The sequence below is a fragment of the Cupressus sempervirens genome, chromosome 2, assembly GCF_028749045.1.
Source record: "Cupressus sempervirens isolate cs-2001-9-10 chromosome 2, ASM2874904v1, whole genome shotgun sequence".
Lineage (NCBI taxonomy): Eukaryota > Viridiplantae > Streptophyta > Pinopsida > Cupressales > Cupressaceae > Cupressus > Cupressus sempervirens.
Window position 1 is genome coordinate 679,235,689 of NC_143119.1, and position 288,358 is coordinate 679,524,046.

The window sequence follows — 288,358 nt, forward strand, 5'->3', positions numbered from 1 at the left end:
ATAGAGGGAAATTACATGATCTGTCATACCAAATTCCAAAATTAGATGTCCCTTTCAAATATTTGCATAGTCTCTTCACTACTGAAAAATTATATTCCTTCGGATTGGGTTGAAATCTAGCTACAATCCCAATTACATTTTCTATATCTGGTCTAGTGTGAGTCAGACATTGCAAAACTCCAATCATGGATCTATACTGGTTTTTTCCTATTGCACATGTCTCATATTTTTTGGATAATTGGTGACTAGTTATCATAGGTGTACCAACTAGTTTACAACTTTCTAAACCAAAACTTTTCATAAAATATTTTAAGTACTTATCGTGTGAAATGAAATACTATCATTTCTCTGCACAATCTAAAATCCTAGGAAAAACTTCATTTCTCCTATCATGCTCATTTCAAACTCATTCTTAGTTTCTTCAAAAAAATTATCACTTACTTCATCATTACCTCAAATAATAATGTCATCAACAAATATTACAATAATCAAAAAACCATTTTCAACTTCTTTCAAATACAAGTTATTATCTACCATAGCTTTAGCAATTCCAATCTTTGTAAAATAAGTATCCAACCTTGCATACAAGTTCTAGGTGCTTGTTTTAGACCATATAAATATTTCTTTAATGTGCATATCATATATTTATCTTCTGATAAAAGATAACATTCAAGGTGGTCAATGTATACCTCTTCTTCAAGTTCTCTATTCCAAAAGTCTAGTTTAACATCCATATGATAAACCTTGAACTTCTTATTCACTGCATAAGATAGGAACATCCTTACTACTTCCACTCTAGCTATCAGTGCATATATCTCTTCATAGTCTATACCTTCTTGCTATGAATATCCCTTGCATACAAGTCTAGCCTTATTCCTCACAACTTCGCCTTGCTCATTCATCTCATTTCTAAATACCTTTTTGGTTCCTATCACATTCTTGTCTTTAGGTATATGAACTAATTGCCATGAATCATTCTTTACTGTATGATCCAATTCTTTCTTCATTTCTTAAATTCAATGATCATCTTTAATTGCTTCATCTACATTCTTAGGTTCAACTTGAGATATTCAACATATCTCCTCATTTACTATATTCCTTATCATTACAGCTTTTTCTTTGCTTCCAATTATCTTCTCAGGAGGGTGATTCCTTGTTAGATTCTTGTTAGGGGTATAAGTTGACATCTCCACTCTGATCTCTTCTCTTAGTTTAGACATGTGTTCTCCTCTTTGATCAACAATTAGCACATCATTTTCTAAATCATTGTTAGTCTCAAAGAAAACTTCAGCATTCAAATCCTAGAATGAACTTCCTCTTCATCTAAATTATAATCTACCATATTTGAAAATTCAACTTCCAAACTTTTCATCAATTCTTACATTTGTACATTCAACTATTGTCTCAGTTATATAGTTAAAAAAATTGTAAGATTTTCTTTTCAATGAATAACCAAGAGACATAACTTCTTCACTTCTTGGATCAAACATACCAATGTCATCATCTCTCTTAATGTAACATTTTCTCCCAAATATTCTAAAATACCTAACTAATTGTGAATGACCAAACCATAGTTCATAAGATCTCTTACTCATACCCTTTTTGATCTCTAGTATGTTTAGAGTATATAGTATTGTATTGATTGCTTCTCTCCAAAATATCTTAAAAAAATCATTCTAAATCAACATCACTCTTGCTTCTTCTACTATTGATTTATTCCTTCTTTAAGAAATCCATTTTGTTCAGGTGTTCTAGGTATAGCTATTTACTTTTGATACTGTTCTCTTCACAAAATATGTCAAACTCTCTAGAGATGAATTCTCGTCCTCTATTAGATCTCAAACACTTTATCTTAACACTATATTCATTTTCAACTTTTTTCTTAAATATCTTAAAATTCTCATAAGCTTAAGATTTCTCTATAAGAAATACCACCCACATCATTCTAGTCAAGTCATCAAAAAAAATCATAAAATACCTTTCACCATAGAATCCTCTTGTTCTAGAGGGACCAATTAGATCAATATGAATGATCTTCAACTTCTCTATAGTGGTGAACTTCTTTCTAGGAAATGACATTTTCTTCTGCTTAGCCAAAATACATTCCTTACACACAACATTAGTAGGCTATGTAATCTTAGGAAAGTCTGTAATTGCAAAAGTGCTACTAACTTTCACAATATTATCAAAGTTTATATGATAGAATCTTCTATGCCACAACCAAGTTTTATCCACTATATCTACCAAACATGTTATGTTAGTAGGATTCAACTGAAATACACTACCTCTAGATCTAGTGCTAGTCCCAATCATCTTACTATCATTGTCATTGATAATGCAGGTCTTCTTAGTGAATTGCAATAGATAACCTTTTTCCACCAATTTTACAACACTCAACAAGTTATGCTTCAATCCATCAACAAATTAAACATCATCAGTGTTAGTTTTACCATCAAGAGTAATGGATCCAATTCCTGTTGTATGATAGAATACATTATTACCAACTCTAACAATACCTCCATCATGATTTTTGAACTTAAAAAATTTATTCATAATGCTAGTCATGTGAAGTGGACAACCACTATCAATTATTCAATTAGATTTCTTCTCCACTTGGGAAACTAGAGCTTTGTCTTGTCTAATTCCTCTATCAAGAACATCTTCCTTGATAGCCATAAATCCTAATTCATCATCACTTTCACTTTGACCTTTTTCATCATTTCCTTCATCTTCATTTGCATACAAATAGTTCCTATCTCTATCTCTTTTAGGCTTGAACTTTCCCTTATACTGTTTATCTCTTTTAGGACATTTAGATGCATAATGACCAAATTCATTAGAAGTCCAACATTTAAAAATTTTCCTACCATATTTTTCTCTTCTCACTAGAATGAATAATAATTCCTCAATCTTCTTGCTTCATCAGATATACTACTACCAACAAAATCTCCATGATTTCTTATACTACTTGTCAAATTAGGTTGAATGTTCAGGGCATTAAAAGTTGTTTCGACTCTAGCTAGTTCTCCAGACTATCTTAGATATACTTCTAACAATTCTAATCTTCCAAGAAATGTTTCCTTTGGGAAATACTTAGTGTGAGACATTACTAGATGAATCATCTGAGCTATTGGCTTGAATGGTGGTGTCAAACTTATGAAAATCTTCCATATTACTTAACAATTGAAAATAGTAACTAGATGATTGCATCTTAATCTAAACGTTGGGCATATGAGGGAAAATTCAAATGCATAACACTTGAGTAATCAAATTAGCATTAATTTGATACTTTTCATGTGCATCCTCCAAAATAAGAGGTTGAAGGTTTCTAATATAGAATCCAAGAATTTGAACAATGGTCAAGATCAATCTGATTGTATGGTCTTGATTGAAGATAAGATTGAGTCCTCCATTTTTTATGGAGTTGAATGAGAGGAAATAAGTGATAACAATGATCCATTCAAATATGTGCTCATAATTAGATTTCCTAATTAATTAATTAATTAGTTTCAATAATTATGAGGACATATTCGAATTAATCAGAATTTAACATGTGGTCATAATTAGATATTCTAATTAATTAAATAAATAGTTTCATTAAGCATGACATATATTTAATCAAACTAAAGTATTCTAATTCCTTCTTTATGTGTATTAGCTAAAGGGTTAGATTTAATTTAATTAATAGGTTTAATTTAGCTAATTCAATTAATATTTAGGAATTAAGTAAAGTGATTAATACAATTAATGATTTTCTACATTTGACACTTAGGTCAAGTAGAGATTATCAAAATCTGAATTTCCTAGTACAATAAGACTTTAATTAATATTGATAAACCAAAATTGGTTCAGAATACCAATGTGCCAATTCAGGGGTATTACGATTTGCACATATTTTCTGATTTTGTAGATGTTACCAATAGTATATGCACTAGATTCATGACATTTTCAAGACTTTATGCTTAGAAGCTTTTCGTCAACATATGATCTTGCTGGGGGACTCACTTAGGATTCCCTATAAGTACTCTCAAATTTGGCATGCTTTTGGATTAAAGATTTTATTCACTATATGGAAAAATAGAAATGTCATTGTATCTTCTCACAAGTCTCTTGATATAAATGTTTCAATGTAGACTAAAGCTTACATATGCAACAACGTAATGATGCAAATTCAAGTAACAACTAGTAAAGTGGGTCTGGAGGTGGACGACTTGTAGGATCTTTTAGCTCATTGGAAGAACACTCCCTATATGGTGGCTAGGCTATTACCTAATGCTGTGTTTGGATACTGTATGCCTTGTCAAGGCTGTCATTGGAGTTACAACTCTTTAGCCCACCACTCCCATAGTCTTAGTTTACAACCTACTTGTCATTCACCTAGTGGTGGTTTTGGAGGTTGTGGATGCTCAGTTTCTCCTCCCTTGAGGCATATCTTTGGCTAATCCTTGGTTGCTCCTCCTATTTCTCCTACTCTCATGTGGCCTTCCTCCAATGTAGATCCTATGTGATCCTTCCCCTAGATAAATCTGGTGATCTCACCTCCTAGGTTGGAGAGAGATAAAGATGAAGAGAAGAATTCTAATGTTGCTAATGGGTGGGATCCTAGACTTGAAGGAAATAGGTCATCCATCCTACATAAGACTACCCCTATACCATCTAAAGATGCATCAATGCACACCAAAAAATTAGTAGAAGGATCTAGTATTGCAAGAATCGGTGCACTCATGAGGGCTCTCTTGAGCTCTTGAAAAGCTCTATCACACTTCTCTACCAACTCATCCTTCTTTCCCTTATTCTAAAGAGATGTGAAGAGATGTGATAGGGTGTTCCAACCTAGAGAATCCCACAATGAAGCGTCAGTAATATCCTGCTAGTCCCATGAAGCTTCTCACTTCAGTAACACTAGTGGGTGTTGGCCAATCCATGATGGCCCTAATATTTGATGGGTCTAATAAGACACAATCACCTAATATGACATGACCCAAATAATGTATCTCAGGTCTATAGAACACACACTTTGACAAGCTACCAAAAAATTAGTTCTCTCTCAACTTTTGGAATACTTGTCTCAGGTGCTCCTCATGCTCTTTCTTGTCACAAGAATATATTAGAATGTCATCAAGGAAAATGACAAAAAAATTATCCAAAAAGGTATAGAATACTCCATTCATGGGGCTCATGAGTACAACTAGAGCATTCATGAGGCCAAATGGTACCACGGTGAACTCGTAGTGACCATACCTAGTACAGAATGTAGTCTTGGGGATATCACTATCCACAATCCTCAACTGATGATAACCCAATTTCAGATCAATCTTTGAAAATACATGGGCACCCTGCAACTGATCAAAGAGATCATCAATTCTGAGAAGAGGATATCAATTCTTGATGGTCACTTTATTCAATTGTTGATAATCAATACACAACCTAAGTGACCCATCCTTCTTCTTTACAAAGATTACTGATGCACCCCAAAGTGACACACTAGGTTGAATATGCCCCTTCTCTAAGAGTTCCTCCAACTGAGCTTTTAGTTCACTAAGCTCATGAGTAGTCATCTTGTATAATTCTCTTGAAATTGGCTTGGCTCCTAGCACAAGATCAATATTAAAATCCATTTCTCTAGGTGGAGGCATGCTAGGGAGCTCTAAAGGAAACACATATGAAAACTCCTGCAAGATTGGAAAATCATCGAGGGATGGCTCTCCCTCTGAATCTTCCCCTCTATCACTAATGGTGATAGTGAACAACTGACAACCCTTTCACATGCACCATCTAAGCTGTATACCAAAAATCATATGAAGGGATACTGGTCTTTTCACTCCAAAGATCACTCTAGAGACACCATATTTATCCACACATTCAACCCTCTTTTGTTGACAATCCATCCTTGTGTTGTAGGCATAAATCTAGTCCATGCCAAGAACAATGTCATAAGAACCTAGAGGGGTAATGTCTAAATCAGACGTCATGGACATGTCACCAATCTGCATCTAGCAATCATGCACTGAAGAACTAACTGACACTCTAGCTCCTGAGGCTAACTCTACTTTCCAACTGACATCTTGCCTAATTGCCACTAGCCCACAATGCTCCACTACATATGGAGATATAAAAGAGCCACTAGCTCCAAAATAAAATAATACTACAACTATACAGCCTTGTATAATACCTGTAGCCTCTATAACCATGGCCTAATGCTCAACCTGGCAGTTGTCAACCGCTGCAAAAAATTTGTGGGATCTGCCCATGGCACCAACTATCAGCTCTAAAAAAGCCCCTCTCTAACCACCAGATGCCTGTCCTTGTGGACACTCTCTAGCTATATGACCCATGCCACCACAAGTGTAGCATGGTCCTTGGGTATAAGATCATGCACACTATGATCTAGACTATTGTGGGCCTCCTAACCTACTAGATCTATTGTATCCACCCCTGGAAGACTGTTGAGTCTTCACTGACTGTGACTATGAGGCCTATACCTTTTGATCCTATCTGGGACCCTATGACTTCCACTACTTGGGCTTGGAGCCCTAATAACCTTGTGAAGTTTTTTGCTGTTGTTGTTGTGGTTTCTACTACTGAGTCTATTCGCCCTTAGAGGACCCTGTTGTATAGTTCTAATTCCCTTTCTAAGGGGGTTTTTGCTAGGTAGATTTTTGGTTCTAAGATCGATCTTGTGACTCCTGTCTACCTCAAGTATCCTCAACAACTAGTGCTATCTCCACTACCTATCTGAAGGTGGTAGGGAAGGCCAAACAAACTAGACCCTAAAGTGAGAAATTTAGACCCATGATAAAGTGATGTACTCATAGTTCCTTTTCCTTCATGTATTTAACATAAGGCAGGAGCTCAAGAAACTTGCTCTCATAGTAAGCTATTGTAAGACCCCTCTGATATAGAGAATGAAACTGCTCTATCTACTTCTGTCTAAAGTGCTCTAACAGGTACCTCTCTTAGAATCTCTTGAAGAATGACTCCTATGTGAGGGTATCAATCTTCACTCCTCCTATAGTCTCCTCTTGATGCCACCAATTAGAGGCATCTCCTCTCAGCTAATGGACTACTAGACATGCCTTTAGATTACTCCCATAAGAACGTAATCCAAAGCACTAATGTAGGCTCTGTGACTAGGCCTCTGCTACTATTCCCTTAGTAGAACTGGTAAAGAATGGTGGCTTGATTCATATCAAATCTCTAATATCATCTCCTATATGCCTAGGAGGTCTATCCAGTGGTGGTCCCCTCTAATGTATCAACTCACCCTCATGCTCACCCTGTCCCTCTATTTGCCTCGGTGGGGGACTCCTACTCCTCTCTCTATCTCTGACCCTGCCTGCTTTAGGTCCCTCTGCTTCAACTACTAGAATGTGTTGCCCTAGCTATACTATAGGTAGTACCCTCTACTGGACTACACCAATAATTGTTTGAAGGGCATCCAAAATTTCCTAATTCAAGTTTGGTGGTGGTGGTGGAGGTGGTGGTGGTCCATCCTCCTGTCCTGCTCTACCACCTCTAACCCTATGACCTCTACCTTGTCGGTTGCTTCATATAATGGGAGGTATCCTACACAATTTAAAGTTTAGTTTGAGTTTCAGAAGCATAATGGTTTTAGGTTCCTAGTGTTGAAACCCGCTCTGATACCAAAATGTCATGCCCAAAAAAAAAAAGGGCATAAATAGACGATTTTTTATAAAAAAGAATAATAATTAAGTTTACTAAGGTTTAAAAGTTTGATTTGCAAATGAGAGTATAGGTTCACTACTCTTCACCTTAAGTTTTTTAAAAAAATCATGAGTAGGAATAAATTTTTAAATTTAATCTCTCGTTGTAAAATCAATATAGATATTTGTTTTGTTATTTCATTACTTTTACAACATTATATTTAAAATTATTGAACAACAATTTAAATGAATATGGGTTGAATAAAATTGAAATATTAAATCAAAGAACTAATTAAGATAAGTGTCACATCTAACATACTCATAAATATACTTTATTTAACTTTATTCAAATCACAATTTTATTTAAATCCATGATGATTTTTTTTTGAAATTAAACATTCCTAATATAATAACAATATAAATTAAACTTAAATTTGACTAAATGATAAAGAAAAACAAATTAACATTAACTATTAGTCTAGCATATACATACATAATAAAACAAGATAATAGCTCACACGAAGTTTACTAATACTTTAAATATATTCATAAAGTTGCTACTAAATTAAAACCTATTTTCTAAGTTAATCTACAATCTAAAAACTTTTAACTAATACTAATTAATACTTTAAACTACCTTAAATTTTAAAAAAAAAAATTATATAAATGAAGCATACTAACACTAATATTTTAAAACATCTAAATTAACTACATGCTTAATACTATCTAAATCTTATTTAACTAATAATTAATACTAATAAACTATCATTTTAATGAATACAAATAAGCACCTATATTACTAAATATGTTAGCTTTTAACTAAATCAAAACTTTAACTTTAAAAAAAAAGCTATAATTAAAACATCTTATATTAACATCTATCTAAAAAGTAAATCCTACAACTAAATTTTAACTAATCTAACAACTTTATTAAAATCTAACACCACTAATCCTAAACTACCCAAGTCCCCACACTTCTCCAACTATCAACCCTCTCCACATTGAACCTATGCACTTTCCTAAGTGCCTAACCCTACCACTTGTGGGGGTTCTCTGCCTGAGGGTCCTTCCCCATGTGCTGACCTAGACTGCAGACAATCAAGTGATGTGGGTGGCTAAAAAAAAGTAATCTGAGTAAGGTTTGTATTTAAAACAATCTCCTACAAACTTATAACAAAACTTACACTTTCCTTGCCAAACCACATGGCTACATAGGGCTGTGAAAACCTATGGAAGGGTACAAGGATGATGTCACCCAATAAATGCATCTTGACTTTGGTTAACACTTACTCATACCCTTTTGAAAGAGCTGGCACATAGAAGGATGGAGGGAGGAGTAAAAGAAAAAAGTTAAATTGGTAGAGATAGATATTTGCTATATGTATTAATATTATATATTTTTTGTTTATTTATTTATTCAAAAGTTAATTTATTTATTTTATTCAATGGGAATATCTAGGAGATTCTTTAAAGATTCTCTGTTACAAGGGGGGATTAATTCTTTCCCCATACAAAATCTAGTGAGAATTTTTACTTTAAGAATACATTTTTTTTTGAAGGCCTCATTTTTCCAAGTATAAAATTTTCAATGCAATCTATTTTTTGAAACAAGGGAGTAATATTTGTTTTACATTCTAATAGAATTTACTAAATACCTAGTTAAACCAAGAAATTGAATAATTCATTTTAACAACATTGCAAGATTGATCTTATTTCCCTATAACCACAAAAATGAATTAACATTCCAAACATAACATAATTTTTTCCTTAACATATTTGAACTTGAAATTTTCATAATTGCACATCATCATTTTATGTCATTTTTCATATATATACATAAAACTAAAAATATGAAAAACCTCAAAAGCAATGATATTACTCAATCATTATTTTATTAGCCACCTAATTCAAAGGCTCCACCAAGAAAGAACTAGGAAGAAAACTTGGCATAATTGCCACTACAACGAAAAGTTTAAAAACATTTTACACAGGATTTCAATCCTGAACATAACTGAATTTCAACAATCAATTTAAATTTCTTTCATGGCCCTTGACAAGGGATCCATTTTATTTTTTGCAATACATTGCTAAGATCATGGAGAGAATGAAACTAACCAAGTGACAACAAACATAACAAGGAGGCAAAATCAGAAATTCATTCCCATACTGAGTTTTCACAACGGGTTTGACATTGAACCAAAACTAGGGAGAAGGTGAATTTTTCCAATAGAAGATGTTAGCCACAACACCAAAACAGGTTCCCTATTGGGACTATAACTCAAAAACTTCCATTCTTCCATTCTTACATGCCAAAATTCATATGTGGTTTGTGTTGACAGGTAGGGGCCCATAACAACCTACCCTCTCTCCCTCCTCTCATCGTGAGAAAAGACTCTACATTGTTGGAGTCCAACTGAATACCTTTCTTGAAATGACCACTTTTGCCCTATCCAAGGGTGAGTAATGCCAAAAAACCTATAAAAAGAAAACTTCAAAATTCAAAACAAACACAAAGGAAAAATATTGAAGAAAACCTATTTTCAATCCCTCCCAACATACTCAACACACACACATACATACATAAAGAATGAAACTAAAATATGAATCACAACATGAAAACAAAACAAGGTAAAGTATTCCTACCTTCAAGAAAATAGGTTATGGCAATGAACAAGTTTGAGAAGAGCTAGCTTTCCTCTCCTTCTCCTTCAATTCATAAAATCCCTCTAAAACTAGAGGTTGGGTGAACAACCCAAACCTCCTCAAAATTGCCTCTAAATAAGATCCTCAACTCAACCACCTCTAAAAGCAATAACTCCCCCCACTTGCCCAAAAGTTCTAGAGGCTTCTAACTCAACTAGACCTAAGGCTAAGCTCAAGGTGGAGTTAAAGTTCCCAACCCATGATGAAATCAATAAATTTTTACAAAAAAGAAAAAATTGGATTTTTGAGTGACCATAAAAGTCAACAAAAGGGCCTACGGGGGTGGAAAATGCCCGCAACCCATACTCATACCCCTTGGGTAATAAGATTTCATGATTTTAGGCTTTAGGGATGAATTTGGGGACCTAACAAACACCGAGAATTTAGGACTATCTAACAAACTTCCAAAAAGTAGATTAAACACTAATCTAGATTAGGGGTAACTAATCTTGATTATAAATTGATTAGCAAAAGGTCACTAACTTAGTCTGACTTAGATTTAAAGGCTACTTAGTTAATCCTAACTAGCATGCTATAATGCATAAACAATTCATGAGTGTCAAGAGACACTATAAAAACACTGTTACGAACATTAACATTTACTGAATATGGAATGATACATTCATACATCTCATAATACAAATAAAATACACACAACGATGTTTCCAAAAATGGTACATATGGTTCAATTTTGTTTCTCTGTTAGATTTCTTGGCTAAAATATCTTGCACACTCATCACATACATCAGTAGCTCAAAAAAATCATATGCATATATGTATATAACATATCAGGTAAATCACATAAATTAAAAAGTTCATCTTTCAAATAATCAATGGTTTATCTCATTCTACTCATATTCTCAATCATTAAAATTGCAAAATCAAAGTGTTAGTTTTGCATTTTCTTACTTCATCAACATACATGTTCATAAAGCATTGAATGATGAAGTCAAATATCTGAAAGTAAACATCTCACAACATGAAATAACATAATATGTTTAGTGTATCTGATAGTGTCTCGACATATCGAGTCATTAGTATCAAAATAATAAAATGTCAACTATGCTACGATGGGTCAGGGTGAGGCCTCACACCTTAAGTGGTATGAGTAGGTTAAAATAAAATTTACCTTGGTTTATAAGATCTCTAAGAAAGAACTCTCACTATTTCACCAAGGGTTTATGTCATCTACTCTCAATTAAGAACCATAGTAGAGAGAAACCTTGTAGGGACTTGAACTTCTTTGTAGGCACTACAGGAAGCAAGGCCTGTGATTTCACAAAGGGGAAAAAGCCCACATTTTTAATTGTGTTGAAAAAAATATTTGATATCATTTTCTTCTTCTCTCAAAATTCTTCTTTCCTTTATCATCAATATATACAAATGGAAAAGACTAAGAATGTGAAAAACAAAAATAGGTTTTTTCCTTGAATAACTTGCAAAACTTGAAAATTTAGAAAGGTAAGAAAAGGTATTAAGTCACATAAATGAAGGAAAAGTAAAAGGATGAATCATAAGAAAACCATCATGCATTCAAATGATTTTGATAAATTGGAAAACACATAAGAAAGGTAATATTATTTGAAGTTGTTTGGAGACTTTCCTTAGTCAAATATAAATTCTAATGTTTCCACCTTCACAACAACCATATAGACTAATAGATTGAAATTACAAATATATAAATGAATGGTAGAACAAGAGAATTTTTTTATCTTTAAGTGGATAAAAACCACCATTTCTTAAGATATGAAAATACAAAAGAGCACAACATAGTGGAGAAAAACCCTTATAGCATGAGATAAATTTATATTGATGGATAAGGATGTGAAATCCCAAGATACTCAAAGATGCAAGAGAGATAGAAATCTATTTATAAATATGGTTGAGAAAATCATTAAAGAAATAGATATTGTTTATGCAAAAAATGAGTGAAATAGATAGTTGTGAGAGCCAAGAGAGTGAAAACTAGAGATCTTGAATGAAGGGAGAAGATGGAGATGAAAGCGAGAGAATGAAGGTGAAAATTAGATACAAGTTGTTATATAATATTTCAATATATATCCAACAACCAAGGAAAGTGACAAGTGGAAAGCATGCTCATGAGTAGTATGTTGATTTATTGAGGAGTAAACTAGATACTAAGAGAGGGAAGTGAATTAGAATCTATAACAATTGGTACCTTTTCACATAATTGTCCACATCCAATAATTACTTCTACATGAAAATCAATAAATGTGAACTTGCTATAGCATGTAAATCATTTCAGTCATGTGCATGAAACTAACAACACATAGCATAGTATTTGTTGCCCAGAAACACTCCAAGGTGAAGGTGAAAATGGGGTGGGGATGACATCCACAAATTTTCATTACTATAGTAATAAAGTTAACCAGTTAAGGTTACAATTTTTGACCATAATATATGATCTAATCTAGTAGGAGTCTATCTTGTTAAAGACTTAAGAAACTATTAGGTTTCACCTTGTTAGAGGATTTGGTACTTACAACTAAGTAAGGACTCTTTTAGGATATTTACAAAGATTTATTAAGATCACTCCATTAAGAGATTTACCTTGATTCATGTCTATTAAAACTAACTGAATACCTAACTCTTTATTTTCTCTATAAGCGGATTTCAAGTCTTCTCCTTTCTAAATGATCTTGTCTTCTAATCTTATATGCTTGTCTTTCCCTTCCATTTTTAATATGAATAGGTCACTTTTTCTATTAGATGATAACAAAACCTTTGAATGATTTATGATCTTCTTCTCTCTGATCTTCACACACACACATGATCACTTGCACATACACACACTTGATCTAGGTTAAGATAATTGCTATATAAATTTTTCATGAAGAGTCTTCTAGATGGTTCCATTTTTTTCCTCTTCATATTGATCATTGAACATACACATGGGGATATGTGATCCACACCATGTAAATATTTTTTAACAACCTCAACAAGTATTAAATGTTCTAAAACAACCGCTTCAAATCTTAACTAATACTTCCAAGTAGGCTTGATAATTGTTATGACTAAAATTCTATTTGATTCTTAAATTTTATGTCGAATCTAAATTTCTCAACCTCTATTATTATCGGTGCTCAAAATTGTTGTTTCTTGGCCTTTATTAACTTCATGATGCTCAACATATATTGTACTCAACACATACTATATTAATTAGTACTTGCATACTTGGAATTTCACTTAGTCACTAATGACATTTTTAGTCACTAAATGAGCTCGGTCCATATAGAAAACTACTCTATGACCATACTCATTTGACTTCTATAGAATTATTTGGTACATACTATCTTATGTACATGACTCAGCCTATGTAGAGTAGCTTGGCCACAATGATGAACATCTAACTCTACCTTGGAAATGATTTAGTGATTGACACTAATAGATAACAATAGTTAAAGATACTTGACATTATTTAATTTTCTAGATTGATAGATTTTGTGAGTAATGAATCTCAATACAAATTCTATAATTAGATTAGAAATTCATGTAATGGATAGACCTCATCAATTCTACTTGTCTCATATAGTAGCTTCAACTTCACCTCAGCTCAAGCATTACATGGTTTTCTTCTTATCTAAGGTTGGATAGCTAGTAACCCTATGAATCATCATCTTTATGATTTTAACTGGTCCATCCTATAGCCAGTACTTCATTTCATGAATTTCTCTTAGAACACCTTTGATCCATTCCACTTTGAAATTTCTCAAAAATTCTAGGACTCAAGTTAACCCTTTCCTTTCAATAATTTGAAACTTGTCCTTCAAGATTCCTTCATCACATAGCTTCTCATAAGATTCCCTGATCTCATGGTCTCCAACTTTTGTAGTTTTGCACATGTAGCAACTTATGACATCATGAATCATGATGACTATAGGTGGTATCAAGGATAATACACTCATTGAGTCTCCTTTAATAGAAATTTCTAGAATAACACAAAATTTAGGTGGAGGATAGGTGTCACTCATCACCAATTTGACTTTAGTAACATTTTGGCTCATTCTAGTGATCGATGAAACTACCATGATAATAACTAGTGTTTCATGTATTTCCTTCTCTGGATGCTCATCACTTGATCACACTCTTGTTCAACCTTTTTTTTCATTTTTCTCCTTGAAATCTTTTTTTCTTCTTGAATTTTCTTTATTGCTTGATCGCTTAATCACTCAAAGCTCTTCATAAATATGATGCAAGGTATGAAATGATGTATTTTAAATTTTTTATGTACCTCATCTTTTAATTAATTAAGTTTACCATTAATTATATGTCTTTATTGAGCAGAAACCATCTTGCACAAAATCTCAGTCTCTTCTATAACCTTCAATCTTTATTAGAATGCTTGGTCTATGTTGCAATATTGGGTCAACATAGATAGTATACTGATACTCAAAAACTATTCACAAAATTTGTTGTCATGCATCTTATATATGCAGATATGAATTTTTTCATAAATTTATGTAAAGAACTATTTTATGATATATCAATTAAAAATATAGTTCCATACATACCTCTTTTTCCTCAGTTAGAGATGACATGGTCACCTTCTCCATTGGATTGGTAACTTGAGCTCCATTGACTCCACTATTTCCATCTCCTGGTTTCTTTTTTCTATTTTTGGTTCATTTCATTCCTCAATTTCTCAATATCCAATTTTCCTTTTCCTTTGTCCTTTGTGTGATTGTTTAAATGTAGGTTATTTCTAAAATTCTTAATTTGATGTCCAAACGTGTGAGATTTAGAACATCCATTGTTAGGTGCACAATTCTTCTTTCTCTAATTTGGCTAGTATGGTTTTTTCTCTAATGTGCATTCAAACGATCTATGCCCATATTTTTTAATAGTTGTAGCAGTATCCTTCAAATTTAGGTCTAGTAGGTGTATTTCTCAATTTTGACCTACACTCATGTATTTGATGTCCTTATTTCTTCTAGTAAAAATAGTAACCAATAAACTTAAGTTTCAAATTTTTCATACCATATTTTGTTTGAAAAATATTTTTAGTATGACCAATTTTTCCATTGTGATAGCCAATTGGCTTGTCTTTAGGCTTTACATTTCTCATTTCTCCATTCTTGGATGATTCTCCTTTCTTAGTGCATGAATTTCCTCACTCATTAGATGACTTTATGAATTCATAATTTCTTCAAAATATTTCACTGTTTGTTTAATTTTTCCATAGATTCCTTCACATTCTTTAGTTCATTCTTTAGCATCTCATTGTGAAATTCCAGTTTTGCAATATCCACATCCTCATTATTCAGTTTCTGATTTCTAGTCATTAGTTGATTCATCATATCCATTTGTGTATTTGTGAGCTTATGCACATCTAGTATCCTTTCTTCTAGTTTGTTAGCCATTACCCTCTTGTCATCTTCTTCCATGGTTTTTTCTTATTTAGCTTTCTTTCTTTCTTTGGTCACTTCACATAGTCTTACTAATTGGATTTCATGTTCTCTTTTTAGTGCCCTTATCTCATCATTGAGGAGTTTTTCTTTTCAAGTAGTTTAGCATATGCTTTTCCATTAGGATTGATTGGCCCAAATAGTCTTTCATTTTCAATTTCTTCATAAGAGAATTGCTTTATCTATATGGAAATTTCCTTTCTCCTTTTTTACATAATCCTTTAGATCTTTTCTTTCCTACTCTAGTTTATGCAATGTGAGTTGGATATTAATCACCTAATTTTCAATATCTACTTGTCCAATATGAAAGTTTCCATCTTCGAAGACCTAATCTCCAAGCCTTTAAGCTTCCTTTAGATAAAATTTTCTCTAGTAACAAATCATTGATTTATGGAGGAGTAAACTAAATACTAAGAGGGCGGGGGGGGGTGAGTCAGAATCTATAATTATTTATATCTTTTCATAGATTCATCCACATCCGATAATAAATTATGCATGGAAATCTATAAATGTAGACTTTTTGTAACATGTAAATCAATTCAATCAAATGTATGAAAATAATAACACATAACATTGTATTCTTTTACCTAGAAACCTTCCAAGGTGAAGGTAAAACTAGGGTGGGGATGACACCCACAAATCTTCACTACTGTAGTAATAAAGTTAACTAGTTAGGATTTAAATGTTTGACCATAATATATGATCTACTCTATCAGGATTCTATCATGTTAAAGACTTAAGAAACTTTTAGGTTTCACCTTGTTAGAGGATACAACACTTACAACTAAGTAAGGAATCTGTTGGGATATTTACAAAGATCTATTAAGATCACTCTATTTAGAGATTTACCTTGATTCAAGTCTATTAAAACTGACTTAGAACCTGACTCTCAATTTTCTTAGTAAGCTAATTTTGAGTCTTCTCCTTTCTAACTAATCCTCACTTTTGATTTGATACTCTTTTCTTTCCCATCCACTTTCATCACTTATTAATAGGTCAATTATTTTGTTAAATGATAATGAAACCCTTGAATGACTTCTAATCTTCTTCTCTCTAATCTTCACACACTTGCACAAAATCGCTTCCACACACACACACTTGATCTAGGTTAAGATCATCTCTATATAAGGATTCCATGAAGAGTCTTCTAGATGGTTCCATTTTTTTCCTTTGCATCCTAATCATTGAACATACACATGGGGATATGTGATCCATGCAATGTAATTTTTCTATAAAAACCTTAACAAGTATTAAATTTTCTATAAGAACCTCTTCAAAACTTAACTAATCTATCCAAGTTGGCTTGATAATTATTTTGCCTGCAACTTTATCCTATTCTTGACTTTTGTGTAGACTCTGCATTGCTTAGCATTGATATTTCCTAGTCTTTATTAATGTCCTAATGCTTGGCATATATTTTTCTCAACACATACTATATCAATTAGTACTTGTATACTTGGAATTTTTCTCATTGCCTAATAAATTCCTTTCTCATCGAGTGAGCTTGGTCTATATAGAAAATTTCTTTTTGATTATACTTATTCAAATTCTATAGAATTACTCAATACATACTATCTTATGTACATGACTCAACCTCTGTATAGTAGCTCGGTAATGGTGATGACTATCTGACTCTACCTTATAAATGACTAAGTGATGGACACTAATAGACAATAGTGGTTAGAGATAACAACACAACATTTCAACATAGAAATATAGGTGGATAAATCTACAACCTATGGACATTTTTATGATGTGCTTGTACCCAAGAAAGTCACTTTAAAAAATGACACATGACAAAGGAAAGATGTGACTCATGAAAAGGTGAGACAAAAATATTTCTACTTAAAATGATGTTGAACATTCAAAGAGTTAAAAGACCAAGGCAAGGGTTGAAATAGATTGACTCAAATTCTAGGGGAATGGACAATTATGTGGTTATAATTTAGTGTACTATAAATTGCAATAGTGGTGTACAAGTATAAACTCTAAACATTTAATAATGTACTTTCCTTGTTAGAAATCCCACAAAACCATAATGAATGTAGATAAATAAATTATTTTCAAGAGGCATCAATAATTAGAGAGGAGAAATTACATGTTCACTTTACATTACAATAAAAAGAGTATAAAATATTTATTTTTGTAAACAATCCTATATAAACTAATTTTCATCAGCAAGCCTAAAAATTTACCTCATTATCTTAGATATGATAAATTGTCTCCTATTTAAATTTTTCATTTCATTTCATTATTATATATTTGATGGAGATCATCGTTTTTAGTGAAGCCCTTTATTTAAGAGCTAAACACTAAATTACATCCATTAAACCAAATTTGCTCAAGGCATAGACTTGACCACATCCCTTTTAGATGTTAGGGACTTGTATTAAACACAACTTGATCCTTCTTGTGCTCATCAAGATACTTTAAAATTCTTCAACACAACAAGGGGGAATTGACATATTTTTGTAAATTCTAAATAAATATATATTTTTTTAGCATAGTCGTTAAGTTAAAAATATGAAAATTTCAAAATCCATTGTTATAATTTGAGATAGTTTTGAACTTGATTATACAAACTATTTGGTAGAATCCTCCTATTATTCTAACATTAATCACTAGGGTATGTGCAGGATCATGGTGTGCCAAAAAGTGATAGTCTAAAAATTATGTATTCCTAAACTACTGCAAAGCATTTCAAAATCTATTCCAACTTTTTTTTGTACCCATTCTACTAATAAATGAAAAAAATTAATACTTTTATAAGGCCTACTATAGCATTTGATACCAATCCTATATGGTCAACTTAAAAAACCTCTTGAATATCTATTTTTGGTATGTTCTTGTCTATTTTTTACTTCAAACATGTAGCTCACAACTTTGTTTTCACCAAAATTTGATGAAATGAAAAGGGTTTCTTAAGAATTTTTTTAATTTTCCATAAATGTAAGGTTTATCAAATTACAAGTTTAGTAAGTAATTATTACTTATTTTAAGATAGAGTCATGTATAAATGTTGATTGACATACTGCTTGAAAAATAACTATAACATTCAAATGGTACAACATTGTTGAAATCCAAAAGATGCATCACATTCGATGCTTCTTCTACTACAAGGAAATAAAAGAAAAAATAATTTTTGCATGGTTTTGAATTAGTTAAGGTGGTCAAACACAAGATTTTTTTATTATAAAAATACTAAAGTAGAAGATTAATAATTAATTAATTATTTAGAATAAAGATACACAAAACTATTTGTCACATCCAGGCACGAGTCTACATAGAAATACACTTATTTTGTGAATACTATACTATAATTTAAATTAATTAAAATAACTACAATTCTTAAAAATCAAATGAAAATAAAATATTTTATATTATTAAATTTATTTCTATAAGTTTAACTATTCATAATCCATATACTTTTTAATAAACTTTTTTAGTTGAAATAAGCCAAATCATTGCTCTCATGGGACATGCAAAAATGAGGAATTTGAGAATATATTGGAGTTTACTCTATTATGGTGATGAACAAAAATAAAATAAAAACTATTCATTATTAAAACAATACTGTGTCGCTCACCATGTTAGAGTGTACACAAGATTTTTTGAATATCAAAATTAATTAATGTATACTTTTTACTCTTAATTTTTTTTTCTTGATTAGGTAAATTTGGATGCACTTTGACATACAAGATAATCAATTATGATATTGATTATTACATTAATAGGCTTTGTGTCGGAGCTTTTTTCATGAAAATGACTTTTTGGGGATAGTTATCTTTTTCGGTTGTATTTTTATTCTTGTTTTTTTCATTCAAATTTACAATTTTTTTTCTAAAATTAGAAATAGAAACTTACCAAATTCATAGTTCACCAAATGAATTATAAGTATAAACTCATTTTTTGTTTTCATTTCTTCTTATTAAGCTTATAAAAACTTCTAATTTTTTATAGACAAATGAATGGAAAGATGTTTCCATTTTGTTCCAAATATCATGTGGAGAAAGATATCCCACCTTAATTTTTTTGAATGCTCAAATCTGAAGTAATAAGAATCTATATAATAAATTGTATTTTCAAGCTATTGTGAGTGGCTCTAGAAACCAAAGTTATTATCATTAGGTCATTGAATTTGAAACAAAAGTAATGGTATTGATTTGAAGATTATATCTATTTTTTCCTTTCAAAGAGATGAAAACAATAGAAAAAAATTCTATATATTGAGTTTTATATTTCTTACAATTTTCTCGATTTTTTATTTCATTATATAATATTATTATTATCTATTCCTAAGGGTTCTAAAGGTATCATAAGGGATCTTAGGACCCCTTACCATACACTAGTGTATGGTAAGATGTCTTAAATATTTTCCTAGAACATATTAATGTGTCATAAATTCCCTTAAGACCTCTTAGGGCCCCTTACGACCAATAAATGGGAAGGGGTATTAGGTTTTGGTAGGGCACTTTAATGTGTTTTAGGACATATTATGACCCCTTACCATGTATTAGTCTATTAAATAGATTGTAAGGAGTCTTAAAGGGTCCTACAACATAACATTGAATCTTAGATGTGTTAAAAAGTAAATTCCACCAAGATAACTAAGAGGGGGTGGGGGGTGTGATGAATCAATTATTAGATCAATAAAACTTTTATCAACCTTCTTAAACTTCAAATATGTGATCAATAACAATAGTAGCCATAAGAAGATACATGTACACAAATGTTAACTAGTTAAATTCTTGCTCAAAGAGAAAACCCTGGTGGGGGTGGCACCCATAAAATGATGTACTAGTTATATAAGTTCCTTCTAAGAGGATGGGCTATGTTAGGGGATAATGAGATACATTTAGTACATATCAGTTCCTACTAGGAGACTTTGAATCCTTATGAGGAGATTCCAACCTTCTTAGGAGTTGTAGAGGGTAGATGGACCCACTATCTAAACAAATTCAAGGGCAACAAATCTGAACTCACTATACAATTGACATCTCTATTATTCTTTCAAAATAATAGAAATTTAAATAATCTCAGAAAATTAAATTCTTTCTTTTTGCTCTTTTCATTCCTTTACCAGACCAAAACAGTTCTTAGATCTTAATACTAGAACTTCAAACTTGCATCACAATGATCCCTTTAATCGTTTATTCACATTTAGCAATCTTCAAAAATTTAATACAATTCTCTTGCATATACATTCTTCATCACAAGGAAAATAATTTTCCTTTATACCATGTCCTCAAAATAATTTTTTGAGTTGGTCTTGAGGCTTTCTGAGTTATAGTTATAATAAGACCTTATTAAGAGAATACAATACCTTAACAATTTTTATAATTAAAAAAAATTGTTGTCCCTACTATAGAAACATGAAATAATAGGGGGGTGAATTAGTATCCTACAAGCTTTAGCCCAAAACTAGGTATTATACCTTTGTAATTTAAAACATACTATCTAGTTGGCCTTCAAGATTTTAGATGCTTGACAAAATACAAAATTAACTCTTTCTTTCTTAGAGTTAACATCTAGGATGCCATCCCTAATTAGTGAACTAATTATTTCAAAAAAAAATTCCTTAACTCACAATTAATCATTTCCTATCATGCTCTATTCTATCTATATACTACCATAGTCGATAAAACTATCATACGTTCTTTTGTACTAATTGTACTGACTCATGCACTTGAATACATTATCTTGACACTTAGTATTATTTGTACCTAACTATGGAAAATCCCATAATGCCTTAGTGAATTATACATATAAAACTATATGTTCTTTGCCAGATAAACAAATTAATACTTAGACAATTTTCTAAATCTAACTATTGAATCTTCATCTATACATTGTACCTTCTTTATAGAAGATATATGTTACCATAAATGAAAAATCCAACTTATCTTCTTCACCAAATTTTCAACAATATCCCTCTTTGGAATTGATGGCAACATATGTGAAAATTTGATAAGTCCCAAAATATTGATCAAAAATTTAGAAAACCTTGGCCTTAAATTGTTTTACAAAACCTCAAAATTTGTAGATCATCATATTTTATAACCATCTTTTCTTATATCTCCTATTACATTTTAACTCCCCCTTTGACATTTATGGCAACATACATTCAACACTTCATTTATGCATTAGATATAGAAAATTGTCTAAGTGTTAGACAGTTTACAAAAACACAATGAATATATGTTAAGTGTATGGATGAATCATTGAGAGTTAGTTGTTGAGAAGTTAAGGACATCTTCATGACATATATCATGCAGTGTGTAGGTATCTATGGATAGTATGGCACAAGTTATGATTTAAATACTAGTGTGGGTATTTAGCAGTGTAGAACAAAGAATAGTAGTGAATTGGATTGTACAACCTTAGGAATTATTTTGGTTACAAAATAATTACTAAGTTATGACAAGTTGAGTATGTGAACATTATTATGTCAAGCGTTTGAACACATAAAGGCCATATTAGCATAATTTTTTGAATATGTGAGGTATAACTAAAGATCTTATCTTGTGAACATAAGTGTGTTATCTATGATAGATAAGCAAGTGTTAAGTGATACGTGAATCATATAAAAGATATGTGATCCTTTTTTGATGCAAATTCTAATGTATGATTAGAACAAGTGTGAAGTACAATAGGTAGCAAGTATTATATGTATATCTATTCTTGTGATGAACTAAATTGTAATATTGAATGTTAGGGTAGTGGGTTCTTCCTGCATACATTGTATGTTTTCTATCAACTCTTAATAAGGTTGAGGCTTCTAACAAGGCCTAGTCTCCTAATAGGGACTCAAGACACTATATGTGCTTCATAGACTCCTAACAAGGTCAATATCCTTATTAGGATCCTATTGTTTAGTTAATTATCTAGTGGGTATCATCCCCACCAGGGTTTTCCCTTGGCCATGATTTCTCTAGATAACAAATAATAGTGCTATGAGTTATCTATGTGCATGGTTTTATTTATTGTTTAGCATTATTGTTTTACTTTCATATGCAAGTTATAAATTAACTAACAATATTTAGTTGTGGGTAAAAGTTTGTAGAATACTAATTCAACACCCCTCCTTGTCCCCCTAGTATTATCTATTTCTAACATACTCCTCCTTCCATTATACAACTCCCCCTTTGACATTAATGAAAAAGGTCTCAAAATTTTTATGCAATTCAAAATATTTGATCTATAACTCTATACTTAGGTAGATAAGCATGAATTACAACCATTAAAACTTGTCTTGAGACCTTTAAGATTCTTCTCCCATGCTTCTCTTACTCCTTAAGATGATTTGAGAAAGGTGCAAAGTCCATAAGATGCTACTTTGATTGCATTTAGGTGTAAGTAGACAAACTTCTTAAAAGATGCCTTATTCTTAAAAGATTCCTAAACTCTCTTCTCTCAAAAGTGAGAACCTATAGGTTATCCTCTCTCTGTTCATCTCAATAAGATTTATTTCATCAAAAGTCTTTTCTATTTTTTCCTCAAGATCTTCGAGCTTCTGGTTAGGTTATTGAAGCTAATCTAACAATGCCTATAGTTCTTCATGTTTTCTCTTTATCTCATCATTGCAACACTTGGTGAACTTAAATGATAATGCAGACTTAGTATATAGTTCTTTACCTTGTTTCTCACATCATCTTAGCTCCTTGATTCATGTATTAATAGCTCCAAGGTCATTTTTGATTTTTTGACAAAAAATGTCAAATATATGTGCATCATTCTTTGTATGAGCTTGAATGGATGTAATTTCAAAAAAAAATCATGAACTTAACATCAAAATCTTGTACTAAATTTTTTTCTTTGTCCTTTAGGTCTAATTCTATCAACTTTACAATCAAGGTCCTCTAAAGTTTCTCTAAGACTTCCATCAGAGAACTTTGCAATCTCTTCATCTTCCTATTTCTTTTAATGATATTTCTTAGTGATGAGATGAACTTAGTCTAATCATCATCGTCAGAACCTATCAATCCTGCGATTGTGAGAGATGTCCTAGAGGAACTAGGTACATTTGTCTTCTTTTCCTCTTCCTCTTTTTTCTTCTTTTCTTCTTCTTCTTCTTCTTCTTCTTTTGTTCTCTTCTTCCTTCTTCTTATCTTCCTCTTCCTTCCTCTTTTTATCTTCCTCTTCCTTCTTCTTTTTATTTTCCTCTCACTTTCTTTTCTTCTCTTCTTCTTCCTTCTTTTTCTTTTCTTTTTCCTTTTTTGTGTTACATTCTTCCTTTTTATCTCTTTCTTCCTCTTTCTTTTTCTCTTCCTCCTTTATTCTTCCTTGTTTTTCCTCTGCTTTTATCTTGTTTTCTTCTTCTCTCATTTTGTTTTCTTCTTCTCTTTTTCTTTTCTTTTCTTCTTCTTTCCTTTTGTTTTCTTGCTCCTTTTTCTTATTTTCTTCATCATCTTCCTTAGAGCTGGTGTAGCTGGTTAAATTGCCAACATTGGTGCCAAAATCCTTAAAAGGATCTTTAGAAGTGTTAATTGTGATCTTTGTGCTACCAATCTACATTGTGGTTCTACCAATGGTAATTTGAGGCATTGTTGCCACTCCCTTATTTAGAACTGCCATCATCTATATTATGGATTTTTTTGTTTCTTCATTGACTTCTTGATAGTTGCCTCCCATAATCAATATAACTTTAGTCTTTTTTTTATGATAGGGTTCACTTGACTCTTTAGAAGACTTTCTAGGTGCTCCTTGCTATCAATCTACCATAATTTTTGAGTTGATTTTCTCTATTTCCTTTGGATTTATCTACTACCCTCATTATTCTATTTATTAACCTCTCATGGAGATCTTTAGGAATCTCATAATTAATGTCTTCAAATATTTTATTGGACACTATCAAGTTTCTAATAATGGCATTCTCTAGCTTCAATCTATCAATTCCAATGTATAAATTCTAAAACTTGTTTAATTGTACAAAATCACCTTCATCAATGATTGTTGTATCAATCTTTTCAATCTTAGTCTTCCATGAATCTCTTCCAATGCTCATAGCTTCTGGTTTCTTTACTACTAACTTCTAAGGATCTATTTGACCTCACATCTTCTTCTTAGGTATATTAGGAATTACTTCCTTATGTCTCTTTCTAGGTCCTATTTCCATAGCTTTCATCCTTTTCTTTCCAAGAGAATTAGTGGATTCTTGTTTTACTTTAGCCAATTTGGTTGGCTTCCTCTTGACTTCAACCGCTTCTACTTCCTCTTCTTCTTCTAATGTTTTGGATAGTGGAATAGTGGGTGTAATAGATGCCTTCTCCTATGACATTGTTACATATTATGCTATAGGTGTTGTTATATATGGAACTTCTATTGTGAATTCCTCATATAGCTATGTCCATGCCAAGGGTGGTACATACATCAACCCTTTCTGGCCTATCTTCCTCATACCTTTGATGGTATGCCTTAGTATAATCACCTCTTTTGTTGTCATCCCTACTTGCTACATGGTCTTGTTCATCATAGTTTCAACATTTTTCATTCTTGTTTTCTCAATCTATGCTTGGCTGAATAATTGCATCAACTCTTTATAAGTCCCAAATATATCAAATTATTCATCCTTGTCTGATTTAAAGATTACCATTACATATCTTTCAATTTCTTCCTCAGATACTTTGTAGCCCAATGGCTCAACATACAACATTCTTGGTTCTAATTGTAGATGCTCAAAAATGGTTTGCATCTAAGGTTTCATTCCATTATCTCATTACACTAACTTTGATCTTTTGGCCAACTTGATCATATCTCAACAGTGTCTTTCATCATTCATATCCTTTTCTACATCAATTTCATATCATTTAAAAACCATTTTATCATCATCAAAAATCATATCAAATCAACTTAGAATCACATGAGATCTACTCAGAATTAGTCTCAATCAACCTAGAACATGTTGAACATCCTAGATATATCATCATTTGTCTAATCCTATGCATTTCTATGGCTTTTAGTGCCTTGGAAACCTATCAATCTATCAAATCTTATCAATCTAACCATAGTTCTATCATGGCTCTTAATGCTAGGTCCAACTTTCACTCACATCATCTGATCTTAGACATTCTCAAGTCTCTCAATGTTAGAACATAGAATTTTCAACTATTTAATAACATTGATGTTGTCTATCAATTTTATTTATCAATCAATCTTGATCTTTTAGCATGTTATAATGTCAGTTAAATGTTACATGTCCTTAATTCATGTCATGTTTCCTTGGCATGTTATCAATTTCAATCAATCAATCAATTTGACCATGGCTTTGGTCTATCCATCATCATCTTAGTCAATCTCCATTATCATCACATTTTATCAAAGAATACTATCACACTTATTTAATCAAATTGGCCAATTGTCTAGTAATTTTCTCTATAGGATTAAATAATCCATAATTTAATCCTATATCATTTTATAAATTGTTCTTCCTAGCTAACATCCTCAATTAATTAATTGATTCATCATTCAAAAACCATGGAAATTCTCAATTTCCTAAGTCATATTTTCCACCATTAACTCCATTTTTTTACTAATTTATATTTTTGTGGAATAACATATTTTTAATTCAAATATTTTACATGATATTGACATCACCATGACATATGTGCATGACACATCATGGTGTTGACATATTAGTCAAGTTTGTTATTAGTGACACACACTTATTCAGATTCTGTATAGCTATTGATCTCTTTGAATAATTTACAGTGTGTTCCATGTAATTTAGTAGCCACCAAGATTCTATAGTTGCTACCAAGTCCTTTGGACTATTTCCAGTGGTTACCAAGTAGATTCAGTTAGTGTGAAATTCAGCAGTGCAAACTGAGTAGTTCATGTGATGTGAAGTCAATGGTTATCAAGCACTGTAGTTTCTACTAAGTTCTTAGTTCATGTGATGTAAATGCATTATTGACCAAGCCACTTCATGGTAACCAAGTGTTTTAGTGTTTTCTAAGTTGCACAATATCTCTTGAGTCACGAGTGCAAACCAAGCTCAAGACTACTTGAAAGTGATTAGTATGGACCAAGCTTCTATGTTCACCAAGAGCATGATGATGCCAAGTATCAAAACCTCATTGAGTTAGTCTTCAAAAATTGAATATCTTCATGTGGGATGACTTTATAATATTTGTGTTAACTTGTGTCATGGCCGACTTTGTAATTTTGTAAATTGGATTGTTATATATATGCGATGTATTATATCATATCAAATGTAGTATGGAATGTAATGAATGTGAAATGCAAGTGCAAGAATGTGAAAGTAAGAAGAAGACAAAGTTTTATGAAGGCCATATTAGCATAAGGAGCAGCAGTGAAAAATCTATCACAAAAAGGTGAAAAGTACATCAACGAATCTCTATCAGCAAACTCAGTTGCAAATTAGAGATGTATTGGTTCATCATAGTAGGTAAACCATCTAAAATTCTTTAACAAGGTAGACCTAATAGTCTTTTCTAAATCTCTTTACCGAGTGCATACTTCATTGTATTTTTGAAAATCCACTCACAAGGTGGACCTAGTAGTCCTATTTTCTCCTAATAGGGTAGATCATTTTAAAAGTGATCAATGTAAGCCTTAATAGGCCAACTTTATACTGCAGTATTAAAGTTTTTGGGTAACATCCCCACCCCAATTTTACTTTCTACTTAGAAGGATTTTGGTTCACCAAATCATTGTGTTCAAGTGTTGTGGATGCTTTTATATTTTTAGTGTCTCATGCATGAAATTAGATAACATGTGATGAATTAAATGCTAATTAGTTTATTGAATTAAGAATTAAAATTGGTAGAAGTTTTAGAAGTTACTAATTCACCCCTCCCCTCTTAGTAACCTAGCATAGTCTTGAATATTTTCAAAAATTGGTATCAAAGCTTTGTGGTTCTTAGGATAAAGTTTAACAACTTGAGCAAAGATCAAGGATACATAGATAATTAGACCTGATAAGCCTATTGACAATGAAAAGTTGGATATAGAAATGACCATTGCACAACTCAAGAAAGCTAAGGAGAAACTTTCCCAATCCTTGAAAGGAAGAAAGGAACTTGCAAATCAAATGAACAATCATCCCTACATTGAAGAAAGAATTAAATACTTTTCCCCTTCAAAAAGCTTAGATGAAGCAAATTATGCAGTCAAAGAACTCCTAGAGAAGAATGGTTCCCTGCAAGAAGAAATAAGAAAGTTGAAAAGAGAACAAAAAATTTAGTCAGTAAGGTTACGTGAAATCATGGAATAGAGGAACAAGATAAAAGAAGAAATGGATGGAAGGAACAATGAGATAAAGAACCAATCCCTTCAACATGTAGACCTTATGGATCAAATCTCTAATGCAAATGAGGAAACCATAAGACAAACACAAATCAATGAAAGATTAAGAAATGATCTAAATTTTGAAAGAAAAATCAATGAAAGAATAAGAAATGAATTGAGATCTAAAAAGAAAATTAGTGAAAGATTAAAAAATGACCTAAACAATGATAAGAAAAATCAATGAAAGAATGATGAAATCACAAGTAGACACAGTTCAACTGAATGAGCAAAACCTTTATAGGAAAAAGGAAAAGCATGAATTCGATACAAAAATGAAGGTGAATCCTTCGAATAGGGTGCTCAAAGGAATCAAAGACCTACTTACAATAATTTTGTTAAGATAGGTCATACATCTAACAAATGTTGGAGTAATGGAAAAGGAAAATTCAATGGAAAATGCTACAATTTCAATTAACATGGTCACAAGGCTAATGAATGCAAAGAAAAACCAAAATTTGAAGAAAACTATCATAAATGCAATAAACATGGACACAAGGCATTAGAATGAAAAATAAAGGCAATGAATCCTATAGAACAAATTTTGAAAGCAATATTTGGCTAGGATTACAATACTTGGTGTAGATGTCGTTACTATGGAGAATATGGACATATTGGTATGAATTGTGTTAAACATCATATGAGAAGAAGAGATGCCACTATAAGGTGTTACATTTGTAAAAAACTTGGTCATATTGCAAAGAACTATATGAATACTGGTAAGATTGAAGATAAGGAGAAGGTAAAAGCTAATAACATTCGAAAGCAGATGAGAAAAAAATGGATTCCTATGTATACCAAGGATATCAATCTAAGTAATGATGGTCAAGTCACTCAAGAACTAGGTGACTCTACCACTTCTAACTAAGTTCTTAAGAAAGAAATGAAACTAGGCTATCAAAGAAGACATCAACATTAGTTCTAGTTGAAAGGTGACAAAGATCCAAATCCATATGCAAGATAAAAAGGGATCACTAAGAAAGATCTGTATTAGTTATTACCAAGTTACCTCCTTTATCGAGTAAGGTCAGGTCATAGACTCCACCGAGAAGGGTTGGGAGTAACATAGGCACTTATGGTTACCAAGTCATGAAAACTTTATCAAGTGATCAATACAGAGTAGTGGATGACAACCTACCAAGTATTATGTTAACTCATCTACCACCATAGCAAGCATTAATGAATTTTTTTTGACAAAAAGAATGGAAGCAAAATCATTTTTCACTATAAATTTTTGACAACTATTATGAAGTGCTATTTTTTGTGTGGTCAAGAAACTTGAGTGAATTTCTTGCAATCATTTTCAGAGTTCTCTCAAGCTACCAAGTGAAAATGGCATCCAGGACTAGCAAAAAGGAAAAGAAAGGTTTTGATATTTTGATTTGAGGTGTTGAGTGGAAAGTGTTGGACTTCAAGCTTATGCCTAAAGTTGCAAAAACCCTACACCCTAGCAGAGCTCAATTGCAAATCTCTCCCAAGGTACTTCTTGTTAATGACATTAGAATTTATTTTAAATGTGCAATTCAAGAAATTGGTACTCTTGAGATGGATGATGCCCTAGCTCATTTGTGTATTGATGGAACCCTAAAACCCAAGCATCAACATTTGGAAATAAAAGGTTTAAGTCACATTCCCCATATGCCCTAAGAGTTTCAAGTTAAATGGATTAGGTATGTTCTTAGCTAGGTGCACAGTGGTCAATTATGGTTGGAACAACCAATATTGATATCCAAAATGATGATTCATCGAATCACTAGTCTTCCCATTCTCACCAAAGCCAAAACCATCAAAACCATAGGTCAAACTAAGTTGGAAAAGAAAACCCTAGTTGAGTGGGACAATAGAGGCATGAAAATAAGTAGTGCCAGTAATGCAAAACTCAAGTTTGGTATTCATGTTATAGCTCACAAGATATATAGTTTAAGCCATCTAAATAGTGTATCATGTGAAGCTGTGGAATTGGCATACAAATTGGTGAAGAATAACTTATCTTATGAGCTTGCTGAGTTGTTGTTGAGGAAATTCAACAAAAATATGGAAAGCATTAGAACCTCCAAAAATAACCCATGCAAATTTGGTTCTTTGATAACATTTTTATTTTTTTGTGTAAAATTTTTTTCTCTTCCAAAGACACTATAGTCTGGAGAAAGGATGTGCCAATTTTCTACCAAATAAATGAATACATTATAGAAATGGGAGAAAACTATGGTAGCATCATGGACAACTAGTTTGATGTGTTTAAAGACAAAATAAAAAATAGGTTCAGGATACCTAAGAAGTTAGTTGAGGACTACAAGGATGATGTGTTTTTTATGGTTGATTGTGACAAGGTATACATCTAAGTAGTCAAGCCTAGAATTGTATGGTTCTAGCCTTTTGGCTATCAAGTAAACATTGATGAGACCAAGGATATCATTAAAGCCCTTGTAAATAAACCTTTGGATCCCAAGGCCCCTTATTTTGATACTTAAAAAGAAGAAAAGGAAAGAATAGAGCTGGAAATCAAGCTACCTTAGGTGGTTAACAAAGGAAAGAGGAGGATAGCCAAACTGAAATCTAGTGCACCTCTCATGTTAACCAAGGGTAAGATAAAGAGTAGGTAGAGGATGAAGAAGAAATAGAAGAAGAAGAAGAAGAACCTTTGAAGAAAAAGGGCAAGGTGATATCACCAAGCCTCCAAAGGCATCCATTGTAATCTTCATGAGGAGGTCCAGGAAGAAAGGATGATGCAAGAGCATCCAGAGGTATAAGGGCAATCCTGTGTCACCCAAAAAATGTACTTAGACTTAGTTTATATTTTATGTCTTTACATTTTTGGATACCCATTTGGCTCAAATAAAGGTTCCAACTCTCATAGTTCAACTATCAGTGCATTTAAAAATCCCAAAAAAATAGGAGCATGCAATTTGACCATCATTTTGGTGACCTAGAAGGTGTGACTTGGCTAGATGAATGTAATCAAGATTTAGAGCATTCCAGAAAAAGAATCAGGTCAAAAGGCCCCACGGTTTGAAAGTTATTGCAGTTTTTCAGGTTTTGGAGACCCCCTAAGAATGCTTCAAAGTCAGGTTTGGGGAATTAAATGACCTTGAAAAGGGTCGAAAAATGGGGGACGAGCAAAGCTGGTCCATAGGGCTATAGAGCGCTTCGAGAGCTTTTCGAAAATGTAAACGGTTCATCAATCGGAGTTATGGTTCAAAAGTTATGCCTCTCGGAAGTTCGGCTACCATTTCTGGATTCTTCTAGAATTGCACCGACTTCTAACACAGCTTTCGGAACCTTCTATTTTGTCGGTGGATGCCTACTAGCACTTTCTAGAATGTACTCCTAGTCCTTAACCCTTCGGGGTCTATTTAAGGAGATTTCTGGCATTGTAAAAGGCAGTTCGGATTGGAGCTTGAGAGGAGGTGCTAAAAGGAGAAATATTCTCCAGATTTATGCTATTGTAAGCCCGCAGGGCATGTTTTGAGTTTATTTTCTCTGCACTGTTTGTACCAGCTTATTTTCTCAGTTAATATATTTCCCCTTTCTATTGTGTCTATTCTGGTTGTTGGGTTGTGTCCCCATCAAAGGAAGTGACTTTGTTCTTTGTTGGCATTATGTTATATTTGTCATTAGTGACAACACTTATTCAACTATGTATGGTTACCAAGCTCATCAATTAGTCTATAGTTTATATCGAGCATTTAGTGGTTACCAAGTAAGTTTATTAGTTGAGCAGTTCATATCGAGCATTCTAGAAGCTACTGAGTGAAATTAGACAGTGCACAGTCCAATAGTTATCACTGAGTAGTTAGTGGTTACTGAGCTTCATAGTGTCTATCAAGTCATCAGTTTGTGTGATAAGAAGCAACTTTCTACTGAGTAATGGATGTGTAGTATTTACTGAGTGAAAGCAAGGTAAACAAAGGATTAAGTATCTATCGAGTAACACTATATCTATCGAGTCTCCAATGGTTACCAAGTTTGAAGCTATGTTGTGTGATTAGTATGGACCAAGCCTCTACTTCTACTGAGTGCATGACAATGCCAAGTAATGTAGTGGATGTTGACTATTAGAAGTTCACCGAGTTAGCTTACAAAACCTGCATTTCTACTATTTGGCCAACTTAGTAATATTTTGCTTACTTGTGTTTTAGCCAACCTTGTATTTGTAAATAATGGAATGGTATATATATGTAATGTATTGTATCATTTGCAATCTATGATTGAACAAATGAGTATGTGGATGATGGATATGTAATGTAATGAGAAGAGTGAATGTGAATCAGTACCAGAGTAGAATATTCAACAAGATCTACAACGAGCACTAAATTTATATCTATCACAAGAGGTGATCTATACTTCAAGGATCTAATCAACAATCAAGTTGTAAGTCAAATCTCATCTTTCATCCTAATAGGTGAATCAATTTTCTAAATCCTTTAATAGGGTAAACTTAACCATCTTTCTTTAAATCTCTTAATAGAGTGCATACTTCATTGTATGTTTGTAAAACCTTAACAAGGTGGATCTAGTAGTCCAAATTGCTCTTAATAGGGTAGATCATCAGAAGTGGTCAATATAAGCCTTAGCAAGCCAACTTTATACTACAGTAGTGAAGTTTTGTGGGTATCATCCCCACCCCATTTTTACTTTCTATTTGGAAGGTTTCTAGGTCACCAAAATTCTGTGTTCATGTGTCATGAATGTTTATCTTTTAGTTTCTTATGCATGCAGTAAAATAGATCAATTAATGGTGAATGATTTACATTGTTAAGTGCTGAATAATTGAAAATTTTCAACGTTACTAATTCACTCCTCCCCTCTCAGTAACTTAGCTAGTCTTGATTATTTCCAAGAATTGGTATTAGTGCCTAGTTGTTCTCAGGATAAAGTTTGATAGCTTGAGAAAAGATGAAGGACAATGGAGATATTTAGACTTGACAAAGCTATTGAGAATGAGAAGCTAGATCCAGAGATGGCCATAGCTCAACTCAAGGAAGCAAGAGAGCATCTTTCCCAATCTCTGAAAAGAAGAAATGAACTTGCAAAACAAATGAATGACCACTGGTATGTTGAAGAAAAGATTGAAGACTTTTTCCCCTCAAGTAGTTCATATGAAGAAAATGAGGCAATCAAAGACCTCATAGAAAAGAATGGCTCTCTACAAGAAGAGGTAAGAAAATTGAAAAGAGTATAGGAAATTCAATCAATAAGATTATGTGAAATCTTGGAATAAAGGAATAAGGCAAATGAAGACTTGGAAGTAAGGAATAATCAATCCCTTTAGCAAAAAAGTCTTATCAATTAGCTCTCCAATACAAATGAGGAAATCATGAATCTAAGATCTAAAAATGAAAGTTTAAGGAATGATTTAATCACTAAAAGAAAAATCAATGAAAGATTGAAAGCTAATCTAAATTTTGAAAAACAACTTAATGAAAGGATAATGAAATTTCAAGCAAACATGGATCAATTGAATCAACAAAGTGAGAAGAATCTGTATAGGCAAAAAGGTAAAGCAAGACTTGGATACAAAAAAGAAGGCGAATCTTCCAAAGAAGGTGCTCAAAGGAATCAAACACCTATTTGAAATTATTGTGGTGAGTTAGGTCATACATCAAAAAAATGTTGGAATAAGGGAAAGGAAAAATTCAATGGAAAATGCTACAATTGTAGTTAGCATGGTCATAAAGCCAATGAATGCAAGGAGAAACCAAAATTTGAAGGTAAATGTCACAAATGCAAGAAACAAGGTCACAAGGCATTTGAATGCAGATCTAAACCATTCAATCTAGCTGAACAACTTGTAAAGGAAATATTTGGTTGGGACTACAATACTTGGTGTATATGTCCTTATTATGGAGAATATGGACACATTGGCATAAACTATGCAAGGCATCACTTGAGGAAGAAGGATACTACACTAAGATGTTATTCATGCACTAAACTTGGTCATATAGCTAAGAATTACATGAACATAATAAAGGTTGAAGATGAAAAGAAATCTAAAGCTGATAATATTAGAAAGCATATGAGATAGTAGTGGATTCCAAAATCTACTAAGAAAACTAGTTCAAATGATGGCCATGTCACTCAAGAAGTGTGTGACTCCACCATTTCCAAGTAGATTCTTAAAAGAGGATCTGGAACTATATCTTCAAGCTATATCTCAAGCAGTTCCAAATGAAAGAAAGAAGAAGATCCAATTCAGTATTTTTGATATAGAGGGATCAAATGAGATGAACATTTACTAAGCAAGGCTCATCATAGACTCAACTGAGCTAGGTCAGGAGTAATTAAATTTTTGTTCAGTTATTGAGTCACAAGTTTCTACCAAGCCCAGTGAGTGGATGATAGTCTATCATGCATTATGTCATTATGATACCAAACATTAATAGAGAATTTTCATCACAAAGGGTAGAATTTGACTTCATTTTTCACCACAACTTCAAAATACACATAGTAGAGAAATTTCCAAGTGCATCCAAGCAATCTCGAGTGAATTTGTAGCAAAGAATTTGTTAAATTTTTTTTTCTCATTTACTCAGAAACCATGGCAGCCAGAAGTAGCAGTAGTAGCAAGGAAAAAAGAGAATTAGAAATGTTGGTAGAAGGCATGGAATGGAAATCACCCAATTTCAAGTTAGTTCAAATAGTTGCAGAGTCTCTAGATCTGAATGGATCTCAATCGCAAATTCCTCCAAAGGTACTTCTCATTAATGATATTCACACTCATTTTAAGTGTTTTGTGTAAGAGATTTGAACCCTAGAGATGGATAGTGCCCTAGGACAAATGTGTGTTGATGGTTCTCTAAAACATGACCATAAGCATTTAGAGGTCAAAGGGTTAACCCATATCCCGCATATGCCAAGGAATTTTCAAATTAAGTGGATTAGGTATATTCTTAGTCATGCACATAATGGTCAGTTGTGGTTAGAACAGCTAGTGATGATCATGAAAAAATGATTCATAAGATTACTAGTCTCCATATGCTGAACAAGGCCAAAACTACCAAAACCCTACGTTGGGATGAACTTCAAAGGAAAACATTAATAGAATGGGATGGTAGAGGTCTGAAGATTATCATAGCATCTAACTTAGAATTAAGGTTTGGTATTCACATTATTGCTCACAAGATTTATAGCTCCAGTCATTTGAATAGTGTATTTTGTGAGGCAGTTGATTTGGCATTCAAGGTTGTAAAGAAGAATATGGAATTTAATCTGTTAGAGTTATTGTTGAAGCAGTTGAACAAAAACATGGATAGTATTAGGACATCAAATAACAACCCCTTTAAATTTGGTTCTTTGTTAACATGTCTTTTCTTTTATGTTCAAAAGTTTTTCCTATCAAAAGGTTCAATAGTATGGAGGAAAGATACTCCAATTTTGTATCAGATTAATGAATTCATTGTAGAAATGGGAGAAAATTTTGATAGTATTATGGATAATTACTTTGAATTTTTTAAGGAGAAGATGAACAAAAAGTTCAAAATTCCTCCTAAAATAGTTGAGGACTATAAAAATAATGTATGTTTTATGGTTGATTGTGATAAAGTGTATATCCAAGCAGTCAGGCCTAGAATTGCATGGGTGAAACCTCTTCCATACGAGGTTAACATTGATGAAAGAAAAAATATTATTGAAGCCCTAGTGAATGAGCTAGTAGATCCAAAGCTACTTGTCTTTGGAACATATGAAGAAGCCAAATCCAGAATTGAGCTTGAAATCAAGCTACCTCAGGCAATAAGAAAAGGTAGGAGGAAGGTAGCCAAGTTGAAAACTGCAAGTACCCCTCTCATTCTTACTGAGGGTAAAGGTGAACATATTGAGGAATTTGAAGAAGAAGAAGAGAAGGAATCTAAAAAGCAGGCAAAGCCAATGAAGAAGAAGGGTAAGGCAATTATTACCAAGCCACCCAAAGCCTCTATAATTGTATTCACAAGGAGATCAAAGAAGAAAGGTGGTAGTGAAGTTTTGTTTAGCAAGCCCCCACTCACCTTTCAAGAAAGGTTGAAGTAAATGAAAGAAGGTACAAGAATCACAAACTTCAAGGTATTAAAGTTTGAAACTAGAACAGATGTTGAGATGCAAATTGAGGAGCTAGTACCCAATAAGATGGGAAAATGGAAATATTCCCCTGATCAAATTGCCCCTCAGATTTCAAATGAGTTATTGGCAAGATTGCAACCAAGATGGGAATCAATTGTACAGATAGAAAAAGATATATATGAGCAATCTTTGAGAAAGTTACTACCTAATCTTATAGATGCAAAAGTTAAGGTAACAATGAAAAAGAACAAAGGTAAAATGATGATTAGATTTCATACATGTTTGATTTTGATCAAAGACATTTTGCATGTGGTTAGAGATGCTACAAACATGTGGAAAAACATCTATCATCTGCACAAGCCCAGTGAAAATCTAGTAGAAATCAAGGATGATGATGATGATGACATTAGATAACACTCCATGTGTTACCATTAATGTGAGGAATGTCAAGAGTTGATGAAGGATGATGAAGAAGAGAAAGAGGAAGACGATGAAGAGGAAAATAAGGAAGGAGATAAAGAGAATGATCCAATGAGAATAGCAACATAGGTTATAGCCTCCCTTCCTCATTCTCCACCAAAGACTACTACATTATCAGGGTTGGAGATAGCTTTAGCAAATGTGACAACAACTACAATAGACACATCATCTATTCAATCACTATTTTCTCCCTCTCAGCTCTAGGTATCAATAATGGAAGTATCTACCACTTCATCTACTGAGTTGCAACCCTCCTCTTCATCAGCTCTGAAGTCATCTAAATCAGAAATATGTGAAGCATCTAGCTCTACAATTTTGTCAACATCATCGGTAGCATGTATAGTAAGTTCATAATCATGTTCTATAGTTTTGACTGCTTCAACTTTGTTAGCACCAAATTTTGTTCTTGTAAGTTCTTCTATTGTAAGTACTCCAATTTGTGCTCCACCTATTGTTACTTCAATTTTGGATAGCACATCAGTTTTGGATTCTTTTATTGTACTAGGAAGTATCTCTTCAGTTGGTCCTATTCAAGTTTTCACTGCAAGTCCAACTATCTCTACAATTGTTTCTATCTCTAAGTCCAAGGAAGTAAGGTCAGAAGTCGAACCAAGGAAACCCCTAAAACTTTTTCTTACTGGTAAATAAATTGATGATGATATTGATTTGGACAAACAAATTGTAATTCCTAAATTAGATCTGGATACTACTACAATTGAAGAAATGAGACTAGTCAGTTGACTTTTGGAATAGAAGGCAAGGTAGAAACATCCCAGAGACGAAAGAGATAGAGAGTTCAGAATAATTGAAAATACAAACAATATAATAACAAAGGCTATAGGTGTTGATGAGGACTCATCTCAACACATTTTGTTAAAATTAGAAGAAGTAGTCAATAAGTTCAATGAGGACACATCTAGTGAAGAGAGGCTAATAGAAAAGGTAGAGAAAAAGTTTGATAATAAAACTCTTGAGCACATTGCTCAGCACATTGCCATAAACCAGGTAGAACTATCTTCAATTTTGAGCAATCTTGAACACTCTTTCACCAATGTAACATCTCTTTTTGGAAAAATTTGTGATGTTATCAAGTATACCAAGGAGATAAAAGAGAAATTGAATAAGATTGATATAGATATGAAGGTTAGTGCTCAAAGCTTGTAGCTTGACTCCAGTTCAAGCTCAACATATCACATCAAGGTGATATTTTTGTCAGATAAGCAAGAGAAATTTCTGAGAGAAGAAGCCAAGATTAGGTCCACATTGATATATATCCAAAACATGATCCTTCCAATCATGGACACGATGAAAAAGCATATTGCATATTCAAAAACATTGGTCCAGGATAACAATTTTTCTATTGTAGACCATATGATTGAACTTTTAGTAGAAATTCACATGGTACTCTCCACCTACAAAATTTTTCAATAGAATTGTGATAAGACTTTAGCTCTTATTCTCAAGGTACATTCCAAGTTTCTCTCACATTTTGGTGTCTCTATTTGAATATATTGTACAACTTTTTGGCATTATTATCAAAAAGGGGGAGTAAGAGATGGTAAGAGATGGGTCAGTGCAAGAAGTTGGGTCTCACTTTTGGCCAAAAAGTGGAAGTGTTTTTCCAATTTTTGAAATATTTTGTCAATTGATGCCAAAATTTGAGCCATTTAGAGGTTAAATATAAAAAAAATTCGTAAATAAAAATTGTAGTGCCTTGAATCTTCTTTTTGAATATGTAATTTATTTGTATACCCATATGATAGATTATTTTTTTGGTATGTATCTTTAAAAAACACTTTTTCAAAATGGTTGTTTCAGAACCATACCATGCTCGTGTACGAACACCATAATTTGACACAAATGAATAAATTTTTGTGAACCCTTTTAAATGGAGTTACCTGACACACCAAAGATTGATGCAAATATTTTTCTTGAATTTTTTAATGAATATATTTTTTAAATTAATTTTTAATTGGCTATAAAGGAAAATTTTAAAACCTCTCATGTACGGACACCATAATTTGATCAAAATTTCACTTTTTTCAATTTTTTTTTGAACTTCAAAAGAATTGAATGTAGATTGATGACATATAAATTAATTTAAGAAAAAATATAAAACTAAAAAGTTATTAAAGTTTAGTGAACATTGCTATTTTACATTTAGGTACCACCTTTGATTAAAAAATAATAATAAAATAGTAAACAAAATCATAACTCTATAAAATTTATATTTCTGAAATCAAGACAGTGAGAGCTCTAATGGGTTTTTGTTTCGTAAAAAAATTTGATCAGGAAGACCCTCTAAAAATTATGGCAAGACATGAATTCGTTAGTTCAATGCCTTAGCCAAATCTTTAGAGGCCAAGGCATAGGCTTGGTCTCACCAAGCCTATCCCAAACCAAAATCCAAGGCAAGAAAAAAAATCCTGCCTCATGTTGTAAGAAATGGGCACCCGTTATTTGAATTTGAAAAAATGGGTACCTGTTTTGAAAAGCTAAAAGCGGCATGCAAAATTTTCTGAAAACTTAAAAAATTGAATTTTTAAGAAACAGGTACTTGTTTTTTACTTTTAAAAAATGGGTACCCATTTTTTATTTTTAAAAAATGGGTGCCCGTTTCTTAAAAATTCAAATTTTTAATTTTTTGAGAAATAGGTACCCATTTTTTGAAAATAAAAAATGGACCGTACCCAATTTTTAAAAATAACGGGTGCCCATTTTTTAAATTTAGGGTTGGGCACCCGAGCTGAAAATGGGTGCCCACTTTTAAAAATTAGGTACGCATTTCTAAGATGTCTCATTTAGCGGATTTGACTTTTGTGGAATTGCGACCCAACTTTGTGCATTCACCCAGATATGTGGAGACAAAGGGGGAGAGAATAGGTAGCTTTATGTATAGAATAAAAGGGTAAAGGACCATGTATATACTATGTCTTATGTATGGGGGAGATATGTGAAAATGTATATACAATAGCTTTACAAAGATAAATTTTGAAAAATTAAAAATCAGCATGTCAGTGTACATAAGTGTTGGCTTACAAGTGTTTTTGTCACTAATGGAAAAGGGGGAGATTGTTGGCATTATGTTATATTTTTCATTAGTGACGACACTTATTCAACTATATATGGTAACTGAGCTGATCAATTAGTCTATAGTTTATACCAAGAATTTAGTGGTTTCCAAGAAAGTTTATCAGTTAAGTAGTTCATATTGAGCATTCCAGAAGCTACCTAGTGAAAGCAAATAGTGTGCAGTCTAGTAGTTATGACTGAGCAGTTAATGGTCACTAAGCTTCATAGTGTCTATCAAGTCATCAGTCTGTGTGATGAGAAGCGAATGTCTACCAAGTGATGGATGTGTAGTGTTTACTGAGTGAAAGCAAGGTAAAAAAAGGATTCAGTATCTACCAAATAACACTATATCTATCGAGTTTGAAGCTATGTTATGTGATTAGAGTGCATGATGATGCTAAGTAATGTAGTAGACACTGAGTATCTGAAGTTCACCAAGTTAGCTTATAGAACCTAAGTTTCTACTATTTGGTCGACTTAGTAATATTTTGTTTACTTTTGTTTTAGTCAACCTTGTATTTTTAAATATTGGAATGGTATATATATGTAATGTGTTGTATCATTTGCAATGTATGAATGTATGAATGATTATGTGGATAATGGATATGTGATGTAATGAGAAGAGTGAATGCGAGTCAATAGTAGAGTAGAATATTTAGCAAGGTCTACAAGGAGCAGTAAAGTTATATCTATCACAAGAGGTGATCTATACTTCAAGGATCTAATCAACAATTAAGTTGTAAGTCAGATCTACTATTTCATCCTAATAGGTGAATCAATTTTCTAAATTCTTTTATAGGGTAGACTTAATAGTCTTTCTTTAAATCTCTTAACAGAGTGCATATTTCATTGTATGTTTGTAAACCCTCTAATAAGGTGGATCTAGCAGTCCAAATTGCTCTTAGCAAAGAAAAACATTAGAAGTGGTCAATGTAAGCCTTAGCATGCCAACTTTATACTGTAGTAGTGAAGTTTTGTGGGTATCATCCCCACCCTAGTTTCACTTTCTATTTGGAAGGTTTTTGAGTCACCAAAATTCTGTGTTCATGTGTCATGAATGTTTATCTCTCAATTTCTTATGCATGAAATCAAATAGATCAATTAATGGTGAATGATTTACATTGTTAAGTGCTAAATAATTTAAAGTTTTTGAGGTTACTGATTCACCCCTCCCCTCTTGGTAACCTAGCTAGTCTTGATTATTTCCAACAGTTCTTAGTAGATCTCCTCCCACCTTTCAAGAAAAGTTGAAGAAAATGGAAGAAGGTGTTGGTATAAAAAACTTCAAATCATTGAAGTATGAGACAAGGATAGAGGTAAACAAAGAAACAAGTTGAAGAACTAGTGCTGACAAAAATAGGCAAATGGAAGTATTCACCAGACCAGATAACCTCTCAAATCTCTAATGAATTGTTAGAGAAAATAAAGCTAAGATGGGATTTTGCCATGAAAATAGAAAAAGAAATCTATGCACAAACCCTGAGGCAATTACTATAGAGCATGATAGATTCTCCATAGAAAATAATTTCAATAATAAAGTGTTGGACCACATTGCTCAACAAATTGCGATTAATTAGGTTGAATTATCAACAATTTTGGTCAATCTTGAGGCATCCTATTCTAATGTGTGTAGATGCTCAAAAATGGTTTTGCATCTATGGTTTCATCACTTCTTCATACTAATTTGTCCCATTTTCTCATTCTACTAACTTCAATCTTTTGGTCAAAATGATTATACTTTATCATTTGTGTCCTTCTTCACATTAGTTTCATATCATTTCAAAATGATTCCATATCAACTCGAAATCCCCCTAAATCAACTTGAAATCACTCAAAATCAGTCCAAATCAACCCAAAATATATCAAACATCCCAAATCAATCATCTTTTATCCAATCCTAGGTATTGTTGTGGCTTTTAGTACTTTGGAAACCTATCAACCTATCAATCTTATCAATCTGACCTTAATACTATCATGACTCTTAGAGCTAGGTCAAACTATCATTCATGTCATCCAATCTTTGAAATTGTTGAGGCTTTCAATGTCTAATCATGGCATTATCAACCATTTTAATAATATTGATAATGTTTTTTGATGTTATTATGATCAACCTTATCAACCAACCTTGATCTTGTAGCATTTGCAATGTCAGTTAAATGTTACGTATCAATCAATTAATGTCATGTGTCCTTGGCATCTTATCAATTTCAATCAATCGATCAATTTGACCATGGCTTTTGTAGTGCCTCTCGTGTTTGCAATTTTTACCTTGTCTATTTTGATTTGAGAGATACTTGATATTCTTATTTTGTACCTTATCATGACCTGAGGGTCAGATGTTATACTTTGATTCAGTACCATAGATGCTATATTGCTATACTGTTTAGTTTATCATATTTTCATGTTGATGCTACTTTGAGATTATAGTAGATCTATGATTATATCTGGTTATATGATGTATTGGACATGTTGATTATATTATGAGATGAATTCTATGCTATGGTTATTTACTTCATTTATGTTCTTTACGCTTTTATGAACGTGAGTGATGTAAATGGATTAAATAGGTATTTTAATACATGTTGCTTCGGCTATGATATTATATGCAATTGCACTTGATCATGTGTTTTAGTGTGCAAGAATTATATCCCTGGCAGTGGCATATGGAGTTAGTGATTAAGCTATTCATATTTACTAATGTCATCCTTGTATGGTCGACGTATCCTTATTTTAATTATTTTAATTAAAACCTTTTTGGTGTTTAGTATATCTGAACTCATCTAAATTTTGTAACTAGACCAGTAAGTGTGTCTATGCATTTAGAAATTCGCTTTTGTCGCGAAAGTGTTTAGTGATTTTCTATGATTTTGGGTTTTAAATCTTTTCAAATTTATTTTCTGGCAACTTTTCCTTAGGTGAATTTCCATTATGGATAATAACCTATTTTTGTTTGGGTCAATTCAGATTTTAGCTACTCCAGCTAGCTATTTTCTAGAATTGACTATTCACTCAAAAAGTGAACAAGTATTGAAAAAGTGAATTCATTATTCACCTCTCACATTTTGAAAATTGAATTTGCAGAGAAAATTTGGAAATCCTCTTTTGAAGGATTATTATTTTATTCATTGTGAGAGCTGTGAGTGTGGAATCTTCAAAAGGTTGGTCTCGTTGGATTCAGCTCGAAGAGTTTTTGCTTTGCCGTCAGTTTCAATAGTTTTGGCATAGTATTTATTTTATTCTACAGGTTTTAGTTTTGGCCCCTTTTGCTGTCAGGTAGGGCCTTCTCGTTTTAATGTTTTTGCTCTATTTCTTCTTCCGTTTCTTGTAGCAATATGTTAGGAGGTTGTGAACTAGTGTTCCCCTCCATTTCTGTTTGCTAGTTTTGCCTAGTTGGTCGGGTATGAATGTTTTTCCTATTTTTGAAATGGGGGTTTGGGTTTTTGGGCTGTTATGCTGGCCATTTTTGCATACGGTGTCTGATTTCTTTTATTTTTGGATTTTTGGGGTTTTTGAACCCAAAGGCCAAATGGGTTTTAATTTTGGAATTTTTTCAAAATTTGGGGTTTTAACCTCATTTTGCGTGTCGCCCTATTTTCTTAAGTTTTCTCAGCACATTGTGGTTTGTGGACCTGGATGATTTGTTTGGATACCAGTCAGAACACTTTTGCATTTTTTGTTGCATTGGGATGCGTGTAGTATCTGTCATCCCGATTTTGGTTTGGTTGATTGACTTCTATTTGCATTCTCATCCTATCCTTGTGTATGATCTCTGTGATGGTGGTGCACCACACACATGTACATCTGTTAGGTGACTTGCGGGGCTCGATCTTCTGTGGTACTTCCAAAAGTTGTGATCATTGGGGTTGGGTTGGGAGTTTGCATGCCTATGGGCACTCATCGATGGATGAGCAAGGGTAGGGTAGGGTAGCATATGGAGGGGGCTTCTATCTCGCAGCTTGGCAACCATAGTCCCACAGGGTTGGCAGAGGAAGTTTTAACTAAGTGATAATTAAATAAACATTGGGTGGTAATAACATTAAAGAAAATAAAATGGTACTTTGTGTATTGGCCTGTCGTTGAGGGAGTTGAGCTACATAGTGTATTGGCCTTCTATTGAGGGAGTTGAGCTACACAAATTTGAGCTTGGGCTTGTCAATGCTAAGCGACTCTCCATGATGTCAGTCCCTACGTAGTAGCCCATTGAGTTGTCTGACCAGGACTTGTGGTTTATGCATTGTCTATGTCTTGGATTTAGTCATCATACTACTTGGCATGTGTCTTTTCCATAGTTGTTGTTTTGTGTGTGAGTGGTTGGATCATTAGCTCCATCAGCACAGCGAGTGTGGACCTATAGGCGCCATGTGGTTGGGAGGCATAGCTACATTCATCACTGCTAGGGATCAGTGTACAGAGATAGTCTATTGTTCTAGTATGATCGTTGTTGGCTGTGTCACTTGGTACTTCGATTTGTGAAGTATGCTTTCTAGTGATTTATGCTTTCATTGGGATGTTGTTTTCCATGTTTACATGATGTTGGTTTTACGCATTCCTTATTATGATGTTTAGCATATAGTAGATGATGTTATCTAATTACAGGGTTATCTTATACTTTCTACTAGTATGTTAGATTTCATTTACTTATATTGTAGCATGTTTAGTAGTGATGTCCCTATCATGATAGCACCGATAATCTGATTGGTGGCTTGGGATGTTATCTATAGTGGATGGCTAGGGCCCAAGATGGTCTTATGACATCATTGATGGTTGGGAGGAATCGCGTACTTACTTGGTTATTCCATTCATTGTGATGTTATTTCAGTCGTTGTGATGTTTCCTTTCTGTACTATTCCTTTACTATTTGTTAGATGGTTAGATTCCCATTTTTTGTATTTCAGTTACTCAGTTCTAGTTCGAGTGTTCTAGCCTCAAAGTGTGGATCTGGTACTCCCTAGTGTGGAGGTTCTTTGGTCTATTTTTCCCTTTTTTGAGTTCTAGAAGTGTCTTTTTTTTTCTATGGGTGACATTTGTTCAGCAATGTGCGACATTTAAAAAGTATTGCATGCCCATACAAAACTAATCATATGATACTGTAAAGTATCACACGCCTTCTTGAGAAATGTCATGTGACACTGGAAGAGTATTGCATGCCCTTTTGAGAAGTGTCATGCAACACTTTCCCGTATCACACACCCCTTGGAGAAATGTCATATGACACTGTTAAAGTGTTGCGCGCCTTAATGCAAAGTATCTCTTAGGCCCTGAAAGTGTCGCACTCCTTGAAAAATGTCGCGCGACACTTTTCTATGTTGCATTAAAGTATCACACAATTTTTGTAAAAACTTGCATGGGCCAGCTTCAGGCACTTTTTGAGTTGATCCATACTTTTTGAGAGTTGATCTAGATACCCTTCTGGGCATTCTTTGACCCTATGTTGTTGCATTTTGATTTCAGATGGTTTCTCTTGAAATCTAGTTTTTGGGTTTTTGTTTTAGTCCTTTGAGGTTTAAAATATATCGTTTAAGTATAAGAAATTAAATATACATCAAATTATACTTAAGTATAAAAAATTAAATATACATCAACTTATACTTAAGATATATTTTAATATATGCGACAATTCATTTGAGATGGGTTTTAGACCTCTACAGGCTAAGATTATGATTCTAAGAAATTTTAGGGCTTCAGAATTCAGACTTAGTCAATTTTTAGGAGTTTGTTTTGATCTTTTAGCTTGGTCAATCTCTTATGTTTTCTTGTTTGTGTTTTGGTTAGTGGTGACGTTTGGAGATCCGTTGGGTGTTAGGATGGTCGTTAAGTCTTCCATTGCGATATGTATGATCCGTGTACGTTGTTGTCATGTGCACTTACACTTGTTAAAAAAAAATTATTCTAGCTTGTTTTTATCCTTGTTTCCAAGGATCTCTAGGCGGGGCATTACATCTGGTATCATAGCCAGGTTGCAACATTGGGATCTTTGTGTTATGCTTCCACTATGGCTTTGTTTGTTGTTGTGTGTTGCTTTTTATTTTTATTTTCTATCTTTTTCATTCATGGCTTTTACTTTATGCTTGTTATCCAATTGTTATGATATTATCTTGCTGCTTCCTATCAGTGATGCCTCCTACACGTAGACCTAGTGGCCATGGTGGTACCCATAGTGGTAACTGTGGAAATGAGCACCATGAAGAGGAATGTTAGGGAGGAGGGGGAGAACATGGTAATATCGGTGATTATAATGGCGTAGGGGTGATGATGCCTATTCTCTAGCAGATTCTTGCTCTTTTGGGCCCTCGTGTTGAGGAGCGCCAGTAGGATCAGAATCGAGAAGAGGGATCTCATCATGGAGATTCCCATCACTCTGAGCATAGAGAGGAGGAACATGAACGTGAGCATTCTCTTACTCCACCAGGTGGTAGAGACCACAATAGTGAGGACTCCATTAGGTTGGATATCATGAAGTCCCTTCAGAGTTCCAAACCACCACCATTCGATGGTAGGGGAAGTGGCCTCAAGGCTGAGACTTAGTTTTTGGACATGGAGCGCTACTTCACCATGTATCCATATTCAACCAAGATGAGGGCCCGTTATGCAATTATGCAGTTGAGGGACCATAGATCCATTTGGTGGAATATTGAGAGTCAAAAGTTTCAACTTAGCTTCGCAAATCTCACCTGGGAGATTTTTGAGCAGAGATTTCAAGAGAGATTCTTATCTCCTCAGTACAGGGAGACCTTTTGCAAAATTTTATCATTCACTTGCTGAATAGAATGCCCTTACTAAAAACCATGTTTTAGTTGCCAAAATCTTTTCTATCCACTAGCTCAAGGGGTCGCCCATGCCCATGAAGACATCCTACATTCTTGTGGTCCTTAGTAGAGGCAACAATCCCTTTGAAAGTCATGTCCCTTGGGAAGTGGATCTTGGTAGCCCCAAGAAGTGAGTGCACTATAAGGGGGAGCCTGTGGTGCCAAGATCCTAGGTTGTCCACTCTAGATAAGCATGGCTAAACTTTAGTTCAAGTAGGAATTCAGTGGATACAATCCTAAAAGCCTAGGTTGTGGTGTGTTTGTTCACTCTTAACAATAGATATTCTTGTCTTAATGTGTCTTGCATGTGTGTAAAACATAATCAAGATAATAGCCAACATTTGAATTTACACCTTGAACATTTTACAAACATTACACATTGCCAAAAAATTTCAACCTTTATCAAACTTTGCAAAATGTGGTTCAACACACTCAAACCTTGGAAAACATGGCGACTTGTGCTCCTAAACATGCTTGGCAAAACATAGATCTCACCCTTTCATAGATTTCACTTGCATTCACCCTAGTATAGGCCTCATACTTGCATCATATAGACTTCATATTGCACCTTTTAGTCCTCATTTACTATCCATTAACTTTCATATTGCATCCATTTGTGTTTGGTTTACCTCCCTTAGTTTGTGCATTCCAATCTTAAAATCTGCATTTTGCATCCACCACCTTGAATCCTTGCATACCCAATCCTCATCTGGACCAATTTAATCATCATTTTGGGTGTCCTAAGCATCATTTTGAGCATTCATATTGGTCTTAACACTATCCCCTACTACTTACCTCTTTGTAGCATCATTTTGGAAAACATAGTTCCCAAAATTGCCTTAGTTTCAGCCCAGTTTACCAACTGTGCCTTGAAACTACCAATTGCATCCAAAAATTACCAACTATTTCATTGACATAGTTTGTACTATTTAGGTGCACTTTGTGGTCCTAAGACCCAATTTTGGATTCCATATAACATTTTGGGGCTAGAACTATCTCTTTAGGCACCCGGTTAGCTCCCCTTGCATTAGCTTGCCTAGATCTGCATTTTGCATCACCTAGTCTTCATTACCTTAACTTAGGAAATCATCCCTTAGGTCATAACCTCTATTTTTCATCTCCCAACCCATCCTAACATCAACCCCAACATCTTAGCTTCTTGGCATATCAGTTTGGCAACCATACCCTTTAGAATCAACAAACATTTTTCCCAACCTACCACCTGCATCATTATCATAGTCTGCACTATTAGGGCACATTTGGGCACTTGCATGACCATTTTGGGCCCCCAAACTACACTTCAAGACCCAAAAACTACATCTAGAAGCCTTTGTACCTCTCCATTCTACACTTGACCCAAAACTATATCTTGCACCCAAAATCCCATTTTGCATCATAGGCACTATGCATATCACAGATCCACTTAGCATCACCACCATTTTGAGTCCCCAAAACATCATTTTGAACCCCCGAAACCTTTGAATTTAGTTAAAAATCTAGACAAATTATGAGTCTTAGAGTATCTCCTAGTGTTGACGGATAATGGATCTTGACTAGTCTTTTTATCTTTTCTTATCACTTTCTTTGGTCAAAATCTGTCTATGTCTTGATATATTTGACCTTGTCATCTTTTATCAATTTGGTCTTTTCATCTTTTATCACTTTTCGGTCAAGATCCAAAGTCCTTTATCACAAGGTTAAACTCCTAGACAAAATATTTTCTAAAGGTTTTACCTAAGTTCAAAACCTTCCATATACCCTTGTCATAGAATAATCATATCCCTAGCATCCCTAAATGTCATTTTGACTTACCTTAGTGGTATATCCCTTTCATCTTGCATTGATCAAAATCCTTAGCATCATTTTCACTACCGAACCCTATCAAAGTGTCCATCAACCAAATTACCTTCTTGATCATTTACCCTCATTTTGCATATCCCAAATGTCATTATCAACCTTTGGAACACCATCCCCTTCATAGTCTACCTTGCATACGTCAACCTTTGGCATCCTTACCAAGTCCAAAATATAACCCTAATTGTCATTTTGCATACTTAGAGTCATTTTCATCACCTCTAGTCAAACTTCAAAATGGCACCTTGCATTCGCATTTGCATAACATCCCTAGGACATTTACACTTTGTACATCAAAACCTTAGTTCATTTAGCATTTCCTCACATTGCATAACATTCCTAAACACTTAAAAATCCTAAAAAAACTCATATCTTGCATACCCACATCTTAATTATCAAGTTTTGACCTCTTTTACCAACCACAACCCTATTTTACCAATTGCACACTTCAAGTGCACAATTGGTGTTTTCAGGGTGTAGTTGGTAGTTTAGGTGCTCACTTAGGAGGTATAAAGTCCATTTAGCTTTCCCTCCATTGCATCTACATTCTTAGGTATCATGCCAGTACTTACTAGGACACAATCAGCTCAGAGACCTAAGGAACTTTATCAACCTTTGTTTTTCGAGGCACAAGCACGACCAAAACCTCGTCCAAGATAGAAAAAGAGAAAGAAAACTTGATTGACATTTGATGAAGACCAAATCAAGGCATCACAACCATTTCTAGTGGACCCCTTAAAGTTGTATCTAAAGGATCATCATAATCAAGCTATGGCACAACAAACCTCAAACAATGCACCTACCATGAGATTTCCTCCAAACACTTCCCCCACACAAGGGATGGTTCAATGGAGTCTTGAATTTAAACCTATATTTGTGCCAATACCACGAGGAGGAGGGAGTGTACCAACCACAATTGAAGATGGACAATCACACTCCTTTGAATTTTGCCAACCTAACACAAGTACCTTAAACTATAACACATCAAACATACAACAAGGTACTGTACACCTAAGTGATGACTTTGAAACTGACTATGGCATCACTGATGAAGAAATGGCTAGGGTGTGTCAAGACAAAAAAATTTGCAAAAACTTTAAAATTTTGGCAGCCCAAGAAATTGTCAAATTCAACCCAAATGTGGAAGGACCTAAGTCCAAACATCAAACCAACACAACCATTGAAAACATACAAACCATGATCAATTTGGCCTTAGATAAGGGAAAACAACCTTTGGAGTTTTCAAACACAATAATGGCACCTATAAGTTCCCACCAAGAATCAACCATCGAAATCCTCCAAAGTACATTTGAACACATCAATGTTAACCCCTTGTTTGACAAAATACCACCAATTCCTAATCACCCCAAAAGGACATTAATACTTGATTTTAGTCACATGATGCAACAACAAGATGCACCTAAAGGGACTTGTGCTCTAGGGATGCTAGACATACCTCCTTTGGAGGAAAATAAAAAAAGTGCACCTTTGCTCCTAACCCTACCAAGTGGTATGAAATCAAATGTTATGGAGCCTTCCACGAGTACACTATGTGCAACATCAACTACAACAATCCCTATTGAGGCACAAAGGAAAAGCCTTATTGACATTACACCCATTCCCAATAGGAACACATCTCATAGCCAAGTCAATATGATGTCACAAGGAGGAACCTCTAACACACAAAGGAGCCAAATCAACAATACCAACATGATGATCACTTCTCAAGGACATAACCAACCACCCCAACAACATCAACCCGCGATAGTCTAAGGATCTAATCTTTCCAACAGAAATCCAACATATCAACAACAAAATCCACCATGACAAAAACAACCTCAAGTGGTGCAAACATCCAACATCCCTAATATGTGGTCCAACATAAACCCACTTGACTTCCATGCAATGTATGAAAAACAATTCCAACAACAACAAGCAATGTTTGCTAGACAATAAGAGAAACTCAAACAATAGCCGGAATACCAAAGATGCCTTGAGAAACAAATTGCATACCAACAACATTTTTTACAACAAAAACATGTGCCACAAAAACCCCAAGAGATACCTCTACAACAACAATCACATACATGGTCTCACCTATAACCAACAAAGGTATCCAAACAACAACCACAACATATGGCACAACAACAACACATGGTACAATAATTGTTGTCAATCCCACAAAAAGTGCCACATCAAATACCACAACAAGTTCCCCAACAATAAGGACCTTTCTATCTTTGAGGTGCAACATACCTCCACCACCTAGCGAAACTTCACTAGATTCATCAGATACAGAAATGTCAGAGCTGAGTAGACATAGCTCTTGCCATGGAAAATGATCTACTCATAGACACAAAGGACTTGAAGGAAAGACTATCATATGAAATCTCAATGAAGAACTATTACAACAATTCAAACAACTTTCCAAACAAGTGAAGGCATTGGGAGTCCAAAAGAAATTGACTTTATATATAGAAAGGGACTTACATCCTAATCCATTCGATAAAAGTCTATATATGCTTCCATTCCCAAAACACTTTGAGGCTAAAAGGTTTGAAAAATATCAAGGAAAAGGAAACCTTGTTGATCACATCCAAGAATTTTGTGTCTCTAGGTGGGCCCGCACTTGAATGGTACTCCAAACTTCCTAGTAATATCAAATCCTAGTCAAAACTTGCAGACAAGTTCATATCCTACTTTGCCTTTAACATTACAAATGAAGTGACACTTTCTGGTTTGTGCTCGACCAAATAGAAGATAGGAGAACCATTTATCACATTCTTACTACGCTAAAGAAGCTTAGTTAGTCAATGCTCACTAGACATTCCTGAAGAACAACAATTAAACTTGTGCATTGAAAATTTAGTCTTGGACTTAATGTATGAACTCAAAATCAAGAGCCCAAGCACTATTTACAAACTAATAAAAAAAGGGGCTAGTATTGAAGATGCTCTTATCCGTAAGGGAATCCTCAAGATAAACAAAGAAAACACAAACACCAGTTCCTCTAATGACAAGCCAAAAATTTTCTCCAAAAAAAAGAATGTGACTAATGATGGCATTGTGGATGCCCGCACAATTAGCACAGCCCAACCTCAACTGACTTTGAAAGGTGTAAACACCACAAATTCACAAACCTCCAATCAAACATCAAGCCCATAGCAGAAGGCTGAGACTTCCATGCAGGACAAACCTTGAAGACATCCTAGAACCAAGGCCAAAATATTTACACCATTGGGGATATCTCTTGAGATTGCATTACAATAGTTTCTAAGTAACAACTTCCTACAGTTACCCCTGATCAAAGATGAACCATTGACTAAAGCCGATTGGTGGGATGACAAAAAGTACTATGATTACCATCGCACCAAAGGACATAAAAATTCATCACGCTTCCAATTGAAACATGCAATATAAGATCTTATTGATGATGGTGTAATCATGGTTGACCTATCACTATTAGCATCCAACTCTAACCACACTATATTCAAAGATCCTTTGGGTGATCATGAAAAAGAGAAACCCTCAAGTTCATACTTAAACTCACAAGGTAATGTGAATTACACAAGCACTAGATATGACTACACCATCAATTTCTTTAATGAGTCTAATTTTTGCATATCCACATTCACATTGAAGGCTAAAGACCCTCATTGTGCTATCACTACATGCCATAGCAAGATCACCCTACCTAGAGCCCCATCTAGACCTACTGCTTCTACTAGACCTGCACCCCCTAGTAGACCTGTTACTCTTGCTTCATCTAATTATAGCCTTGTTGAACAGCACATCAAAACCCCTGCACAAATATCCATTTTGGACCTACTGCGTGCATCCCCCCAAGATTAGAAGATCTTGGATCAAGTCCTTAAAGAGTTAGTAGTCCCAGATAACATTGATGTTGCCCAGTTCCAAGCCATGGTTGGGAACCTATCCACATCACATCATATCACCATTTCCCCTTGGGATGTTCCAAAAGATAAATTGAACCAAAATGATCCCCTCTACCTCTAAGTCTTTTTCCACAATGTTAATGTCAGATGTGTCTTGATAGATAAAGGAGTAGGGTTGAATATATGTACACTTAAAGTAGTCAAAGGTTTGGGTTATTCTGAGACTGATGTGGATCCCTCTCAAAGGATCACAATCAAAGCCTATGATGATGGTGAGCATTTTTCTACAGGGGTTATCATCTTACCTATCAAAGTTGGTCCAGCTACTAAGAACACTTTATTCTAGGTCCTAGATATAGAAATGAATTGCAATATGATACTAGGTCACCCATGGATCCATGCTATGAAAGTAGTTCCTTCTACATATCACCAATGCTTGAAGTTCTCCTATAATAATGTAAAGGTAACCATCCTGGGTGATCTAGATCCTTTCCAATTTTGTGCCAATCTTAGAGGAACCATTGCATACCAGGTCCCAACAAACCATGTAGCAAATCTGGTGCAGAGGCACCTAAATTTCAAGAAGACAAAGATATAAAAGCTAGAGAAGCCATTTGTAATAAGTTGTCAAAGGAGGTCTTAATATGATAAATAATGTAAAAATGTTTATTTAATTGGTGAATGGATCTATTGACATCCATCTAAATTCATTTGAGTCATAATGTTGGTCTAGGTTGGGTTTATATGAAAGTTGTAATGTAAAAATGCATAAAGTGCATAAAATGTTGTCAAAAATGCAAAAGGGTTAAAGTAATGTAATGGGTTGGTTTAAAGGGTGGTTTGGAAGTTATAACCAACCAAAAAATCTATAAAATTGTATGTAAGGTCGAACCAAAGCATTAATGAAAGGAATAGATACATTTTGAAACAAATTTGGTAATATTCTGAGTTGTTATTTTGATTGATTTTCAGTTTTAGTGTTGGTTCCAGGTCTTGTACAACCATGTACAGCCTGGAAACCATGTAAATTTTGTATATTTGGATAAATAGTTGAATAAAATTTCTTTTTTATTTGTTTTGGATTTTTTTCATTTAGAAATGAAGTTATGCAGGTTTTGGTAGAGCTTGTATATTGCAGATTTGAGAATGACCAACTACAGTCAGATTGAAACGTTTGGTATAGGAATATTTTGGAAAATAAAGACCTATAAAAATATTCATTGGAAAGATACATGAATTAAATTTCATTTATTTTTGGTTTGGGTTGTTTTTATATAGATTTGTGAAAGTTATGAAGATTTGAGTGAAAACTAGTTTTTAAATGCCTTCAATGGTGTTGCAGGCAAAGATTTGTGCTTATAGATTGATTTATGTATTGGATAAATTAATGGCTTACAGATTTGGAAACTAGACTCACAAATGGATGATTTGGAATTGGTTTTAGGTTATTTGAATTTATTTTGTGAACGTTATGTGATGCCCTAGGCAGGGTTACCAGTTTTGATTCTGGTTTAAGACAGAAAATATGGGTCTCGGTTCAGAATACATAATTCATAATATAATTATTGGATTGGTCTCATATTTGGATATGTTTTAGAATTACTAATTTGGAACAATTCCTCCATTTTTTTTTTCAAGAAGACGTTTAGAACAGAAGTTATGAACAATGGAATCAGACATAGCAATCTGATTGTGTGAGTGAAGATTTTGTCTTTATTGGTGTATAATGTCAGGGTTCTTTGTTGTAATCTTTGAGATGTTCTTGGTTCCTTGAGGGTGTACCAGCCTATTTTGAATCCCTTGAGTTGAACTAAGATTCCTTGAAGATAAATACAGAGGGCTCTGCATCAGATTGGTATCAGAGCACAGAAGATTCTGAGCATGTAGATGGAAGATGATCTACACCAGGCAGTGTTGGGTTGTTTTGGATTCTGGTTTTGAGGTGTGTGGTTCCAGAATGGTGGTATTTCACTCGCTGCAATGGGTGGAAAAGAGAGGTCTACCAAAGGATCATAGGAGATGATCCAAGGCCAGAGAGGATGGTCCTTTGTGTGTTGCCAATAGACTGGGGAGAGAGGCATGATGAGACTCCCAGGTGAGGGACAAGAGGTTGTGATGTAGCATGGAGGAGTGGACTGAGGAATGAGAAGCACCATAGAGGAAACCAGCATAACTCCATTGATGGGAGTCATTAGTGAAAGAGATAGGAAAGTGGAGGAGGCACCGATCCAGTGATGATGGTGAAGAGGCAAAGGAAAAGATGAGGATTTTGATCTAATATTTTTTCTTGCAGGTTATTGATTCCACGTTTCCAAGGGACTTGGAAACTTTTCAAGGTTGGGAGTATGGTGCAGAGGCACCTAAATTTCAAGAAGACAAAGATATAAAAGCTAGAGAAGCCATTTGTAATAAGTTGTCAAAGGAGGTCTTAATATGATAAATAATGTAAAAATGTTTATTTAATTGGTGAATGGATCTATTGACATCCATCTAAATTCATTTGAGTCATAATGTTTGTCTAGGTTGGGTTTGTATGAAAGTTGTAATGTAAAAATGCATAAAGTGCATAAAATGTTGTCAAAAATGCAAAAGGGTTAAAGTAATGTAATGGGTTGGTTTAAAGGGTGGTTTGGAAGTTATAACCAACCAAAAAATCTATAAAATTGTATGTAAGGTCGAACCAAAGAATTAATGAAAGGAATAGATACATTTTGAAACAAATTTGGTAATATTCTTAGTTGTTATTTTGATTGATTTTCAGTTTTAGTGTTGGTTCTAGGTCTTGTACGACCATGTACAGCCTGGAAACTATGTAAATTTTTTATATTTGGATAAATAAGTGAATAAAATTTCTTTTTGATTTGGTTTGGATTTTTTTCATTTAGAAATGAAGAAGTTATGCAGGTTTTGGCAGAGCTTGTATATTGCAGATTTGAGAATGACCAACTACAGTCAGATTGAAACGTTTGGTATAGGAATATTTTGGAAAATAAAGACCTCTAAAAATATTAATTGGAAAGATACATGAATTAAATTTCATTTATTTTTTGTTTGGGTTGTTTTTATATATATTTGTGAAAGTTATGAAGATTTGAGTGAAAATTGGTTTCTAAATGCCTTCAATGGTGTTGCAGGCAAAGATTTGTGCTTATAGATTGATTTATGTATTGGATAAATTAATGGCTTAAATATTTGGAAACTAGACTCACAAATGGATGATTTGGAATTTTTTTGAGGTTATTTGAATTTATTTTGTGAACGTTATGTGATGCCCTAGGCAGGGTTACCAGTTTTGATTCTGGTTTAAGATAGAAAATATGGGTCTCGGTTCAGAATACATAATTCATAATATGATTATTGGATTGGTCTCATATTTGGATATATTTTAGAATTACTAATTTGGAACAATTCCTCCAAAAGGTTTTTCAAGAAGACGTTTAGAACAGAAGTTATGAACAATGGAATCAGACATAGCAATCTGATTGTGTGAGTGAAGATTTTGTCTTTATTGGTGTATAATGTCAGGGTTCTTTGTTGTAATCTTTGAGATGTTCTTGGTTCCTTGAGGGTGTAACAGCCTATTGTGAATCCCTTGAGTTGAACTAAGATTCCTTGAAGATAAATACAGAGGGCTCTGCATCAAAATCACCTAGAGTCCTCCAAATATGTTGATCCTTTCACACTCACACCCACATCTAAAGGAAAGCTCAAAATCCAAGACCAAGGTTGCGGTGAGTACTTCATGTCTCATGCCTTTCACATTGGGAAACTTCCTTTATCTGCCAAGTCATATGGTAAACCTCAACTTATATAGAACAAGCCTAAGTTCACATTTCAAAAGAAACCTTATGTGGATTTCACTATTGGAGGAGGACTACATGAAGAACGTGTTTATGAAAATACCTCTACATGGGTTGGAAAGGCTAAAGAAGAACAAGAAATTACTCCCATATCCCCTGACAGGTATGGACCTAGATTCACCATCATGCATAAAAAGGGATATGATAGATGTAGTGGCCTAGGACTCCAAAAGCAAGGCGTTGTTCAACCCATTACTACATCAGGATGACCTCGTAGCTTGGGACTTGGGATTCAAACCATTTGTTTTGGGTCTCCCTAATACTGAGTCATCCTCATCTAAGGAGGTGAATGCTTCAAATGATGACAAGGAATCTGAGAACAACCAACCTGAACCCACCCAATCAATATCTAACATTGATGATCCTGATACCTCCCTTGGTATTGATCATATGTTTACAGACCCGAATAGCCTACCTATGGAAGATAAATATGTCAATCCACCTATCACTCAAACCAATTCTCCACCTTGGATTGAAACATTCTAAGATCCTAGCCCTCCTACTTTTGAACATGATCTTGATGACATCATTGAAGTGGATATCCATATATATGCCTTTGACCAAAGCTTATTCAACATCGATGATGGTATTCCCTTAGTTTTCCTTGAAGTTATTGATTGGGACCAACAAGGACCACCAATGTTTGACTATTTTTAAAATGATGATGTCATCAAAAAATTCTTTGAGCTCCATGAAGATGTAGCACAAGGTGATCAGAATTCTAGATTTTCCATTGATCTAAACATCATGGCATATTTTGGGGAGTCAGCTCCATCTTCTAGTCACAAAATTGAGAAAATAACAAAAAAAGACACAAGTAGGTCTCTTGGTGAAAATTGAAAGGCACCATTAGACTGTGAAAAAGTTAAAATAAATGATGTATCCAAAGGTGAAAACCTCTTTGAGGAACCCAATGATGGAAGATTGGATGCACCCCCATTGAAGGAAAGATCAACACTACTTGTGGAGATGACAAAAGAGATTAATATGGGAACTCCTAACAACCCCAAAGTCATACACTTTGTAGCCTAATTATCACCAGAAGAAAAGGATGAATTTGTTGGATTCTTCCTAGAGAGGTAGATCAACTTTTCTTGGTCCTATGTAGACATGCCTAGATTAGATCCTGAACTAGTCCTTCATCACTTACCACTAAAACCAAGAATTAAACTAGTAAAGAAAAAGTTGAGAAAAATGCATCCTCAAGTTTCACTCCTTGTCAAAGCTAAATCGAAGAAACTATTGGATGTTGGCTTTATAAGACCCATTGATAATGTAGAGTGGATATCTAATCTAGTAGCAGTAAGCAAACACTCTAGGGGCATTTGGATATGCACTGACTTCCATGATCTTAACAAGGCATGTCCCAGGGATGATTTTCCTTGACCAAACATAGATATCATTGTAGAAATGATAACTGGGTATGAGATGTTATCACTAATGGATGGTTTTTCTGGCTATAATTAGATAAGAATAGCCCCTTAAGATCAACACAAGATAACTTTTACATGCCCTTGGGGAACATACTGCTGGAATGTCATGCCATTTGGTCTTAAGATTTCTGAGGCAACATATCAAAGAGAAATGACCACCATCTTCCATGATTTCATGCACATCCTCATGGAAGACTATGTCGATGATTTACTTCTCAAATCCTATAAAAGGAAAGATCATTTGGGCATCCTAGATCAGATATTCACTAGAATGGAAAGCTATAAGCTTTGTCTAAATCCAAAAAAGTGTGTATTTGGAGTTGTCTCTGGAAAGCTCCTAGGCTACATCATTTCTCAACAAGGCATTGAAGTGGATCCTAAGAAAGTAAAAGCAATACTTGACATGCCTCCTCTAATGAATCTAAAAACCCTATGAGGACTACATGGAAGATTGTAGTCTATCCATAGATTCATTGCACAATTGGTCGATAAGTGTCACTCCTTTCAACACCTCTTACGTAAAGGAGTATCCTTTAAATGGAATAAGCAGTGCCAAGAATCTTTCAAAAAACTCAAGGATTGTCTTCTACATCCACCAGTTTTAATGGCTCCTATTCCAGGAAAACCATTCATTTTATATATATCTACTACAGATACAACATTAGGAGCTCTCTTAGCACAAAATAATGAACAAGGAAGAGAGCGAGCCATATATTACATCAGTAGAACACTTGTGGGCTATGAGATAAATTATTCACTAATTGAATGAGCATGTCTTGTTGTTGTCATTGCGGCCCAAAAGCTTAGACATTACATGCTCCATCAAAAAGAAAGCTCATCTCTAAGATCAACCCACTAAAATACCTTCTCAATAGAGTTGCTCTCATAGGATGCTTAGCCAAATGGGTCATGGTCCTTAGTGAATTTGACATAGAATATGTAGATAGAAAAGCAATCAAAGGGAAAGTGATAGCAGATCAATTAGCAGAAGCCCCTATGTTAGATGCTCATCCCATGTTGATAGACTTTTCAGATGTAGTCATATTTCACATGGATGTAGCTAATGAATGGAAGCTTTATTTTGATGGATCGCATACATGAAATGGTTCAATAGTTGGCATCATGTTTATCACTCCTTAAGGAGACATAATCCCCAAGTCATATAAGATTGCATTCCATTGTACAAACAACATAGAAGAATATGAGGCACTAATCATGGGACTCAAGATAGCTATCCAATGGAACATTCAACATTTACAAGTCTTTGTGGATTCCCAGTTGGTCATCCACCAAGTCAATGATGACTATGAAACCACAGATGATAAACTAATGCCCTATAAGTAGATGGCAGACTTTCTTAAGTCTAAATTTGTTACTATCTCTTGTCGTCAGCAACCAAGAATACACAACAACCAAGTTGATGCTATGTCTACCATCACTTCTATGATTGATATGTCTCAAAATGTGGAACGTTATGAATTCCTTGTTGAGCAACTTTTGATTCTAGCATTCGAGCTCCCTCAATCTAAGTTTGTGTGTGTGTAATGCCTTGCCTAGAGATCCTTGGTAACAAGGATTCAAATCAAGCAAATATTTTTTTTTACAAGTATGAATGCACATGACAACATTATATAGGGATCACAAAGATTGCAATGGAAGACTTCAACACAATTCTGGCACCAATGAATCTCCAAACGCCACTACCAAACTGACACACCCAAACAAAAGCCAACAACCACCAAAACAAGATGAGGGCACAAGAAATGACCACTCATCTACAAAACACCAAGCTGGGGTAAAATATAGAATATAGAAATTTGGCTAAGCCTAGAATCCTGAAGCCCTAAAAATTGGCTAAGTCTGGATTTCTAAAGCCCTAAAATTTCCTAGAATCCATAACTTATCTCCGAGAGGTTTGAAACCTATCTCAAAAGATTCGTCGCATATATTAAAATATATCTTAAGTATAAGTTGACGTATATTTAATTCCTTATACTTGACGTATATTTAATTATTTTAAACCCCAAGAGACAACAACAAAACATGAAAAACTAGATTTCAAGAGAAATTGACAGAATTCAAAATGCAATAGCACAGGGTCAAAGAACACCCAAAAGGGTATCCAAAACCACTCTCAAAAAGTTTCAATCATGAAGAAAAGTGCTCGCTGCCAGCACGCGTAGGTTTTTCACAAAAATTGTGCAACACTTTTTACTAAGGGAGGGCAACACTTCTCCTTAAGGCGTGCGACACTCTTCCAGTTTTGTATGACATTTCTCAAGAAGGCATGTGACATTTTTTAGCATCGTATGACATTTTTTAAGAAGGCATGCGACACTCTTCCAGTGTCGTACGACATTTCTCAAGAAGGTGTACGATACTTTATAGTGTCGTAGGACATAGTTTTCATAGGCGTGCGATACTTTTTAAAGTGTCACACCATGCTAAAAAAGTGTCACCCATAGAAAAGAAAAACTCTCCCAAAAGAAAAAAGGACCAAAATAGAGAAAAGAACCTCCACACCAGGGAGTATTGGATCCACGCAAATTGAGGAATGAACACTCGAGTGCAATAACAACATAGAATGAAGAACATCTATCCATCTAAACTATAGCAGCAAAGAAAACACTGAATTAAACATCACAAAGAGCTGAACAACCAAACTGAGTATGTGGTTCCTCCCAACCATCAATAGTATCATAAGACCATCATGGGTCCTAGCCATCCCCCGCGCATAACATCCCAAGCCACCAACCAGATCGTCGGTACTATCATAATAGGGATGTCACTACTAAAAACATGCAACAATATAAGCATAAAGAAATCTAACATGCTAGTAGAAAAACATATGATAATCCTATAGTAGATAACATCACCTATCACCTTCTAAATAGCAATAAGCAACATATATGCTAATACAACAATTGACAACATCTAATCATATGCTACACATCATAATAAGGGAATGCGTCAAATAAAATAACATCATCTAAACATGATATACATGCATCTCAATGAAAGCATAAATCACAAGAAAGCATTCTCTGGAACCCGAAGTACTAAGTGAAAACATCTAGCAATGGTCGCACTAGGACAAAAGACCATCTTTGTACACTGGTCCCTAGCAGTAGTGAAGGTAGCTATGCCTCCCAACCATGTGAAACCCATAGGTCCACACCTGCTGTGCTGATGGAGATAAAGATCCAACCAAAAACACACATAAAGCACAACATCCATGGCTAACACTCACGCCAGATAGTATGATGGCTAAACCAAGAACCTAAGACAATGCAAGGAGTACAAGTCCTGGTCAGACACTCAAAAGGCTACTAAGTAGGGGCTAACATCATGGAGAGTCACTTGGCATTAGAAAGCCCAAGCTCAGATCTATGTAGCTCAACTCCCTCAATGGAAGAACAATACACCATGTAGCTCAACTCCCTCAACAGAAGGCCAATACAAAAAAGTACCATTTTATTATCTTAATTTTTATTACCAGTCACACATTTTGTTTAGTTATCACTTATTTAAAACTTCCTATCCTTCGCCAACCCTATGGGACTAAGGTCACCAGGTTGTGAGATAGAAGCCCCCTCCATATGCTACCCTACCCTACCCATGCTCATACTACAACAAGTTCTTGTGGGCATGCATACTCCCATCTCAACCCTAATAATCATAACTTTTGAAAGTACCACGGAAGATCAAGCCTCGCAAGTTACTCAACAAATGTACACAGATGTACTCGTGTGTGGTGCACTACCATCATGAAGATCATAACACAAGGACAAGAATGAGAACACAATGCAAAGAAAACACCCAACTAAAAGCAACACGAGAAGGGCAGATTCTACATGAATCCCAAATTCAAAAAACCATACATCATGAAACCACTCAATCGGCCTCAATCTGAAAGTATGGATTCTACACGAATTCCAATGATGCAACAAGAGCAAACATCATGAACTCACTCAACTGGCCTCAATTCGAGAGTATGGATTCTACATGAATCTTAGCACTCATGAAAAAAAAACAAAGGTCCAAAAAAAACCATAACACTAGGTAACAAATCACTCAACCAAACACAAAGTCAGAGTACGGATGTAGCACACATCCTAATGCAACATAAAAGTGTAGAAGTGGTTTGACTGATATCCAAATAGATCATCCAAGTCCACGACCCACATTGTGCAAAGAAAACTTGAGAAAACAAAGACAGCACACAAAACAAGGTAAAAACTCTGAATTCTAGAAAAATTCCAAAATTAAAACCCATTTGGCCTTTGGGTTCAAAAACTCCAAAAATCCAAAAATAAATGGAATTAGACACTGTATGCAAAAATGGCCAGCATAACAGTGCAAAACTCCAAACCGTCATCCCAAAAAATAGGGAAATGTTCATACCCGCCCAATTGGGTAGAACTAGCATACAAAAATGGAGGGGAACACTAGTTCTCAGCCTCCAACCAAACAACTACCAAAAATAGAAGCAAAAATAGAGCCAAAACAATAAAACGAGAAAGCCCTACCTCACAACCAAAAGGGAAAAATAGGAATATGAACCATAAAATAAATATCCCGTGGAAGTAGTTGAAAAATGCGACAATCCAAGGTTTCCCCAAGTTGGATCCAATGAGCCCAACCTCACAATGATCCCACACATATAGCTCCCACAACAAAAAAAAATAGTAAGTCCTTATGAAGAGGATTTTGGGTTTTACTCTCCAACTTTCCAATTTGAAAGTGAGAAGTGAGGAATTAAATTCCTTTTTGGATACTTATTCACTTTTCGAGTGAATAATTGATTAGGAAAAATAACCAGCCAACCTAGTTAAACCCTGAATCGACCCAAACAAAAATAGGCTATTCCTATAAATAGGAATTAATCTATGGCAAAGCTGCCAAAAATTTAAAATAAAATTATTAAAAAGCTTGAAAACCCAAAAACACATAAATCTCCTTAACAACTTTTGCGACAAAGAAAAACTCTAAATGCACAGACACACTTACTGGTCTAATCACATAATGCAAATGAGTTTTGGTTTAATAATCATAGAAAGGTTTAAATTAAACATTTAATTAAGGATACGTCAACCATACAAGGATGACATTGGTAAAATATGAACGGCTGAATCACTAACTCCATTTGCCTTTGCCAGGGATATACATCCTGCACACTAAACAACACAATCAAGTGCAATTGCATATAATAACATAGCTGAAGCAATAAATGCATTAAATCACCTAATTTAACCATTTATTTAATTATATTAAAATAATCTATTTACATCACTCATGTTCGCATAAAGCATAACAATGCAGGAATGACATAAATAACCATAGCATTAAATCCATCACATAACATAATCAGAGGTATGTCCAAATACTAGATAACTAGATATCATCATAAAACACACTGTCATCTCAAAATGGAATCATCATGCAATATGATTAACTGAACAACATAGTAGTCTAAAATCCATGATACTGGAATCAAAGTGTAACATCTGACCCTCAGGTTCTCTCAAATGTAAACATAACTTGAGTAACAAATATCTCTCTCATAAAAAATATAACAAGGTAAATGTCCACAGCACATAACCAAATAATCCCACATGAACAATCCATTTAATTACTTATGCATTTAATAATGATTGATTACTCTGCATTAAAAAGGAACTTAAAACACATAAGCAAACACAGTCATAAACATAACTAATCAATGCTACAGGAATCTAGTCTAGTGTAGCATGGTAATAGAACATAGTGCAATCTTTGCACACATCTCAAGGTAATCACCAAACAACCTCATGATACCACATCGATCTTGGTAACCACTGGCACAAACCTAAGTGAACCAAGAATCACATCATAATCTCATAGTGCAATCAAAAGCATAAACAAAGCAACTAATATAGAAACATAAATCCAAACACCTCAATAGTGTAGACCACTAAGGGTCACAATCATGATCCCATCACAACAAAAGATCATCAAGATTGCATCCATCAGGATGACTTACAAAAGTCAAATGGGAGAGGCACTACATCATCCCCCCCAAAGACTAGGCTTACTCTTGGGAGCCTGCAATCCAAGAATAGAAACCAAACACACCAAGAAAAAAATTGAAAGGGAGCAATAGGAATGACTCAACAACTCTCCACGAGTCAAACCAATACACTCCAACACTCTCAAACCATCACATTAACCCCCAAATAGGTTAACCACAAGAGAATGGGTGTCACACAGACACAAGGTCCTCCAACAAGGAACCTTCTATGCACTAGGAAAAACCATCTAGCCATAAAATCAACAATACAAGGTAAGGAACAAGCCACTCTACCTTGTCAACAGGTACCCAACAAAACATGCACCTACCACGTGATCGCAAAATTAGGTCAAAACACTATGCACTTCCAACAAAATTTGGAATCATGGGGAATAACCATACCAGACTTCCCAAGAATACTATCATGTCACACATGATCATTCTGGAATCCATGTAAACTCACCCTTAGAACAAAGAGGATGAAAGTTTACCAACAAAAGGACATAGTCCAAAAGACTACACACCACCAAGTGTAGGAGCACAACACCTCTCCAAGGTACAAAAGCTCAACTATCACTGGGAACTAGGGTAACACAACCCAACCAGACAAGATATCACCTTTCCACAAGGTTGCACAGACTTTCATTAGTGGACACAATCATGAAATTTCTGCATACCAACTCACGAGATGGTAACATGTGTCCAACGATACCATGTCCCTCTAGCACCATGCTAGGAAAACTACACCCAAACTACTGCTAAACTCAATCTCTAGCCTCAAGTCAATAGTTAAAGAAAAAACATGACTGAGACAATCCACATGAAGATATAAGCTTAGGGAGAAGGATACTATAGATTATTAGGACTGAGAGGGAGTCTCTCTCAACCTCTGCACAAAATCAGCCCAAGATGCATTAGGGAACTCACAATTCCCCCAACCATCAACATACTCATAAGAGAACACTAACTGAGCTAGTGGCATAACCACACTAGCCTACTCTCTCAAGAGAGAAAGAATACAAAGATGTGCCAAGGTCAACATCCGAAAAGGAGAATCTAGACTCATCAAAGAATTGAGTCACTCCCAAATGACAAGGCAACATCAACCCTGAGCAAGGAACACTCACAAAGCACACTCCACCTCACAAGGGCAGTTCAGTGCAATAGGAAACACAAAAACCCAAGCATGAACCCCAACAGGTACCTAGTAGATTATGAAGACAAGATAACTCTTCCATTATGAATAACATGAAGAATTAAACTTCTCCAATGGCCATAAATGTGATATGTCATGATTGAATTGGCCTCTACTCGAAAAGGTACTTGAAACATCAATCAGCAACTCTAGAAGCCAAAGCTTCACATCTGGACTCGGATTGGCTCTGCCCAAAAGCATCAAAAATATATTGATGAGGACTACAACAAGATGGAGCTAAGAGATACCTAAGACCTAGAATCTGAGACACCACTCAAATTAGAACCACAAAGGCAAAAATGATAGTCTTGGTAACCAAGACAAGCAATGGACAAAACCTCCAACTCCACACAAGATCACACATGCCCAAACAACATAAGACATGGAATGAAAGGTAGATCACACACTGAAACCATCATTACTTTCCTTTCATTATTTATTAATTAAGTATAACATAAGCACTAATGCATAATGAACTGAAAGATTTTCAAGCAAGGGTCCAAGAGTCACTTACCATAAAAAAAGTACATATCTTTCAATTTCTTTCAAAAATAACATTCCATTTACTCATCTTTTAAACCATCCAATTACATTAACACTTAAAATCTATCAGACACACTAGCATGTTCTCCATGATAATATCCCTTGTACATACTACCAGAGGTTTGAGATGAACATGATAGAGTCACAACACACAACAGGGCAGCAGTGAAACACATCCGGAATAGTCATCATGAAACAAAATCAAAGAGCCCAAATGGGCGAATTATCAATTACAATAGTAAGTACCAAAAAGAGCTCATTTCAACAATAAGTCAAATGTGACAACTATCACAAAGAGAGCGATAGACAAAATTTGATGACTACTCCAAGAGAGGAAAATACTAAAAACCAATGCTAGCCCAACAACATGAGGAAAGTACCTCTAGCCAAATAAAATAAGGCATCAAACAAATCACATTACAAGTGACAATTGAGTATAGTCACACAAGAGGGATAAATCACCACATAATGCTAAGGAATACATAATCCTAACATCATTAGAGAACACACTCACACACATCAAACAGTATACAATTAGTAACCTCATGCATATGCAGACAACAATAATTTCCATGCAATGCAATATTTAGATATCCATCAAATTAATACAATTTTACATAAGCTTAAGAAACAATCAGATTGGGGACTTAAGTCATTAACCCAAGGATATAATGCAAAACCACTACTTTGCAATGATTCACAATAAACACCCATTTTCAATGAAAGGAACCATTTCATCATTATAACAACAAAATAAAGAATCATAATAAGATTCATTCATTTACTTACAATTAGGAGAAAACAAGGAAACAATGCACCTACTCCACAAGGAGAACAAAAAGAGGCACTCAAAGCCAACACATGGACACCAATCAGTGGCTCCATTCAAGCAACCAACCAACCAAGGCACATCAATTTCACTTACCAACCTAGGAAGTCTCACTTTCTTCTCCACACATCGATCTAGTTGCATCTACTGGACAAGCAAGTCCATCATGAGTAGATACCAGAGCAACAAAGATCATGAGTTCTCACCAAGAAAATTGCACTCAACCAATGCAGCAACAACTACAAGGGCAACATAACATAGATATTCCAATGTTTGAACATGGGCTTGATACCAGATGTAATTCCCCGCTCGGAGATCCTTGTTTCCAAAGATCTCCGGGTGGGGCATTACAATGTGAACTTGCTGGTCTCAATTCTACTTGGTATCAAGACATTTATGATTACCTACATACCCAAATCCTACCATCCAACTTATCCAAAAATGACCATAGAGCCTTTATTCATCAAACCGCTAGATATGTCATCATCGGTGACACCCTTTACAAGAGATCTTTTGACCAAACCCTTCTTAGATGCCTTGACTTGCAAGAAGTTGAAACTGCCTTGCATGAGGTTCATGAAGGTATATGTGTAGGCCATTTCAATGGTCTAAGTCTAGCCAAGAAACTTGTCAGAGCTGGGTACTATTGGCCTACCATGGAACAGGGTGGCCATGACTTTGCCAAAACATGTCATAAATGTCAGATACATAGCAATCTAATCCATGCACCAAAACAAGAATTGTAGCCAATCATATCACCATGGCCCTTTTCACAATGGGAATTTGATCTTATTGGAGCTATTTCTCCTCCATCCTCTGATGGTCATAAGTTCATTATCACAGTAACATAATATTTTACCAAGTGGGTTGAAGCTATCCCTTTGACCTTCACCACTGGCAAGCAGATCTCAAGGTTTATTCTAAACTACATCATATGTCGGTATGGAGTCCCCTTGGCTATTATTACTGGCCATGGTAGTCCATTTCAAAAAAAATATGTAGACAAGCTTTGTGAGAAGTACAACATATACCATGGATATTTCAGTATTTACCATCCATAGGGCAATGACCAAGCAGAAGCATCTAAAAAGACCATTGTTAGGATTCTCCAAAATATTGTCAATGATTTAGGTCGAGACTGGCACCTCCAACTAAATCCAACTCTTTGGGCATATTGGACAAGTGTACATGCTCCTATTGGCACAACACCATACTCTCTTGTCTATGGCACTAAGGCCACACTTCCCATTGAAGTTGAAATTCCATCATTAAGAGTATCCCTACAAGATATTGTTGATGATGAAAACTACCGAATATCTAGACTCCATGAGATGGAAATGCTTGATGAATGAAGATGAGTTGCCTTGACACATTTGCAAGCTTACCAAAACTGACTTAAATGTAGCTATAACAAGAATGTCTGAGGTCATCATTTTGAGGTCGATGATCTAGTCCTAAAGATGAACTACAAGACATATCAGCATAGAGAAAAACAAAGAAAATTTGAGCCAAATTAGTAAGGACCTTATGTAGGTATTGCATCTTTTGGATCTAGAGTTTATCAGCTCACAACTCCAATGGGTGAACCATTTCCCATGTCCATCAAAAACATCCATCTCTACAAGTACTACACTTGATTATGTCTAAAAGTCCTAAAAAAATACCAAAATTTTTGAAAAAAGTCATGAAAAAATATCAAAAAAATAGCAAAAAGTCCTGAAAAAAGAAAAGAAAAAAGTGAAAAAAAAGTCATAAAAAAATGGATGCCTTGATGAAAACCTAGAAAATAGGCATCTTGGCACAAAAATTTGAGTCAAGAGAAAAATTTCATCCACAAGTGAAAACTTGGCAAACAAGTTCTTTGGGTAAGTACCATGGTTAAAACTTGGCAAACAAGCACCATGTGTAATCAATTGTTTCTCCTCCATCTATCGAGATTCCATCTAGTTTTCCCCCCTCTATTATTCCTTGATCATATCTTTCCTATCGCAAGACATCCTTGGCTCCTAGACCATAGATCACGAAATTGTTGATATCTATTGTTATCTTGCCTAAGCATCACTAGTCTACACACACTCTATCATTGACCTTTGTACATAGTTTGCGTCTTGTTAGGGGGCATATCACCTATGTAGTGCATGAGTTTGAATTTGAATTGGGGGCATATCCCTAAGAACTTTTATCCATTGGACCTATTGCATAACAAATTGGAGCTAAAACTTGTATATGCTTGTATGATCTTGAAGAAATCCTAAAAATTCAAATACGATCCTGAAGAAATCTTAAAACTCACATAATGTCATGAAAAAATCTATAAAATCACATAATTTCCTAGAAAAATCCCTAAAAATCATAAATTTTCCTTAAATAAACCTTAAAAATCATAAAATTTCTTGAAGAAACCAGTCACACTAAAACATCAAATATCCCCAAAAACCCCAAAAATCATAAAACCCATCAAAAATTTGAAATAAACCTTGTACATATTCACTGTGGATAACCATCCCTTTTGCATAAACACTTGCACTTTGCAAACTAAAACTCAAAGCACTACACTTCAATGTTAGTCACAATATCTAAGCAACATGAACCAACAATCAATCCAACATATCACTATGAACCTCTCAATTGAATCCACAAACAATGCTATCACATCATCAACATGTCAAATACTATTTGAACACCTAAAACACTAAAAAGAAAGTAATAAAGGACAAGAATGGCTATTGGCTCATGCTGTTTAGTGAGTGATTTATTTTTGCTTTATTTTCTTTTTGGTGATGTTCCTATGCCACTCGATGATATAAACTGATCTATGAGTGTGGCTGGGATGGTTCATGGTCATCTTTTTCTATTTTTTTCTATTACAATGTACCTTTGAGAGTCTGGGGCATGTACATATTCCTCAAGAATGACAAGGTCATTCTCTATATGCATTGTGCTTGTTTAAGAAAAAGGCTTGTATTTTTGCTCTGGCCCTTTATGCCATGATGTGTTGCATTCTAGTTTTCATATCAAAATAAAGCTCCATTTGACATATAGTGTGCTTTACAAAAGAAAAATTCTTCTCATCATACTAAAAATTCCTCATCTCATCTCCTCAATCTTCTATCATTCATCTCATTCTCCATCACCATGATCATGTCTTATAATTCACCAGATCATTTTCATCTTGCATTCATGCATTCTTGCATCATCCTACACTCTCAATCAACTTTCTGTGGCTTTCCACCTAGTTGAACCTCAATCTAACATTTGTCTCATTATCTTTGACAAAATCTAACCATTTTTTATTATTTTACTTATGTTATGACATCTTTCCATCATTTTTGGCATGCATGCAAAGTTTCAGGGCATTCCAAGTCCAATCAGGTTATTTTTGGCCCCCAGAGCCTTTTAGGGCGCAATCTGCACTTTTAGAGCATAGTTGGAATTTTCACCCAAGTTTGAATATAGTTTGACTAATTTTACTTTTTTCTAAACATTTTTGACTATTTTGTCTTATGTTTTGAACTCTTCATAGGGTTTTGAATATGTCTGCCAAGATTCAGATCATTTCAAGCTTGTTTGCATCATTTTGACCTTATCCCTTGTTAACCTCATAATGGTTTTTGACACTTGAGTGCCAACACACTTAATCACATTCCACGTTGGAGTTGAGTACACCATGCATACCGAGCCACAACAAATGCCGAGTTAGGAAAGACTTCAGGTGTCGAGTGATCTTCATGTGCCGAGCAGTTTTCAGATGGTGAGTGAAGATCAGATACCGAGTGTTAACAAGTGCCGAGTGTTAACAGGTGCAAAGTGATACAATTTTGTTTAGATGTCAAGCTATCCAAGAAATAACATGTGCCGAGTATCAGCAATACTTCAGGAGCTGAGCAACTCAAATTATCAGCATAAGAGTTTGTAATTGCACAAACTATGATGCAAATAGTTTTTACAGCTGACATAAGGTAAATCTCGAAGGATTTAATGATGAGATCAAATATTTTATTTTTCCTATGCAATTTACATGCAGACAATAAGAAAAATGATGAAGGCATGCAACCAATAAAAGAAGTACAAATAATAAGCAGAAAATGAAGATTGAATATGGATCGTAGATCTGTACCTAACCCTAAATTCTCAAATGTCTTTATAAGGAAGATGAAATTTCAATGAAAATGTATGAGTAGACATACAAGGGTGCACAAGGAATTCTATTTTCAAAAGTGAGGATTATCAAATCACAAAAGGATCAAGATCAGAGAAAGCAAAACATGTGCCTGCATTCAGCAATCAAGGATTGTAATCCATCAGGTTCATTATACCTAATACTTTCTAGCAATTGTATTAGAATGAAAATCGTATGGTGATAGGTTAGCTTAAAAAATAATTTGTAGATCCTTTAATTAGGTGACCAAATCCTTTAACAGGGTGACACTTCATGTGAAGTGTTTGTAAATCCTCTAACTAGGTCACTATTAATACAGTGTAAAGCCTTTAACAGGGCAGCCCTTTAACAGGGCAGACCATCTGAAGTGGTTGAACAATATTGCTGCAGTAATTTTTGTGAGTATCATCTCCACCCTAGTTTACCTTCTTATTCCTGGAGGGTTTTTGGGTTACCAAATTCCAGTGTTATGAGTTTTTGATGCATGTTTTTAGTTTCATGTTTACTTGATGTATTTACGTGCATGCAATTTACTTTTAGTTAAAAGTTTTATTGGCTAAAGTGTGATACTTTTGATTCACCCTCCCCCCCCTCCCCCCCCCACCCCCCCTCTCATAAGTATTCTTTCCATATTTGAAGATTCCAACAATTGGTATCAGAGCTAATCTAGGTTCTCATAAGGAAAAGCCTAACAGCTTGGAGGAAAAGATCTAAAGATGGAAGCTTTCAAACTTGGAAAGATCATTGAAAATCAAGTGATAGATGTTCAACTTGCTCTGCATAGCTTGGAGGAATTTAGAAACAAGTTGAGAAACTCATTAAAAAAAGAAAGGATCTAGCCATAGCTGAAAATGATATACACTACAAGGAGATTGATACCACCAACATATTTTCCAATGGAGATACAAAAGAGTTTGATGCAACAATAGAAGAATTGATGGAGAAAAATAAAGTTCAAGTAGATGAGATAAGATCTCTCAAGATGGAACATGAATCATAGGCCATAATGATATGTGAAATTACTAAACACAAGAAAATAGTAGTTGAAGATAAAGTAATGATGGAAAATGACAAAAGAAATCTTGCAAACAGACTTGAAGAAAAATGTACTGAACTGAAAAGGATCTCAAACATGCAAATGGATACACTTGCCCAAATGATGAACCTTCATCATGAACTCAATGTAAAAGATATTGAGATCTCTACTTTGAAGATGTAGAATGAAAAAATGCAAAATGAATTGAACATAGAAAAAGAGGTAGTAGAGAATCTCAACAAATCAAGTGAAGCCATCAAATATTTTGAACAGTTGCTGAAATCCCCAAAATCTGCCCATGATACATCAGGACTAGAATACAATAGCACTGAAGTTGGGGAATCATCAAAGAAAACTGAACAAAAAGATGATAAAGGTAAGAATTCAAAACCCACTTGTCATCACTGTAATAAGAAGGGGCATACAGCTAATGTGTGCAGGAGTAGAAGATTCAATCAATCAAATATACCCAAAAGTTTCTGTCACAAGTGCAACATGCAAGGACATATGACACAAAATTGCAAATCCAATGTCACAAGGACTCAAAGATTTGATGGACATTGTTATAATTGCAAAAAGTATGGACATAGGGCATTTGAATGCAGATCAAAACCTATGTCGACATCAAATCAACCAGCAAAAATAGAAGGGAATAAAAGTCATTATCATTAGGATTACAACACCAGGTACAGTTGTCACTATTGTCAAGAATATGGACATATACCATAGAACTACATAAGAACACATTTCAAAGGGAACTACAAAAGATGGTTGAATCAAAATACATGTTTTAGTTGTTTGAAAATTGGTCATATTAGCAGAAACTATCCTACAAGATCAAAGGCACCCAAGACTAAAGAAAAAAAAGGAAAACAAAAGATTGATGTCGAAAATATAAGGGGGCAAATGAATAAGACTTGGAAAAAGAAAGATGAGTGCAACACATCAAGTGGAGGGATCACTTCACCCAATGGGTCAAGTGATCACACTTCATCAAACTAAGCATAAGAAGTACACAGAACTGGTATACAAAGCTATATCACACATCAGTCCCAAGACAAAGAAGCTAAGAAAAGTATAAACCTACATGAAACAAGATGTCAAGACAAAAACTAAATGTTGTTGTCGAGCTATCTTTGGATACTGAGTTAAAACAGATGCCAAGCTCCCAATAGCAACCAAGCTGATAACTAATGCTGAGTTGGATAACTCCAATGGAAGTTGAGTAAAGTGGAAATGTATTGCAAAGCTGATTTAGTTTAAAATTTCTTTAGAAGATGAGTTGACAATTGAGCATTTAATGCAATGGAAATAGGGTATATTATCGCGATTATAATCAGTTTTTCTCATCGCGATCAAGAAGCAAAGAAGAAGAAAGAGAGCTAAGAAACTTCATAGAAAGAATCTAGCATATCAAGTAGATTACAACCTCATTCAATACATTTTTCATCGATCTTAAGGTATTTTCATTTGTGTTGAGCTACGTAGTTTCATATCCTTTTGTTGTGTAAACCCTAGTTGGCATAAATGGAATCAAGCTTGAAGAAAACTAAGGTAAAAGAGTCTTTTGAAGTGCAGTTAGTTTCAAATGAGGTTAAGCAACCTGATTTCCATCCTATACCGAAAGTTGCCTACAAAAATGACCCAATCAGAACTCTCTCCCATATTCCCCTAAAAGTTGTAATGGTTCAAGGTATGAGAAAATGTTACAACTGTAAGATAGGAGCCCTAGGAGACATGGAAATAAGAAAAGCCTATGAGAAACTGTGTGTAGATGGAGTCTTGAAAGAAGAATTCAAAATCATTGAAAGAAAGGGTTTGACCCGAGTTTTAAGCTTTCCCACCATATTCAAAACAGAATGGGTTAGACTTCTATTGAGCATAATTCATGGTGGAAATTTGTGGTTAGAAGATATTCCCATCAAATTGACCAAAGAAATCATACATAGAGTAATAGGGTACCCAACCCTAGATCGGTACAAAACCCTTAGAAGTGAATCAAAGTAGGTTATTGAAAAGAACATTGGTGCCTAGTGGAACAAAAGAGGAATGAAAATTCACACCATACAGGATCCTCTAGTTGAGTTTGCTATTAGAGTCGTCACCCATAAATTCTACCAATCCAGTAGACTCAATAGTGTATCATGTATTGCAGTAGATGTAGGCTACAAACTGGTGAAAAAGGATCATACTTATGATCTTGCAGAACTACAACTACAATAGATCAATGAGAACATAGCTTCCATAAGAAGAACAAAGGGCACTCAATGCAAATTTGGAGCAATCCTAGTTTGCATAGTCTCTTATGTTTAGAATGAGTTTCCTTCTTTTGGAAAGGTGGCATGGAGGAATGACAAAACCATCATTGCCCAAATTAATGAATATATAGAGCAAATGGGAGAAAATTTTGATACCTTGATGACAAGCTATTTTGAGGATTTCAAGAAATCCATGAAGCAAAGATCAAGGATACCAACTTCCTTAGTAGAAAAACATACTAATGATATATGTTTCTTAGTTGACATTGATTTTACCTATATTCAAGCAGTAATACCAAGGGCAAGATGGCTAAGGCCATTTGGATATGAAATTAATATTGATGAGGCATCAACAGTAATAACTGCATTATTGGCAGAAGAAACAGATAAAAGTGCTCCACATTTTGGCCCTTATGATGTGGTAAGATCAAAGATAAACATGGAATTAAAAACTGCTTCCACATTGAAGAAGAAAGACAAATTATTAAAGAAGATTAAGAAGAAATTTGGTAAGAAAATTGAGGCTAAAGCAAAAAAAGAAGAAGATGATAGTGATGATGAAGATGAGCAAGAACAAGGGGCAATGGAACTAACTCAAGGTCTTGGAGAAGACAAGGAGGAAGGTGTAGAGGAAGAAGAAGCCAAGGAAGCACCAACTGAAGCTGAGCCAAAGAAGAGAAAGGCAATAGAACAGCCTTCAGCTAAGCCCAGATCAAAGAAAGTTGCCACGCCATCACCTCAAAAGCCAACAACACGAGCTACAACAAGGGCCTCCACTCAAAAGGCCAAAGAGGAAGTTACAAAGAAGAAACAAATCAAGGAAACACAGGAAGAGCCGAGGAAAAGAAGAAGGTATGTGGCTCAACCTGAGACTGATGAAGAAGAGCAATTTGAAAAGGTAAACTATTCTTCAGCTGATAACTTATGTAAAAAGATTGGAAATGGTGACTTAAGTAATTTAAATAAAGTTGATTTCAGTAAATTTACTAAAGAAGAATAGAATCAGATAAAAGAAAGAGTTGATGGAATGATGGCATAGTTCAAGTACAGTCCACTTGAACTAGATGGACAATTGCCAAAAGAACTGTCAAAAATTGTAGAAGATAGATGGCATTTCTGTTTGAAAATGGAGAAGGAGATGAGGGAATCAACCCTAGCAAGTGTATTGCCAGATTTGACTAAGGAACAAGTAAAGAATGCAGTCAAAAGGCACAATAATAGGTTTACACCTAAATATAGGGCATTCTTCATACTCCAAAATAGGATGGAAGAAATTGTTCAAAGAACAATGAAATCATGGAAGAACTTGTACAAAAATATTGAAGATTTTCTTGAAGAAGAATACATGGAAGAAGTTGTTGTACCAATAGAGGAGAGAAGAAAAAGGAAAGAAGATGAAGAAAAGAAAAGAGAAGAAGAAAAGAAAGATGGAGAGGAGGAATAGACACAAAAATAGAATATAATGGGAACAGTTGAGCAAGAGAAGCAACCAGATCAGAGTGTGTAGGACACACAATTGCCACCCCCTAGCCCTCCTCAAGCATGCATCTCACCTGCAGACACTGTAACTATTACTGATGTTCTTGATACTTCTGGTTAGAATATCAATCCATTAACTGCAGAAGATCTTAAAAGAATTCTTGACCAATCTACAGAACAAGCAATATTGTGTACAGATCCAGTATTGGTCAGTATAGATGAATTGCAAAAACTAGTAGAGAGTATAGTCAAAGATAAGGTGAATCCATAAGAACCACCTTCTATCATCTCTACAACTACTAGTAGTCAATTTAAAATACCAATAAGCATAGTTGATGCTGAGAGATAGAAGCCAAGTGCAGCTATAGAAAGAGGAATAGAACAAATAGGACAGACTATTACATCTGATCCTACAGTACAAACACAATGTGCACTTCCCAAGATTACAATAATTGATCATAGTAGACAGAAGGAGGAGGAAACAGTGAAAACCTCTAAAGAATAGGAGGTAATACAAACATTAATAAATTTGCCTACCCCGAGAACTCCTTCACACCAACCATTGCAAATATCTATACCAACATCTAGTACTACCAGAGTTGCAAGGGTACTTCACTATGGAGACCCTGAATTAGATGAGAAGATAGTCATACTGAGCTATGACTCAAAATCAATAACCATTGATCAAATCAATGAGGTGTAGGAAGCACTGAATAGGAGAAAAGACAAGAGATACTCAGGAAGGAGTATAAACATAAGAAAACACTATATGAGATTAAGGACATCTTTATGGATGCCTTCAGTTTGCAATCGCCAGATCAGTCAAAGCATATCACGGAGCAATTAACAAATATTGTTACCAGGTAATAAATGAAGACCTAGAAACAAATGCAAAACTTATGGAATGGTCAGAAAGAAAATTTTAGGGGAAAGTGAATAAGAAAATATCAAGTCAAATTGCACTTTCACAAGTTGAATTGGCAAAACTTATTGACAAAGTGAAAAAGGTACTTGAGAATATATTCTCATTGTACAAAAAGTTGTGTGATTTTTCATACTTCACATAAGAAACAAGCCAAAAGATACTGAGCCTGGAAAGAAATTTAAACATTTCAAGCATACAACTACCAAATGATCTAGCTCAAAGTGAGAAGCATTTTGCTCAATCGCTTCACACTCATAAAGAAATAGCTGTATTAATAGCAGATGAGGCTAATATCAAGGCCAAATTAATATAGCTCCAGTCCTCCATTACCCCACACTTAGAGTTACTCCATAAAGAAAAAGTATATGCTGAAACTATTCTCAAGAAAGACCCAAATCTTTCTACATCAGATGGAATTATTCATCTTGCTGCCGAGACTGCCATCCAGCATAAGTCACTGGAAATTGCTTTGAACAATTGGGATGCAGCTCCCAGGATGATTATGGAGGTAAACAACGCATTTTTGGCTAAATATGGTCTTAACCCTTAAACATTCTTTGACATAAGTCTCAAAAAGGGGGAGAAAACAGACATAATAGGGGGAGATACAGATATTATGAGATGAATTAATGGGAGAAAAGATACAAAGGAGGAGTATGATATACAGATAAGGTACAATCAACTCAGGGGGAGTTACAAAATTTATAGGTATATATATATTGTAAGCTACAAATTTTGATCAAGTTTTCTTTAAACTCTATATATACCAATCAGATTAGTAAATGTACTTATAAGGTCAGTTAAGTGTTTTTGTCACTCATGTCAAAGGGGGAGATTGTTAACCTCATAATGATTTTTGACACTTGAGTGCCAACACACTTAATCACATTCTACATTGGAGCCAAGTACACCATGCATGCTAAGCCACAACAAATGTCGAGTTAGGAAAGACTCCAGGTGTTGAGTGATCTTCATGTGCCAAGCAGTTTTTAGATGCTGAGTGAAGATCAAATACCGAGTGTTAACAAGTGTCGAGTGTTAACAGGTGCCAAGTGATATAGTTTTGTTTAGGTGCCGAGCTATCCAAGAAACAACATGTGTCGAGTATCAGCAATACTTCAGGAGCCGAGTAACTTATATTATTAGCATAAGAGTTTTTAATTGCACAAACTATGATGCAAATAGTTTTTATAGCCGACATAAGGTAAATCTTGAAGGATTTAATGATGAGATCGAATCTTTTATTTTTCCTATGCAATTTACATGCAGCCAATAAGAAAAATGATGAAGGCATGCAACCAATAAAAGAAGTGCAAATAATAAGAAAAAAATGAAGATTGAATATGGATCATAGATCCATACCTAACCCTAAATTCTCAAATGTCTTTATAAGGAAGATAAAATTTCATTGAAAATGTATGAGTAGACATACAAGGGTGCACAAGGAATTCTATTTTCAGAAGCGAGGATTATCAGATCACAAAAGGATCAAGATCAGAGAAAGAAGAATAGGTGCCTGCATTTAGCAATCAAGGATTGTAATCTATCAGGTTCATTATACCTAATTTTTTCTAGCAATTGTATTAGAACAAAAATCCTATGGTGATAGGTTAGCTTAACAGCTATTTTGTAGATCCTTTAATTAGGTAATCAAATCCTTTAACAGGGTGACACTTCATGTTAAGTGTTTGTAAATCCTCTAACCATGTCACTATTGATATAGTGTAAAGCCTTTAACAGGGCAAGCCTGTAACAAGGCAGACCATCAGAAGTGGTTGAACAATATTGCTGTAGTAATTTTTGTGGTTATCATCCCCACCCCAGTTTTACCTTCTTATTCCTGGAGGGTTTCTAGGTTACCAAATTCTAGTGTTATGAGTTGTTGATGCATGTGTTTAGTTTCATGTTTACTTGATGTATTTACATGCATGCAATTTACTTTCAATTAAAAGTTTAATTGGCTAAAGTGTGATACTTCTGATACACCCCCCCCCCTCTCATAAGTATTCTTTCCATATTTGAATATTCCAACAATCCCTATCCATTGGTCAACCTTTTTCCTCCATCATAGCTAAGTTTGACCAAATTTGACTTTTTTCTAACTATCCTAGCCTTAGTTAACCTATGTTTTCAACTCTTCCTAGGGTTTTTAACTTGTGTTCCAATTTTTGAGCTATTTTGAGTCTGTTTGCACCCTTCCGGGCCCTTTGCATGGTTCTCTGTCAGCATTTACCCAAGTTTGACCTACATATGCCCTATGTTTGACCAAATTCTAAGAATTTTGACCACCTTTTACTACATTTTATCATGTTTGTAACATCCCACTAGGGTTATGCTAGCCTTTGCCAAGTTTCAGCTTGATCTAGGACCATTCAAACCTCGATCGGAGCTCCAGTGCATCCTAGGGCACAGTTGGGGTTCCCAACTACATCATTGGCATACTTGGTCATACCAACTACATCATTGATGCACTTAAGAATTCCAACTATGTTATTGACGCACTTGGTGGAGTTCTGGGCACACTTGGGGACCTAGGATCCCTAGAGCCCCTATATTGCACTCTGGAGGCCATAACTTTTGCGTTTCAACTCCAATTTACGAACCGTTAGTTGCATTGGACTCATATATTTGTTTTGTACAAAATGAGCTATCATTTTCATTATTTTTTCACTATATAGAGTGTTATTCCTTGAAACTACTCTTGGGCTCCTGCTTGACCCCCCGTCATGTTGATTTTGGCCCCCAGAGCCTTCTCGGGCACATTTTGCACCTTCCGAGACCACTTGGGCTTCCCAAGTGCATCATGGATGCACTTGGTACTATCATGACATACTTGGGATTACCAAATTCTTCCAAGAAGCACTTGGTTGATTTTTTTGTGCACTTGGGAAAGTAGGATGTCCAAAACTGTTCCTGGAGCCCCTATGTTGGACTATAGAGGCCATAATTGTTGCATTTTAACTCAGATTTGCAATCTATCAGTTGCGTTGGATTCATATCTTTTTTGTGGAAAAAATAAAATATCATTTTCATCATTTTATATTTTTCTTGAGTGGTAATCCATGTAATCACTCTCAGGCTCCTAGTTGATCCTGTTCTACACTCTAGAGCCCGTAACTTTTGCATTTTAACTTTTATTTGCAATCTGTCAGTTGCTATGGCTTTTTTTTCTTATTGTTGAAAAATTGAATTATCATATTCTTATCTTAGTCAATTTCTCAAGAGGGTATAAATATATACCACATTTCTAGGGCATGCTTTTATTGCTTATTCATTAGCATTCTTCGACACAATGCTCTAAATCACATTGTATCAAAGCGGGGCAAAATGTAAATGCTAAAAAATGGTTCACATCTATAGTTTCATCACTTCTTCATACTAATTTGTCCCATTTTCTCATTCTACTAACTTCAATCATTTGGTCAAATTGATTATACTTTATCATTTGTATCCTTCTTCACATCAGTTTCGTATCATTTCAAAACCATTTCATATCAAGTCAAAATCACCCCAAATCAACTCAGAATCACTTGAAATCAATCCTAATAAACCTAAAACATATCAAACATCCCAAATCAATCATCATTTATCCAATCCTAGGTATTATTATGGCTTTCAGTGCCTTGGAAACCTATCAATCTATCAATCTTATCAATATGACCTTAGTACTACCACGACTCTCAGTGCTAGGTCAAACTATGATTCATGTCATCCAATCTTTGAAACTGTTGAGGCTTTCAATGTTAGATCATGGCATTATCAACCATTTTAATAATATTGATAGTTTCCATCGATGTTATTATGAGAAACCTTATCAACCAAGCTTGACCCTGTAGCATTTGCAATGTCAGTTAAATGTTACGTATCAATCAATTAATGTCATGTGTCCTTGGCATGTTATCAATTTAAATCAATCAATCAATTTGACCATGGCTTTGGTCTACCTATCACCATCCTAGTCAATTTCCACTATCATCATCACATTTTCATCAAATGATACGATCACATTTATTTAATCATTTTGGCCAATCATCTACTAATTTTCTCTATAGGATTAAATAACTCATAATTTAATCTATTATTCTTTCTAATTATTCTTCCTAATTATTGTCCTCAATTAATTGATTTTATTAGTTAATTGGTTCATTATCCATAAACCATGGAAATTCTTAATTTCCTAAGTTCCATTTTCCATCATTAATTCTATTTTCTACTAATTCTTATTTTGTGGAATAAAAGGATTTTTAATTTGAATATTCCATAAAATATTGCATCATAGTGACACTTTGATATGACACGTCATGGATTCTCCTTTGACACTTGGATAAGATATATCATAATCAAATATTCATATCCTCTTACGCATGTCCCTATTTGGCTTATTTGTCATCGATTCTTGGCTTTAAGTGGGCTTGAGGTGTCTTATGATGCGTCATAGATTCTCTTCCACATTTGGTCAAGTTTGTCTTCCATGCATCATAGAATCTTACAATTGGCATATTTTGTCATATGCATCATGGATTCTCAAAGGAATCTCTTTCTAGATCGCATATCTATGGGTGAAAAATCCAAGGCTTTTATCCTCCATGCCAATTATAAAATGAGCATTCTTCCTCTCATTTCTAGTCTTGAAAGTTTTAGATCCTTAAGGTCCTTATTCTTGAGCAATTTCCAAGTCCTTAGCTTCTTTGCATTCTCACACCATTTTATCTCAAGATTAAATCACAACTTCAAGTATTCTCATGGCATTATCCATATCATAGGCTTTTGCTTCAATTTTGTGTACACTATAGGCAACTTTGGAGCTACATCATTTGGAGAAGAAAGAAGGACATGGGAGCTACAAATGAAAGAGGGGGTTTCTATTGCTTTCTTTATTAGTTTGGCTTTCATGGTAGACTAGTGGGTGCTAACTTATGTTTATTGAGTTTTGTTATTTACTCATAGTATGTTATGCATTTAACCTATTTTCTAGGTCCTACAATGTGTCATCACTTTTTGCTAAGCTATGTGAAGTCACTGAGTATACCAAAGAAGTTAAGGACAAATTGTCCAAAATTGATATTGATCTTAAGGCAAGTTCTTAGCAATTACAACTTGACCCTAGCTCAAGCTTTGTACATTTTAAAAAGATCAGATTTTTGTCAGATATGCAAGTAGAGTTGTTAAGAGAAGAAGCAAGGATTTGTTCCACACTAGTTGATATCCAAAATATGATCCTTCCTATCATGGAATCTATGTAGAAACACATTGTTTATTCAAAAACCCTAATTCATGATAAAAAATTATTTTTTGTTTATCACATGATTGAAATTTTAATAGAAGTGCAAATTGCCATCCATACATGCAAGGCATTGCAAGAGAACTAGGATAAAAAATTGGCAATTATCCTCAAGGTATACTCTGATTTCTTATCTCATTTTGGTCTCTCTATATAAATGTGTTGAATGAATCTTTGGCTTTAATATCTAAAAGGGGGAGAAGAGATAAGATATGGGATAAAAGTTAAAGAGGGAGAAAAGAAAAGTTACAAGGGGAGATATGTATATAAGAGAAAAGTTTCTTGTACATAGTAGATCATAGTATGGGGGAGATATATGATAGGGTATAAATATACTCTGTATATGTCTTACAAAGATCAATTTCAAAAAATCTGAAAAATAGACTGAGCTAGTATCACATGGTGATGAATACAAGGTATTCAGTTTTGGGATAATAAGTGTTTTTGTCACTAATGCAAAAGGGGTAGATTGTTGACATATTATTCAAGTTTGTTATTAGTGACAAACATTTATTCATATTCTATATACCTACCAAGATTTTTGAATAGTTTACAATGTTTTCCATGTAATTCAATAGCCACCAACCTTCTACAGTTGCTACTAAGTCATTTGGACTATTCTCAGTGGTTACCAAGTAGATTCAGTTAGTATGAAGTTCAATAGTGTAAATCAAAAAATTTGGAGATGTGAAGTTGATGCAGCAGCATCTTGGATTTACTTGGTTACTACTTTGAAGTTTGTGGAGCTCAACATGGTCTTGGTTACTCAGCATGGTCTTTTTCTGCTCGGCATGGTCTAGAAATTTGGTGCCTATTGCATGTCACGTAACTAATATTCTATAATGAGTTAGAGGATGAAAATTTTAGGGATGTAAGAGGGCCTAGATTTCTACCTACGATTTTATTCTTGAGTTCTAATTCATTAGGAGCTAGGAGATATCACTATTTTACCAAGACATCAGTTTTGGGAATTTAATTGTTGTAGGAGGCCAACTTTGGCATTTAATTTATGTATTTGTATTTAATTTGTGTTCTAGGCCAACCTATGGCTTAGATTGGTATAAGTCAGAGTTGTGAATAATTCTTTATGCATTATTCATCTATGAAGGAGAGGTAGAGGAGCTTGGAAGGGCAAATTTTTAGAAGGGCTAGTAGCTACGGCTTGGAAAAAAAGGAGATTTCTTGGTGGCCTTGTGAGCACAAGTTGAGATCTTCCTTGGAGGTTTCTACTAGAGTGTGGATCTAGACTAGCTAGGGTTTGGGATTGGATCTTGAGGGATCTTGGAAAACTATTACTTACTTTGTATTTGGCTATAATCGAGAAGGCCTTACAGCTTGACACATTGCATGTAATCAGTTATATTTTATGAATATATTATTATGATTTGGTGTTAGATCTTGCATTGTTGCTTCTTGTTATTATGTTTTTGCTACATGGTTTTATAGCAAGGGGCTAGGACATCTCCTTTGGGGATTCTCCTGCCTATTGCAATGCATCATAAGTCAGTGGTTATCAAGAATTACAATGTTTACCAAGCTATTAGTTCATGCGATGTGAAGGCAATGTTGACTGAGCCAACCAAGTGATTTAGTTTTTAACAAGTTGCACAATATCTACTGAGTCACAACGCGGACTGAGTTTAAGACTACTTGAAATTGATTAGTATGGACCAAGCTTCTACATTCACCAAGAGCATGATGATGCCAAATAGTGATAGTGGATTCTAATTATCAGAACCTCACTGAGTTAGCCTTCAAAACTTGAGTATCTTCATGTGGTATGATTTTGTCATATTTGTGTTAACTTGTGTTATAGCCGACTTTGAAATTTTGTAAATTGGATTGGTATATATATGTGATGTATTATATTATATCAAATGTAGTATGGATTGTAATGAATGTGTAATGCAAGTGCAAGAATGTGAAAGTAAGTAGTAGATAAAGTTTTATGTAGGCCATATCAGCATAAGGAGCAACTATGACAAATATATCACAGAAAGGTGAATAGTACATAAAGGAATCAATATCAGCAAACTTAGTTGCAAATCAGAGATCTACTATTCATCCTAATAGGTGAACTAGTTAAAATTCTTTAACAAGGTAGACCTAACAATCTTTCCTAAATCTCTTTACTGAGTGCATACTTCATTGTATGTTTGTAAATCCTCTCACAAGGTGGACCTGGTAGTCCTATTTTCTCCTAATAGGGAAGATCATCAAAAGTGATCAATGTAAGCCTTAACTAGCCAACTTTATACTATAGTACTAAAATTTGGGGGTATCATCCCCACCCCAGTTTTACATTCTATTTGGAAGGTTTTTGGGTCACCAAATAATTGTGTTCAAGTGTTGTGGATGCTTTTTATATTTTTAGTTTCTCATGCATGCAATTAGATCAGATGTGATGAATTAAATGATAATTGGTTTATTGAATTAAGAATTGAAATTGGTAGAAGTTTTAGAAGTTACTGATTCATCCCTCCACTCTTAGTAACTTAGCATAGTCTTGAATATTTCCAACACATGGATCCTCCATTTACACTTGGCTAAGAAATGTCATAATCCATATATTCTTATTCTCTTATGCATATCCATATTTGTCTTTCATTGTCATAGATCCCTAGCTTTAAGTGGGTTTGAAGTGTCATATGATGAGTCATAGATCATCTTCCATTTATAGCCATGTTTGACTTCCAAAGCATCAAAAAATTGTACATTTGGCATCTTATGTCATATGTGTCATGGATTCTTAAAGGAATCTCTTTCCAAGTGACATATCCAAGGTGATAATTCCAATGCTCTCATCTCGCAAATTGATTATAAAATGAGCATTCTTCCTCTCATTTTGAGTCCCTAGGTTCTTAGTCTTCTTGTCCTTTCAAGATAAAATCACATCTTCTCATATTCTCATAGCATTATCATTACCATAGGCTTTTCTTTTGAATTATATTCACTATAGGAAATTGGAACTATATCACATGGGAGCTACAAATGAAAGAGGGGGTTTTTAACATTGTGTTTCTCTCTTTGTTTATTTGGCTTTCATGGTAGAGTAGAAGGTGTAATGTATATTTATTGAGTTTTTGATTTGCTCATATTATCTTAGACATTAGCCTATTTTCTAATCCTACAATTGGTGAACCCAACATGAACATGCTTAACTAACTTGGGTTTCTTATGTTTGTGCTTGTAGGTGCAAGGAAGGAGCTCACTTGGAAGGGTATAATTACTATTTGCACTTTGTTATCACATCTAGATTAATTAGGGGGTCTAGTAACATGGTTATATGCTCTTTTTTAATACATTATATTAGCTTTTTTTCCTAGGGTGCATTATGCTCTTTCAGGGCACACTTGGGACCCTTAGGAGGTAGTTTTAGGGGCCTAGGAGTCACCATATCACCTATCTGTTATTCCCAAGTCACCAACTACACTTAGAAACCACCAACTATGCCCTTTTGGGCCCTAAATACACCATGGGCATAGTTTGTACTATTTGAGTGCACTTGGGAGGATAGAGTTCCAAATTTTAGTTTCTGGGTATTGTTTAGGGCCCAATTCCCCACAATTTGCACCTGGTCTCCCAACTACACCAAAAATTTCCAACTGCACCCTTCTAGGCCCCAAGTGTACCATGGGAATAGTTAGCATTTTTTGAGTGCACTTGGAGGTATCCTAGGTCATTCTAGCCTTCTAGGGCATAGTCTGCTCTATCAAAGTGCAATTGGTTCACTAAAGGCAAATACTTCACTCAGAATCTACTTCTAGGGTCTGTGTCTCTTTCTAGGACCTAGAATAGATTTTTTTTGTTATTGATGGTCTATTTGCAAAATTTGGAACCTGTTAGATGAAGAATAATCATTAAAAAACTACTAATGCTTCTTTATAGGACATTGTCAAAGACCCTATGTGCTTGTCAAAACCATGTGGGTGGATTTCCTAGAATAAACAACACTTCATTTGGTGCATAAAATGAACTTTTTCTATTTTGTTTGGCATGCTTGTGGCTTTTAATACCCTAGGAGTTACATGGATGTATCCTCTCCGCTCACCATTTATGGATCTTGGGTGTAAGAGAAATCCACGCGACTTCTATAGGAAGCCTACCTTAGACCAAGATACCTGATATTGGGTATGCTAGGGGATTACTTTAGAGTGGTAATGGGCCAAATCCAGGTCAATGTTCCAATCACTATATAAAAATCAACATGGTTAATATCATATTGGTAGTATTTCTATGTGATAGTTCTCCTCCAATACCCTTGTGGTTTGTCAAACCCTAGTTCTTGAGGCTATGAGATATTTTGAGGAAGTTTATAATTCACTTTCCAAATGGAATGCCCTTACTAAAAACCTTGTTATAATGGCCAAAAACCTTTGTACCCACTGGCTCAAGGCATCACCCATGCCTATGAATTCATTCTACATTCTTGCAGTCCTTAGTAGAGACAACAGTCCCTTGGGCAGTCATGCCTCTTGGGAAGCAGATGTTGGTAGCCACAAGAACTGAGTGTGCTATAAGGGGGAGCCCATGGTGCCAAGATTCTAAGTTGTCTTCTCTACATAAGCATGGTTACACTTTGGTTCAAGCAGAAATTCAGTGGATACAGTCTAAAAGCTTAGGTTGTGATGTATATTTTCACTTTAACAATAGCTATTCTTGTCTTATTGTATCTAGTGTGTGAATAAAACATTAATCAAGATAAAGAAAAATTTCAAATTTATAGCTTGGATATCATTTGAACCTTGTCAAAACATTACAAATATTTTCAATCTTTGCAAACTTTGGTTCAAAACCTTCAAAACTTTGAAAACATGGAAGATTACATCCCTAGATGTGCTTGGCATAACTTAGGTTTCATCTTTGCATAACACCCACTTGCATAAACCATAGTTTGAGCCTCATTCTTACATCATCTAGGCTACATATATTCCTCATTGTGCATCTCTGATCTTTCATATTGCATTCATTAGGGTTTAGTTTGCATTCTTTAGCCTTTGCAATTCAACCAAAAAATCTATATCTTGCATCTTTTCATACCAAACCTTCATTTTGTATACTTTAACCTTAGGCTAGGTGTTCTAAACATCATTTATAACCTTCATTTTAGTCTTATCACTTTCATCTGCCCCTTGGCTCTCTATAATATCAATATGGAAACCATAAAACCCCAAAATCACCTTAGTTTTAGCCCACCTTACCAACTACACTCTGAAACTATGAACTATGCTATAACTAGCCCCAACTACACCATTGGTGTATTCGGTACTATCTAAGCACACATGGTAGTTTGAGAACCTAGTTTGGGCTTCCATATAGCATTTTAAGACTTTAGTAGTGTCCTTAGGTACTAGGATAGGTCCCCTTGTCTTATCATATCTGAATCTACATTCTACATCTCCTAACCTTCACTATCATCATCTAGGGATTCACTCCTTTGGTTTTAACCTTAATTTTGCATCCCCTATCCAATCATAACGTCAACCCCAACATCCTAGCTCTCTAGTATAGCAACTTGGCAATCACCCAACCCAGAATCAACAACCATTCAACCTAGTCTCCCAACTACACCCAATGTGGCCCCAAGTGCACCATAGGTGCCTTTGGTGTTGTTGGAGTGCATGTGGTGCTGTTAGAGTACAATTAGATATCTACATGACCATTATGGGCCTCCAAACTACATTTTGGGACCCTAAAACCACATTTGGAAGCCCCCATAGATCCTCATTCTACATATCACCCAAAATAGTATCTTGCACCCAAAACCACATTTTGCATCTTAGGAAATTTCCATATTGCATATCCAATCAGCATTAAAACTATTTTGAGTTACCTAAAGATCACTTTGAACCAAAAACCTTTGAACTTATTCCAAAATCTGAAAAAAAGTATGAACCCTAGAGTATTTCATTGTGTCAATAAATAATGGATCTTGACCATGGTCATTTTGTCATTCTGTATTATCATTTTCATTGGTCAAACTCTATCTATGTCAATATGGATTTGACTTTTTCATTTTCATCTTTTCATTTTTGCATCTTTATGGTCAAGATCCAAAGTCTATTGTCATAATGTTAAACTCTTAGATTAATACCTTTCAATGATTTGTAGTGGTATATCCCCCTCATCTTGCATTGCTCAAAACCCTAGCATCATTCCCACTATCAAACCCTATGAACTTGTCTATTAACCAACTTGTCTCCTTGATCACTTATCCTCATTTTGCATAACTCAAATGTCACTATCAACCTTATCACACCATTCCTTGCATAACCCACCTTACATACATCAACTTCCAAATTCATTTCCAAGTCTAAAGTCTAACCCTAATCATCATTTTATATACCCTAATCTACATTTTCATCCCCTTTATTCAAAATCTAAAACATCACTTTGCATAGTTTCCCTAGGACATTTATACTTTACATATTAAAAAACTAGTTTATTTGACACTTCCTCACATTACATATCACTTCTAGATTTCCAAGTTTTTCCCTATTTCAACAATTGCACCCCTATTTTACCAAATGCACACTTCAGGTGCATAGTTGCTAGTTTTAGTGTGGAGTTGGTAGTTTTAGAGCACACTTGGTAATCAAGTATTTCATCTTAGGTTTTAGAACCATATTTTGCACTTCCATAGGTTGTATTGCATCCCAAAACCATAGACAACACTCAAAATCAATCAAATCATTCATCTTCTACATTTTTTTCACCCTAGCACTTTTGTTTACCAATTGCATACCTTATACTTACCAACTGCTTACCTTTATGGCCCCAATTGCACCAAGGGGGCACTTGGTACTGTCTAAGTATAGTTGATGGTTTGGGTGTGCACTTGGGAGGCGGGGAGTCCATTTAGGTTTTCCACCATTGCATCTACATCCTTAGGTATCATGCTAGCACTCACAACAACACAATCAGCTTGAAGACTCAAAGAGCTATACCAACCTTTGTTTTCTGAAGAAAAAATGAAACTAAAACCTCATTCAAGACCAAACAAGAGCAAGAGAACCCAACATACATTTGATGAAGAGAAAATTGAAGCATCACAACCTTTACTTGTGGACCCCTTAAACATGTATCCACAAGATCACCATGATCAAGAGATGACACAACAAACCTTAAGAAATGCACCTAATATGAGGTTTCCTTGAAACACTTCCCTTACGCATGGGATGGTTCAATGGAGTTCTAACTTTGAACTTGTATTTATGTTGATACCAAATAGAGTTGGAAGTGTACCAACCACACCTGAGGATGAACAAACACACTTCTTTGAATTCAGAAAACCCAACACAAGTACCTTCAACCCTAACACATAAAACACACAACTAGGTATTGTACACCTATGTGATGACACTAACACTAATTATGGCATCATGGACAAATAAATGGCTAGGGAATGTCAAGATAAAACCTTCTAAAATAACTTTAACCTTTTGGCAACCCAAGAAATTGTCAAATTCAACCCAAACTTGGAGGGGCCTAAGTCCAAACATCAAACTAATTCAACACTTGAAACCATATAGACTATGGTCAATTTTGACTTAGATAATGAAAAAAAATCTTTGGAGTTTTCAAACACAATAATGGCACCTATAAGGTCCCATCAAGAATCAACCATCAAAATCCTCTGAAGTATATTTGAACATATGAACATTAATCCCTTGTTTGAAAAACCATAAAAAAAAAAGGGAAACAAGACTCTTCCTAAATATCCCAAAAGGACATTAAGAATCGATCTCAATCACATGATGCAACAACAAGACATGCCTAAAGGGACTTGTACTCTAGGGATGCCAAACATACCTCCTTTGGAGGAAAATCAACAAAGCACACCTTTGCTCCTAACTCTACCAAATGTTATGACATCAAATGTTATGGATCCTCCCATGTGTACACCATGTGAAACATCAATTTCAAAAATCCCCATTGATGTACAAAGGAAAAGTCTCGTTGACATTATACCCATTCCCAAAAGAAACACATCACAATGTCAAGTCAATATGATGTCCCAAGTAGAAACCTCTAAGACACGAAGGTACCAAAACAACAACCCAAACATAATGATCAATTCTCAAGGACATAACCAACTCCCCCAACAACATCAACCTATAGTAGTACATGGACTTAATGTTTCCAACACACATTCAACATAATAATAGTAACATCAACCACAATAACAACAACCTTGAGTGGTGCAAGCATCCAATGTCCCTAATAGACAATCCAATATTAACCCACTTGACTTACATGAAATGTACCAACAAAAATTCCAACAACAATAGGCCATGTTTTCTAAACAACATGAGCAACTCAAACAATAGTTGGAATACCAAAGACTCCTTGAGAAAAATATTTCATATCAATAACACTTTTTGCAACAATAAAATGTGCCATGGATACCTCTATAACAACAGTCACATACATGGTCTCACATGAAACCAATAGAGGTATCTCAAAAACAACCACAACAAATGGCAAAACAACTACCATAATGAATAGTACAAAAACAACACATGGTACAACAATCATAGTCAAGATTGCAACAAGTACCACAACAAGCACCCCAACATGTACCACAACAAAGACCCTTTTTTCTTAGAGGTACTAACATACCTCCACCACCTATTGACATAACACCTCACTATTTTGACATAGAAATGTTATAATCAAGTAGACATAGTCCTTGCTATAGCAAGAAATCTACTCATAGACACAAAAGACTCAAAGATAAAGTTGTTATGCAAAACCCTAATGAATAATCACTACAATAATTCAAACAAATTTCCAAACAAGTTGAAGCTTTTGGGAATCCAGAAGAAATAGGCCCTATATACAGAATGGAACTTACATCCTAATCCATTCGATAAAAGTTTGTACATTCCTCCATTCCCAAAATACTTCATGGCTCCAAGATTTAAAAAATATTAAGGAAAAGGAAACCCCATTGATCACGTCTAATAATTCTATGCCTCTTATACCAAACTGAGTGATGAGTACAACTACCTCATGAGATTTTTCACTTATTCTCTAGGTGGGCCCACACTTGATTGGTATTCCAAAAATCCTAGCACTATCAAATCTTGGTTAGAGTTCATAGACAAATTCATCTCCCACTTTTCCTTTAACATTACAAATAAGGTGCTCTTTGATTTGTGCTCAACTAAACAAAAGACGGGAGAACCATTTATCACATTCTTACTATGTTGGAGAAGCTTAGTCAGTTAATGCTCACTAGACATTCCTAAAGAACAAAAAAATAACCTATGCATTGAAAAACTAGTCCCCAACTTAATGTATGAACTTAAGATCAAAAGTCCAAGTACCATCCCCAAATTGATGAAAAAAGGGGCTAGTATTGAAGATGCTCTTATGCATAAAGAAATCCTCAAGAAAAACAAGGAGAACACAAAAATCAACTCATCTAATGACAAAGAAATTTTTCTCTCCAAAAAATAAAATGTAACTAATGATGACATTGTGGATGCATGAACAATTAGAACAACACAACCTCAACCAACTTTGAAAGGTGTGAACCCTATGAATTCACAAATTCCCAATCAAACACCACCTCCACAATAGAAAAATGAGACTTCCACACAAGATGAACCTAGAAGACATCCTAGAACAAAAGATAAAAAATTCACACCCTTGGGGATACCTCTTGACACTAAACCTCAATAATTACTTAGTAATAACTTCCTATAGTTACCCCCAATCAAAGAGGAACCACTAACCAAAGCCTCTGGGTGGGATGACAAAACATTTTGTAATTACCACTAGACCAAAGGACATAAGATCTCATCATGTTTCCAACTAAAGCATGCAGTAGAAGACCTTATTTATGATGATGTAATCATAGTTGATCCATCACTACTAGCATCATACTCTAATCAAACTATCTTCAAATACCCTTTGGGTAATCACAACAAAGAGAAATCCTCTAGTCCAAACTCAAACTCACAAGCCAATGTGAATTACACATGTACTGGATATGACTACACCATAAACTATTTCAATTGGTTTGATTCCCACATATCCACATTCACCTTAAAGGCTAAACACCCTCATTGTGTTTTCACTACACATCATACCAAGATCACCCTACCTAGAGCTCCATTTAGACCTATTACCTCTACTATACTTGCACCTCGTAGTAGACCTACTACTCATACTTCATCTGATTATAGCCTTGTTGAATAGCCTTGCAAGACCCCTACAGAAGTATCCATCTTGCACCTACTATGTGCATCTCCCAATATCAAAAGATCTTGGATCAAGCCCTTAAAGAGTTAGTATTCCTAGATAGCATCGATATTTCCCAATTCCAAGACATGGTTGGGAACCTATCTACATCACAACATATCACCTTTTCCCCTTGGGATATTCCAAAAAAAAGATCCAACCAGAAGGATCCTCTTCACCTTGAAATCTGTGTCCATAATGTTAAGGTCATATGTGTCTTGATAGATGGAGGAGTAGGGCTAAATATCTATATACTTAACATTATCAAGGGTTTGGGTTATTCTGAGGATGATATGGATCCCTCTCAAAGAATCACAATAAAATCATATAATGATGGTGAATGTTTCTCCAAGGGCATCATCATATTACCCATTAGAGTTGATCTAGCTATTGAGAATGCATTGTTCTAGGTCCTAGATATCAAAATTAATTGCAACTTGATATTGGGACGCCATTGGATCCATGCTATGAAAGTAGTTCCATTGACATATCATCAATGTTTGAAGTTTTCCTACAACAATGTAGAGGTTACCATCCCTAGTGATCTAGATGCTTTCTAGTTTTGTGCTAATTTGAGAGATGCTACTACATACCAAGTCCCAATAAATAATGAAGCACAACCCATATATTCCTCTAAATATGTGGATGTTGATATACTTATCAGTAAGGCCAAGGAAAAGATAAAGATTGAAGACAATGGGTGTGGAGAATATTTTATGTTGGAAGTATCCCACATTAGGGAGTCACTACTTTCTCCCTAATCTTAGATAAATCACATCTATTACAAGACCAAAACTTTGAGATTAGTCTACAAAATGCCACTTCTATCAATGAGAATACATCTGTATGTATCAAGAAAGAAAAAGAAAAAAAACCCACTTTTGTATCTCCTAACAAGTATGGACCTGGGTTTATTATCATGCAAAAAAAAGGCTATGATGGCTATAGTGGTCTTGGACTTCAGAAATAGCTAATAATTAAACCTATCACTACAAAATTATGAACTCCTAGTTTGGGGATTGGATTCAAACCATTACAAATAGGTCCTCATAGTACTATGGTACCTATGTGTAAGAGTTTGGATGTTTTGAATGATGAAAAAACATCTGAGGATATCCAACCTGAAACCAACAATCCTCCAGCTTCTAGGCATGACCCCAATTATACCACTATATCAGATATCCATGCATACCTTCAACCAAAGCCCATTCAACATTGATGATAACATCCCCTTAAGTTATCCTACACTATTGGATTGGGACTAGCATGGACCACAAATTTTTTATCAATTCAAAAATGATGATGCTCTTGCAATAGACTTTGAAATCTATGTAGTCATTAAAAATGGTGATCATAAAGGAGTAGTTTCTCCTAAAGTGAATACATTGGCATATTTTGGTGAGCCAAGTCCACCTTATAATTGCAATGAAAAAAGAGAAAAAAATAACATGCATAGGTCTCCTAGTGAGAACCAAAAGGCACCATTAGACCATAAAAAATCAAAAGCTAAGTAGCTCCCAAGGATACAAGATGAAAAAGATGATACCACAAATATAAGTTGTCCAGTGTTCAACATGCCATAGAGTCTTTTTAAGCTCTCTCGATCAACCTTCATGTGGAAGTTAATTGATCTCAATCCTCCCAATCCTCCCTTATATCTAGTTGTTTATCCCCAAATCTAGCTACCTAATTTTCCCAGCACCCAAGATCAAATCTTTATCCAACAACCCTTTGCATATGTCATCATTAGTGACATCCCACACAACATATCTATTGACCAATTATCCTAATATGCCTTGATTTGGAAGAAGCAAAAATTGTCTTACATATGGTACATGATGGTATCTGTCGCAGCCTTTCAAGTGGTTTAATCTTAGCTATAGACTCAAAATGAATCTTGCATAGTTATGGTCGGTTGTGGGTATAGAGATTATTAGCTAGTAGAACCAAAAACATATTTCTTCTCATGATTTGTCAACAATCTTCTTGATTCAATCTAAAAGTCATGAAAAAAGAAAAGGAAAAAGTGAAAAAAGTGATGAAAAAATGGATGCATTGATGAAAGCCTAGAAAATACGCATCTTGGCATGAAAATTTGAGTCAATAGAAATTTTTTGTCCAAAAGTGAAAATCTAGCAAACAGGTACTCTGGGCAAGTACCATGGTGAAAACTTGGCAAACAGACATCATGTGTAATCAGTTGTTGCTCCTCCATCTATCAGGATTCCCTCTAGATTCTTTCCCCCTTTTACCATTCCCTGATCATATCCTTCATACTGCAAACCATCCCTAGTCCTTGATCATGGCCCATATACTAGTTAATGTCCATCATTATCTCACCTAAAACATCACCAGTCTATACATACTCTGTCTTTGGCCTTTGTACATAGTGTGTGTCTTGTCTAGGGGTATATTACCTACATGGTGCATGAGTTTGAACTTGAACTAGGGCATGTCCCTAAGCACATCTTATATATTGGATTTATCGCATATCAGAATGGAGCTAACAGTTAAAATACTTTATTATCCTAAAAAAATCCTAAAAAATTCAAAAATAATCCTAAAATAATAACTAAAAACCATAAAAATGTCTTGAAAAAATCTACCGAGAATCATAAAATATCCGTAAAAACTCACTAAAAATCATATAATGTCCTGAAAAAACTCATAAAATTCATAAAATGTCCTAAAATAATCACTAAAAATCATAAAATATCATGAAACAATCATTAAAAATCATAAAATATCTTGACAAAATCACTAAAAATCATAAAACATCCTTAAATAATCATTAAAAATCTTAAAATATCCTAAAAAAATCCATAAACATCATTAAATGTCCTGAAATAACCCTAAAAGTCGTAAAATGTCCTGAAGAAACCAGTCACACAAAAACATCAAATATTCTCAAAATCCCTAAAAATTACAAAACCCATGAAAAAATTGTAAAAAACCTTGTATATAATCATCCCTTTTGCATAAACACTCACACTTTTGTAGACTGAAACTCAAAGTACTACACTTCAATGACAATCACACATATCTAAGCAATGTGAACCAACAATTAACCCAACATGTCACTATGTACCTATCAACCTAAATTAACAATCAGAGTTATCACATGATCAACCTATCAAACACTATCTAAAGACCTAAAAAACTAAAAGGAAAGTAATAATGGACAAAGATAGTTGTTGGCTCATGCTATTCAGTGAGTGATTTATTTTTTCATTATTTTTGTGATCATGTTCTTATGCCACTCGATGATATAAATTGATGTATGAGTGTGGCCAAGATGGTTCATAGTCATCTTTTTATTTTATATCTATTAAAATGTACCTTTAATAATATGGGGCATGTATATATGTATTAGGAAGGACAAGGTCATTTTTAATCTATATCATGCTTGTTTATGAAAAAGGTTTTCATTTGCACTCTTGCCCTTCATACCATGATGTGTTGCATTCTATTTGCCATTTCAAAATAAGGCTCCATTTGACATACAGTGCACTTTCTAAAAGAAAAAATCTTCATCTTGTTCTAATTTGTTCTTATCTAATCTCCTTAGTCTTCTATTACTCATCTCTTCATCCAACACCATGGTCATGTATTCTGATACACTAAATCATCTTCATCTTGCATTCCTGCATCATCCTACACTATCTGTCAACCTTCTGTGACTTTCCACGTAGTCAAGGTTTAGTCCAAATTTTTTTTACCAAATTTGACCATTTTTGACTGATTTCACCCATGTTCTAACCTCTTTCCATAATTTTGGGCATGCATGCAAAGTTTCAGGTCATTCCAAGTAGGTTGATTTTGGCCCCTGGAGCCTTCTGGGGTGTAGTCTATACTTTTAGAGTGCACTTGGGCTTCCCAAGTGCACCATGGGCCCACTTGGTACTATCATAGCACACTTGGGCTTAAAAAGTGCACAAGGTGCACTTGGGTGCATCTTGAGCGTAGTTAGGGTTCTAAGATGCCCAAAACTACTCCCGTATCCCCTATGTTGCACTCTGGAGGTCATAACTTTTGTGTTTCAATTCTAATTTGCAATCTATAAATTGCATTGGATTTTTACATTCATTTTGAAAAAATTGAGCCATAATTTTTATTATTGGGTCATTATATTGAGTGGTAACCCTTAAAACTACTCTTGGGCTCATGATCAATCCCCGTTCCACAATCTAGACCCCATAACTTTCACATTTTAGCTCTGATTTACGATCCGTCAGTTGCTATAGTTTTTTCTTCTCATTTTCAATGAAATAAACCTATCATATGTCTATTTTGGTCAATTTATTGAGGGGGAACCAATATATATGACCATTACCAAGGCATACTTTTATGACTTTTTATCAACATTCTTTAATGCAATGCTCTAAATCACATTGTATCAATGAGCGGCAAAATGTAGACACTCAAAATTGGTTCACATATATAGTTTCATTCCATTTTCTCATTCCACTAAATCCAATCTTTTGGCCAGCTTGATCATATCTCAACAACATTTGTCATCATTTGTATCCTCTTTTACATCAATTTCATATCCTTTCGAAACCATTTCATCATCATCAAAAATCATATCATATCAACTTAGAATCCCATTAAATCAACTTAGAATCACCCAAAATCTATCTCAATCAACCTAGAACATGTTGAACATCCTAAATCTACCACAATTTTTCCAATCCTAGGCATTGTTGTGGCTTTTAGTGCCTTGGAAACCTATCAATTTATCAAATCTGATCAACCTGACCTTAGTACTGTCATGGATTTTAGTGCTAGGTCCAAATGTCACTCACATCATCTAATCTTAGACATTTTCAAGTCTCTTAGTGTTAGATCATAGCATTTTCAACCACTTAATAACATTGACAGTGTTTGTCGATGTTATTTATCAACTAATATCGATCTTGTAGCATTTTACAATGTCTGTTAAATGTTACATGTCCTTAATTCATGTCATGTGTCCTTAGCATCTTATCAATTTCAATCAATCAATCAATTTTACCTTGGCTTTGGTCTATCTATCATCATCCTAGTCAATCTCCACTATCATCACATTTCATCAAAGGATATTGTCACACTTAATTAATCAAATTGGCCAATCATCTACTAATTTTCTCTATAGGATTAAATAACCCATAATTTAATCCTATATCGTTTTATTAATTATTCTTCCTAACTAACATCCTCAATTAATTAATTTTATTAATAAATTGATTCATCAATCACAAACCATGGAAATTCTCAATTTCCTAAGTCATATTTTCTACCATTAATTCCATTTTTTTACTAATTTCTACTTGTGTGGAACAATGTATTTTTAATTTAAATATTCTACATGATATTGACATCATCATAACATATGTGCATGACACATCACTAATCCTCCATTTACACTTGGCGAAGATATGCCATAATCAATATATTCTTATTCTCTTACGCATGTCCATATCTGGCTTCCATTGTCATAGATCCTTAGCTTTAAGTGAGTAAGAAGTGTCATATGACATGTCCTAGATCGTCTTCCATTTATACCCACATTTGACTTCAAAAGCATCATAAAATCCTACATTTGGAATCTTGTGTCATATGTTTCATATATTCTCAAAGGAATCTCTTGCCAAGTTACATTTCCAATGTGATAATTCCAATGCTCTCATCTTGCAAATTGATTATAAAATGAGCATTCTTCCTCTCATTTCAAGTCCCTAGGTTCTTAGTTTTTTTGTCCTCTCAAGCCCAAATTACATCTTCTAGTATTGTCATAGCATTATCATCACCATAGGCTTTACTTCCAAATTGTATGCACTATAGGTAATTGGAGCTATATCACATGGAGAAGAAAGAAGGACATGGGAGCTACAAATTAAAGAGGGGGTTTTTAACATTATGTTGCTTTCATTGTTTATTTGGATTTCATGGTAGACTAGAGGTTTTTAATGTATGTTTATTGAATTTATTATTTTCTCATAGTATGTTATGTAGAAGTTGTGAAATCCAACTTCACAAATCACCAAGAACACTTGTATGCAAATAACTTGTACTGAAGAGAAACCTGAGAAGGGAAAAGTAGAGCTTGGAAAATCTCAATGGTGTGAGAACAAATTTGTATTCAAAGTTATTAAAAATAAAAAGTACAAAAGTTCAACCTTAGAGGTGAATCAAACCCTAAAGGGAAAGAAAACTAGGTTTGTGCATTATAATTAATATAAAATATTAATTACATGCACCTAAGACAAAGCTTAAGGAGGCTAGAGTAATACATCACTTAATTAATCAAATCAACATGATCTAATTAATAAGTGTAAATAAATAGTTACTCTAACACCCCCCTTATGCAAATCTTAGGAGTATGCTAACCTAGTAAAGCTATGAAAGTAGGAAAAATGGGTCCTGACAATAAGGTTTGATCAGGTACCCAAAATAAGGAAATCTTTGTAAACTCAAGACAAAGGAGAAAACCCAGTGGGGAAACCCCCTCTCCAAAAAGAGATAGAAAAAACATACTAAAAAAAATGAAGGAAGGAAAGCCTCAACAATACCCCCCAAGGACAACTTCTGTAACCCCAAGCATAGAACACAACTGAAGATAGTGTGCTGATGCAAATGACTTGGTGAAGATGTTGACAACCTGGGCATTAGTCAGAATATACTCCAAAGAGAGAACACCATCTTGGATCAACTAACAGATGAAATGTGTATTACGCTCAATGTTTTTAGTGCATTGATGTTCCACCAGGTTGTGTGAAACATGAATATCACTTTGATTATCATACCATACAATAGTAGGACAATTAGAGGAAAACCAAACTCAAACATCAACTATCGAAGCCATAAAATCTCCTAACTAGCAAGAACTACTACTCTATACTCAATCTCTATAGATGAGAGTGTGTGAGCATGCTGCTTCTTACATGACCATGTGATAAGACTAGAGAAAAGACAAAAAAAATAAAGCCATAAGTAGACTTTTGATCATCAACATCACTAGCCCAATCTGAGTCAATATAGCCAACAATGTGAGGAGTCCATGATGTGTAATGAATTCCATACATAAGAATGCCCTAAATTTATCTCAAAATACATTTGGTAGGTTGCCAATGACTCTCATGAGGCTCATGTGAAAATTGAGAGACAAGACCAGCTATAAAGGAGAGATTAGGATGTGTGTGTGTTAGGAAAAAAAGCTACTAACCAACTACCGGTACAATGTGGGATCCACTGAAGGTAAAGTGTAAGAGGTAGAAAAAGCAACACTTGACTAAAAAGGTGTTGGAGTAGGCTTGCAATAAAGCATGTCAAAGAGTTGAAGCATGTCAAGAACATACTTCTGTTGGTCGACAAGGATTCTAGCAGAGGATTGAACAATATGTAGACCAAGAAAATAATATAAGAGACCAAGATTAGTCATCTCAAATTGTTCCAACAATGCTCACTGAACATCCTGAATCATAGAGGATGAGATACTTGTGAGAAGAATGCCATCAACATATAGCACAAGGATCAAAACCTCAGCCTCAAGATGCTAGATGTAGACTATGTTGGTTTGATTTTTTACAAAGTAATTTTTTTCTAGTCTTGGTTTAAAAAATTAGAATTAAATCCATTGTTTTCTTGCTAGGGTTTTTGGTTCTTTGACCTCACAACTTTAATAACCTTTAAAAAAAATTGTCAAACCCTAAGTCTTACATTCTTTTTGAATTTATTTAGGTGTGAAGCTTTTCAAATTTTGAATATTCCTTGACTCGTTTAAATCTTTCGTGCCCCCAAGTGCCTTTTACCCTTTTTTGTTTCAACCATTTGATCTTTATAAGATCTAGGGCTATCATGTCATCACCATGTGAAGAGTTAAGTGTTTTAATGATAGTGACATAATGACTACCATAAAATTGATTGGCAGTGTCATAAAGTGGAGGCTTGGCGATAGGAAAATTGCATTGTTTCAAAAAGTTTTAGTCACATTCTTCATGTCAAAATTGTCAAAACTAGAAAAGGAACCAAATATAATGAAGTACAACTGGTGTCACCAAAATCTAGTTTTTCTTATGGGTCACTATGTCACGATCAAAAAAATAATGGATCTTTTTGATAACGACATAGTGCCTTGCCAAAAATTGAGAAAGCAAAGAGATTATGAAATAGCTGGGCACCAAAATTCCTATCATTAGATTTGGTCATGTGACTTTATTTCCTTTTTAGAAGCATTGATTGTGGTAATGATGGAAGAAATGGAAAAAAAATTTAAGCACCAAAATCTCTAAAGCCTCAAAGAGGTCGCTATGTCACAATCAAAAAATGAAAGAATCCCACTAGTAGTGACATAGCACCTTGATGGAAAATGGAAATGTGACAACAATTCCAAGAGGTGGGTCCCAACATCTACTTCATCAGAAATGAGCCACATAATCTTCTGGACATGGTGGCATCTTGCTGGTAACACATATGTACTAGAAGTTTTATGAACACTGGAGCTCGCTATGTCACACCTAGAAAATCTTTGTGCCTCACTGGTAGCGACATAGCACCTAGCCTGAAAATGTGCATGTGGTGGGACCCAATTCACATGGTATTACAACAAGGATTAGTATATTAAGTTATATGCTAGCTTGATAGGATGTTCCCATGTCTTTAGTAACATGGACCCATGCCCAAGTCAAAAGTCAGATAAAAGATTGTGATTGTTGGATCGAGATTAGATCAACGATCATCACCAAGTCACTATGAGAAGTTGTGCACTATTTACCCAATGCAACATGGAAACTAAGGGACCCACCATAGTTTATATAACTCTACTACATTTTTCCTTGCCTTTAGATCAAGCTTAGATCTATGGCTGTCACTTTGTCGCTATGGAGAGTTGCTTAAGGTTTAAGGATAGTGACATAGCGAGTAAGGAAAATGGATAGGGGAGCCACCACAATTGTATTAAGTACTAAATCAAATGTCCTCCACTTGATCAAGATGAAATCAATGGTTGTTTCTATATTGCATAGGTAATATGCTCACTCTTTATGTATAGTGAGATGGCGACTAGGCAACATGTGTCCTCAAGGATTAGTGGGTCTAGTTGGAAATGCCAATAGTGAAGAAAAGGTACAAGTACACAATTTTCATTGGTTTGACTACCATCATGTCAAGTGGAAAATGATTCATCCCTATTTTTACTCTTGGATCATAAGATTTTCTGAGACCAATGATCTGAATTTAAATGTAGAAGGTGGTGCCACTTTGTTTCCCTTATAGTTCATTTATGGAGAATGAAAGCTTCATGTGCAAGAAAAAAATAGAGTATATTGCAAAAGATCTCACCATATCACACAAACAAGATTTCAAACTTTCTGAGTAGAAGAAATTAGTGAGAATTTGTGTTGAGCTTGATTAGAACATGAAGTAGTTTCCTATTTGTTCGTGAGACATTGCAAGATTATAGAGTATGCAAACTATATCTAGTATGCCTCCCAAGAAGGTTTTCTCTAGGCAAGAAGATTATTTTTCTAGGAATATCCATGATGATGTACTTGAACTGCTCCTCGAGTCTACCACTAAAACTATGCAAGTGAAAAACTTAACCTTGTTAAACCCTAGGCTCAAAATTGTAGATGGGTTATATGATAAGGTTAATTGGGTATGGGAAGCCAAAACCTCTCAAACTGGTCTTTCTTTCTTTAAGAAATAGTTTTCAAAAAGGAATTTATTTTCCCCACATGCCAATATCTAGAACTTTGACTTAGGAAAGTTACTAGTTCCAAGAATTTTTACAGATTACAACCCTCTAGAAGCTATTTCAAAAAAATATGATCAAGAAATTAGAGTGGTGAGAAGAATTGACGGTGAATTTTTTATCACAATCAGCCTAGAGGAAATTTGATAGGTATTTGGTTTAGGGCATCTAACAAAATCTCATGTGACCATTGACCTACAACAATTAGAGAAAGAACATGTGTCAAAGAAGGATGCAATTAGGCAAGGTGTATTGAGGGCACATATAGGCAAAATTGGAAATTTTCCAGCAATTACAACATCCTCTAGGGAACCCTTCAAAAATAGTGTATTTCAATACTAGGGTTGTAAAGGCATACAAGACTCTATGTAGAGTTTTCTATGAAGATGAAAAGGAGTTTATGCCTATGGGTTTTATGTATATGATCACTAAATTTCCTCTTTTGGTGTGGACATTATTTTTTATTTCACCTCCTATTTAGTAGAAGAAATTCACAATGGCCAGGTTGGGATTGCAAAAGGCAAGGTGGAGAATTTTTTTGATCACTATTCTCTGTTAATGCATATATTTTTGTTCAAAGGAGCAACATATTTTGGTAAGGGAATGAAATTGAATAGAGAACATGATGGAGAAGCACTACCAGTCCAGTTATGGAGTGCAAATATGACCTGAGAAGTAGAAAGGCCTAGTTTTGTTAGGTTTGATAGGTAATTTTCTTCAAAGTTGAGGTGCCTATTATTAAGTGACAATCCCAGAGTATCGAAGGCATTTGTAAGTCTTATTAGGGCCTTGGACAATCCTATTGGTTTGAATGTTTCACATAATTGGGGAGATATCATCCCATACTCAGTTTCGAATATCTTTAGAATTTATGGTTTCAATGGTACTCCTCATGTATTACCTTATCGAGTGCCATTAAAGGTAGAAGTAGCTGCATTTTTGTGGTAGCTAGGTGGATTAGAGTAAACTAATTTGTTGAAAAGGAAAAGAGGGTCAATATTCCCAACTTGCACTATAGCCCACCAATTCATAATCACAAAAGGGGGTTGTCTTTCTTTGCATAAAATATTAGATTAGTATGAGATGGCTAGCTCTCATCCCCATTTTTGTGACACTAAGGGATTCTATAGCTTGGCCTTTAGGCACAAAATCAAGCTGGGTAAAATTGATCATGAGTCATATTTTCTTGAAGACATAATAGGAAATGAGTTCTCCTTGCAAAAAAATGAAACTAAGAAAGAATAATGGAGATTTTTCTCAAGGTTTTAGATTTTATTCATTATTTTGATGAAAATTATAGTCCTCTAGGTAATGTCATCACAGAGGTAGATAGAATAAATAAGCTCATGTTAACTCTCCCTGAAACAATGGAAACTACAAATGAGAAAAATAATTTTTTTATTAATTCTTATCTCGATAAGGCTAAGGAGGTGATGATAAGACTGGGATTCACTCCCAATCTAGGGGTAGGACAATTGATTGTCCAAAAAAGGCTAGGGTATAATATCATTCAAAATAAGAAGACCGCTATGGACAAAGGCAAACAAATAATTGGATCCACTAGTGCTATCTGGGAAGAGAGACCTGATGAAGCCTCTCCTAAGAGGAAAATAATAATGAAAGAACAAAGTCATCACATTGAGGAATATTCACCTACACAGTCCCCATTGCAGATTGGAGAAGAACAAATCAGTGGAGAGAAAATTGAAGAACTAGGCTCACAAGTAGGAATTTTCATTAACCAGGTAGAAATAGATGAAGGAAACCCCTAGGAGCCTCCTATACGAAGCGTAGAGTTAATAGTAGAATATTTTAAAGGAAGGGAATTAGACCTTGTAATAGAGCAAGCTAGTCAACATTTTTTGTTAGATGATAGTTTTGTCAAGTCTAGAGCTTTCGACTAGTTTACATGGAGAACTAACATAGGAAAGTATGAAGAATGATGTAATAAGTTAAGAATAGAGCATCCAGAGTTGGAGGAGGCAACCTTGCAAGATCAAGTAAAAAAAAATATGATGTAGGAATTCCATAGTATAACTCCTGAAGAGGGGAGCCAAATGGTGAAAGCATCAAATATTATAATGCTACCTAATTGGGACATAGAAGATGCTCTAATTTTTAATTCTATTTTAAGTAAATTGGACTTACAAGACCAAAATAAGAAATAATTCAAAGGTACTACTTTCGGTGAGGACTAGGCCACTTTGGTTATATGGTCATTAAGGAAGGGATCAAGGGCTATTTCATCACAACTAGATGACTCTGGGTTAATGGGAAATATCATTTTGAAAAGAGTAGCAGATACCTCCCATGTGGAGGTAGCTCACATGGGTGTCAGGACATCTCAGTTTGTTTTGGCCACTACATAAAAGGAAGAGAAGACAATGTTTGAATTGCATAATAAGTATGGGAGAGATTTGGAGGCCTATAATAAAAATGTTTAGAGAAGAATTAAACTTGAAAATAAGGTAATGGGGAGGTCTTCCAGGCATAGAATTACATATCCTAACCCTCTAGTGGAACCTTTTAAATCCACTCCTCTCATATAAATGCCAGATACCCCACAAAGGCCACAATATTACACAGCTAAAGATTTTGAAGAAGAAAAGAGAAAATTTTGGGCTTTACATGTGGAGCTAAATGTACAATATGAAGACAAATTGAGAAAAGCTCTCATGTATGTGGGAGATAAAATTGAATGGCCATTATTTTATGATAATTTAGCAAGAACAATAAACATATGATATGAAATAAAAGAAAATGATGAGGCTTTGAAGCCTATTGTGCATAAGTGGGGAAAGAGAAGAAAAGAATTTAAATTCTTGTGCTAATTTGTTATAAGTTCTTCACATGATCAGATTGAAAAAACCTATGATATTGTTAATGATTTCCTAGAATTTGATGATAAAAGAGTTCACCTACAAAGAATAGTTGGCTACTTGGATAAGTATAAGAGCCATAAATTTTATTTATTCCCACATGGTTTGGATAGGAAAAATAAAGATGAATGGGCAAAAAGATTAGATGATTTATTTTTCTTGAGAATGAATAAAATCATCAATGAAAAAGGACATGCATGGTGGGCCACCACAATAGAAGAAATGGTGAAAGCCAAAATATTCTTTGATTCTTTGAAACAAGATTTTATTGAGATTGACAAAGAGGGTGAATATGTTATCAAGAAGCAACAAGATATTCTGCAATTTGATTGGCTAAATGACACACCTTTTGACAAGTGGATGGCTGAAAGTGATGATGATGAGACACATGAAGATGAAATATAGAACATTGACTTGCTTCCACCAGTGCATGGGAAAGAAGAAGGTAAATAAGAGCAATCATCTCGTGTGAAAGATACGGTGGACAAGATGGATGATGTTGTAGAAATGAAACCAAATTTAACCGTCACCTTGGTAGTACATGATGATATGAGTGGAAATGCTAGAGTAGAGGTGAATTTGCAGGAATTAGAGCCTAACACATCACTAGCAAATTTGAGAGCTACATATGCCAAGGATTCAAAGTGAATAAAGGCCAATAATGGGTTTTGTAGCATTTGAAGATATAATAGAAGAGGGGTCTACCAAGAGAATGATATGATGTATTAACTTTCTATTACACAAAGTGTTGTCTTTTCTTGTTAAGAAAAATGTAAATATCTTTTGTAAAAGGACACCTATCTGTTCTCTATGCCTGAAGCTTGTTGCATCCGATACTATATAAGTGAGATTCCAAGGCTAGATAAAGAGGTTCAATTTTTCATACATTTTGAGTCTATATTGAGAATGGTTTGCTCTAGTTTTATGTATGCAAAATTGTGATGTATTTTCTCTGCAAATACTAGGAATATATTGATATTGTAGGGGTCTAATGTCTTTTCCAGAGTCATTCTAAGTTTTATCAAAATTGTAGATAAATAATCAAAGGAGATTAATACAAATTTCAACTATCCTCATATCTATTCTTACTGAAGTTTTTCTCCATCGTTATTACTTGGTTATTCTTATATTGTGTGAGTAAAGCTTGTCTACTTGAATGAAATTCACTTAGGTTGTATGTCAATTCATTATTGCTATTAATTCAATGAATTAAGTAAATGTTTTAGTGAATTTGATGGGATTGCTATGGTAGTAGAAAGGATGTCTGTAAGAATGAATTTTAGTAAGAATTGCTGATAATATTTGTTGTAATGCAACAAGTTAGATCTACAAATTGTAGTATACTCTGAATCCCAATGGAATAGGCACTGATCTAGTTAATCCAATCTATAGATAGGTAGATCATGAATAAGCCTGAAGTATAAAATCAAAATCAACTTTATTTTACCATTTGAAGAGTTTCATGGATGGTCAAGACTTTTTTCATGTAACCTTTAAGCTTTAGCTAGATACTATTGTTGGAAACACTTACAAATTAGAGAAGAATTATGACCAAATTTGTTTATAAGGGGTCTATATCATATGAAAGTGTCAAGAAATGGATAAACTATATATATGTTAGGGATAGAAGATGAAAATTAGAATGAAACTAATAAAATTATCATACAAGAGCATTCATTCTAAATCATCCCTTAGGTAAACCCACCTTGGTTCTACAGAGCCTAAAGAGTAGAAAACCAGTTTGGTTCTGTTGAAGTTGGTTTCAAATGATATGAAAACATAATTGTTAATACGACATAGCTAATCCTTAGATTTGTAAGTATTATTATCTTGGTATTGAGCCTTTGTTGTTCAATAGTTGAAAAAATACCAACAAAATGGTGACTCTACTGGGGAGTTGTCCAACACATGTGTAAGAAGTACTGCAGTTTCTTTGGTCTTGTTGTGTACATGTTTTTAAGATCCTTTGGTATGGCTCATGCTTATAGTGGACATTTTTCAAAGAAAAACCTTGAGAATTTAAAAAGGAAAAAGAAAATCAAATGCCACAGATGCAAACTGACATATACAACCCTTCCAAGTGTCTTATCTATTAAGCGAGAATTGCAGTCTTATGATCTTAGTGATTGGTTCATTTGTATGTTAGATATTTCTATATTGCCTTGTGTCCTTTCTTTAAAGTCAGGAGTAATTCTAATTGTTGTATTTTTCCTAGAATACGGTGGTGACTCAGTTAAGGTTTTGAAGCTAGTGCTTATTTGATAAATAGAAAATATGGCTGACAAGAGAAGAAAACAAAACAGCTTACACAAGAGCCAATCCTAAAGTACCAATGTATACATATTTACCTCAAGGTGGTAGGAAGAATCTAAATAAGAAAAAGGTAGAACCAAACCCCACCTAGAAACTAAGAGGTAGTGTATCAATTAGTTCTCAATACCAACCAGTGGTAGGGAGAGAGTCCTCTTCACTTAGCTCTAAATCAGAAACCACAAAAATTTAAGGAGGAATATTTAGTACCCCATTACTAGATGAAAGAACATATCAAGACAAAGACATCTCACCAATATGGAATGCATCCCCTAGGCATGATCTAATGGGTGAGATGAATCATAGGCTAGGACTCATGAGTTCATTTGGGGATCCTTTTGATCCTAGAGCTATCGCATACATGGAAACTAATCTTATAGACCTAAATGATCCTACTAATTCAAGGCCACTTTTGTAGATCCTAGAGAAGTATGATTAGAGATAGGAGTTTTAAAGAAGTGGCTTTCTAAGGAAGAAGCTAAACATGCTCATCTAGAGAAGGAAAGAGAGCAAGCCACCCTAGATGTCCTTGTTGAAAGAGATAATTTTATTAGAAGGATGACTACCTTAAAAGAACAAAACAAGAAGTTAGAAGAAAGAACTTCAATCCTTCATGCTAATGTCTTTAGAGATGTAGATAGCTTGAGAGCCAAAGTTTAGGAGCAAGAAAAGTGTCTAAGACAAATTAAAAGAACCTATTATTTCCTAGGTTCCACCCTATAAGCCTATCTAGAGTAACTAGGTAGAACCTACTATCAAGTAGATAGATAAAGGAAAAGGAAAAGTAATAGGGATCCTAATAAACAAGCCTCAACTAGAAGCAAGTAAATCTGTAAACCCCCCAATGTCAAAATTAGATCTAGAGCTGGAAAAGGGTAGGAAAAAGAAAGAAGATCTTACAAAAGAGCTAGAGAAGGTTGAGAATGAAGCCCAAGCCATTGAAACTAAGAGGATAATCTAGTTGATAAAGTCTAATTCTGCATTGGCTTCATGGCCAACTTTGTCTACCCTAGCTACAACTTTTGTACTGGCTTGTAGACTAGTAATTTCAACTTAGGGAATATGTCAATCTGCCCCTACCTCATCATCCACCATTAGTACTCAAGCCCTTGTTGTTCAATCTCAACAATCTCAAATTATTTTTCCCAACAAAGCTAATGTAGCAAGCATGTCAAATATTGTTGGTTTCCAGAAGAAACTCAACTACATGGAAAAATATAGAAAAATATCATTTGTGGGTATTCTTGGTGCTCCACATCCTATATTTTTTGATTTAAGAGATAAAGTTGTCAAGTTTTATAGAAATAATGTTGTTACAGGTGAAGGACATTTAAGAGTTTTTATAGATATGTTAAATGAATTTGAAGTTGAACATAAGGATGTGGTGATGAATTTGTTTGTTCATTCACTAACTAAAGATACAAGGGATTGGTTTAGAAGATTATCTGATGACAACATTAGTTCATGGAGTGATTTGGAGAAATTGTTCAAAGAACAATATGGAGATAATACTAATGTTGGGTTTATGTTGAATGAATTCAATAACATAAAGAAGAACCCTAATGAGTCTACATTTAATTTCAATGTAAGATTCCAAAAGGTATGTAAAATTGTTCTAGGTTATGAGGTTGAATGAGGCTATTTGTCTTACAACTTATTTTAATGCTTTTGACAACAAGATGGCTTACCAGTTGAGGGATGCTTATAAGATTGCAGTGAATATTGAAAATAATAGGAAAGTATCTAGCAAGCTTGGTAGGAGAGATGATCAAAATTTGTTCAATCCAAAGAATAATAACAAAAGGGAAGTTGATAAAATAATTGTAAGAAAGAAACCTAAAGAACCCATTATAGGTCAGGTGTTGGACCTCTTAAAAAAGATAAACTCAACTACTTTCAATACACATAAGCCAAGTGTTGGTGAGAAGGCCCCTATGAACAAAAAAAAATTCAATAGACAACCCAGAATGTAGAATTACCCTTATACCACTTAGTGGAAGGATGGTAAGCCAATTCCTAGCCAAACCCAAAATTTGAAAGACAAGGGTACACCGAATCCTTTGCAAAAAAGTTCTTTCAATCACCTCTCAGAGTATTGTGTAGTTGCTCAATCATTTTTTTTAGATCATAGTGTAGAAAATTAGGAGGAAGAAGAAGAAAAAAGCCATGATGATGTAAGTTGTAAAATGGTGAGCATGTGTAGTGATTGTGTGGATTTTGATTTGGAAGAGATTAAAAGTGATCTTGAAAATAAGAGGGTTGCCTAGTAGTTATATCATCAACAAGTGTTCTTAGACAATGAAGGGTATGACAAAGATCAGGTATGTGCTACATCTTCTAAAGTTGGTCATGTGAACTTGAATGCCTTCTAAAGAGGAAATTGATAGGATCATTGCAGAGATGATCTCCCAAGTACATAACAATTACAATTTGAGAAATTGAACAATTAACAATGATGTTCGGAAGCCTTTAGGTATATTTATAAAAGATTTTACACATAAGATGAAGGATGAAGACAAAAAGGCTAATGTAGAGATAGTTAAGATTAAAGACATCAAAATAAAGAAGTGGGAACTCAAGAAGAAAGTTCAATTAAAAAATAATGAGAAAACAAAAGAAATTGTGCAAGAAAAGGGATTAGGATCTGATACTATCAAGCAATTAATAGTGCCTATTATTCAAAAGGCTGCTATTCCAGGTATTATTATGAAACCCACTATAGTTGATCCTATTGACATGATATCCATGTTGTCACAAATTATTGTTAAAGTACCATTATTTGAACTATTTAGAATTGAAGAGCATAAGAGAAAAGCCTTGTCATGGTTGGGAGGAATAGGAAATAATTGTTGGAAATATTCAGGATAAGATAGGTTAATTGATCACTTCTGATGATATACCCTGTTAGGAGCAAGTAGGACTACTAGATCCACCTTGTTAGAGGATTTACAAACATACAGTGAAATATGCACTATGATGTGATAGATATAACTTTTCTGCCTCTTATGCTGACCTTGGTATATTCCTTTTAGTTTGCTGCTGATAGCAATACCTTCTTCAAATATGAAAAATGCTCTCTTATTTTATATCTTGCTACAAATGATATCATACATTACATATATACCATTCCAATATTTACAACTACAAGGTCGGCCAAAACATAAGTGAACAAAATATTACTGAGTCAGTCAGATAGTAGAAAAATTGGGTTTACTAAACTGACTCAGTGACCTTCTGATACTCGACATCCACTACATTACTCAGAATCATCATGCACTTGGTAGAAGTGAAGGCTTAGTCCATACTAATCACCTGACATAGTTCTAAACTTGGTAACCATAGGTGAATCAGTAGATATAGTGTCACTCGGTAGAAACTATCTTCTTCATTTACCTTGCTTTGCTCAGTGAACATAGAGTCTTGTTTACCTTCTTCACTCGGTAAACATTGATTCCTTTGTTTACCTTCTTCACTCAGTAAAAATTGATTCCTTTGCTTACCTTCTTCACTCGGTAAACATTGCTGAACTTCGTTTACCTTCTTCACTTGGTCAACACTGATTCCTTTGTTTACCTTCTTCACTTGATAAACACTGATTCCTTTTTTTACCTTCTTCACTCAGTAAACATTGCTGAACTTCGTTCACCTCCTTCACTCAGTAAACACTGCTGAATTACCCATTCACTCGGTATCCTCTAGAAAGCTTGGTGAAAATTGTTTACCTATTGAGTTTGTAAGATAACTACTAAATACTCAGTGTGAACTGTAGAGTAAGTGATGAGCTCGGTAAGCATTTAGAATCGAACAATTGTTTGCACTAATGAAAAATATATCATAATTCCAACAATCTCCCCCTTTGGTATTAGTGACAAAAACACTTATGAGTCAAAACTTATGTGCAGAATTTGCATGTTGATTTACATATATCTCCCCCATACAATATGCACATAGTATTTACAAGTATCTCTATCTTTACATATGGCTTCCTTATTTACATATATTCTCCACCTTTTTGACAATAATGCCAAAGTAATCAGTATGTATTTACATAGAAACACCAAAATGAGAGATAAACTCAGAATGTACCTTGAGAATAAGAGCCAAGGTCTTATCCCAATTTTCTTGCAAAACTATGCAGGTGGAAAGTGCTATTTGAACTTTAGCAGAAAGTTGAATCATGTGATCTACAACTGAAAAATTATTGTCATGGATCAATGTTTTGGAGTAGAAATTTTTTTTTTGCATTGTGTCCATGATAGGAAGAATCATATTCTAAATGTCAATCAATGTAGATTTGATCCTTGCTTCCTCTCTCAGTAGTTCTGCCTGCTTTTCTGACAAAAATCTGATTCTGAGATGATGGGATGAACTTGAACTGGGATCAAGTTACAGCTTTTGGGCACTAACCTTCATATCCTCATCAATTTTATTTAATTTCTCTTTGATATCCTTGGGGTATTCGGTAACATCACAGAGTTTGGAAAAAAGTGAAGTTACATTATTGAAAGAATTTTCAAGATTGACCAAAATTGTGGTCAATTCTACCTATTTTATTGCAATATGCTGAACAATGTGCTCAAGCACCTTATTATCAAATTTTGTTTCCACCTTTTCAATCATTTTGTCCTAACCAGAGGTGTCCTCATTGAATTTATTTATAGCCTCTTCTAATTGAATCAAAATGTGTTGAGTAGAATGTACTTCAACACCTATAGCTTCTGTAATAATATTCTGGGCATTCTCAATTATTCTATATTCCTTATCCCTTTTAGACCTTAACTACTTTTGCATAGCCTTCATCTCAATTAGTTGACTAGCATACCTCATTTCTTCAATGGTAGCATTTTTGTAGTCAGTTTTGGGAATCACTATTTCTGTGTCTAGGTCAATATCCTCAAGAATTTCTTTTCCAATGAGTAGAAGTCTTAATGGTTGCTTTTGTTTGGCTTCTGTGATGACTAGTTTGACCTTGGGAGTGGACACAATAGTGGAGATGGAAGGACTAGCAGTGAAAACTATGATACTTAAGGGTTGAGTGCCAATAGGAGTATTTACCAAATCAAAAAGTGGAGTACTTCCAAAAATTGGTTGTACACTTGGTAATGCAGTATCTGATCTAACTAGATTTGAAGTAGATGTAGATAATGCAGACAAAATTGTAGAACAAGTTGGAATATTTATAATAGGAAGACTAACTAGTGCAAAAATTGGTGCTAATATAGCTAACAAAATTGTGGAACTTACTACTATACCGACTGAAGATGATGGAGCTGAGGAGGCTGGCTCAGTAGTTGAAGAAGAGGGTTGTAGCTCGGTAGATGAAGTGGTAGAAACTTCCATTGATGATACCTGGAACTATGATGTGGCAGGTGTAGATGTTAAATCTAATGTGGATGTTACCAAACCTGTTGAAGCTAACTCCAACCTTGATGATGTGACAGTTTTAGGTGGAGAGTGAGGAAGGGATGCAATAACTACTATTGCAATTTTCACTAGATCATCTTCCTCTTTATCTTCCTCTTTAGCTTCTTCCTCTTTTCCTTCTTCCATTAATGCATGTAGCTCTCCTGGTGAGATTGCAATGGATGGAGTGCTATCAAAATCTTTACCCTCACTGCTGTCATCATCTTTGATTTCCACTGGGTCTTCACTGGCCTTATGCAGATGATAGATATTTTCCCACATGTTTGTAGCATCATTTACAACATGCTCAATGTCTTTGATCAAAATCAAATAGGTGTGGAATCTGATCATCATTTTACCTTCATAATTTTTTATTTCAGTCTTTACTTATGCTCTAATGAGACTTGGTCTCAGATTCTTCAGAGATTTCTCATAGATGTCTTTTACCGTTTGGGTTGCTGACTCCCATCTCGGTTGCAATATCTCTAGTAGTTCCTTTGGGATTTGAGGGGCAATCTGGTCTGGGGAGTATTTCCATTTACCCATCTTGCTTAGTACCAGTTCCTCTATCTACATTTTCTCAGCATTTTTTCTTGTTTCAAATTTCAATGCGTTGAAATTTGTGATGCCAACTCCTTCTTCCAATTGTTTAAGCCTTTTCCTGAATGTAGGTGCAGGCCTAACCAATATAGGTTCCTTTTTACCTTTCCTTGTCCTTCTTGTGAATACTGCAGTAGGCTTCTTCTTAGGTTTGGTAATGATTATCTTACCTTTCTTCTTTGTCTATTCTTCTATAGATTCTTCTTCTTCTTTTTCTTCATCTCCTCCTTCTTCTTCTTCACCTTCTTCATCTTCACCTTTTCCTTCGGTGAGCATAAGAGGACCGGTTGTAGTTTTTGATTTAGTTATTTTCTTCTTGCCCTTGCTTATGGCCTATGGTAGCTTGATTTCAAGCTCAATTCTGGCCTTAGCTTCATCATAGGTTCCAAAAATTTGTTGCCTTGGGTCTACTGGCTCATTTACCAGTGCTTCTATGATGTCACTGGTTTCATCAATATTTACCTCATAGGGAAGAGGTTTCACCCATGCAACTCAGGGCCTGACTACCTGAATGTATACCTTGTCACAGTCGACCATAAAGCATACATCATCCTTATAATCTTCAACAAGCTTAGGATGAATCCAAAACCTGTTATTCATTCTCTCCTTGAAATCTTCAAAATAGTTGTCCATGATGCTATCAAAATTCTCACCCATCTCTGCTACAAACTCATTTATTTGATACAAAATTGGAATGTCTTTTCTCCATACGACAGTTCCTTTGGATGGGAAGAATTTTTGTACATAGAAAAATAAACATATTAATAGAGAATCAAATTTACAAGGGTTATTTTTGGAAGTCCTTAAACTATTCATATTTTTATTCAATTTTTTTAGTAATACCTTAGACAGATCAAGTTCAAGGTTTTTCTTTACAACTTTGAGGGCCAAATCCACAGCTTCACAAGGTACACTATTTAATCTACTGGAACTTTCTATTTTATATGCAATTATATGAATGCCAAATCTTAATTTGACATCAGGTACAGTGTTGGCCTTTAAACCTCTACCATCCCATTCAGCTAGGGTTTGTTTCTATAGCTCTTCCTGACCTAGGGTTTTGGTGGCTTTGGCTTTGCTGAGCATAGGGAGACCCGTGATTTTGTGAATCATCTTCTTTGTTATCACTACAAGTTGCTCCAACCACAACTGACCATCATGCACCCAACTCAAGATATACCTAATCCATTTGGTTTGGAAGTTCCTAGGCATATGTGAGATATGAGTCAAGCCCTTGGTTTCCAAATGCTTGAATTCAAGTTTCAGAGAGCCATCTATACTCATTTCACCTAGGGCATTGTCCATCTCTAGGTTTTTAATTTCTTGAATAGAACATTTGAAATGAGTATGAATATCATTGATAAGAAGTACCTTGGGTGGTATTTTTGATTAAGCTCCATTTGGGTCGAGTGATTCTGCAATGGCCGAAACAATTTTGAAGTTGGGCGCTTTCCATTCTATATTCTTTACCAACATTTCTGAACCTCTTTTCACCTTGCTACTACTGGTGCTTGTGGATGCCATTGTTGCTCGGTGAATGATAAATTCTTCAAAAAAATTCTTCATAGGAAATTTGCTTCAAATCACTTCAGAATCACTGTCGTTCAATTGGAAATCTCTTAGCTCTTTAGTCGTGATGAAGAATGAAGTCGAATTCTGGCCCTTTGATAAAAATAATATCATTAATGCTCAGTACAAAGGTAGCTGAGATGACATAGTGCTTGCCAGTCTATCATCAATCTACTCGATAGAACCTTGCAACTTGGTGGATGAACAAAATCTTTGATACACCCAACTTAGCTCTATGAGGTCTTCAACCAACCTTGCTCGGTAGATGCAACACGGTGAATGATAACCTTTCTTTGAACTTTGTATTTGAAATATTGATTTTATCATTTGCACCCTTTTACTTTGGAACTACTTAAAATATGGCTTTAAGATGCAATTCTTGATTCCTCTTAAATTTAATTGGAAATGGTGGAGTCACCCATTTCTTGAGTGACATGACCATCATTTGAACTCTCTTGCTTAGTAGATTTAGGAATCCACTATTGTCTCATCTACTTCTGAATGTTATCAGCTTTAGCTTTCTTTTCATCTTCAATTCTTCCAATATTCATGAAATTCTTGGCTATATGGCCAAGTTTTGTACATGTATAGCATCTTACTATTATGTCTCTTTTCCTCAAGTGATGCCTTGAACAGTCTTTTCCAACATGTCCATATTCTCCACAATAATGACATCTGTACCAAGTATTGTAGTCCCATCCTAATATTTCTTTGACAAGTTGTTCAGCTAGATTGAGTGATTTGGATCTGCATTTAGATGCTTTGTGACCTTGTTTCTTGCATTTGTGACATTTGCCTTCAAATTTTGGTTTCTCTTTGCATTCATTAGCTTTGTCACCATGCTGATTATAGTTGAAGCATTTACCGTTGAATTTTTCTTTTCCATTACTCCAACATTTGTTTGATGTATGACCTATCTTGCCATAGTGATTGCAAGTGGATCTTTGATTCCTTTGGGCACCTTGTCTGGAGGACTCACATTATTCCTTATATCCAAGACTGGCTTTACCTTTTTGTCTATGAATGTTTTGCTCACTTTGCTAATTTAATTGAGTCATGTCTGCTTGAGATTTCATCATTCTCTCATTGATTTTCTTTTAAGTGATTAAGTCATTTTCCAAACTTTCATTGATTTGTCTTCCAGATCTCAGATCACTTTGTAAGCTTGCATTGATTTGTCTTTCAATGATTAAATCATTTCTCAAACTTTCATTCTTAGATCTTAGATTCACAATTTCTTCATTTGCATTAGATAGTTGACCTACAAAATTTTCATGCTAAAGGGATTGATTCTTTCTTACCTCTAAGTCTTCATTTTCCTTGTTTCTTTGTTCCAAAACTTCACATAGCCTGATGGATTGGATTTCTTGTTCTCTTTTAAGCTTTCTTACTTCTTCCTGTAGAGAACCATTCTTTGCTAGGAGTTCCTTGATTGCTTCATTAGCTTCATTTGAGCTACTTGATGGTAAAAGGTCTTCAATCTTTTCTTCAACATACTGATGATCATTCATTTATCTTGCAAGTTCCTTCCTTATTTTTAGAGATTGAGAAAGATGCTCCTTTGCTTCTTTGAATTGAGCCATGGCCATTTCTAGATCTAGCTTCTCATTTTCAATAGATTTTTCAAGTCTAAATATCTCCATTGTCCTTGATCTTTGCTCAAGCTGTCAAACTTTATCTTGAGAACTACAATGCTCTAATACTAATTGTTGGAAATATTTAGGATAAGATAGGTTAATTGATCACTTCTGATGATCTACCTTGTTAGGAGCAAGTAGGAATGCTAGATCCACCTTGTTAGAGGATTTACAAACATACAATGAAGTATGCACTCTAATGTGATAGATATAACTTTTTTGCTTCTTATACTGACCTTGTTGTATTCCTTTTGCTCTGCTGCTGATAGCAATACCTTCTTCAAATATGAACAATACTCTCTTATTTTATATCTTGCTACAAATGATATCATACATTACATATATACCATTCCAATATTTACAACTACAAGGTCGGCCAAAACATAAGTGAACAAAATATTACTGAGTGAGCCAGATAGTAGAAAACTTGGGTTTACTGGACTAACTCGGTGACCTTTTGATACTCGGCATCCACTACATTACTTGAAATTATCATGCACTTGGTAGAAGTGAAGGCTTGGTCCATACTAATCACCTGATGTAGTTCTGAACTCGGTAACCATAGGTGACTCGGTAGGTATAGTTTCACTTGGTAGAAACTATCTTCTTCATTTACCTTGCTGTGCTCGGTGAACATAGAGTCTTGTTTACCTTCTTCACTCAGTAAACACTAATTCCTTTGTTTACCTTCTTCACTCGATAAACATAGATTCCTTTGCTCACCTTTTTCATTTGATAAACACTGCTAAACTTTGTTTACCTTCTTCACTCGATAAACATTGATTCCTTTGTTTACCTTCTTCACTCAATAAACACTAATTCCTTTGTTTACCTTCTTCACTCGGTAAACACTGCTGAACTTTGTTTACCTCTTTCACTCGGTAAACACTGCTGAACTGCCCATTCACTCAGTATCCTCTCAAAAGCTTGGTGAAAATTGTGTACCTGCTGAGCTTGTAAGATAACTACTGAATACTCGTTGTGAACTGTAGACTAAGTGATGAGCTTGGTAAGCATTCAAAATCGAATAAGTGTTTGCACTAATGACAAATATATCATAATTCCAACAATAATAACAACAACATAGAACAAAATATCATTCAACAAACCCCATTAGTAGTAGAAGATAGTGGTCTTATGTCCCAAATTCCCCAAATATTCCTGGATGATTCATTAGTAGCATATATAGAAGATATTGACCCATTCTTTCTTAGCCTAATTATAAAAGGAAAATCCCTAAAAAATTACATGATACATTCAGGAGCTTCTAAGACCATCATGCCTTTCGAAGTAATAGAAGCCCTAGCATTGAAAGTAGATACTAAGCAAGGTATATGTAGAGGTATAGATGCTAGAGAACTTCCAATTATAGGTACTATAAAAGCTTTACCATTCAAACTAGCTACATACCCTAACTTAGAGTTGACCATGTCAGTCCTTGTAGTTGATATTCCTCCACATTATGGAATGTTACTCTCTAGAAAATGTAGTGCTTCTATGGGAGGTAGCCTACAATGCAACTTGACCTATGCAACTTTTCACATAGGAGATAAAGATGTTAAAATGGATAGAGGACCAAGGGTAATTCATATTTTGGGGGAAGAAATTGATAGAAATTCTACTTGTCTCTTAGACACTGGTGTGAATGCTTTTAGGGCATAGTTAATTATTCAAGAAGTGGAGAAGTTGCCTGTGGTGATTGAGCATGAAGTTGAATGTTGTATGGATTCACCACCTTTACGGACCATGTACTTTGATGGGGCTAGCTCTAAAGAGGGTGTAGGGGTAGGCGTAGTTTTTGTTTCTCCTAAGAAGAACACGTTTAGTTACTCTTTCACCCTAAAATTTTCATGCACCAACAATATAGCTAAATATGAGGCTTTTTTACTGGGACTAAAGGTTGCTACCCACCATTGAATTAAAAGGTTTCATGTCATAGGTGATTATGAATTAATTATCTATAGATAAGGGGGACATATGCCTTTGAAAATAAAAGATTGAAGTAGTATAGGAACACTATCTCGGATCTAATATAATTCTTTGATGTTTTTGGCATTTCATGGAGAGACAAAACTCAAAATAAGATGGCTGACTTATTTGCAAATGTAACAATTAAACCATAGGAGGTATCATTTGTATGAGTTTCATAGATTAAGGTCCAAAATAGACCGTCAATACCTGATAATATTGAACATTGGCAAGTATTTGAAGATGACAAAGACATTGTGAATTTCTTGTTGAATGAAGATAAATATGTTGGAAATATAGATGGAGTAATTGAGAGGAGGGGCAGGGGGGTGAATCAATTACCAAAAAAAAAATCCATGGATCCCTTAGATGTCTTAAAAGCTAGTTACTACTATCACTTGGTAGCCACACAGAAAAATGCTACAACTCAGTAGATGTATTGTATCTTATAATTGATCATTAAGCATTCACAAAGATTTAACATGCATGCATAGAAGAAAATAACATGAACACATGAGACACCAAATTTAACATGGAAACCCAATATAAGAAAAACCATCAAGTAACTAGCTACTGATTTCACTCTTCTAAAGTGAGCCCTGTTAGGAGTCAAACTTGTTAAAGGTTACAAAACAGACTATTAGGTGTGACCCTATTAGAGGATTTAATCACCCTGCTAGGAGTGGCCTTACTAGAGGACTTTAGAACTATCCACATTGTTAGAGGATTTACAAAATGGTTGTTAAACCAACTCTATTAAGAGATTTAGAAATCACTACTACAATTGTGAGAAAGTAACAATGAAGTGACTTGAATGAGATGCAACTAAACTTTGTTGATAAAGATCTTTGTTTTGCTTTACTAGATCCTCTCTGATGAAATACAACTCTATTGCTCCTTAAGGATATCTGATCCTTCTTCAACATTTGTTCACACTTTCCTCTTCACATAACCAACTCACTTGCACACTCACACATTCATTCATCCATTACTTTAGAATTCACAACTTGACCTTTTATTTATACCATACAAATTATCAAGTTGGTTCATTTACAAGTTACAATTACTAATAATCATTACATTAGTTGGCTACATTTATTACATGAAACAATTAAACTTTATTTTCCAAAATAATGAAATCTTTCATTGGCCGACCTTGCCTGGTAAACACTACTCTAGAAATGATTTCCAGTGTTAACCAACTAAAGCTTGGTGAAAATTTTGAATTCTACAAAATCTTTTGGAGACCAAGTGAACTCGATAAACACTGACTTTCCTTCACTGACCTTGCGAGCTCAGTAGAAATTGACTTCTACCACAAAAACCTTCGACACCCAAGTTAGCAAGGTAGAAACTGATTCAACAAAATATTTTATAGGAATGCTTAGTAGACTCTAGAATCACTTGATAGACTCTAGAATTTTCTTTTCTAACCAATTGAGCTTGGTAGACTCTATTTGATAACTGACATGAGATTTGTGTAACATCAAAGACAACACAAAATTGAATAATTGTATGCAACAATCTCTCTCTTTGGCATTGATGGCAACACAACATGTCATAGAAAATGAAATTTGAAAACAAGTCTTTTTCTGACAGAATATTTCTCCCTCTTAGATTTTATTCCACAAACTCTTATAATACAATAATATCCCTCTATGAAGGAATTACATAACTTGTTATCTAAACAAAAAACTCTCCACAAACAGATTCAAATTTTAGAAAGATATGATAGCATACTCTCCCTCTTTGACAACACATGCCAAAGACAACACATACCAAATGAGTAGTAATATATCTTAGGTACTGATTCATATGCAATGTTTCCATGACTATGTTGCATCAATTGATAGATCTTCAACTTGGTTCTAGTTGATGCATCACTAAAACTTCATTTTAGTGAACTTCGGATAGAGGAATGACCCCTAACTTACCTCTTAGATGCAAGAATGCATCCTTAGGTAATGGCTTGGTGAATATGTTAGTGATTTGTTCCTTTGTATGGACATATTCCAATCTGATCTCCTTGTCCTGCACCAATTCTATGACAAAGTGATACTTTATTGAAATGTGCTTGGTTTTTGAATGCATCACTAGATTTTTAGATATATTGATTGTACTTGTATTGTCACAAAACATAACAAAAGGTTCTTTGATTTCCACCTTCATGCTTTCCAATAATTGTTTGAACCAAACAATATTAGAATAGTTTACTACTACAACAACATACTCTACTTTTGCTATCGATTGGGATGTACAATTTTTCTTTTTACTTTTCCAAGAAACCAACCTCTTTCCAAGAAAGAAAGCTCCAACACTCATGCTCTTTTTGTCATCAATGTTTCTTGCCCAATCTGCATCAGTAAATACTTTCAAATCTAGATTACCTCCAATTTTTTACCACAATCCATAACCTTCAGTGCCTTTGAAGTATCTCATGATCCTTTTGATTCCCATAATGTGATTCTCTCTTGGTTCTTTTAAAAATCTTGCTATGATACCAACTACAAGAGCAATAGCTAGCTTTGTATGAACTACATACTACAACTTTCCACACATTGATCTATATAAGGTTTGATCTATCTCTTTTAATTTATCATCCTCGGTAAGCCTTAGTCTAGTACACATGGGAGTCCCAATTGGTTTACAATCTTCTATACCAAACTTTTAAAGTATCTCCTTGATGTATTTAGACTGAGTGATGTAGATGTCATTCTTGCTCTACTAAATTTGAAGACCAACAAAGAATTTAATCTCACCAAACATTGACATCTCAAATTCCTTGTTCATTTTCTCTAAAAATTCTTCGCATAAATCATCATTTCCTATATAAAAAAAAGTATCATCCACAAATATTTCTACCAAAACAATCTTGTTATTTGGTCCTTCCTTGATATACAAGTTGTTGTTATCATTAGTTTTTTGAAAAACCAATCTGAATAAGATAGTTATGCAATCTTTCATACCATGCTTTAGGGGCTTGTTTTAGACCATACAATACTTTGTGTAATTTGCAGACCATGTCCCTTTTTTCTAGATCAACAAAACCTTTAGGCTATTCAATGTAGACTTCCTCATCCCTAATACCATTGAGAAATGCAGATTTGACATCCATTTGATATACCTGAAATCCTTTGTGTGCAACCTGACACCTTCTAGTCTTGCAACATGAGAAAAAGTCTCTCCATAGTCTATTCCTTCTTCTTGAAAGTAGCCTTTACATACTAGTCTAGCCTTTTTTCTTGATACCTTACCATCTTCATTCAACTTATTTCTAAATACCCACTTAGTTCTAATCATATTTTTATCTTTAGGCCTAGGTACAAGAGTCCAAGTTTTGTTCTTCTCTATTTTCTCTATTTGTTCATTCATAGCCTCAATCCAAATTTCATTTTCTAATGCATCTTTGACATTTCTAGGTTCAGAATCAACAAGTAAACAAGTACCTTTTAACTTACTTCTTGTCATAGTACCTTCTAACTTGTCTCTAATAATCTGATCTAGTGCATGATGTCTCCTAACATACTTAGCTAGTATAGGTTCCTTGCCTTTTGACTGAGTTCCACTGTCTTGATTTTGAGTTTCAACTTTTGGCTCTAGTTGATCTGACTATTGCTCAAGTCCTTGAGACTTAGTAGGCATTTTCTTAGTAGCATCTGAATGTGACTTGGGTTCTTGCAACTCAATTTGAACTTCTTATAACTCAGTGATTGAAGACTCAGGAGTAGAAGTTTTCTGATTGATAGATGTATTTGGCACTATATTAGGTTTAATGAAAATAAATCTCCAATAATCTTCTAGTTCCTTTTTTCTTTCTTCTTTAGTCCTTTTTTCAAACTCATCAACTTTCACATGTGCACTTTCTATGACATTGTGAGTAGATAAATTCAAACATCTATATGCCTTACTCTTGCAAGAATATCTCAAAAATATGCCTTCATCACCCTTCACATCAAATTTTCCTTTTCTGGATCCTTTCAAAATTAACATTTACTTCCAAATACTTTTAGGTAACTTACATTGGGTTTATAGCCATACCATAACTCATAGGGAGTTTTGAATGAGCCCTTCTTTAGCTATACTCAATTCAAGGTATGAACTATAGTGCTAAAAGCTTCCTTCCAATATTTGATAGCAATGTTCTTTTCAATCATTAGAGTCCTTGCACAATCCATGATAGATCTATTCCTTCTTTTAGCTATTCCATTCTACTCAGGAGTTCCAAGTATTAATACCCATCTTTTGATTCCCCTTTCAATGAAAAAGTTATTGAGTTCATGGGAGATGAATTCATCACCTTTTTCTAACCTCAAGCATTCCAGTCTCTTCCCTATTTCCTTCTCTACTTTGGCCAAATACCATTTGAACTTCTGAAATGCTTTTGATTTCTCTCTCAAATACATGATAGCCAACATTCTAGAGTAATCATCAACAAAAAGAATGAAGAACTTTTCTCCACTATAGCTCTCTATTCTAATAGGTCCACACAAATCAGTATGCACAATTTCCAAAACTTCTTCAAACTGATAGCTCTTACTTTTAAAGCTAGTCTTTCCCATCTTACCAATTTGACAATTCTTGCATAGACTAACCTCAGGTTTCTTTATACTAAGAATGACTCTTACTTTGTTGAATTTTCTTATTTTCACCAAATTATCAAAGTTCACATGACATAACCTTTTGTGCCATAACCAACTTTCTTCAACTTGAGCAATAAAACATGAACATTCACCAAGTTTAAGATAGAACAAGTTACCTTTTGTCTATATGCCTGATCCAAATAAATTTCCTTTGTCATCTAGCAGTCTTGCTTTTTCATGCTTGAATTCCACTTTGAATCCAATATTAATTAGCTATGCCACACTCAATAGATTATGTTTTAGTCCTTCAACCCAATAGACATTACCACATACAAGCTCTTTGGTTAGTGAGATTCTTTCTCTTCCTTTTATGCAACAAGGTTTATTATTTCCAAATCTCACACTACAACCATCATAGTCTTCAAAATGTTCAAACTTAGTTTTTTCACCAATTATATGACGAGAGTAACCATTGTCTATGATCCATGTTTCATTTTTTCTCACATGAGAGATAAGTGCCATATTATCTTCCTCATCATTATCAGATTCATCTTTCACAACAATGTAAACAATCTCATCTTCACTATTGTCAGAATCCTTAGAATTTTTAGCCATGAAACATGTTTTCTTACTTTTTTCCTTGAATGATTTGAATTCTTTCTTGCCATTGCACTTGTGACCTTTCTTTTCATCCTTGTTTTTCTTATTTGGGCACCTAGCAGCAATATGACCAATTTCCTCACATGAGAAACAAACCAAAGAAAGTTTACCTTTGTATATTCCTTTGCCTCTAGAATATTTCCTTGCTAGTATAGCTTCAACCACCTCAATATCATTGTCAAAAATCTATTCTAATTCTTCTTCAGTTTTTGACTAAGAATCCTTTATCTTTTTTCCCTTTTCTTTGAGTGAAAGTTTTGCTTCAAATGCTGATTCAATGTTCTTGGAAGTGGGAACATAGTTGTCATAGTTATCTAGCTCAAATGTAGTCAATCTTCCTACTATGGCCTCTAAATTTATCTTATGATTTTCTTCACATCTTCTTTCTTGAATTGTAGAAACTCTAATTGCATAAATGGAAAGTAATTTTCTAAGAACTTTACTTACAACTCTTTCCTCTTTCATATCTCCTCTAGAAGCTTTGAATGCATTGATTCTTGCATTGACTCTTTCAACATATTTGGCAATTTTTTCATCCTCTCTCATCTTCATCTTTATCTGATCAAATTGTCCTCTTAGACTTTTTTCTTTGGCTTTTCTTAGATTGTCATCACCTCCATGGATATCTTTTAGCTCGTTCCACATTTCAAAGGTAGTTTTGTAGTCCTTGATATCATCAAATTCTTCAAAGCTTAGGGAAGATGTAATGTCTATCATCATGGTGTTATGAGTCTTTTTCTCAGCAATGTCATTAATAGATAATATATTAGAAGGAGTTACATTTTATTCATCAAGATATTTCAATCCTTTATCTCTAATGGAAGCTAGATGGAGTCTCATGAGACCTTTCCATGTTGAGAAGTTATCCCTATTAAGCCTTGGAATTTCCCTCTTGTAAGACATCTTGATCTTTAGCTTAGATCCTTGAAATCCTTCCTACAAGCGCCAAAAGTTCTAATACTAATTTATGGAAATATAGATGGAGAACTGAGAGGGGGGGATGAATCAGTTACCACAAAAAAAAATCCATAGATCCTTTAGATGTCTTAAAAACTAGTTACTGCTATCACTTAGTAGCCACACAGAAAAATGCATAACTTGGTAGATGCAATGTATCTTATTACTAATCACTAAGAATTCAAAAAGAATTAACATGCATGCATAGAAGAAAATAACATGAACACATGAGACACCAAATTTAGCGTGGAAACCCAATATGGGAAAAACCACCAAGTAACTAGCTACTAATTTTCACTCTTCTGAAGTGAGCCCTATTAGTAACCAACCATATTAAAGGTTACAAAACACACTATTAGGTATGACCCTATTAGAGGATTTAATCACCCTGTTAGGAGTGGCCTTGCTAGAGGACTTTAGAACAATTTAATAGAACTATCCACCTTGTTAGAGGATTTACAAAATGGATGTTAAACCAACTCTATTAAGAGATTTAGAAATCACCACTGCAATTGTGAGAAATTAACAATGAAGTGACCTGAATGAGATGTAACTAAACTTTGCTAATACAAATCTCTATTTTGCTTCACTAGATTCTCTTTGATCGAATACAACTTTTCTGCTCCTCAAGGATATCTGATCCTTTTTCAAAATTTTCTTAGACTTTCCTCTTCACATAACCAACTCACTTACATGCTCACTCATTCATTCATCCATTACTTTAGAATTCACAACTTGACCTTTTATTTATACCATACAAATTATCAAGTTGGCTCATTTACAAGTTACAATTACCAGTAATCATTATATTAGTCAGCTACATTCATTACATGAAATAATTAAACTTTATTTTTCAAAACAATGGAATCCTTCATTGGTCAACCCTACTCAGTAAACATTGCTCCAGAAATGATTTCCAACATTAACCAACTGAAGCTTAGTGAACACTATGAATTTTTCAAAATCATTTGGAGATTGAGTGAACTTGGTAAACACTAATTTTCCTTCACTGACCTTGCAAGCTCTATAGAAATTAACTTCTGCCACAAAAACCTTTGACACCTGAGTTACCTTGGTAGAAACTGATTCAATAGAATATTTTATAGGAATGCTCGGTAGACTCTAGAATTGCTCAGTAGACTATAAAATTTTCTTTGCTAACCAACTGAGCTTGGTAGACTCTATTTAATAACTAATATGACATTTTTGTAACATCAAAGACAATACGCAATTGAACAATTGTATCCAATAAAATACCATGCTCAAGAGTTGGACTGTAGTGATTTGGTTGAAACCATAGATGGGAAGGAAACAATCTTTGGTCAAGAGGTCATACAATTAGAGACTAATAAAGTTTCTAAAGGTTTGGTTGGTGTGGAGAACATGTTTGATAACCAAGATATGGTAAGGCCAAGGGCTAAAGATTGTAAACCTCAAGAGCTAGAAGAGATAAATTTGGGTAATAACAAGTCCCATAAGAAGGTTTATATTGGTCAGAATTTGTCAGCTAAAATTAAAAAGCCTTTGTTTGACCTACTAAGAAAATTTAGACTTGTTTTTGCATGGTCATATGATGACCTAAAGGCTTATAGAGAAGATATTTTTCAACATATCATTCCATTGAAGGATAATGTAAAACCTTTTATGCAAAATCAAAGACGAGTCAATCCCACTCTAGCCCCTAAAATGAAAGCGGAATTGATGAAGTTAAGGAATCAAGGGATAATTAAACCTATTAGACATTCCACTTTGGTCTCAAATCTAGTACCTATCAGAAAAAAGAATGGAGATATTAGACTGTGTGTGGATTTCAAAAATTTGAACATTGCTTCCCTAAAAGATAATTATGGGTTGCCAAACATGGAAGCTATGTTGTAGCAAGTAACTGGGTCTGAACTTATGTCTATGATGGATGGGTTCTCAGGGTATAATCAAGTTCTAGTGAAAGAAGAAGAGTAGTTTAAGACAACATTTACAACTCCCTGGGGAACTTATGTATATGTGAGAATGCCATTTGGATTCATTAATGTTAGTGCCACTTTTCAAAGGGCTATGGATGTAGCTTTCCATGAGTATATCAATAAGTTCATGGTTATATACCAAGATGACCTTATAGCTTGTTCTGAAAAGGCTAAAGACCACTGTAGACATTTGGAGAAGATTTTCATCAAAGCCTTAGAATATGGATTGCCATTAAACCCTAAGAAGTGTACATTAGGGATAACCAAAGGAAAACTATTAGGACATATATTATCAAAGGATGGAGTGAAAATAGATCCTGAAAAAGTGGAAGCTATTGATAAGGTACTTAGACTAAAGAATGTGAAGGGAATACAATATTTCTTTGGGCAAGTAAACTTCCTAAGGATATTTGTTACAAATTTTGCTGAGATTAGTAGGCCTATTTAAAAAATTCTTAAGAAAGGAGCTAGTATTAACTAAGATGGTTAACCTTCACAAGAATTTCAAGACATTAAGACTACTATAAAAAATGCTCCACTCCTTAGGACTCCAAATTACACAAAACCAATGCACATATTCTCGTTTGCATCTTTCCATACTGTAGCTGCAGTCTTATTGCAGAAAAATGAGTAAGGATATCAACAAGCTATTGCTTTCTTTAGTAAGTTATTATAGCCTATTGAACTAAAATATGAGATAATAAGAAGCAAGTATATGCTTTGGTGAAAGTTGTTAAGGCTTTTAGATGTTATTTGGTAGGTGCCATTGTCATTGCATTTGTACCAAGTATTTTTGTAAAGGACATTTTTTCTCAACAAGAAGTATCAGGTAGAAGATGCAAGTGAATTAATAGGATCCAAGAATTTAACATTGAAATATAGATAACAAAACTAGTAAGAGGTCAAGGACTAGCTAAACTTATGGCTCATTCTAATTTGGATGCTAATAAGATAAATATGGTAGCAAATGAATTCATATATGATTTATGTGACATGGATTACTATGAGTGGTATGCTAATGCTATCCATTATCTACAACACATGGAAGCTCCTTCCCATTTGACTAAAAATGAGAAGAGGAGTACCAAGTTACAAGCCATCAAGTATATCATTGTCAGGAACAATTTATGGTGGAGAAATTTTGAGGGAATATTGTTAAAATGTGTTGACCAAGAAAAGTCAAAAGAAGTGTTGAATAAAATTCATGTTGGAGTTTGTGGAGGGCATTATATGGCCAAGACCATTGCACACAAGGTAATGTGAGCTAGATTCTAGTGGCCATCCATTTTTAAGGATGCTCAAATAATGGTTAGGAAATGTGATGCTTGCCAAAGGTTTGTTGGAAAATTGAATTTCTTAGATAATACTCCATTAAAGCCAATTGAGGTTCATGCACCATTTCAACAATGGGGTATGGATTTTGTAGGTGAGATCTCTCCTAAATCTAGCACTGGCTATTCCTAGATTTTAGATGCTACTAATTATTTCACAACGTAGGTGGAGGTAGTCCCTACAAGAAATGAAACTAGTAAAGTTGTCAACAATTTCTTGCTAAATAACATTATTTCCATATTTAGTTGTGCTCAGACGATTGTAATAGATAATGGAATGTGTTTTAGGTCTGACGAGTTCATGAAATGTTGTGACAAGTATGGAATTACAAGATCAACTTCTTCCCCTTATCATCCACAAGAGAATTGACAAATTGAGTTCATAAATAAGAGTTTGATGAAAATAATAAAAAGGACACTAGATGATAATAAGAAATCCTAGGAATCTAAGTTGCAATTAGCCACATGGGCTAACAAGATGACTATAAAGAAGGCCATTGGTGTAGCATCTTTTGATATTTGGTACGAAATCCAAGCAAGGATGCCTTAGAATAACTTGGTAGGACTTTACAATTACATCTAGTTGTATGATGAAGATATTATAGATGACATGCAAGAAAGGTTGGATGAGCTTGTAGGACTAGCCGAAACTAGGAGAGAAGCATCTCTCAGGAACCAAAAGTTGCAACTACAAGTCAAGACATTATAAGAAAAAAGGAAAGTGACCAAAAAATTTGATGATGGAGATTTAGTCCTGATGTGGAATGCCAGGATTGAGTATAGATGAAAAAATGGTAAGTTTGATCCTATATGGTTAGGTTCCTATTTGATTTAAAATACATGGGGAGAAGACTCTTATATTGTCAAGGATTCGTTAGACAACATTCTTGAATTGCCAATTCATGGACAGTTTTTGAAGATGTATTTCTCTTAATAAAATACTTGTTTCTTCCATGAATAGTAGTCTAGGGTTTTTCTATACATTTGTAAACCCTTTGGTCTTTATGCAATTTCCTATACATAGTATTTTCCCTGTTGTTGTTGCTCTCTTAGTTTTGTCAAGCTCTAAGGAAAGTCAGGTATGTGGTCTACTCTACAATAGATTCTAGATTCTTGTATAGACTCAGTTAGTCTATCATCCCTAGATAGAGCCACTATTGGTCTTTTTTTCTACAAAGTAAAATTCTTCTAGTCTTGGTTTAAAAAATCAAAATTGAATCCATTGTTTGTCTACTAGGATTTTTGGTTCTTTGACCTTGCAATTTTAATAACCTCTAATTCTTTTTGTCAAACCCTAAGTCTTGCATTCTTTTTGAATTTATTCAAGTGTGAAGCTTTTCAAATTTTGAATATTCCTTGACCCTTTTAAATCTTTCGTGCCCCCAAGTGCCTTTTACCCTTTTATGTTTACACTGTCTAATCTTTATAAGATCTATGGCTATTGCATTGTTTCTATATGAAGATGCAAGTGTTTTAATGATACTAACATAGCAACTACTATGAAATTGATTGTTAGTGTCATAAAGTGGAGGCCTGATGATTGGAAAACTACATTATTTCAAAAAAAATTGCTCATGTGCTTCAAGTTACAATTATCATAAATGGAAAAGAAACCAAATGTAATGAAGTACAAGTGGTGTCACCAAAATCTAATTGTTCTGATGAGTCACTATGTTGTGATCTAAAAAATAATGGATCTCACTAGTAATAACATAGTGCATTGCCAAAAATTGAGAAAGATGGGAGATTATGAAATGGACAGGCACTGAAATTCCTATAATTAAATTTAGTCATGTGACTTTATTTATTTGTCAAAGGAATTTATTGTGGTAATGATGGCAAAAATGGAAAAAAATTCTTGGCACTAGAATCTCTAAAGCCTCAAAGAGGTCGCTATGTTGTGGTCAAAAAATGAAATAATCCCACCAGTAGTGACATAGCACCTTGACAGCAAATGGAAATGTGGCAAAAATTCCAAGAGTTGGGTCCCAATATCTGCTTCATCAAAAATGAGTCATGTAATGTTCTAGACATAGTGGCATCTTGCTAGAAACACATATGCACTGGAAGTTTTAAGAACACTGGAGGTCACTATGTTGTGACTAGAAAATCTTTATGCCTAGCTAGCAGTGACATAGGGCTTAGCCTAAAAATGTTCATGCGGTGGGACTCAAATCATGTGGTTTTCCAATATGGATTAGAATATTAAGTTATATGCTAGCTTGATAGGACTTTCCCATGTCATCAGTAACATGGAGCCATGCTCAAGTCATAAGTCAGATGAAAGATTGTGATCATTGGATCAGGATCAGATCAATGATCATTGCCAAGTTTCTATGAGAATTTGTGCACTATTTAACCAATGTGACATGGTGACTAAGGGACCCACCATAGTTTATATAACTCTAATGCATTTTTCCTCACCTTTAGATCTAGCCTTTAGATCTAGCATAGATCTATGGCTGTCGCATTGTCACTATGGAGAGTTGCTCGAGGTTTAAAGATAGTGACATAGTGAGTAAGGCAAATGGATAGGGGACCCACCATATTTGTATTAAGTACTAAATCAAATGTTCTCCTCTTGATCAAGATGAAATCAATGGTTGTCACTAAACTGCATAGGTAATATGCTCACTCTTTATGTATAGTGAGATAGTGACTAGGTGACATGTGTCCTCAAGGATTAGTGGGTCCAATTGGAAATGCTAGCATTGAAGAAAAGGTATAGATGGAGAATTTTCATTAGTTTGAATACCAACATGTCAAGTGGAGAATGAGTCATCTATTTTTTTACTCTTGGATAGTAGGATTTTCTAAGGTCAATGGTTTGAATTTAGATGTAGAAGGTGGTGCCACTCTATTTCCCTTACAGTTCATTTATGAGGAATGAAAGCTTCACGTATGAAAAAAAAAGAGAACATATTGTTGAGTTTGATCACACAGACGAGATTTTTGAGCTTCCTGAGTAGAAGAAATTAGTAAGAATTTGTGTTGAGTTTGATCAGAATGTAAAGAAATTTCCCATTTGTTTGTGAGACATTGTATGATTATAGAGAAAGCAAGAAAATCAAGTAAGTTCCCATATAATATAACTTTTGTAGCAATTTCATTTTCTCCAAACTATATCTACTATGCCTCCCAAGAAGGTTTTCTCTGGGTAGTAATATTATTTTTCTAGGAGTATCCATGATGACTTGCTCAAATTGCTCCCTGAGTCTACGACTAAAACTTTGCAAGTGAAAAAGTTAACATTGTTAAACCCTAGGCTCAAAATTGTAGATGGGTTATATGATAAGGGGAATTGAGTTTGGGATGCCAAAACCTCTCAAACTGGTCTTTCTTTATTTAAGAAATGGTTTTCAAAAATGAATTTATTTTCCCCACACACCAATATCAGGAACTTTGACTTAGGAAAGTTAGTAGTTCCAAGTTTTTTTATGCATTACGACTTTCTAGAAGTTGTTGCAAAAAAATATGATCAAGCAATTGGAGTGGTGAGAAGAATTAATGGTGAAAATTTGATCATAATCAGCCCAAAGGAAATTTGACAAGTATTTGGTTTAGGGCCTCTAATAGACTATAATGTGCCCATCGACCTACAAGAATTAGAGAAAGAATATGTGCCAAAGAAGGATGCAATTAGGTAGGGTGCACTAAGGGCACATATTGGAAAAATTGGAAATTTTCCCAACATCCTCTAGGGAACCCTTCAAAAGGGCATTTTTCAATACCAGGGTTGTGGAGGCACACAAGACTCTATGTAGAGTTTTTGGCAAAGATGAAGAGGAGTTTATGCCCATAAGTTTTATGTATATGATCACTTAGTTTTCCTCTTTTGGTGTGGACATTATTTTTGATTTTGCCTCCTATTTACTAGAATAAATTCACAATGGCCTTGTTAGGATTGCAAAAAGGCAAGGTGGAGAAATTTTTTGGTCACTATTCTTTGTTAATGCATATATTTTTGTTCAAAGGAGCAACATATTTTGGTAAGGAAATGAAATTGAATAGAGAACAGGATGGGGAAGCACTACCAGTCTAGTTATGGGGTGCAAACATGACTTGGGAAGCAAAAAAGGCTAGTTTTGTTCGGTTTGATAGGTACTTTTCTTCAAAGTTGAGGTGCCTATTATTAAGTGACAATCCAAAAGTACCGAAGGCATTGGTAAGTCTTATTAGGCCTGTGGAAAATCCTTTTGGTTTGAAATTTTTGCATAATTGGGTAGATATCATCCCATACTCAATTTTAACTATCTTTAGAATTTATGGTTCCAAAGTTACTCCTCATTTATTACCTTACCAAGTTATATTAAAGGTAGGAGTAGCTAAAATTTTATGGCAGCTAGGAGGATTAGATGAAACTTATTTGTTCAAAAGGCAAAGAGGATCAGTATTCCCAACTTGTAGTATACCCCACCAATTTGTAATCACAAAAAGGGGTTGGCTTTCTTTGCATAAAATATTAGATTAGTACAAGATGACTATCTCTCATCCCCATTTTTGTGACATTGAGGGATTCTATAACTTGACCTTTAGGCACAGAATCAACCTGGGTAAAATTGATCATGAGTCATATTTTCCTAAAGACATAATAAGAAATTAGTTGTCCTTGCAAGAACAAAAAACTAAGAAAGAAAAATGGAGATTATTCTCAAGGGTTTTAGATTATATTCATTTTTTTGATGAAAATTATAGTCCTCTAGGTAATGCCATCATAGAGGTAGATAGAATAAATAAGCTCATGATCACTTTCCCTGAAAAAATGGAAACTATGAATGAGAAAAAGATTTTTTTTATTAATTCTTATCCAAATAAGGCTAAGGAGGTGATGAGGAGACTAGAATTCACTCCCAGTCTAGGGGTAGGACAATTGATTGTCCAGAAAAGACTAGAGTATAATATCATTCAAAATAAGAAGACCACTATGGACAAAGGAAAACAAATAATTGGATCAACTAGTGCTATCTAGGAAGATAGACCTGATGAAAAGAATAATGAAAGAACAAGGTCCTCATATTAAGGAATATTTACCTACACAGTCCCCTTTGAGGATTGGAGAAGAAAAACTCATTGAAGAGAAAATTGAACTAGGGTCACAAGGAGAAATTTTCATTACCCAGGCATAAATAGATGAACGAAACCCCGTGGTGCCTCCTATGCCAAGCCTAGAGTTGAAAGTAGAAAATTTTAAAGGAAGGGAATTAGACCCTATAATAGAGTAGGCTAGTCAACAATTTTTGTCAGATGATAATTTGGTCAAGTCCGGAGCTTTCCACCAGTTTGCATGGAGAACTAACATAGGAAGGTATGAAGAACAATGTAGTAAGTTAAGAATAGAGCATCTAGAGCTGGAGGAGGTAGCCTTGCAAGATCAAGTAAAAGAAAAGATGATGCAAAAATTCCAAAGTATAACTCTTGAAGAGGGGAGGCAAATGGTGAAAGCATTAAATATTTTACTACTATCCAATCAGGACATAATAGATGCTCTAATTTTTAATTTTATTTCAAATAAATTGGACTTACAAGAAAAACTAAGAAAGAATTCAAAGGTACTACTTTTAGTGAGGACCAGACTACTTTGGTTATATGGTCATTAAGGAAGGCATCAAGGGTTGTTTTGTGATAGCCAGATGACTCTAGGTTATGTTGGAATATTCAAATATGGAAAGAATACTGATGAGAGAGGGGGGGGGGGGGGGTTGAATTAGAAGTATTATACTGTGTACAATAATTTTTTTATCTCAAAGTCAATTGCATGCATGTAAATACATCATGAAAATATGAAACTAAAACATGCATCTACAACACATATCACTGGAATTTGGTAACCCAGAAACCCTCTAGAAATAAGAGGGTAAAACTAGGGTGGGGATGATACCGACAAAAATTCACTACAATAATATGGTTCAACCACTTGTGATGGTCTGCCCTGTTAAAGGCCTATCCTGTTAAAGGCTTTACACTATGTCAATAGTGACTTGGTTAAAGGATTTACAAACACTTAACATGAAGTGTCACCCTATTAAAGGATTTAATCACCTTTTGATAAGGATCTACAAATAGCTGTTAAGCCAACCTATCTACATAGGATTTCCTTTCTAACCTGATAGTTTGCAATCCTTGATTGCTGAATGCAAGCACTTATTTTGCTTTCTCTAATCTTGATCCTTTGTGATCTGATAACCCTTGTTCTGAAAAATAGATTTCCTTATACACCCTTGTATATCCACTCACATCTTTTACAATGAAATTTTGTCTTCTTTATAAAGACATTTGAGGATTTAGCGTTAGATATGGATCTACGATCGACATTGAATCTCAATTTCCTCCTCAATACTTCCCTTTTTGCTAATTGGTTGCATGCCTTTCCAATTTTCCAATTGGCTGCATGAAGATTGCATAGAAAATGTAAAGATTCATTCTTATCTCTAGATCATTCAAGATTTACCTTATGTCGACTACAAAAATGGTTTACATCATAGTTTGTGCAATTACAAACTCTTATGCTAATATCCTGAGTTACTCGGCTCCTTAAGCATTACTGATGCTTGGCACATGCTATTTCCTAGATAGCTCGGCACCTAAACAAAATTGTATCACTCAGTACCTTATGTTACTCAACACTTGAATAACTCAGCACTTGATATCACTTGGCACTTGAATAACTCGGCACTTGATATCACTTAGCACTTGAATAACTCGACACTTGATATCACTCGACACTTTGTATCACTCGACACTGTATAGTGAAAAATGGTTAAGTGTATTGACACTCAGTTGTCAAAATTATTCTTTAGATCAACAATCTCCCCCTTTGACATGAGTGGCAAAAACACTTAACTAAGATCCTGTGATCTTGGCATTGTTTCTTGCATCCTCTTATTCACTTCAAAAAATTTAGAAACAAATAAAAATATACCTTATGACTCCCTGTGAGTTGATTATGCCTTATACACTTTGTAACTTCTATCATGTTTTTTCATTTTGACTAATATGTTATACAATATTTGTCAAAAAAAATTCTATCTCCCCCTTTCATCATACTTACCCTTTCATTCTGTACTTAACTCTCACTTCATACTTATTCTCCCCCTTTTTGACACTTATGTCAAAGGTCTTATAAAGAAATGCCATACTTGGCCAAAAATGTACTATTTACTTCAAGGAGTACCTTTAGAGCTGCATCCCAATTTGCTAGTGCAACATCCACTGACTTATGCTGGATGGCAATCTCTATTGCTAGCTGTACAAGTCCATCAGTTGTAGAAAGATTGGGGTCTTTCTTGTGGACTGTCTCTGCATTCATCTGCTCCTTGTGAAATATTTCCAAATGAGGAGTGATGGAGGATTGAATTTGTATCAATTTAGCTTTTATGGTTGCCTCCTCTACTGGTAAGATAGCTAACTCTCTTTGTGTGTGGAGCAATTGGGAAAAATGCTTCTCACTCTGAGCTAGATTTGTGGGGAGTTGCATGCTAGAAATCTTCAAAATTTTCTCCAAGCTTAGTATCTTCTGGCTAGTATCCTGTGTGAATGTGGAAAAGTCACACAACTTGTTGTGTAGGGAAAATATGTTTCCAAGTACAATTTTGACTTTTTCTATTTTGTTAGCTAGCTCTACTTGTGATAGTGCTATATCACCAGATATTTTCTTGTTTACCTTGCCTTGGAATTTTCTTTCTAACCATTCCAGTAGTTTGGCATTTTTTTCCTAGTCTTCACTAGTCACCTGGTCAACTATATCAGATAGTTGTTCTATAATTGGTTTTGACTCATCTAGAGACTGTAAGTAGAAAGCTTCGGTGAATATGTCTTTGATTTCATTCAAGGTAAGCTTGTGCTTGTGTCCTCTTCTTAGTGCTTCTTGTCTCCTTCTTCTGTCCAATGCACTCTGAATTTCATTGATCTTCTCTTCAGTGAGAGTGTTGGATTCATAATATGGAATTTTTATTTCTTCACCAAGCTCAAGAATTCCATAGTGAAGTTTCTTGGCTACCTTTGATGAGCTTGAGATTGGTGTCTTGATTTGTAATTGTAACCTATCAGTGCTCAGCTGCTGAAGAGTCTGTGTTGGAGTACTAGATTTGGGTAATGCAACCAATGTTTGTATTACAGACTCCTCTTTCTTGCTTGTCTCTTCTTTTTCTTCAGCTTGTATGTCCTTTTGATGATCACTAGGTGGGGTTGAACTTGCTGGCTGTTTAGTTGTTTCTTTAGTTTCCCCTACTATTGTACTTGGCATTTGAAGTGTGTCACTAACTACACTTGGTGAAGGTGGTGGAGGAAGGAATAGAATACTAGTAGGTTGTATGATGGAAGGTGGTTTTTGTGTTTTCACCTTGACTGCCTTTGTTTTGACTACTGGATTTTGCAATTCATCAACACTGACCAATACAAGATTTGAACATAATTTTGCTACTAGTGTTGATTGGTCAAGGATTTCTAAATCCTCTGTAGTTAATGGATTGATGTTTGGACTTGAAATGTTTGTAACATCCTTGATTTTGATAATCTCTACAGGTGTAATGGTGGCACGAGGAGGACTAGGAGGGGATACCTATGTGTCTTGCACACTTTGATCTTGTTGCACAACTGTATCTTTCTCTTTCTCTTTCTCCTCTGTATGTACCTTTTCCTTTTCCTTTTCTTCTCCAACCTTCTTCTCCACTTATTCCTTTTCTTTTCCTTTGATCCCCGATGCCTTCTTCTCCTTTATCTTGACACTTGCCTCTGCCTTATATTCTTCATTATACACATCTTCTATTTTCTTGTAAACTATCTTCCACAATCTTGTGGATTTTGTAACTACCTCCTCAATTTTGTTCTGTAAAATGCTGAAAGCTCTATGTTTGGGAGTGAATCTATTATTATGCCTCTTGACTGCATTTTTTACTTGATCCTTAGTCAAATTAGGCAACAATCTAGCTAATGTTGATTCCCTTATCTCCCTTTCCATTTTTAAACAAAAATGCCATTTATCCTGTACAATTTTGTACAAATCTTTAGGCATTGATTCATCTAATTCTAGAGGTGTGTGCTTATACTCAGCCATCATAGCATACACTAATTCCTCTAATTTATTTTGTTCTTCTTTGGTGAGCTTAGAAAAAGTTAGGTTCTTTAAACCTTTAAAATCATCATTCCTGATCTTTGAACATAATTTATCAATAGTAGTTTGAGGTTTGTGCCTTACCACTTAAAATTGGATGTTGTCCTCCGACTCAGTCTTCTCCTCATGTGTTTTAGGATGGGAAACAAATTTTCTTTTCTTCTTTGGCTCGGCAACAATCTTCTTTGAAGTTTTCTTCTTCTCTCTTGCCTCCTCTTGGGCTTTTTGTGCTGCAACCCTTGTAGTAGGTCTCTTTGGTGCTAGAGCAGCTACTTTCTTTCCCTTGTGTTGAGAAGCAGGAGGAGTTGTGGCCTTTTTTTTTGTGAACTTGTTTTCAACTTGTGCTTCCTTGGCTTCTTCTTCCTTAGCACTTTCCTCTTCATCTTCTCCTAACCCTTGAGTCAGACCTTGTGGTTCATCTTCCTCATCTTCAATGTCTTCTTCTTTCTCTTTTGTTGTTCCTTCTTCTCCAACATGAAATTTTTGTTTAATTTTCCTTATCAAGTTTTCTTTCTTCTTTACTGCAGAGGCAATTTTCAAATCTATTATCACCCTTGATTTTACCACATCATAGGTTCCAAAGGCTTTTGCATTCTTATCAACTTCTTCTACAAGGAGGTCTGTTATTGCTACAGAGGCTTGATCAATGTCAAGTTCATATCCTAGTAGCCTAAGCCATCTTACTCTAGTTATGACTGCTTGTATATAGGTATAATCAATATCTACAAGAAAAAAAAATGTCTTTTTCATATTTTTTAGTCAATGAAATTGGAATTCTCATTCTTTGTTTCATGGACTGTTTGAAGTCCTCAAAGTAACTAGTCATTTGGGCATCAAAATTATCACCCATTTGTTCAATATATCCATTGATTTGTTCAACAATTATTTTGTCTGGACTCCATCTCACTTACCTATAGAAGGAAATTCTTTCATCAGATAGAAAAACATGCACAACAAAATGGATCCAAATTTTCACTAAGCTCCCTTGCTCTTCCTTATAGCTCCTATATTCTCATTAATCTGTTGAAACATGAGCTCTACTAGATCATAAGTATGATCCTTTTTGATCAATTTGTATGCAACATGAACTGCTATACAAGGCACACTGTTTAACCTGCTTGACTGATAGAATTTGTGTGAGATGATTCTCATAGAAAAATCCATTAGGAGTTCTATGATTGTATCTATAGTCATTCCCCTATTATTCCATTTAGCACTCGTGTTTCTCTCTATTATTTCTCTTTTATCACTACGCAGGGTCTTTGGCTGATCTAGGGTTGGAATACTAGTAACCCTATGAATAGTTTTCTTGGAGAATTTCACTGGCCCTATTCTTAACCAAAAGAATCCATCATGTATTCTTCTCAAAACTATATGTACCCATTCAACTTTGAGAATAGTCAAAAATTCTAGGGTTTTGGTTAATCCTTTTCTCTCAACTATTGAGAACTCATCTTTCAGTATGTTGTTCTCACATAACTTGTCATATGCATTATGAATTTCTAAATCTCCTATGGCTCCAATTTTTTAGTTATAGCATCTATGAACATCTTGGACCATAACAACTTTATCAAGAATAACAGATAATGCACCTGTAGGATCCTTCTTATATGCGACTTCTGGGATGGGCTTGAATTCTGGTTGCTTAACTTCATTACTAACCAACTATATCTCATGACTATCTTTTCTCTTAGTGGTTCTAGACCCAGATGCCATTCTTTTTCAAACTAGGGTTTACAGTTTAAACAAGTTTATAAACACTACGTAGCTTGACACTTTTTAAAAATACCTCAAATCGATGAGACTCGTGTTGAATTGCTATGGAAATCTTCACAAATGGCTTCTAAGCTGATCTTGATCTTATGTGCTCTTCTCATCTTTTCTTTGTCTTTGAATGGTCAAAAATAAGATTATGTACTCTTTTAAAATAGAGTAATTAATGCTTAGTGCATTGACAACTGTCTACTCGGCACCTGAAGGATTTTGACTTCACTCAGCTCCTATTAATATTTCATAGCTCAACATCATCTATCAACTCGGTTGCTATTAGCAACTCAGCATCTGAAGACAATTTTGGTAAATTTTTGCAAGACTCTTAGTTTTTCATTTTTGCTTATGCTGATTTCTTCTTTGCAATTCTTCTATGTTTTGGGACTAATGTATAATGTAACTTAGTTTATCAATCCCACACACCCATTCTTTCTTAATTTGATGAAGTGTGATCACTTGACCTGTTAGGTGAAGTGATCTCTACACTTGATGTGCTAAACACATTTTTCTTCTTCCATGTCTTATTCATCTCACTTTTGATGTTTTCAACATCTATCTTTGCCTTTCCATTTTTGAACTTAGAACTAGGTTCCTTTGACCTTGTTGGGCAATTCTCGCTGATATGACCAATTTTTAAGCAACTAAAACATGTGGTTTGACTCAACCATCTTTTATAGTTTCCCCTAAAATGTGTTCTTATGCAATTTTGGGGTATATGTCCATATTCTTGACAATAGTGACAACTGTACCTGGTGTTGTAATCCCAAAATTCATGGTTTGATGACTTTGCTGATTGATTTGATGTCCACATAGGCTTTGATCTGCATTCAAAAGCTCTATGTCCATATTTCTTGCAATTATGACAGTGACCCTCAAATCTTGATGTCTTAATAATCTTGGTTCTACATTCATATGCTTGATGACCTTTCTTCTTGCACTTATGACAATAGTTTACATTCTTATCATGCTGATGGGCATTCTTGCTTCTACATACATTAGATGTATGTCCTTTCTTTCCACAGAAATGACATGTAAGTTTGACATTTTTACCTTTGTCGCTTCTTTGTTCAGCACTCTTTGATGATTCTCCAACTTCAGTGATGTTGTATCCAAGTCTTGATGTATCATGGATTGATCTTGGGGATTTCAGTAGTTGCTCAAAATACTTGATGGCTTCATTGGGTTTGTTGAAGCTTTTTGAAATTTCCTTTTCTCTTCTTAAGTCATTCTACAATTGTTCATTTTGCATCTTTAGTGTAGAGATCTCAATGTCATTCAAATTAAGTTCATGATGAAGATTCATCATTTGGGCAAGCGTATCCATCTCCATGTTTGAGATCCTTGTTAATTCAATACATTTTTGTTCAAGTCTGTTTGCAAGATTCCTTTTGTCATTTTCAATCATAGCTTTATCTTCAACTACTCTTTTCTTTTGTTTAGTGATTTCACATAACATTATGGCCAGTGATTCGTATTCCATCTTGAGAGATCTTATCTCATCTGTTTGGTCTTTGTTTTTCTCCATCATTTCTGCAATTGCTGCATCAAACTCTTAAGTATTTCAATTGGAAAATATATTTGTAGTATCAATCTCCTTGTAGTTTATCTCATTTTCAGCTATGGCCAAATCCTTCCTTCTTTTCATTGAGTTTCTAAACTTATCTCTAGATTCCTCCAAGCTATGCAGAGCAAGTTGCACATCTATCACCTGATTTTCAATTATCTTTCCAAGTTTGAAAGCTTCCATCTTTAGATCTTTTCCTCCAAGTTGTTAGGCTTTTTCTTGTGAGAACCTAATCCACTCTGATACCAATTGTTGGAATATTCAAATATGGAAAGAATACTAATGAGGGGGGGGTTGAGTCAAAAGTATTATACTTTGTACAATAAAATTTTTATCTGAAAGTCAATTGCATACATGTAAATACATCATGAAAATATGAAACTAAAACATGCATCTACAACACATAACACTGGAATTTGGTAACCCAGAAACCCTCCAGAAATAAGAAGGTAAAACTGGGGTGGGGATGATACCCACAAAAAATCACTGCAGTAATATGGTTCAACCATTTCTAATGGTCTGCCCTGTTAAAGGCCCGCCTTGTTAAAGGCTTTACACTGTGTCAATAGTGACCTAGTTAAACGATTTACAAACACTTAACATGAAGTGTCACCCTGTTAATGGATTTAATCACCTTTTGATAAGGATCTACAAATAGCTATTAAACCAACCTATCTACATAGGATTTCCTTTCTAATACAATGGTAAGAGAGTATTAGGTATTATAAACCTAACAGTTTGCAATCCTTGATTGCTAAATGCAGGCACTTGTTTTGCTTTCTCTGATCTTGATCCTTTGCGATCTGATAACCCTTTTTCTGAAAATAGATTTCCTTATACACCCTTGTATATCCAATCGCATCTTTTACAATGAAATTTCATCTTCTTTATAAATACATTTGAGGATTTAGGGTTAGATATGGATCTACGATCCACATTGAATCTCAATTTCCTGCTCAATACTTCCCTTTTTGCTGATTAGTTGCATGCCTTTCCAATTTTCCAATTGGTTACATGTAGATCTCATAGAAAATGTAAAACAATCATTCTTATCTCTAGATCATTTGAGATTTACCTTATGTTAGCTACAAAAATGGTTTACATCATAGTTTGTGCAATTACAAACTCTTATGCTGATACCCTGAGTTACTCAGCTCCTGAAGCATTACTAATGCTTGGTACATGTTGTTTCCTAGATAGCTCGACACCTAAACAAAATTGTATCACTTGGCACCTTATGTTACTCAGCACTTGAATAACTCAGCACTTGATATCACTCAGCACTTGATATCACTTGACACTTGAATAACTCGGCACTGTATATCACTCAGCACTTGATATCACTTGGCATTGTATAGTGAAAAATGGTTAAGTGTATTGACACTCAGCTATCAAAATTATTCTTTAGATCAACAGGTTAATGGGAAATATCATTGTGAAAAAAGTAGCAAATACCTTCGATGTGGAGGTAGCTCACATGGGTGTTGGGACATCTTAGTTTGTTTTGGTTACTACAAAAAATGAAGAGAAGACAACGTTTGAATTGCAGAATAAGTATGAGAGAGTTTTGGAGGCCTATAATAAAGAAGTTCAGAGAAGAATTGAACTTGAAAATAAGGTAATGGGGAACTCTTCCAATCCAAGAATCACATATCCTCACCCTCTAGTGGAACCTTTTAAATCCACTCCTCTCATAGAAATGCTAGATACCCCACAAAGGCCATAATATTACATAGCTAAATATTTTGAAGAAGAAAAGAGCAAATTGTGAGCTTTACATGTAGAGCTAAATGTGCAATATGAAGACAAATTGAGAAAAGCTCTCATGTATCTAGGAGATAAAATTGAATGACCATTATTTTATGATCAATTAGCAAGAACAATAAACATATGGGATGAAATAAAAGAAAATGATGAGGCTTTGAAGCCTATTGTGAATAAGTGGGGAAAGAGAAGAAAAGAAATTGCATTCTTGTGCTACTCTGTTATACGGTGTTCACATAATCAAATTGAAAAAACTATGATATTGTTAATGATCTTTCAAAATTTGATGATAAAAGAGTTCACCTACAAAGAATAATAGTTGGCAACTTGGATAAGTATAAGAGCTAGAAATTATTTTTCTCTCATATGCTTTGGATAGGAAAAATAAATTGAAAAATAAAAATGAATGGGCTAAAATATTAGATAATTTATTTTTCCTAAGAATGAATAAAATCATCAATGAAATAGGAAATGCATGGTGGGCTGCAACAATAGAAGAAATGGTGAAAGCTGAAATATTTTTTTATTCTTTGGAACTAGATTTTATTGATATTAACAAAGATGTAAGGAAACTTGGAAATAAAGAAAATAACCATTTCCACATAACCCATAATAGATCTGAAATAAACACGGAATTAAAATCCACATGCAAGAGAAAAGACAACATACCCACAAAATTGTGACACAAGATATACCCTGGGAAACCCTCATTGAGGGAAAAAAACCCAGCCTCCAAAAGCATCCATCACCATGTATTATTTAGCAAAAAATACCATTGCCATACAACCATGGAAGCCTTCATGGCCATAGCCACAACCGAGCAAACAATGTGAACAAGCATGAATCCACACATCCCATGCCATGCTTTCAACCTTCACAAATGCTCCCTTGGCTAACCTGTCAAGCCTTGTCCTGCTCGACTCTTGCCTTTTGTCTTCTTCTTGTCACTCTCACTCTCTCTACAACAACTACCCTTGTGGCTGCTTATATAGTAGCAAGTCCCACAAAACCACCAAGTAGTATTACATAAACCATGTGCTAAAACCATGTGCTACCTAACCCACTGACCCCACATTTAATATTGGGCATTTAATTCTTTTCTTCAATATTAAATAATTACATAAAATATTTTCACAATGTTACAATACAACTTATCAAGAATATTCCATGGGAATCTTTACATGTTGCACGTCCATCTAGGCACAACATTACATAACAAAAATAAAATAATAAAATAACAATATTATGCAATGTGTGCAACACCCATTATCTCAACAATCTCCCACTTGTTGTATACATTGCATAGGGTCAATCTGTAGCCACATAAATGAACAAGGGAACAATCCCTCCCAACACATCCACCATCATGGATCAAAATAAACCAAGTGCTCCATCTTGGTACCCGCAAAAAAATCAAAGTATCCAGCAACACGAACATGAATGATCTCACCTCCTATTATGCCACTCCCACTGGACATACATAGAAGCCATCCAAAGAGAAAGCCACCCAACCTGTCACATTAGAAGATCATAAAATCTTGTACCAACTGAAATTCCAAGCACAAATAACCTGATCCAAAGGTAATCACATGTATCCGTAGTTGTCAAAATATCCATAGCTGAAATAGCACCCACAGCAAGTGCCAAACCCATCCAACTATCCATACCTCAAAGGTATAACAAGTGAATCTCATATCACTGACATATCCAATCTGCAACCTGCAATCACAAGCCTCAAGAGCAATACCTACCGCATATATACCAAGAAGCTCCCATTGCAAAAGATAATGTCAAATCTATAACCAATCCACTCAACACATCTCAAAGAAGTGAATCCATGTAGTATCAAGGAAATCCACAATACATAATCCAATATCCTGCAAGAACAACTCTCATAACAAGTCTCCAATAGTCTCCAAGTTCTCCACAACCAACAGAGGAAAGAGAAAGAGATAACCATGTCATCTCTCACATGACATACATGAGCACAAACTAGTGATCACAATCTCCAACCAATCTCAAATCCAATGTAGGAAAAAATTGAACATCCAAGAAGATAACCAAGACTAGAGAAACCATGCAAATCATAACTTGTATCATGTCCTTCTACACACACCTCTAAATGTAAACTGTGCAAGTATGATATCCTCCATAAAACCCCAACAAGAAGCTTCAAAAACACCCAAACCATACCATATAACTAATCATGGATGTAAGCCTCTCACAAGAAGATCAAACTCAATAAAACCATTCCTAAACCAAGGAATAACCATTCCTAATCCAAGGAAAATTCCCAATATAAAACCATCTCCCAAACTCAACTAGCATAACAATGTATGCACATGGAGATAACCAATGCTAAACCATCTCTCAAATGAACCCTCCAGAACTAACTCATGTACCATAGCTCTGATACCACTTGTAAGGAAACTTGGCAATAAAGAAAATAACCATTTCCACATAACCCATAATAGATTTGAAATAAACACGGAATTAAAATCCACATGCAAGAGAAAAGACAACATACCCACAAAATTGTGACACAAGATATACCCTGGGAAACCCTCATTGAGGGAAAAAACCCAGCCTCCAAAAGCATCCATCACCATGTATTATTCAGCAAAAAATACCATTGCCATACAACCATGGAAGCCTTCATGGCCATAGCCACAACCGAGCAAACAATGTGAACAAGCATGAATCCACACATCCCATGCCATGCTTTCAACCTTCACAAATGCTCCCTTGGCTAACCTGTCAAGCCTTGTCCTGCTCGACTCTTGCCTTTTGTCTTCTCCTTGTCACTCTCACTCTCTATACAAAAACTACCCTTGTGGCTGCTTATATAGTAGCAAGTCCCACAAAACCACCAAGTGGTATTACATAAACCATGTGCTAAAACCATGTGCTACCTAACCCACTGACCCCACATTTAATATTGGGCATTTAATTATTTTCCCCAATATTAAATAATTACATAAAATATTTTCACAATGTTACAATACAACTTATCAAGAATATTCCATGGGAATCTTTACATGTTGCACATCCATCTAGGCACAACATTACATAATAAAAATAAAATAATAAAATAACAATATTATGCAATGTGTGCAACACCCATTATCTCAACAAAAGAGGGTGAATATGTTATCAAGAAGCAACATGATATTCTGCAGTTTGATTGGCTAGATGACACACTTTTTGACAACTGGATGATAGATATTGGTTCTAATGAATAGTTGGAAGAAGCCAAAAGTGATGATGATGAGACATATGAAGATGAAATACAGATCATCGACTCACTTCCACTAGTACATGAGAAAGAAGAAGGCAAAGAAGGGCAATCATCTCATGTGAAAGATATGGTGGACCAGATGGATGATGTGGTAGAAATGAAACCAAATATAATTGTCACCTTGGTAGTACATGATGATATAAGTGGAAATGCTAGAGTAGAGGTGAATTTATAGGAATCAAAGCCCAACATACCACTAGAAAATTTGATAGGTACATATGTCAAGGATTCAGAATGAACAAAGGAAAATCATGGGTTTCATAGCATTTGAAGATGTAATAGAAGAGGGGCCTACCAAGAGAATGATATGATGTATTACCTTTTCATTACACAAAGTTTTGTCTTTTCTTATTAAGTAGTATGTAAATATCTTTTTGTAAAAGGACACCTATCTATTCTCTATGCCTGAAGCTTGTTGCATCTCACACTATATAAGTGAGATTCCAAGGCTAGAGAAAGGGGTCTAATTTTTAATACATTTTGAATCTATATTGAGTATGGTTCTATCCATTTTTATGTATGCAAACATATTGTAAGAATCTTCCTTAGGGTAGAATTCACCCAAGACCAAGGAACTCAAAACACAAGCACAAATTAGACTAGAGTATGATCAAAATAACTGTATAATATTCAATACAATGTACAAGTACACTGTGAGTGCCTAAATATAAAGGCATCTAATATGCATCTAGAATGCCTTAGAATCAACATCATGATAAGTCCTACAACTAGACACATGTCCACCAAATATGGGTTATCCTCCGTTAAGCATAGAAGTAAGTGCGATGATGAGAGAATAAGTGTACAATGGTGTGACACACAGCAGTGTTGTAGACAACATGTGCTAAATTAGGAGTGTGAATAACTGTTTTGTCTACATGAAAACTCTTTGAATGATGCAAACTTCTGTGTTGTAGACACCATGTGCATAATTAGAGTTTCATACTTTTGTGTTGTCTACATGACAACCCAAAAAGGTGTGCAAACTCCTAAGTGTCTCATAAAGAGAAATAAAAAAATAATGCAAAATAATAAAATAATGCACTAACCTAAGTAAACTTAAGTAAAGTGTAAATAGTAAATAACTATTTATACCAACACCCCCCCTTAAGTGCAACTTAGGGGAATTCACTTAAGCTCACAAATGCATAATGGGTCCTAGCTACAAGGCCATGTTAGGTACCCATATACAAAAGCAAGCTATAGAATGGTGCAATGCAATCTCTCATAAAGTGTAGAAAGAGGGAAAACCTCATGGGAAAAACCCTCCTTCAAAAAGAGAGATGAGTACAATAGAGAAGATGAGAGAGAAGAAAACCTCAGAAGAGGAAAAAATCCCTCCAAGAAGAAGAAGAAGAGAGAAAAGTCAAGGGAATCCCCTTTCTGTAACATCTTGCACCCATGAGAGATCTCGCAAATGAGTATACTTAACCTCAGTGAAGGGTTTCTCTACTATAGGATAGTACTATAGTGTAATGATCTACTCATGTATAAGCTCTCTGATATAGTGCATATGAACCTTAATGTGCTTTGTTTGCTGATGTTGAATTGGATGCTTAGATATTTCAATGGAACTTTGGCTGTCACAATGAATAACTATAGGCCTAGGTAGATCAAATCCAAAGCCCTCTAGGATATGTTGTAACCAAAGAGCCTCTATGACTGCATTGAAAACTCCTCAATACTCACCCTTTGTGGAAGAAAGAACAAAATTTTTTTGCTTCTTACTTTGCCAACAAAAAGGGCTAGAGCCAAGGTGAAATATGTACCCTAAAGTAGACTTCTGAGAATCTAAGTCTCCTACATAGTCTAAGTTTGTGAATCCAATCAATTGAAGCCCTGTACCTACTGCATAATATATCCCATGTGTATACGTACCCTTCATATAGTGCAAAATGCACTTGGTAGCCTTCCAATGAAGCTCATGAGGTTCTTGCATAAAGCATGAAACCCTACCAACTACAAAATAAATATCAAGGCACGTATGTGTCAAGTAGATAAGGCTACCAACTAACTATCTGTATAATTTCCCATCAAAAAGTGGAGTTATGTACTTAGCCTCTAGCTTGACACTTGATAGGAAGGGAGTAGGAGTAGGCTTGCAGTCACTCATGTGAAACTGAGAAAGAAAGTCAAGAGCATACTTGGGTTGTGAAAGTGTGATCCCTATTGAAGAGTATGTGATCTCAATTCCAAGGAAGTAATGTAACAAACCCAAGTCTATCATGGAAAATTTGTCCTATAAAGAGGTCTTGACACTAGCTATGATGGATGAAGTGGTCCTTGTAATGATCAAGTCATCAACATCAAGCACTAATATCAAGTGAGAGTCATCCTTTTGAAGAATGTAAACATTCAAATTAGAGTGACATCTAGTGAAACTTGCTGAGCGGAGGAAGGAATCCATTTTGGCATACCAAGCCTAAGGAGCCTGTTTTAGACCATAAATAGACTTCTTCAATCTATAAACCATAGTATAATCCTGTACAAACCCCTATGGCTACTCCATATAAATTTCCTCATGAAGGTCACCATTCAAAAAAGCACTCTTAACATCCATTTGGTGTATAACCCATCCTTGAGCTACAACAATTTCTAGTGTCAAGTGAATGGAGTTCATCTTGGCAACTGATGCAAAAGTCTCTATATAATCAATACCTAGAACCTGTGACAAACCTTTGGCAACTACTCTAGCCTTATGCTTATCAACACTTCCATTTGCTACAAATTTGGTTTGATAGATCCACTTACATCGAACCACTTTTCTTTCCTTATGAAGGGGAACTAAGCCCCATGTGTTATTTTTCATCAATGTATTATATTCTTCCTCCATAGCCTTGTCCCATTCTAGAATCCTGATGCTTCTTTGAAAGACTATGGATTTGAAGCAATGGCTATATATGCATGTGGAAATGACTTGTGTTGTGACCTAGTCCTCTAAATGTCTAAAGGATTTCTTAATAATGAACCTACTACATCAAGAGTTTTTTGTGCCAGATGAGGCTTAGTGGAAGAGGAAGAAGGAGGAATGTCCTCAACTATTTTTTGACCTTGCGAAGGTGGTGTCCTACAAGTCAAAGTTAGAGGAATCTCATCTTTCAAGTCACTGTCATCACTTTGATCACTATCCACAAAGGAGCAAGAAGGAGGATTTGAAGAAGCCAAACTTAGACATGTTTCTTCAAAGTGTACACTCCTCTCATAAAATATTCCATGCATCTTTGGATCCATTAGTTTTTATGCCTTGAGATGATCAGGATATTCAACAAATATGCATGGTTTTCTTTGTGGTTCTAATGCCTTATGCTTTTGTGGAGGTATCCTTGCCCATGCTAGACAACCAAAAACTTTGAAGTGCTTGACACTTGGTTTTTTACCACACCATGCCTCAAAAGGTGTTATTCCATCTAAGGTTTTATGCAGACTTCTATTTTGAATGTAGTTGGCACAACACATGGCTTCAACCCAAAACACTCAATCCAGAAGAGTTTTGTTGAAGCATGCAAGTTGTCATTTCCTTAAGGGTTCTCTTCTTTCTTTCAGCTACACCATTCTACTATGGTGTGTATGCAACTGAATGTTGAAGATCTATCTCCTCATGTGTGCAAAAGTCTATAAACCTAGAGTTGACATATTCTCTGCCATTATCTATCCTTAGGGTCTTGATGGCTTTCCCTAATTTTTTCTCAACTTGAGCTTTGAATGTGATAAAGTTTTCAAAGACTTCACTCTTATGACCAAGGAAAAAGACTCAAGTTTACTTGAAAAGTCATCAATAAATGTGAAAACATAGTGGGCCTTACCAAAGGATGGTACTGGAAAAGGGCCAGCTACATCACTATGAACCAATTCTAGAATAGTAGTTGCCTTCTAAGACTTCCCCTTGTCATATTTCTCTTTAGGATGTTTACCTACTTCACAAGTTGGACATACACCCCCTGGAAATTTGACTTGAGGTAGAAAAATGACCATTTCCTTGCTGCTTAATTGCTGAAGGTAGTGATAATTAAGGTTTCCAAATCTTGCATGCCATAGTTTACATTATGTGTTTGAATGAGTCGACAGGGCAAGAGATGTGGACTTAGGCACAAAATGTGAGAAAGAATAAAGTCTTGTCTCATGATTTTCCTTTCCAATCACCATCATTCAATCATCTTTTAGATTTTTTACCACTATTGTGTCGGGGAGGAACTCTACTTTGTTTCCACATCCATAGTGAGTGATTTGATAGATGGAGAGAAGGTTGGTGCTAAGATTAGGAACATATAATACATCCTTGAAGATTGCATTCTCTAACTCAACATTCCCTTTACCTTCTACTTCAACTTGAGTATCATTGCCCACATAGATGTATGGTACATTTGAAGGTTTTAAAGATGAAAATTGCTCCCTTGACGCACCCATATGATGAGTTGCTCCTGAATCTAGAACCCATTCCTCCACATTGTTTATACTTGCAACTAAAGCTTGTCCCTTTCCCTCTAAAGTGGATGAAGATACCTTGTCCTTATATGCATTTGGAACATCAATTTGGTGTTTCCCTATAATTTTGACCACTTCATCAATCTACTTATCTTTGCACTCATGTTCATCATGACCATTCCACTTGCAATAGGAACATGCTTTCTTCTCCTTTTTGTTGGAATTGTTCCCCTTTTGATTATTCTTGGAAGAAGTCTTTCCTTGTTGTGAAGAAGAATTTTGAGAGGAAGAAGATTGACTTGTGGATTATTTTTTTTTTGAGAAGGATTGTTGTGCAGGGATTTTTTTAGTGGCTATTATTAGCCAATTAGCTAAAGAAATTGGCTAAAAAAAACACCGTATACTAGTTGACCGGTTCACCCAAATTTTATAAAATACTCATATAGTGGTTGAAATGTTTGCCACTATTATTATGTAATTTTAGTTTCGTAGTCAGGTTCTTCACCCATATTTCTCTTTAATATTTACTCTTATTTGCCATGAAATTAATTGAGTGTCTCTTTCGACGATCATCATTTGCCAAATTCCCATTTTCCTATGTGAATTTTTTTTTATGAGTGACACTGTACTCCATAGACAACTTACCTTGATACGTGTCAATATTTCAGTGACTGCCTCGACAATTCTTCTTCCTTCAAGAAATGTTGGTCGAAATTAAAACTCAGCCATTGATCTTGGATCATCAGACGGTCTGAGTTCTCAAATAATATATTTAATAGATTTACATTTCAAAACATAATTCGCCATCAATATTAATAATTTTATTAAAAAAAAAATTATAATCACCATTATTTTATAAAAAATTTCTAAACTATTAAAAAAATTGCAACCAAATATCCATCGATTGACGCATAATTTACCAACACTATTAATTTTTTTCACCGAAATGACATATAATTTGCCACAATTTTATAAATTTTGGGAGGGGGGGTTCCTTAAAGTTATCCCTATTGTTGCGTGTTGTCTTGTGGCTTAGCCTTCCATTACTTCTTCTTCTTGTTTGAGTTTTTACCACTTGAATTACCTTCATTTTCTACCAAGGCTTTGGTTTTGGAAGACTTGAGAATTCCCATTCCCACTAGATTATCATGTTCAAAGATCAACATTTCTGAGAATTTCTTGAATGAAGGCTTAACATAGGCACTACCCCTTGTTAAATTGTGTGTATTAAAGCTAGAAACAAAAGGAGCATATTCAGGTGGAAGATGAGTCATGATGTGTTTGAGCATCTTGCCATCCTTGATGGGTTCACCAAAATCCTTCAGTTGTGCCCTATACATTTCTACTTGGGTAACATAGTCTGTAATTGTGTCAACATTTCTAGGATCCAACTTGAGAAGTTTATCCTCTATAGTGTAAGAAATGTCTTCATCTATTGTCTCATACAAAGCTTCAAGTTTAGCCCAAACCTCTATTGGATCTATAAGCCTCCTAATGTGAAATTTGACAGGATCAGAGATATTTTTCAACAATGTTCCTAGGTCCATCTCTTATTTGGATTCCCAGTCTCCTTTTTGAGCTTCATCGGCATCAACACAAGGTTTCTTTATAGCACCGGTGACATAACACAATAAACCTTTTTCTACTAATGGCTATTTAATGTTTTCTTTCCAAGTAGCATAATTATGTGGAGTTAACTTTGAAAAAGAACCCATAATGCAAGAACACAAGATCAAGGAGACATAGTACACCATACACACCCCCCTTATCACTCAATTAAAACATCCCCCCTCCTTCCAAATAAATGATTTTGGCACTTTATGTATAGTGCGTTTACAAGGGGCCACTTGCCAAAATGGACAAAGTGGGCTTTCTAATTTTTTTGATTACAACCTTAGTATAGAGTACAAATTTGGACTATAACAATGTAGCTCAAAATTACAACAATTGTGAAGCAGTACAATGCAAAATAGGACCTATCTTTGACGGTGATACTTTGGTCCATGCAAAAAATAGGATTAGGTAGGTACAGTCACCAAAAAATGTTTATACTAGCAAATCCATGCACCAAAACTAGAAAATAGCTATAGCACTGAAAAATTTAGGAAATTTTACCCAAAATTTTAAAAAATGCACTAATTCAGAGTCCAAATAACCAAGTTGTGGCCGTTTGAAGTTGGGCTACCAAATCAAAACTGCATATGAAGAGGGGTCTGCAGACGAAAACACTTTGTTAAATTTGATGGTCAAATGGTTGTCATAGCAGTTCAAAAATGCCCTGATATGATGGTTAAATGATCATCAATTTTTGCATAGCTAATTACTGATGTCAACATCTATGTAGGCCTATGATGATGTCACCCAGTATGAATGAAGATGCCAGTGGTATGACAAGGTACATATGTATTGTATGGATGGTATGGAAATTTTTGACATGTATAGTTTATGTGGACTACTAACAAGGCAATGTACGGTGCTCTCGTGGCATACAGTTGGCAAGAAATACAATGCTGACATGGCTTTGTTGAATCACTGGCACATGCAAATGTTAGTGCTGACATAGTAAAGTATCTAGTCAGTCCACAATGGGATGATGTGGCATCTGTAGAGGAAGCCTATATGGCATCAGGCTGAGGACAATTGACCTATGATTGCTGCATGTCCGCATGTGTATGGGTCCTAGAATATAGTATGCTGGCAGATGATAGTGTGAGTGCTGCACACCAAAAATTATTCATGGCTGCTAGAATTTCCTCTTCTCATCGAAGTAGGGATTCTGCCAAATTTCACTACAGTTGGCCAAATTTTATGTTTTACGTGCCACCGAGTTTAAAAAAGTGGTGAGGATGTTATTATTTTTAGTCCCACATTTATAACATTGGGGCATCCAATGATGTTTAAAAGCTCAACTCCACCAAACTTAAACAAAGAAAAGTTCTAGGTATTGTTGGAGCTGGCAATGGCTTGGCCGGATGTTTGTGGGGTTTGCTCACTAAATTGGATGCACTGGAATATTTTTTATTACTACACTAGAATATTGGTAGAATATTCTATGCACTATTGTATGTCCATGTGTGATTAAACCTGCGAATTATAGAATAATACCTACTGACTATAAAATATTATGTAGTATTTAGGGCTAGGGTTTGACTACCTGGTGCTTGGGCCAAAAAAATTTCTCTGCCTGGGTGTCTAAAATTGAAAAAAATAATTTTGAAAAAGTAAAAAACTGTAGAATTAATGGATCCCAAAATCAATTAATTAGATCGAAAAAAGATCATACCTGGCTTTACAAATTGGGCCTTTGGGTTTTGATTTGCAAAAAAAAATTGCCTCCTGATTGACTATGGCCTAAAATAGGGAAATTTATAGTCAATCTTCACCAAATTATTGCTTCAGATGCAATGGCAAGGTTTGCTTCAACTCTAGATGCTCCCAATTGTTACTGATGCTCTAGATCTGAATCAGGTCCCTTAGAGAGATGAAACAATGAGGTCTCCAATGGCTATGTGAGAAGTATCTCCCTCAGCTCTAATACCATGTAAGAATCTACCTTAGGTCAAAATTCACCTAAGACCAAGGAACTCAAAACACAAGCACAAATTAGACTAGAGTATGATAAGAATAATTGTATAGTATTCAATACAATGTACAAGTACAGTAGGAGTTCCTGAATAGAAAGACCTCCAAGATGCATCTAGAATGCCTTGAAATCAGCATCATGGTAAGTCCTAAAACTAGGTACATGTCCACTAGATATGGGTTATACTCCATTAAGCACATAAGTAAGTGTGATGATGATAGGATAAGCCTACAATGGTGTGACATGCAAAACAATGTTTTACACAACATGTGCTAAATTAGGAGTGTGAATAACTATGTTGTCTACATGAAAACTTAGTGAGTGATGCAAAATCCTGTGCTGTAGACACCATGTGCATAATTAGAGTTGCATACTTCTATGTTGTCTACATTACAACCCAAAAATGTGTGCAAAATCCTAAGTGTCTCATAAAGAGAAATAATAAAATAATGCACTAACCTAAGTAAGCTTAAGTAATGCTTAAATAGTAAATACCTATTTACACCAACACTTGTGATGTATTTTCTCTACAAATACTTGGAATATATTCATATTGTAGGGGTCTCATGTCATTTCTAGAGTCATTCTAAGTTTTATTACAATTGTATGTAGATCATCAAAGGAGATTAATACAAATTTGAACTATCCTCATATTTTTTTTACTAAAGTTTGTCTCCATTGTTATTACCGAGTTATTTTGATATTGTGTGAGTAAACATTGTCCACTTGAATGCAATTCACTTGGGTTTTATGTCAATTCATTATTGCTATTAATTCAATGAATTAAGTAAATGCTTTAGTGAACTTGATTGGATTTCTTTGTAGTAGAAATGATGTCTATAAGAATGAATTCTAGTAAGAATTGCTGATAATTTTTGTTGTAATGCAACAAATCAGATCTATAAATTGTAGTATACTCTAAATCACAATGGAATAGGCACAAATCTAGTTAATCTAGTCTACAGATAGGTAGATCATGAATAACCCTCAAGTCTAAAATCAAAATAAACTTTATTTTTTTGTTTGAAGAGTTTCATGGATGGTCAACACTTGTTTGTATCTAACCTTTAAGCTTTAGATAGCTACTATTGCTAGAAATACCTTCAAATTAGAGAAGAATTGTGACAAATCTATATATAAGGGGTGTATATCATCTAAACATTTCAAAAAATGGATAAACTAGATATAAGATGAGAATTAGAATGAATCTGATAAAATTCTCATACAATAACATTCATTCTGAATCATCCCTTAGGTATACCCACCTTGGTTCTATAGAGTCTAAAGAGAGAAAAGCCAGTCTTGGAGTTGTTGAAGTTGGTTCCAAATTATATGAAAACATAATTGTTAATGGGACATAGCTAATCCTTAGATTTGTAAGTATTATTATGTTGGTATTGAGCCTTTTTTGTTCAATATTGAAAAACCACGAACAGACTCTAGGATCATAATGACATTGTGTGAAGCCTGTAGAAAGTAGAAAGGAGTCCATCTTCTCGTACCAAGCCCAAGGGTGTGTTTGAGACTATAAATTGAGAATTGGAGTTTGTAAATCAAGGAGGAATCCTACATAAATCCTTGAGGTTGCTCCATGTTAATCTCCTCAATAAGATCATCATGCAAGAATGCACTCTTCACATCCATCTAAAAAATGGGTTATCCATGTGAAGCCATGAGGGATGAGACAAGGTGAATAGAGTTCATCTTGGTGATAGGGGAAAATTTCTTAGTGTAATCAATACCCTCAACCTATGAAAAAACCTTCACAACACTACATGCCTTATGCTTATCAATAGAACCATCAACAACAAACTTAGTACAATACAAGAAATTGCATCACACTAACTTTCTTCCCTTAGTAAGAGAATAGAGATCCCAAGTATGATTTTTCATCAAAGAAGAATACTCCTCCTCCATTGCACTATCCTATCTCAAAATTTCCAATCGTTGTTGTAAATGTCTAAGGATCATCACAAATAGCATGATTGAGTAGACTAGAACCCATAGTATGAGATCAAGTGTGACGGGAAGAGGAAGGGTCACTAGCTAGAGATCATGTAGCCTCAACTATAGCTTGAGCCCATTTAGGAATCTAGGGAGGATATTTTGGTGGAGGTAAATGGGGATCACCAAGATCATCATCCTTATCATCCAGAATAGAGACTAGAAAGGATGAGGGAGTAGTGGTAAGTGAAGTAGACTTTAGAGATGAGGTATCTATTGCAAGAAGGTGCTCATCAAACTAGACATCTTGTCAAAATAGGACCTCTTTGGAATTAGGATCAAATAACTTGTAGGCCTTAACATCCTTGCTATAGCCATTAAAAATGAGGTGTCGACTCTTTCACTCCATTGCTCTCCTTTGAGCATCTGGTACAAATGTCCATGCTTCACTACCAAAAACTTGGAATGAAGATACATCAGGCTTGACATGAGACCAAGCCTCCTTAGGAGTCATATGTCAAACAACCTTGTGAGGCATCTAATTCTAAATATAGTTGGTACAATTGACTGCCTCTACCCAAAAAGACAAATCCATGGACCTAAACTGAATCATATAATTATCCATCACCTAAATATTCTATTCTTTCTCTCCACCATAGCATTCTATTGAGGGGTGTAGGTCATTAAAAATTGATGTTGAAGACCATGTTCAAAGTAAAAATTGTTGAAAGCTTGGTTCACATACTCCCCCCCATTATTTTTGTGTATTTTCCAAATAGAAAGGCTAGACTACTTCTCTAGAAATGTCTTGAAGACTCAAAATGAATCAAAGACATTAGACTTGTACTTCAAAAAGTACATCAATGTGCATTTGGAGAAGTCATCAATGAAAGTAAGAACATATTTGGCACTAGAAAAAGGAGTGGGAAATGACATGAGGTCACTATGAATCAACTCCAATCGTGCCAAAGAATGAGTGGTTCATCCATGTGGAAAAGGATCCCTATGTTGTTTGCCAAGAGCACAACCCTGACAAACACCATCCATGCAGGAAATCAGGGGAAGCCCAAGAATAATTGCTTGTGTACTCATGTATTGAAAATATCTATAATTTACATGGCCCAAATGTTCATGCAAAATTTTTCTTACTAAATCTACATGTGCTACAAGATAGGAACTCGTGTCATCAAAACACTCAAATCCATCAAATCTATAGAGGTGAGATGTAGAGTTGACACTCCTAGTAGCCACAATAAACTCACAATCAAGTAAGTCCTAAATAAGCACATCATGTGGTCAGAACTCAACTATATTACTAGAGCCAGAGTGGCAAATCTAATAAATAGACAATAGGTTCGTTGAGATGGTAGGGACAAAAAGAACATTCTAAAGAGAACACCCAACTAATGCAACAAAACTAAAATCCATGTCTGAAAGATGTGATGAGTTCCCAATAGTAATCTATGAAGTAGCACAAGGAGCAAGTGAGGTGACCAACTACTAAGTTTTTTTCATATTGTGAGAGGAATTGGAATCAATAATCTAGGTAGGCCCAGAAGTCATAGCTTGTGCAACAAGATCATGACCTTCCCCAATGGGGGGGGGATGAAGACTTAGGAGCTAAAATGTGATGCTCCTACATGGCTTCCTCTAAAGAATACAAACATTTCCAACACTTAGAAATGGTATGTCCATTCTTTCCAAAAAAAATTTAGGTCTCAACTAATTTCTTCTTGGTCTTGGAGGTAGACTCATTAGACTTAGAAGAAGATTTATACTTGGAAGGGTTAGTTGGAGGTTTGGAATTAGATTTTGGTGTATCTTTCTTTAGTTTGGCTTTTTATTTTGGTTTCCTCAGAGAAGTCTAAGAAACCAATGCTTGGCTAGAAGAGCTAGAGGCATCCACCTATTGGATCTTAGCCTATTCCCATGTCAAGTGATCAACAAATGTCTCAAAAGAAGGCATCTGATGTTTGTTACCCAAAGCATCCATGGTGGAGTACAAAGTGGAAGAAAAGATCTAATACTATCCTTGCAACTTTGAGAGTATTAAAAAAATACACCCATCATCTATTTTATTTTCTCCACATTCCTACAGAATAGTACACAAAGATTTTAACTTCGTCAAGAAGTCCTCAATGATGGGGAAGTTGGTAAGTGTCAAAGAAGTCAACTTTACATCAAGTTGTAGTGCCTGAAACTCATTCACTATACCAAAAAGGTTTTGAAACTTGGTCCAAATAGCTCGATGAGTGGTCAAACCATCTAGGTGAGATAGGAGACTATCAAAGACGTTCAGTGCAATTAATCCCATGGCTTCATCCATTTTGTTTCTATGCTAAAGAACCTCAAAAGGGAACTATAGGACAGGTTGATTCTCATCTAGACATGACCATAAGCCACATGATATAAGAAGTTGATTCATGTGTGCTTTCTAACTATGATAATTGTGTGGCATTATCTAGGCCAGAAAGGGGTTTGACATTGAGAGAAGAAGATGGAAGAATAAGGGTTAATTTTGAAGTAAATTATAGAAATGAAAATGCTCGCCCCATAATGTATAAATATATCCCTTAAAAACCAAAGAAACAACTACTGGGAGCACAAAAACTAAGAAAAAAACCTAGACACCAGATGTAGAGAGGGAGGGAAATTGAAGCCTTTACTTTAATGAAAAAAAGGGAGCTCAAATGGACTCAAAAAAAACTGAAACCTACATCATCATCTTCATCTCGGAACCAACTTTTTGGCACTTTGTTTGGATCAAAAAAGGACCTCCATATGCTCAAGTTATGGCCAACAAACAAAATGCACCCCCAAAAATTGAGCGCACTGGAATAATATAGTCATGAAAAAAAATTTGATAGCCATATGGCCATCAATAGCCTATCATCAAAAAAATCTAGCTACTAGAAAGTGATGTCAACAGGCCACAAAATGACATTAGCTGGCCATAAGGAGACAATAGTAGCCTAAAAAATATCCACCAGTTTGATGATGTCAACAATCTAAATGGTGATTTTAGTAGTCAAAATCTTGACATCATGGGCTAGAAAATACACTCACCTACATGGGAAATTATGTCAACACTAAGTGGTGGTTGGGTAGTGTTGCACTAATAGAGGTGGGCAGAGGGTAGGTCGCTAGTGGTGGTGAGGTGTGGGCTACATAACGATGGTGTACCATTAGTGGTTGAGCATTGGCCAGGCAGAGGCAGTGCTCTAGTGGTAGTAGGGTGGTGCCCAAGTAGCTACTTAGCAGGGTGGCTGAAAATGCCTTTTTTTATTTTTATTTTATTTTTTCCAAAAGCTATGGTATCAAAAAATTTTAAAAATAATATGATTTTTTTACTATACTAGGCCTTCTGAGCATGACGATTGTGTCTATTTTTGTCCACAATGCACCAAAAAATACACTGCCTCCTGATTGGAGAAAAAACCTCAAAAAAGTGAGGGTTTCTATCTCTAGATGATGGCTTCAAAATCTTCAAACTAGGAAGTAGTGGGAACAGTCTGATACCATGTAGAAGTTCTGAAATCCTATTTCACAAATTGCCAAGAACACCTGGATGCAAATAAACTATACTGAAGAGAAACCAAAGAAGGAAAGAGAAAATCTTGGAAAATCTCAATGTTTTGAGAGAAAAATTGTATTCCAAGTTACTAAAAATAAAAGTTACAAAAGTTCAACCTTAAAGGTGAATAAAACCCTAAAGGGAAAGAAAACTAGGTTTGTGCATTATAATTACTATAAAATATTAATTATATGCACCTAAAAGAAAGCTTAAGTAGACTAGAGTAATACATGACTTAATTAATTAAAACAACATGATTTGATTAATAAGCATAAATAAATAATTAGTCTAACATGTTAGCCATTAGCCCATTTTCTAGTCATACAGTAATGCTTCAATGGAAGAGTAATCAATATATATCATGAAAAAAATGTCACTTTATAAATTTTCTACCATGGAGGGTGGACTTCTTAATCTTTCCATCATATCATTCTAAATTATCTTCATAATAATATCTGCACTAATGTTCACCTTTTCAATAAGGTGCATATTGTTATTTTTTAAATATCTTTTCCATTGTACATCTATCACTCTTAATCAATTTAGATACTAGCATGAATGGAAATCTCATAATTAGGTGGAAAAATATGTGAACAATTTTTTGAAAACTACAATTGGAATAATTATTATGCTATCATTGATGTCAAACCTTATTGGTGAGACAGTTTTCTACCTAAATTAAAGTGTCATATATAATTGGATTGATGAAGAGGATTTGAGAAGTTGGTCATAAAAAAAAATCTAGAGGAAAGATTGAGTCATGAAGAGGAAACTACAAATGGACACTTGATTATTTGGACACTAACATGATAAATTGATTGTTTAAATCATGTTGTGAGTGGAGAAGATAGTAAAACTAAAACCTTAAAGATGTGATCAAAGATGGAACAAATGCCCAATCTTGACCGAGCAATGGAGAAGCAGATTAAGGAAATTGAATTATATGTTGAGTGATGCAAACGTTGATCAAGCCACATTATCTGTCAAGCAAAAATAATGATGTTCAAGCATCAATATTGACCAAGTTATAGTATATGTGTCAAACAAGAAATTTAGAAGCCACCATGCAGTGCCTCTCCCATTTAATTTTTGTAAGTCATCCTGATGGATGTTGTAATACCCCAAAATTGGCACATTCCCATATTAACCAATTTTTGTCTATCCAATTCTATCGAAGTCCTATTTTACTAGCCAATTCTAATTTTGATAATCGCTACTTGACTTAGGTGTCAAATGTAGAAATCCATAAACTGCATTAATCACACTAATTATTTAATTCCTAAGTATTGACTCAAATTAGCTATAATAAACCTATTGATTTAATTTAATTTAATTTAATTATAAGTGTTCATTCTTTAATTAAATTAAAATTAACTCTTTAGCTAATGTAGAAATGAATTAATATATTTGATTTAATAAATATCTCCTCTTTTTTATTATGGAATTTAATTATTCAATTAATTGAAGTTTATCCATTTATGAGGTCAGCTTCTATTTTATTAAGTTAAATATTCTCTCCAAATCTTCTCTTCAGTTTAGAAATGGAAACAATGTGTGAACTAAAACTAGAAAAGGAATTAAATTAGTTAACTCCTTATTCCACTCAATATCAAATTAGTTAACTCCTTTCTCTACTCAAAAGAAATCAGTTAACTCCCCTTTCATAAGGAATTTTCCATTATGAGTGAGTCTCATCTTCAATCTTGATAATCCATCTTGCTTAATCTTGATCCTCGATCTATTCTAGAGTTCTATTTAAGAAGCCTTTGATTCCTCATTACAGAAGTTAAATTGAAACTACATCAAACTTATGCTAGAATATCTACTCATTTGCTCTTGCATTCTTAGCTTAATATTCTTGCATATGAATCTCATATGGTTTAACAATACATCCATTTAGATTAATTGTTCTTTCTTATTCTTAGACTAATCTTGCATACATTTAGATTAATTGTGCATATCTCATATAGCTTAAAATCCTTCATTTTAGAGGTCTGGTTGCATCGCTTCTTGTTCTAAGAGCAAAGGAAAAATCCTTCTTGTCAGAAGGCAACAAGTCAAATTGTTGGATTACTCGGATGAATAATCTTATATTCATTCTAGGATGATCTTTCACATAATGACTGTGTTGAAGTGTGTGTGAGGATCTGAGGCCTATATTTGACATATACATTTCTAGCTTCCATTGTGGGGCCAAAAAATCAAATTTTCTAGCCTCATTTACTCTATTTTCTACATTTTAATGATTATTTCATGGTTTCCCATACCATTTTCCAAATTTTTTCTAGAGAGATATTATTTTCACACAAAGAACTGAGAATTTCACCTCTTTCATTGCACTTCCTCACATGTAAAAGTTCATAAATGCATGGTTTCTCATGTTGTGCACATCAGTTTCTTGCATGGGCTTGTGTGTGATCTCACATGAAATTTTACAATAGTATATGAAAATACAGTTTCCAAAATTTGGATTTATCATTATGTGTTTGACTAATAGTATTTTTTGAAGCATTTTATTTCCAATTTCTAGTTTTCAAATAGCTTGATAGTGGTTTGTAGGATGCATGTTGAAGACACCTTATCAAAACACTTGAAACAAGTACTAATTATGTGATTTTGAGATGCTTTGTCAAAGATACACATGTTGAAGACTCATTTCAAACCCACTTAAATGTCGTGTGTTCTTTTATTGTTTTCCACACATAGTATAAATAGGGCTTGTGAATTTCATAGGATGCAAGATAGTAGAATAGGGGAGTATGCTCTTTACTACTTGGAAGTGATACCCAAGATTAAATCAAAAAATTTAGAAGCCTTTGAAAGATGGTACCTAGGGGAGGCAAGCAAGTTAGTGGTTTTTTCAAACAAAGCCTTTAATGAAGAGATGATGATTTCATTTTAGGGGATCAAAGTCTTAGAATAGGACAAGGTGGGATTGACAAGCTAACTTGGTAATAAACATGTCTTTGGTGTTTGGGTAAAGTGACAAGATATAGGATTATGCTCTTTCCCCTTTGAGGCAAATCATAAACTTAGACCCTTAGATCTAAACCACTAGTTTGAGTCAACCTTTATAAGGCTTCCTAGAGAAATCCAACCTCTGAGAATGACCCGATTGATTGCACTCATTTTCCCAGAGATTCTAACTTACTATAATAAAGAATCTTTGTAGAGAGAAAGAATCCAAAGCCATATTAATTTCCTCTTCTTCATTTTTATATTTCACATCAAGAAGATGCTCTGATAGCTACATTAGTCAGTGGCAACATAGTTTTGCTAGTTAAGTTTGTGCACTTACAAATGTTGGTGTAGGTTGTTGGCCTCAACTACACCTATGAAGCCACCGGGGGTTAATATGAATGGAAGCCAAGTAAAAAGCTCTTAGTTGCTACCTAATTCACCTTTGAAAGGTGGCATAATCTTTTCATAAGGAGGGGGAAGATTCTCTCCTGAAGAACTCACCATAGACATGTACCTAGGCATTGGAAGGTGGTATACATGCTCGACCCTACCACAAGGATGTTCAGTCAGCATATATGTTATTGAGCCCTTGGAATACACCAAAAATGTGAGCACCCTCTAGTCAGGTGACATGGCTATGTGAGGCGAACACATGCACATAAGTTGTAGGAATTTTTTTTGCTTCCTTTACCATTTTTAGTTATAGGGATAAAGTATGTTTGTTATTGAGTCTTTTAACTTTTCTAAACTTGTCAAACAAACAAAAGGTCAAGACTCCCCTATCCCTTTGAGTTTCTTTGTCCTCAATTGGTTTGTTTGAGACTACTACTTGCTTCCCATGTTATCTAAAAACAAACTATCTTTTTGCAACCAATATGCTATTTAACAACTTGGAAACCATCTTGTTATCTATCTAAAATTTATTAAAACAGCCAACAATTTGTCTAGAACTATCTAAAACTTGTAAAATCTACTCAAAATTCTATCTCAATTGTCAATCTAGTCCCTATTTTCATGTCTACTTTTGTGAAATTTTGTATGAGAACCTTTTAAGCTCGCACTTCTTCATGCGGCCCTATCCAAGTCCTCATGTAGCTCTATGTAAATCTCTGTATGAGATCTTGAAAATCTATTCTTTAATGTCAAAATCCTATCTTTTTGTTAGTATAGCACATCCTCGCACAACTGTATACAAGTCCTTGCATGAGAAAACTATCTTAAATTTTCTATTTTGAATCTTTTCCTGGTCCTTTGGGCCTTTTTGCTTGATTTCCTAGGAATCCTCATACAAAATCTTGTCTTAAAATTGTCAAACTGCCTGTCAGATCTATCAGCACTCTAAGTTTGGTCTATACCTGCAACCTTTTACCTCTTTTATGTCTACAAAATGTGTCAAATGCTGACTTCTTTCTTAACTAAAAACTTGTGACCTACATGCAAACTAGTCTCATTTCTTAGTTATCTTGTTTTTGTCCCCTCATGTTTATAATACTTTGTGTCAGGATAGTCATAATCTTTATTTTTTTTAACCATTACTCAAACAACTCATACCATAGTATACAACACTCATATCTTTCTTTTTTGAGACTATGTTCTAGTGTGGTCCTTGTCTAGCCTTTGAATTTTTTCCTTGTCTATAACTGTGGCAACAATAAGTGGAAATGTCTTTTATCTTTCCAAATTTATATGAGGTAGAGTTTAAGGTCATAATTGCAGTAGAGGTCACTCTTTTTTTATGCATGGTTTTTGTCCAATTCATCTAGTGAAGATTTTTCACAATCTTCTTCACTTTCTAGATGTCTTTGTGTTCAAAGAACATTTTCTATAAACTTACAACAAACCAACAACCTCTTGTACCAAGAGAATCTCAAAACTAGCAAAGGTCATACATTTTCAAACAATACAACTAAATTCTTATTTATAGAACCTTCTAAACCAACATACATTGAAACTTATCACATCCTTAAAATGGTTGATTAAGAACTAGAACATGGAGAACATAGTAGAGACCAAGATCAACATAGGGTTGAAAGACATAGGGAACCTTTTATTGATAAGAATGAAGAAGAGGTAGAAGTACCCCTTGAGCATATAAAAAAATGTCACAAGGACAAAAACTTCTAGAAAGTCATGGAGATCTTACTTAATGAAATGTCCCTTTTCTGATTTTATATGATATTTCATGCCTCTAATCATATTTTCAAAATCAAACAACTAATATCACAAAGATCCACCAAATTTCTCAAGAAACCCCAAATCGAGTATGCTAGAAATAGTGCCAAAAGCTTCACAGCTTCACCTATTATTAATAAATCTGAAAGTGGACATTTTTAAAAAAATTTCAGCAGCATAATAGCCTATAAAATGGCATTTCTAGATCTATATAACATGCACACAATAGCTCCCAAACGGAGGACAAAAATAATTTTCATTAGGCTCCCAAAAATAGCACAAAATAGACCATAATAACCACAAAAAATTAATCATCTATCACAGAAGTATAATCATATCCAAATACATATTTTCAGCTCTATTTTAAAATTTTAAAGTTTGATATATAGCAGCAACCCAAAATAATATGAAATACTCAATCGGAAACACCAAACTCTTACAAAAAATACACCCGAAAACTCACAAATTTGCACTGTTCAGCACAAAGGAAAACTCTGCATGAGCATGCACATGGAATGGCTTCAAAATCCCATCCTTAGCCTTCCTAGAAATCTAAAAACTCCCATTTTTGGGTCTCCCTGGAAACCTACAAACTCCCGTTCTTGGGTCTCCTTCTCCACAGGTTTGGCAGCCTCTGAAGAATAATAAAGAAATGAGCAAAAATCAAGTTCTAGAATCAGCCCAGAATGCCTCCAAACCTCTTAAAAGAGGGCATAACCCTAACTCACATCCAAGAGGGGTTAATAAAACATATTTTAATAATAATTTTCCTTTATTAGTCCATTTGCTTCCAAAGATTATCCCCTTTTGCTGAAACTTCACCTTTTTGGGCCTGCCTGCCTTAGCAAAGATTATTATTTTTAATTATTTGGAAAGGGGACATGACACTTAACAAAGAGAAAGATAAAGAATTTCTCAAACTTGATCAAGAGGGATCCAAGCTACCTCATCACTTTAATGTTGAAACTATCATTACACCTAAAGAGGAAACTAAAATTGAAAAATTGAAAAAAACTAAAGATCATGCAAGACCAACTAGCCCAAAGTATGCATGATAAAGACAAACCTACAAAAATATACACTAGAGATGCTCTTTTTCCATGCCCTTTTGACAAGAGTTTAAACATGCCTCTTTTTCCCCCTTTGCTGAAACTTCACCTTTTTGGGCCTGCCTGCCTTAGCAAAGATTATTATTTTTAATTATTTGAAAAGGGGACATGACAAGTCCTCCCCTCCAAAATATTGCTTGTCCTCAAGCAATGGCTGAACAATAAACCAATCAATCCACCTAGATCCCAAATGTAGTGATGAACTATACTACTGCCAATTAACACAGGCTCCTGCAATATCCTTTGCAATATGACCAAGAGGAATCCATAATCAAACTGACAATTACAGCTCAACCAAACTCCAAAATCACCACTGCCACAGTCAGAAACCCATGAGACACAAACTCTTAGAACATCAAAACCCAAGTAAAGTGGACAAATCAAACTACCAACATAGTAAATACCATCAATGCATCCCACTGGCCTATACAAAATGTACAATCCAACTCTACAACAATGTTGAATGCTCTCAAATGAAACTATACCAAGTATGGAGAATCCACACATTGTACAACTCCTGCAGTCAACACAACTTTGTAGATCATCAGCCACTGTCTCATAACCATAACTCCCATGCAACCCTCATCGTGAAAAGCCATCACAAGATAAACAAAAAGAAATGTAACCCAAACCAAATTTTCCTACCATCAACTCCTCAACACAAGGATCAAATGCTAACGTATGTACATATCTTGCAATATAATATTGATTAAAAAAACCAACTTCAGTCAACAGCTCACCATGAACAAGTGATACAACCCATTGTGACTGATCACTAGCTAAGTCAGGAGATGTCATAGCCAAAGGAGTAGAATCAATAACAACACCCATTGAAGCATCACTCCCAAACTCTTGCTCTAAGTCACATATTATCAAGCTGTCAACTGCAGAACCTATCACCATGTCATGCCCGTCACAACTCTCATCTTGAGGCATCAAACTATCCCATAACTGATGATAAGCACTAAGAACCAAAGTACATATTTCTATCATCATCTCATCAACATGGCCATCAAAGGTAGATTGATGAGCATACCTCACAGTGTAATGCCAATAGAATGCACCAATCTCAGTCAGTGGCTCAGACTACAGTCCTGATGTAACTAATTGCAATCGATCACTAACCAAGTTGGAACTGACTACTACCTCTGAAGACATCGCCAAGGGAGTAGTATTACTAGCAGGAACCATGCCAATTGTCGGCTCACCAATATCACACATGATCTTTGATACAACCTCTCTAGTCTTTGTGCCATTAGTACTAGAGGTCACCACCATGTCAGGCATACCACAACAATCTGCTACAACACCCAACTGAACTAAACCTAACTCTAGTGGGGATGAAATCGATATGCCAATGTTAGTATCAAGGATGGATGCATCCCCATCTCTACTATCTTTGATAATCTTGACCATGGACATCCTCAAATCATTAGACACCACAGCTTGTGACTATATATAATCTGATAAAGACTGTAGTTGCTCTAACTCCATGGTCACCTTAGCCAAATGAAACTATGACTCCTTGAAAGCCAACTGTGTACTCTCAAGAATCTCAGAAGTCACCTCAAGCTACTAAGTAAGCTCACTCACCTCATCTTCCTTGGCCAACAATGCATCATATGCTATACTGCCCCACTCCATAAGATAATCTCTATCGGCTACCAACTGCATATAATCCTGTCTCAAAATCCAGAGAGCCTCCCATAAAGAGTGGAACTTTGTCAAGGAAAGATAATTGCCTCCTTGCTCATCACTAGTAGGAGAACCCCATCCATAAACTGCTAACAACTGACGAGCAACATCAAAATGATGGCAAGCAATAGTAATGTCTCGCTCACTAACTCTCAACTGATTAGACACATGATGGCACTGGCTAGACTGTCTCCTACAAACCTCCTTTGATGCACTGTCTAAAGGAGTATCCTCAAAGTTACTAGTCTCTAGAGTATTACCATCCATATCCTGTGAATCAACTCCAAAGCTCATATCAACAAATGGAGTATCAAAAACTATAGCACTGATTTCTAACTCCTATGTACCAAAAGAAACTGCCAAGGAAACTAAGTCTTCAAAACTACCCACTGCATCCTCTTGGATTTCATCAATGCCAATATGATCCTGGGACTCATCTGTACACACTACCAAATATGAAAGATCATCAACACATTCCAGCAAGTATGGTTGACTGGATATATGAACAAAACCCAACACCGATGTATAAAAACTAATACTAGCATCGGACAAGCTGTTGGCACAAGAAAAGACAACACCCTGTAATCTACTAATCAAATCCATGGTAGCACCCAAACAAACACTGCTACCAAAAAGTGTTAAAGATCTCCAGTCAACTGAATCCCAAACGCCAATATAACAATCTCGAGTTCATATCTATAAACTAGAATCAGCTGGTAACTCTAGAAAACTCCTCACCTGAGTAATATGACCAATACCAACTAACTCCACATACCTATCATGATGAGATAATGAAGTCAAAATACTGTCTTTGTTCACTTTCATCTGGTTGGACAAATCATGTGAAGTACTACCAGTCTCAACCTCATGTGTCAAAGCATCTAACTATGTCTGATACTCTCTCTTAGAAAAGTCATGAATGCTCAATGTCTGCTCATCTCTACTAGGTATCTCACCATCATGCAAAACAACATCCTCATAATCATCATCCTTGAGGTCAAATATATCTATCACTCTTTGACTAAAATCATCAAATGTAGTTACCTGATCACAACCTTGAGTAGTCATTCCATGATACCACCAATCATAGGTTGCATCTTCCAAGTGTAGACTTGCAATAAGAACATCATCACTCTCCCTCATGGGGTTAAGTGTGAAGAAGGTCTGTAATTTTTGTAGTCATGCTCTAGCTGAAATTTTATTTGTTCCATCAAAAGTAGGTGCTATAAACTTGCTTATTTTATTTTTGAGCTCTCTTCCACTTATGTCATGCTCCCTTCTGTACTCTTTCTTGGGAATCAAAGTGTTCATCATATCCACATATTCTCTAAAAGGAACTAAGCTGTGAAAGTCATCATCTAAACCATTGTAAGTAGCTCTTAATGAAATCAAGTTACTTGTAACCTCTTCCATGGGATTAAGGGCTAGATTTGGCACTGTTGGCTCATCTGCATGCATAAAAATAGTTTTGGTTGATTGAGAGGGTGTGAGTTTTAGATTTCTTGACTCCTCTAAAGTGCTCCCTTTCTCATTAATAGATGCAACTCCTTGCAATTTGTTTGTCAATGTTCACAAAGCCTCTCTAGTTTTTGCCAAACTATCCACTATTTACTTTTGAGTATTTTGGATGTCTTGGAAGAATTTCTTTGCCATCTCATCTAGATTAGCCATACTTTTTCCTTCCTTGGATTTTATACTTTTACTTTCAACTGGAGGTTTGATCAAAATTTATTTATTCTTTTCTCACTATAAATATCTCTTTTCTCTTTCACTTAGTTGCATGCAACCATAAATTTTGACATGCAGCTGATTAGAAGCAACATGCAACCACCAAATTCACCAAGAACTAACATGCAAATGATTAGAAGTACAATGCAACCATAAATTTTGACATCTAACTGATTGGAAACAACATGCAACCATAAATTATGACATGCAAGATTTGGGTAGTTATCAAAACTGACATGCAAGATCTGGGTAGTTGTCAAAACTGACATGCAAGATCTGGGTAGTTGTCAAAATTGACATGCAAGATCTGGGTAGTTTTCAAAACTGACATGCAAAGTTCTACAAACCCTCAGGCTAGCAAGATCATGGCTCTGATACCACTAAAATTTCCCTTTTCTAATTTTATATGATATTTCATGCCTCTAATTAGATTTTCAAAATCAAACAACTAATATCACAAAGATCCACCAAATTTCTCAAGAAACCCTAAATCGGGTATGCCAGAAATAGTGCCAAAATATTCACAGCTTCACCTATTATTAATAAATCTGAAAGTGGACATTTTTATAGAAATTTCAGCACAATAACAGCCTATAAAATGACATTTCTAGATCTGTATAACATGCACACAATAGCTCCCAAACGGAGGACAAAAACAATGTTCATCGGGCTCCCGAAAATAGCACAAAATAGCCTGGAATCACCACAAAAAATTAATAATATATCATAGAAGTATAATAATAACAAAAAACATATTTTCAGCTCTATTTTAACATTTTAAAATTTGATATACAGCAGCAACCCAAACTGATATGAAATACTCAACCGGAAACACCAAACTCTTACAAAAAAAATACACCCGAAAACTCACAAATTTGCACTGTTCAACACAAAGGCAAACTCTGCATGAGCATGCACATGGAATGGCTTCAAACTCCCATCCTTAGCCTTCCTAGAAACTTGCAAACTCCCATTCTTGGGTCTCTCCGAAAACCTGCAAACTCCTGTTCTTGGGTCTCGTTCTCCACAGGTTTGGCAACCTCTGAAGAATAACAAAGAAATGAGCAAAAATCAAGTTCTGGAATCAGCCTAGAATGCCTCCAAACCTCTTAAAAGAGGGCATAACCCTACCTCACATCCAAGAGGGGTTAATAAAACATATTTTAATAATAATTTTCATTTAGTAGTCCATTCTCTTCCAAAGATTATCCCCTTTTGCTGAAACTTCACCTTTTTGGGCCTGTCTGCCTTAGCAAAGATTATTATTTTTAATTATCTGAAAAGGGGACATAAGAATTAACAAAGAGAAAGATAAATACTTTCTCAAAGTTTCTCAAGAGGGATTCAAGCTACCTCATCACTTTAATGTTGAAACTATCATTACACCTAAAGAGGAAACTAAAATCTCTAAATTGAAAAAAATTAAAGATCATGCAAGACCAACTAGCCCAAAGTATGCATGATAAAGAGAACCCTACAAAAATATACACTCTAGATGCTCTTTTTCCATGCCCTTTTGACAAGAATTTAGACATGCCTCTTTTTCCAAGAGGAGTTGAGTTACCTAAGTACAATAAATACTTTGGAACTATGGATCCAAGATCATTTGTGGGAAGTAGGTGCCCTATGTTAGAAATATAAGAGGAGTAACTAAGAGGAGAGGGCTAAATCAGTTACTAGAAAAATAAATCCCAAATCCCTTAGATGTCAATGCAAGATGCAAATAGATAACTAAATTCTACTGAAGCTCAGTAAATATACAAAATGTTGTAACTCGGTAGTAATTGGATTAGTTCAATAAATGGTTAACAAATAAATCTTTAGATGTTATTTGTGATTATCATTACTTTAACTTAGTTCTAAAGACAAAACAAAATAGCATGAACACATTTGACACCAGGATTTAATGTGGAAACCCAATTTGAGAAAAACCACCAATAGCAACTAGTTACATATTTTCACTCTTTTGAAGCGAGCCATTTTAGGAGCCAACCATGTTAAAGGTTACATAACACAGTATTAGGTGTGACCCTATTAAAAGATTTAATTAGCCTATTTTGAGTAGCCTTGTTAGAGGTCTTGAGAATAAGTCAATGGAATTGTCACCTTATTAGAGGATTTGTAAATAGTTGTCAAGCCAACTCTGTTAGGAGATTTCAATCACTACTAAAATGGTTAAAGAGTAACAATGAGATGACCTAATTTGAATGCAACAAAATTTCCAATCATAGATCTCTATTTTGGCTTATGCTTGACCCTTCTTGATCAAATATATTGTTGTTGCTCCACAAGGATATTCTACTTCTCCTTCGAATTCACTTCCTCTACTCACCATTAGATCTTCAATCACATCATCATCTCTTACACATTTGCACATACTTTGGAATCACAACTTGACCTTATACTTATTTCTTCCACTTTGTCAATTTGGCTTGAATACAACTTAGACTAATCAATATTCATCACCTTAGTTGACTAGAATCAATAGATAAATCAATTAAGTATATTACCAAAAAAAAGGAAATCCTTTGTTAGCCGACCAGCTTAGTAGAAACTAACTCAAAAATGATTTCTTTTGTTAACCAACAGAAGCTTAGTTAACACTTGGTTTTTGCAACTTTTCCTTTGATGCTTGAGAGCGAACTCAATAGACACTACCTTCTAAACTAGGCAAACACAAGAACACTTGGTAGACACTGAGAACTATCTTCATTACCCAAGTGAGCTTCTCATATACTAACTAATAATGATATGGAATTTGTATAACATCTAAGTAAACACACAATTAATCAATTATATACAACATGTTGTCTATGGAATTTATGCATAATCAAACATATCTCATGTATCTATTTCTAAGAAATCTAGGTGGTTAGGCTATGGAGTGATTTTCACACTTGCCTATGTTAGAAATCTAATTGAAAACCTCATTGTTGTTTAAGATCAAAGAGGGAGATTGTTGTGAAAGATTGTTTTCAATAATTTTTTTTCCATTGATGTCAAACCTACTATATATAGGGATGATATTTCCTTACAAGATTCATGCACCATCACTTAGTTGATTGATGAAGAGGATTTGATCAACAAGATGTAACAAGAGCACTTAAGGGAAAGGTTGAGTTATGATATTGTAATAAAATGAAAGAATCAATTAAGACAATGGTCAAGTAATGTATTAATGACAAACTCAAAGATATAGAGGTTGGTCACACTTAGATAAATTAGAGGAAGAAGTTGTAACAAGGTTGACTGCAAAGCTTTAATTATGATCATCATAAGGTGTCGAGTAAGTTAGTTGAAACCAAGTAACAAAATTCTTAGTTGATGCCAAGTGATCTTCAAGTGTCAAATAAAGATCAGGTGTTGAGCATCAAGAAAGACATAGTTAATGCTGAGTAACATAGTATGTGCCAAGCACCAGTATTTCAATAGTGTCAAACTATTGCATTATTTTAAATGATGAAGATTCACCAAATCTGAGTTAACATAGTGGTTGTATTGAATTTTGTGAACAAGGTGGAAGATATGGATGATGAGTTGTTGGCACAGAATCTTATGTGAACCATTTTTTTAATTTTTGGGCAAATTCTATTGAATTATTGAAGAAGTTTCTAGAGGAAACAAAATACGGAATAGATACAATGTATCCTACCTAATCCATGTGAATTGAAATTGAAAAATGGAAGAATCGAGCAGGAAAAGGAAATCCAAGACTTCTATTTAAGAAGTCATAGGCCAAGAAGCAGAGTGTTGTTGATCCTGTTGCTACAGAAGTGCCAAAAATCTATGAAGTGATTGAAAGCGTGTCAAGAAGGAGACATCTAGGAGAAGGAAGAGGATAGAGGCTCTACTTATAAGAGTGATCATGAAGAGATGATTGCACTAGTACTTTGAGTATGGAGACTCGAAAGGACAAAGCTTGAAAGTAAAGGCAAGTAGTTAAGAGTTGTAGAGATAGAAGGCCAGGCAAGGATATGAGTTGAGAAGTGATCTGAAATCTATAGGATAAGTTGTATGTTGAAGTCAGGTCAAGATTTTCTAATACTCTCTAGAAATTGTATTAGATCTTAAAATCTTATGGACTTAGGTTGGCCTAACTGCCATTTGTAAATTCTTTAACAAGGTGACATTCCAAGTGAATGTTCTAAAGTCCTTTTACCAGGTCCACTTCTAATAGGGTGGTTAAATCCTCTAATAAGATCACATTTAACAGTGTGTGTTGTAAGCCTTTAATAGGGCATCACTTCAGAAGGGTGAGAATTAAGTAGCATGTTACTGGTGGTTTTTCTCAAATTGGGGTTCCACATAAATGACTATGTTATGTGTTGATTTCTTGTGTGTCATACCTGCATGTTAATTTATAGTAACTTGCTAATTTGACAAGATAAAGTTTGGAAGAGTGAATGCTTGGATTAGTTCACTCTATTAAGAGAAAAGTTTGAATAGGACATCTAGACCTTGAATAACTGGTTTACCCCCAACCCCCCCCCAGTTATTCTAAAGAAATTCTAACAATTGGTATTAGAGCAATCTGCTGATTTAGTTTCAAGGTACTAGAAGCAAGAAGATCAAGATGTCCAAGAGAGAAGTTCCCAAGCTTAACAATGACAACTTTGCTGCATGGAAAAGTTTGATGAAATTGCACCTTGGATCAATAGGTGACTATGCACAAACTTCCATTGGAACAGAGCATGTAACTCCAGCAGGACCCCTTACTACAGACGACTTAAAAAAAAAGACGGAACATAATCAAGCAATGTTGGAGATTGCCTCTACACTTAGCTATGTTGAATATGATAATGTTAAAGACTATGATACTGCATTCAAGATGTGGAAAACCTTATCCAAAATCTATGGAGGAGATCAGAATGTCTAGAGAGAAAAAAGGGAAATTCTAAGAGGAAAGTTTGATGACATGAAGATGGAGGAAGGTGAGAATGTTGGTCAGTATGTTGCAAGAATAAAAGAAGTGGTAAGTGCAATAAGGAGTCTAGGTAGTCAACTAGAAGAAGAAACATCCATCAGAAAATACTTGAGAACTCTACTTCCTATCTATGCTATAAGAGTTTCATCCATTCAAGAGCTGAGGTTTGTACAAGGAAACACACTAACTTTTGAAGGAATAGCTGGAAGACTAACTGCATTTGAGCTATCCAATTTTGACAACTAAAAACCTAAGAACCTTAAATCTTCTTTCAAGGCCAAAATGAAAATAAAAAATACCAAGGAGGACACATCAAGCAAAAGAGGAAGAAAATGAAAACATGCATCTAGTGATAGCAACATAGATGAGAAAGATGTGGAATAGTTAGAAGCACTACTGGCCAAGAGATTTCATAGAGGTAAAGGTAAATTCAAAGGTAAACTTCCTATCATATGTTTCAATTGCAATGAAGTATGTCATATAGCTACACGATGGCCACAGAAGAAAAAATTTAAAGAAGGAAGCAAGTTCATGAACAAAACAAAAGATGATAGCAAAGATTATAAGGAGAAAAGCAAGAGATGCTACATTGTTGAAGAAGATTTTGATGAAAATGATAATGAAGTAGTCTATGTAGCCATGAAGGATGAATTAGACAAAGATGAAGATGAAGCAACAACATTGGTTACCTATGTAAACAAGAATGACAAGTGGATAATAGACAGTGGCTGCTCACATCACATGACAAGAAATAAAAGTAAGTTCATTACCTTTACTCAATATGATGGAAATAATGTTAGATGCGGTAATGATGCCCCATGTCAAATCAAAGGAAAAGGCTCTATCAAACTTAAAGAGAAAATTTCATGTGACACTGCATACTATGTTGAAGGATTTAACTACAACTTGTTGAGTGTATCTTAGTTAGGCAATGTAGGTTGCAAAGTGGAATTTGGAAACAAAACAACCAAGATCTATGATATTGATGGAAATCTGATAGGAAAAGGAAAAAAAACTAGGAGTAATTTGTTTTACCTAGACATGGAAGAAGCAACATGTCTTATTGTTAGACTTGATGATGTGTGGTTGTGGCATAAAAGGTTGTGTCATGTCAATTTTGATAATTTGATCAGCATTAGCAGAAAGAACAAAGTCAGAGGATTGCCCAAGTTAAAGAAACTTGAAAACATAGTGTGTAAACAATTTCAACTAGGGAAGATGACTAAATCTAGTTTCAAAAGAAAAGCATACACTTCCAATGAAGTTCTAGAGTTAGTTCATATAGATTTATGTGGTCCAATAGAAGTACAAAGCTACCTAGGAGACAGATATATAATGCTATTTGTAGATGATTATTCCAGAATGATGACTATTATGTTCTTAAAATAAAAATCTAATGCATTTCAAATGTTCAAGTGGTATTTGGCTAGAGTTGAGAAGGAAATAGGAAAGAACCTAAAATTTCTAAGGTCAGATAGAGGAGGTGAGGTCACATCAAGAGAATTTGAAGTATTTTGCAATGATAGAGGCATCAAAAGGAAAATTTCAGCACAAAGAACTCTACCACAGAATGGTATTTCTGAAAGAAGAAATAGGTCAGTGATTGACTACACTAGAACCTTGATGATGGAGAAAAATGTTGCACTTAAGTATTGGAGGGAAGCTATAAGTACTGCAGTCTACACACTAAATAGAGTTCAAGTCAAGAAAGGTACAAATGAAACACCCTTTGAATTATGGTATGGTCAATCACCTAATGTTAAAAATTTCAAAGTGTTTGGTTGTAAATGCTATATTCTAAAAGACACTAGAAATGGCAAGTTTGATGCAAAAAGTAATGAAGGTATATTTCTTGGATACTCCACTAGAAGTAAAGCATATAAGTGTTTGAATACTAACACTAACAAAATTGTGGAGAGTGCAAATGTAAATTTTGATGAGCATGTAGAAGTTCAGGATGATGGGTCAAAGCAAATAGAGGACTATAGATCATTTGTGTACTTCTATGAAGGAATGATAGCTGAAGACAATGCTACAAATAAAGTCAGGAATCAACAATAAACTTTTGTATCTGTCAAGTGTCAACCAGTGAATGTCAAGTTGCATTTAGAAGCTGAGTTGTAGAATATGGAACATGCACACTTTGATTCTGAAAATAGTATACATGAAAGGAATGATGAATTACCTGATGAAGAAGAACGAAATGACTCTGAAGCTGAATGATCAAATGTAGAAAGAAGGACTAAACCCAGATTAGCTAAGTATGTAAGAAGACATCACCCTATAGATCAAATCATTGGTGACAAGGATGCTAAATCAATGACAAGGAATAGAATTAGGAATGAATCATGTCTACTAAGGAAGGTTGAACCCAAAATAGCCAAAGATGCACTATAAGATGATGACTAGTATAAGGCCATGAAAGAAGAGATAGATCAGATTGAGAAGAACAAAACTTGGTCTCTAGTTTCCAGACGAGCTGATAAGAATCTAATTGGTACCAAGGGGGTGTTCAGAAAAAAAACTTGATGAGAATGTCGAAGTAACAAGAAACAAAGCTAGATTAGTTTGCAAAGGCTATGCACAAGAAGGATTGGATTATGGAGAGACATTTTCTCCTGTTGCAAGAATGGAAGGAGTAAGAACATTACTTGCATATGCTACATATAAAGGTTTTAAAGTCTACTAGATGGATGTGAAGTTAGATTTTTCAAATGGTATACTGGAGGAGGAAGTCTACATAGAACAAGCTGAGGGATTTGTTGATGAGAAGAACAAGAATATGGTCTGCAAACTACACAAAGCACTCTATGGCCTGAAGAAAGCACCAAGAGCATGGTATGAAAGGCTGCACAAATATCTTGTGAAGATAAGATTTGAAAGAATAGATGATAACAACAATCTATACATCAAAGCTGAGGAAGGTAAAGACATTTTGATTTTAGAAATCTTTGTTGATGATATAATATTTGGAGGAAAAGATGTTTTATGCAAAGATTTTGTTGACCAAATGAACCATCGATTTGAGATGCCAATGTTTGGAGAAATCAAATTCTTTGTTGGAGTACAAGTACATTAGTTAAAGCATGGCATATTTGTGACCCAATCTAAATACATCAAGAAAGTACTCAAAAAAATTGGGCTAGAGGACTCAAAATTAGTTAGCACACCAATGGAAGTAGGTCATAAACTATCAAAGAATGATGAATCTGCTGAAGTAAATCAGACATTCTATAAGTCAATGATTGGAAAATTGCAATATGTTGTACATAGTAGATCAGATATTGCATTAGCTATTGGAATAGTAGCAAGATTTTTTGCCAATCCAAGAGAAAATCATTAAATGGTAGTAAAATGAATACTAAGATACCTAAAAAGAACTTATGACTTTGGCTTATACTACAAGAGGAATGAGAAGTTTGAACTAAAAGCTTACACTAATGCAAAATGGGGAGGTAACATTGATGATAGAAAAAGCACCAGTGGAGGAGCACTTTTCTTAGGAAAGAGGTTGCTCACATGGACAAGCAAAAAGAAAAGTTGCACCTCACAATCTATTGCTAAAGCTGATTATGTGGCAGCTACTATAAATTGCACTAATATTGTGTGGATTAAACACTTACTGCAAGGTATGAAGTAAGAGGTAATTGAGCTAGTGACACTTTATTGTGATAATACAAGTGCTATCAATATATCAAAGAACTCAATTATGCATGCCAAAACTAAACATATTGCAATCAAGTATCATTATGTAAGAGAATTGGTGGAAGACAAACAAGTGAAGATGGAATATGTCAGCTCAAAGGAATAGATTGCTAATATCTTCACAAAAGCACTACCTAAATATGCTTTTGAGTATCGTAGAGGTAAGTTAAGGGTGATACCCCTAGCTAAAGCTACTTGAACCAAAAAGAAAGAATGCCCTGAGCAGAATGATGAAGATTTTACACATTGATGTAGAGGATGTTTACTTTGAGATTCATGCCTAAAGTAATAGACATAATAGAGGGAGAGACTAACTAAATATACAAAGAGCTACATCTACATATTAAAGATGGTAATATGTCTTTGGCATTGTTGTCAAAGAGAGAGAAGTGAAAAACTGATCAACAAGATTGTTAAAGAAAAAGGATCAAAGAAAAAGAGGGAGATTTCAGAGTTTGATTAGAGCAGAAAAAGAGGAATAATATAGATACAAAAGCAAAGAGGGAGAAGTAAAATAAAGATGTGATGTTACAACTTAATTTTTGGCATTTGATTTATTGTTCTAACCTAGTAAGCTTTTGGTGGAATAGTTTAGTCTGATGGCTGATTAGTTTGGTTTGCCATCAATGCCAAAGAGGGAGATTGTTAGAAATCTAATTGAAAACCTCATTGTTGTTGAAGATCAAAGAGGGAGATTGTTGTAAAAGATTGTTTTCAATCATTGTTTTGCCATTGATGTCAAACCTACAATATATAGGGGTGATATTTGATTACAAGACTCATGCACTATCACTTAGTTGATTGATGAAGAGGATTTGATCAATAAGATGTAACAAGAGCACCTAAGGGAAAGGTTAAGTTATGATATTGTAATGAAATGAAAGAATCAGTTAAGACAATGGTCAAGTAATGTATTGATGACAAACTCAAAGATATAGAGGTTGGTCACACTTAGATAAATTGGAGGAAGAAGTTGTAATAAGGTTGACTATAAAGCTTTAACTTTGATCATCATAAGGTGCCGAACAAGTCAATTGAAGCTGAGTAACAAAATTCTTAGTTGATGCTGAGTGATCTTCAAGTACCGAGTAAAGATGAAGTGTTGAGCATTAAAAAAAAATTGGAATGTGTAGAGAAATCTTCAGATGCCGAGCATCAGGAAAAACATAGTTAATGTCGAGTAACATAGTATGTATTGAGCACTAGTATTTCAATAGTGTCGAACTGTTGCATTATTTTAAATGATGAAGATTTGCCAAATCTAAGCTGACATAGTGGTTGCATTGAATTTTGTGAACAAGTTGGAAGATAAGGATGATGAGTTGTTGGCATAGAATCTTATGTGAACCATTTTTTATTTTTATGTGAATTCTAATGAATTATTAAAGAAGTTTCTAGAGGAAACATAATATGGAATAGATACAATGTATCCTACCTAATCCATGTGAATTGAAATTGAAAAATGGAAGAATCGAGCAAGAAAAGGAACTCCAAGACTTCTATTTAAGAAGTCATAGGCCAAGAAGCAGAGTGTTGTTGATCCTATTGCTACAGAAGTGCCAAAAATTTGTGAAGTGATTGAAAGGGTGTCAAGAAGAAGACATCTAGAAAAAGGAAGAGCACAAAGACTCTATTTCTAAGAGTGTTCATGAAGAGATAATTGCTCTAGTACATTGAATAGGGAGACTCAAAAAGACAAAGCTTGAAAGTAAAGGCAAGAAGTTAAGAGTTGCAGAGATAGAAGGCCAGGTAAAGATATGAGCTAAGAAGTGATATGAAATCTACAAGATAAGTTGTATGTTGAAGCCAGGTCAAGATTTTCTAATACTCTCTAGCAATTTTATTAGATCTGAAAATCCTATGGACTTAGGTTGGCCTAACAACCATTTGTAAATCCTTTAACAATGTAGCATTCCAAGTGAATATTCTAAAGTCCTTTTACCAGGCCCACTTCTAATAGGGTGGTTAAATCCTCTAATAAGGTCACATTTAATAGTTTTTTTTGTAAACCTTTAATAAGGCAAGCCTTTCATAGGGCATCACTTTAGAAGGGTGAGAATTAAATAGCATGTTACTAGTGGTTTTTCCCAAATTGGGTTTCCATGTAAATCATTGTGTTATGTGTTGATTTCTTGTGTGTCATACCTGCATGTTAATTTATAGTAACTTAATTTGACAAGATAAAGTTTGGAAGAGCGAATGCTTGGATTAGTTCATTCTATTAAGAGAAAAGTTTGAATAGGACATCTAGACCTTGAATAGCTTATTAACCCCCCCCCCCCCCCTCCTAGTTATTCTAAAGCAATTCTAATAGCCTATGGGCATCAAAACATTCAAATTGTAAACATGTTTATCTAATAGTACTCTCACAACATATAACACCTAGTTAACATTTGACACTTGTGTAACCTTACATAGAGAGTCAAGAAACCTTTCCTCACATTCCTTCAGAGATGGAGACAACTTTACTCCAAATACTCATGTAAAATCCTCAAAATGGAAAAACTTGATATCTTTACTGATAATATTTTACTTGATTTTGGGTATGAAGTTCAACTTCAAGATCCATGAACCTTCAAAGATATGGTCACACAAGCTATTTTGATAGAGGAATTCATAGTCAAAAAGGGTGAGTTAACTTTCCAAAAGGATACTAAACAAGGATCCACCTCTAATAAGGACAAATTGAAGTATGTGAATAAAAACTAAGAGGTTGTGCATGACAAGGTTGTTGATAATGTTTCTCCTAAACATGCTAAGGAAGCTTTCAATCTCATATATAATCTCATAGCATCCAAGAATGTTGAGAAACTTCCTTCTAAAAAACAAGATGTTTGGAAACAAACCAAAGAGATCATCTTGGGTTACACACCCAAAATGAGAATTTACACCTCTTAGTGGACCTTTGGATGTGGTCTACAAGACCTTGTTGCAAAACAAGCTCATTTATCCATTTGATAACTCTCCTCCTTATGATCCACAACCATGACCACCATGGTGGAATGAAACCACATTTTTTGAATATCACCAAAACAAAGGTCACAAAACTAGCAATTGCATCAACTTACATCACAAAATCCAAGACCTAATTGATGATGGTGACATTGTTGTGGATGGACATAACAAGAATGTAGATCACAAGGCTTTAAAGGAGCCATTCACATCTTATGAAAAAGGAGAAAATTGAAAAAGAAACCTCATAACAAGATAAACTATATGTACTCTAATGATGAGGATGAGATAGTTGAGATGGTTGAACCCATGGATGTTGAGTATTGTGACATTATCACCATCAAAGGAAAACAAGAAAAAACTAAACGTAAGACACCATTTGTCTTAAAGGGCCCTTCTTCCAATACATCTAACAATGAACCATCACAATATTGTGCTTATGTTGTTATGTGTTCACATGCGAAGTTGGTTATCAAAGGCCCTATGCTTTCTACTCCTAATCTTGGACAACACAAAAAAAAACCTCTTGTTGGTCCTTCTGGCAAAGGAACAAAACTTGCAATAGCTTCTGCGGCTACTAGCTACAACATCATTGATTAGTTACAATGAACTAATGCTCAAATCACAATCTTTGAGCTTCTCAAAATCTCACCTCCTCATAGGTAGATTCTGAACAAAGCCCTCACTAAGGTAAATGTACCTCAAGATCATGATCTTGAGAGGTTCCAATATATGGTACCTCACCTTACTATATGTCCTTCTCTGAGGAGAACAACAATCATATGAGTCATCTGCATAAACAACCTCTACACATTGAGGTCATGATACACTAGAAATGTGTCCATCATGTGCTCATCAATAATGGAGCTGATTTAAACATTGTCTACTTTGCTCAGATAAGTGGACTATTCTAAAGAGTCTATTGATCCCCATTGTAAGATAACTATCAAAGCATATGATGAAGCTGAGAAAAAATCTTTAGGTCTTGTGGTGTTGCCTCTCTATGTTGGTCCTGTAGAAAGGGATGTCACTTGTCGGCTCATTGACATTCCATTGGCTTACAATATTTTTCTAGGAAGACCATGGATACATGAGATGTGAGTTTTGCCTTCCACTTACCTTCAATGCATAAAATTTCTATTTCATGGCTCTGAAGTCACCATACCTACAAGTACTAGCTATACCTATGACATGCTGAAATCTATTGAAAACTTTGTACCTACTAATCTGGAACCTATAGATCATCATGATAACAAGCTCAAGCAAATTGAACAGCCACTCAAGTTGAAGGAAACTAGAATGGGTGAATATCACATAGAACCAATTTTGTCTTTGACATCTCTTCCTGAGTCACCCCATCATTATCGAAGACAATCTGAAGAAAAGAAACCTTTTGTGTTGACACTTCAAACTAAGTATGATGGTACTTTTTTCAAAGCTACTATTCTTCTCAAGGAAGAAGATGAAAATAGAGCTATTGATGCATGGATATATAAAGAGGAGACTCCAAATGACCCTAGAGAACAATCTTGTGAAGTTACTCTTGAAAAGTATGATCTCGATCTTAAACTCATGAAATGATTTTTCTACAAGGGAATTGGTCCTATTAGATGCAACAAAAATGGTTTGATTGATCCTATCAAAGTGATAGCTAGAAGGAATCGAGACACATCTAGTCTAGGCTTTGAGAAGATTCCCTTCCATCTAGGGATTAACAAATTCATACCAAAACATGAGAGTTCATCTAAACATGAGTCACAAGTTGAGTCTAATGACCATGAAGACAATGTTGACCATGAGGATCCTTATCTGTATCCAATTCCTAATGATCTGTCTAAATTCTTTGCAAAATTAGATGACTTTGTACCACATGTTAGCACCATGGATGATGATAGTGATTCTTCTGATGATAGTACTAATTCATATCATACCAAACAAGAACAACAAGAGTCTAGTCATACTTTATGCATTGAATACCTTTGTAAAATCTAGATGATGAAGGAGAGTTTTTTCCTATCACTTTTGGGGAATTCTACAGTCTATCTCCATGAAGTATGAATTCTTAAGAGTATGAATTTGACTCTCCCTTAGAAGCAACTATAGACAAAGACATAGATCAAGTTCATGTTTATGAAATACTCCTTAAAGTAGGTGAATAATCTATAGTTAGGTCAGATGATTTTTATCCAACTAGTGTCCTTAAGTCTTCAATTAATAATGTTAGTGCTTAAAAGGATTCAAACACACTTGTGAACGAAGCTGCTCTAGGTCTTGAATTTCTTGTCCAAGCATTTAATTATTATATTGTGAATGCAATTGAACCTACCACATCTCTTTCACTCACCTATCCTAAGCTCATAGACTAGAATTCCAATGCATCTAGTAAAGTCCCTACATTCCAAAATGACTATGCTCTTGCCTATTACTTAAACATTGTCAAACCAGTAACACCTTCCACTAGTGAACAAAGTGTGAACATGATTGAAGCTGATATCAAATATCTTAGACATTCAATCAAAAAGAAAAGAAATAGAAGGTCTAATGGTGAAAACCACATTATGGTAGTGTCAAAACCTAAAATAGTAAAAATAAAATATGCAATTAAGAGTGAAAACCTCTCTAAGGAACCTACAGATGAGATATTTGATGCACTTCCTAGTCATTTTTATGAAAGATCATCAGTGTTGATAGAACCAACATAGTCGATCAACTTGGGAATAGAGGGACATCCTCACATGATACATCTTGCAAAATTAGTATCTCTAGAAGAAAAAGATCAATGCATCACCTTCTTTCAAGAGAAAATGATAAACTTCACATGGACATATTTGGACATGCCAAGATTAGATCGTGTTCTCATAATGCATCATTTATCTATTGCACCAGGAGTTAAACTAGTCAAATAGAAACTTAGGAAAATGCATCCTCATGTTGCATTATTGTTTAAAGCTAAACTGGAAAATCTTCTTAAGGCTGGTTTCATCCATTCTATTGATTGTGTTGAATGGATATCAAAAATTATTCCAATCTCCAAGCATGACAAATCTATCAGAGTATGTACAGATTTTTGAGATCTAAATTTAGCATGCTCAAAGGATTATTTTTGATACCTAACATTGATATGATAGTGGACACGACAACAAGATATGAGATTTACTCACTAATGGAAAATTTTTCTAGTTACAATCAGATCAAAATTGTACTAGAAGATCAAGAAAATACTACTTTCACTTGTGCATGGGGAACATTTAGTTGGGATTTGATGCCATTTGGCTTGAAAAATATTAGTGTTACATATCAAAGAGTAGTTACTACAATTTATCATGACATGATGCAAAATACAATGGAAGATTATGTGGATGATACATTGGTTAAGAGTGAAAAACACAACACTCACCTTCAAGATTTGGGACTTATCATGGATCACATGGAGAAATTTAGTCTACAACTTAATCCTAAGAAATGTGTGTTCGATCTAACATCTAGGAAATTACTTGGCTAGATCATGTCTACAAAAGGAATCGAGGTTGATCCCAAGAAATTTCAAGCAATCATGAATATACCTCCACCTCATAATATCATTCAGATAAGGGGCTTACAAGGAAGTCTTCAATCCATTTGTAGATTCATCTCATAGCTAGTGGATAGGTAACAAATTTTACCAAAACTTTTCATAAAGTAATGAATTATAACTGGAGCCAAGATTGCAAACAGATTCTAACATAGATAAAGAAGTACCTTGCTCATCCACTAATTTTGATGCTTCTTATTCATGGGAAGCCTTGTATTCTATATATCTCATTAGCATAAACACTTTTGGGTATCTTGCTAACTCAAGAAGACAATGATAATAAGGAAAAATCTATTTACTATCTAAGTCATGCACTGATCTCTAATGAAATGAATTATGATATTATCAAGAAAGCTTGTCTAGCAGTCATCTTTACTTCCCAAAAGCTAAGACACAACATGTTTGCTCATACTATGTGACTAGTTGCTAAAATTGATCCACTAATATACTTAGCAAAGCATCTCTAAAAGGGAGGTTGGCTAAGTGGGTCATGATCTTACATGAGTTTTATATTCAGTATGTTGAATGGAAGGATATGAAAGGGCAAGAAATTGTTGATTAGTTAGTAGAGGCACCAATGCAAAGTCTTCTTCTAGTACACATTCACTTTCCTAATGAATCAATTCTAATGCATACACACCAAACTTGGGTGATGTTCTTTGACAGTTCCTTCACACGATAGGGATCCAGTGTTGGGCTATTATTCATAACACCTAAAAAGTATTCACTACCTAAGGCATACAAGACTTTGTTTCCTTGTACGAAAAACATCATATAATATGAATCTCTAATTAATGGCATGAATATGTAAGTTCAATGGAGACTAGACCAATTGAACATCTTTGTTGATTCACTTCTCACAATCAACTAGGTCAATGACATATATCAAAGAAAATATGAGAATATGATCCTATATAAATGAATGGTAGATGACCTAAAGAAATACTTTTCTCATATAACTTTTCAACAAATTCCTTGAGCAGACAACAAAGTGGCTAATGCAATGGCTACTCTTACTTCCATGTTACAGATGCCAGAGAATGATCTTCGACACAAGTTCTTGGTGGAAATGTTACTCTACCCTACCTATAACTCCCCTAAATCTTAGATGATCTATTCAATTGTAGGACATGATTCATCCCACTACCACCATATATACTCCTATATGCATGACCAAACAATTCTAGATGGTCTAACCCAGAATGAAAAATGTCACCTTATCCAAAATACTTCACAATATGTTATTATTGTTGAAGACTTGTTTAGGAGAGGTCTCAATGGAACACTCCTTAGATATCTAGAACTTTATGAGCTTAAATGTGCATTAATCGACGTCCATGAGGGCATTTGTGGATCTTACTCTAGTTACTATTGGCTGAATATGAAGCAAGAGGCAATAAAGTATGCCAAGTTTTGTAAACAATGTGTGCTTCATTGTAATCTAATTCATTCTCCAACCAAGGAGCTAATTCCATCTATGATGTTGTGGCCATTCCAATAATGGCCCTTTGATCTTGTGGGTTAGATTCACCCGTCATCTTAAAATCGACACAATTTCATTATTATAGCTACATACTACTTCACTAAGTGGATAGAGGCACTTATTCTCTCTATAGAAAATGGAAAAATTGTAGCTTTATACATCATGAATTACATCATATGCAGGTATGGTGTACCTTCCTCCATTATTACTAACAATGGAGGATATTTTAAAAACAAGGATCTTAAAGCATTATGTAAAAAGTTTAGAATTATGCAACATTAGTCTTCTATCTATTACCCTCAGGGTAATGGTCAAGAAGAGGCATCCAACAAGGTTATCCTTAAGATCTTGCATCACACAGTTAGCAAATCTAGAAGGGACTGACACATTATTTATGGGCTTATAGAACAATTATTAGAACTCCAATGGGTATAATGCCCTTTGCTTTAGTATATGGATTAGGTGTCATGCTTCCTATTGAGGTTGAGATTCCTACTTTGAGAATCTCTATGAAGAGTCTCATTACTAATAAACTATAAAATATCTCAGCTTCAAGAGCTAGTATTGTTAGATGAATGTTGGCAAGTGGCACATGATAATCTTTGAGCTTATCAGTAGTGTATGTTTAGAAGTTACAATATGGAAGTTAAGCCATGTGACTTCCAACTGGGTGATCTTGTTCTGAGAGAAATCCCTAAGAATCAGCAACAATAGGTACACAAAGGGACATTTGAACCCAACTGGCTTGGTCCCTACATAGTCACTACAATGTTCAGATTTGGTGCTTACCAACTTTCTATAGCCGATGGAGAGGTGCTCAAGGAGCCCATCAACACTCTTCACTTGAAGCAGTTTTAGAACTAATCTAGTTTCAAAAACTATTTGTATATGTCTAAATGTCCTAAAAAAATCTAAAATTTTTTAAAATTCCTGAAAAAATCTATTATCCTAGTGAAAACCTAGCAATAGGAACCTAGGTAATAAAAAAAACATTTGAAAAAATCAAAAAAAAAAAAAAACAAAAATACAAAAAAAATTGAAAAAAAAGTGCCATTGGTGAAAATTTGGAAATAGGTGTCATGGTAGCAAAAAAAGAATCTCTGCCAAGAAGGTGAAAACCTGATAAATAGGTGCCTCTTACTCCAAATGCTATATCTCACAGTGCATCTTTTGGCTCAAGTACAATTGCTTTCCTGCTTTAGTTTGTTTCTTTCACTCATGTATCCATGGATTGAATCTTTTCATAACTTGGGGGTAACACCCTATAGTGTCATAGGAATCTCCCTCTTGATAGTCACTAGTTGTTCTAACTACATCTACCTACTATTGCTGGTGTCACTTTTAAGATTCCTCTCTTAGAAGATCTCTATCACATTAGTCACTAGTTGTTCTAAATGTGTCTACTTATTGTCGCTAGTGTCACTTTCAAGATTCCTCTCATGAAAGATCTCTCTCATGTCAATTACCAATTGTTCTAACTGGGTCTGCCTATTATCACGAGTGTCACTTTTGAGATTCCTCTCATAGAAGATCTCTCTTGCATCAATCACCAATTGTTCTAACTATGTCTACCTATTTTTGTTAGTGTCACTTTTGAGATTCCTCTCATGGAAGATCTCTCTCGCATTAGTCACCAATTGTCTTAACTATGTCTATCTACTATCACTTAGTTTCCTACTAAGGCTCTTCTTATTGAAGATTCCTCTTTGAATTAAGTCACCAATTGTTCTAACTACATCTATCTACTATCATTACTCAACTAAAGAGATTTCTTTCACACATGTTCGAAACATTGACACTTGACATAAATCCTATCACATGAAAAGAAAACTAAATTAAAATGATGAATTTTTTTTAGATATGATGAGATTTTCTTCGTTTTCTTTTCTTTTTGTTTTATCATGTCTCTTTGAGCAACTCAATGATGTCTCATTTTACTAGGGAAGCAAGGAATGGGGGCATGATCTTTTCTTTTTTTTCTATTTTTAGTTTAGTTCCAATGATTTGAAGTGTCCTTATAAAGAGGGGTGTCCACTATAAGTGCTTCCATCTTGTATTGGATGGCTGTGTGTACCTCAACTCCTTTTATATGGGATCTTCATTGAGGTTGGTTCTTTTCCTTATGTATGTGAGTGAATTCTTTATGCTATAGTAAATACTAATACTTATCTTGCTAAGTGAATGTATGGGTCACTACAAGTATACCTAGAACACTTCTATCTCAGGTTATGAATGCAAGGGTCATTATAGATAGAATACTTATTGCTTACTTAGCATAAGAAGGATTTCTTGCATGTTTGGTGTGTCTGCACGCAACAAATATTTTGGTCATCCTAGCATATATGCTTTTTATGCTTATGTTAACTTGCTACATTAAAAATGAAAAATGTGATGGTCATTTTAGCTTCTTGTACCGCAAATGCTTATATTTAGTCTTGAAAAAACTAGAACAAATTTCCTATTCATATTCCTATGATTACAATGTTGGTTGGAATTGTATGACATTCGAGGTTTTGCTATATGCTCAGTGAAGATAATTATTGAAGCTCGACAACCAAACCTAAGGTTGCATCTAGTTTAAGGATTGCATCTAGCAAAGGATTGAATTGCATAAGCACATGGTTCGATTAAAAGTATTCTTACATCCTTTGTGATTTGAAATTGTTAATTTCTTCAAAGTATCATGCTTCTCTATGGCTACACAAGTATTCAATTCTTTAGTTTTTCCTTTCAATCTTCAAGGTATACCTTTCACTATCAACAAAAATAGAAGACTATATGAAATGTTAGTTCATTCACATTTTGCACTTCATACATAAATTCATGATTCATCTCATGTACATCAAACTAAAAAGAGAGAAAGTGACACATGTGAATGGTACTCAAATCAAAATCACCTATATATATCAAAATTTACATCTGAGCAAAACTAGATGCTACTCAAGTACTGTTGATCTCAAAAATGATACAACATAATGCTAGCACACTAATCGATACATAGCTAGATCAAAACTAGGGAAAATGAATCTAACTCTCTCCTTCCCCCTCACCTCCCATTGGTGGTCGAGGAGGAGGAGGAGGCATCTTAGGTATTGTTGTAGACCATGCTCCTCCTGAATATCAAGCATACATTGCAAATCAAGACACCTACTTAGCCTCATCTAGTACAACTAATACATAAGGTATGAAATAGTAAGCCACCCTTGCTTATTATAGCTAGTCTCATCATGCTATTTCTTAGATCTTCTATTTTCTAGCTCTAACATCATATGGATCTAGTGCACTGGGTCCATAATCTAGGAGTCTCTCACTGCTACCTGTATTTGTAGCTCTCCTAGTTTCTACTATACTATTTGTATCTACTCTCTAGACCTCCTCAAGGCCTCCTAGATCTATGCTAAGAAAAAAATTTCCTAAGTCCCCACAACAAGCTAGTCCTACATCTCCTCATCCCCCTTCTAATCCAACCTCTTATTTGGTCACTAGTACTCTATGTGAGGTATTTGTGGGTCACCTCCTATGGATCCTAGAGATCCCATCTACCCTCATGGCCTCCTTTGCCCTATCTTACTACCACCCACACCTAGGTGCACTCTCATCTACCAAGGTAGAATCTACACTTGGCATGTCTTATGTCTCACTCCCTCCTACTAGGGTTACTATGGTGGTCCTGATAGTGCCTATATTGATTGAATAGGTACAACCATCCCCACTAGATTGATAAATTGTAGAAAGGGATGACTCACAAATTGGGCTTGATATGTGAGAGTCATCCCTCCATCCACTTCTGCTAAAAGATAGTCCCACTAGATAGCCACTATGGTGTGCATGTCAATCATTGATTTTCCTCAATCTAATCTCAGTGACCAACCCTGATCTATATCTATAGTCCGCTACATATACGACCTGTACTCCTATGAAACATCCTATGGATGACCATACTATTGCCACACATGAGTTAAGGGAAACCTCTCAATGACTGATATTGCATGACCAATGAGTTGTTAGGATGCAAGCATGTATCTAATCTCTACTTGTGCATCATTGCAAACCTTTGTCTCTCTCCATGGCCTCCACACTATGGCCACTAGGTCATCCAATCATGCCCTCCACTATTCAGTCTTCCCCAAAGCTATTTGTATAAGTTGGCTAGCTTCTATATCTACAAATGTATGACTCCATAGGTTGTTTCTCATCAGCAAAAATGGGCCTCATGATTGGTAGGTTCTCCCTTGCCTAGATTTGAAGAACATAGACCCAAACCACCATGCTCTTCCTCTCATGATACATAATATTATGCATCTTGTAGAACATGTGCACAAGCATGAACTAACCCAAACCATATCTTTCTAGGGTCTCCAACATTGTCTAGTGCATCCAACCCCATTCTCATTCCAATCCATGTTGTTCTCTATCTAACATCAAGAAACATAGATGAATATAGCTAATATTGATGACAATCTATGAGTGAGCTCGTATGTTTGTACTAACTCCTCCCAGTGAATGGCTCTGACCATGATGAGGTCCTCCTAGAAATGGCCCTCAATGCCTCTATCTTAATCAATGGTATTGTGTCATAAACCACCTATGGTCCATGAAAAGGTATGTGGAGTATCCTATAGATGTCCTCTAAAGTCACTGTCATCTCTCCCTATGGAAAGTGGAAGGTGTTCTTCTTTTAATGGAAACACTCCACTATTTTTGTTAGAAGGTTGTGATTCACCAATACTATTGGAATCTATCAAAGATATGATAATCCCAATTTCTCAATGTATTCCATGTCAGCATCATCAAGTTGTCATAGTAGAGCTCCATAAGGTAGGTAATGGGATCAAAATATAACATCAAGAAATGCAACTTGCACACACAAACACAATGCAAATGATTAGTCTTTGCTAACCAAACATGATGAAAGAAACAAAAAAATTGCAACAAAAAATCAAATTTAAAATACTATAAGTTACATTTAACACCATAATTTTGTGTGAGATCTCATGTTTTCACATGAGATTGAACATTTTGACACAAAGATAAACTTTCTCACATGAGAAGTGATCAAACACTAAGCAAAAAATGAACCAAAACTAGGGCTTCTCGCACAACACATGGGCATCTCCACATGAGAAAACCCATTACACTAGATAAAGAAGTACATGCCTAGTACTTCTTCACATTAGAAGGGATTGACTTCGTGCAAGGAGAGACATCCTCATGTGAGAACCATCACACAATGAATCCAAAATGCCTAAAAATGACCTAAAATACTTTGAAATTTATGCTAAATTAAATGTGAAGAAAATTTATCAAATACTCACTAGATGTCCATACTACATTGGCCAGTTGTGTCATCAGGAGCACTAAATCAATGAGAAGACAAGGGGACCGCCATTTTTGCCTCAGAGCTCTATTAGCCACAAACGAAAAAAGTGCAAATGATTTGAAAATGACCCTTTGGGCCCTTATATATATTTTGACCTAATGTTTGAAAGTACTCTAATTAGTGTTAGAATCACCCCCTAGCTAATTTGACCATTCTAAATCCATTTTCAGGATCAAATTCAAAACCTAACACATTCAAACAACTCAGAAAAGAATTTTAAAATTTTGGGACCGATGCGATTGAACACTTGTGCAGTCCAATTTTTCGAATACTTTGTGAATTTTGGAATATTTTCAAATCACATTTTCTTCAAATTTCCAAACTCTCCAAAAAAAGTCAACTCAAGTCAAATCTAGTCAACTTTGGTCAAACTTGGTCTTCTAGACCTTGCAATCACTTTGAATTAACTCCAAATTTTCTTTTGGATCATTTTGATCTCTTCTCTATTCTTTGGAGTCTCATATTTCTTTTATACCCCTTGATATACTGCTCTCCATCTCTATTATGGTGCGTCATCTTTCAATTTCACTCTTGAGGATGATTACATCATTGAATCTAGATTTCAACTTTTTCTGAATCTTATGTCCTCATCATTTAGGGCATCTTTTTACCCTCTATCTAACATATATAGAATCTATCTCATCTTTTCATTAACTGATCACATCTTATAGCAATCTTTGTCAGAGCTCACTGGAAAAGTATCGGGACAGTCTAAACCTCGACTCCTAAGGATCAAACCTCATTCTAAGAATGATTCTATGACTCATGATTGGATCTTGTTATCTTTTATGGACCAATATCTAGGTGTTCTATCTAGATTCTAGGGCATTAAGCTTCATTTTGAAGATAATTCCAAATTCTTGCTAAGGATTAAGCTTTGTTCTAGAGATAATCCTATCTTTTTGCTGAGATTTAAGCCTTGTTCTGGGGACAATTTTTTGAATCTTGATTAATCTCATCATATTTTAATGTATAGGTATTGAGATAGTCTAAACCCTGACTCCTAAGGATTGAGTCTCATTCAGAGAACAATTCTATGAAATTTGTCAATTTGTGTTCTATCAATCTTTGTATCTAGGTGTTCTATCTGGATCCCCTAAGGTTAAGCTTTGTGCTAGAGATAACCTTTAAACGCTTACCAATTTTGGTATCTACATGTTCTATCTGGATCCCCTAAGGTTAAGCTTCATTCTAAAGATAATCTTTTTAAAAGCTTATCAATTGGTCTTTGTGTCATCAATTTCAGAACCAATCTCTTTTCTTCATCTATGCTTCATACTTTTGATTTCTTTAAACCAAATGTGTTGCTTACACATTCATTCAAAGAGGGGCAAAATATAATACTCCAAAATTTGCACATTGCCATATTAATCAATTCTAGTCTATTCAATTCTTCCTAAGTCCTATTTTACTAGGTAATTCTAATTCTAATAATCACTACTTAACCTTGGTGTCAAATGTAAAAAACTCTAAACTGCATTAATCACTCTATTTATTTAATTCCTAAGTATTGACATAAATTAGCTATAATGAACCTATTGATTTAATTCAATTTAATTATAAGTTTTCATACTTTAATTAAATTGAAATTACCTCTTTAGCTAATGTGCAAAGGAATTAAATATATTTGATTTAATAAGATATCTCATCTTTTTAATTATTGAATTTGATTATTCAATTAATTAAAGTTTATCCATTTATGAGGTCATATTCTATTTTACTAAATCAAATATTCTCTCCAAATCTTCTCTTTAGTTCATCAATGGAAACTCTAGGTGAACTAAAATTAGAAAAATAATTAAATCACTTAACTCCTTATTCCACTCAAAATCAAATCAATTAACTCCTTTTTCCACTCAAAAGTAATTAGCTAACTCCCCTTTCATAAGGAATTTTCCATTATGACTGAGTCTCATCTTCAATCTTAATCATCCATTCTGATTAATCTTGACCATCAATTGATTATGGGGTTCTATTTAAGAAGCCTTTGATTCCTCATTACAGAAGTTAAAATGAATTTGCATCAAACTTAAGCTGGAATATCTACTCATTTGCTCTTGCATTCTTAGCTTAATATTCTTGCATATCAATCTCATATAGTTTAATAATGCATCCATTTAGATTAATTGTTCTTTATTATTCTTAGAATAATTTTGCAGACATTTAATTAATCAAGTGCATATCTCATATAGCTTATAATCCTTCATTCTAGATGTTTGGTTGCCTTGCTTCTCATTCTGAGAATAGAGGAAAAATCCTTCTAGTTAGAAAGTGATAGGTCAAACTATTGGATTACTCATATGAATAATTTCATATTCATTTTGGGATGATCTTTCAGATAATGACCATGTTGAAGTATGTGTGAGGATTTGAGGCCTTCATTTCACATATATAGATGCAAATTTTTTGATCTTTCATTGTGATGAGATCGTGATTAGAACCATGAGTGGTCTACACCCTTGAGGTGATTAGATTTATGCTACTATATTAGTTAATTTGATTATGCTTATGACTGATATATGAGATTATGATGTGATTTATGGTTCACTGAGGTTTGTGCTAGTGGTTACTAGGATTGATGTGGTATCATGATGTTGTTCCATGATTACCCTGAGATGTATGTAGAGATTGCACTATGTACTATTACCCTGCTACATTGGACTAGGTTCATGTATCAGTGGTTAGTCATGTTTATGGTTGTGTTCACTTATGTGTTTTAAGTGCCTTTTCATAATGTTTTTATAACCATTATTAAATTCTTAAATAATTAGAAATGGATTTTCCATGTTGGATTCATAGGTTATGCACTACGAATTGTTATATTTTGATCCAAGAGATATTTGTTACTCATGTTATGTTTTACATTTGAGATGACCTAAGGGTAAGATGTTATACTTTGATTTAATTATCATAGATGTTAGACTACTATGTTGTGTAGTTGATCATATTGCATGATGCTATCATTTTGAGATGATGGTATGTTTTATTATGATATTTGGACATATTTATGATTATGTTATGTGGTAGATTTAATGTTATGGGTATTTACTCCATTCTTGCATTGTTATGCTTTACATGAATGTGAGTGATGTAAATGGATTATTTTGGTATAATTGAATAAATGGTTAAATTAGGTTATTTAATGCATTTAATTCTTCAATTATGTTGTTATATGCAATTTGACTTGGTCATGTTGTTTAGTGTGCATGATTTATATCCCTAGTAGTGGTACATGGAGTTAGTGATTTAGCCATTGATATTTTACCAATGTCATCCCTATATGTTCAATGTATCCTTATTTTAATTTTTTAATTAAATTTTTTGGTGATTATTAAATCTGAACTCATTTGCATTATGTGATTAGACTAGTGAGTGTGTTAATGCATTTAGAGGTTCGCATCATTGCAAAAGTTGGTAGGGAAATTTCTATGTTTATTGGTTTTCAGGATTTTAATTTTATTGAATTTAATTTCTAAAATTTTTTCCATAGATGAATTCCTATTTATAGGAATATCCTATTTTTATTTGGGTCGATTCAGGGTTTAACTAGGTTGGTTGGTTAATTACCCTAATTCATTACACTCAAAAAAGTAAATAAGTATTGAAAAAAGAATTTAATTCCTCACTTCTCACTTTGGAATTAGAAAGTTTGAGGGTAAAACCAAAAATCCTCTTCATGAGGATTTACTATTTTGTTCATCGCATGAGCTATGAGTGTGGGATTGTCACAAGATTGGTCTTGTTGGATCCAGCTTTGGAAGACCTTGGATTGCCGCAATTTTTAGCTAATTCTATGGGATTTTATTTTATGGTTTAGATTCCCATTTTTCCCTTTTGGCTATGTGGTAGGGTTCTCCCATTTTATTTTTTATGCTCTATTTGAGCTTTTATTTTTGGTAATCATTTGTTAGAAGGCTAAGAACTAGTGTTCCCCTTCATTTTTGTTTGCTAGTTCTATGTGGTTGGTCAGGTATGAACATTTTCCCTATTTTTAGGATTAGGGTTTGGGGTTTCATGCTACTATGCTAGCCATTTTTGCATATGGTGTCTAAACTGAAATTGTATTTGATTTTCAAGATTTTTGTGCCCAAGGACCAAATGAATTTTAATTTCAAAGTTTTCCATTTTTTGGGTTTTTTACCTCAATTTATGTGCTGCCTAGTTTTCTCAAGTTTTTCTTGGCATAATGTTGGTTGTAGACCTAGATCATTCATTTGGATGTCAATTAGACCATTTTTGTACTTTTATATTTACATTGAGATGTGTTTCACATCCGTAACTCCCAATTTTGGGTTTGGTTGAGTGATTTTATACCTGAGGTTATTGTTTCTTTTGGACCTTTATTTTGGTTTCGTGGACACTAGGATTTGTGTAGAATCCATACTCCTAGATTGAGGCTAGTTGAGTGAATTCATGATGTTTGTTCTTGTTGCATCATTGGATTCATGTAAAATCTATATGCTCAAAATGAGGCTAGTTAAGTGATTTTATGATTTATGGTTTTATTATTCTTTCATATTCATGTAGAATCCATCCTCCCAAGTTTTTTTCGATTGAGTAATTTTTCTTGTGTTCTCATCTAGTCCTTGTGTTATGATCTTTGTGATGGTGTTGCACCACACATGAGTACATATACATACACTTGTCAGGTGGCTTGTGAGGCCTGATCTTTCATTGTACTTTTGGGAGTTATGATCACTAGGGTTGGGTTAGGAATATGCAAGCCTACAGGAACTCATCTTTGGATGAGCATGGGTAGGGTAGGGTAGCATATACAAGGGGCTTCTATCTTGCATTTTAGAAATCATGGTGCCATAGGTTGGTAGAGGAAGTTTTAAGTAAGTGATAACTAAATAAAATGCGGGAGTGGTAATAAAACTTAAGATAATAAAATGTGTTCAAGCACCTGATTAAGTTTGAGGACACAATGTCTGAGTACCCATTTAAGTTTTAGGACACACAATCTAAGATTGGGCTTGTTGATTCCAAAAGAATCTCCATGATGTCAACCCCTACTTAGTAGCCCGTTGAGTGTCTACCCAGGACTTGTAGTTTATGCATTGTCTATGTTCTTGGTTTTAGTCATCATACTATCTAGTGTTAGACATGGATGTTTGCTTTATCTATGTTTTTTGTTCGATTATCATCTCCATTAGCATGGAAGGAGTAGACCTACAGGTTCCATGTGGTTGGGAGGCATAGTTACCTATACCACTACTGGGGACTAGTGTACAAAGATGGTCTATTATCCTAGTGCAACTATTTCTGGATGCTCTCACTTGGTACTTCAAGTTCTAGAGTATGCTTTCTTGTGATTTAAGATTTCATTGGAATGCTTGTATATCATTTTTCAATGTTGTTATTTATTGATGCATTTCCTTTTCATGATGATTAGAATATGATAGATGATGTTATCCATGTTTGTAGGATTATCTTATGCTTTACTTCTAGCATGTTAGATTTCTTTATGCTTATGTTGTAGCATGTTTTAGTAGTGATGTCCTTATATCATAGAACCTACAATTAGACTAGTAGTTGGGGAAGTTATTCATAGGAGATGGTTAGGGCCCATGATGGTCCTATGATGCTATCATGGTAGGGAGGAACTACATACTTACTTTGGTTGTATTTTTCATTGTGATGTTATTTCTATTTATTGCGATGTTGTTTTGGTATAGTGCAACGTTTCCTTCTATACTTTCCCTTCACCACATGTTAGATGGTTAAATGTTTTTTTCCATCTTTTAGAATTGTGTTCAAGTGTTTACACCTTGAATTGTGGATTCGGTACTCTCAAATGTGGAGGAAATTTATTCGTTAGCTTTTTACCCTTTTTTTCTCTTGCTTGTTGTCTTGGGATCTTGCATGAGAATGCAAGATCTCATATAGTGCATTGGGTTTCCTCACATGGCTTCATGCACTTTCTCATGTGAAACCCAACACCAGTTTTGGGTTTCTTGACTATTATGCCAAGAACTTTCTCACACCGTATGGTGCACATCCTCACATGGAAGTTATTTCCTCATGGAAGTTATGGTCCTCACATGAAAACTGGGGGCATCTCCACTGGTTTTCAAGGATTGATTTTTGGTGATTCTAGTAACCTTTAGGTTTACTTAATTTTCCATGCCTTGACAGATCTTAGTTTCTTGGTGTTGTTGTCATTTTGGATTTCTATTTCTTGTTGTGTGTGTGTCAGTTGAGGTAGTGGCATTTGGAGATTCGTTGGTTGTTGAGATGGTGGTTAAGTCTTTCATTGTGATCTATGTGATCCATGTATGATGTTTTGTCATGTGCACTCATACTTGTTCAAAAAAATATTGGCTTATATTTATCTTTATTTGAAGGATCTCTGGGTAGGGCATTACACCCCAAGTAATCTAGTGATGACCAAGTGTTCGAATATAGTGTTCGGCAAGGAACAATATTTTAATAGTTTATGAGAAATCCTAATTTCCAACCAACTAAGTTGACTTCATGGAATATAGAAAGCATGTTGAGGATAAGGATGGATGACCTAAGGATTTAAATCAAGGGAAATCATGTTTGTGCATTTTTATGCAAGGATTCAAGGATAATTTTTGAAAAATTTCTAGACTATAAAGATAAAATAAAATCATAGAAGGATTTGATTAAATTAAACTAGACCTAAGATCTATGGTAATTTTTAAGTTGAAAATGATTAGAACTACCTATTTAAGGAGGTACAAGGGCTAACTTTCAAAGTGGTTGAATGTTGGACCATTTGTTGATACTATTAACTAGTAAACTTAAGCAGAAGGCTAAGAAGGATTGTGAATAAAAGAAATGTGATTTCTTAAAGGGTTTCCAAGTGATTCAGAGACTAAGATGACAATGAAGGATAGATAGTGAATCACTTCTGAAGGGAACTAAGATTTTTATTAATAAAGTGAATTATCCTTGACGGATCAAAACCTGATGTTACTTTCCAACCATTTTATAATTATTTGAAATCCTTTAATCAAGATTGACCTAGAAGTGATATCTAAATCCTTTAATGATGGTGGCATTATAATGTAATCTTCTAGATAAAGTCTTCTATTAATGCCACTGCTAATAGGGTGATTACATCCTTTAAAAAGGTCATTTTTAACAACATGTTTTGTAAACCTTTAACAAGGTTAGCTCCTTATAGAGCTTACTTAAGAAGAGTGAAAAGTTGGTGACATGTTACTGGTGGTTTTTCCAAATTTGGGTTTCTATGTTAAATCTTAGTGTCAAACTTGTGTCAATGTTATTTGTGTTGATTTACATTTTATGTTTACATTCTACAAGTCTATTATATTTAGGAGGTGGATTGCTAGTTGATGTTACTAAAATTTGACTATAGAGACCACACTATGGAATATTCTGAAGTATTTTAAGTGTTCTTTTGTTCAATTGGTACATCTAGATGTTGGATAATGGATTCACACCCCCTCCCCCCTCTCATGTATTCTAAACATTCGAACAATTGGTATTAGAGCATTGGTGCTTGTAGAGAATAATTTGAAGGTTCTTAAGAGATAAAGATCAAGATGTACAAAATGGAGATGCCAAGATTGAACAAAGAGAATTTTCCCACATGGAAAAGATTGATGAGGCTACACAGATGAAATTGGTGATGTTGCACTATATTTTTTGGACAATGTGTATGTGGAGATAACAAGAGTCCCTTTGACCCCTCAACAACTAAAAGAGAAGAAAGAACATAGTCAAACAATGTTGGATATTGCATCATCCCTAAGTTATGAAAAGTTTGATGACATAAAATATTGAAAGAATGCAAAGAAAATGTGGTATAAAATAAATACCCTATATGGAGGAGATGATAATGTCATCAGAGAAAAATTGGAAAGCTTGAGAGGTAAATTTGATGAAATGAGAATGGCAGAAGGTGAGAATATAGTTCAGTACTATGCAAGAATCAAAGAGGTTGTAGATGCTATTAGGTTTACTAATGGAAAGATTGAGGATGAAACATTAATAACTAGGTTATTGATAAATTTACTTCCTATTTATGTTATTAGGGTTTTTGTAATACAAGAACTGAGATGCACTCTAGGTGATGCCCTAACCCTGGAATGTTTGATTGCTATGCTTAATACTTTTGAGATGTCTAATCTATATAATTAAACACTTACTACTATTGAATCTCCTTTTAAATCATAGTTGGTTTTGAGTAAGAAAGGAAAAGGAAAAAATGTAAAAATTTATAGTGATACTTTTAATGATGAGCTTGATGAACTTGAAACACTAGTTGCTAGAAGAATTTCAAGAGGCAAAGGGATATACAAAGGTAAACTTCGTATAATCTATTTTTCATATAAATAAGTTGTTCATATTGTTGCAAGATATCCCAAGAGAGAAGAAAAGGATGATAAGAGAGAAATTAAGTACAAAGGGAGAAGAGATTATTGAAATAGCAAGAAAAATAAAGAATACAAAGATAAGGGTAAGAAATCTTATTATATTGCTAAAGAAGAAATTGACACTGAATCTAAAAGTAATGATGAAGAAGTGGTATATATTTCTATAAGAGAATGTTCTAATCAAGATGAGAAAATTTCATTAATCTCTTATGTTAATAGAAGTGATAGATGGATAATTGATAGTGGTTGTTCAAATCACATGAGTGATGATAGAAGTAAATTTGAGAATATTGGACAATACAAAGGTAGTTGTATTAAATTTTGTAATGATGTGCCACATTTTTTGAAAGGTACAATATCAATATGTGTCTAATAAGATCAAATATGGAAAAGCATAATTGGTTGAAGCACTTAACTATAATTTGTTGAGTGTTTCACAGCTGAACAGATTAGGATATAGAGTTAAATTCCATCGCAAAAAGGCCAAGATATTTAATGCTGATTGTAAATTGATTGAAAGTGGTGAAAAACAAGAGGTAAATTGTTCTACCTAGATTTATCTAATGAGACATGTTTATTTGCAAAATATAAAGATATTTATGTAAATAATTTCAATTTGGAAAAATGACAAAGTCAAGTTTCAAGATCAAGGCATATTCATCTGATGATATTTTGGAATTGATTCATATTAACTTATGTTGAACTATCGGTGTTCAAAGATACTATGGAGATAAATATTTCATTCTATTTATTGATGACTACTCTAGAATGATGATTGTGATATTTCTTAAAGAGCACTCTAATTCTTGTCAATTATTTAAGTGGTATTTGGCCAAAGTTGAAAAGGAGACAAGAAAGAGTCTAAAATGCTTGACATCTAACAGAGGTGGAAAATTCATTTCCAATGAGTTCAACATGTTTTACAATGGTAGAGGAATCAAAAGACATATTTCAGCACTTAGAAGCCCTCATAAAAATGGAATAGTTGAAAGAAGAAACATATCAATAATGTTCTATGATGGAACAGTGATGATGGAGAAGAATGCATCACATAAATATTGGAGAGAAGTTGTAATTACCATAGTTTATACTTTGAACTAACTGAAAGTCAAGAAAGCTACAAATGTTACACCTTTTCAATTATGGTATGGGTATGTTCCTAATGTATAATAATTCAAATTTTTTGGAAGAAAATTTTACATACTAAAATATAATGGAAATGGAAAAATTGATTCTAAAAGTGATTATGGAATATTCCTAAGTTATTCCACTAAGAGAAAAGCTTATAAGTGTTTAAACTCTAACACTAACAAAGTTGTGGAAAGTGCAAATGTGAAAGTTGATGACCATAAATAAAAGAATGAAGTTGAATGCGTGACAAAATCTAAAGACTAAAGTGCATTAATATATGTGAATGATAGTGTTCTCAACACCCCATGTGAACAAGAGATCAAAGATGGAAATCAACAATAAACTGGGAATTTTGAGTTGCAAAAGCCAATTGCCAAGAAATAGTCTATTGGTGTTGATAAACAATAAAATGATGTCAAGTCACATATAGAAGGAACAAAACATTAGGAAGATAATGTCAAGCATGTAGAAAATGAAAAGGAACATGAAAAACAAAGAGAAAATGATCTTAAATTTATTTTTCAAGATGAACATGTGGAAGAGGAAAGAAGAAAAGAGCATGTGCTAGCAAAATATGTGAGAAGATGTCATGCACCTGAGAAAATAATTGGAGATAAATATGTAGTGTTATGACAAGAAAAAGACTCGGAAGTGGTACATTCTTACTTTTTGATTTTGATCCCAAATCTATGAGAGATGATTTGGAGAATGAGGACTAGATACAAACAATGAATGAGGAAATTGAGAAGATTGAAAAGAAAAAACCATGGACACAGATACATAGACTTAAAGGAAAAATATTTATTGGAACAGAGTGGGTATTCAAAAATAAGTTGAATAGAAATGGTTAAGTCACAAAGAACATGGCTAGATTGGTATACAATGGATATGCACAAGAAGAAGGTATCAAATATGGGGAGACATTTTACCCTATTGTAAGACTAGAAGGAGTCAGAAAACTACTTGCATATTATTCTTATAAAGGATTTAACATATATTAGATGGATGTCAAATTAACAGTATTCAATAGGATACTTGAAAAAGAAGTATATATAGAGAAGCCAAAATGTTTTGTAGATCTTAACAAGAATAATATGGTGTACAAGATGCACAAGTATCTCTATGGTTTGAAACAAGCATCTAGATCATGGTACTAAAGACTACATAACTATTTGGTGAAGATTGTATTTAAAAGAACAAATGATAACAATAATCTATATTCAAAGACTGGCAAGAACAATGAGGCATTGTTGTCAAAAAATTTTGTTGATGATATCATATTTAGAGGTAAGGAAGGATTATGCAAATCATTTGCTAATGAGATGAAGAAGGAATTTTAAATGTCAATGTTTGGTGATATTAAATCCTTTGTTGGTTCACAAGTATATCAAATGAAGCAAGGTATCTTCAAAACTCAATCCAAATATATAAAGGAAATTTTAAGGACTTTTTGAATTGAAAATTCAAGAATAGTTAGTACTATTAGAATATATTATCTACTAATATAACTAAGAGGGGGGGGGGGGGGGGGGGGGGAGGGGGGGTGGTGAATTTTTTGACATTCTAGTTATGTTTATTATTAGTGACATACACTTAATTCAAATTGTGAGTTCATACCGAACCTATTGCACAGTTAATAGTGTTAACCAAGCATTGCATTTGTTATCCAGTTCTACACTTGCTACTAAGTCCTTTGGACAAATTCTAGTGTATGCTGTGTAGTTACAACTATTGTGAAGATCAGCAGTGTAAACTAAGCATCTCAGTTTATGCTGAGTTTACGAATGTAAACCAAGTTGTGCAGTGGTTACTAAGTTTGTAGTTGATGTGATGCTAGTCCAGTGTTGACCAAGCTACTTAGTGTTAACCAAGTGACTCAGTTTATACCAAGCTTGAGGTGATAGTGTTTATCAAGCTATGCAATGCTAAACAAGTGATTCAATTTACATGATGATTTTCAAAAATTCACCAAGTCACCAATGCAGACTGAGTTCAAAACTACTTGGAAGTGATTAGTATGGACCAAGCTTCTATGTCTACCAAGTGTGTGATGATGTCAAGTAGTGACACTAGATGCTAGATATCATAACCTCACTAAGTCAATCTTTAGAGCCTGAGTTTCTACACATTGGTTGACTTTGTAATATTTTGTGTAAACTTGAAATGTGGCTGACTTAGTAATTATGTAATTTGATGGATATATATGTAATGTATTGTATCACATCCAATGTATGTATGGGATTGAAAAGAAGAGTAGAAGTGTGAATTACAAAGGCTACAATAGTATAGGGAGCAACAAAGATTCATTTATCACAACAAGGTGATTTGTACACTCAAGGGAATCTCATTTAGCAAACCAAATTGTAGATCAAAGATCAACTACTTCTTCATCCTAATAGGTAGATCAATCAAATCCTTTAACAAGGTAGACCTAATAGTCTTATGTAAATCTCCCTACCAAGTCCATACTTTATTGTATGTTTATAAATCTTTTTACAAGGTGGACCTAGCAGTCATTATTGCTCCTAATAGGATAGATCATTAGAAGTGATTAATGTAAGCCTTAACTAACCAAATTTATACTACAGTACTAAAGCTTGTGGGTATCATCCCCAACCTAGTTTTACTTTCTATTTGGAAGATTTCCAAGTCACCAAATCTTTATCTCAAAATGTTATGTATTGTTTCATGTTTTCTGGGTTTCTCATGCATGAAGTTAGATCAAAATTCATATAAGGGATTAATTGCTAATTGGGTTGAAAGTTTTAGAAGTTACTAATTCACCCCTCCCCTCTTAGTAACTTAGTTTATTATAATATTTTTAACAATTTGTATTAGAGCATTGTGGTTCTCAAAGAAATGATGTAGAGAGCTCCTCTTAATACCATAAACTCATCAAAAAAACATAGAAACCACAAAAAAATGCAAGAAAATATGGACTTCTTATTTAGACTACAAATGTAGAATTATAGAATTCATAAGTACAATATGCTAACCCACTTGGGTGCCTTTATTAAAATAATTTGTAAGGCAAGCTGTGAACTATCACCTAGAGTTTTCCTAGACAATGTTTCAACCTTTCTTAAATAGGAAAATTTATGCTTCCTAGGAAGGTTCTAGATGCTCAAACTTAATACCTACAGCTGATAGATTCTAACAATATAGATAGAGTCAGCTGAAAACATCTTTGACAAATTATTTTAGAAATTTTTGTAGCCCAACTTTCGAAGACCATAACTCATGAACCATTGCTCTGATTGGCTATTATAACCAGTTTTTAGAAATGCCAACTCCTGATCTATAAGATTAGAACAATGCTAGCACCCTTACATAGAGGTTTTGGACTTCATCTGGGTAGTCTAAGGTCTCCAACAGTGACCCTGAATATTTTTTTGTAATTTTTTCCATCGAAAATCTGCAATAACTTCTTCGATACTTAAGCTGGAGCAATGAAATTTTTATGATAGGTTTATATCTCTAAAATGAACCTTCTTGTATAAAATGAGAACATTCTAAGCTCATATGAAAAAATACTAAAAATAATAAGTTTCCATAAATAGTAACCACCCTATCTACAAGCCCTTATTAAGATAGAAAAGATTGAAAATAAAATATTTTTGGGTGATGCAAGATTGCCCTTACACCCAGGATGCTCTTGCATCAGACACCTGGGGTAATTTAAGAAGTGTCCCCATCATGTGTCAGGTGTTGAGAGGAAAACCAAGATGGTTAACTTCCTCCTTTGCTAGCCATGATAAATCCTCAACTGGTCTCCCTTTCCATTTTACTAGATATTCCTCATAAGATTTTTTTCTAGTACTTTTTCCAACATGATTGTCTAGTATCTCCTCAATCTCTTGTGTAGCCAAGCTAGCTGCTAGAATGCTCCATTGCACCTTTGCAACTTCATCTCCATCACCTCCTTCATAATACTTTGTCAAATTTGAAACATTAAATACTGGTGAAATGTTCAATTCAGCAGGCAACTCCACTTCATATGCATTACCAGAATCATGCCTCTTCACTATCTTGCATGGTCCAAACTTCTTCATCTTCAACTTATTATATGTACCCATTGGAAAGTGCTCCTTTCTCAAATGAACCATGACTTCATCTCCAATCTAAATCTCCTTATATATCTTTTTCACATCTGCCTTAGCCTTATATTATCTATTCATCTTTATGATGTGCTTCCTCACCTCCTCATAGGTGTTCTTCAAATGTTCAGCAAAAGCTTGTGCTTCAACACTACTTATCTCTCATTTATCCAACTACCTCAATTCAAAAGAATTTTTGGGACTACTCTCATATACAATCTAGAATGGTGACTTACTAGTACTCCTATTGATAGAATTATTATATGCAAATTCCACCTGTGGTAAAATCATATCCCATCCTTTTGGTTTATCTCTAACCAAGCATCTCAACAAATTTCCCAAACTACAATTTACAAATTTTGTCTATCCATTAGTTTGTGGATGATGTGATGAACTAAAATTCAAATCTATCTTCAACTTCTTCCACAATGTCTACTAAAAATACCCAAAAAAATTGGTATCTCAATCTAAAACTATACTCTTTGGTAGACCATGTAATCTCACCACTTCTCTGAAAAAAAACTCTGCTACATGAACAACATCACTAGTCTTCTTGCAAGGAATAAAATGTTCGATCTTTGAAAACTTGTCAACCATCACAAGAATAGAATCTTGCCCATGTTGTGTCCTCGGTAATCCAACAACAAAATCCATGATGATATCCTCCCATGGCTTCTTTGGTATAGGTAATGGCTGATACAATCCTATATTTTTCTTCACTCATTTTGCCATTTGACATACTCTACAACTTTGTACAAACTTCATCACATCTTGCTGCAACTATGTCCAGTAGTAATTTTCAACAACCAAACCTATGGTTTTATCTCTACCAAAATGTCCAACCAATCCTCCACTATGTTTCTCCTTGATGAAATTCTCTCTCATTGAATTTATGGGAATGCACAATTGGTTCCCTTTTAAAAACATATTATCCTAGATCATGAAATCCAACTACTCTGTCCTATCAAGTGTAACAAGTTGTATACAAGCCTTCTATGCTTCACCAAAATCAGGATCATCTGGATACAATGTACTAAGTTCTTTGAACCCAACCACCTCTATCTGCATTTCTATTAGCAAAAGTTGTCTTTGCTAAGAGCATCTATAACTTTTTTATACTTCCCACTCTTGCATTTCAAAACAAATGTATAACTCTGCAAAAACTCAACCCACTTTAAATGCCTTTGGTTCAATTTTCCTTGACTATTCATAAATTGCAAAGCTTGACAATCAGTATACAAAACAAACTCCTTAGGACAAAGATAGTGCCTCCACTTCTTCAGTGCTTGAACTAGAGCATAAAATTCCCAATCATAAATAGAATATTTTCTTTTTGAATCATTCAACTTCTCACTAAAATAAACAACTGGTCTACCTTCCTAGCTCAAAAGAGCTCCTATTGTAGTACCACTAGCATCATAGTCTACTTGAAACACCTTGTTAAAATCAAGAAGTGCTAAAATAGGTTTCCTAGTAATTTTTTATTTCAATAGATTAAAACTCTTATATGCTCCTACAATCCACTTAAACTCTTTCCTATCCCTACTCATTGTTTCAGTCAAGGGTCCACAAATACTACTAAAACTTCTTATGAAATTTCTATAAAATGTAGGTAGTCCATGAAATGATCTTATCTCTATTGCACTCATTAGAGTAGGTCATTCAAGGATAGCCTTCACTTTCTTTGGGTCCATTTTTGGAACTTCTCCTGAGACTAAAAATCCTAGATACGCCAACTCTTTCTTTACAAAACTACACTTCTTTAGGTTTATCAACAACTTTTCTTCCCTGAAATTATCAAACACCTTGCAAATATGAATCAAATGCTCCTCCAATGTCTTACTAAAGATCAATATATCATCTAGGTAAACAATGAAAAACTTATCTAGAAACTCCTTCAGTACCTCATTTATGAGCCTCGTGAAAGTGCTTGGTGTATTGGTTAGCCCAAAAGGCATGACTAACCACTCATATAGTCCTTCCCTTTTCTTGAAAGTAGTCTTCCACTCATCACCTTCTCTGATATGAATCTAATGGTGCTCAATCTTTAGATCTATCTTTGTGAATTACTGAGCTCCACTCAAAGAGTCCATAATATCATCCATCCTTGGCAATGAAAATATATACACATCCTCCATCTTCTTTGGTGCTAATACTGCTTGTATAACACATGGACTTAGACTCTCTCAAGTAAACCCCTTCTACAACAACTCATGAACTTGTCTTTTTAACTCTACACTTTTTGTTGGTGTCATTTTGTGCACTACCTTGTTTGGAAACCTATCTCCTCGAACCAAATCCATCTAGTGATTAATCTTCCTCATTGAGGAAAATTCATCAGGTACATTATCTAATACAATTAAAAAACTCTTCCAACATATCTACAACTTATGTAGGTACCTGTTCTACTTCTTCTTTACTATCCTTAGGAATTATAGCAAAACACATATGCTCATGCTTCATACACTTAAGAAATTCTTTTCCATCAGAAAAACATATTTTGGTATCACTACATACCATTTCTTCTTTATCCTTCAATGGCTTTAACTTATTTTTCACTCCATCCTTTGTTAGAGTGTAGGTATTTGCTCGCCCATCATGTATAGCATGCCTATCAAACTACCATGGTCTACCCAACAACATATGACATATGTCCATAGGTATTATATCACATAGTACATCATCCTTATAGCTTCCAATCTTGAACTTCACTGAGTACTACTCATTGACCATGACCTTGTGCTCATCTTGCATCCAAGTAATATGATATGGATGTGGGTGTTTCTGCCTCTTCAACTTCAACTTGGTGACCATTGTTTTTGATACCAAATTATTAGTATTGCCACCATCAATGATCATACCACAACATTTATCTTCACATCTAAACCTTGTGCAAAATAAGATCCTTCTTTGTTTAGGTTCATTCTCACCACTCAAAAAGACACTTCAGTTTACTAGAACTTCTCCTCTTTTAGCATCTTCAAAATGTGAGGATCTAGCATTTTCATCAACATGTGCAACTCTTGCCTAAAATTTTGTTCTTCAATCTATCCTTCCTTGGTGCTAAGTACATTCAAATGCTTTATGCCCTTCATCTCCATAGTGAAAACATTTTCTACAGAAGCCTCCTCTTCCAGATCCTTGTCCTCTACCTCTTCCTCTCTGATCTCTATTGTTTTGATCATGGAAATGATTTAAATTGTTTCCTATCTAGTTTAGGCTACTACTTCTAGCCTTATCCTTGTCCTTTTGATCATCATTATGACCACCATAAGATCATCGATGAGATCTTCCACTACGACCTCTTCCACTATTCTTATTATAAAAATTCTTGTTCAATTTCTTGTTGACTCTTAGGTAAAATTGGTATGCCTCCTCAATACTACTCATTCAAACTAGACTCAACTCTTCCTAAATGTTGGGCCTTAACCCATTAAGATAATGAGTGACTTTCTCCTTATTAGCTTCTACATGGCCGATTCTAATGAGAACTCGGTAGAACTCTTCAGTATACTCTTGAATAGATTTTTCCACTTGCTTCAACACTTACATCTTCTTCACTAGATCAAGCTCATAATCCATGGGAATGAATCGTCACTTTAGTTTATCTTTCATCCAATCCCATCTGATAATTTTTTCCTTTCCCTTTATATTTTGCTCCAACTAAACCTCCTACTACTAGACCTTTGCATATCTCTTCAATTTTGCCTTCAAAAAATTGACCCTATCAAGATCATCAATATCTTCATACTCAAAGTACTCCTCTAGTTCATTGATCCAATCGATCAGCTCCGCTAGATTAAGATTTTTTGAAAATGTGGGGACCTTAAACTTAGGTGTTTTTCCAATCTTGGTGATGTCCCTAAAAAGCCTCTCTCCCTTTAGATTTAGAACTACCTCTACTTCAGCATTTTCTTCTACTTTGTCCTCATCCTCACTTTCATCTCTTATAGGAAGATTTATTCCTCTTTTCATTTTTTCTTCCAATGCTTTCATTTTCCTTTGGAGGGCTCAGAAACCCTTCGGTGTAACACCTATAGCTCTTCCGCCACACTCTCTTCATAGAGGCATTTTTGCTCTTCTAATGGAACCCTAGTGCAAACTGCCCCACAATCAGCAATCTATCTACACACTTAGCCCAAACCATTGTCCTAGTGCAAACTACCTCACAATCGATGATCTATCTACACACTCAAGAACTTTAGCTCTGATACCACTTGATGTAGAAAGCTCCCCTTAAAACCATAAACTCATAACAAAAAAAAAGAAACCACAGAAAATGTGAGAAAATGTGGACTTCTTATTTGCACTACAAATGTAGAATTAAAAAATTTGTAAGTACAACATTTTAACCCTCATGGGTGCCTTTAGTACAGTAATTTGTAAGGCAAGCAATAAACTATCACCCAGAGCTATCCTAGACAATGTTTAGGCCTTTCTTAAATAGGAAAGTTTATGCCACCCAGGAAGATTCTAGATGCTCAAACTTAATACCTAGGGCCGACAGATCCTAACAATACACATAGAGTTAGCCAAATACATCTTTGACAAATTATTTTAGAAATTTCAGTAGCCCAACTTCTGAAGGCCATAACTCATGAATCATTGCTTTGATTGGCTATTTTAACTAGCATTTAGAAATGCAAACTCTTGATCTATAGGCTCAAAACTATGCTATCATCCTTTTGTCAAGTTTGTTGACCTCATCTAGGCACTCTAAGGTCTCCAATAATGAGCCTAAAGATTTTTTTGTAAATTTGTCCACTGAAAATCTGCAATAACTTCTTTGATACTTAAGCTGGAATAATGAGATTTTTATGGTAGGCTTATACCTCTAAAATAAACTTTTTTTTAGAAAATGACAATATTTTAAGCTCATATGAAAAAATTACTAAAAAATAGTAAGTTTCCATAAATAGTAACCACGCTATCTACTAAACCTTATTAAAATAGAAAAGATTGAAAATTAAATATTTTTGGGCGATGCAAGATTGCACTTTCACTTAGGATGCTTCTACATCAAGAAAAGTTTAACAGCTTGAGCAAAGACCAAAGGGCATGTAGATATTTAGAATTGACAAGGCTATTGACAATGAGAAGCTAGATTTGGAAATGGCTATTGCCCAACTCAAGAAAGAAAAGGAGAAACTTTCTCAATCCCTAAAAGGAAGAAAAGATCTTTCAATTCAAATGAATGATCATTTATGCATTGAAGAAAGAATTGAAGACCTTCATTCAAACAATCCAGATGAAGCCAATGAAGTAGTCAAGGAACTCCTAGAAAAGAATGGTTCGCTGCAAGAAGAAGTAAGAAAACTAAAAAGAGAGCAAGAAATTTAGTTAGTAATATTATGTGAAGTTATGGAATAGAAAAAAAAAGATAGGAGAAGAGATAGAAGGAAAGAACAATAAAATCCATCACCTATCCCTTCAACAAGTAGACTTCATTGATTAGCTCACCAATGCAAATGAAGACATCATGAACCAAAGATTAGAGAATGAAATATTGTAGAATGATCTAAACTTTGAAAGGAAAATCAATGAAAGAATGATGAAATCCCAAGCATACATGAATCAATTGAATGAGAAAAATCTCTATAGAAAAAAGGAAAAGTAGAAATTGGATATATAGAAGAAGGACAATCATCCAAGTGACAAGCTCAAAGAAATTAAAGACCTACTTGTCATCATTGTGGTAAGATAGGTCATACCTCAAAGAAATGTTGGAGTAATGGGAAAGAAAAATTCAATGGAAAATGTTTCAATTGTAATCAACATGGTCATAGAGAAAATGAATGCAAAGAGAAACCAAAATTTGAAGGTAAATGTCACATATGTAAGAAGCATGGGCACTAATCATTAAAATGAAAAATCAAGATAATATATCTAGTAGAACAAATTGTGAAGCCTATATTTGGTTTGGACTATAACACTTGGTGCATATGTCATTACTATGGAGAATTTGTATGCATTGGAATGAATTTTTTAAAGCATCATTTGAGGAAAAGAGATACTACTAAAAGATGTTTCATTTGTACTAAACTTGTTCATCTTGCCAATAATTGCATGAACACTGAAAGAATTGAAGATGAAAAGAAGGGAAAGGCTAATAACATTAGAAAATAGAGGAGATGGCAATGGGTTCCAAAGTTTACCAAGAATACAAGTCCAAGAAATGATGAAAAAGTCACTCAAGAATTGTGTAACTCCACCATTTCTACTTGATCTCTCAAAGAAGTACTAGAATTGTGATACTAAATGAAATATCGGTTATCAATTCTAGTCAGTGGGATGAAATATTCAAACTAACATTCAAGAAGCAAAATGGATCATCAAGTAACAAATAAAAGTTATCACCAAGCAAGATCAGGTTACTGCCTTACTAAGCAAGGATGAGTTATAGACTCTACCAAGTAAGGTTGTGAGCAATCAAGATGCATATGGTTACTGATTCATGAAGACTTTTCTAAGTGTTCAATAAAAGGAAGTAGATGGTAGTCTATCAATTTGATCTAACATTTGTACCAAGCATTTATGGAGAAATTTTGATAAAAGGAATGAAATTGAAGACATTTTTACCATGAAATTTTTAAGAGCTATTGTGCAATGCAATCTTCAAGGGAATTCAAGTGATTTGAGTGAATTTTTGACAAAAAAATTGAATTCTCTCAAACCCTACTGAGTGAAGATGGCATCTAGTAGAAACAAGGTAAAGTGAGGTTTAGACATGCTAGTTTTTGGTGTGGAATGGATGGCACCAAACTTCAAGCTCACTCCTGTAATTGCTAAAACCCTAGACCCGAGTGGAGTGTAGTCTCAAATCGCTTCCAATATACTATTAATCAATGAAAAATGTTCTCATTTCAAATGTTCATTTCAAGAAATTGGTATACTAGAAATGGATGAACCCCTAGAAATATTATGTGTGAGTGGCATTTTGAAACCCAAACATCAACATCTTGAGGCTAAAGGATTAACCCATATTCATCACATACCCCATGAATTCTAAGTGAAATGGATCAGGTTTATTCTTAGTTGATTAAATAATGGAAACCTATGGTTGGAGCAACCAATTTTGATAATGAAAAAGATGATTCATAGGATCACTAGTCTCCCCATGCTAGAAAAAGATTAGATGACCAAAAGCCTAGGTCGAGTTGAATTGGAGAAGAAAACCTTAGTAGTGTGGGATAGAAGAGGTATGAAAATAAGTAGTGTAATTGATATGGAATTGAAGTTTAGCATCCACATTATTGCACAAAAAATCTACAATTCAAGCAGGTTGAATAGTGTGTCATGTGAAGCAATTGACTTGGCATACAAAGTTATCAAGGGAAACCTTTCTCTTGACCTTGTTGAGCTATAGTTGAAACAATTCAACAAGAAAATGTAGAGAATTAGAACATAAAAGAAAAATCCATGTAAGTTAGGCTCCCTATTGACATGCATATTATTTTATGTTCAGAAACTCTTCCCTTTAAAAGGCATCGTTTTATCAATAATAGATATGCCTATACTATATCAAACTAATGAGTACATTACTGAGATGGGTGAAAATTACAATAGTATTATGGATAATTATTTTAATGCATTGAAGGAGAAAATGAATAATAGATTTAGAATCCCCAAGAAACTAGTTGATGAGTACAAGGATGATATATGTTTTATGGTAGATAGTGATAAAGTATACATTCAAGTAGTTAGGCCTAGAATTGAATGGGTGAAACCTCTTGGATATGAAGTTAATACTCATGAAACTAAAGATATCATTGAGACACTAATTAATGAACCAATTGATCCTAAGGAAGCCTATTTTGGTGCATATGATGAAGCCAAGGCCAAGATAGAACTGGAGATAAAACTCCCTCGGGTGATAAATAAAGGCAAAAAGGGAATTGCCAAATTGAAAATAAGTTCTATTCTTTGTTAATTGAGGGAAAAGGTGAGGATGAAGAAGTAGAGGATGAGTAAAAATCAGAGAAGGAAGAGCCACTAAAGAAAAAGTTCATGGTAATCATTAATAAGTGTACTAAGTTGTCCACTATAGTGTTCGCCAAGAGATCTCATAGGAAGAAATCAAATAAGGAAGGAGAAGACATAATATTTAGGAAACATCCACCCACCTTCCAAGATAGATTGTAGGATTTATAGTCAAGGGTCGGCATAACCAACTTCAAGGAATTGAAGTATGAGATCAAGATTAAAGAAAAACAAAAGAAAATTGAAGATCTGGTGATGGATAAAATGGGTAAGTGGAAATACTCACCTAATCAACATACACTTCAGATTCCTAGTGTTTTGATGGATAAGGTTAAGCCAAGATGGGCATTTGGAAAGAAAACTACTAAAGATATATATGGGAAAACCCTAAGATAGCTTATGCCAAGTCTATCTAACAAGTGAAGGAATCCATGAAGAAGAATGAGGAAAAGCCAACCTTGAAATTCAACACTTTCCTTGTATTGATGAAAAACATAGAGCACGTTGTGAAGAATGCAACAAATACATGGAAGAATGTATATCTTTTTCATAAACCAGGTGATTTTCTAGTCACCATAAGTGACAAAGATGATGATGATGATAAAGAAGTAAAAGATGAAGAGGAAAATGATGAAGAGACAACACATTTTGATAACATTGATAATGAAGAGGAATAGATGCAAGAAGATACCGAGGAAGAAACTTAAGATACAGAGGAAACCAACCTAGTAAAGATTGTTGCAATAATTATAACCTCACTTCCTCATTCTCCAAGAAAAGTATTGACAACATCAAGCATGAAGAAAAGCTTTGTAGAATTGATTGCGTCCAACACTCTAAGCACAACCATCCAATAAATATTTGCACCAATACAACTGAGCACATCATTGATTGAAGTACCAAGTACTTCATCGATCAAGTTGAAGACTCTTCTATCTGCAACTATGATTAAGATAATAGTTTTGGATACATTAATTTTAGCTTTAATAGGTACCCCTACTAGTATTTCTACAATAAGTGCAATATCAATTTTTATAGTGAGCCCCACTATTTCTACTATTGTTTCCATTCCAAGTACACAAGCAATGAGTGCAAGAAAATTTGAGACCAAACCTCAACCAAGCACAATTTTTTTGAGAAAAGATAGAGAAAAGGAGGAGGATGTTGATCTTGATGAGGAAATTGTGATTCTAAATTGGGATATTTCAAAACTTACTCCTAATCAAATGCAAATATTTGGAGAATTACTCCAAAAGAAAGCCAAATAGCAAAGGTTGAGAGAGGAAAGAGATAAAGAATTCAAAATCATTGAGGATGCCAAGAATATTTTGGTAGAGGCTATAGGCATAGAGATTGATTCTTCTTACCTAGTTGGCAAAAGTAGTCCAAAAGTATAATGAGAATCTAGATGGACAAGATGAATTACTACAAAAAGTACAGACAAACTTTGAAAATAAAATGTTGGAGCACATTTCTCAACAAATTTCCATTTACTAGGTAGAATTATCTACTATTTTGGGTTCTCTAGATGCTCCTTGTACAAATGCAATTCTACATTTTGGTAAACTATGTGATATTCCAAGCTTTACTATAGAAATAAAGGACAAATTGTCCAATATTGATGAATATCTCAAAGCAAGTTCTCAGCAATTATAGATTGATCCAAGATCAAGCTCTGTACATTTCAAGAAGATTAGATTTTTGATAGATATGCATGCTGAATTTCTTAGAGAAGAAGCAAGAATAAGGTCTAGATTGGTAGATATCTAAAATATGGTACGCCACAACATAGATGCACTACAAAAGCATATTTCTTATTCAAAAACTCTCATCCATGATAATATTTTCTCTATTACAGGCTATATGATTGAACTTTTAGCAGAAGTGCAGGTGGCATTGCACACAAGGTCTTGCAAGAGAACTAGGACAAGACTTTGGCAATCATATTGAATGTACATTCAAATTTCTTGTCTCATTTTGGCATTACTATGTAAATACATATAGCATAATTCTTTGGCATTAATGTCAAAAAGGGGGAGCAAATATTGGAAAAGATATTGGAGAAGTTATAAGATGATATAAAAGGGAGAAAGAGGTAGAAAGATAGGGGAGAAAATTGTAAGAAAGTGTAAAGAAACATTGTATGTATAGTATATTGTATAGCATTGCCATGTATAGAAATGTATCCTTTACAAAAATAATTTTACAAAATCTCAAAAATAGTATACTCTACCAATTCAGAGATATAAGGTGATGGATAATTTAGTTTTGATTGACAAGTGTTTTGTCACTAATGCCAAAGGGGGAGATTGTTGATATTCTGGTCATATTTGTTATTAGTGGCATACACTTATTTAGATTGTGAGTTCATACCAAGCCTATTGCATAGTTAGCAATGTTAACCAAGCATTTGAGTTCTTACTAAGTTCTACAATTGATACCAAGACCTTTGGACAAATTCTAGTGTATGCCAAGCAATTACAACTATTGTGAAGATCAAAAATATAGACTCATCATCTCAGTTTATGTCGAGTTTACTAATGTAAACAAAGTTGTGTACTGGTTATTGAGTTTGCAGTTGATGTGATGCTAGTCCAATGTTGACCAAGAAACTCAGTGTTAGCCAAGTGACTTAGTTTATACCAAGCTTCTGGTGATAGTGTTTACCAAGCTATGTAGTGGTAAACAAGTGATTCAATTTATATGACACTTTTAATAGTATTCACTGATTCATCAATGTAGACTAAGTTCAACACTACTTGGAAGTGATCAGTATCGACTAAGCTTCTATGTCTACGAAGTGCATGATGATGTTGAGTAGAGACAGTGGATGTCGAGTATCAGAAACTCATCAAGTTAGTCTTCAGAGCCCAAGTTTCTACACTTTGCCCAAGTTTGTAATATTTTGTGTAAACTTGAATTGTGGCTAACTTTGTAATTATGTAATTGGATTGATATATATGTAATGTATTGTATAACATCCAATGTATGTATGGGATCTAAAAGAAGAGTAGAAGTGTAAATTAGAAAGGCTACAGTAATATAAGGAGCAATAATGATTGATTTATCACAACAAGGTGATTTGCATACTTAAGAGAATCTCATTTAGCAAACCAAAGAGATTAACTACTGCTTCATCCTAGTAGGTGTATTAGTCAAATCCTTTAACAAGGTAGACCTAATAGTCTTATGTGAATCTCCTTACCAAGTCCATACTTTACTGTATGTTTGTAAATCCTTTCACAAGGTGGACCTAGTTGTCCTTATTGCTCCTAATAGGGAAGATCATTAGAAGTGATCAATGTAAGCCTTAATTGGACAAATTTATACTATAGTACTAAAGCTTGTGGGTATCATTCCCACCCTAGTTTTACTTGCTATTTGGAAGGTTTCTTAGTCACCAAATCTTTGTGTCAAAGTGTTATGTATGCTTTCATGTTTTCTAGTTTTCTTATGCATGAAGTTAGATTAGAATTCATATAAAGGATTAATTTCTAATTGAGTTAAAACTTTTAGAAGTTATTGATTCACCCTTCCCCTCTTGGTAACTAAGCTTGTTATAATATTTTCAATAGAATCAATTATCCAAATATTATCAAAGTTAAAAACTTTAAACAAACTTGACCATATGAGTAATATAATAAAAAATCACAACAAGATAGTCATACACAATGATGCTAGATATGTTAACTAGGGAAACCCTTGATCAAAGAGAAAACCCTGGTGGGGATGGTACCCACAAGATGATGTATTAATATAAATATTCCTTTATAGGGGATGGACCCTATTAGGAGTCTATAATAATATTCAATACATATTAGTTTCTATTACAAGACTTTGAATCTCTACTAGGAGATTCCAACCTTGTTAGGAGTTGTGGAAGACAATTAAACCCACTACCCAAATAGCTTCAAGGTTAAGACCAATGAACCCATTGTCCAAATGATCTCTATATTATTTCTTACATAATAATAGAATTGAATACTACTTCCTTCCTTTTTCGGATCAACTAGACCTCTGATCCTTCTAATATTGTAACCAAATCACAAAACTCACATCTAATAATCTCCTCAATCACTTACTCACATTTAGTAAACACTTTGCTCCTTTTTGTACTTCACACTTCATACAATGAACATAACACATTATAAACAAGGAAAAAATCTTTCCTTTATACCATATCTTCAAAATAATTGCTTGAGTTAGCCTTGAGGCTTTCCTAATTAATTATAATAAGATAATTAATTCATTATAATTAGAACAACACTGTCAGTTCATAGTCTATACAAAACTCCATATGTGTGATACTAAGACTTGAACACTCACTAAAATAATCAAAAAAAATTTCTCTGTCACTTGTTCACTGCACATTTCTTCATTCAATCTTAGATGTAAGATAGCAAACAAACATTAGGAATTGCTTTCCTAATACTTTGTTTCTATACTGCTCTTTGTAAATTAGGTACAACTTCTATATGTCTTCAACTTACATGTTGTGCATTGAATGAACTCATTAGGACACTATACTAAACATGTCCATGATCATACATCATTAGATAAGAAACACCGTGTCTATATAACTAAAATCTATTTTTGTTACTTTTCCAATCTTCAAAGACTTACTGCAATGTAGACATCAATGTCAAACACGATCATTAATGCAACATGGCAATACTCTCCAATGTTTAGGATACTCCCCCAAAGTACTATCATTAGCATTCATGCTAAAAATTTCCCCCTTTGGCATTGATGGCAACATAAATATAAAATATCTAAGTTGCAAGAAAACCAAATAGTACTTTTCTGCTGCTATCATCTTTTGAAATCCTGTTCATCAATCAAATCTAAAACCTTAGAATACTACTCTATTATTTTTCTTCTTCTTTAGGATCAGAAATAGTTGTTCATATTGAATAACTCATAGTACATCAAGAGTATATCTCCTAGAGATATTCCTTCTTCTTTACATGTGTTGGGACTAAAAATTGCATGCTTCATTTTTAGTCACATTTTGAAAATTTTGGAAAATCATGTCCTAAAGTGCCTTTTATGCATGTGGTCAGTTGGTAGCTTGAGGCCTAGATGGTGTTTGAGTGGCTTAACACCTTTCATTTGACATATGCATATGATCCACAATGTTATTTTGCCATCTCGAATCATTCTGTGAAGTCCCATTTTGAGCTAGTGTCAAAATTTGCAATTCTACCAAGTGTCAAATAGCAATCAGAGGCCTAGTTTGCATCTAAATATCTTTTACCCAGGACTATGTCATGACTAGTAACTTTGGGGATGTTTAGTGTGTATAACAAAGAACCTATGTTTCAATTTTCAAGTCTTTTCGAATTCGTTTGACTAGGTTTTGCACCCCGCAAAGTTGGTCATTTACTGTTTTGTGCATTTAACTAGTTGATCACAATTCTGGGAAGCCCTGTTCGACCAATCATATCTTTGACCCAGTTGACCCAAATGAAAAAATCCTTTTTGCATTGTGTTCTAGGGGTAAAACACTTCATATGTTCCAATTTTGAGATCATGTCGAATCCATTTGATCAGTTTGCTAACATGATCAAAAACCCAGTTTGCATTGTTTTGTTACGGCTATGGTAACCAGATTGATCCGTACCCCTGTTCGGCATGTTATAACTTTGATCGTGTGATTGGCTAGCCTAAATGGATTGTACCATTGTGTTGTGTCCTAGAAATCCTTGAAGTATGCCAGTTATTAAGTCATGATGAATCCATTTGCATACTTTCTTATGTCCGTACATTTGCCAAAAATCACTTTTGGACACATTTGTCAGTTAAAATTTCCAAGTGCCTGTTTTCGGAAATTCGCCAAATGTGCCCTGTGATTCTTCATGAGCCCAAAACATGGAATTATATTCTCTTCATGGCAAAGAACTTATATCCTAGTTTTCAAAACCCCAAGTGATCAATAACCCAGTTTATAATGCCGAACCCGAGCCCAGTTTATGTTTTTTAACATTGTTTGCCTGCAGAGTAATTGAAGTATGGATGTTCGGCAATTAAAATCTCTTGACTGGGAATCCATCATGGGTTGAAAATTTGCAGTGTGATAGAGTATGCAGGATTGAACACTCATGTCGATTTTCGTGGCTTGGTAACTTGATTGGATCAAGTTTTAATTACAACCGGCAGGCCTCCAGACACTAATTCACAATTTGTATAATTGATTAAAAGTGAGTTTAAAATAATGAATTGATGATCATTATGCATATGATTCAATCTTATGACAAAGTAAATGGTGGAAATGGTTTCTTAAAAGCAAAATACAAGGAGCATGTGAAGATTCAAGAAAGAGAAAATTTGGAAAGTGTTCCATTAAAGAGGTTTAGAGGATCACAATATGATGCTGATTTGCCGGCAATTTCAAAAGATAGTATTAATCAAGAAATTTCCACATCAATTAAAATTCACGAGCATAATGAAGCTTTTTGTTGTGAGTTTGCACATTGAATTAAGGAAAAGATTGCATAAAGGTTGCTCTCTCCCACATTGTAGTCTCAATTTGAAAGTTGCAGCTGAGAGGTAGTTTTCAACATAGAAGATGTGCTCCATGTCTGGAGAAAACAAAGAGGACAGCAGCAAACATCCACAGAGGAAGAAGCATCCACGTTTTTTAGAGAAATGAACAAATTTGTTGGTGAAACAAAGCTCAAGGTAGCATGTGATTCACGTTTTTGCAGCAAGCAATCAATAAAAGACCATATGTGCATAAAAAAGGAAGCAAAGAACCCCCATTTTTCAAGCCCATGGCTTCTCTAAAGGTGCAGCCACGTTTTTGAAGGGAGTAGCAGCATTTTAAATGACCATGTGCATAAGAAATGACCATTACAATGAAAAGTCTATAGATTCATAGCAAAAACAACCAGCAAGATGGAGTTTCATGTTTGGAATAAGAAAAATCATGCATTTAGCAATCACAGCAAACACAAAGAGCAAGAACCATTGAAGAACATTATCCCACATTGAGCAAGTGGGAAGTATTTTTAGTCTTCATATGCTTTTTCACCCAAACATATAGTGTCAACAAGACAAAGCATTTTGAAAAGGCAAGGTAGGTGCACATGGGTCCCAGTCAGCTAGAAGGAGTGAAGTAAATTTTGAAAGAAAATGCATGCCCAAATGATGACGTCAGTAGCTTATAGGCGGCCGGAAAAGTCAAAAATCCGGCAGGTCGCTATGTCGCTTGCCGAAAAATCTTGAAAAATCCGGCTAGTGACATAGCGAGGTCGTCGAAAAACTCAGGAATCCGGCAAGAGTCAACAGCCAATCAGAAAGTGACACGTGGCATTGGTCAAACCTGGAGTTGACCCGAAATTAAAGAGGCTAGAAAAAATTAAATGATTTTAAAATTTTTATTTTAAAATTATTTTGCCAAGAAACTGACATGGACTTTTAAAAAAAAAAAAAAAGTTTGAACTTCTGATATAGTTTTAACTTTTGAAAGTTCATATATTTGTGAAATATTGTCATAGAGACATAAACAGAGGCCTAATTTTCAAACGGCCATATCTGGGGAAATTTTTAACCGAATTAGGCACTCCAATATACCGTTGGAACCGGGAGAACCTGAACTTTCCAAATCTGGAGTTTGTTTTTGCACAGGTGCTTCTTGGTTCAAGTTATAGGACAATTTGTGAAATCAAAGGCATTGGCGACAGAACAGGCTGAGTTCTTCAGTGATAATTAAGATTGGTTAGAGGATGGTTTTAGGGGTTAGTTGCAATCTTAAGGTGAAGAAAATCAATTTGAGGTTGTTTCCTTGGCTTCTTGAAATCACATTGTAACTAGTTTTTCACTTCTTACCGTGAATGCATCAAGAATTAGTTGCATCTTTTCATCATTACTTTTTCAGATATTTTGATGCCTTTGAGAGGTATAATGATGAAGATTTGATCTGCCAGTTGATAGAGAGAGGGAAGAAAGAGGTTTTTCAGTTATAGAGGATTGGATTTCAAGTGGACACCTGGCAATTGCATATCAGATCCGGGAATTCATTTCTTGCTATATCTTTCTTTCTTTCTTCACTTTTTAAGGGTTCCAGTTTTTGGGAAGAAAAAGTTCATTGCTGTGATACCATTGGGGATTCCAGTTTTTGCACTGTGAGACCATTGGTTCTAGTATTTTGACATGTTTCCATGACTGTGACACCATTTTCTTCAGCAGAACTCTCATGTGAACAGCATTGTAGAGATAATATAGATAGTTCTGAGATATTAGGTTGTTTCATGTTTTAATTTTATGCATCTGAATGTATAGTTTCAAGGAAAGGAATACATATGAGCAACAATTTCACTAGTTTTGTTTTGGTTCTTGTCTCCTGTCTCAGTAATCTGTAAGTCTTATGTGGTTTTGGAACAAAGATTTGAGACCCATTTGCATCCCTTTTAGGTTGTATGTTTGATGTATTTTGCTGTTGGACCAAAGGGCCAAGTAAATGCTCAATATGTCTAAACAAGGTTACTGGTTGTTTGAGAAGGATATTTTGTGAGAATGAGACCTAAATGAACACTGATGTCTGAATCACAAGGTGGTTGGATAGATCTGATGTCTGGGTATATGAGATACGCCCTGATGTCATAGATGTATGTTTTGAATTCATGGAATTGCCCAATGGAGTAGGCACTGATCAGTTATAGGATCACTGGTTATACTGTTGCATTTTTGAAGTTTTGTTGAATCAACATCTTTAATCAAATGAATTTCCCTTTCATGTTGAAGAGCTCTAAACAGAATGCCCTCACTCAGCTTATGAATTTCATTGTTTTGCATCTAGCTACTGCAGATATACGTTGTTTCATAAGTTATTAGGAGAAATAAGGGTTTCTATCTGCTTTGCATTAGATTCAGTGTATGCTTTGACAACTGGTACCATATAAAGAATCTATAGGTCCACCCGCCTAGGTTTTGCAGAGCCTGAAGTGCAGAAGGAGTATAGCCTTATAGTTGGCCTGGTGTCTGAATGGATGTGTTGATAATGGGAGTTAGCTGCCTCTAGATGCATCTTGTTCTCATCAGGGTAATTGGAAATAGGTAACATTTTCAAACACCAACAACATGAATCTTTCTAAATCTCCCCAAAGAGATATCTCTCTCCCATTCAGATAAAACTTTCAAAATTCATACTTGAGAGTTCTTCTCCCCAATTATTTAAGAGATATTTCCATGCACATTCTCCCCTATTAGCATAAATTTCAAAGGACTCAATATGAAAATATACCAATTATTATTAATCTACTCCAATTCTTCAACCAACTTGAGTTTCCAAAGACACTATTCAAAACAAAATATCAAGAGTCCTCAATGACTTAGCTCATGTGAGATACTCCTACGTACAAGAAGCATCAACATTTAGTCTAGTTTGACAATATTTCTCTTTACTACTAGACTGATGTACTTACTACATCATCTACTCAGAAGTAGGAAGGTATATAATCCCAATCATATCCCTCAAGTACTCAAATGTATCTTTAGTTATAAGCTTCATGAAGATATCTCCAATCTGATCTTTAGTACTCACATATTCTAATCCAATCTCTTTTTCTACTCCTTTCTCTTTTAGCACATGATTGTTAATAGATATATATGCATTAGTTTTGCAAACTTAATTTTGATATCCTTCGACATCTATTTTATCCACATTAGTTAGTTGTAGTTATTTGCTGCTACAACATATTTTGCCTCAGCTATACTCTACAAAATACAATATTTTTTCTTTCTTAGCCAAGAAACCAATCTTCCTCCAAGGAAAAATTCTCCACCATTAGTTCTCTTTCTATCATCCATATTTCTTGCCCAATCTGCATCAGTATATACACATAGAGTGGAATCACTCAATCTATCATACCAAATTACATAGTCAAATGTTCCTTTCAAATATATGAATATCCTCTTTACTATAATGATATTCCTTAGGATTGGCTTGAAATCTAGCTACAACCCCAATTGTATTCTCTATATCTAGTCTGGTAGAAGTCAAATATCGCAAACCTCCAATCATGGATTTGTACTTCTTTTTATCTACTATAGGTGTCTCATCTTTGTTGTATAACTTGTGACCAATTATCATAGGTGTACCAATAGGTTTACAACTTTCTAATCCAAACCTTTTCAACAAGTCTTTCAAGTAGCTTGTAAAATGAAAATACCATCACCATTTTATACAATTTGCAATCATGGGGAAAAATTCATTTCTCCTATCATGCTCATTTCAAACTAATTCTTCATCTTTTCAATAGACTTATCACTTGCTTCATCATTACCTCCAAATATGATGTCATCAACAAATATTACTATTACTAGAAAACTAATCTCAATTTCTTTTAAATACAAGTTACTATTTGTTGTACTTTTATTAAATCCAAGTTTTGTTGGATGCTTTTCCAACCTTGCATACTAGGTTCTAGGTTCTTGCTTTAGACTATATAGAGATTTATTTAGTTTTCATACCATGTCTTTGTCTTCTATCAAGGGGAATTCTTTAGGTTTCTCAATGTATACCTTATCTTCAAGAGCTCCATTCAGGAAAGTTGATTTAACATCCATCTAATAAACCTTAAACTTCTTATTTTCTACATAAGTTAGGAACATTCTCACTTCTTCTATTCTAGCTACAAGTAAATATATCTCCTCATAGTCTATGCCTTCTTTCTATAAATTTCCCTTGCATACAAGTCTAGCTTTGTTCCTCACAACTTTTCCTTGCTCATTCATCTTGTTTCTGAATGCCCATTTGGTTCCTATCACATTCTTATCTTTAGGTCTAGGAACTAACTCCCATACTTCATTCTTCACAATATGATCTAATTCTTCCTTTATTTCTTGAATCCAATGATCATATTTACATACTTCATCCACACTCCTAGGTTCAACTTGAGAAATCAAACATATTTCTTCATTTATTATGTTTCTTGTCATCACTCTGTTATCTTTGATTCCAATTATCTTCTTAGGGATGATTGTTTGTTAGACTCATGTTAGGTACAAAATTTGATATCTCAAATCTTATCTCATCTCTAGGATTAGATCTGTACTCTCCTCTTTGCTCAAAAATTAACACATGATTTTGTAGATCATTATTAGTATCAAAGAAAACTTCTCTAGTTTGCCTAACAATTCCAGAATTATCTTCTTCTTCATCTAAATTGTAATCTACCATATTTTCCTTACTTTCAAACTTTCCATCAATCCTTACATTTTTGTATTCAACCATTGTCTAAGTTCTATAGTTAATACATTTGTATGCCTTTCTTTTCAATGAATAACCAAGAAACATACCTTCATCACTTCTTGGATCAAACTTACCAATATCATCATCTCTATTAATGTCGCATTTGCTTCCAAATATTCTAAAATACTTAACCAATGGTAAATGATTGAACCATAATTCATAAGGTGTCCTACTCATACCTTTTTTATTTGTAATCTTTTCAGAGTGTATACTACTATATTGACTGCTTCTCTCCAAAATATTTTAGATATCTAATTCTCAAACAACATTTCTCTTGTTCCCTATGCTACTAATTTATTTCTTCTTTCAAAAATATCATTTTTCTTAGGTTTTCTAGGTGAGGATGGTTATCTTTTAATTCCATTCCCTTCACAAAACATGATAAACTCTCTAGAGATGAACTTTCCTCCTCTATATGATCTCTGCTCTCCTCTTTTCTCAACAATTAACACATCATCTTGTAGATCATTGTTAGTATCAAAGAAAAATTCTACATTTTGTCCAACAATTCTAAAATTATCTTCATCTTCATCTAAATTATAATCTACCATCTTTTCCTTAGTTGCAAACTTTCTATCAATCCTTACATTTTCATATTCAACTATTGCCTTAGTTCTATAATTAAAATATTTGTATGCCTTGATTTTCAATGAGTAACCAAGAAACATACCTTCATCAAGTTACTTGGATGAAACTTACTAGTTTCATCATCTCTCTTAATAAAATTTTTCCTTCAAAACATTCTAAAATACCTAACTAATGTGAATGACCAAACCATAATTCATAAGGTGTCTTGATCATACCTTTTTTGATCTGTACTCTACTTAGAGTGTATACTACTTAATCGACTACTTCTCTCCAAAATGTTTTAGAAACATCATTCTCCAAAAAAATTTCTCTTGTTTCTTCTGCTATTAATTCATTTCTTCTTTCAAAAATCTCAATCTTCTTAGGTGTTCTAGGTGAAGATGTTTTATTTTTTATTCCATTCCCTTCAAAAAACATGTTATAATCTCTAGAGGTGAACTCTCCTCCTCCATCTGATCTCAAATACTTTATGTTAACACTAAATTAATTCTCAACTCTATTCATAAATATATTAAACTTCTTAGAAGCTTTAGATTTATCTTTAAGAAATGATACCTATATCATTCTAATGAAATCATCACCAAAAATCTTAAAGTAACTTTCAGTGTAGCTGTTGGAAATATAAGAGGAGTAACTAAGAGGGAAGTGGTGAATCAATTACTACAATTAAATAAACCCCAAATCCCTTGGATATTAGTACAAAAATAGCTCTAAGAAAACTTAACTTTGTTGATGCTTGGTAAACACATTGAAAATGTTGTAACTTGGTAAATACTGAGATTGCTCGACAAACACTTAATATAAAAATCTTAAGATGTTATTTGTGATTACTTATTAATTTATCTTAGTTAAAACACATTAAGAAAATAGAATGAAAACATTTGACATGAATATTTAATGTGGAAACCAATTTAGGAAAAACCACCAATTGCAACTAGTTACTGATTTTCACTATTTTGAAGTTAACTCCATTAGGAGCCAACCCTGTCAAAAGTTACAAAACAAACTTTTAGGTGTGACCCTATTAAGGATTTAATCACCCTATTTGGAGTTGCCTTGTTATAGGTATTTAGAAAATTCAATAGAACTGCCACCTTGTTCAAGGATTTACATATAGCTATTAAGCCAACTCTGTTAAGAGATTTAGATCATTGCTACAATGGTTAGAGAGTAACAATGACATGACCTGATTTGGATGCAACTAAATTGCTGATTACAAATCTCAATTTTGGCTTGTACTTGATCCTTTTGATTAAATATATCGTTTGAGCTCCACAAGGATATTTTGCTTATCCTTCTGATTCACTTCCTCTTAGCATCATCAAATCTTCCATACACGTGCACATTTTAAATCTCTCAACTTGACCTTATTCTTATATCTTTCATATTGTCAATTCAGCTATAATACAACTTAGAATAATTAATATTCATCTCCTCAGTCAGCTAGAACCAACAAATAAATTAATTGAACTTAATATGCCAAAATAAGAAAATCCTTCATTAGCTAACCCTACTTGGTAGACATTAACTTAGAAATGATTTTCCTTGGTTAACCAAGTGAACTCAATCAACACTGAATACTCACAAAGTTACTTTGGTAATTGAGAGAGCTCAATTAGTACTAGTTCCATCCAACATTTCCTTTATTAGCTGAGTGAGGACAATTAGCACTCAACTTCTACACACTTTCCTTTGGTGCCCAAGTGAACTCAGTACAAATTATCTTCTAAACTAGGCAAACTATAGAATGCTCTGTAGAAAAGAAAACTGTCTTCAATGCCTGAGTGATCTTGACATACACCAATTGGTAATGATATGACATTTTTTGTAACATCAAAGACAAGACACAATTAATCAATTATTTCAACAATCTCCCTCTTTGGCATTGAGTGCAATACAACATGCCATAACACAATAAAATTTTTGGAGCAAGAATAAAGTAAGGAACATATCCTTAGTTTCATTTTTATTCTTATCCATGAGAACTCCCTCTATTAGTGTGAACTCTTTCTACCTTTAGTTTCTCCCTCTGTCAGAATAATTATGTCTACCAATACTTCTGGAAAGTTCATTCTCCCTCTTTGACAACTCTTTCTATGATAGAAAACTTCTCCCTCCTAATAAAAAATCTATAAGATATGATAGTAAACTTCTCCATCTTTGACATCTCATGCCGAAGACAATGTTCATTGAATATCAATGTACCTTAAGTACTAATTCATTTGCAATATGCCCATGTCAATACTACACCATGTGATTGATCTTCAACATGCTCTAGTTGATGCATCACTAAACTTCATCTAGTGAGCTTTAGATGGGGGGATGACCCATAGCTTACCTCATAGATACAGAAATGCATCCTTGGGTAATGACTTGGTGAATATGTCTACTATTTATTCTTTTGTACCTACATATTCCAATCTAACTTCTTTATCTTGTACTAGAATTCTCTCAAGAAATAATATTTTAAAGTAATGTGTTTGTTTTGGTATGCATCACTAGATTCTTTTATATATTGATTGCACTAATATTATCATAGTATATGACTAATGTATCTGTTGGTGTTTGAAAATGTTATAGGTTTCCAATTACCCTGATGAGAATAAGACATATCTAGGGGTAGCTAACTTCCATCTTTAACATATCAATTTAGGCACTAGGCCAACTATAAGGCTAGACCCTTCTTCTTCTTCAGGCTCTGTAAAACATAGGCAGGTGGACCTATAGATTCTTTATATGGTACCAGTTATCAAAGCATACACTGAATTTAATATAAAGAAGATAAAACCCTTATATCTCCTAATACCTATGCAATAACATAGATTTGTAGTAGCAAATTACAATTCTATGGTATTCACAAGCTGAGTGAGGGCATCACATTTAGGTTCTTCAACATGAAATGGAAATACAATTGATTATTGATGTTGATTTTCAAAAAATCCTCAAATATGCAGAAATAAGAACAAATTGATCCTACAAATGGTCAGTGCCTAATCCATTGGGCAATTCCATGAATTGAATACATACATCTAGGATATCAGATCCATCCTATCAATTTGTGATTCAGACATCGGTGTTCATTAAGACCTCATTCTTATGAAATATCCTTCTCAAAATAACTAGCAACCCTGTCAAACACATCAAGCATTTACTTGGCCCTTTGTTCAAATAGCAAAACATATGTGACATACAACTTTAAAGGGATGCAAATGGGTCTCAACTCTTTGTTCCTAGACCACATAAGACTACAAATTATTGAGATAGGAGATGAGAATTAGAATGAAACTAAAGAAATTATGGCTCACTTGTATTCATTTCGTTGAAATTATACATTCAAATGCATGAAATTCAAAAAACACAAACACCTAATAGATCTGAAACTAGCTCAATTAACTTCAGTACTACTGTTCATATAGAAGAGAAATTGCTGAATGAATGGTGTCTCAGTATTGGGAATACATCAAAACTAGATCCAAAACCTAGTATCTTAGTAGTGACTGGTTTCTCTCCAAAGAACTGGAACCCTTTCAATGGATGAAAAACAAAAAGATATAGCAAGAAGTGAATTCCCAAATTTGTTATGAAATTGCCACCTATCCACTTGAAATTCAATCTCTTGAAACTGAATCACCTCTCTCTTCTCTCTACCATTTTGATCTAATATGGTTTTTTATCATCTTGTAACTGATTTGCAAATATCTTTACCAAAATGATGAAAACTTTTGTTTACCAAAATATCTGATAACTAAACCTAGATATGTGCCAATTTATCAAACTTTTAGCCAAAACACCACAAATATTAAAATAATTAGATAAAAATGTCATTGAATGTGTTTTAGGTGTTTTTCCATTAAATTCTACAACTGATGACTTGAAACACCTGATTAAAAATGAAAACTAGTCTATAATAGAAAACCCCCTATAGCATGAACTAGTGGCATTCTATGCAAAATCTAACTCCAGAATTAGAAAATTCAAATTCTCACGATTTCGACGATATATAATATCACATACTTTTCTTATCAAAAACCCTCTAAAAGCTAGTTTGAAAAATCTTGCTTTGCTAGAAGACTCAGCTAAGTCTGCAACTCTGATTTTTGAAATTCAACAAATTTAAAAATCTCTAAAGTTTACTTTAGAAAATATTTCTTTTGAATTTAAAAATCAGTTTTAACATCATTTTAATTTTCCTCATATGCTTTCATTCGGGTCAACTTAGGTTTGACCAAGCTGCCACGTGGCAGCACCTAATTGGCCAACCTCTATCCAGTCACTTGCCATGAACACGATGCCACATCATCGCACCTAGGCCTAGTTTCCACATGGCACAATCTTGCATTCCCGCATTAGTTAACTCATGAGCACTTTCTTTTTGTGGGCATGCGCCCACCATCAGATTCTTAATTTTCAATCTGGTCGATTTCTGTCCGGAGTTGCTTTGATTTCCATGTTAGCACATGTGAGACCTGCTGTCATGTCATGGCATCCCAAATTATCACATTACATATCTCCCTTGCATCTTTTTTTTTGTAGGCTTATGTGCACTACACATCTTGACACGTGTCAAAATCTTGCACACCTTCACCACATCAGCATACTTGCTGATTCATTCAAAACTATGCCTTTATTCCCTCTGGTTAACATCATCAGGGTCGAGTCCACCATGCAAGCATTATTTCTAAAATCATTCTTTCTTTAAGACACTAGGTATTCACAATGATTTGTATTTAAAAACTCAAAAGTCTCATTTCTCAGCCAATTTGGGATAAAGCTTTTATGACTTTTCTTTGTCTTACGCTTTTTGAGTCACTACTCTACTCAATGCATATTTTGAGTAGTCATATAATCACTTTTTGTTGTTACACGATTGGTGGATCTTCTCTTTGGACGGTGTGTGTCTTTTCTATATCACATGGAGCCCCCTTCTGCTTACATTGCCACTTGTTTTGTCTTTTAAAATGTTTTGCTCATGCCTTCCCGACAATATCTACTTCATGAACTTTAGTGGAGTGAGGCATGCCCTTCCTTGCAAGACTCATCCAAATCATATGGCTCTCTTCTTTTATAAGCATTCCCCTTTTGGGTGTAGTAAAATAAGATTCATTTTTTTAGATGCAATTCAGAGGCTCCTGCAAGTGCTTGTGTTGAGAATTTCTCATTGGCATAAAAACTAGTTGTCATCTATTTTGAAAGCTCCTTGACTTCATCCTAGATTTGCTCTTCTACAGTAGCATTTTTATCTACCAAGTCTTTCTAAGTGTCTCTTATGCTATCTTAGCCCTCTTGAATCTACTACCACTTCCATGTTTCTTTTTATGTCTTGCATGAGCTCCTCTATTCATGCATATTCTTCCATTTACCTCATGGGCTTCTCTCACTCTAAGCAACTTCTTCTTTTTCGAATCACTTTCTAAGGTTCCCCTGCGGCTTCAGCTATTCAGATGGGTGACTTCAATGCTAGGTTTTTTCTTTTTTGCATTGGTGTGGGGATTTCTGCTTGAGCATGAGGCCAGACTTGCTATGAGTTTGTCTTTATGCATTTGCAAATTACTTTCTTTGGCATCCTCTATTCTTCAAATAGTGAGCCTTCTTTTACAATGGTGTCTACAACGGGCTGTAACTCGTTTGCTACCTCCCATTCATGTAGACTTGCCCCTGTATCTCTAGCTTGTCGTCGAGTATCTATTTTTTAAACTGCTCTTTAAATGCTAGTCACTTTTTATGCTAGGCATGAGCTTCTTCAATGTGCTTGTTGTCTAAATGGTGTTTTCTAATGGTATTGACTTGCCTCATCCTTTAGCTAATGTGGAAAAGTGGAAGCACAAATTGAAACATCTTGTGCAATCACCAAATTCCTTTTTTATGGATGTGAAGTTTTAAGGATGCTTCAATATTACCACTATGTTTAGTCATTCACAAATAGTCATTATTTGTGGGAACTGTCAAACTGTGTTATGCCAGCCAACTAGAGGTCATACACAGTTGACTAAAGAAAGCTCTTTCAATAAAAGAAACAATCTAATATTTCAACAATGGCTCTTTTGTTTCTTTACACTGTAACTTGCCATCTCCATGTAGATAAAACCAAAGCCTGACTTGACATCTACCCTATCAACTCTTCCATATCTAGAAAACAAACACTTGACCACTAAATTCATAGCCCCATACTCCAATTTCCCACAATACAAGGGCTTCATCTCTAGTATTCACAATCTTCTTAAAGAAACACTTACAGGTGTTCACCTATGAGTTGTTTCCTCATCATAAAAATGAAAAATGACAAAGAAAGGGTGAACTTGACAAATCACTGTTGCATCCATACTCTCCTTGCTCTGTAATTTCTTAGTCCTTTTGCATCCCTCTTATGAATCATCCTCCTTTTTAAGAACATCATCATCCGGTTTACCTCCCTCTAAACCTAAATCTTTGATGAATTTAGTCGAGCCCCAAAGTGGGTCCAACTAATTTTTTTTCATTTTCGAACACCTAATAATTGTAACTGATCCATTAGTCATCTAATACTGATCAACATCAAAATCAACCAATGAATCAACATTTGAAACCTGTTTTATCCTTGATCTGAAATTGTGACTTTTTGCTAACAAGGCTTATCGGCTAGCTTTAAAAACTAATATAAACATCTAGTCGAGCTTTGAAACTCTAGATTTTTGTTCTCTCTGACATATTCAACAAGCCTACCAAATCTTGTCACATGACGACATCAAGGTCAAAAGATATCGACATCCAAACATGCCTAGTTAAAATCACCTACAGATAAACATGTCAAAAAATAATAAACTGGGTTCAGAATCAACTTTAGAAATTGGGTAAATGGGCACATAGGGAAACAAAATCTAGGGCATTGCTTCACTGTCATGAGGACATTATGAATCTACGATTTGGGCTCATGACAAATAACAAGATGCAAATGGTGAGCTATCAAAGTGGGCTACTCAAAATTTGCAAACTGGAACAATGACAAGATAATGATTTTTGCAAATGGATTTGACTTGGAAAAGTGTGTAAATGGATTCTTCATGACTTAAATACTGATGCACTTGGAGTATTTTTAGTGGACAACATTAGGGTACAATCCATTCGATCTCATCTATCACAGATTAGGAGTTATGATGTCACGAATAGGGGTACCAAACAATCTGCATTTGCTCACACCAGTAAAAATATAGAAATTGTGTTTGGAATTGCATTTGAAAACTGATCAAACGAATTTGTCATGAGCTGAAACTTGAAACATAACAAGTCTCTAACCTCTACAATACAATGTAAGAGGAATTTTAACATTTCGGTCAAATAGGTCAAAGTTATAGCATGTCAAATAGGGCTTCCTAGAATTATGTGTAAATTGCATCAGGATGAAAATAGTAACTGACCAACTTTCAAGGATTCAAAACCTAGTCAAACAAACTCAAAATAACTCAAAATCTGAAACATAGGTTCTTAGATATGGAAACTAGACACTCTCGAAGTGACAAGTCATGAAAAAATTTTGGGTGTGAGATATTAAGTCACAAACACAGCCTCCTGTCACTAGTTGACACTTTAGTGAAAATATAGAATTAACAACTATTTAAAACAAGACTTCACAAAATAGCTAAGAATGTCAATTTAACTTCATAGAACACTTAGATGCACTGAATGCAGGGTGTTAGAAACATTAAACACCTTAGGGGTCTCAAAGGTACAGCCATGTACAAACTAATCAAAAGGCACTTATAGGGCTCAATTTTCTCAAAAGTACTAAAAATTGACCATGCAATTTTTAGTCCCAACAGTATCCTTGATCTCTACCTTCATACATACCATTTTTTGTTTAAACTAAACAATATTAAGACAATTAACTACTACTGCATCACATATTTTTCCTCTGCTGTGGATTGAGAGATAAATTTTTTTTCTTGCTTGTCCAAGAAACTACTCTTTTGCCAAGAAAGAATGATCCACCACTAGTTCTTTTTTTCTCTCATTAATACTTCTTGCCCAATCAGCATCTATGAATACTTTTAAATCCAAATTGTCTCCTAGTCATAACCATAGTTTTAGTACCTTTCAAATATCTCATTATTCTCTTGATTGGTATCATGCGATTTTCTTTTGAATTTGTTGATAATCTAGCCATAATACTGATTGCTAATGTGATAGCAGGCATTGTATGCACTACATACTACAATTTTCCAATCATTGATCTGTATGTGGTTTGATCTACCTCTTTAAAATCATCATTTTTGGAAATGTTATGTCTAGTAGACATAGGGGTTCCAACTAGTCTTGAATCTTCCATTCCAATTTCTTTAGTATCGCCTTGATGTACTTAGATTGAGCAATGTAGATACCATCTTTCTTCTATTGAATCTACAATCGAAAAAAGAATTTTATCTCTCCAAACATAGACAACTCAAATTCTTTACTGATTTCTTCCAAAAATGCCTTGCACAAGTCATCATTTCCTATGAATAAAGTATCATCAACAAATATTTCTACCAACACAATCTTCTTGTCTGGTCCTTCTTTGATATACATACTACTTTTATCATTATTTCATTGAAAACCAATCTGTATCAAGTAGTTATGAAGTCTTTCATATCAAGCTCTAGGAGCTTGCTTGAGTTCATATAATGCCTTGTGTAATTTTCAAACCTTTTCCCTTTTGCTAAGATCTACAAAACCTTCAGGCTATTCAATGTAGACTTCCTCATCAAGAATTCTATTCAAGAATGTTGATTTTACATCCATTTGATAAACTTTAAATCCTCTATGACTAAATATGCTTGTAAATTTCTAACACCATAATCAATACCGTTTTCTTGAGAATATCCTTTATACAGTAACCTTGCTTTATTTCTAAAAACTCTTCCATCTTCATTCAGCTTGTTTTTGAATACCCAATTTTTGCAAATTGCATTCTTATCCTTAGGTCTGGGAATAAAGTTTTCAGTTTTATTCTTCTCTATCTATTCTATTTCTTCATTCATTCCTTCAATCCAACTTTCATTATCCAATGAATCTTTAACATTTTTAGGTTCAAATTTAGCAAGTAAACATGTACCTTTCAATTTTCTTCTTGTCATTATTGCATGTAATTTTTTTCCAATGATTTGATCAGGTGCATGATGCCATCTGACATATCTTCCTAGCATAGGTTCTCTAGATTTGCATTGAGTTTCACTAATTTCATTATGAACTTTAGTATCAAGCTTGGGTCTCACTGTCTATGACTCAAGTCCATCAAACTTGGTTTTCTCTTGTAGTAGCTCAATAGCCTCTGACTCAGGTCCTTTAGATTGTGTCATGCCCAAAATACGAGGGAAAAAACACAAATTTTTTTTTGAAGTAATGATAATTAGGTTCACTAAGGTTAAAGAATCTAATTTGCAAGTGAAGAAATAGGTTTAGTACATTACATCTTAAGTTTATAATCATGAGAAGGAATACATTGTTAAAGTTAAATTCTCATTATTAAATTGGTATCAACATTTGATTCGTTATTACATTAAGATCACAAAATATTGAGATAATTTGAATAAAAATATAAATTGAACTTAAATTTAACTAAACAAAACAAACTAACATTTATCTATTAATCTGTCATATACTAACATATTAAGACAAGATAATAGCTCACACGTAGTTTATTAACACCTTAAAATATATTGATATAATATCTACTAAATCAGAATTAATTTCTAAATTAATCTTATAATCTAAACACTATCAAATAATACTAATTAATACTAATAACTTAACATCCTAACACTAATAACAAAATTTACTAACCATTCCATAAATTATTTAATTTAAAACATACTAAAATAATATAATTAAAAATAAGACAATTATTAAAACCCTTTGCTAATCACTTCTTAATAATGTTTAAAACATTAATACTAATACTAAACTAAATTCAATTGACATGAATTTAAACTAATCATTAATTACAAATAACTTTAAAAAAACTTTAAAATAAATAACAAACTAACCAAAGATACTAACTCAAAGATTTAAACTACCTTATTACAAACTAACCTAAGTTGAGGCAAAACATTAAGCAAAGACAACTAACTTAAAAGAAAACTTTTTAAATAAATAACAACTAAAACTAACAAAAAAATTTAATAACTTTAACCAAAACTAACATAAACCTAAAACAACTAACAAAAACCTATCTCTAACCCAACTTTAGCACTTCCCAGGCATATGCTAAGGGATGGTATATGCTATCCCATCATACCTAGGCACTGTCCACACTGCCATGCAAGTACTGTCCTTCCACAAGCAAATAAAAAACTCCCTAGGCACTAAAGGAGGTAAGGAACAAGTTTGAAAGACATTGTTTTAAGCATTGTATTAAATGCTACCAAATCACATGCCCTTCCAAACCAAGCTACGTGGTCAACAAAGGGGGCTAGGAAATTCTAAGGTGGGAGTACAAAGGTAAATTCCTATCAATGCCTAAAACTTGGGTTTGTGTCAGACATGACAAAGCAAGGATGCACCCATCTTAGGAGGGAGGAGGAATAAAAGGTAAATGCTAAAAGTTAGTTGGGCGAAAAAAAATAGGATATTTAAGATCTTTAGTGTATTAGCTCATCAATCTTTATGCATTTTCCTTGTTATTATTATTATTTTTGAATTTTGAATTTTAAACTTAAAAATATTCCCAAGAATATTCTCTATTGCAATGTGGAATTAAACACCAAGCCCATACAAAATCCAGAGAGCTTTTGCTCTAGGAAACTTTTTTTTTTCCTAAGTGTCAAATTGCCTAAGTGGTGATTTTTCAAGCAATGTGTTTTTCTAACAAGGGAGTAATATAATTTTTTTTAACACTATTAAATCTTGCTAAAACATAGGAAGCCAAGAAATTGAAAATTTCTTTTAAACAACATTGCAAGATTGATTCTTTTTTTTTCTATTACTACAAAATTGAATCAACATTCCATACATAACATAATATCATTTATTTACTTATTTGTTAATTTGCCTTAACATATTTGCAATTGAAATTCGCAAAATTGAACATCATCATTTTATCTTATCTTGATATACATTCATATAACTGAAAGTATGAAAACCTCAAAAGCAATGATGATACTCATTCATTATTTTATTGACCAACTAATTCAAGGCTCCGCCGAGAAAGAATCAAGAAGAAAACCCGACGTTGTTGCCACTACAACAAAAAAGTTTAAATACAGTTTACATAGGATTTCAATCCCAAACATAAATAAATTTCCACAATCCATTTTAATTTCCTTCATGCCCCTTAACAAGGGACCCATTTCATTTTTTGTAATACATCGCTGAGATCATGGAGGGAACGAAAATTGACTAGGTGACAAACAAACATAATAAGGAGACAAAATCTAACATTCATTTCCATACCGAGTTTTCATAATAGGTACAAAACTAGGGAGAAGGTGGATTTTTCCAATAGGAGATGTGAAACACAACACCAAAATAGGTGCCTAATCGGGGCTATAACTCAAGAACTTTCGTTCTTCCATTCTTACATGCCAAAAATCATATGTGGTTTGTGCTAATAGGTAGGGGCCCATAACACCCTACCCTCTCTCCCTCTTCTCATCTTGAGAAGAGACTCTACACTGTTGGAGTCCAACTGAAGACCTTTCCTAAAATTGGCCACTTCTGCCCTATCTAAGTGTGAGTAATGCCAAAACACCCATATAAGAAAACTTCAAAATTCAAGAAAAACATGAGGGAAAAGCATTCAAGAAAAACATGTTTCAATCCTTCCCAAGCATACCCAACATACATATAAGCATACCAATGAACAACACAATAACATAAGCATGAACCAAGCATGAAACAACATGAGCAGCATGAAGAACATGAACAAAGGAGATGAAGAACTCCTACCTTCACAAAAATATTATGGTAAAATGAACAAGTTGAGAAGAGCTTTTCCTTCCTTGCCTTCAATCTTCCAAAACTTCACTCTAAAACTAGAGATTGGGTTAGCAACCAAAACTTCTAAAAAATGCCTCTAAATAAGATCCAAACTCAACCACCTAAAAAGGCCAATAAATTCCCCCCTTTGCCTAAAAATCTAGAGGTTTCTAACTCAACTAAACCTAAGGCTAACCTCAAGGTAGGGTTAGGGTCATTCAACCCATGCTGAAATCATTCTATTTTTGCACTAAAGTAAAAATAGACTTTTTGGGTGACCTCAAAAGTCAACAAAAAGGGGCTAGGGGGTGGAAAATGCCACCAACTCATACCCATACCCTGGGTATTAAGATTTCATGATTTAAGGCCTTAGGAATTGATTTGGGACCAAACAAAAGCTAGGAATATTTAGGAGTATCTAACAACTCCAAAATGCAGACTAAACACTAAATTGGATTAGGGGTAACTAATTTGATTAAAAACTAATTAGCAAAAAAGGTCACTAACTTGGTCTGACTTAGATTCAAGGGCTACTTGGTCAACCCTAACTAGCATGCTAGAATGCCTAAACCATTCACGAGTGTCAAGTGATACTATAAGAATACTATTATGAAACATTAACATTTACTAAATTACATAAGGATACATTCATAGTTCTCACAATACAATTAAGATACAAACAACAAGGTTTCCACAAATGGCACATAGGGATCATTTCTATTGCTCCGTCGAGTTTCTCGACTAAAATATCCTGCACACTCATTGCACACATCAGTAGCCCCATAAGATCACATGAACATATGTATATACATATCAAGGAAATCACATAAATTAAAACATACATCTTCCAATTAATTAGGGTTTCTCTCATTCTACTCATATTCTTAATCATTAAAATTTCATAATCAAAGTGTTAATTTTGCATTCACTTACTTCAATACACATGTTCATAAAGCATTAAATGGCAAAACCAAATATCTGAAAGTAAAAATCCACACAACATGAAATAATATAATATGTTCAAAGTATCTAATAGTGTCTCAACATATTGAGTCATGAGTATCAAAATAATAATGTATCACTATGCTATGATGGGTCAGAGCGAGGCCTCATAGATTGTGACTTGGGTTGCATTATCTATGATGTGGTAATTGTTTGAGATTTTGGGGACTTGGGAGGTGAAGCCTCCTTTCTTCTAGATAGGTTTTGTAGGGTATTAGGTTCATAGTAAACAAATATTCTATAATCCACAAGCTCATTGCTACTTTCTTCTTCACTCTTTTTTGCAAATTAATCATTTCTCACATGTGCACTTTCTATGGTTTTATGAATAGAAAAATTCTAAAATTGCTATTCTTTACTTCTACAAGAATATCCTAGAAATGTGCCTTCATCACCTTTGACATCAAATTTTCCTTTTCTAGATTCTTTTAATATACAACATTTGTTACCAAATACTTTCAAGTAACTTACATTAGGTTTGTACCCATACCTATTGGTAATGCTTTAGAATAACTAAGAGGGAGAGTTGGGGGGTGCGGGGGTGGTGAATCTAGTGTAGGGAACCTAAGGCTCTTAGGCATGAATTCAAGGTTGATTGATAGATTAGAATCATTAGGAATGAGGATTGGTCCTTACTTGTAATAAAGACTCACTTGTAAGTTACATTGGCACTTTGGTGTGATTATAAGCCAAGTGAACATTTGTAACTAAAGAGCCATAATTTAAGTATTTTTGAGTATTTTGATGATTTTAGGGTGTTTTAGATCTATTTGAGTCATTAAGACACCATGGGGTTAAAGGTTTGTGAAAATTGCAAAAAAGGGCAAAAATTGCAAAATGGAAAACATTGCTAAAGAGCAATTTTGGCAAATTTTGTTGTCAAATTGAAAAGGAAGTTGTATGGTCTTCCATCCATCCAAATGGAAGTTATAATTTTTGGAAGGCATGTATTTAAGATCCCCATGTGTGGAAAAGGTCATTGTATGGATGGTGGACAACATTGGTGAATAAAAAACTCAGGTTTTCTACCTTTTTTACTATTTTTTCAATTTTGTAGCACTTGTATAGATTGGTAGTGGTACAAGTATTATATGGATGGATAGAGGTTTGAGTCAAGATTCCATTGCAATTTTTTTTAAGTCTTTATATTATATAAAACAAAAGTTATATTAGTTTTAGTGCAGGTAGGTCACATTTACTCCAAAATTGAGGGTTTCAGTAAGATGGCCTCCTAACTTGCAAACCCACCGTGGGATTTAAATGCTGCTTTGTGGAATGCAACTTAGGAGAGGGATATTTGAGATGGTAGAGATTTAGGGCTGTAGGAGCATGGCACCTATTTTTACCAGCAAGCCCTAGATTGAACATAATCTTATGTCTAGTCTAGATTTGAAGGAAAAAGAAGGATCAAGCTCCCAAACTGATTAATTTGACCTAGGTGAAGGATATAGAAGGATAATGTGTATGTGTATAAGAGATTCAAGGGGTTGAAACAAGCCTATGAAGATATTTGTTTAAGTTTTCCTTGTAACCCAACCTAAACTAGCCATTTAGGATTGTGACACAAAGTGGACATAACTTGATGCTAGAGATGAGTTGGTGATTGATCTTTTGGAATCTCTTAGGGGATGTTGAAGAGTGTTTAAAAGTGAAAAAATAGTGGGGGGTACTTTGCATGATTTTGGAGTTTGACCGTGAAAACTAGGATCAGCCCTAGTAGAAATGTTGGTAACTATTTTGCAAACTGATTGTTGGGCGTTGGAAAAATTTAAAGTTTGGTGTTCCTTGTTGCATTAAGTCCATAGAAACCATTTCTATCAAAAAAATTGAGTGTTGAAACCATCCAAGAAGAATTTTCCATTGTAGGCCTATTGGTAATAGGGAGTCCCTAACTGTTCTAGTTGATCCAAGTTGTTTGAATACCCTAGGTTTGATGGTTGGGCCTATAGAGTGGAGTCACTTGTAGGGTAGAGTCTATACTATTGAGAGCCCATTGGATTAGTCATTGATCTTGGAAGAAGGTCTAGTTGTTGTTTGAATCTTGGAAGATTATTTTTTTGCTTTTGCTACTTGCTCTACACCAGAGTGGTATTAGAGCCACTAAGAGCTTGATTGGGGAGTAAATATGTCAAAAAATGAGGAAGGGGAAAGGGAGATACCTCTCAAGATTACAAATGTGGAGTTGGCCAAGTTGGTCAAAGAGAAAATGGTAGAAAGTAAGGAAATGAGAGAAGAGAATATAACTATGAAGAAGGAATTGGATAAGTTGAAAGACAAGGTGGAAAGAGGAGTCCTAGAAGACTTTGAAGGAGAAGAAGAAATAAATGAGGAAGAAGCTCCTTGGTAGGAAAAACAAGCCATGCCTTTATATTAGAGGGCAATGTTAGAAGCCTTGGAAAGAGTGGGAAGGAAGGATCAAAGATCAAAACTTCCTATGTTTAGTGGAAAGCTAGATCAAAAGGAATATATGGATTGGCTTGAAGCACTTAATAACTTCTTTGAGTTTGATAATACACCTAAAAGCCAAAGAGTGAAGGTGGAAAAGTCAAAGATGAATGAATCTACCCTTAGTTAGTGGAACTTCCTACAAAATTAAAGGAAGGATGAAGGGAAGAAACACTTGGCAACATGGAGAAGGATGAAATCAGAAATCAAAAGGCAATTTGTGCCTAATGACTATGAGGTCCTAATACATCAATGGTTGCAAAGTCTAAGACAAAAGGATTTTGGATGTGCGGGCCTATACAAAGGAGTTTCATAAACTCATTCTAAGGGCTAAGATTCCTAAGAATGAGAAACAAAAACTAGCAAGGTACTTGAATGGGCTCAAGTACTCCATCACGGATGAGTTGATTGTATTCAACCCCAAATCAATACATCAATGCTATCAAATGGTCCTCAAGATTGAAGATAAAAACAAGAGGAAGAATTACTCTCAAGGTAGAGGAAGAGGGGGAAGTGCTAGAGGTGAAGGAAGATTTTCAAGTAGAGGCTCATCCAATAAGTCTCAAGGGGAGGCAAGCAATCAAGAGGAGATAGAAGGAGACACAAATCTAAAGGAGGATTTAGAGGTAGGAGACCTAATGGGAGAGGAAGATTTAGAGAAAGAACTCTAGGTGTATTCACTAGAATGTGTTTCACCTACAACTAAATGGGGCATAGATAATCTATATGTCTTAAGAAGATGGGATGCAATAGTCAAGAAGGAGACAGAAGGATTCACTTGGCCCAAGAAGAGGATGCACAAAGTGATCAAGGAGCAAGAGGTAATGCTGATCTAGAAAGAGGGGAATCCTTAATGTTCAATAGAACGTTGTTGAAGATAGTTATAGAGTAGGAACCACCCCAAAGGAAGACTTTGTCCAAGACTTTACTCAAGGTAAAAGGTAAAGTGTGTAAGGTAATTTTTGATTCTAGTTCAACTAATAATATTGCATTAGTAGAGATGGTAAATAAGCTTGGTTTGAAGAGGTCTCCTCATCCTAAGCCTTACAAGGTCTCATGGTTAAGCAAGGAGCAGAAAGTTGTAGTTAATGAACAAGAAAATGTTGAATTTCAATTAGGAGAGTACAAGGACAAAAAAATTTGTAATTTTGTAGAGATGGATCCTTGTCATTTGTTGTTAGGAAGGCCATGTTAGTATGATATCAATTCCAAGCATGATGGGAGGAATAATGTCTACATCATCACTAAAAATGGGAAGGAGTACACTATGACATCATTTCCAGAAGATGCAAAGGATACCCAACATGCATCTAGTGTGATGATGGTTGGGAAGAAGGAGTTTTTGAAGACTCTCAAGGTCAAGAATACATCATGTTTTGCCACTGTAGTAAAGCCAAGACAAGAAGATAAAAAGGAGGAAGGTAGACCAAGAATAAGGAATGTGGAACCCAAGGAAGCGAGGAAAATTTTGGATAGATATAAGGAAGTTATTTCAGACCCTGCTCATAGTACCTTGCCACCATTTAGAGAGGTAAGTCATTGTATTGACTTTATTCCAGGTTCTACATTGACACTAGAGTAAAACAAGGAATTAGCAAGACAAGTTGAGGAGTTTCTTGCAAACAGGTTCATAAGAAAGAGTATTAGCCCTTGTGTAGTCCCTACTTTGTTGGCACCTAAAATGGAGGGGACATGGAGGTTGTGTAAGGATTCAAGAGCCATAAACAAGATAACCATCAAATATAGGTTAACAATCTCCAGGACAGAGGATTTGATGAATCATCTAGGAGGGGCAATGTACTATTCAAAGATTGACTTGAACAGTGGGTACCACCAAATCAGAATAAGGGAAGGAGATGAATGGAAAACTACCTTCAAGACTAATGAGTGACTTTATGAATGGATGGTGATGTCCTTTGGCCTTTCTAACACCCCTAGTACATTCATGAGACTCATGAATGAAGTTTTTGCACCTTTTATCAATCATTTCGTTGTTGTTTATTTAGATGACATATTGATATTTAGCAAATCTAAAGAGGGACATCTAATACACTCATAATTGGTTTTGAAGAAACTTAAGGAGAAGGAATTGAAGATAAACTTGGATAAGTGTGTCTTCATGAAGGAAGAGTTGGTCTTCCTAGGTTTTGTCATATCCAAGGGCAACCTCAAGGTGGATCCAGAAAAGGTGGAAGCAATCCTCAACTAGCCTACACCAAGGAATGCAAGTGAGGTAAAGAGCTTTCATGGTTTGGCAAGCTTTTATAGAAAATGTATTAAAGGTTGCAATGATGTGTGTTCCCCTATGATTCATAAAATCAAGGGTGGAAAGAAGTGTCAATTTGCATGGAATAAGGCTACTGATAAGTTCTTTGAATATTTGAAGAAAAGGGTTGCAGAGGCACCCATCCTTACTCTACCTGATTTCAAGAAGTATTTACTATTGAATTTGATTCAAGTAATATTGCCATAGGAGGAGTCCTAAGTCAAGAAGGTAAACCAATAACCATCTTTAGTGAAAAGTTAAATGAAGCAAAAGAAAGATATTCTACATATGATCTGGAATTTTATGCTATGGTTCAATCTCTAAGAAAATCGAGACATTATTTATTTCCCAAGGAGTTTATTGTCTATACTGATAACCATGCATTGAGTTTCTTGAATAGATAGGAAAAGTTGAACCATAGGCATGTAAAATGGATGGAGTACCTTCAATCATATACCTTCACTATTAAGCATAAGAAAGGGGAGGCAAATAAGGTTGTTGAAACCCTTAGTGGAAGGAACTTAACCATTCAAGAAATGAGGTTGGAGAATGTGGGATTTCACTCCATAAAAGACATGTATGAAGGTGATGAAGACTTCAAAGAGGCCTATCAAGTTTGCAGGTATATAGTAGGGTAGTATCATAGCATTTATGTAGATTTCATGTTGCAAGAAGGATTTCTCTTCAAAGGATTCCTTGAGGGAGAACATCACAAAAGAGAAGCACTATGGGGCCCTAGCTAGTCATTTTGGGATGGACAAGACCCTTGAACTAGTAAGGATATTTTACTATTGGTCTAGGATGTCAATGAATGTGAGGAAATTTGTAGAGGCTTGTGTGATTTGTCAAAAGGCAAAGGGGAAGACTTCCAATTCAGGACTATAAACTCCATTACCAATACATAATAGGCCTTGGGATGCAATAAGTTTAGATTTTGTACTTGGATTACCAAGGACCAAGCAGGGCTATGACAATATTTGTGTTTTAGGAGATAGGTTCTCTAAGATGGTACACTTTTTTCCATGTAAAACTAGTCATGATGCCTCTTATATTGCATGTATCTTTTTCAAGGAGGTAGTAAGACTACATGGATTACCATTATCCATAGTCTTTGGTAGAGATTCTAGGTTTCTTCGACACTTTTGGAGGACTTGTGGAGAAAGCTTTGTATAGACCCTTCATTTTCATCAGCATACCATCCACAATTAGATGGTCAAATAGAGGTGGTTAATAGGTTATTGGGCAACCTATTAAGATGCCTTACTAAGGAACATGGTTCATCATGGGATTCAGTCATAGCACAAGTAGAGTTTTCTTATAATGATTTAGTAAATAGGACAACTGGACTAAGCCCATTTCAAATTGTTTATGGCACTCATCCTAGAGGGGTAATGGAGTCAGAGAAGTCAAATCTATGGAAAGAACTAGTGCCCAAGCAAATGATTTTGCTGAAGTTATGAAGGAAATTCATTAAGAGGTCAAGGACAAGTTAGAAAAAGTGACAAAAAAGTATAAGGAAGTAGCAAATACTAAGAGAAGAGATCTTCAATTTGAAATATGAGATCTAGTTATGATGAGGAAAGTAGGTCCTTTTAGGAACTTGAAAAAATGTGGACACAATGCTTACAAAGTGGAGTTGCCACCAAACATAGGGCTCTCCAATATATTCAATGACTCTAATTTATATACTTACAGAGTTTCTCCGGCTGAAAAACAATGGCATTGAATCGACCAAGGTAGGTAAAGAGATCATGGAATATCTTCCCAAAGCATGGGCACCCACCATTGAATTTTTTTTGGACAAAAGAGAAGGAAAAAAGACAAGAATGAAGGTGTACATAGAGTACCTTGTCAAATGGACTGGTAAACCAGTTGCAGATGCAAGTTGACTACTTGAATCAACAATAAAGAAGATGGCATATGATGTTTCCACATTACCAACTCAGGATACTTTTGTTTATTTTGGCCTTAGTAGTATGGTGTAGGGCACCTAAGACTCTTAGGCATGAATTCAAGGTTTATTGATAGATTAGAATCATTAGGAATGAGGATTGGTCCTTATTTGTAATTAAGACTCGCTTGTAAGGTACATTAGCACTTTGGTGTGGTTATAAGCCAAGTGGCCATTTGTAACCAAAGAGTCATAATTTAAGAATTTTTGAGTATTTTGATGATTTTAGGGTGTTTTATATCTATTTGAATCATTAAGACACCATCGGGTTAAAGGTTCGTGAAAATTGCAAAAAAGTGCAAAAGTTGCTAAAGAGCAATTTTTGCAATTTTTGTTGTCAAATTGAAAAAGAGGTTGTATGGTCTTCCAACCATCCAAATGAAAGTTATAACTATTGGAAATCATGTACTTAAGATCCCTACACATGTAAAAGTTCATTGTACGAACGATGGATAGCATTGGTGAATAAAAAACTCATATTTTCTACCTTTTAACAATTTTTTCAATTTCGTATAGACTATACAAATTTTTGGTGGTACAAGTATTATATATTTGGATAGAGGGTTGAGTCAGGATTCCATTGCAATTGGTTTTAAGTCTCTATATTATATACAAAAAAAATTATATTACTTTTAGTGCAGGTAGGTTAGATTTACTCCAAATTTGAGGGTTTCAACAAGATGGCCTCCTAACATGCAAACCCATAGTGGGATTTTAATGCTGCTTTGTGGAATGCAAGTTAGTAGAGGGATATTTGAGATGGTATAGATTCAAGGCTATAGGAGCATGGCATCTATTTTTACCAGCAAGCCCTGGAGTGAGCATAATCTTATGTCTAGTCTAGATTTGAAGGAAAAAGAAGGATCAAGCTCCCAAACTGATTAATCTAACCTAGATGAAGGGTGTAGAAGGAAAATTTGGATGTGTAGAATATATCCAAGGGGTTGATCCTATATATGAGAAATATGTTAGCAAGAAATACTAATCTATTAAGAGAACAAAGCATTAACTAGCATAAAAATCATAACATATATGAGAGACAAAGTGAAACCTTCAAATGAGAATATGAGCCATAGAATAGCTCTCTCAATGAGGATGGTCACTTGATTTAGGGATCAGTCTATTTTCTTAGATTTGGTATGTATGCTCAAGGTTCTCAAAACTAGCTTCAATGGAGATGGAAAATGGCAAATTGGTAGCTTTGTGAGCTCTCAATTTGGCATTATAAGGGTATGGTTGATGGCTTTTGGTTCTCAAACTAGCATTATAACTTTAACTCAAGGATTGTGATGAAATTGGCTTGGGAGGGGATTCAATTTATAGGCTAAGAGCTTGAGGGATGGAGGGTTAAGATGCAAGGAGAGATGAAAGCTTAAGGAGGGCTAGGATGCACTCAAAGGAGAGCACATAGATTGTGCTTGTTTAGCACCCACTAGGGAGTAACACATGTCATAGGGTGAGTGCATAGAGGCAAGGGGATGGATGAGTAAGAAAAGGAGGCTCAAGGGATAATATCTTCATAAATATCCTTCATAAATGACTTGTAAGAGCGATGAATGGGCTTGTAAGAGTCTTTATGGCCTTTTTAAGAGCACTGAACGCTTAGTGGTTGGGATATTTTGGAGGGAGTTGAGATTGTTGACTTTTCCTAGCTTAGGAAAGTCTTAAGCTTTCTTAGGGAATGTGACAAGGTTAGGAGGGGGATTAGAGGTGATTTAGGATTAGATTAGGCTTGTTAGAGATATGCAAGTGGATGGCATTTAATGAGGGTGGGTGAGTTAGTAGCTAAGCTTGGTTAGTATGGGTGGATGGGGCGGATTAGGCTAAATTAAGGGTTAGGGATAGGTTAGGGGTTATTAGATTTGAGGATTTTATTTATCAAATAGATTTATTTAATAAATAAGAATTTTGGAATTAGATAGAAGAATAGGATTTAATTGATAAATGATAGGTTATTTGATTTATCAATTAGGACTACAGATGATTAATTAAATTAATCAGGTAGAGGATGGGAAAGGATTAATTAAATAGGAATTTAATTAATGATGCCTTTAGAGATAGCTAAATAAGATTACTGAAGTGGTCTAATCAGATTTAGGTGTCTACATTTTTCCCCTCTTTGATATAGTGTTAAGACAACACTATTTCAAAGAAGTTCGAATGGAGACGACACGAGGAAGATGTTTTAGCAACAAGATTGACTTAGTCTCGGATAAGAAGAGGAGAGACTAGACTTAGAGATGCCCCCTCAAGAAGGTGGCAGGGAGAGAAAAATGAGGCTCGATGACTTCTTGAAAAATACATGAATCCAAGATAAGCAAGGAGACTCAGAGTGGCAAAGAGGAGGGGCTGAATTAGCTCAAACTCTCACTAAGTGAGAATGACAAAGGGAGGATCAGATGCTCAAAAGGAAGCAAGCTTAAGACGTTCTAGGATTGGGAGGGGGATGAGGGAGTGGAGCGCTATAAAAAGGAATCTAGGATAGGGAGATGGATGAGGGGATTGTAAAGCTGATGCAATAGGATGTCAAAGAGTTGGCTTGGCAAAAGATAGGTTTCAGAGATCCCTAGGACTAGGATTGTAGATCTCAAAAGATGAGGCTTGGTGGATTGATTGGATTGGTGGATCCCTAAGACTAGGATTGTGGATCCCTAAAGCTAAAAGTGAAGATTGATTCAAAGAGATACTAATGCATAAGCTGGGGTAGGAGAGACGGAAGTTGGATATGGATGGGGGATAATGGAGATGAAAGGAAACCATTGAAGCTTTTTGAGCAGGGGGATACTTCAAAGAGAAGTACCAACATGTAGTTGAGTACTAGATTTGCTATAGGACTATTGGTTAATTTCCAAGGTTACCAAGAACATCAAGGCCTTTTCACCAACTATCCAAAGGACTGATGAACTAACTCAAAATAAACACACAAGGATTGCCCCAACATCGCACATGAATCTCAGAAGAATTAGAGTGGAACCGACACTGAGTAACCCACAAATAGAAAAGAAAAACAAATAAAAGACCTAATCAAGACCTTACGCTCAAATTGCCCCATTCGCAGTATACCATGATATGGAAGATCGTGGCAACTTTGAGGAGGGAAAAAAAAGATTTCTTGGAAAAGATACTTCAAGACCCAAAAGGGAAGATTCCAAATCAAAAGAAAGTGAAAATCCAAAAGAGAACCGTTTGCCAATGAGATGGGTGGGACAAGGTACTAATGAACCAAGATCAAACATGAGGAAAGCTATATCCTACAAGGATCTATCGGAGAGCACCTAAGCTGATGGATCTGGAGGAGTGATGCGTCTGGCAAGCTAAACTAAAAAGGATAACATGTTGGTGACAAGAGATCTAGCTAAAGGATGCATTGGAATAGCTAACCAGGGGTTGTACGATGTGTGCAAGATGCTGATCAAAGAGGAACTAACACGAGAACTAGATAGATACAATGGTACTAAGCTAAAGAGGATGTACAAGCTGAAAAACCAAGATATGTTACAAATGTACAAGGTTGTTCATGTTTTGGTTTTGTGAGATGGAAATGTTTGTGAAGGGTGGGATGTCTGTAATAGTTGATAGGCAGATAGGTAGAGGGTTTGCAAAAAGCTTAAGTGAAAATGGGATTCTTTGTGTGCATGTGATAGGATACAAGCTAGGATACAATATTATTTACAAGCTAGAATATGGTACAAGCTTTTGGACAAGATTAGAATATACAAGGTATGATACAAGGGATGATACAAGATTTACAAGCTGGGGTACAAGATTTACAAGCTAAGGTACAAGATTTACAAGCTGTATAGGAGGTATTTACAAGCTTCATTGGATTTTGGATATTTGGTTGGAACACCAAGGGAACAAGTAGGTGTTTTATGGGATGGTGGGTGGATGGATGAGGGATAGGATAGTGATAGATAATGGAGTAGTCTTAGTACACAAGGCTCTTGAATTACCAGGTTTTCACCAAGGTACCTATCCAAGGTGCTTGAATTGCCAAGTTTTCACCATTGGACGCTTTTTTCTCTTTACTATTTTTTTGAATTTTTCAAAAGTTGGGTATACCAAGGATCTTCAAGCATAGAACTTCTTGAGATGAATTATGTTAATAGGTTCATTCAAGAGTTATCCTTTCGGTGTAGATAACTAATAGGCTCCAGAGCCAAAGGAGGCAGTGATAACATAAGGACCAAGCCATGTAGGTTCAAACTTGCCTTTATTTTCTCAATCTGCTTGGACTTTCATGTTTTCTTTGAGGACCATGTCGCCTAGCTGAAAGTGTCGTGGGAGCACCTTCTTATTGAAATTCCTTTTGAGATGAGTTTTATAGATTGTGAGATGATCATAGGCTAGTTGTCGCTTCTTGTCTAAGAGATCGAGCTGGGTGAGTCTAGCTACTCTGTATTCTTCATCTGATATTTGCCCCTGCAAAGATATGCGCAAGGAGGGAAGTTCAACCTCTATGGGTAGTACCACTTTGGCACCATAGACTAGGGAGTATGGAGTTGTTCCTATGGATGTAATAAGGGAGGTTCAATAGGTCCATAGGGCTGGATTTATTTGTAGGTGCCAATCGCAGCCAAAATCATTGACAACTTTTTTTAGGATTTTGAGGAGGGTTTTGTTAGTTGCCTCTGCCTGGCCGTTACCTTGTGGGAAATATGGGCTAGAAAAGTGGTGATGGATGTGGAGGGAAGTGCATAATTCTTCCATGTTAAGATTTTCAAAGTTACCTTCGTGGTTGATGAAGATGGTGGATGGGATGTCGAAGTGGCAAACAATGTGGTACAAGATGAACTTGGAGACCTAAACTCCTATAGCTGAGACTAGGGGGACTGCTTCCACCCACTTAGTGAAATAGTCTATAGCTGTTATTATCCATTTATATCCATCAGATGAGAGGAGTGTGATAGTTCCAACTAGATCAAGGCCCCAACAAGCGAAAGGCCAAGGTGGGGTAATAAGTTGTAGATCCTGTGCTGGAGTGTGCACAAGATTTGCATGTTGCTGACATGGGAGACACTTTTTAATAAAGTCACAGGAGTCTTCTTCAATGGTAGGCTAATATTAGCCTGCTCTAAGGATTTTTCACACTAGGACAATACCACTCATGTGGGCACCACAAAGTCTGGAGTGTACTTCTTTTAACACCATTGTGGCCTTGTTTTCATCTAAACATCGAGAGAGAGTATCGTGATAACCTTGATGATATAGGGTATTGGCTATGATAACATAGCAGGATGATTTTTAGATGAGGTTCTCGTGTTGGGTATGTGTGAGGTGAGGGGATATGATACCATCATTAAGGTAAGCATGAATCTCATGGTACCAAGGGGATTGGGGACCAACCAAGATACAAACATGGTTTGAATCCTCATTCACATAGGTGGGTGTGAGGATATGCTCAACTAAAAACTCATACTATGTAGCTACTTGGGGAATTTCCAAGAGTGAACCTATAGTAGGCATTGCATCTGCTATTTTGTTTTGTATTCGAAGCACTTGTGTAAACTAAAGCCTTGTAAAATGTTGGGTTAGCTATCAACTAGCTCTTTGTAGGGTAATAGCTTTTCATCTTTGGTTTGATATTCATTTAGCACTTTCTTGATGATGAGCTGAGAATCACCAAAGATTTGTAACTTAGTAATGTTCCATTTTGTAGCTATCTTTAATCCTGCTACGAGAGCCTCATATTCGGCTATATTGTTGGTGCTAGGGAATTGTAGCTTGAAGGCTTTTGGAATGTAATCTCCTTGAGGTGTGACCAACAATATTCTTGCCCCTGATCCATGAGATGTGTATGAGCCATCAAAATAAAGTTTCCATGGGGGCTGTTCTTTAATTAGACAGATATGCTCATCTAAAAATTCTATGATCAAAGGATATGCATCTACTAGAGGAAGATCAGCTAGGTGATCTGCTATAGCTTGCCCTTTGATTTCCTTTCTATCCACATACTGGATGTCAAGTTTGCTAAGGAGCATAACCCATTTGGCCAAACGGCCTATAAGTGTTGTTCTGGAGAGCATATACTTGAGAGGGTTGATCTTGGAGACTAGTTGGATGGTATGACTTAGCATGTAATGGCGAAGCTTTTGAGTTGAGAAAACAACTACCAAACAAGCTTTTTCCATAGGAGTATAATTGAGTTCATAACCAACTAGGTTTCTACTGATGTAGTAGATGGCTCTTTCTCTGCCGTAGTCATCAAGTTGTGCTAGAAGTACCCCTAGGTCAGTAGGCATTGCTGATATGTACAAGATCAAGGGACAACTAGGAACTGGTGGAACCAAGATAGGGGGATTGGTGAGATATTTCCTGAGCTGATCGAAGCTAGGCTGACATAAAGGATCCCACTTGAAGTTCTCATCCTTCTTCAGTAAATGTGCAAATGGTGTACACTTATTTGCAAGCTAGGGGATGAAGCACTAGACGAATTGAAGCTTTCCCTGAAGAGAGTGAAGTTGTCATAGTGTATGAGGAGGAGGCATGTCTAAGATAGCCTTGACCTTCTTGGGGTTGATCTCTATACCTTGTTTAGAAACTATAAAGCCTAGAAGCTTGCCAGATGTGACCCCAAAGACACATTTCTTGGGATTCAGCATGAGATGATATTCAACTAACCTATCAAAGACTTTCTCCAAGTCAGCAAGATGATCTATGAAGGTGTGAGATTTAACAAAGATATCATCCACATAATCCTCCAAAATTCTATGGATAAGATAATGGAAAATAGTTGTCATAGCTCTTTGATAGGTAGCCCTAGCATTCTTTAGGCCAAAAGGCATCATGTTGTAACAAAAGGTTCCCCAAGGGGTAGTGAATGCTATCTTATGCTGATCCTCTTCTGCAATCTTGATTTGATCATACCCAAAAAATCCATCCATGAGGGACAAAATTTCATGTCTAGCTGTAAGATCTATAATCATATCTATGTTGGGCAAGGGAAAATCATCTTTTGGATAAGCTTTGGTAAGATCTCTAAAATCAGTGCAGATTCTGATGTCACTAGAAGGTTTAGTGATGGGGACCATGTTGGAGATCCACTCTGATTAGTCGATAGGTTAGATAACCTTAGTAGCTAACATTCTTTCTAATTCAGCTTTGACCAATAATGCCACCTTGGGGTGCATTTTTCTAAGCTTTTGTCTGATGGGCTTAATCTTTGGATCGACTGCAAGATGGTGAACTACAAGCTTTGGATCAAGTCCTGGCATGTCCTGATATGACCATGAAAATTGGCCAATGTTCTCTCTTAATACCTCAAAGAGGAGGTCAGCTTGGTCTTGTGATAGGGATGCAACAATGTGAACAAGTTCGGGGATCTCTAAAGAACTGATGTTGACTTCTCTAGTATCCTCAATTAGAATAGAACACACCTCTGGTCAATTATCTTGAGGAGGTAATGCTAAATCCTCATGTTCTACTTGTGGCTTTGGATGTTCTTGCTTAGGGGTTCTCTTCACTGCATTAGCAAGTCTCGGATTCACCTTAGTTCTAGTTTTGGGTGTATCAGAACTAGGTTGGGGATTTTCTCCAAAATACCCCTTAGGATCTAGCTTATAGATATAGGTAGAATCTGGCTTTGTTTTCTTATGAGGAATTTTGGCTCCCATGAATCTCAGAAGTGCTTCCTCTGATGTGAACTCATCAATGTGTATGACGCTTGGTTGGTCCCAATCTATGAGTTTTGGATGGGCGAGTGGTAGGTCAATGAGGTGGATGGATAATTCTTGGAGAACAGAGTCTCCAAGGGAGATTTGATCTGGGATATCATTGTAGGCTCTCTTTTCAACTTCCTCATGAATATCTTCAATCTTGACAAGGTCATGGTTAATTTTCAAAAAAGTGTAACCATCTGTATTGGTGCCCCCAATTGTGGGTATGCCAAAGCCAAGACCTGACTTCGATTCCCACTTGTGTGCGTCGATGGGGCACTACATGTCTCTTTCTTCTAGTCCTAGACCACCACCATGATAGTTCCATTTGTCAATGGTGATCTTATGTTCTTGGAATACTTTTGGCTAAAGTGATCAAGGCGTGCTTGATTTATTTGAGGTGCATCCTTATGTAACCAATTATTGATATCTAGAGTGAGCTCCTCATGAAGAGGGATTTTTGAGGATACAAAAGTTGTTGGGCCAAATTGTTTGTATCGAGGAGGTGGAATCTCCTTAGCTTTGTGATATGTTAGTTATCCATGGACATGTGGATCAAGTGGGAATGCCCCGACAACAAATGCATCTGATAGACTATACTCTCCATAGCCTTTGTTATTGATCTTCACGATAGATAGGGTGGAGGCAAGGATGGTTTCTGGGTCATTACAAGTGTGGGATGAGCTGGCGATGGCTGTGCTGATATTAATTCCAGGGAAATGGTTTGTATATGAAGCTTCAACCACATTGGAGTAAGCAAAGGGTTTTGGATTGGCATGGGTGGTTACCTCAGTGCCTTGATGTGGAAATTTGATGCACTAATGGTAAGTGGATGGAATGGCTTTCATGGCATGAATCCATGGGTGACTGAGGAGGATGTTAAATGGTAGGTTTAGATCAATAACATGGTAGAGTGTCTCTTGGATGATTGGCCCAAGCTTGATTGGCAGCAAAATAGTTCCTTCTATGGTTATTTCCAAGTTCTCATAAGCTTTGATGGTGATAACCTCACTGATGATATCTGCCTCAGTATACCTAGCTTGTTTTATGAATTTTAGGGTGCAAATATTCAAGGCTGATCCATTATCTATCATTACTCTTTTCACAGAAAAATTGGATACCATGATGGCTATGCAAAGCGGAAGGGTGTGATCTGGCTCGACCAAGGGTATGTCGGTGGGTTTGAATGATAGGGCACATGAGGAGGATAGGTGTCCAACAAGATTACAAAAATTAGTAGCGTTGATATCTGAAGGGACACGAGATTCTATAAGAGCACTGTCAAGGATGTTCTTTTACATAAGACTAGTGCGAAGAAGGTCTAAAATGGAGATTTGGGCTAGCATGTTCCCAAGGTGTTCCAAGATATTGTACTGGCTTTTTGATGGAGCTGATGGTGCTTGTGAAACTAGTGGGCCTATGATTTTAAATTGCACTCTTCGAGTGGTGACTGCACACTCATTGTTTGGTCCTTGGATATTGATAACATTGACAGAAGGCTCTTTCTCAGATATACAACCTATGAGGCTACCATAGTCTATATAGGATGAAGTGTGGTCATTGTTCTTCCCATGCTGTTGGTTTGGTTGGGGGTTATTGGTGTTGTTTTTGTTGGCTTGGATAGGTGCTTTTCTAGGATTTTGGTTACTGTGAGGAGGAAAAGCATTTTGATAGATCTATAAGCCTGTATTGGGAGAGGTTTGGGCACCAATGATGATTTCTTTCTGATCGATGAGGTCCTGCACATAATCTTTTAGTTTCATGCATCTGAGGGTAGTGTGACCTTTTACCCTATGAAATTTGTAGTACAAATTATCTTTGTACCATGCCGCTTTGGATTGGCTTGGGTCAATTTGCTGGGTAGGAGGAAATTTGATGAGGTATTCCTTGACTAATTTCTCAAAAGGTTCACCAAGGGGTGTATAATTTCTAGCTGCAAGTTGGAATCTAGGCTTTTGTCCTGTAGCTATATTGATGGCATTAGCTTGATTGCTAGACCCTTGAAAGTTGGGTCTTGGATTGTGGTTTTGATAGATTTGGTTATTCTACTATTGGTAGTTGATAGCTTGCTGATTGTTTGGTTGATATGGTGGGTTGGACTGGTTTTGAGAAGGACCAACAATATTTACATGCTTGGTGTCAGTGATGCCATCTGTTGCAACATGCTTGTTTTTGTTCCAATACCTAGACTTTTCATTGGAATGTGATTGATTTTGGTTGGCTTCCATGTAAATCTTGACCACACCATTTTTAATGAGTTCTTGCTCAAGGATCATTTCTTTCTCTTTGATATCTTTGTAGGTCTACAAACAGTTCATGGTCATGTGGTGAGCCAAGCTAGGATGGGCATTATCAATAAATATTTTCACCAAATGGTGCTCTGGTAAGGTGCAAGATATGCGAGTGGTAAGGGTTTTCCATCTTTGCAGATATTTGGGAAGGCTTTCTCCACCTTTTTTCTTAGTGTGGACAAGATCAACTACTGATAGCTCTATTTCAACAAGATGGGCATATTGGGCTACAAATGCCTTAGACAATTCAGGAAAATTTTTAATTGTGCCATAGGGGACTCTATAAAACCATTCAAGAGCTAGTCTAGCCAAGCTTTTGGGAAAGAGACGCAAGAGGAAGATTTCATCGTATGCCACTTCTTGGCAGTGCATGTAAAATTCTTTGATATGTGTGATAGGGTCTCCTTTTCCTCTGAACTTGTCAAACTTGGGTGTCTCAAAATGCTTGGGAAATGGTGTCATGGTAATGGCTCTGTCAAAATGGGTAAGGACACACATTCTCAAATTTGAAGGTTTTTGGATCATTTCCTTCTTGGATGTTCTTCAAAGCTGTTTTCATGGCTTCCCATTCTGAATTAATGGGTGATGGCTGGGGTGGCCCCAATGTAGGAGTGCCCTGAGGTAGGTATGTGCTAGATGGGGCAATGAAATATGGATGGCTTTGAGGTATGGGCTGGTAGGGCTTGTACATGGCTTGGGAAACTGAATGATGGATGATGGGTTGTTGAGGTGGAGGGGGCACATATTGTTGCATGTGTTACGAGGCTTGCTGTTGATATTGGAATTGAGGTTGGGATTGAGGAACATAAGCTGGCTGTGGGATAAATGGATTGCTTTGTAGATGTAAGGTATAAGATGGTTGTGAAGCTTGGGGAAAGGATCAAGGAGCTTATGGAACTTGACTTTGGATTTGAGGAGTTTGACCAATATATGTGGGTTGTGCCCCCATTTGGGAAGGTATCTACATGGAAAAAGAGGCCAAGTAATTGGTAGTTGGTGGTGGTAGATTTCCTCCTAGAAGTGGCATAGAAAAATAGTTGGTAATAGGAGGTAATGGATTAGTTGGTGGTAGAGGTGGTGGGAATTGAAAGCTTGGAAATGGAATTGATGGGGTTTGATAGCTTGGTGTCTGGATTTGAAAGCTTGGTAGAGGGGTGGCAGGAGCTTGGGTCACTTGAGAGCTTGGTAGAACATTGGTAGTAGCTTGTGGGGTTTGATAGCTTTATGGAGTGAGGGTAGTAGCTTGTGAATTTGTGGCTGATGGCACTAAGCTCCAAGGACCTAGTGGAAATGATGGAATTGTGTTCTGAGCTGAGGTGAACAAGTTGGGGGTGATGAAGGGTTGGTTACTTGGCCCCATGGGTGGCATCCTGGTTGTGTATTGCTGAGGTTGGCCAATGATACTAGCACTGATTTGGGAGATGGGTGGATTTGGAAGGCTAGGTTGGAGAGCAGAAACAACAATAGTGAAGGGAGTGAATGGTGAGGTGTTTTGGGTGAAGGGGGTTTGGGATGGAGTGGTATGGACCAATGCTAGAGTGGTGGTGGCTGGATTGGCTTGTGGAAGGGATTTTTCAACTTGAGTGGAGGCTGGTATGTTTGGGTCTATTGGATCATATGGGGTGGGTTGAGGCTCTTCTTTTGGCACATATTGAGGATAATTGGAATCATAAGAGCCTATGGGTGGTGGGAGTTGTACAAACAATGGGTGAGATGGCTTTGATAGGGGAGGAGGTCTTCCAAAGTCAAAGGCTCCAATGTTGTCCCTTCGAAAGTTAGCCATGATTATTTCCTTGTTTTTGTTTATAATGGAGTTCACAAATACTACATTTCCTAGTTGGTTCATGAAAGCTTCAATGTCAGTAGGTGATGGTATGGTGTTCTCTAGGCTAAAGGATGGTTGACTGCTCAAGGGGAGCGATGCTATTTGATCCAAATGATAGGGCTCCATTGTTTCCTTCTTCTTGGCTAAGCGAGTGACAAGTGGCATGAAAATGCAAAATGTTTCCTAGGGATGAGATGCAACAATGCTGATGGATGCAAAAGAGGAAGGCTTTTCTATGCAAATAATTTCCTAGGTTGAGGCAAATTTGTATGACAAAACCTAAGGAGGATTGGGTTGGGGATTCTAACTTCAAAGATATGTTGCAAAATTATGAAAGGTTTGCTTTCCTATGTGCAAGCTTGGTGGTGATTGTGTCAACTTAAGGATCGACTGATGATGCTTTAAGAAGAACATGAGATTGACCACTTGTTGATCCCAACCTTTAGCTCAAGGTGATGAGGGATAACAAGTGACAAAGATGGATTACCCTAGACAAAGCTTTGTCAAAGGGATAACTTGGGTGAGATTGGTGGATTTGGAAGATGTTAGGAATGACAAATTTTTGGCAAAGTGACAACAATTTTGAAGCCTTGGATGTGAAGTTCTGGATTTTTGGCTAGATGGTTTGGTTCTAAATGAGATGGATGAGCTAAAATGCTTAAGGGGAGGACTAAAGATGGCTGGCTTACCTAGAAGGATGACTCTAAAGTGAAGCTTATGCAAGAAGATGTGGAGAAACAAGGGGGTCTAATCATAGAAATCATGCCTAGTTGGTAAGGCATAAGAAGAGTTAACTCTTGGATGTTGGTTAAGTTGGATGGTGTGATCTAACTAGGCATCTTGAAGGACTTTGTCAGCAGCTTTGTCTTTTGCTTTATGGAGTTTGGCAATTTGAGGGCTTGGTTTTATTTCTTTTCTCTTGGCTGAGAGTTCTTGGTATGCCTAAGATGGATTGAGTTTGGCTTTGTGAAACTTTTGTTTGGGTTTGGGTTGCTTTGACATCAATTCCTGAATCTGCTTAGCTTTGAGAGATCTTGGTTATTTTGCTTCAACTCGTTCAACTTCTAGAATAGGCAGTGACTATGGTAAGTATGTCTTAAGCTAGGATTGATCAATTTTGGAAGATATTAATTCAACAAATAAAAAATCAAGCAATAGATAGGAACAACCAGATAGAAGTTTTTGATTCTCAAAATGTGATACTTGGGCCAAGGAGTGTGTATGTTTTACAAATGTTTTGATCAGTTACTTCAGACACATTAACATCCTAGATGGTTGTCTATAAGGCTGATAGTTGGTTTAGCTAAGGAGTCCTCGATATACCCAAGGTACATGAGGCCCAAATCTATAGATGAAACTAAAAAGATGTCACACAGTCGAGAGGAACGGTAACCCACTTCTCCTCTTTCACTTCTCAAGGGTATAAATTTCCTTGAGGCTTAGCCCGAGTGACAAAATCTTGATTCCAAGAGAGGTTTCTTTAGATTCACCTCCCGATCTTTATACTCCGTCAGAACACTGGAGTTGAGGTCATCCCAAGGGGTGATGAAATCCCCAAGAAGGCCTCCTAAAAAGAGAAACAAGGTTTTGGATCCTAATCTTATGCACCCAAGATGGCCTCGAAAGACAACAAGGGAAGAGAAGACTTGGATGACCTTGGGCTAAAAAAAATGCTTATTCTTTTACCAACTGACTCTTATGTGTTTTGATCTAGACTTTGTAAGCACTCATGTTTAAGAGACAATGTTTAATTCCAACTTTGAAATGCACCAACAAAGCAAAATCGATCAAAGAATGCGAACAAGAAGAAGAGTTAGGGTCAACAAGAAAATAAACTCACACACCCGGGGGCCCTCCACATCATGTATCGATTAATTTCTTTTAAAGCATTCAAGAGTTGGTGTGATTTTGTTTTAAGCCCAAAACAAAGATGTGTGAAACTCGATTGTCAAGTGCGCGCTCGGAGGCCCTCCACGCCAATTGGTTGTTTAGTTTTAAAATCCAAACTTGAAGTGTGATTGATTTAATCTAGAGTTTTGGACATTGTAGAAATATTATAAGTTTAAGACAACCCCTCAGAAAGAAAATTAAGTAGAATCTGATTATGGAACACTTAACACTCTCTTAGGTGGACCCATCCCAATAGATGGCACTAAGATTGCAACCAATGGTTAAATTGATGGGTGATTAAAGAGGGTGAGTCCAATGAAGAAACTACTAAATTTGATTTTTTGTTGATTTATTTTTAACTTAACAAATTTCTTAAGTGTTCATGAATTAACTTTGCCTAAGTTGCATGGAAAAGAGAGATTTGTTTGTTCTTTTTAATGCACCAAAAATTGAACTGTGAGATATTGCAATGGTTAGTTGATCTTTTGCATTCAAGATTGAGTTTGTTTGTTTTAGTCATGCATTCCAAAGAAAATTTTGACTTTTATCTATGGCATTTAAGAGTGTGTTTTGAAGAACATACATTCAAAGAAAAATGTGTTTAATCATTCAAGTTCATTGCACAAAAAACCTAAAAAATATGATTAATTTTGTTGCTCCAACCTGCAATGAGACAAAAAAGCAAATTGATTAGTCACCCAAAATTTTCCAAAATGAAAGCTCAACTATGAAATTTTTCTTTTAAACTTTTTTTATTCTTTTTCCTAGGAGTAAAAATGCTTAAAAAAACCTCTACTCTATGGAACCACCAATTTTTTTTTTTTAAACTGCAAAGTGTAGAAACAAAGATGTTAAAATAGAAATGCAACAAAGATAGGCAGAGACAATAGTTCATCAGGTGCAGATGCCAAACCATGGAGATGCTGATCTACGGAGACACTGATCTATAGAGATGACAAAGAAAGAGGCAAAGATGTTGAACTGCGAAGACGCTGATCTGTGGAGATGACAGTTTAGGTTGGTGATGGTGAAGATGATAGTTTAGGTTGCGAAGATGACTGTTTAGGTTGGTGGCAATGGAGATGATAGTTTAAGTTGGCGGTGGTGGAGATGACAGTTTAGGTCGCAAAGATGACAGAGTAGCTAGCGGAGGCGCTGATCTGCAGAGACCATAGTTCAGGATGTGGAGACAACAGTCTAGTTGCAGCACCAACAGTAGAAGACCAGGTGGAGATGCCAAACTGTGGAGATGACAATTTGGTTGCAGAGACGACAGAGTAGCTGGCGGAGATGACAGTTTGCAGGCACAGACGCCAATCTGCGGAGATGACACTACGTGAAAAGAATAGAAATGCACAGATTTTTTCCAAATTTTTTTAATTTTTTGGTTATTTTTAGATTTTAGAGGGTATTTCTTCTTCCCAAGTGTGCCCTTCAACTTGTAAAAACAAGTGAAACACCCTACAAATCACTCAAACAACAAGAAACATTAGATTATTAGAAAAAATGCATATAGATAGAAATGGATGATTAAATGACCCATAGTGGGGTCCCACTGGGCGTGCCAAAATGTATATGAGAAATATGTTAGCAAGAAATACTAATCTATTAAGACAACAAAGCATTAACTAGCATAAAAATCATAACATATATGAGAGACAAAGTGAAACTCTCAAATGAGAATATGAGCCATAGAATGGCTCTCCCAATGAGGATGGTCACTTGATTTAGGGATGAGTCTATTTGCTTAGATTTGGTATGTATGGTCAAGGTTCTCAAAAATAGCTTCAATGGAGATGGAAAATGGCAAATTGGTAGCTTTGTGAGCTCTCAATTTGGCATTATAAGAGTATGGTTGATGGCTTTTGGTTCTCAAACTAGCATTATAATTTTAACTCAAGAATTGTGATGAAATTGGCTTGGGAGGGGATTCAATTTATTGGCTAAGGGCTTGAGGGATGGAGGGTTAAGATGCAAGGAGATGAAATCTTAAGGAGGGCTAGGATGCACTCAAAGGGGAGCACATGGATTGTGCTTGTTTAGCACCAACCAGGGAGTGACACATGTCACAAGGTGAGTGGATGGAGACAAGGGGATGGATGAGTCAACAAAGGAGGCTCAAGGGATAATATCTTCATAAAGACCCTTCATAAATGGCTTGTAAGAGCAATGAATGAGCTTGTAAGAGTCTTTATGGCCTTTGTAAGAGCATTGAAGGCTTAGTGGTTGGGATATTTTGGAGGGAGTTGAGATTGTTGACTTTGCTTGGCTTAGGAAAGTCTTAAGCTTGCTTAGGAAATGTGACAAGGTTAGGAGGGGATTAGAGGTGATTTAGGATTAGATTAGGCTTGTTAGAGATATGCAAGTGGATGGCATTTAATGAGGGTGGGTGAGTTAGTAGCTAAGCTTAGTTAGTATGGGTGGATGGGGTGGATTAGGCTAAATGAAGGGTTAGGGATAGGTTAGGGATTATTAGACTTGAGGGTTTTATTTATCAAATAGATTTATTTAATAAATGGGGATTTTGGAATTAGATAGAAGAATAGGATTTAATTGATAAATGATAGGTTATTTGATTTATCAATTAGGACTATAGATGATTAATTAAATTAATCAGCTAGGGGATGGCAAAGGATTAATTAAATAGGAATTTAATTAATGATGCCTTTAGAGATAGCTAAATAAGATTATTGAAGTGGTCTAATCAGATTTAGGTGTCTCCAGATCCAAGTTTGTGAACCTATTTGTTTACGTTTTCCTTGTAACCCAGCCTAAACTAGCCATTTAGGACTGTGACACAAAGTGGACATAACTTGATGCTAGAGCTGAGTTGGTGATTGATCTTTTGGAATCTCTTAGGTGATGTTGAAGAGTGTTTAAAAGTGAAAAAATATTTGGGGGTCCTTTGCATGATTTGGGAGTTTGACCTTGAAAACTAGGATCAACCCTTGTAGAAATGTTGGTAACTATTTTGCAAATTGATTGTTGGGTGTTGGAAAAATTTAAAGTTTGGTGTTTCTTGCTACATTAAGTCCATAGAAACCATCTCTATTGGAAAATTTGAGTACTGAAACCAGCCAAGAAGAATTTTCCATTGTAGGCCTATTGGTAATAGGGAGTCCCTAAGTGTTGTAGCTGATCCAAGTTGTTTGAATACCCTAGGTTTGAGAGTTGGGCATATAAAGTGTAGTCCACTTGCAAGGTAGAGTCTATCCTATTGAGAGCCCATTGGATCAATCATTAATCTTGGAAGAAGGCCTAGTTGTTGTTTGAAGCCTAGAAGAGTTTTTTTTTTTTTTTTTTTTTTTGTTGCATGCACTACACCAGAATCAGTTATTCAAGGTCCAAATATCCTAATAAAACTTTTTACCCAAGTGAGTTCATTAAACTATTCATTCATCCAAGCTTACCATTTTCCTCTTTTAGCAAGTTACTATAAAATCAACATGCAAGAATAACACATCAAAGATCAACACATAACACAGTGATTTATGTGGAAACCCAAGTTGGGAAAAGCTACCAGTAACATGCTTTCTCACTCTTCTAAAGTGATGCCTTGTAAAAGGCCTACCCTATTAAAGGCTACAACACAATGTTAAATGTGACCTGGTTAAAGGATTTAACCACCCTGTTAGAAGTGGGCCTAGTTAGAGAACTTTAGAACATTCACTTGGAATGCAACCCTATTAAAGAATTTACAAATGGTTGTTAAACTAACCTATGTTCATAGGATTTTAACCTAGCTAATACAATTTTTAGAGAGTAACCAAAAGGTATTTTGACCTGATACAACTCACAACTTATCTTGTAGATTTCAAATCTCTATTCATCTCTTCACAATTTTCCTAGCTTCCAATCTCTATAGCTCTAACAGCTTGTTCTCCTTTCAAGCTTCATCTCCTTGAGTCTTCATGCTTAATGTACCAATGCAATCTCCTACATGACCACTTATCAAAGTAGAGTGTCTATGCTATGTTCTTTCTCCTTCTCTCGACGTCTTCTCCTTAACACCCTTCAACCACTTCACAATTTGGCACCCCAACAACTCTAATTTCTTGGCCTATGACTCCTTAAATAGAAGTCTAGAAAAATGTTTTTGCTACTCAATTCTTCCCTCCTTTAATTTTAGTTCAGATGGATTAGGTAGGATTCAATGAATCTAACCCATATCTTGTTTCTCCTAGAAACATAATGAAGAATCGTCTTGGATTTTCCTAAAAATAGTTTATCTAAAATTTTGTGCCTCTAGCTCATCATCCTTATCCTCGATTTGGTTCAAAAAATTTAAGGTAACAACCTTGTTGGCTCAAATCTAGTGAATCTTTGGCTTTTCGAATAATGCAATAGCTCGGCACTATTGAAATTCTAGTGCTTAGCATGTACTGTATTATTTGGCACCAACTAAATTTTACTGATGCTTGGCACCTACTATGGATTCACTTGGCATCGACTAAATTTTATTGACACTTGGCACCTATTATTTTTCTTGGTATCTGAACTTGCTTGGCTCCTTCTATATCACTCAGCACACACTAGATTTTGCATTTTCTCAACACTAACTAAAAATTTGCTTGGCATGAACTAGCTTCCTTGCCACTCACTAATGAACTTATTCAACCTTTGTAGATAGCCTTGTTACGACTTGTACTTCTAAATTTTCTAAGTGTGACCAACCTCTATATCTTCAAGTATATTATCAGTACATCATTTTACCATTGTCTTAACTAATCCTTATACTACATTACAAAACCATAACTCAAAATTTCCCTTAGGTGCTTTTGTTACATCTTGTTGATCAAATCCTCTTCATCAATCAACTCAGTGATAGTACTTGGATCTTATAAGAAATTGTCATTCTAGCAAATAACAGGTTTGACATCAGTGACAAAACAATGATTGAAAACATTCTTTATCAACCATCTTCCTTCTTTGCAACAATCTCCCTTTTTTATAGTAATCTTTTTCAATCAAATTTCCAATGATCTCCATCTTTGGCATTGATGCAAGCCAAACTGATCAGCCAAGTTATCAAGATGCTAACTATGTTAAAATAGCAAATCAAATGCAAAAATTAAATTTTGTACCATCACTATTTTCATCAATTTTGACATCTCCCTCTTTTCTGTAGCTTACTTTTGCGATCAATACTACTCCTTTAAATGTGCTTGTGCAATTTCTCCCTCTGCATAGTATTCTTTCCTATGTATGTATTTCTTCCTCTATATGATTTGATTAGTTTCTACTATTCCTCCCTTTGTCCATTTGATTCTATAGATTTGATCAGTTTCTACTATTTCTCACTTTGTTTATTTGATTCTATAGATTTGATTAGTTTTTGTTATTTCTCCCTCTTTGACAAAAATACCAAAGACATACTATTACAACATCTTAATATGCAAGTGTAGCATTTGCAAACACTCCAATTTCTTCCTTTGTTTGTAAATGTCCTCTACATCAATTTTTAATATTTCAACAATCAACTCATTTGATGCAGGGCAGTCTTGCTTTTGCTCAAACAACCTTGGATAGGGGTATCACCCTGACCTTTCATCTAAGAAACTTAAATGCATCTTTAGGTAATGCTTTTGTGAAGATGTTAGCAATTTGTTACTTTGAGCTGACATATTCCATCCTCACTTGTGTTTCCTCCACCAATTCTCTTACATAGTGATACTTAATTGCAATATGCTTTATTTTGGCATGCATCACATTATTCTTAGATATGTTGATGGCACTTGTGTTATCACAATAGAGTATCATAGGTTCAGTTAGCTCTTCCTTCATACCTTGCAATAGATGTTTGACCCATACAATATTAATGCAATTGATAGCAACACCAACATATTCAACTTCTAATGTGGACTATGAGGTACAACTTTGCTTTTTTCTAGTCCAAGTAACCAATCTTTTACCTAAGAAAAGTTCTCCTCCATTGGTATTTTTTTTGTCATCAATATTACCTCCCCAATCTACAATAGTGTAGGATTTTAACTAAAACTTTTCAATCCTCTTGTAATATAAGCCAAAGTCATTAGTTCCTTTTAGGTACCTCAATATTCTTTTTACTACCATTAGATGATTTTCTCTTGGGTTAGCAAAAAATCTTGCCACTATTCCAACAACTAATGTAATGTCTGATCTACTATGCACAACATATTGTAACTTTCCAATCATTGATCTATACATTATCTGATTCTCTTCAGCTGACTCATCATTCTTGGATAACTTATGTCCTATTACCATTCATGTACTGACTAGTTTCAAATCTTCTAAGCCAAATTTCTTGACTATCTCCTTGATATATTTTGATTGGGTCACAAATATGCCATGTTTCAATTGATGTACTTGCAATCTAACAAAGAATTTAATTTTTCCAAACATTGACATCTCAAACTCATGTTTCATCTAATAAGAAAAATCTTTGCATAGGGCATCTTTTCCTCCAAATATTATATCATCAACAAAGATTTCAGATATCAGAATATCTTTACCTTTTTCTACCTTGATATATAGGTTGTTGTTGTCATCTGTTCTCTCAAATCCAATCTTCACAAGATATTTTTGCAATCTCTCATACCATACTCTAGGTGCTTGCTTCAAACTATAGAGTGCTTTATATAGTTTGTAAACCACAGCCTTGTTGTTTTCATCAACAAATTCGTCTGGTTGTTCTATGTAGACTTCCTCTTCTAGTATACAATTTAGAAAAGAAAACTTCACATCCATTTGGTAGACTTTAAAACCTTTGTAGGCAATAGATACAAGTAGTTTTCTCACTCCTTCCATTCTTGAAATAGTGGCAAATGTTTCCCCATAGTACAGTCCTTCTTCTTATGCATAACCTTTGCAAACTAGTTTGGCCTTATTTCTTGTAATTTCATCGTTCTCGTCAAGCTTTTTTCTAAACACCCATTTGGTACCAATCAAATTTTTATCAATTAGTCTTGGGACTAAGGTCCAAGTTTTGTTATTCTTAATCTAACCTATCTCTTCTTACATAGCTTTATGCCAATTGTCATCTTGCAATGCATCTTTCACTATTTTGGGCTCAATCTTGCTCAGTAGACATGATTCATTTCTTAGTCTATTCCTTGTCATTGGTCTTTCTTCTTTGTCACTAATGATTTTTTTGTAGGGTGATGTATTCTCACATATTTGGATAGTCTTGGTTCTACCCTTCTTTCCATATTTGGTCCTTTAGCTACAGAGTCACTATGCACATCTCTGACTAGTATTTCATCATCTCTTTCATGTGTACTAATGTCAGAATTAGAATGCGCATTATTTTCATTCTGCAACTTAGCTTTTGAATGCAGTTCGGCATTCACTAGCTATGACTTGACTGATACTAAAACTTGTTGTTGATTCTCAACATGATTGACATCTTCTTCTTCAGTAGGCATTCCTTCATAGAAGTATACAAAAGATTTATAATCTTTTGGTTTCTTGGATTCATCAACTAGGACTTCTGCATGCTCATCAAAATTTACATTTTCACTCTCCACAATCTTGTTGGTGTTAGTATTCAAACACTTATATGCCTTACTTCTAGTGGAGTATCCAAGCAATATGCCTTCATCACTCTTTGCATCAAACTTGTCATTCCTAGTATCTTTAAGAATATAGAGTTTACAACCAAACACTTTGAAATGTTTTACATTGGGTGAGTGACCATACCATAGTTCAAAAGGTGTTGCATTTGTACCTTTCTTGACTTGTACTTGATTCAGGGTGTAGACAACAGTACTTACAGCTTCTCTATAGTACTTTAGAGAAATATTTTTCTCCATCGTCAATGTTCTAGCACATTCTATCATTTATTTATTCCTTCTCTCTACAATGCCATTCTTTGGGGGAATTCTAGGTATTGATGTTTTCCTTTTAATTCCTTTGTCATTGAAAAATGTCTCAAATTCTTTTGATGTAAATTCTGCTCCTTTGTTTGATCTTAGGCACTTTAGACTCTTTCCTATTTCCTTCTCAACCCTCGCCAAGTACCACTTAAACATTTCAAATGCATTAGATTTTTTCTTTAAAAATATGGTAGTCATCATCCTTGAGTAATCATCCACAAAAAACATTATGTATCTATCTCCTTGATAGCTTTGCACTTCTATTGGGCCTCATAAGTGTATATGGACTAGCTCTAATACTTCTTTCTAAGTGTAGGTTTTTCTTTCGAAACTTTACTTGGATCTTTCCTAGTTGACATTTTTTGCACATGGTATTTTCAGGCTTCTTTAGCTTAGACAATCCTCTAACTTTCTTCTTTTTGTTGATGTTAATCAGATTATCAAAGTTAACATGACATAACCTTTTTTACCATAGCCAGACATCATCAAGTTTTACAATAAATCATGTTGCATCTTCCATATCTAGGTAAAAAATAATAATCCTAGTCTGTTCTCCATTTCCTATCAGTTTTCCATCAGTGTCATAGATCTTGGTAGTTTTGTTCTCAAATTCTACTTTGGAACCTACATTGCCTAGTTGTGACACACTTAAAAATTTGTAGTTCAATCCTTCTATTGGCTCCCAATTTAATAGAATTTGAACAACCAAGTATGTGAGGCAAGAATGCATCTATGGGTAGCTATCTCCAATAATGGACACAATTTACCAAGAACCTAGGCCAACTATAAGGCTACACTCCTTCTACACTTTAGGCTCTGAGAAACCTAGGTAGGTGAACCTTTTAGGATCCAATTATGTGACCAGTGCAATGAGCATAATTAGAATCCAGAATAACAGATGAAAACCCCTAAATCTTCTATACTTAACTAGGAATCACAAGCATGAAATAGCTAAGAACATGATTCATGAAATTGGCAAGCTAAGTGTAGGTTAAAATTTGAATAAATTTCAACATAAAAGGGAAAAGATGATTTAATATGTTGATAACAGCAAGACCCAGGTATGAGAAACAAAACCTAATGGTCCTTCTCTGATCAGTGCCTTATTTATTGGGAAATTAAATGATTTACAACTACACATCTTCTGGAAATCTTAGACATAAAGCTACATCTAGAAACCTGATCTATCCTTCACCTTGTGAATAGACATCTGCTTCAGATTTGAATCTCATACTCAAAATATCCCATCACGAAATCTGCAAACCTTGTGATAAACACCAATCAATTACATGGTTCTTTATTGCATCAACAAGACATTTTAATCACATACATTCCAAAATGAAATGCACCCTAATTTATGCTCTTGTTTCAAAAATTAGAAAAGATTACATATCCATGAGCAGGAGATGAGACTCAGACTAGATTTGAAACCCTTTGTTGCACTTTATTTGTTTTCCTTGAAATCAAATACATGAAAGATGTATGGGAATGACCCAGAAATCACCTAACAAACTAGAATTATCTGCATAAAACATAAATTATTGTTCAATACAAGAGGAAAATTCTAGGTGTCTAGCTTTCATAGCCTAAGCAAAGCTCCTAGAACTGAGAATTGAAAACCAACCAACAACCTGTTTTAGAGGAAAATAAAGAATACATATAAAGAGGGAAATTCTCGGATTGAATTTGTAACTGACAAGTGTCCCTTACGAATTACTTCCCAAGAAGCTGAAAAAGCCTCTCTCTACCTTCTCTCTATAACTGCTAATGAAAATCCCATCACTTGGCTTCGAAGGTATAAAATATCTCAAAATGTAATGATGAAAGGATCTAACTGATTTTCATGTAAAAATGAACTCAATGTAAAGAGTGAAAAATCAGTTAACAGGCTTCCAAAAAATAAGAAAACCTTTTTGAGTTGATTTTCTTCACCATCAAGCTCTAACAAACTCTTATATCTACCTCCTAACCACTTTTGATTATCAGTGTTAAAATTTTCTTGTTTTGCTACAAATACCCTAGGAAACACAAATTGACCTATAGCTCAAACTAGTGAGCACTTATGTAAAAATTGACCTCAAATTTGGAAAGTTTGTCTCATTCTGGTTCCAGTGGTATATTGGAGCACCCATTTTTGACAAAATTTGCATAGGTTATGCCCTTCTGAAAATTAGGTCTCCATTCTTGGCTTCCATTGCATTATTGTAAAAATTTAACATTTTCATATAGTTTAAACTATATGATAAATCAAATTTTATTAAAAATATTATTGTGCCCCTACACATGAAACCTTGAGAAGAATAAAATAAACTTTTATTTGATACCTTTGAATTTCTCCTGCCTTTTCAATTTGGGTCAAACCTAGTTTGACCAACCTCGCCACATGTCATCTTCTAATTGGATGCCTTGTTGCTCCATCATCACCGAGTCAACACCTACCTCATCATCACTATCGGGACATGCTACCATGTGTCAACACCACATCAACCCTCGGTATGTCACCATGTTATCGCCTAAGAAACTTCTCCTTGGTGAGATAGCGAAGATTGTCAGATGTGCCATGTGGTATGATCTCGTTCCTCTAACTGCAACTACACATAGGACCCATGAGCTTATTTGGCATCTATAAAATTTTTGAGGTTTTTCGACAACTTGCTATGTCAATATCAGAAAACCTCACCATTTTCTAATGGTGAGATAGTGAATCGCCAAATTTTTGACCTTTCCTAGTGACCCTTAAATATGGTGACATCAGTGATCTTACTTGTTTATTGATTCAAAATTTCTTTCAGTGTCAACTGGCCATCCACGGACCCCACACTATGCAACTCCTACCTTTAAAAGGTGTTGTCTTAAAGACAACATGTATATTGTGTGTTTTATAATTTAAACACTTCAGAAGTTCACCACATAACTAATGTGGGACAAAGGAAACATGAAATCCACTTCCTATTTGTGAGAACGCACCTGTATGCTGTGGACTGCATTTATACATTGTCTCTTTTTAGTGTGGACTGCCTGTGTTTGATTTGTACATGCTTTTACTACAGAAGTCATCTTCACCTTTATTTTCAATGGTTTCATAGCTTGATTGCTCATGTGGTCTTCTTTGACCTGCTCCTTCACAAGCTCCTTTTACCTCTCCTTGCTATGTGTGTATGGCACTTTCCCTTGCTATTAACATGGGAGCTTATCTTTTCAGTGTTGCATGAGTATCTTTTTAACATAGGACCTCCTTTTTAAGACAATGTGAGTTCTAGCCTTTATACATATTGTTTATATTTAAAACTCCCCTACACTTTGAAAACTTGCTAGCTCCTATGGCGTGGGAAGTCTCCTTTCATGCACAGACCCTCCCTTGCAACATTGGTGTCTATGCATGATTTTAAAAGGTGGAGAATTTTGAATAACGTTTGACTCCCCATCACATTCCTTCCAATGTTGTGGGGTCCCTGTGAACTCTTCCATTGTTTGGCATGGAACTTGCTCCAAACAACTATCCCTGTTGTCACACATGGAGCTCCCTGCAATTTCTCCTCAATCTGTAAAAACATGGAGCAAACTAGAGGCTCCTCTCACTAGGACATGGATTTCTTTTGCTATGTGTGGGTTGGATCCTATCACCTTGGACATGAAATTGAGTGGGCTCTTTCTGGTAGCCTATCATGAACCCTAGAATCCCCCTTTATTGTGTGGACTGCCATTGATGCTACAATTCCTCTGGGAAGTTTTTTTTCTTTTATAATCAATGGGAAATTAATTATGTCCATGGTGTGGAAGTTCAATGGGCCATGGGCTTCCCTGCCCCTTCACTACAACTTCCTCTTTCTAATTTGTTTTACAATGTGGGAGGGTAGTTATTACGTCTACTCAAGTGTCCTACCCTTTCCTTTATATGAGGTGCCTTGGCTCGCTAAAACTAATCATATATCATTTAGAGCATTCCCACAGAGATGAGCATTAGCAATTGAGAGTAATTATGACAAATTGAACTTCACACGTACCACTCACTTCATTTTTACCACATATTAGAAATACACATCTAATTGAGCCTAGAGGATCCATAATATTGATCCTTGTAACCTTGAACAATATTTCTACATATTCATTGAATCTTGATCTAATGAAAAAGATCACAACACTTTGTTATTCTGAAGGAATTAGTTGGGCCCTAGAGCAGGTCTGGCTAAATTTTTTTTTGTTATATGAGAACTAATTCATTGACATCCTCGAACTGACTAGAAACCAATCTGAACGCTGAATCATCACTTAAAACTCATTTTATAACTGTTCTTTAAACTGTGATTCGCTAACAAGAAGGCCTGATAATCGGCTTTAAAAAATTGACATAAACATCTAGTCAGGCTCTGAAACTCTAGATATCTCATCTCTCTGACACATTCAATAGGCCTACCAAATATCATCGCATGAAAATATTAGGGTCAAAAGATATTGACCCCCAAACATGCCTACTTAAATTTACCTACAATTAAACATGTAAGAAAGTTGGAAATTGCATTTCAAAATGGCTTCGCAAATTAGGTAAACAGGCACTTGAGGATCTAGAATCTGAGGCATCAGTACTTTGTCATGAGGAGAATATAATTCTATGATTTTGACTCATGATGAATCACGAGGCGCATTTGGTGAAGGTCTAAAGTTGGCTACTTGGATTTGTAGGACTGGGGATATCAGAAGAAAAGTGATTTTTGCAAATGGAATGGCCCTGGAAAAGTGTGCAAACGGATTTGTCATGACTTAAAAACTGACACACTTGGAGTATTTTTAGTGGAAAATAGAGTGGTACAATCCCTTTAATCTAGGCAATCATGGATCTCAAGTTATAATGTCTCGAACAAGCGTCCTGACAAATCTACAAATGTTGACACCAGTAAAACTGAAGAAATTGTGTTTGGAATCGCATTTGAAAACTCATCAATCGAATTCGTTGTAAGCTGAAACTTGAAACATAACAAGTCTTTGACCAATAGAATGCAACATAAAAGGATTTTTCACATTTTTTTGTACTAGGTCAAAATTATTAATCATCAAATAGGGCTTCCCATAATTCAAAAATAATTGCAAAAGCATGAAAACAGTAACTAACCAACTTTGAAGGGTTTGAAACCTAGTAAAACGAACTCAAAATGACTTGAAATCTGAAACATAGGTTCTTGGATATGGAAAATAGAAACTCCCAAAGTTTTGAATCACAAAACATTTTTGGGTACGAGATATTCAATTGCAAACACAGCTTCCAGTTGCTATTTGACACAGGTGAAAATGCAGAAATGACACTGGCTCAAAACATGACTTTGCCAAATGACTTGAAATGTCAATTTAACTTCATGGAACACTTATATAGGCTGAATGGAAGGTGCTAGAAGCATTGAACACCTCTTAGGCCTCAAAGGTACAGCTAGGTACAAACTCATTAAAAATTGTTTATAGGGCTCAATTTTCTCAACAATGCTCAAAATTTGGGGTACAATTTTAAGTGCCAACACCTTCAACATAGTATGCATTGTCACATGAAATTTTATCTATAAATTTTATAGAATTTTTTCCTTTTTTTTGACATGGAGTATCATTTCCAAATCTATCACTATTTCCATCATACCGAGTAAAGGTAACAAACTTACTTTTGTCTCCTATCATGTGATGTGAGCATCCACTGTCTACAATACACCTATCATTTTTGTTCACACAAGTTACTAGTGTTAGTGCTTCATCTAATTCATCCTTTATGCCTACATATACTATCTCATCATCATTTTCATTTGAATCATCTTCTTCAACAATGTAGCACTTTTTGCCTATGTATTTGTAATCTCTGCCATCATCTTCTCTTCTATTCTTGTTCTTGTTGCCTTCTCTATAGTTCTTCTTCTGTGTGCATCCTGTAGCAATATGTCCTACTTAATTACAATTAAAAAAAATGATAGGAAGCTTACGTTTGAATTTACCTTTGCCTCTATGAAATCTTCTAGCCAGCAATGCTTCCAATTGTTCCACATCTTCTTCATATGTACTACTATCACTAAATGCATACATTACCTTTTTCTTCTTCTTCTTTGGCTTCACCTCCTTAGTGTCTTTCAATGTTAGCTTAGCTTTGAAAGTAGATTTAAGATTCTCAAGTCTTTAGTTATCCAATTTGGATAACTCAAATGTAGTGAATCTTCCCACTATACCTTCAAAAGTTAGTGTGTTTCTTGGTACACACCTTAATTCTTAGATGGTTGAAACTCTAATAGCATAGATAGGAGTAGGGTTCTTAATTAATTTCTATTAATAGTGTCATCTTCTAAATGACCAGTAAAACTTCTTATTGCACTTACTACTTCTTTCATTCTAGAGGCGTATTGAGAAACATTCTCACCTTCCTCCATTTTCATGTCATCAAACTTTCCTTTGAGGCTTTTTTTTTTTGCTCTTTGAACATTTTCATCTCCTCCATAGATATTAGTTAATGCTTTCCACATCTTGAATGTAGAGTCACATCCCTTGATGTCATCGAATTCAGCATAGTTGAGGGTAGAGGAAATCTCTAGCATTGCCTGATTGTGCTCCTCCTTTTTCTTCATATCTTCTACAGTAGGTATAGCTGGATCAACATACTCTACTTCAATTCAAGTTTGTGCGTGATCACTTATCGATCCAAGATGCAGCTTCATCAACCTTTACCATGGAGTGAAGCTATCTCTATTGAGCTTGGGAACTTTTCTCTTGGACATCTTGATCTTCCTACTTCTAGTACCTTTAAATTAAATCAGTAGAAATGCTTTAGAATAACTAGGCTAGGGGGAGTGAATAAGTTATTCAAGGTCTAAATGTTCTAATAAATTTTTTTATACCAAGTAAAGTGAGCTCATTAAACTATTCAGTCATCCAAGCTTACACGTTCCTACTTTAGCAAGTTACTATAAAATCAACATGCAAGCATAACACATGAACGATCAACACATAACACCATTATTTATGTGGAAACCCAATTTAGGGAAAACCACCAATAACATGCTACTCAATTCTCACTCTTCTAAAGTGATGCCCTATGAAAGGCCTTCCTTGTTAAAGGCTACAACACACTATTAAATGTGACCTCGTTAAAGTATTTAACCACTCTGTTAGAAGTGGGTCTGGTTAGAGGACTTTAGAACATTCACTTGGAATGCCACCCTATTAAAGGATTTAAAAATGGTTTTTAAACCAACCTAATTCCATAGGATTTTGCCCTAGTTGACATAATTGTTAGAGAGTAACAACAAGGGCTTTTGACCTGATACAACTCACAACTTATCTTGTAGGTTTCAGATCTATTTTTAGCTCTTCACAATTTGCCTAGTTTCCAATCTCTATAGCTCTGACAACTTGTTCTCCTTTCAAGCTTCATCTCCTTGAGTCTTCATTCTTGATGTACCAGTGTAATCTCCTACATAACCACTTAATGAAGAAGAGTCTCTGTGTTCTATTCTTTCTCCTTCTCTTCATGTCTTCTCCTTAACACCTTTCAACCATTTCACAATTAGGCACCCCAGCAACTCTAACTTCTTGTCTTGTGAATCCTTAAATAGAAGTTTGGAAAAATCCTTTTCCTTCTCAATTCTTCCCTCCTTTAATTTTAGTTCAAATTGATTAGGTAGGATTCAATGAATCTAACTCATATCTTGTTTCTTCCAGAAACATTATGAAGAATCCTCTTAGATTTTCCTAAAAATAGTTTATCCAAAATTTTGTGCCTCCAGTTCATCATCCTTATCCTCTATTCACTTCAAAAAATTCAATGTAACAACCTTGTCAGCTCAAATCTAGTGAATCTTTGGCTTTCCAAATAATGTAGCAACTCAACACTATTGAAATTCTGGTGCTTAGCACATACTGTGTTACTTGGCACCAACTACATTTTATTGATGTTTGGCACCATCTCTGGATTCACTTAACATCCACTAAATTTTATTGACACTTGGCACCTATTACTTTGCTTAAGACTTGAACTTACTCAGCTCCTTTTGTATCACTCGGCACATACTAGATTTTGCATTTGCTTGGCACTAACTGAAAATCTAGTCAACATGAAATAGCTTGCTCGGCACTCACTAATGAACTTAGTCAAGCTCTGTAGACAACTTTGTTACAACTTATACTTTTAAAGTTTCTAAGTGTGGAAAGCCTCTGTATCTTCAAGTATATTATCAATACATCATTTTACCATTGTCTTAATTGATCCTTATACTGCATTACAAAACCATAACTCAACCTTTCCCTTAGGTTCTTTTATTACATCTTGTTGATTAAATCCTCTTCATCAATCAAATCAGTGATAGTTCTTGGATATTATAAGCAATTTTCATTCCACAAAATAGTGGGTTTGACATTAGCAACAAAACAATGATTGAAAACATTCTATATCAACCATCTTCCTTCTTTGCAACAATCTCCCTTAATGATAGTAATCTTTTTCAATAATATTTCCAACAATACCATAGTTCATAAGGAGTTTGATTTGAGTCTTTGTTCAGCTATACTTTGTTCAAGGTATGAACTATAGTGTTGATAGGTGCATTCTAGTATTTGATTGAAACATTCTTTTCTAGCATTAGTGTTCTTGCATAATCCATGATGGATCTATTTCTTATTTCAGCTATACCATTCTACTAAGGTATACTATGGGCTGATACTTGTCTTTTAATTCCTTTTTCAATACAAAATTCATTGAATTCATTGGGGTTAAATTCACCACCTATGTCTGGTCTTAAAATTTTCAACTTCTTTCTAATTTTTTTTTCTACTCTTGCTAGATACCACTTGAATTTTTTAAAAGCTTTTGATTTTTCTTTTAGATACATTACAATCATCATTCTAGAATTATCGTAAATAAAAAGAATGAAAAAGTTATCTCTAATATATCTCTCTATTCTAATAGGTCCACATAAGTCTGTATGCACAATCTCTAAGATTTCCTTAGAGTGATAGTTCTTGCTTTTGAAGCTAGTCTTTCCCATCTTGCCAATTTGACAATTTATGCATAGAGCCATATATGGTTTCCTCAATCTAGGAAAACCTCTTACTCTTCTATTTTTTTTATCTTAACTAAATTATCAAAGTTTACATAACATAATATTTTGTGCCATAACCAACATTCTTCTACTTGATCAAGATAGAATAGGTTAACTTTTGTTTATTTTGCAAATCCAACCAAATTTCCTTTTCCATCCAGCAAATGTCACATTCAAGAGATTGTGCTTTAGTCTATCAACCCAATAAGAATTATCACATATAAGTTTATTAGTCAAAGAAATACATCCTTTTCCTTTTATGCAACAAGGTTAATTGTTTCCAAATCTCACACTACCACCATCATAATATTCCATGTGCTCAAAATTTATTTTGTCTCCACTCATATGATGTGAGAAACCACTATCAATAATACACGTATCATTTTTTATAACATGAGAGATAAGTGTCATATTATCTTCTTCATCATCAGATTCATCTTTAACATCAATATATACCAATTTCGTCTTCACTATTATTAGAATAATTAGCCATAAAACAAGATTTCTTACTTTTGTCCTTGTAGTTCTTAAATTCCCTCTTGTCTTTTTACTTATTATCTTTCTTCTCATATTTGTTTCTTTGTTTGGGCACCTTGCAATAATGTTACCAACTTCTTTATAAGAAAAATAGATCAAAGGAACCTTACCTTTGTATTTTCCTCTACCTTTGGAATACTTCCTTGCAATTAGGGCTTCAACAACTTTAAGATCACTATCTAAAATTTCTTCTTATTCTTCTTCTTATTGATTGATTGGCCTTTGATTTGTTACTCTTTTTCTTGAGTGAGAGTTTAGCTTCAAATTCATATTCAATACCTTTGGAACTAGGAACATAGTTATCATAGTTATCCAACTCAAAAGCTATCGATCTTCAAACTAGGGCATCCAAAGTTATTTTGGTATTTGGATCACATCTCATTTTTTGAATAGCAGACACTCTAATTGCATAAATAGAAAGAAGATTTCTAAGTACCTTTCTTACAAATTTTTTGCGATCAATGTCTCCTCCAAATGTTTTGATTGTGCTCACACTTGCTTTGATTCTTTTCACATAATTTACAGTATTTTCATCTTCTCTCATCTTCATCTAATCAAATTGACCTCTAAGACATTATGCTTTAGCTCTTCTTACATTTTCATCTCATCCATCAATGTCTTTTAGTTTGACCCACATTTCATGAGTTGTTTTGTAGTCTTTTACTTCATCAAATTCAGCATAACTAAGAGCATATGCAATATCAATCATCATGATGTTATAATTCTTCTTTTTGGCAATATCTTCAATTGTGAATGTTCCAAAAGGAGTCTTGCATTCAATATTAAGATACTTACAACCTAAATCACTAATAGTTTGCAAATGTAATTTCATAAATCCTTGCCATGCTGCAATGTTGTCTCAGTTCAACTTGGAAATCTCTCTTCTATAAGACATCATAATCTTTAGCTTAGGTCCTTGAAACCTTCTCTACAAGCACCAAAAATCTCTAATACCAAATGTTGCAAATGTAAGAAGATTAACTAAGAGGGAAGGGGTGAATCAGTTACTATGAAAATAAATTCCAGATCCCTTAGATGTTAGTACATAAATAACTCTAAGAAAACTTAACTTTGTTGATGCTCAAAAAACACAATGAAAATTTTGTAACTCAGTAAATACTGAGGTTACTTAGCAAACGCTTAATATGAAAATCTTAAAATATTATCTATCATTACGTATTACTTTATCTTAGTTACAAACACATAAAAGAAATAGCATGAACACGTTTGACACCAAGATTTAATGTGGAAACCCAATTTGGGAAAACCACCAATTGCAACTAGTTACTAATTTTCACTTTTCTAAAGTGAGGCCTATTAGGAGCCAACCCTATTAAAGGTTACAAAACACATTATTAATCATGAACCTATTAAAGGATTTAATCACCCTATTAGGAGTGGCCTTGTTATAGGTCTTTAGACAATTTAATAGAGCTCCACCTTGTTAAAGAATTTATAAATAGTTGTTAAGCTAGCTCTGTTAAGAGATTTAGATCACTACTATAATGGTTAGAGAGTAACAATGATATGACCTAATTTGGATGTAACTAAATTGCTGATCTCAATTTTGGCTTGTACTTGATCCTTCTGATTGAATATATCTTTTTAGCTCCATAAGGATATTCTGCTAATCCTTTTGATTCGCTTCCTCTTAGCATTATCAAATCTTCTATACACTTTCACATTCTAAATCTCAACTTGACCTTATACTTCTATATTTCATATTTTTAAGTCAGCTAGAATACAACTTAGAATAATTAATATTCATCTCCTCAGTTGGCTAGAACCAACAAATAAATCAATTAAACTTAATATGCCAAAACAAGAAAATCCTTCTTTAGCTATCCCTTCCCAGTAGACAGTAACTTAGAAATGATTTTCTTGTGTTAACTAGGTGAACTTAGTCAACATTGCATACTCACAAAGTTCCTTTGGTAACCGAGAGAGCTCAGTTAGCACTGGTTCTATCCAACAATCCAACATTTCCTTTATTAACTAAGTGAGCTTGGTTAACACTCAACTTCTACAAACTTTTGTTTCACACTTGAGTGAGCTTAATAGAATCTATCTTCTAAACTAGGTGAATTCTAGAATGCTTGGTAGACACACAAAAAATATGATCAATGCCTAAGTAAGCTCAGTATACACTGACTGGTAATGATATGACATTTTGTGTAACATCAAAGACAATACACAATTAATCAATTGTCTCAACAATAGAGTCCTCTTGTTCTTGAAGGACCAACCTGATCTATGTTGACAATCTCTAGCTTCTTTGTGGTGGAGAAGTTCTTCCTAGGAAATGATACTTTTATTTGTTTAGCCAAATTATGTTCTTTTCAAATAACATTAGTAGGATTTTTTTATCTTAGGCAAGTCTCTGACTAAAAATGTACTATTAACTTTCACAATATTATCAAAATTTATGTGACAATCTTATATGCCACAACCTATTGGTGTCTGCTTTAGCTACCAAACATGTCATTTTAGAAAGATTCAACTGAAATACATTACCTCTAGATCTTGTGCCTATTCCAATAAATTTACCATCTTCGTCTTTGATAATGTAGGTCCTCTCAGTGAATTAAAACTGATAACCTTTGTCCATTAATTATCCAACACTCAACAAATTATGATTTAATAATTCAACAAAAATAAACATCATCAATTTTAGTTTTATCATCAAGACTAATAGATCCAATTCCTATTATGAGAAAGGTTGCATTGTTATCAACTCTAACAATACCTCCATCATGATTCTTGAACTTAACAAACTTATTCATATCACCAATCATGGGATGTGAACATCCACTATCAATTATTCAATCAAATTTCTTTTCAATTTGGGAAAATAGAGCTCTTTATTCTTTGATTTATCTATCAAGATTTTCTTCCTTGAAAGCACGAAATCCCTATTCATCATCACCTTCACTTTAACCTCTCTCATTAGATTCTTCATCTTCATTTCCATAAAAATAGTTTCTAGGTTTCCTAGGTCTAAACTTTCCCTTATACTTTTTCTCTTTTAGGTTATTTAGATGCATAATGACCAAATTAATCAAAAGTCCAATATTTAAATATTTTCTTACCATCTTTTTCTCTTCTCAAAAGAAGAGTTATACCCTCCTCAATCTTCTCATCTTCATGAGATCTATTGCTACCAACAAAATATTAATCTGTTATTTCACTCCTTATCAGATTAGGTCAAGTATCATGGGCACTAAAAGCTATTTCCACTCTTACTAGATCTACAGATTGTCTTAGATCGACATCTTCATATTCTAATCTTTCAAGCAGTGTTTCCCTACTAAAATCCATAGCACATGGTATCAATAGCTTAATAATGAAAACAACTTTCTTGAATGGTGACATCAAACATTTCAAGATCTTCCATACTACTTCATCTTCCTCCTTGGTTCCACCATGAGACTAAATTCTTGCAACAATTTTTGATATTCTACCAAAATAGTTTCTTATAGATTCATCTTCCATCATTTTAGCATCTTTACATGTGCACATATCCAATTCTACAATCTAATTATCTTTGCATGTGTATCACCTTCATATTTAGATTCTAATTCTTTTCAAACTTTATAAGATGTTTGAAGTGACTTTACCTAATTGTACTCATTCTCAGGAAGGGCTAATAGTAATGCTTATCTTGCTCTCATGTTACACATGAATAGATCTCTCTCTACTTCATTTCATTCTTCAAGATTTTCTTCTTTCACAATGGTCTTCTCATTCTTTGTCAAAATCCAGTAACCTAGAAGTATACACAATAAATGAGACTTCATCTTCTCCTTCCAACTATTATAATTAGCTCCATCAAATCTAGGACTATCCTTTCTAAAAAGATCACCATTGATCTCCCAAAGTTGTTAAGCTTAACCTTCAAGGACCCAACAATTTGATTCCAATTGTTAGAATATATAGTCCACCAATATAACTAAGAGGGGTGGGGGTGAATTAGTTATCCAACTCTTATTAGAGTTATCAACTTTAAAAAAATATAACCATATGAGTAGTATAATCAGAAACCACAAAAAGATACTCATACACAATGACAACACATATGTTAACTAGGGAAACCCTTGATTAGAGGAAAAGCTCTAGTGGGGATAGTATGTTAGCACAAATGTTGATGATACTACTTTGGGGGAGTATCCTAAGCATTGGAAAGTACTGAAATGTTGAATTCATGATTGTTTTTTTCATTAATGTCAACATAGTAGTAATTTTGTGAAGACTGGCAGAGTAATAGAGAGACATATTAGTTGTTTGGACAATATTTTGATTATCTAGTGATGTGTAATCTTACACATGTTAAGCACTATTTCCTAATGACATGGTTCAATGCATAACATGTAATTCAAAGATGTACAAAAGTTGTACCTAATTTATTTAGTGTTAGGAAAGAATTTCCTAATATTTGTTTTATATCTTACATCTAAGATGTAATGAGAAGATGCAAACTGAGGAAGTGATAGAGGATGATCTACTCATGATGTCAGTAAATCCTTAATCCCTAGTATCACACATGTGAAGTTTTGTATAGACTATGAGATGATAGTGCTATTGTTATATATCTTATTATTATTAATTAGGAAAGCCTCAAAGCTGACTCAAGGAATTATTTTGAAGATATGGTACTAAGGAAATATGTTTTCCTTGTTTGTAAAGTGTTTTGATCATTGTATGGAGTACGAAGTGTGAAAAGGAGTAGAGTGTTTGGTGAATATGAGTAAGTGATCTAAGAGATTATTGGATGCAAGATTTGTGATCTAGTTACAATGAGGAGCAGAGGTCTAGTTGATAACATAGAGGAAGGAAGTACCATTAAAATCCATTATTCTACAAACAATAATATTGAGATTATTTGGATAGTAGGTTGATTGGTGTTAACCTTGATCTATTTGGGTAATGGGTCTAGTTTTCTTCCACAACTTCTAATAGGGTTGGCACAACTCCTAACATGGTTAGAACCTCCTAATAGGGAATCAAAGTCTCCTAACAGGGACTCATATGCACTAAATATATTCATAGACTCTTAACATGGTCCATCTTCTAACAAGGAACATTTATATTAGTACATCATCATGTGGGTAATATTTCCACCAAGGAATTCCCTCTAATCAAGGGTTTCCCTAGTTAACATATCTGGTGTTATTGTGTATGAGTATCTTCTTTTTATTTTTGATTATATTGCTCATATGGTTAATTTTTTTAAGGTTGATAATTTTGATAATAGTTGCATAACTAATTCACCCCCCCACTACTCATTTATATTGGTGGACTATATATTCTAACAATTGGTATCAGAGCATTAGGTCCTTTAAGAATAATCTTAATAGCTTTGGGAGATTGGTCATGAATAATTTTAGAAAGGATAGTCTTAGATTTGATAGGGCCAACTATGATAGTTGGAAGGAGAAGGTGAAGAATCATCTATTGTGCATGGGTGCAAGTTATTCGATCATGACAAAGAGTGAGAAGACAATTGTGAAAGAAGAAAATATTGAAGAATGCAATGAAGTAGAGAGATATTTGTTCATGTGCAACATGAGAGCTAGTGAGTCTCTACTATTAGCTCTTCCAAAGAATAAATACAATAAGGTAATGTCACTTTAAGCATCTCATAAATTTTTTAAAGGATTGGAATCTACTTTTGAAGGTGATACACATGTAAAAAGAATTAGATTGTAGAATTGGATATGTGCATTTCAAGATTCTAAAAGGATAGAAGATGAATCTATAAGAAACTATATTGGTAGAATATCATAAATTTTTAAAGGAATTTGATATCATGATGGAATTAAGGAAGAAGATGAGGTAGTATTGAAGATCTTGAAAATTCTAACTCCACCATTCAAGCAAGTATCTCAGATGATTCAGATATTAATACCTTGCACTAAGGATTTTACCAAGGAAATTTTTCTTGCAAGATTAGAAGCTGCAAAAATAGATTTGATGCAATTTGGAGATCTAGCAAGAATGAAAACAACCTTTGATATCCTTAATATTGCACCTAATCTAACAACAAGAACACGTGAATTTTTTTTTGGTAGTAGTAGATCTGATGAAGATAAGAAAATTGATGAAGGTATAGCCCTTCTTGTGAGGAGAGAAAAAGATAGTAAGAAAGTCATTAAATGTTGGACTTGTGATAAATTTGATCATTATGCATCTAAGTATCCTAAAAGAGAGAAAAAGTAAAAGGGAAAGTTTAAGCCCAGAATAAATAGAAATTGTTTGTATGCAAATGAAGATGAATAATCTAATGAGAAAGGTCAAAGTGAAAGTGATGGTGAATTGGGATATTTGGCTATCAAGGAAGATGATCTTGATAATGAAATCAAAGAAAAAAGAGCTCTAGTTTCCTAAGTTGAAAAGAGATCTAATTGGATAATTGATAGTGGATGTTCACATCACATGACTGTTGATATAAATAAGTTTGTTAAGTTCAAGAATCATGATGGCGGTATTGTTAGAGTTGGTAACGATGCATCTTGTCATATAACATGAATTGGATCTATTCCTCTAGATGTTAAAATTAACACTAATGATGTTTATTTTTTTGATGGATTGAAGCATAATTTGTTGAGTGTTGGATAGTTAGTGGACAAGGGTTATCAAATGCAATTCACTAAGAAGACCTACATTATCAAAGATAAAGATGGTAACTTGATTGGAACATGCACAAGATACAAAGGTAATGTATTTTAGTTGAATCCTACTAAAATGACATGTTTGGTAGCTAAAGTGGACAATAGTTGGTTGTGGCATAGAAGATTCTATCACATAAATTTTGAAAATATTGTGAAAGTCACTAATTTAAAGATATATAAGAAGTGTACAAAATAAAAACAAATATATAGTATAATAAAAAAATATATTATATATAATATATATTCAAAAAATTCTATTTTTTCTAAATAAAATTGAACTATAAAAATATTATGGCTGTACCAAAAAAATGCACTTCTAAATCCAAAAAATAGCATCATAACAAGGTTTGGAGGAAAAAAGAAAATTTAGATGCAAGAAAAGCTCTTTCTTATGTTACGAGTTATTCTTCCTTAAGAGAGTTTTTCTTCGGTGAGAAGGATGGGATGATAATAATGGGACCAAGACCAAACATACCGAGAGAACCACTAATGGGAAAAAAGCCCAAGGGTTTTCTTCCTGCCTTAATAGATGAAGAAGACTCTAAAAATAATGAATAAATTAGAGGCATGTAAGTAAGAATGAAGTTCATAAGTAAGCTCTTTTTCCCAGGTCGAGACAAGTGGATAGTATCTTTTGTATGATGAATGTTTTTATCTTTTAGTACTAATGTATGCAGTAGCATAGATGGATGTGTGGTAAATTTAAAGGAAAGTTTTAAAAGTTACTGATTCACCTCTCCCCTCTCAACAACTTGTCATATCTTGAATATTTCCAACAATTAGTATAAGAGCTTTGTGGTTCTCAGGATAAAAGTTTGACAGCTTGAGAAAAGATCTAAGGACAAATGGAGATATTTAGACTTGACAAGGCAATTGAAAATGAAAAGCTAGATTTGGAGATGGCCATAACTCAACTCAAAGAAGCAAAGGGGCATCTTTCCCAATCCTTGAAAAGAAGAAAGGAACTTGCAAGACAAATGGATGACCATCAGTATGTTGAAGAAAATATTGAAGACTTTTTCCCATCAAGCAGCTCAGATGAAGCTAATGAGGTAATCAAAGAACTCCTAGCAAATAATGGTTCTCTGTCAAAAGAAGTGAGAAAACTCAAAAGAGAACAATAAATTCAATCAATCAAGCTATGTGAAATTTTGGAACAAAGAAATAAGGAAAATGAAGACTTGGAGGCAAGAAACAATGAAGAACAGAATCAATCCAATCAACATGAAGACCTCATTGATCAAATCACTAGAGAAAATGAAGAAATCAAGATTCTCAAAGCACATAATGAAAGAATAAGAAGTGATCCAAATTATGAAAGGGAAATTAATGAAAGAATAATGAGAGAACTGAGATGTGAAAAGAAAATTGTTGAAAAATTGAAGAATGACCTAAATGTTGAAAAATAAATCAATGAGAGAATGTTGAAATCACAAGAAGACATGAATCAATTGAATCAACAAAATGAGAAAAATCTTCATAGGCAAAAAGGTAAAGTAAGACTTGGATACAATGAAGAGGAAGGTGAATCTTCCAAGCAAGGTGCAAAAAGGAATAAAAAAACTCTCATGAAATCATTGTGGAAAAATTGGTCATGCATCAAAAAAATGTTGGAGCAATAGAAAAGAAAAATTCAATGAAAAGTGCTACAACTACAATGAACATGGTCACAAAGCTAAAAAATGCAAGGAGAAATCAAAATTTAAAGGTAAATGTCACAAATGCAAAAAGCATGGTCACAAGGCATCTCAATGCAAATCCAAATCATTCAATCTAGTTGAAAAACTTGTAAAAGCAATATTTGGATGGGACTACAATACCTAATGCAGATGTCATTATTGTGGAGAATATGGACACACTGGCATAAATTGTATAAGGCATCACCTAAGGAAGAAGGATGCTACTATAAGGTGTTACACATGCACTGAACTCAGTCATATAGCTAAAAACTAAATGAATATAGACAAAGTTGAAGATGAAAAGAAAGCAAGGGCTGACAACATAAGGAAAAAAATGAACCGACAATGGATTCCTAAATCTATTGAGGATACAAGCTCAAATCATGGAAGTGAGATCACTCAAGAAATGGGTGAATCCATCCCCTCAAACTAAATTCCTAAGAATGTGTTGGAGTTGTACTCAGCAAGAAAATCATAAGTAGTTCCAAGAAATATGAGGAATGCAAATGATCCAATCAGTATTCCAAATACACCAGGATCACAAAAAGGTTATCTTTCACTGATTTGCATCAGACTCCACTGAGAAGAGTTGGTTAAAGACCTTACTGAGTGAGGTTAGGAGTAAAAGGAATTTGGTTCATCTACTGAGTTGATACTCTTGCGAAGTTAGGTCAATGGATGATAGTCTATCATGCACTACATCAATATGGTACCTAGCATTAATGGAAAATTTTCATCAAAAAGGGTGGAATTTGACTTCATTTTTCATGGTGTCTTTAGAGAAAAGAGATTTCCAGGTGCATTCAAGTGATTCCAAGTGATTTCGAGTGAATTTATAGCTAGGGAATTTGTTCAAAAATTTCCATCACTTACCAAGTACCAATGGCATTCGGATGCGCCGACAGTAGCAAGGCAAAAAGAGGATCAGAAATGTTGGTCAAGGGTGTAGAGTGGAAAGCACCAAATTTCAAGATAGTTCCAATAGTGATGGAGGCACTCGACCCTAATGGTACACAATCACAAATTCCACCAAAGTTACTTCTGATTAATGATATTCACACTCATTTTAAGTTTTCAATTCAAGAGATAAGAACCCTAGAAATAAATAGTTCTTTAGAAGAAATGTGTGTTGATGGCTCATTTAAACTCAAGCACAAGCACTTGGAAACAAAAGGTTTGACACACATATCACACATGCCAAGAAGCTTTTGGATAAAATGGATTAGGTATATTCTTAGCCATGAACACATTGGTTAGTTATGGTTGGAGCATCCCATATTGATCACCAAAAAGATTGATTCACAAGATTATTGGCCTTCGCATTCTAAGCAAAGCTAAATCCACCAAAACCCTAGTTGAGTGGGACAGTAGAGGTTTGAAAATTAGCATTGTTACTGATGTGGAGTTGAGATTCAAAATTCATGTAATTGCCCACAAAATCTATAGTTCTAGTCATTTAAATAGTGTGCCATGTGAGGTAGTGGACTTAGCATTCAAAGTTGTGAAGAAAAACTTGGAATTTGACCTGTCAGAGCTACTATTAACGCAACTAAACAAGAATATGGATAGGATAGCATCAATTCATCAAACAATAATCCCTGTAAATTTGGTTCTTTATTGACATGTCTCTTCTTTTATGTGCAAAAATTCTTTCCATCCAAAGGTTTTGTCAAATGGAGAAAGGATGTCCCCGTTTTGTATTAGATAAATGAGTTTATTGCAGAAATGGGTGTAAACTTTGATAGTACAATGGACAATTATTTTGAAGACTTAAAAGAAAGAATGAACAAAAAGTTTAGGATTCCTCCTAAACTTGTTGAGGATTATAAATATGATGTATGTTTCATGGTAGACTATGATAGAGTATACATTCAGGCAGTTAGGCCTTGAGTTGCATGGGTGAAACCTCTCCCTTATGAGGTCAATATTGATGAAACTAGGGACATCATTTAAGCACTGGTAAATGAGCCTATAGATCCAAAGAAACTAGCCTTTGGCACATATGATGAGGCAAAAGCCAGAATTGAATTGGAAATCGAGCTACCTTAAGAAATCAACAAAGGCAAGAGGAAGATTGCTAAGATGAAAACTACCACTGGTTCCTTAATGCTTATTGAGGGAAAAGGAGAGGATGAAGAAGAGGATCAAGAACTAGAAGATGAAGAGCATGAATTAGAAAAGGAGGCATAGCCAGCTAAGAAGAAAGGAAGGGTTATCATTACTAAACCTCTAAAGGCCTCCACAACTATTTTCACTAGGAGAGGCAAAGGAAAAGATAAAGGTGAAGTAATATTCAACAAGCCCCAACTTACCTTCCATGAAAGGCTGAAATAGATGGAAGAAGTAGCTGGCATCACAAACTTCGAGGCTTTAAAGTTTGAAACCAAAACTGATGCCGAGAAGATGCAGATTGAGGAGCTAGTACTCACCAAAATGGGAAAGTGGAAGTATTCCCTAGACCAGATTGCTCCTTAGATCTCAAAAGAATTGTTAGTAAGATTACAGCCAAGGTGGGAGTTAGCCACATAGACAACCAAGGACATCTATGAACAATCCTTGAAGAAACTATTGCCAAATCTCACTAAGGCAGAAGTAAAGGCAACCATGAAGAATAATGAAGGTAAAATGATGATCAGATTTCACACATGTTTGATTTTAATTAAGGACATTGAGCATGTTGTAAGAGATTCAACAAACATGTGGAAGAATATCTATCATTGCATAAGCCTAGTGATGAACCAATTGAGATCAAGGATGATGATGGTGATAGTGATGATGAAAAAGATGACAACACTCTATGTGCTACTATTGATGTTGAAGATTATTAGGCACTAATAGCTAATGATGAAGGGAAAGGGGAAGAAGCTAAAGAGGAAGACAATAAGGAAGTGGATGAAGAAGATGATCCAATGAAGATTGCAGTAGAAGTCATTGCTTCCTTTCCTCACTCTCCACCTAAGCTAGCAACATCATCAAGGTTGGAGTCAGCTTCAGTAGGATTGATTGCATCTACATCAAAAATATTATCTACTCCTACCACCTCATAGCTCCAAGTATCTTCAATGGAATTATTAGTTACTTTATCTACTGATTTGTAGCCCTCTTCATCAACACCCGAACAATCCATCATAGCAATGTGAACAATTATCAATTCCATAATTGTATCAACTTCTTCTACACCATGTATAGTAAGTTTGCCAATTCATTCTACAATTTTGTCTACCATAGCTCTAATTGCACCAATTTATATTAGTTCTTCAATTGTAAATATTCTAGTTTTTACATTACCTATTGGTACATCATTTTGGGGAAGCACATCAATTTTGGATATAGTTGGTACTTCTCTCAATTTTCCTCTAGTTGGACCAATTGAAGTTCTTTTTTTTCTAGTCCATCTATATCAACTATTGTTTCTATTTCTAAATCCAAGGAAGTAAGCACTGAAGTAAAACCAAAGGCTCATCTAAAACTTCTACTTATTGGTAAGGAAATTGATGAAGATATAGACTTGGATAAAGAAATTATCATCCCCAAGATAGATTTGGATACTGCCTCAGCCAACGAAATGAGATTGGTCAGTCAACTTTTAGAGCAAAAGGCAAGGCAAAAGTAGCTAAGAGAAGAGAGGGACAGAGAATTCACAATAGTCAATAAACATAATTACTGAAGCCATAGGTGTTGATGTTGATCCATCTCAACAAAATTTTTTATTATTAGAAGAGGCTATAAATAAGTTCAATGAGGATATCTCTGGCCAAGAGAAGCTCATTGAAAAGGTAGAGAAGAAATTTGACAATAAGGTGCTCGAGCACATTGCCCAGCACATTGCAGTAAAGAAGGTAGAATTATCCACAATTTTGAGCAACCTTGAACAATCCTTTACAAATGTAACATTACTTTTGGCAAGCTTTGTGATGTTATCGAGTATACCAAGGATGTTAAAGAAAAATTAAATAAGATTGATCTGGACATGAAGGCTAGTGCTCAAAAGTTATAGCTTGATCCTAGTTCAAGCTCATCACAACACATGAAGGTGAATTTTTTGTCAGAAATGCAGGCAGAGCTACTTAGAGAGGAAGCTAGGATCAGGTCTACACTGATTGACATCCAGAATATGATCCTTTGAGTTATGGACCAAATGCAGACATACATTTCTTATTCAAAAACATTGATCCAAGACAACAATTTTTCAATAGAAAATCATATGATTAAACTTTCTGCAAAAGTTCAAGTGGCACTCTCCACCTATAAAATTTTACAAGATAATTGGGATAAGACATTGTCTCTTATTCTCAAGGTAAACTCAAAATTTCTCTCGCATTTTAGTGTCTCTATTTGAATTTATTATATATATTCTTTGGCATTATTGTCAAAAAGGGGGAGTATGAGATGAACAAGGGGAGTAAAAGAGACTTGTGGAGAAATAAAAAAGAAAATAAATTGATATATGTATAGATAAAAGCTATGTATATAGTATCCCATATGTATGGCATATGTATGTGGGAGATATGTAAGATATGTATATATAATAGCTTTACAAAGATCAATTTTGAAAAATCAAAATCAGAATGTCAGCGAACATAAGTTTTGGTTCATAAGTGTTTTTGTCACTAATGCCAAAGGGGGAGATTGTTGGCATTATGTTGTATTTGTCATTAGTGACAATACTTATTCAATTTTGAATGCTTACCAATCTCATCACTCAGTCTATAGTTTATACTGAGCATTCAATGGTTACCTTGTAAGCTTAGCAGTTGAACAATTCACACTGAGCATTACTAAAGTTACCGAGTGAATATAGGCAATGTGAAGATCAACAGTGTCTATTGAGCTTCTCAGTGTCTACCAAGTAATAATTTTGTTTCATGAAGATTTAGTGTAAACCGAGCATTGGAAGAAGTAGTGCTTACTGAGTGAAGCAAGGTAAACTCAGTGTGCAGTATCTACTGAGTGACATTACATTTACAAAGTCACTAGTGGTCATCGAGTTTAGAACTAAATTGAGTGATTAGTATGGACTAAGCTTTCACTTCTACCGAGTGCATGATGATGTCGAGTAATGCAATGGATATCAAGTATCAAAAGGCCACCGAGTCAGTTTAGTGAACTCGAGTTATTTACTATTGGGCCAACTTTGTAATATGTTGTTCACTTGTGTTTTGGCCAACCTTGCAATTTTGTGAATTTGAAAGGTATATATATAAGGTGTATTGTAAGATATCATTGTATATTAAGCAATAGAGAAGTAATGTGAAATATTTTTGAGAAGTACATGCAAAGGATTATCAATAAAAGTACAAGGAATATAGCAAGGTCAATATAGAGGCAAAAATGTTATATCCATCACATAAGGTGATCAATGCATAAAGGATCTTATTAGCAATCAGTTGTAAGAAGATCCACTGCTTTATCTTAATAGGTGAATTAGTTTCTAAATCCTTTAATAGGGTAGACTTAACCGTCTTTGTATAAATCTCTTAACTGAGTGCATACTTCAGTGTATGTTTGTAAATCCTCTAACAAGGTGGACCTAGCAGTCCTTTGTGCTCCTAATAGGGTAGATCACCAGAAGTGGTCAATGTAAGCCTTAATAGGCCAACTTTATACTACTATAGTGAAGTTTTGTGGGTATCATCCCCACCCCAGTTTTACTTTCTATTTGTAAGGTTTCTAGGTCATCAAAATATTGTGTTCTTTTGTGTGATGAATGTTTTTATCTTTTAGTACTAATGTATGTAGTAGCATAGATGGATGTGTGGTAAATTTAAAAGAAAGTTTTAAAAGTTACTAATTCACCCTGCCCCTCTCAGTAACTTGTCATATCTTGAATATTTCCAAAAGAGAGTAGAGATATGAACCTTTAGATGACATAAGAGTTGATTTGTCAACTTCTACCCCTAATAAAAATGTGATAAAGAATCACCCTCCTAAGAAGCTAATTGGAAGCAAAGACAAAGGTGTGATGATAAAAAATATAGTTAATGAAGAGATATGTATAATTTATCAAGTTGAGCATAAGAGTGCAAATGAGGCATGCAAAGATGATCATTCGACTCAA